Raw genomic sequence first — 288,358 nt, forward strand, 5'->3', positions numbered from 1 at the left:
TGTTATTATAGGGTGTATTACACACCTTTTGCGCTGCTTTAAGTTGGGAAAAAGTCGGGAAAAGTTCAACATTTGAAAAAACTAAATTGAAATTGTTATAGTTAAATTGTTGTCAAAATAAGGTGTTGTGCACGTGGGTGCTGCTTCTGGTTGTGTTGTGGCGTGTTGAAGGGCCTAAAATTGTTCTAAATGTGGGGGATCTTCTGGTTACAGCCACACGACCCCCCTGCTTCGTACGATTAAAGGTTTCACAAAATAGAAACTAGAAACCTTTTTTTGGTATCGTAACTTTGGGTGAGTTGTTTGGAGTTTATATTGTGTAAGGTTTCCATGTTATATATATATGATCTGCTGGTTATGTTGTTGGTTGGATGTAGGTGTTAAGTACATGATTGGGAATTCAGATAGGGCACATTATTGGGGAGGTGCTGTCCGATTTCCGTTAACACCTTAACTAGTTAAGGAACTAGTCGAGAAAGTGAGCGAAGGGATGAATGTTATGAATAATCGTGGGTAGTATAAGTTTCTGAAAAGTCAAAGGGTGTTAATACTTGCATTACTTCCATGTTAAATCGGTTTCGAGGACCACGACGTGGACGTGATTAAAAGAAGTTCATACGAGGTATGTGAAGCTTTCTTTTGGAGTGTTTTTGGAATAAGTATGTAGAGCTATCCTTCTTTTCTTTTGGCATGTCTTAGATATAAGTTATGATTGATATGTATGTGATATTTAGGATTCAATCCATTCATAAATCCCTGAATATAAGTCGAACCCCTCATTTACTTTTTGATGCTAGAACTCCTGCAATAGTTGGGTTGTTGCCTTTAAGTCTTCTATGTGATGAAAAGTAGTACATGTAAATCTTATCTCTTCTTTCCTTTATAATGACTTAATTTTAAGTAAAATGATATATGATATAGGTTTAGAGGTAATTCCATTTATGAGCTCCGAGTGTAACTCGTGACTTGTAGTCGTTTCTTAACCTTAAGGGTCTAAAAGTAGTCAAACTACTATTCTCGAGCCTGCTATGTAATGAATAGTAAGTGGAGGTATCAGCTCATCTTTTTTTAAAGGCTTTGAAATGATAAATGCCTTTAATTGCATAAGTTGAGTCTTTAACTAGGTAAATTGGGTCTCTGGTTGCATAATCGTGTCTCTGATTGCATAAACCATGTTTCTGATTTCATAAGCTATGTAGCATTGTCTTGATGCATGTCTGTGATTCCTGATACCCCAATTGATGTAACCCTAATAACATCTAAAGGGCACTTCGGATAAGTACCTTCCTTGTCTTCAGGTGACGGTTCACTTGAGTGTTTCATTGAGTCTTAGAGGGTGACTTAGTTGCATATAGTTTCTTATTACTCTACTCGTGCATGCTGTAACCCTTATTTCTTTATGTCCCATAATGGGACGGATATTATGTCGAGCGCAACTTCTACTTCTTTCACCGTATCCCGGGCCGGATGTGTACCGTTCCACGCACAAGGAGACAATTCCGTACGTGAGGTGTGATATATGTTATATGTTATGATGATACGATTATTCACCGAGTCTCAGGCTGGCTGTAATATGATAGTATATGTGGCGGAATAAAGGAAGGAACACCGAGTCCTTCCTTAGAGGGCCAGGTACAATATGTATATTATGATGGTACGCTATAGACGTACACTACTCCATTCACCGAGTCCCTCACTAAAGGGGACGGATACTTTATGTAGGCATGCATATGAGATTAGAGTGATACATTTGCGACCCTGAGCCCCATAGTGAATCGGTTGTAATATGATGACATACATGATAAGATTATACCGTATATGATTATATGATACCGTATACGATGATATGATGAATAGAAATAAATGATGATACGATGACACATGAATATGACAAAATAATTATGACACCAAATTCACTAGAGGGCCGGGCACAACATATGATGATGTGTATGACTTACGTGTCCTAAGGTGCAGGTACAGTAATTTGTTAAGTTGTTATACTCGTCCCCTGCATCCCTATTTCAGTTATGGTCTCAGTTATGATGTGTTATGCTTTACATACTTAGTACATATATCGTACTGACCCCCTTTTCTCGGAGGGGCTACATTTCATGCTCGCAAGTACAGATGTTCACTCTAGATATCCGTTAGCTTAGGAGTTCCTCTCAGCTATGTCAGAAGTGCTTCACTATTCTGGAGCCTAATTTTGGATACTGGTCACTTAATGTATATATTTGTACATTTAGGGGTACAACGGGGGCCCTGTCCCGCCATATGTTGCTATTACTATTCCTAGAGGTCTGTAGACATCTAGATGTGGGATGTTGGTGAGTTCGTTTCAATTGCGCCTATACGTCATTTTGTGAATATTGTTATATTACAACAGCCTTGTCGGCTTGCATGCCCTTATGTGCTATGAGATGAGTGAAAGAGGCCACACGTACACGAAAAAGTTTTAACTCATTGGAATTTTTGTGAGTAGTATCACCTTGTTCATAGTTCAATATGACTATAACTGATAAGTAGGCATACGGGGGTCCAGGTCGGACCCCAGTCGTGGCCTACGGGGTTGGGTCGTGACAAATTTACCCTATGTGACCTAGTTGAGCTTGAGATGACCGATTTTGATGTTATCTTTGGTATGGATTGGCTATTGCATGTTATACTTCTATTGATTATAGAACCTGAGTGGTTAAGTTCTACTTTCCAAATGAGCCTATCCTAGAATGGAAAGGCAGTAATTTCTTGTTCAAATGTCAATTCATTTTGTGCCTTAAAGCTTGAAAACTGATTTCCAAGGGTTGTATTTACCATCTTGTAATGGTTAGGGTTGAAAATTCCAAATCCCCTACTTTAGAATCGGTCCCTATTATCTACCGAGTGTGTTTCCTGATGATCTACCCAGTGTCCCTTTCTAAAGGGAGATTGATTTTGGTATAGGCCTTTTTCTGGATACTCAACCCATTTCTATTCCTCATTATCAGATGGCTCTGGCAGATTTAAAGTAGTTGAAGGACCAAATGAAAGACTTGTTAGACAAAGGTTTCATTAGACCAAGTATATCCCCATGGGGTGCTCCTAATTTGTTTGTTAGAAAGAAGAATGGTTCACTACGTATGTGTTTGACTACTGACAATTGAACAAAGTAACCATCAAGAATAACTATCTAATTCTGAGGATAGATGATTTGTTTGATCAATTGCAAGGGGAAAGTTACTCTTTAAGATTGATCTTTGTTCCGGTTATCACTGATTGAGGTGAGGAAATGGCCATTATGAGTTCCTAGTTATGTCATTTGGTATGACCAATGCCCCCGCGACTTTCATGGACTTAATTAATAAGGTGTTCAAGCCATATTTGGACATGTTTGTGATTGTACTCATTGATGAGCTTTTGGTTTACTCTCGGAATGAGGAGGATTATACTAATCACTTGAGGGATTGTGTTGCAAACTCTGAGAGACAAGAAACTATTTTCCAAATTCAACAAATGTGAGTTTTGGTTAAGGGACGTGGCTTTTGTTGGTCACATTGTATCCGGTGAAGGGATTATAGTTGATCCTAAGAAAATCGAGGAGGTTAAGAATTTCCCTAGACCATTATCGATGTTACACCCCATACTTTTGTACCTTGGAAGGTTCTTAAGCTTTTTAAGTATCTTGAAATGTTCTTAAGTTTTTGGAAGGATTCTTAAGTTTTTTAAAGCTTCTTAAAGATTCTCAAGATTCTTAAAAGTTACCATGGGAGCCGGATAGTCCATAACGCTATCAAACAACTCTAAGGAAGAGATAATGTGACACCTCATGATAGGGAAGATTGGAAATAGAGTTGTAAGAATCCGGAAGAAGTTGAAGACCAAATAATGAGTCGTAGGACTCGACTTACTTATATAAGTTACCAAGTTGGAAATCTTACATACTTAAGCTACTTAAGTACATACCAAGTGTCACGACCCAACTCCGTAGGCCGTGACTGGTGCCCAAGTTGGGTACCCATATGTACCCTTAGCCCGACTTAGTGTGTTAGCAGAATAAACAAAAGTAGAAATCAAAAAGGGGTCTCTAGAGAGTGCATGAGAACAAATATAGCACAAGAGGGCCGTTGAGGCCATCAAAGAATACAAAGCCCAAAACATATATACATAAACCACATCACAAGTCTACAGACCTCTACAGACTTATAGCCTAGTCATATGATGATACAGGGCCCCGTCATACCCTTAACCAATATGTACAGATGTACAACAGAAAAGTTAGTACCAAAATAGGGCTCTGGACAAAGAAGCACTGCCAACCAAGAGGGTGGATGTCTTAAGCGAGCGGATTAGCAAACCGAGCATCTGTACCTGCGGGCATGTAACGCAGCCCCCGAAGAAAGGGGGTTAGTACGGATAATATACAAAGTATGTAAAGCATGGAATGTAATAGGTAAAGCCATTACCAGAACAAAAGATGCAACATGGAGCAAAATATCCAAACTATCAAAATGTTTTTCATTTTCACAGATAATACATGCAGAAAAACATATGTCATATCTGGCCCAATTATAGGACTCGGTGAACAAATCGTGGTCGCCGCTCCATCACTGGCGCCACAGCAATCATAACTCCAGAGTAGGGAATATCTCCATAACAGATCATATCACATTAGATGGTCATACCAGATCATATTATATCATATGTGTATATGGCACATCATAACTCCACAAATCAAACCCATGTATAGGGCGTACCTGCCCCCTCACGTTGGGGCATGGCTAATGATGCAGAGAAGTACGCACGACAAAAAAACCTGACCCGAGCTTGGTGAAGGAAGCATTGAGGCATCCACGAGTAGAGTAGTGAGAAACTAAATGCACTTTAAATCATTTTTGAGACTCGATGGAGTTAACAAAATGAGCTATTATTCAAAAATCAAGTCAAGAGTCGTATCAAGTACCTTTTGAATATCACTATGGGTTATATCCAAATAGAACTTTTGGAATCATATACACGTATCTAGTCACGATAAAATATCCATTTGGAAAATCAAGAAGTTGGCCATCCTAGTGGCTCTACGAATAGAAACTTCCTTGGAATCATATAAAAGTCATATACTTGTTTCATAAAAACCATGCCAAAAAGGAAGATTAGCTTTATATACTTATGTCAAACTATGCCACGAGAAAGAATGGTTAGCTTTACATACTTATGTCAAAGACATGCCAAAAGAAGGAACGGTTAGCTTTACATACTTCTTACGGATTACTCCTAATACGTTCGCCTTGTCGTCTCTTGAACCTATTTAACATGAAAGTAATACTATGGTTAATGAACTTTAACTTGCCAATTCCAACTCTACAACCAAGTCTCCATAGACACATATAATATGATATGATCTGATATGACCATATGATATGATATGATCTGTTACAGAGTTATTCCCTACTCTGGAGTTATGATGTGCTATGGCGTCAGTGACAGGGCGGCGATCATGATTTGTTCACCGAGTCCCGTAATGAGGCCGGATATGGCATATTTTTTTGTCCATACATTATCTGTGGATATGAAAAGCATTTTGATATTCTGGATATTTTACCCATTTTTGCACCTTCTATTCTGGTAAAGGCTTTACCTATTACAATCCATGCTTTAAATACTCAGTACATTGTCCGTACTGACCCTCTTTCTATGGGGACTGCGTTATATGCCCGTAGGTACAGATTCTCAATTTGCTGATCCGCTCGCTTAGGACATCCATGCTCTTGGTTGGTAGTGCTCTTTTGTCCGAAGCCCTATTTTGGTACTAACATTATTATTGTACATTTGTACATGTTGGTTAAGGGTACGACGGGGACCTATCCCATCATATGACTAGGCTATCATTTTGTAGAGGTCTGTAGACTTGTAATGTAGGTTATGTATATATGTTTTGGAATTTGTGTTCCATGATGGACTTAATGGCCCTCTTATGCTATATCTATTCTCATGCGCTCTCTAGAGACCTATTTTTGATTTCTACTTTTGTTTATTATGCTAACACGCTTAGTGGGGCTAAGGGTACATATAGGTGCCCAACTCGGGCACCAGTCACGGGCTACAAAGTTGGGTTGTGATAGTAGTGTTGGAAATCAGAAAGTGAAAGGTCATTAACCTCAGTATAACTCTTATGTCATTAGGTCAAGGAGGTAACGAGGTGAGCTAGATTATAGTTAATCCACAAAAGGTATGTGAAGCTACCCTTTCTTTTCTTTTGGCATGTCTTAGCCTTAAGTTATATATATACGAAATTCAGGAGTCATTCTATTCATAAAACTCTGAGTATGAGTCAAGACCCTTGTTCACTTCTGGATATTAGAACTCTTGTACTAAGTGGACTCATCGCCTTTCAAGTCTTTTGTAGGATGAAGAGTAGTACATATAAGGCCTATGTCCTTATTTCTTTGAAATCGCTTAAGGTAAGTGAAATGATGTCTGATATGAGTTTAGAGGTAATTCCATTTATAGGTTCCGGATATAATTCATGACTCGTAGTCACCTCTGAATACTAAGGGTCCTAAAGTAGTTAGATTACTACTCCTGAGCCATCTATATGTTGAATAGTAAGTGGAAATATAAGCTCCTATTCTGAAAGGCTGTGGGAGGATAAATGTCTCTGATTGCATAAGTTGTGTCTCTGATTGCATAAGCTATGTGTCTGATTGCATAAATTGTGTCTTTGATTGCATAAATTGTGTGGCATTATCTTGGTACAAGTCTGTGGTTCTTGAGGCCCTAATTAATGAAATCCCTAATAACATCTAAAGTGTACCTCAGAGAAATACTTTCCTAGTCTTCAAGTGATGGTTCACTTAACTGTTTCATTGAGTCTCAGGAGATGACCTACTTGCATATGGTTTCTCACTAATCTACTCATGCATACGGTAACCCTTTCTTCACCGAGTCCCATGATGGGCCTGGAATGTTATCATGCACAGCTTTATTACTCCTTCACTGAGTCCAGGGCCGACTATATATATGTATGTATGAAGTATACGATGATGAAATACCGTATATGATGAAGTTGAAGCATACGATGATGCCGTATGTGAGAAAGTTATTCACCGAGTCCCAGGCTGAATATATATATATGATATGATGCAAATGTGGATCGAGCCGTACGTTCTTCAACATTGTTTTAAATTATGGATCAGGATGAATGTTCCTCGATATATTTTACTATGTGATAATGGCACCGAATCCCATAAAGGGGCCAGGTGCGGTACATTATGTACACTACTCTTTTACCGAGTCCCTCACTATAGGGCTAAATACTTACGTAGGAAAGCATATGAAAATATAGGGATACACTTGTGACCCCGAGCCCCATAGTAGACCGGATGTACTATAATGATATATACGATAAGATTATGCCATATATGATGATATGATATCGTATACGATGACCTGATGAAATAATATACATGATGAGAGGGGAAGATGATATGGTGATATGGTAATATGATGAAATAGTTATGATACCGGGTTCCTTAGAAAGCCAGGCACAATGTATGATGATGTGTCTGACTACGTGTCCTAAGGTGCAGGTACATTAATTTGTTAATTGTTACACTTTTCCTCTGCATCCTTGGTTCACTTATGGTCTCAACTATGATGTGTTATGTTTTACATACTCAGTACATATATAGTACCGACCTCCCTTTCTTCGGGAGGGGGGCTGCATTTCATGCCCGTAGGTACAGGTACTTACTTTGGAGATCCGCTAGCTTAGGACTCCCACTCAGCTATGTGGGAAGTGATCCACTATTCCAGACCCTAGCTTTTGGTGCTGATCATATAATGTATATAGTTGTTTATTCAGGGGTACGGTGGGGGTCCTGTCCCGCCATATGTCACTGTTAATATTCTTAAAGGTCTGTAGACATATGTAGGTGGGTTGTTTACGAGTTTGATTTAGTTGTGCCTATATGGCATATTATAAATGTTATTATGTTAAGCCAGCCTTGTCGGCCCTTACATGACATAGTGCAAATGAAAGAGGCTATATGCAGACGAATTTGCTATCACTCTCTAGATTCTTGTGTACATTTCTTATAGTTGAGATTTATGTAGACGGGGGTCCAGATCAGACCCCAGTCATGTCCTACAAAGTTGGGTCATAATAGAAGTTGTATCAGAGCGGTCCTTCTTTGAAATGTCTACAGATCGTGTCTAGTAGAGTCTTGTTTATCGGTGTGTTGCATGCCACATCTATAAACAAGAGGATACTGGGCATTTAGGATGTCACCTTTCTTTCATATCTAAGATCATGCAATAGAGCCTAGCCATAGGTCATGAAATTCCTTTTTCTAACCTTTGGTTTCAGCTGAAGAATGACATCGACAGAAGAAAATGACAGATGATATTGGAAGCTACCTAGTATACAGGTAACTAATGGTGTGAAGGAGGCATGCTGGATAAGGTAAGAAGATTGAAATATGATTGAAATATAAAGTCGAAGATTGAAGTGAAAAGTAGACAGGAAAGTGTAATGGGTGTAGTTCGAGGTGGACATACGAGGTAAGTCCATTATTTTATATTGTTGTTGATATTGGGCGCCCTGTGTGGAGGTGATATGAATATATATATGTTAGCCCTATGAGGCATTATTGGTATTTCCTGAGTGCAGGTTTGGGATAGTAAGGAATAAAGAGGAAACTCTGCCAATTTTTTTTGAAATAAAAAGAGAATGATATATAAGGTTGTAGTATATCTTGAGAGATTGTACCCACGGTAACGATAAGATCCGACTAAACTAGGAGTACAACTGACTTTGGCAAATAAGTAAATTGCGGTATGGGTGGTAATTAAAAGGTCGATACTGATATGGTGAGAAGAATGGTGATGGATATCAATGTCTTAAGACTGCCTGCGAGGTATTAAGGATTAGAATGACGAGAAAGGATAAGGGTGTTAAGTACACTTGCTCCACTATGTGGAATTAGTCCAGAGTAAGGATCGTGAATAAAGGTTAAGAAATATTACCCTCTAGGATCGACCATGAGCAGAATATAGTGTGAATATAATGAGGATCACATCATGGAAGTACGTAGGGCCTAGTAATGAAGTAACTAAAGAATGTGATTGTGAGTAAGATTAGTAGTCAGCATCGAGTACACGATAAGGATGAAAGAGCATGAAGCAGAAAGGGGTATTGTGTATATGTACCTCTACCGTGGAAAATAGTAAGACCCCTCAAGGATGAGGGAGGTAGCTCTACAATACCATTGATGCATTGCGAGTCCATTAAGAGGAATAACTGGTATTCATTGGGATGAAGATAGTGTTATAGCAAAGCTACAAACACGTGTCATCAAAGTACAAGTTCCCCCAAATGGAAATCAGACACGATTATAAGCACTAGTGACGTACTGATTGAGATAAAGGAAATGCGGCTTCGACTAAGCTACTACATTAGTTATATGAATTGAGTACCAGTACTTAGACTAGATTGTGTACTATTTATCAAGAATTCTAAGCACCCCATGGTTGTGTAAAGGTTTCTTACAGGGGCAACCTAAAGTATAGATTAGTTAACAGAAGGTGTAGATATGGTGCAGTATGTGTTGGAACAGAATCATATGTGTATGAACAATTAAAAATAAACAGTAGATGACAAGGGTACGCCCTAAAGGGGGGAAGTGGATGAGAGAAATACATGCATGAGATGAAATCAACTGACACTATCACATGTTGACAAGAACACTTAAATTTCAAGCGAGATCCCATACTGGCACAAGTTAGCATGAGCTCGATGCCAACAATAAACAGATAGGAGTTGTGGTATATGAGACCATGCAAAGAATTATTAGTAGAACCCTAAGGGATGGGTGCCTACCACAAGGGGTGAATACGATAAGAGAGTAGGACTGAGAAAACTAAGGACCGTGTAAAGCGTAGTAGGGCCGTGTTTGGGTAAAGATTAAGATATGGCAATAATGTCGTTGACCGCTGATATAGTGACATACAAGTAGAAAGGAGAAAGAATAGAAAATCTCTTACGGTAGGAAATAAGGAGACCAAGGAGTACGTAAAGGAAGAAAAGAAAGGAGTAGGACAAAATAGCATTAGCGCAAGCAAGTTCTAGTGTGAAGTCTATATGTAAAGCAAGATAGGCTGGGAAACGAAAAGATTATGTCTATCTTATACAAGTTGTATCAGAATGGTTATGCAACCTATGGATATGTATATGTTGAGTATAGGGTCAAGTGAGAGGTACACGAGAAAAGGAGCTAGGATGTGTTGGATACGTTATAGAGAGATGTCAAGATGGGTTGGACCAAACTACCGAGATGGGGTGAGTACTAAGGGAAAAATAGGACCTAGCCGTGGTAGAACCATTGATCTATCCAGACGTTGAGTGTAAGATAGGGGCGGAGAGGGCAAGGCGAAGCATGAAGACTAGCAAGAAGATGCTAAGGTAAATCTTGAGCTAGGTTGAGTGCCTTCGCACATTATTGCAAAGATTGCAATGGAATGTGATATGAGAACTTCCCGGAGGGTCACCCATCCTAGTAATACTCTCGTCCAAGCACGATTAACTTAGAAATTCCGATGGGATTTGGTGCGTTAATGCCACTATGATCGCACAAGATAGAAGAATCTGAACTAGCAGCGAAGCAACGATACAAGATTATGTAGCTAGATTGTTATAAGTTACGTTAAGGGAATTATAAAAGGGCTTAAGCAAAGAAAGTAGGATTAGCTGATTACTAATAGATGGCGCACTTGTATGCCACAGTTCTTCAACATAATACCCGTTAATGATAGGCAAACCACGGAATGGTTATACAGATCATTGTGTGAGGGGACTTTAGCACAACTTGGTAGCCGAATTTGATGGGAAAAAAGCTAAACCCAAAAGGGTGAGGGTACCAGTTGATGTCATCTAAAGAAGGCAAGAATTAATATACGAGGTCGAAGATTCAACAACACGACCTTGGCTACAAGACTCACTTTGCACTCCCTAGATAGATAATTCTATATAGAATATTACTTGGAGATTAACAAGATCAGCCTATGTTCCTCCAATCAAAGACTACCTGCTCAGCCGAGATGGTGGGAATTATAGGTCAAGAGAGTGGTAGGACCTTACGGAGTTCCCATAGTTATTGTCCTAGATGAAGGAGCCCAAGTTATAGTTAACTACCGAAGATCATTTTATGAAGAGATTGGGAAGACAGATAGGTCTTCGTCCACTATTTTACCCTCAGAATGATGGATAGACTAAGCTTAATAGCTAAATGTTAGACGATATATTGCGGGCCTATACGGTTGACATCAAAGGTAGCTCGGACAATTTCCTACAACCTGCCAAAAGTACTTATGATATTAACTATTATTCTAGTATCTAGATGGCCCTATATGAGACTTGGTATGGCAGATAGTGTATGTCATGACCCAACCCCGTAGGCCGCGACTGGGGTCCGACTTGGACCCCCATATACCTACATATTAGTTGTATTCATACTGAACTATGAACAAGGTGATACTACTCGCAAAAACCCCAATGAGTTAAAATATTTTTGTGCACGTGTGGCCTCTTTCACTCGTTTTATAGTATATAAGGGCATGCAAGCCGACAAGGCTGCTATAACATAACTATATTCACAAAAGGCCATATAGGAACAACTGAAATGAACTCACAAACATCCCACATCCATAAGTATACAGACTTCTAGGAATAGTAACAGCAACATATGGTGGGACAGGGCCCCCGCCGTACCTCTGAATATACAAATATATACATTAAGTGACCAGTATCAAAAATTGGGCTCCAGAACAGTGAAGCACTTCTAACATAGGTGAGAGGAACTTCTAAGCTGATGGATCTCCAGAATGATCATCTATACCTACAAGCATAAAATACAACTTCTGGGGAACGGGGGGTCAGTACGATATATGTACTGAGTATATAAAATATAACGCATCATAACTGAGAGGACAACTGAAATAGGGATGTAGGGAACAATTATAAAAGTTAATAAGGCACTATACCTGCATCTTATAACATAAGGGCATGTACACCATCTTCATATATTGTATCCGGCCCACTAGGAGACTCGGTGTTACCATGTCATAGCATACGGCGTCGTGTCATATGTTATGATTACATTATTATGTTTCACATGCATGCCTATGTATCATTACATATCATACCATACCCAGCCTAGTATGGGTCTCGGTGCTATAATCATATCATCACATACCGTACCCGGCCCATTAGGGGACTCGGTGTTATCATTATGTCATCATATACCATACCCGGCCCTTTAGGGGACTCGGTGTTATAATCATATCATCACATACCGTACTTGGGCCATTAGGGGACTTAGTGTTATAATCATATCATCATATACCGTACCCAGCCCTTTAGGGGACTTGATATCATAATCATCATATATAGGTAGATCATTATCTGAGACTCACTAGGGTAATCATACTAAACTATTGTTCATGGATCAGGATAATAATCATCTCAGGTGCCCTTTGAGTGCCACTAGGGCTATATTAAGTGAAGTCTCAGGAATTATAGACATATTTTAGGGAAATGCCAATCGGCTTAAGGAAATCATAAACATCTGTCATCACAGAGCCCTTAGGAATAAGCGCTCTAAGTCCCACTATTAATCGACATATAGACGGTTCAGGGAAGGTAGCTCAACTACGATGAGAGTTTTCCTGCAAAGGAGTGAATATGAGACATATAGCATATTCAGAGCTTAAGAATGGAATTACTCTAGAGCTCGTATCATGTATCGTTTTCTTTAAGACATGTCAAAAGAAAGAAAGGGTAGGCCTTACCTGTTTGTCCCTTCCTATCCCAAAAGAGTTTGAGAGACAATAATTCACCTATCGTAGGCGTCCTAGTATTCTTCAGTGGATAAGAATCCGGAGGTATGCTCGGGGCCTTATGAATGAGATTATCCCCACTTGCATATGCAGATATACATATTTCACTTCTATTAAGTATATGTTTAGAGCAAGGAATTAGCTTTACGTACCCTCTACTTTCTATTATTTAGGAGACCGTGAGAGACACTAACTCAATTAGCATAGGAGCTTTCACCTCCAAAAGTAGGTAGGGGTCGTGAATCATATTCGGAACTTCATGAGTAGATTCATCCCCACATGTTATATACACATCATATGTAGGACTAAGACACTCCAAGAGAAGGGAAGGATAGCCTTACATACTCATCACTTCCTAACATATGGAAGGTTTGAGAAGCCCTAGTTCAATTACTGTAAGATGCTTTCATCAAGAAGTAAATGAGGACCGTGAATTACGCTTGGCATTTATGAGTAGATTTACCCTCAATCTCATATCATTCATTACTTAACTTGAATACATGCCAAAAGAAGAAACAAGATAGACTTTACATACTTATGCCAAAAACATGTCAAAAGAAAGCTTCACATACCTTGTCTGAATTATTCCTTATCCTGTCTGCCTTGCCGTCCTTTGAACTTATTCAACATGAAATAAATATGAATATCAACCCCTATTAACTTTCCATCACCCTAGGTTACACCTTAGTATTAATGGAATCTATTTCCTTAGTCATTTCCCCGACTAGTTCTGTTATTCGCTAAGGCATCGACGAAAATTGGCAGCACCTCCCCTATAATGTGCCCTATCCAAATTTCCAATTAGGTCCCTAAGACCTACATCCAACCAAAAAAAACAACCTGCAACAATTCACACCAACAATATACAAAATAAACTCCAAACGACTTATTAAAAAATACGATATCACAATAGGGCGTCGAGCCTTTATTTTGTAACGCCTTTAACTATAAGAAAAGAGGGGTCATGTAGAGGAAAAAAACAGAATACACACCAATTTTGGAATGCATTTAGGCCCTAAAACAATACATTACATCCCTGCAGCAACAACTCACAAGAACGACATTTTATTTCGACGATAATTCACTTCTAGCGACTCCAATTTAGTTTGTTCCGAACGTCAAGTGTTCCAATAATATTTACAAACTTCCATCCACCAAAAAGGTATATAATATACTCCATGACAACACCATAAAGTAACAATTGAAAGGATAAACCTTACCTTACCCGAATTTAGCCAAAATGTCAAAGCGCAACTCGGAACTTCTCCAAACACGCTGAAATTGAGCGGGCTGTTTGTGTTACTTCTTCGCTGCCCAAAATTGAAATTTTCTGTTATTAAACACCATTATAAAACTTAGGGACACTTCAAATAATTAATTCACGGAATGAAACCTGGAAGCTTACCCCAAAAGGGCCAAACCCGTAGCCCTCCTTCCTTGCCACTTTAACGTTTTTCTCTTCTTTTTCTTCCAAATTTCCAATTGTAAAGCTGAAGTTTTGGTTCCATAAACATCATAAAACACATATATATATATATATCCACTTACTTAGGGAACATCGTAGATAATTAATTTATGAAAGAAAAGTGAAGAACTTACCTTAATTCTTCTTGAACCATGGCTGCCTTAGTACTCTCTTCCTCTCACGTTTTCTCTCTATGTTTGGCTGATTTTTTTGGACTCCAAATGACTTAAGATTCATTAACATACATATATATGGTCCCTTAGGAAGTGACATGTGTCATCCCCTAAGGGTGACATGTGTCAAGCCCTTATTGGGCCACCTCAACCATGCGGCCAATGGGGCACTGCCATGTGGCAGTGGGGTCCACCTCCCCCAAGCAGGTGGGTCACCTACTTGACCCCAAGTAGGTGGGTCACATGTCTGCTTGAGGTTCTGCCACATGTCACCCTCCTGGGCTGCCACGTCATTATTTTTTCCTCCCTCGTGGATTCGTAATCTGGTCTTACTTTAAGTGCCTATGTAATCCATGCTTCGAAAGCTTGATACGTACTCCAATAGCTTAAGTATGTAGGAATTCCAAGTTAGTAGCTTACGTAGGTAAATCGAGTCCTACGACTCATTACTTGGCCTCCAATTCCTTTCGGATTCTTATGACTCCATTTCCAACCTTCCTTCTCAAAAGGTATCACAATCTTCTTTTCTTAGAGTTGTTTGATAGTGTCGTAGCTTATCCGGCTCACATGATAATGTCTAAGAAACATAGGAAGATATTCCGAGCTCGAGATTGAGGGGTGTAACATCATTTCCCCCTTTAGAACATTCATCCCTGAATGTTGAATAACATTTCCCTTAAGACTTCATACAAATTGTAGGGAGATTCCTTTCTACTGGAATAACATATATTTTCATCCAAGTAATTAATATACGAGTTCTAGGACTGGGGGTTATCTGTAGACATCGGGAATAGGTACGGACACCTGTGTTTCATGTCCTCTTCAACCTCCCAGGTTATGTCTTCATGATTCTTATTCCGCCATAGTACCTTGACGGAAGCTATGTCCTTAGTTCGCAACCCGTTTAATTTGTTGATCCTGGGTGGAAATGGGTTTCCCCTCGTAGGATAACTCCCTTCTATGTGGACCTCATCTATGGGAAATATTCTGGGAGCGTCGTTCACATTCTTGCGGAGCATTGATCTATGAAAACTGAATGTATTGTTTCAAATCGGATGGTAGGTCCCACTCATAGGCAGCTTTATCTATTCTATAAATGCCCTGAGAAGGATCAATGTATCCCCTTCTTGCCGACTCTAGGATTCTAATCGATAGCTTGTCCCGGATTAAGCTTTACTTCATCAATAATTTACTGGATCCCCTCTGGGCCTATCCATTAATCGAAAGGCAAAATGTCACACTAAGATTCACCTGTGTTCCCAATCCTTACCTTACCGAAATAATCTCCAGCGATTAGCCGTACGTTGAACTTCCCCGTCTGAGATAATAGATGTGGGAACCCCGTGAAATATTATTGTTTCCTTACAATGTCATCTCGTATAACCCTTAGCTGAATATACCTTCCTAATTGGAAGAAAATGGGTTAATTTTGTCAGCTTATCTACCATAACCCATATGAACTTATACTTCCATAGAGTGCGAGGTCAACCTGCAATATAACCTACATTAATCGCCTTCCATCTCCGAGTCGGGATTATCATCCCCCGTAACAGGCTATCAAGCCTCTAATGCTCCTCTTCGTTTGATCCATTATACAACTACTCTTAATTCAACTTGTAATACCTTAGGTATGCTATCTTGCTCATTTACGCAAATCTTCTTTCTAGTTTTATTACCACACATTATACTATAATTCTTACACAAACGTGTGTAGGTATGTAGAGCCATTCAGAAAATGCTTTAGTTTCGCTATACTAGCGGCTTACCTCCTTCGGTCGAGGTCAAGGCTCCGCTATGGCTTTTGTCCTTAATACGAATTATATCTTAATAGCTCTGCCTCGAACCATCTTACACTTTCCTTTAATAGATTCTAAATATGGCAATCACATTACTATTACTGACTTCCTTTTATCGAGTAATCATTTAACCTTGCTCTTAGTATGCCAATGTTCGTAAGCTGCACAATTATTCTTGTGCCATTTTCATGAAGTGCGTTGTATTTCAGTCATAATCTTTTCATATCTTGGCTTACTCTATTCTATATGTGTCATTGTACTAACACGCCTTTATAATCTATTTTTGTCATACTTGTTTCTTTCCCTTTTTCACTTCCCAGGGGGTCACCCATCCCAGTGCTACTCTCACCCATGCACGCTTAACTTTAAAGTTTTGACGGAATCCGGTGCATTAGTGCGGGTATGATCGCGTCCATCCCTTATGGGGTCTCGTTTGAAGTTTAAGCGTTCCCATTTACATAGGATAGCGTCAGTCAATTTTCTCTTACGCTTGTACTTCTCTTATCCACTTCCCCCTTTTAGGGTGTACCCATGTCATCCTCCGTTTATTTTCAGCTATTCACACGCGAATGATTCTACTCCAACATATTTAATGTGCTGCACCATATCTACATGTTCTGTTAAATCTTTCATACGTTAGGTTGCCTTTATAGGAAACCCTCGCACAACTGTAGGGTGCTTTAGTATTTGGAATATATCGTATAAAATCTCATCTAACGATTGATACTTGAGTAATATCCATAATATAGCAGTGCATTCAAAGCCACATTCCATTCATCCCAATCAGTAATTAGCGGGGGCTAATAATTGGTGCAAATTCCCAATTCGAGTGTACTTATACTTAATGACTCCTGTTCCAAGCTTCGTCATTATACTAACTTTATTCCCGTGGATACAACTTATTCTTCTAATAACCTCGCAATGCAGCAGTTGTTCTGCAAATCAACATACCCTCTCCTTGCAGGATCTCACTAATCATCAAGGTGGATTCACGTATATTAACTTCATTATGCCTTCTAAACTTTCATCTTTTTCATGTGCTTCAGGCTCCCTTCTAATTCTGCTTAAAACCATATTAACTTCGTTGTAGTAGGGGCCTTATCTTATTACTCTTTCATCATACTATACTTTCAATTCATAACTGGCTATCTCCCTTTTTGTTCGGTACTCATACTTAATTAATCACATCTATCTTGAATGCCTATATTATAACTTCTCTATTATTCCTCCAGCTCATTTCCATTTTTGGTTGGGCGCAAGGAATTCCATATTACTCTTTATTTCCTTGTACGAGCTATCCTTTTTGTCATCACACAACCTTTATTCCAAACTTTCCTTACTAAGCTTTACTTATTCTCACAACGGTTTTTGTTATATTCACCTGGTACCCTGTTCACATTCAGTCCCATAGTATAACACCGCTTGACTTGCTTCATGATTCTTACTATGGGCTACCTACCCTTCTTAGCTAGTATTATCCTTAATGTTTCACAAGCTGTCTTATTAACACTTCATATTCGTCACAATTCTTTATCCCTCGTACTCTTGTCTTAATCATACTATTACTTCCTTCAACTATAACTTGTCATTGTTTATCCCTATGTATCAACTCAGGCGATGCCTTACTATATTGTTTTATTCCGATCTATCAGTCCTCTCTGAGTCATCTTCTTTGGCTTATAGTTCCTTTCTAACTTTGTTCTACTATTCCAGTATCGACCTCCTAGTTTCTATTGCCATTAACTCAGCAATTAACTTATTTCTCGAGGTCAGCCATACTCGTTTTGTCAAATCTCATCATTGTTTCGAGAACAACCTTTCAAGACATACTACAACCCTGTATCTCATTCTCCTCTTATTTCTAGGAAAATTTGGGCATAGTTTCCTCTGTATTTCTTACTATCTCAATAGCTGCACACAGAAAATACCAATAATGCCTCATAGGGCACACAAATATATATTCGTATCGTATCATATCGTAGCCACCCAAGGCACACATATATATTCATATCACCTCTTATCGCAGCCACACAGGGCGCCCATATTAGCAGTATGAACATGGACTTACCTCGTATGTCCCCTCAAACTACACCTGTTCCAACTTTATATATCAATTGTATTGCAACACCTTACCTAACATAGGTCCTTCATGCCTTTGCTTACCTGCGTGCTTCGTAACATCCAATATTATCGGTTACTTTCTTCTATCGGTGTTGTCCTCTTGCTAAAATGGCAGGTTAGTATAAGGAATTTCATTTCCTATAGCTCGGCTCTATTGCACAATCTTAGATATGAAAGAAAGTAACATCCTAAAGGTCCTATAGCCTCCTGTCTATAGATGTGGTGCACAACAAACCGATAAACAAGTCTCTACTAGACACAGTCTGTAGACATTCCAAGGAAGAACTGCTCTGATACCACTTCTGTCATGACCCAACTCCGTAGGCTGCAACTGGGGTCCGACCTGGACCCCCATATACCTACCTATCAGTTGTAGTCATACTGAACTATGAACAAGGTGATACTACTCGCAAAAACCCCAATGAGTTAAAACTTTTTCGTGCACGTGTGGCCTCGTTTACTCGTTTCATAGCACATAAAGGCATGCAAGCCGACAAGGCTACTGTAACATAACTATATTCACAAAATGTCGTATAGGCACAATCGAAACGAACTCACAAACATCCCACATTCATATGTCTACAGACCTCTACGAATAGTAACAGCAACATATGGCGGGACAGGGCCCCCACCGTACCCCTGAATGTACAAATATATACATTAAGTGACCAGTATCAAAAATAAGGCTCCAGAACAGTGAAGCACTTCTGACATAGCTGAGAGGAACTCCTAAGCTGACGAATCTCCAGAATGAACATCTGTACTTGCGGGCATGAAACACATCCCCTCAGGGAATGGGGGGTCAATACGATATATGTACTGAGTATATAAAGCATAACGCATCATAACTGAGAGGACAACTAAAGTAGGGATGCAGGGAATAAATATAAAAGTTAATAAGGCACTATACCTACATCTTATAACATAAGGGCATGTACACCATCTTCATATACTGTATCCGTCCTGCTAGGGGACTCAGTGTTACCATGTCATCGCATACGGCGTCGTGTCATATGTTACGATTACATTATTATATTTTTACATGCATGCCTATCTATCATTACATATCATACCATACCCGGACCAGTATGGGTCTCGGTGTTATAATCATATCATCACATACCGTACCCGGCCCATTAGGGGACTCGGTGTTATAATCATATTATCATATACCGTACCCAGTCCTTTAGGGGAGTCGGTGTCATAATCATCATATATAGGTACATCATTATCTGAGACTCACTAGGTTAATCATACTGAACTATCATTCGTGGATGAGGATAATAATCATTTCAGGTGCCCTTTGAGTGCCACTAGGGCTATATTAAGTGAAGTCTTAGGAATTATAGACATATTTTAGGGTAATGCCAACTGGCTTAAGGAAATCATAAACATTTGTCATCACAGAGCCCTTAGGAATAGGAGCTCTAAGTCCCACTATTAATCGACATATAGATGGTTCAGGGAAGGTATCTCAACTAAGAGGAGAGTTTTTCTGCCAAGGAGTGAATATGAGACATATAGCGTATTCAGAGCTTAAGAATGGACTTACTCTAGAGCTCGTATCATGTATCGTTTTCTTTAAGACATGTCAAAAGAAAGAAAGGGTAGGCCTCACCTGTTTGAACCTTCCTATCCCAAAGGAGTTTGAGAGACAATAATTCACCTATTGTAGGCGTTCTAGTATTCAGTAATTGATAAGAATCAGGAGGTATTCTCGGGGCCTTATGAATGGGATTATCCCCACTTACATACGCAGATATACATATTGCACTTCTATCAAGGATATGCCAAGAGAAAGGAATTAGCTTTACGTACCCTCTACTTTCCATTATCTAAGAGACCGTGAGAGACACTAACTCAATTACATAGGACCTTTCACTTCCAAAAGTAGGTAGGGGTCATGAATCATATTCGGAACTTCGTGAGTAGATTCGTCCCCACATGTTATAGACACATCATATTTAGGACTAAGACACGCCAAGAGAAGGGAAGGATAGCCTTACATGCTCATCACTTCCTAACGTATGGAAGGCTTGAGAAGCCCTAGTTCAATTACTAGAAGAGTGCTTTCATCAAGAAGTAAATGAGAACCGTCAATTATGCTGGAATTTATGACTATATTTACCCTCAATCTCATATCATTCATTACTTAACTTGAATACATGCCAAAAGAAGAAACAATATAGGCTTTACATACTTATGCCAAAAATATGTCAAAAGAAAGCTTCACATACCTTGTCTGAATTATTCCTTATCCTGTCTACCTTGCCGTCAATTGAACCTATTCAACATGAAAGTAATATGAATATCAACCCCTATTAAGTTTCCATCACCCTATGTTACACCTTAGTATTAATGGAATTTATTTCCTTAGTCGTTTCCCCGACTAGTTCTGTTATTCGCTAAGGCGTCGATGAAAATTAGGCAGCACCTCCCCTATAATGTGCCCTATCCAAATTTACAATTAGGTCCCTAATACCTAAACACAACCAACAACAACAACCTGCAACAATTCACACCAACAATATACAACATAAACTCCAAACGACTTATTCAAAAATACGATATCACAAAAGGGCATCTAGCCTTTATTTTATAACGCCTTTAACTATACGAAACGAGGGGTCATGTGGATACAAACAGATGAATACACACCCATTTTAGAATGAATTTATGCCCTGCAACAATACATTACACCCCTGCAGCAACAACTCACAAGAATGACACTTTATTTCAATGACAATTCACTTCTAGCGACTCCAATTTACTTTATTCCGAACGTCTAGTGTTACAATAATATTACACACTTAAAGCCACCCAAAAGGTTTATAATATAGTCCATAAAAACACCATAAAGTCCAAATTGAAAGTAGAAACCTTACCTTACCCAAATTTAGCCAAAATTGTCAAAGCGCAACTCGAAACTTCTCCAAACGCGCTGAAATTGAGTGGGCTGTTTGTGTTACTTATTCGCTGCCAAAAATTGAAATTTTATGTTATTAAACACCATTATACAACTTAGGAACACTTCAAATAATTAATTCACGGAACAAAACCTGAAAGCTTACCCCAAAAGGGCCAAACCCGTAGCCCTCCTTCCTTGGCCCTTTAACATTTTTCTCTTCTTTTTCATCCAAATTTACAATTGTAAAGCTGAAGTTTTGGTTCCATAAACACCATAAAACACATATATACATATACACGTACTAAGGTAACATCGTAGATAATTAATTAACGGAAGAAAAGTGAAGAACTTACCTTAATTCTTCTTGAACCATGGCTGCCGTAGTACTCTCTTTCTCTCACGTTTCTCTCTATCCTTTGGCTGATTTTTAGACTTCAAATGACTTACGAGTCATTAACATACATATATATGGTCCCTTAGGAAGTGACACGTGTCAGCCCCTAAGGGTGACACGTGTCAAGCCCTTATTGGGCCACCTCAACCATGCGGCCAATGGGGTGCTGCCACATGGCAGTGGGGTCCATCTCCCCAAGAAGGTGGGTCACCTACTTGACCCTAAGCAATTGGGTCACCTACTTGACCCCAAGCAAGTGGGTCACCTACCTGCTTGAGGTGCTGCCACTTGTCACCCTCCTAGGCTGCCACATCATCATTTTTTTTCCTCCCTTGTGGATTCGTAATCTCATCTTACTTTAAGAGCCTATGTAATCCATGCTTCGCAAGCTTGATACGTACTCCAATAGCTTAAGTATGTAAGACTTCCAAGTTAGTAGCTTACGTAGGTAAATCGAGTCCTATGACTCGTTACTTGGCCTCCAATTCCTTTCGGATTCTTATGACTCCATTTCCAACCTTCCTTCTCATAAGGTATCACAATCTTCTTTCCTTAGAGTTGTTTGATAGTGTCGTAGCTTATCCGGCTTACATAATAGTGTCTAAGGAACTTAAGAAGACATTCCAAGCTCGAGAGTGCAGGGTGTAACAATGTAGGTCGCCAATTGATTAGTTTGATGGTAGTTAAACAAGACTAATTTTCCCAAATGTGGTTCAATAAGTGGTATAAAAGATGAAGCTTATTCGGGAGAGATTATTAGTAGCTCCGAGTGGACATAAGTCATTTGCGGATAATCAAAGTCGATCTCTAGAGTTTCAAGGTATAATTAAGCATTCTCAAAAGTGTCATCCACAGAGAATGTGATGAGAGCCAGCAAGAAAGAAGACCTTAGTCCAAGATGCATTTGCTCTTATCAGACCCTCAACCAAATAGGCAAGGTTGCCTATGAGTTGGACTTACCGGTGGATCTTGATGTAGTACATCCAGTCTTCCAAGTATCGATGCTTCACAAGTGAGTTGGTGATCCATCCCGAGTATATTCCACAAAGGATATCCAGGTCACAGAACGGTTATCCTATGAGAAGCAACTGGTCGCCATCTTGGATTGGCAGAGTAGGGGGTGGTGAATTAAGGATGTAGCTTCCGTCAAGGTATTATGACGAAATGAGACTTGCAAAGAAATGACCTAGAGAGATGAAAGGGAAATGAAGCACAAGTATCCATACCAATTCTCTATGTCTACAGGTAATCCCATCCTTTGGAACTCTAATATTGATTGCTCGGTGAAAGTATGTGTTATTGTGATGGAATAGAGAAACTCTCTATGTAGTCAGTTTAAGATCTTGAGGAGGGTTTTGGTTCACATTCGAGGTCGAATGTTCTAAAAAGGGGAAGGATGTTACATCCCGTACTTTTGTACCTTGGAAGGTTCTTAAGTTTCTTTATTATCTTGAAAGGTTCTTAAGTTTTTGGAAGGATTCTTAAGTTTCTTAAAGCTTCTTAAAGCTTCTCAAGCTTCTTAGAAGTTACCAGGGGGAGGAGAGTCCATAACGCTATCAAACAACTCTAAGGAACGGAGAATGTGACACCTCATGATAGGGAAGATTGGAAATAGCATTGTAAGAATCCAGAAGAAGTTGGAGACCAAATAATGAGTTGTAGGACTGACTTACTAACATAAGCTACCAAGTTGGAAATATTACATACTTAAGCTACTTGAGCACATTCCAAGCTTATGTAGCAAGGATTACATAGGTTCGTAAAATAAGATGAGATTATGAATCCATGAGGAGGAAAAGAGAGTGAAACATGGAAGCAAGAGAGAGTGCCACATGGAAGCAAGGGAGAGTGCCATGTGGCAGAAGCTGGAGCAAGGTGGTGGACCCCACCTACCACATTGAAGCCTATGGTAGGAGGAAGGGATGTGTTGGCCCAATGAGGGCTTGACATGTGTCACCACTTAGGGCTTGACATGTGTCACCCCCTAAAGTAGCCTATATATATGTTATGAATCATTCTTATCTACAAGAAATTCATTTATCTCCCTAGTTCAAGAGACTTCTAGAGAAAGAAAGAACAGAAGAAAAATCTAGAACTAGAAAGAGAGTAGGTTCGGCCAAGGAGAAAGAAAGGTAAGCCTCCGATTTCGTTCTATAAATTAATTATATAGGGTATACCAAGATGTTATAAAGATTTTAGTAATTTAAATTTGTGGTTTGGAACATCACCAAAACATAAGCAAACAACCACAAAGTTTTAGTCGCGCTAAAGGAACTTTCGAGGCAAGTTTTGGCAAGTTTGGTGAGTTTCGGGCAAGGTAAGATTTTACCTTTCAAATTGGAGTTTATGATGATTTTATAAGGTATATTACATGTCTTAAATAAGGTTGGAAGTGGAAAAATTGCATAAGGATTCTTGACGTTAGAAACAAACTAAATTGAAGTCGTCATAGCTAAATCGAAGTCGCGTAGGGTGTTGTGATTGTGGGCCACAGTTGTAGCTGGTGTGGTTGTGTGTTGCAGGAATTTAAAGGGTTATAAAAAGGGTGTGGGTTCTGATGGTTTCATCCACACGAACCCCGTTTAGTGTGGTTAAAGGTTTTACAAAATAAAGGTTAAAAACTCTATTTTGGTATTGTAGTTTTGAGCTAGTTGTTTGGAGTTGTATTGGGTAATGTTGAAGTGATTTATTTATATATATGCTTCTATTTGTTGTTTTTGGTATGGTTGTTTACATTTTGGCAGAGTGAAATCTTGGGGATGTTGAAGTTATAGGAGAAATACTGCCCGATTTTCGGTAATTTTGGAACTAGTAACAAACTAGTCGACGGTATTGGATAAGGAAATGGTTCCTACGGGTACTTGGTTGTAGAGTTGGAAATCGGAAAGAGAAAGTTCATTAACCTTAGTATTACTCTCATGTTATTAGGTCAAGGAGGTAACGAGGCGAGCTGGATTACAGTTAATCCATAAAAGGTATGTGAAGCTTACCATTTCTTTTCTTTTGGCATGTCTTAGCCTTAAGTTATATATATACGAAACTCGGGAGTCATTCCATTCATAAAGCTCTGAGTATGATTCAAGACCCTTGTTCACTTCTGGATGTTAGAACTCTTGTACTAAGTGGATTCATCGCCTTTCAAGTCTTTTGTAGGATGAAGAGTAGTACATATAAGACCTATCTCCTTCTTTTGGTGAAATCGCTTAAGGTAAGTGAAATAATGTCTGATATGAGTTTAGAGGTAATTCCATTTATAGGTTCCAGATATAATTCGTGAATCGTAGTCACCTCTGAATACTAATGGTCCTAAAATAGTTATATTAATACTCCTGAGCCACCTATATATTGAATAGTAAGTGGAAATATAAGCTCCTATTCTGAAAGGCTCTAAGAGGATAAATGTCTCTGATTGCATAAGTTGTATCTCTGATTGCATAAGTTGTGTGTCTGATTGCATAAATTGTGTCTTTGATTGCGTAAAATGTGTGGCATTATCTTGGTACACGCCTGTGGTTCCTATCACGACCCAACCCTATAGTCCGCGACTGAGGTCCGACCTGGACCCCCATATACTTAATTTTCAGATGTAACAATTAATATAAGAACTATACATAAGAACCCCAGTGGGTCATAGCATTTTCATATTCCTGTAGCCTCTTTCATTTGTATCTTGTTATGAAAGGTCGTGGAAGCCGATAAGGCTGCCATAGAATCTTGATATTTATAATACATCACGTAGACATAACTAAACAGAACTTACATGTATAACCCACACATATGTCTACATACCTCTAAGAGTATTAACAGTAACATATGGCGGGACAGGGCCCCCGCCGTACCCCTGAATAACCAAATATATACATTAGAAGGTCAGCACTAAAAGTTAGGCTCCAAAAACAGTGGAGCACTTTCGACATAGCTGAGTGGAAATCCTAAGCTGGTGGATCCCTGAAATGAACAATTGTACCTGCGGGCATGAAATGCAGCCCCCCAAGGAAAGGGGGTGTCAGTACGATATATGTACTAAGTATAAAAAGCATAGAACATCATAACTGAGATAACTGCTGAAATAGGGATGCAGGGGGCAAGTATAACATTTAGCCATCTACCATACCTTCATTTTATAAAATAAAGGCATACATGCTATCATCACATACTGTATCCATCTCGTTCGAGACTTAAGTAATAACTAAATTTTTTTTCATCATAAGAACATATATACCATTAGCGCTGTGGAATGTACAGCCCAATCCATGTATATACAAAGTACACACCGAGGAACGACGGCCCGACCCACATATCTTATAATAATACCGAGGAATGATGGCCCGATCCGTATATCGTATAACATTGCTGAGGTACAACGGCCCAACCCGTATATTGTATAACAATGCCGAGGTATGATGACCCAATCTGTAAACAACATAACATGCCGTGGAACGTACGGCTCGATCCTTACATAGAAAAACATAACGAGGTACGTTCGGCCCAATCCATATATATCATAATGCATATAGATGCACGTAAAACTCTGTAATATGTCAAACATCCCTTAGATATTACCATAAAGCATGTTCAAGAGCCCCTAGGTATAGGAGCTTACACATCCCAACACTATTCAACCTATAGGAGGCTCAAGGGTCATAGTTCAACTACTTCAAGGCCCTTATCATTCAAAAGTGGGTACAAGTCATGAGCTACATCCAAAATCTATAAATGGAGCTATCTCCAAATCCATGTTCTATAGTACCTATAGTCCAGTCTTCCTAGAAGTAGGAAAAGACAAGCTTTACATATACCACTTTCTATCACATGGAAGACTTGAAAAGTAATGATTCAACTTGTTATAAGAGTTCTAATCAGTAGGAAGTGAACAAAAGCCTTAACTCACTCTCAGAGTTTTAAGAGTGGAATAAATCCCAATTTCCTATATATAATACTTATATCTAAGTCATGCCAAAAGAGAAGAAAGGGTAGCTTCACATACTCATCCCTTTCTAACATATGGAAGGCTTGAGAAGCCCTGGTTCAATTACTGTAAGAGTGCTTTCATCAAGGAGTACATAAGAACTGTGAATTACACTTGGCATTTATGAGTAGCTTTACCCTCAAGTTCATATCATTCACTATTTAACTTGAAGATATGCTAAAAGAAGGAAATGTTAGCTTTACATACACTACTTTTCAGCATATAGAAGACTTGAGGGATGAGAGCTTAACTACTTTAAGAGTCTTAACATTCAGAAGTGAGCACGAATTATGAATCATGCATCATGTTCAGAGCTCATGAATAGAATTACCCTAGGCTTCATACACATATCATTTGTCACTTAAATCTAAGACATGCCCAAAAGAAAAGTGAGATAGGCTTTACATACCTTGTATGGGTTACTCTTTATCCCCTTCGCCTTGTTGTTCCTTGAACCTAGGTAACATGAAAGTAATGAAAGTATCAACAACCCTTAGCTTTCTATCATCTTAGGTTACATATGAGTATTCATAGAACTCAACCCCTCGCTCGCATTCTCTACTAGTTCCTTAACTAGTTAAGGAGTTAACGAAAATCGGGCAGCACCTCCCCTATAATATGCCCTATCCAAATTTGCAGGTAAACTCCTACTAACTACAGACAACAAAAAACAACAACCTAGAGCACATGTATAAGTAGTTCACACCAACATAATACAACACAAACTGCAAATGACTCGCTCGAAACCACGATACAAAAATAGGGTTTCTAGTTTCCATTTTGCAAAACCTTTAACTATACGAAACAGAGGGTCGGGTGGCTGAAACCAGAAGCTCCCACACCCCTTTTAGAATACTTTTATGGCCTGAAAAAAAACACCACACACCTGCAGCAGCACCTCACACGCACAACACCTTATTTTGACTACAATTTAACTATAGAGACTTCAAATTAGGTTATTTCTAACGTCAAGCATATCTATGATATATTATATTTACAGACAATTACACAACATATAATACCCTTGATAACAACACCAGAAACTACAAGTTGAAAGGAAAGGTCTTACCTTACCCGAAATTGGCCAAAGCACGCCAAAACTTGCCTCAGAAATCTCTTGATGTGTTGAAATGGAGTGGACTGTTTGTTCCACTTATTATCTTCCCCAAATTGAGATTTTATGCTATTAAACACCGTTATATAATCATGGTATACCTTAAATAATTAATTCATGGAACGAAAGTCGGAGGCTCACCTCCAAAGGGCCAAACCCGTAGCCCCTTTGTTCTTGCCTTTAACGTGTTTCTTCAACTTTCTCTTGTTTGTTCCAAGTGTGAAGCTGAATATATGGTTACGTAGATATCGTAAGTTACACATATACACCTCCATGTGTTAGAGAAACACCGTAGTTAATTAATTCACGGAGGAAAATTTGAAGAACTTACCTTTAATTCTCCAAACCACGGCTGCCTTCCTTTTTTTGTTCTCCACGTTTTGTTTCTTCTCCTTTGGCTGATGTTTTGGATAGAAACTGAACTTAAGAGTCACATAACATATATATATACCTCTTTAGATGGTGCCATGTGGGAGGCCCCTAAGGGTGACAGATGGCAGCCTCCTAGGGTACCACCTCAACCCATGCAGCCAATCACATGCTGCCATGTGGTAGTGGGATCCACCCCAAGTTGCTGCATCACCAACTTGACCCTAAGTAGGTGAATCACCTTTTTGTACAAGTAGGTGCATCACCTTTTTGTACAAGTAGGTGCATCACCTACTTGCTTCGAGTAGGTGCATCACCTACTTGCTTCGAGTAGGCGCATCGTTTCCTTATTTCTCTTTCGTGAGTTCGTAATCTCATCTTACTTCAAGATCCTAGGCATTCCTTGCTACTTAAGCTTGATGTGTACCCAAGTATCTTATTTATGTAAGACCTCCAAGTCGGTAGCTTACGTAAGCAAGTCAAGTCCTATGACCCATTACTTGGCCTCTAACTCCTTCCAGATTCTTATAAACCTATTTCCACTCTTCCCTATTATGGGGTATCTCATTCTTCTTTCCTTAGAGTTGTTAGATAGTGTCATAGATTATCCGGTTCACATGATACTTCTAAGAAGCTTAAGAAACATTCTGAGCTCAAGAGTGTGGGGTGTAACATCCTTTCCTCCTTTAGAACATTCATCCTCGAATGTTGTTTAATCTTATAAGGTCTTATCGGGACTTTGGGGATTCTCAATATCAGTTGTCACCCATAGGTCTCCTACTCGTCAACTCCATTGATTTAGGAGTTTAGATTACCTGTAGATGTAGGGAATCCATACAGATATTTCATCTCTACCCTTGTCTCCTCGCATGCTTTGATGGGAGTCACGTCCTTAGTTTGTAACTTTCTAATTTCCCGACCCAAGATGGTGATAGGTCGCTACTCGTAGGATAACTTCTATGTTGTGTGGACCTCATCCATAGAGAATATTCTGCGAGGGTCGCTTATATATTTAGAGAGCATTTATTTGTGAAAACTGAATATATTGCTTCCAATTGGATGGTAGGTCCAACCTATAGGAAACTTTGCCTTTTCTACAAATGATTCGATAAGGACCAATGTATCCCCTTCTTGCCGAATTTTATTACACCTTTCCTTGTTGACCCTTTCACAAATACTCATTCATCCACTTTAACTCGAAAGGTCGATGTCAACTATATGCATATGACTTTTGTTAATTCTGGGTTGTTAATAGTTTTTCCTGAATAAGCTTTACTTCATCAATAACTTGCTCTATCCACTCTGGGCCTATCCATTAATCAAAGGGACAAATGTCATACTAAGATTTACCTGTGTCCCCAATCCTTTCGGAAATAATCTCCAGTGGTTAGCTGTAACTTGAATTTCCCTATCTGAGATAATAGGTGTGGGATGTTACACCCCACATTCTTGAACTCGAAAGGTTCCTTAAGTTACTTAGAATCTATCATGTGAGCCACCCAAGTTATGACCCTCTTGAACAACCTTAAAAAGGGAGAATGTGACACCCCATGGTAGGGAAGGTTGGAAATAGGGTCAAGAGAAGTCGGAGGGAGTTGGAGGCCAAGTGATGAGTCGTAGGACTCGATTTACCTACGTACGCCCCTAAATTAGAAGTTTTGCGTACTTAAGCTATTTGAGTATATACCAAGCTTGCGTAACAGGGATGACATAGGCTCTTAAAATAAGACGAGATTACGAACCCACGAGGAAGAAAAAAAATGACGTGGGGTAGCCAATGGGAGGGTGACACATGGCAGCACCTCAAGCAAGCAGGTGAACCACCTTCTTGGGGTCAAGTAGGTGACCCACCTGCTTGGGGGAGGTGGGCCCCACTGCCACGTGGCAACCCCTCCTTGATTATATAGATGTGGTGGCCCAATAGGGGCTGGACACGTGTCACCTCAAGGGGATGACATGTGTCACACCCTAAGACCACATATATGTATGTATATAAATCATATACTCCAGCTTTCTTTCATCAAAACTTCAGCAAGCAAGAAAGATGAACAAACCCTAGAAGTGGAGAGAAAAACATGATGGCTTAGGATGGAAAAATAAGGTAAGACCCGATTTCGTTCTGTAAATTAATTATCTAGCATATAAAAAGATGATATGGAGGTATTATTAGTATAAAATTTGAGTTTGGTGTAGCAAAAATCGGACAACAAGCTTCCACGACGTTACAGCACGCTAAAAAAAGTTCTGAGGCACAATTACGGCGAGTTTTAGTCAATTTCGGGAAAGGTAAGGTCTTCCCCTCTAATTTGAAGTTTATGATGTTATTATAGGGTGTATTAAACACCTTTTTGGATGCTGGAATTTGGGGAAAAGTTGTTAAAAGTTCGACATTCGAAATAAACGAAATTGGAGTCGCTATAGTTTAATTGTAATCGAATAATGCGTTGTGCTTGCGGTGTGTGACTGATGGTGGTGTGGTGATTTATTTTGATGCTGGAATATGAGTTAATGAGGGCATGGGATATGCTGGTTTCAGCCACATGACCCTCCACTTTGCACAATTGAAATATTCGCGAAAAGAAGGATAAAAACCCTAGTTTTGGTATCGTAGTTTCGAATGAGTTGTTTGGGGTTTATATTATGTAATGTTGCTATAATATACGTATATATGATCTGATGGTTATGTTGTTGGTTGGCTGTAGGTGTTAAGGACATGATTTGGAATTTCGTATAGGCCACATTATAGGGGAGGTGCTCTCCGATTTCCGTTAACGCCTTAACTAGTTAAGGAACTAGTTGAGAAGGCGAGCGAAGGGATGAATGTTATGAATACTCTTGGGTAGTCTAAGTTGTTGAAAAGTCTAAGGTTGTTAATACTTGCATTACTTCCATGTTAACTAGGTTTCGAGGACCACGATGGGGAAGTGATTAAGAGAAGTCCATACGAGGTATGTGAAGCTTTCTTTTGGTGTGTTTTTGGAATAAGTATGTAGAGCTATTCTTCTTTTCCCTTGTCATGTCTTAGATATAAGTTATAAATGATATGTATATGATATTTGGGATTCAATCCATTTGTAAATCTCTGAGTATAACTCGTGACTTGTAGTTACTTCTAACCATTAAAAGTCTAAAAGTAGTCAAACTATTATTCTCGAGCCTCCTATATAGTGAATAGTAAGTGGAGATACAAGCTCCTTTTCTTGAAGGCTCTGAAACGATCAATGTCTCTGATTGCATAACTTTGTGTCTGATTGCATAAACCATGTTTCTGATTACATAAACCATGTTTCTGATTGCATAAGATATGTGGCATTGTCTTGATGCATGTCTGTGATTCCTAAGGCCCCAATCGATGTAACCCCAATGACATCTAAAGGTAACTTCGGATAATTACCTTCCTGGTCTTCAGATGATGGTTCACTTGAGTATTTCATTGAGTCTCACAGGGTGACTTAGTTGCAAATAGTTTCTCATTACTCTACTCGTGCATGTTGTAACCCTTCTTTCTTTGCATCCCACGATGGGCTGGATATTATGTCGAGCGCAGCTTTACTACTTCTTTCACCGCTTCTCGGGATGGATGTGTACAGTTCCACGCATGAGGAGATGATTTCTTACGTGAGGTGTGATATATGTTATATGTTATGACGATACGATTATTCACTGAGTCTCGGGCTGGCTATAATATGATAGTATATGTGGTGAAATTAGGAAGGAACACCGAGTCCCTCCTTAGAGGGACGGGTACGGTATGTATATTATGATGGTATGCTATAGATGTACACCACTTCATTCACCGAGTCCCTCACTAAAGGGGCCAGATACTTTATGTAGGCATGCGTATGAGATTAGAGTGATACATTTGTGACCCCAAGCCCCGTAGTGAACCGAATCTAATACGATGACATACATGATAAGAGTATATCGTATACGATGATATGATGAAATAAAATACATGATGATACGATGACATGTGAATATGAGAAAATGATTATGACATCGAGTTCATTAGAGGGCCGAGCACGGCATATGATGATGTGTATGATTTATGTGTCCTAAGGTACAGGTATAGTATTTCAATGTCCCTATTTCAGTTATGGTTTCAGTTACGATGTGTTATGCTTTACATACTCAGTATATATATCGTACTGACCCCTATTTTCTCGGGGGGCTGCATTTCATGCCCGCAGGTACAAATGTTCTTCTAGAGATATGTCAGCTTAGGAGTTCCTCTCAGCTATGTCGAAAGTGCTTTATTGTTGTAGAGCCTAATTTTGGATACTGGTCACTTAATGTATATATTTGTACATTCAGGGGTACGGCGAGGGCCCTGTCCAGCCATATCTTGTTATTACTATTCCTAGAGGTCTGTAGACATTTGGATGTGGGAAGTTGGTGAGTTTGTTTCGATTGCGCCTATACGGCATTTTGTGAATATTGTTATGTTACAGCAGCCTTGTCGGCTTGCATGCCCTTATGTGGTATGAGACGAGTAAAAGAGGCCACACGTACACGCAAAAGTTTTAACTCATTGGGATTTTTGTGAGTGGTATCACCTTGTTCATAGTTCAATATGACTACAACTGATAGGTAGGTATACAGGGGTTCAGGTCGGACCCCAGTCGCGGCCTACGGGGTTGGGTCATGATAAAAGTGGTATTAGAGCAGTTCGTCCTTGGAGTGTCTACAGACCATGTTTAGTAGAGTCTCGTTTATTAGTTTGTTGTGCACCACATCTATAGACAGGAGGCTACAGGACATTTAGGATGTAACTTTCTTTCAGATCTAAGATCGTGCGTTAGAGTTATGCTATTAGGATGATCCCTCACTAACGTACCATTATGTTTGCGGCAATGCCTCCAAAGAAAGTGACAATTGCTCAGAAGGGCAATTCAATAGCAGATGAAACAAGTCAGACCCCGGGGGTTATTAAGGCTCATGCCTAGTCTATGGTGGGAACCATGCTCCAGTCGGCGAGCTCTACTATGTCGCCACCCCAGAGGAGACAGAGCAGCAGTAGCTATAGCCCCTGAGACTAGTGCCTAGGCCTCTAGCCCCACAGCTAGGGCCAGAAGACAGGGCAATGAGGGATGTAGTTCAATTATTGACCAGATTAATGGCAGGGCAGGTTCAAAGGCATGGGCTGGGGATAAAAAGGCGATGCAGTGGGCGACAGCCCGATAAAGATTACGGAAGAGGCTAGCATAGGAAGGCTAGGTTGGCTGGTGATTCTGGGGAGCCTCATGGCAGACAGCCTTACCAGTATAATCGATACCCTACCTAACCAGCCTGGAGGGTGCCTCTTCAGTTCCCAAGTGGAAGATTCAATAACCCGGGATATTCAGCAGTCGGTCAAATCTCCAGGGTTTTGGGTTCACCAATGAGCAAAGGTTTGCGTCAGTTGAAGCCACATTTGCCCCAGTGTACTCACTATGGCAAGACTCATTTTGGGGAATGTCGTCTTACTACAGGTGCTTGTTTCACCTGCGGCCGTCAAGGCCATTTTATGAGAGAGTGTCCATTCAAAAAAAAATTAAAGGATGCAGCTCAACCTATTGGATCAGTTGTTGAAGTTCCTTCTTCGTTGGCTATGCACCCTATAAGGAGGGTATTCATACCTCAGCAGTCCATGGTAGAGACCGTGGCAGCCCTTCTATTACTAGGAACCCTTTGAACCGCATTGATGCTTTGGCTAGCGGGCAGGATCAGGAGGCATCGTCAAATATAGTTACAGGTATATTACTAATATCCTCCCAGGATGTATATGTATTAATAGATCCAGACTTCACCTTGTTATATATGTCTCTTTTGGCTGTCAGTATTGGGCGCCCTGTGTGACTGCGATATAATACTATACAAATATATATACGTGTGCCCTGTGAGGCTGCAATATGATATGATGTGAATATATATATATATATATTGGCCTTGTGAGGCATTGTTGGCATTTTCTGCATGTAGGTGTTGGGATAGTAAGAAATACAGAGAAAACTCTGCCCAAATTTTCGTAGAAATAAAAAGAGAATGAGATATAGGGCTATAGTATGTCTTGGAAGGTTGTGCTCACAACAATGATGATATTTGACTAAACAAGTATGGCTGACCTCGAGAAATGAGTTAATCACTGAATTAATGGAAATAGAAACTAGGAGGTCGATACTGATATAGTAGAACGAAGTTGGAAAAGAGCTATAAGCCAAAAAAGTTGACTTAGAGAAGACTGATAGATCGGGATAAAATGATATAGTAAGGCATCTCCTGAATTGATACATAGGGATAAACTATGAAAAGTTATAGTTAAAGGAAGTAATAGTATGATTAAGACAAGAGTACGAGGGATAAAGAATTGTGATGGATATGAAGTGTTAATAAGACAGCTTGTGAAACATTAAGGGTAATAATAGCTTAGAAGGGTAAGTAGCCCATAGTAAGAATCGTGAAGAAGGTCAAGCGGTGTTATACAATGGGACTGAGTGCGAATAGGGTACCAGGTGAATGTAACAAACACCGTTGTGAGAATAAGTAAAGTGTAGTAAGGAATTAACTAGAAGGTATGACGTGGTCCATGTAAATGGAATGTAGAGATAGGTGTGGAACGGAAAAGCGAGCTATGGAACAAATAAGGGAGATTTATCAAGTTCCGTAATGAAAGTTTCGAATAAAGGTTATATGATGACGAAAAGGATAGCTAGTGTAGGGAAATAAAGGGTAATATGGAATTTCTTACGCCCAACCAAAAATGGAAATGAGCTGAAGGAATAATACAAAAGTTCTAATAGAAGCACTCAGGATAGATATGATTAATTAAGTATGAGTATCGAACAAAAAGAGAAATAGACAGTTATGAACTGGAGGTATAGTAGGATAAAAAGGTATTAATATAAGGCCACTACTACAACGAAGTTGATATGGTTTTAAGCAGGATTAGAAGTGAGCCTTAAACACATGACAAAGATGCAAGCTCAGGAGACATAAAGAAGTATTATGTATACATGACTCCACCTTGATGATTAGTGAAATTCTAAAAGGAGAGGGAATGTCGATTTGCAGAACAACTGTTGCATTACGAGATTATTAGAATAATAAGAGCTGTCCACTAGAGTAAGGTTAGTCTACTGAGGGAGGTTGAAACACAAATCATCAAAGTGTAGGGTAAGTGGAGAATTTAAACCAATTACGAGCCGCGCTAATTACTTATTTGGATGAATGGAATGTGGCTTTGAATGTACTGCTACATTATGGGTATTACTCGAGTATCAACCATTAAAGGAGATTTTATACGATACATTGTGAATACTAAAGCACCCTATGGTTGTGCTAGGGTTTCCTACAAAGGCACCCTAACATAGGGATGATTTAACAGAAGATGTAGATATTGTGCAGCACGTTAAATATGTTGGAGTAGAATCATTCGCGTGTGAATAGCTGAAAATAAACGGAGGATGACATGGGACACCCAAAAAAGGGGGAAATGGACAAGAGAAGTACAAGTGTAAGGAAAAACAATCAACTAACGCTATCATATATAAATGGGAACACTTAAACTTTAAACGAGACCCCATAAGGGAGGGACGCAATCATACCCGTACTAATGCACCAGATTCCATTAAAACCCCGAAGTTAAGTGTGCTTGGGTGAGAGTAACATTGGGATGGGTGACCCCCTGGGAAGTTATAATGGGAATGAAACAAGTATGACAAAAAGAGACTGTAAGTGCGTGTTAGTACAATGACATATATAGAACAGAGTAAGCCAAGAAAAGAAAAGACCATTACTAAATTGGTGTCACGACCCAACCCCGTACACCACGACTGGGATCCAACCTAGACCTCCGTGTACCTATCTATCGACTATAGTCAAATTAGACTATGTATAACATGATACTGCTTACAAAACCCTCAATGAGTTAAATGTTTTTCATGTTCATATAGCCTCCTAGATATAGGAACCAAACACATGAACCTAGTGGGTGATAAAATATTCATACATGTGTAGCCTCTTTCATTTATATCATGTCATGAAAGGGAAAGGCAGCCGACAAGGCTGCCACAACATAATAACTTTTACAACATATCGCATAGGTATAACCAAAATAAACTCCTAAAGTACCCACACACATATGTCTACAGACCTCTAAGAATAGGAACGATAACATATGGCGAGATAGGGCCCATGTCGTACTCCAGCATAAACAAATATATAAATCGCAGGACCAGTACCCAAAAGCCAAGCTTTGAAATAGTAGAGCACTTCCAACATAGCTGACAGAAATCCTAAGCTAGAGGATCTCCGAAATGAACATATGTACCAGCGGGCATGAAACGCAGCCCCCCAAAGAAAGGGGGGTCAGTACGATACATGTACTGTATATAAGCATACATAATTGAGATAACAACTGAATCAGGAATATAGGAAACCAAGTATAGCATTTAATAGGGTACTATACCTGCATCTCATAAAATAAAGTCATGTATACCATTATCACGTACCATATCTAGTCCGCTCGAGGACTCGGTGTTACAAACACATCATCTATCATGATAGGCATATGCATATTATTAGCACTGTGGGACGTATATCCCAATCTATGTATATAGCAAGCACATGCCGAGGAACAACAGCCCGATCCATATATCACATGATAATGCCGAGGTACGACGACCCGATCCATATATTACATGATGATGCCAAGGTACGATGGCCTGATCCATATAATGCATAATAATGCTGAGGTACGTTCGGCCCGATCCATATATATATCATAATGCATATACGTGCACGCAAAACTCTGTAACATATCAAACATCCCTTAGATATCATCATAAAGCATGTTCAAGAGCCCCTAGGTATAGGAGCTTACACATCCCAACCCTATTCAACCTATAGGAGGCTCAAGGGTCATAGTTCAACTACTTCAAGGTCCTTATCATTCAAAAGTGGGTACAAGTTATGAGTTACGTCCAGAATCTATAAATGGAGCTATCTCCAAATCCATGTTCTATAGCACTTTTAGTCTAGTCTTCTAGAAGAAGGAAAAGACAAGCTTTACATGCACCACTTCCTATCACATGGAAGACTTGAAAAGTAATGACTAAACTTGTTACAGGAGTTCTAATCAGTAGGAAGTGAACAAGAGTCTTAACTCCCCCTCAGAGTTTTAAGAGTGGAATAACTTCAAATTCTATATACATAATACTTACATCTAAGTCATGCCAAAAGAGAGGAAGAATAACTTTACATACACTACTTCTCAGCATATAGAAGACTTGAGGAATGGAAGCTTAACTACTTTAAGAGTCTTAACATTCAACAGTGAACACGAATTATGAATCATGAATCATGTTCAGAGCTCATGAATAGAATTACCCCAAGCTTCATACACATATCACTTGTCACGTAGATCTAAGACATGCCCAAAAGAAAGAACAGATAGGCTTTACATACTTATACCAAAACATGCCAAAAGAACGAATAGCTTTACATACTTATGCCAAAAACATGCCAAAAGAAAGCTTCACATACCTCGTTTGGACTTCTCTTAATCACGTTCACGTCATCGTCCTCCGAACCTATTTAATATGGAAGAAATGCGAGTATCAACAACCTTAAATTTTCAGTGCCCTTAGTTGCACCTTAGCATTCATGGAACCTATTTCCTTATTCGTCTCCTCGACTAGTTCTTTAATTAGTTAAGGCATTAACAAAAATTGGGCAGCACTTCCCCTATAAAGTGCCTTATCCGAATTTCCAATTACATCCCTAATCACTAAAGCCAACCAACAACAACACCCTTTAGCATATAGATATAAAATATGATGACATCACGCAACACAAGCTCCAAACAACTTGCTGAAAATTACGACACAAAAATAGGGTTTCTAGTATTTATTTCGCAAAGCCTTTATTTATACGAAATGAAGGGTCGTATGGATGTTACAAGTAGAACACACACCCCTTTTAAAATACATTTAGTCCCTGCAACACATCACCACACATCTGCAGCAGTACACCACAAGCACAACACTTTACTTCGACGACAATTCAACTATAGCGATTCCAATTTAGTTTATTTCGAACGTCAAGCATCTCTATGATGTTTTCACATTTCCAGCTACTTAAACCACATATAATGAAATTATTATCAATACCATAAACTCCAAATTAAGAGGAGAAACCTTACCTTACCCGAAATTGGCAAAAATTAGCCAAAACCTAGCCTCAAAAGTTCCTTAACATGCTGAGACTTTAGCGAACTGTTTGTATCTTTTTGGTGCTGCTACAAACCATAAATTTACATAAATGTTGTCATTATCCTTAGTAATATCTCTTGAGTTATTCGATATCTTTTCATGGTTACACTCTTTTGTTTTTATACGCAGCCACCTTTAAATGTTATATCGTTCAGGGTATCATTTAAAACTTTTTAACCCTGTCTTACATACCGTTCTGACTTCTATCCAATTACTGGTCGCTTTCATATCTTTCTAGCTTTGTTCAACAAGGGATCTTATTGAAGTTTAACCATCAATCTTAAGCATGTTTTCATATCAATTTCCTCCATCTTACCCTTGCAGTTCTCTCACTTGCTTCCCCCCTTTAGAGGGTACTTATACCTTTATCCGCTTATAACTTGCTCTATCTCTCTAGATCTAGTCTCAAATTTGGCCGGTCTCCTTCCCAGTCTACTTAGTACTGCATCATGTCCCTGTTTTTCCGTATATTTTATAACCTGATTATCCGCGTACGGAACCTTGGCTAAATCATAAAGCGATTGGAACCTTTCCATACATAGTGTGACACCTCATCTAATAATCTGTACTTGAGTAATGGGAACCATGGAACAACTCGTCTGAGGCCACATTCTACTTGTCTTTATAAGAATTTAATATACACTTGTAGCCGTTCAAAATTTTCTTTTAACTAGGCAACATTTGTATTATGGCATTTATTGTCCCATGTTCTCTTGGAGTAGTGGCTTTCCCAACCTATATCCTTTGTTTCTTGAGATGAATGGAAGCTGCGCTATTTATTCCTTGGGGTGAATGTAGGTTACACCAATTATTCCTTAAGTTTACCATCCTCACCCCTTAAGGGTTCTACTATTTTTAGGGCGACGTTATGTACCTATGTCATTCCTTTATATCTTAAGCTCCATACTCTTATTGCGTACTCAACGCAGGCTTTTAACTTAGTTAGCCTCTACCAAGTGCGCCTTAGTAGCGGACTCACTTTGTCACCGTATTGCTATACCATACCTTTAAATTCATACTCATATTCAGTTCATGACATCTTTTTGGGGTGCTTTTATTAGAATTTCTTTCTCCAATTAGTCGGTGGAAAACTAATAACATGTTATCACAGAACACTTTTCAACCATCGTTAAAAGAAAATTAGAGTCCTTTAAACATCATAATATTTCTTAATGTTTGACTTCCCTGGTTCCCTTCCAGGTTAATCCTCAAGTTATGAACAACTTATTCAATTTTTAACTCCGAGTTGGGGCTTGGTACTTTTCAAGAAAAGTGAACTCAATTGCTAGACATTTTACCCTTTACCTGGAGTTTTTCTTTCCTTTTCTACAATATAAATACGGTTGGAGTTACCGTGATCTGAACCTTACTGTTCAGATAGGCTTTTGTTTCTCTGAAATAAAACTCTCCTAGTAGGAATGGTTCCCCTTATCGATGACATAAAGAGTACCTCCTACAGCTTTAATTAAACACAATAGGGGTACTTGGTATCCACATCCAAGACATTTTATAAAGCTATGTTTCATTCTTTTTTCTTGTCCTGGGAAAATTTTGGCAGAGTTTCCTTTATATTTCTTACTTATCCCAAACCTGAACGCAGAAAATACCAACAATGCCTCACAGGGCCAACACATATATATATATATATATATACATATTATCTCACAGCCACACAGGGCTTTCAATATCATATCATATTGTAGCCAAAAAGGGCTTTCAACATCAACAATAATATAAAAATATTGGACTTACCTCGTATGTCTAGCTTCAAACTGCATCTATTGTACTTCCTATCTATTTTCCTTCCAAGTTTCAACTTTACATTTCCATATTACTTCAATACCTTACCCAATGGATATCTTCCGTACCTTTACTTTACTTACCTGCGTGCTTCATAACTTTCCATGTTTTCAATTACTTCCTTCCGTAGATGTTGTCCTTCTATTAAGATCCAAGGTTAGTATAAGGAATTGTCCTATGAATCGGATCTATGGCACGATCTCAGATGTAAAAGAAAGGTAACATCCTAAATGCCTTGTAGCTTCCTGTTTATGGATATGGCGTGCAACACATCTATAACCAAGACTCTACTAGACACGGTCTGCAGACAATCCAAGGACGAACTGCTCTGATACCACTTCTATCACGACCCAACCCCGTAGGCCGCAACTAGGGTTCGACCTAGACCCCCCATATGCCTAACTATCAGCTGTGGTCAAATTGAATTGCAAATAAAATAATATCATGTAACAGAGCCGAATTGGGCGACAATATTTTCATAAACCTATAACCTTTTTTGTTTGTATCATAACATGAAAGGGCATGCAAGCCGAAAAGGATGTCATAACATAATAACATATACCATACATCATGTAAACCCAGCTGAACCAAACTAATATACACAACCTACATATACATGTCTGCAGACTACTAAAAATATTAACGACAACATATGGCGGGATAGGGCCCCCGTCGTACCCCTGAATAGACAAAACAATTTTATACATCAATGGTCAGTATAAAAAAACTAGGCTCTGATACAATAGAACCTCCTCCAGTTGAGCTGAGCAAAATCCCAAGTTGACGGACTCCAAAACCTGTATCTGTACCTGCGGGCATGAAACGCAGCCCCTCAAAGAAAGGGGGTCAGTACGATATATTTACTGAGTATGTAAAACATAACATAATACAACTGGAGGCATATCTGAGATAGAGGAACAGGGGATAAGATATCAAATCAGAAACATGTACCTGTACTTTGTGAATTACAAAAACATGCATGTTTGAATCAAATCATATAGCCGGCCCTTTTGGGGGTCTAGTGAATGACCTCTGTAAAACCATCATGGCCCAAGTGCCATCACCAACTTATTACAACACATTATCATATATATATATACATACGTATCCCGACCCTCTAGTGAGGGGCTCGGTGGACAATGCAGTGAATTATGCATGATTACTATTCTCGGCCCAGGACTCGGTGAAAGAAGTGCTACAGTATACATAAGTAGAGTAGTGAGTAACTATATGCAATTTAAATCAATATCAGAGACTTGACAAAATAAGTCAGTTAAGCTTTTGTTTGAGGACCCGAGTAATGGTGTAGTCATCTCGAGTATCCTCTAAATTCCATTATGGGTTGCCTCAAAGGTAATCTCGGGGACCGTAGATATGTATCAACATAGGGCTAACTCATTTATGGAATCAAAATACTTACTCTCATATAGTCTTTAAGACTTGGAGCCTGTACAGTTGGTACCTCTTTAACATATAGAAGTTTCTAGGGAAATAGTTCAACTACTATCAGAGTTCGATATTCAAAAGTAAATAGGAGATGTTAAGAATGGAGTTAATCTGGAGATCACATCATATTTAACTTACAACTAAGACATGCCAGAAAAGAAAGAGAGTAAACTCTATATAGTCTGTACTTTCCTTCAGGTGGTCATTATATACATATATCGTACCCTTCCCATCCTAGGGCTCGGTGAATAATTATGGCATCATAATATCATTTTCATACCAAGTACATATCAAGAGAAAGGAACGTTGTTTCCCATACACTACTCTTTAGCACGTAGAAGCCTTAACAGGCAATGCTCAATTCTTGTAGGGGTGTCAACACCTAACTGTAGTTAGGGATTATGAGGCGTACCTGGAGTTCTGGGAATGGAATTATCCCCATATTCCATATATAATTTACTTAAGGCTAAGACTTGCCAAAAGGAAAGAAAGATAGTGTACGTACTTATACCAAAACATGCCAAGAGAAAGCTTTACATACCTTTTATGAGTTACTCTTTATCCCGTTTGCCTCGTCGTTCTTTGGACCTATTCAACATGGAAGTAATGCAAATATCAACCACTACGGACATTCCAGCACCTTCAGTTTCTCCTTAGTATTTATGGAATCTATTTCCTTGTTCGTTTCTTCGACTAGTCCTTTAATTAGTTAAGGCGTTACTGAAAATTGGGGAGCACTTCCCCTAAAATGTGCCCTATCCAAATTTCCAATCACACCCCTAATAACTATAGAAAACCAACAATAAAAACCTGTAACATATATACAAGCAATTCACACCAACATTACACAATACAAACCCCAAACAACTCACTCAAAACTATCAAAACGTGAATTCTGGACAGCTTACTGTCTTGTATTGTTGCTTCATTTCGAAGGGGTAATTGAGGGAAACAGGTTTTATGCCCTCTATGAAAGTTATATACATGTGTCTTAGGGTCGCATAAAATTTTGAATCACCTCTACATCAATTCTGTACAAAAAGATATGCCCAAAATACCAACTGCAGTCCGTGTAAGATTTCCGAAACAAAAATCTGGGCAGTACCTCCTCTATACTTCATCACCCTCTTAAGAGAAGATAAAGGCAAAACTAGATTTTATAGACTAAATGAAAGTTATAGAAATATGAAATACCTTTCCAAAACATATTAAATCATTCGAAACGAATCTGTACACAAGATGTTATACCAATATTACTAAGAATAGTCCCTTCCAAAAACGGGTTTGTTAACTAGTTCTTAACATTTTCTCTCTTTGTTCTTTCAACTTTCTCTCAAGTTTCAAGCTGATGAATTAATTATGTAGACATCCTAAGATAAATATATACACCTCCAAGGGGTTGAGGAACATCGTAGATAATTAATTCGCGGAGGAAAAGTGAAGAACTCACCTTTAATTCTTCTAAACCATGGCTGCCTCCTTCCCTTCTTCTTCTCCACGTTTTTCTCTCTATGTTTTGGGCTGATTTTTGGATAAATAATGACTTAAGAGTCATTAACATACATATATATGGTTCCTTAGGAAGTGAAACGTGTTATCCCCTAAGGATGACACGTGTCAAGCCCTTATTGAGCCACGAATCCATGCTGCCAATAGGGGGCTTCCATGTGGCGGTGGGGTCCACCTCCCCCAAGCAGCTTCATCACCTACTTGACCCTAATTAGGTGTATCACCTGCTGGTCCAAGTAGGTGCATCACCTACTTGCTTCTAGTAGGCGCGTCGTTTCCTTATTTCTCTTTCGTGAGCTCGTAATCTCGTCTTATTTTAAAAACCCATGTAATCCTCGATACGTAAGCTTGGTATGTCCTTAAGTAGCTCAAGTGTATAAGACTTCTAAATTAGTAGCTTACGTAGGTAAATCGAGTCCTATAACTCATTTCTTGGCCTTCAACTCATTCTGGATTCCCAGAACTCTATTTCCAACCTTCCCTACTACAGGATATCACATCCTCCCCTCCTTACAGTCATTTGATAGTGTCTGGACAATGGGGATCTCATGGACACTTTCAAGAAGACTAGGAACACGTTTCAAGGTTCAAAAGTGCAGGATGTAACATCCTTCCCCCCTTTAGAACATTCATCCCCGAATGTTAACAAGACTTCTCTTAGAACTTTATGTAGAGTATAGGGATATTGTTTGCTATTGCCATAACCCATACTGTCATCCAGGTACTTAATATATGAGTTTCGATATTTGGGGTTAGACATCGGGAATAGGTATGAATACTTGCATTTTCTGTCCTCTTTTAATTTTCCAGGTCATTCTTTTTCTGGTTTTTGTTTTGCCATCATACCTTGATGGAAGTCACATTTTAGTTTGCACCCTTCAAACTTGCCATTCTAGGAAGGTTATAGGTTGTTCCCCACATGATTCCATTTCTTGAACATTACCTATGGACACACTCTGGGTGGATCACCAGTACATTACGAAGTACCCGTATAGACGTACTAGGCATATAATTTCGCATTCAGGTGGTAAGCTCAACTTACCGACAACTTTGTCCACTTACAAGCAACTTGATGACGTCTAACATATTTTGGGTTAAACTTTCTATTCTGGGTGACTCTTTTATGCACACCTAATCATTGATTTGAACTCTGAATGTCGATATCGATTATCTATATATCATTTTCTTCGACACTGGGCTGCTAATTCTTAGCTTGCTCAATCATGTCGGGGCCTTTTAGATTAGTCTTTCTAACATCGACCTATCCAATAGGGGACTTATATGTCTTGATCTACCATTCTTGTACAGGGCCATTAGGATACTGGGGTAGTAATTATCATTGTAGGAAACTTGATAAGTGATATATAATCATCCCAGCTATCTTCGAAGGTAACAATACTAGCTCATGACATATCTTCTATCGTTTAAGTGGTACACTTTAGCCTGTTCATCAGGTTTGAGGGTAAAGTAGTGTACGAAGACTTATCTGTCTTCCCAGTTTCATCGCGGACTTATCTTTGGTAGTTAACTGTAACTTGGCCTCCTTCGTCTGGGATAATAGCTATGGAGACTCCATAAGGTCCTACCACTCTTTTCCCCTATAATTTTACACCTTTTCGGCTGAGTAGGTAGCCTTTGATTGAAGGAGCAGGGGTTAATATCGTTAATCCACATGTAACATTCCCTCTAGAGTTATCTGGCGCTGGAGTCCGAGGTGAGTCTTGTAGCCCTGGTCATATTGTGGCATTTTTGACCTTGCATATTACTTCCTGTCTTCCATAAATTACATCAACTGGTACACTTACCTTTTGGGTTTTTTTTTTTCGCCCTAAGAGTTGGCTGGCAAGTGGTGTAGAAATTCTCTCACCCATTGGCCCGTATAGTCATTTTGTGGTTTGCCTCTCATTAAATGGTACTATGTTGAAAAACTGTGGTATTCAAGTGCGTCGTCAGTTAGCAATTAGCTAATCCTTGTTGTCTTTCTTAAATCCTTTTCACGATACCCTTAATGTAACTTATAGTAGTCTAGGAACATAATCTCATCTCGTTTCTCTATTGCTAGTTTAGATTCTTCCATCTCGCGTGATCACAATCGCACTAAATTCCACCAGAATTTAGAAGTTAAGCGTGCTTGAGCGAGAGTAATACTGGGATGGGTGACCTACTTGGGAAGTCCTCATGTCGCGTTTCATGGTAATCCTTGCAATAATGTGTGGGGCACTCAATTTAGCCCAAAATTTATCTTAGCGTCGTCTGACTCATCTTTATGTGTTGCCTTGCCCTTTCCTCTGTTATCTTGCAACCGACATAGGGGTAGATCTTTAGTTCCATTACGACCATGTCCCTTTTGGATCATTTTGGTTTAAATCCTTCTATTGTATTCACCCCTTTTTGTACGCACCCATTCATTAGGGTTGGCTACTGAGTAGTTCTAAAGTTCGTTCATATAGTGCCCTTTGAGCCACTTTGAGTTCTGTCTATCATTAGCTGGCATAATTTTAAAAGAAATTTGACATATAAGCTTGCCAATCCTATAGTAACCAGCTAGTCCTGTCCTTTTTATTCAAACCATTTCATAATTTTTCCTTAGCCCCGCTTGTAACCTTCTTGACACATTCTCGTGTCATTCTTTATCTTTACGATAATATGAGAGAGTGCAAGAACGACCTTGTCTCACTTCTTTCTATTTCCTTATTTACTCTTTGCTCATCTTATCTCCTACCATAGGAGTCTTGCTATTTCTTTTCCTTGGTTATTATCTCTCGCAATATCACTTGCGACCAACTCTACAGTAAACATTTGGCTTTTGATCTAGCATGCTGTCATTATCCTTCATAATATCTCTTGAGTTATTTGATATATTTTCATGGTTACACTCTTTTGTTTTTATACGTAGCCTCCTTTTATGGTTATGTCGTTCAGGGTCTCATCAAAACTTCTTAAACCTGTCTTACATACTGTTGTGACTTCTATCCAATTACTAGTGGCTTCCATATCTTTCTAACTTTGTTCAGCGAGGGATCGTATTGAAGTTTAACCATCAATCTTAAGCATGTTGTCATATCAATTTCCTCCATCTTAACCTTGCAGTTATCTCACTTGCTTCCCCTCTTTAGAGGGTACTTATACCTTTATCCACTTATACCTTGCTCTATCTCTCTAGGTCTAGTCTCAAAATTGGCCGGTCTCCTTCCCCAGTCTACTTAGTACTGCATCATATCCCTATTTTTTTGTATATTTTATAACCTGATTATCCACGTATAGAACCTTGGCTAAATCACAAAACGACTGGAACCTTTCCATACATAGTGCGATACCTCATCTAATAATATGTACTTCAGTAATTGGACCTATGGAACAACTCGTCCGAGGCCACATTCTACTTGTCTTTATAAAAATTTAATATACACTTGTAGTCATTCTAAATTTTCTTTTTACTAGGCAACATTTGTATTCCGGCATTCATTGTCCCATGTTCTCTTGGAGTAGTGGCTTTCCCAACCTATATCCTTTGTTTCTTGAGATGAATGGAAGCTGCGCCTTTTATTCCTTGGGGTGAATGTAGGTTACACCAATTATTCCGTAAGTTTACCATCCTCGTCCCTTAAGGGTTCCACTATTTTCAGGGCGACATTGTGTACCTACGTCATTCTTTTATATCTTAAGCTCCATACTATTGTTGCATACTCAACGCAGGCTTTTAACTTAGTTAGCCTCTACCAAGTGCGCCTTAGTAGCGGACTCACTCTGTCACCGTACTGCTATACCATACCTTTAAATTCATACTCATATTCAGTTCATGACATCTCTTTGGGGCGCTTTTATTAGAATTTCTTTCTCCAATTAGTCGGTGGGAAACTAATAAAATCTTATCACAGAACACTTTTCAACCACCGTTAAAAGAAAATTAGAGTCCTTTAAACATCACAATATTTCTTAATGTTTGACTTCCTTGGTTCCCTTCCAGGTTAATCCTCAAGTTATGAACAACTTATTCAATTTTTAACTACGAGTTGGGGCTTGGTACTTTTCAAGAAAAGTGAACTCAATTGCTGGAATTTTACCCTTTACCTGGAGTTTTTCTTTTCTTTTCTACAACACAAATACAGCTGGAGATACCGTGATCTGAACTTTACTGTTCAGATACGCTTTTATTTCTCTAAAATAAAACTCTCCTAGTAGGAATGGTGCCCCTTGTCGATGACATGAAGAGTACCTCCTACAACTTTAATTAAACACAATAGGGTACTTGGTATCCACTTCCAAGACATTTTATAAAGCTATGTTTCATTCCTTTTTCTTTTCCGGGGAAAATTTTGGCAGAGTTTCCTCTATATTTCTTACTTATCCCAAACCTGCACGCAGAAAATACCAACAATGCCTCACAGGACCAACACACACACACACACACATATATATATATATATATATATATATTCATATTATCTCACAGCCACACAGGGCTTTCAATATCATATCATATCGTAGCCACAAAGGGCTTTCAATGTCAACAATAATATAAAAATATTGGACTTACCTCGTATGTCCAGTTTCAAACTGCATCTGTTGCACTTCCTATCTATTTTCCTTCCAAGTTTCAACTTTACATTTCCATATTACTTCAATACCTTACCCAATGGATATCTTCCGTACCTTTACTTTACTTACCTGTATGCTTCATAACTTTCTATGTCGTCAATTACTTCCTTTGGTTGATGTCGTCCTTTTGTTAAGATCCAAGGTTAGTATAAGGAATTATCCTATGACTCAGATCTATGGCACGATCTAAGATATAAAAGAAAGGTAAAATCCTAAATGCCCTGTAGCTTCCTATTCCTGGATGTGGCGTATAACACAACGATAACCAAGACTCTACTAGACATGATCTGCAGATAATCCAAGGACGAACTGCTCTGATACCACTTATGTCACGACCCAACCCCGTAGGCCACAACTGAGGTCCAACCTGGACCCCCCATATACCTAACTATCAGCTGTGGTCAAATTGAAATGCAAATAAAATAATATCATGTAATAGAGCCCCATTGGGTGACAACATTTTCATAAACCTATAGCCTTTTTCGTTTGTGTCATAACATGAAAGGGCATGCAAGCCGAAAAGGCTACTATAACATAATAACATATACCATATATCATATAGACCCAGTTGAATCAAACTGATATAAACAACCCACATATACATGTCTGCAGACCTCTAAAAATATCAACAACAATATATGGCGGGACAGGGTCCCTACCGTACCCCTGAATAGACAAAACAATTTTATACATCAATGGTCAGTATCAAAAACTAGGCTCCGATACAATGGAGCCTCCTCCAGCTGAGCTGAGCAGAATCCCAGGCTGACGGACTCCAAAACCTGTATCTGTACCTGCGGGCATGAAACGCAGCCCCCCAAAGAAAGGGGGTCAGTACGATATATGTACTGAGTATGTAAAACATAACATAATACAACTGGAAGCATATTTGAGATAGAGGAATAGGGGATAAGATATCAAATCAGAAACTAGTACCTGTACTTTGTGAATTACAAAAACATGCATGTTCGAATCATATCATATAGCCAGCCCATTCGAGGGTCTGGTGAATCACCTCTGTAAAACCATTATGGCCCAAGTGCCATCACTACCTTATTACAACATATTATCATATATATATATGCATACGTATCCCGACCCTCTAGTGAGGGGCTTGATGGACAATGCAGTAAATTATGCACAATTACTATTCCCAGCCCAGGACTCGGTGAAAGAAGTGCTATAGTATACATGAGTAGAGTAGTGAGTAACTATATGCAATTTAAATCATTATCAGAGACTTGACAAAATAAGACAGTTAAGCTTTTGTTTGAGGACCCGAATAACGGTGTAGTCATCTCGAGTGTCCTCTAAATGCCATTATGGGCTGCCTCAAAGGTAATCTCGGGGACCCTAGATATGTATCAACATAGGGCCAACTTATTTATGGAATCAAAATACTTAGTCTCGTATAGTCTTTAAGACTTGGAGCTTGTACAGTTGGCACCTCTTTAACATATAGAAGTTTCTAGGGAAATAGTTCAACTACTATCAGAGTTCGATATTCAAAAGTAAATAGGAGATGTTAAGAATGGAGTTAATCTAGAGATCACATCATATTTAACTTACAACTAAGACATGCCAGAAAAGAAAGAGAGTAAACTCTATATAGTCTGTACTTTCCTTCAGGTGGTCATTGTATATATATATCGTACCCATCCCATCCTAGGGCTCGGTGAATAATTATGGCATCATAATCTCATTTTCATACCAAGTACATATCAAGAGAAAGGAAAGTTGTTTCCCATACACTACTCTTTAGCATGTAGAAGCCTTAACCAGCAATGCTCAATTCTTGTAGGGGTGTCAACACCTAACTGTAGTTAGGGATTATGAGGCGTACCTGGATTTCTTCGACTAGTCCTTTAATTAGTTAAGGCGTTACCGAAAATTGGGAAGCACCTCCCCTATAACGTGCCCTATCCAAATTTCTAATCACACCTCTAATAACTACAACCAACCAACAACAACAACCTGCAACATATATTCAAGCAATTCGCACCAACATTACACAATACAAACCCCAAACAACTCACTCAAAACTATCAAAACGTGAATTCTGGACAGCTTACTATCTTGAATTGTTGCTTCATTTTGAAAGGGTAATTAAGGGAAACAGGTTTTATATCCTCCATAAAAGTTATATACATGTGTCTTAGGGTCGCATAAAATTTCGAATCACCCCTACATCAATTCTGTACAAAAAGATATGCCGAAAATACCAACAGTAGTCCATGTAAGATTTCCAAAACAAAAATCTGGGCAGTACCTCCTCTATACTTCATCACCCTCTTTCGAGCAGATAAAAGCAAAATTGGATTTTAAAGCCTAAATGAAAGTTATATACCTATGAAATAACTTTCCAAAAAATATTAAATAATTCGAAACGAATCTGTACACAAGAAGTTATACCAATATTACTAAGAACAGTCCCTTCCAAAAATGGGTTTGTTAACTAGTTCTTAACATTTTCTCTCTTTGTTCTTTCAACTTTCTATCAAGTTCCAAGCTGAAGAATTAATTATTTAGACATCGTAAGATACATATATTCACCACCACTGAGTTGAGGAACATCGTAGATAATTAAATCGCGGAGGAAAAGTGAAGAACTCACCTTTAATTCTTCTAAACCATGGTTGCCTCCTTCCCTTCTTCTTCTCCACGTTTTTCTCTCTATATTTTGGGCTGATTTTTGGATAAATAATGACTTTAGAGTCATTAACATACATATATATGGTTCCTTAGGAAGTGACACGTGTCATCCCCTAAGGGTGACACGTGTCAAGCCCTTATTGGGCCACGAATCCATGCTTCCAATAGGGGGCTTCCATGTGGCGGTGGGGTCCACCTCCCCCAAGAAGCTTCATCACTTGCTTGACCCTAAGTAGGTGTATCACCTGCTGGTCCAAGTAGGTGCATCACCTACTTGCTTCGAGTAGGCGCATCGTTTCCTTATTTCTCTTTCGTGAGCTCGTAATCTCGTCTTATTTTAAAAACCAATATAATCGTTGATATGTAAGCTTGGTATGTCCTTAAGTAGCTCAAGTGTATAAGACTTCTAAATTAGTAGCTTACGTAGGTAAATCGAGTCCTACAACTCCCCTCTTAGAGTCCTTTGATAGTGTCTAGACAATGGGGATCTCATGGACACTTTCAAGAAGACTAGGAACATGTTTCAAGGTTCAAAAGTGCAGGGTGTAACAGCCTTCCTCATGATTCTTACTATGGGCTACTTACCCTTCTTAGTTAGTCTTATCCTTAATGTCTCACAAGCTGTCTTATTAACACTTCATATTCGTCATAATTCTTTTTTCCTTGCACTCTTGTCTTCATCATACTGTTACTTCTTTTAACTATAACTTGTCATAGTTTATCCCTGTGGAGCAACTCAGGTGATGCCTTCATATATCATTTTATCCAGATCTATCAATCTTCTCTAAATTATCTTCTTTGGCTTATACATCTTTTCTAACTTCGTTCCACTATACCAATGTCGACCTCCTAGTTTCTATTTCCATCAATTCAGCAATTAACTCATTTCTCGAGGTTAGCCATACTCGCGGTTTAATCAAATCACATCATTTTTGTGGGCACGACCTTCCAAGACATACTACAACCCTATAACTCATTCTTTTCTTATTTCTAAGAAAATTTGGGTAGAGTTTACTTTGCATTTCTTACTATCTCAACACCTACATGCAGAAAATGCCAATAGCGCCTCACAGGGCACACACATATATAGTCATATCATCTCATATTACAGCTACACAGGGCGCCCATAATTAGCAGTATGAAAATGGACTTACCACGTATGTCCACTTGAACTGCACCTTTTGAACTTTCCTATTTACTTTTCCTTTCATTTTTCAACTTTATGTGTCAATCATATTGAAACACCTTACCTGACATAGGTCCTTCGTGCCTTTGCTTACCTGCATTCCTTATAACTTCCAACATCGTCAATCACTTCTTCTATCGATGTTGTCCTTCTATTGATATCACAGGTTAGTATGAGGAATTTTTTCCCCTATGACTCAACTTTATCGCACGATCTTAGATCTGAAAGAAAGTAATATCCTAAATATCTTGTAGCCTCCTGTCTATAGATATTTTGCACAATACACCGATAGACAAGCCTCTACTAGACATGGTTTGTAGATATTCTAAGGACGAACTGCTCTGATACCACTTTCAGTTATGACCCAACCCCATAGGCCGCGACTAGGGTCTGACCTAGACCCCCATATACTTAATTATCAGTTATAACAATCAATATAAGAACTATACATAAGAACCCCAGTGGGTCATAGTATTTTCATATGCCTGTAGCCCCTTTCATTTGAATCTTGTCATGAAAGGGCGTGCAAGCCGACAAGGCTGCCATAGCATCTTGATATTTACAATACATCACGAAGACATAATTGAATAGAACTTACAGATATAACCCACACACATGTCTATAGACCTCTAAGAATATTAATAGTAACATATGGTAGGATAGGGCCTCCGCCGTACCCCTGAATAACCAAATATATACATGAGAAGGTCAACACCAAAAGCTAGTCTATAGAAAAGTGGAGCACTTCCGACATAGCTGAGTGGAAATCCTAAGCTGGCAGATCTCTAAAATGAACATCTATACCTACGGGCTTAAAATGCAGCCCCCCAAGAAAAGGGGGGTCAGTACGATATATGTATTGAGTATATAAAGCATAAAACCTCATAACTGAGACAACAATTGAAATAGGGATGCAGGGGGCAAGTATAACATTTAGCCATCTACCGTACCTTTATTTTATAAAATAAAGGCATACATGCTATCATCACGTATTGTATCGATCTCGTTCGGGGACTTGTGTAATAACTACATCATTTTTTCATCATAAGAACATATATACCATTAGCTCTGTGTAACATACAACCCGATCCTTGTATATACAAAGTACATGCCAAGGAACGACGGCCCGATCCACATATCTTATAATAATACCGAGTAATGATGGCCCAATCCGTATATCGTATAATATTGCTGAGGTACAACGGCCCAATCCGTATATTGTGTAATAATGCCGAGGTATGATGACCCAATCTGTAAACAACATAATATGCCGTGGAACGTACGGCCCGATCCTTACATAGCAAAACATAACGAGGTACGTTCGGCCCAATCCATATATATCATAATGCATATAGATGCACGTAAAACTCTATAATAAGTCAAACATCCCTTAGATATCACCATAAAGCATGTTCAAGAGCCCCTAGGTATAGGATCTTACACATCCCAACACTATTCAACCTATAGGAGGCTCAAGGGTCATAGTTCAACTACTTCAAGGCCCTTATCATTCAAAAGTGGGTACAAGTCATGAGCTACATCCAAAATCTATAAATGGAGCTATCTCCAAATCCATGTTCTATAGTACCTATAGTCCAGTCTTCCTAGAAGTAGGAAAAGACAAGCTTTACATATACCACTTTCTATCACATGGAAGACTTGAAAAGTAATGACTCAACTTGTTATAAGAGTTCTAATCAGTAGGAAGTGAACAAGAGCCTTAACTCACTCTCAGAGTTTTAAGAGTGGAATAAATCCCAATTTCGTATATATAATACTTATATCTAAGTCATGCCAAAAGAGAAGAAAGGGTAGCTTCACATACTCATCCCTTTCTAACATATGGAAGGCTTGAGAAGCCCTAGTTCGATTACTGTAAGAGTGCTTTCATCAAGGAGTACATAAGAACTGTGAATTATACTTGTAATTTATGAGTAGCTTTACCCTCAAGCTAATATCATTTACTATTTAACTTGAAGACATGACAAAAGAAGGAAATGTTAGCTTTACATACTATTTTTCAGCATATAGAAGACTTGAGGGATGGGAGCTTAACTACATTAAGAGTCTTACATTCAGAAGTGAGTACAAATTATCAATCATGAATCATGTTCAAAGCTCATGAATAGAATTACCCCATGCTTCATACACATATCATTTGTAACTTAAATCTAAGACATGCCCAAAAGAAAAGAGAGACAGGCTTTACATACCTCTTACGGGTTACTCTTTATCCCATTTGCCTCGTCGTTTCTTGAACATAGGTAACATGAAAGTAATGCAAGTATCAAAAACCCTTATCTTTTCATCATCTTAGGTTACATATGAGTATTCATAGAACTCAACCCCTCGCTCGCCTTCTCTACTAGTTCCTTAACTAGTTAAGGAGTTAACGGAAATCGGGCAGCACCTCCCCTATAATATGCCCTATTCGAATTTCCAGTTACACTCCTAATAACTACAGAAAAAAAACAACAACAACCTACATCACATGTATAAGAAGTTCACACCAATATAATACAACACAAACTGCAAATGACTCGCTCGAAACCACGATACCAAAATAAGGTTTCTAGTTTCCATTTTGCAATACCTTTAACTATACGAAATGGAGGGTCGGGTGGCTGAAACCAGAAGCTCCCACACCACTTTTAGAATACTTTTAGGCACTGCAGCACCTCACACGCACAACACCTTATTTTGACTATAATTTAACTATAGCGACTTCAAATTAGGTTATTTCTAACGTTAGGCATCTCTATGATATTTTTACATTTACAGCCACTTAAAATACATATAATACTCTTCATAACACCACAATAAACTCCAAATTGAAAGGAAAGGTCTTACCTTACCCGAAATTGGCCAAATCTCGCCAAAACTTGCCTCAAAAATCTCTTGACGTGCTGAAATGGAGTGGACTATTTGTGCAACTTCTTTGCTGCCCCAAATTGCAATTTTATGCTATTAAAACCCATTATATAACCATGGGATACCTAAAATAATTAATTAACATAAAAAAAGTCGGAGGCTCACCTCCAAAGGGCCAATCCCATAGCCCCTTTCTTCTTGCCTCTAACGTGTTTCTTCAACTTTTTCTTATTTGTTCCAAGTGTGAAGCTTAATATATGGTTCTGTAGACATCATAAGATACACATATACACCTCCACATAGTTGAGAAACACCGTATATAATTAATTCACGAAGGAAAATTTGAAGAACTTACCTTTAATTCTTCCAAACCATGGCTGCCTTCCTTTTTTTGTTCTCCATATTTTTTTTTCTTCTCCTTTGGCTAATGTTTTGGATATAAACTGAACTTAAGATTCACAAAACATATATATATACCTCTTTAGATTGTGCCATGTGTCAGCCTCTTAGGGTGCCACCTCAACTCATGTGGCCAATCACATGCTGCCATGTGGCAGTGGACTCCACCTCAAGCTGCTGCATCACCTACTTGAACCTAAGTAGGTGCATCACCTTCTTGTCCAAGTAGGTGCATCACCTACTTTCTTCGAGTAGGCATGTCATTTCCTTATTTCTCTTTCGTGAGTTCATAATCTCGTCTTACTTCAAGAGCCTATGCATTCCTTGCTACTTAAGCTCAATGTGTACCGAAGTAGCTTAGTTATGTAAGACATACAAGTCGGTAGCTTACGCAAGAAAGTCGAGTCCTATGACCCATTACTTGGGCTCCAACTCCTTACGGATTTTTATAACCCTATTTCCACTCTTCCTTATTATGGGGTATCTCATTCTCATTACCTTAGAGTCATTTGATAGTGTCATAGATTATCCAGCCCACATGATACTTCTTAGAAGCTTAAGAAACATTCTGAGCTCAAGAGTGTGGGGTGTAACAGTTCCTGATGCCCTAATTGATGAAATCTTTAATAACATCTAAAGGGTACCTCAGAGAATTACTTCTCTGGTCTTCAAGTGATGGTTCACTTGACTGTTTCATTGAGTTTCAGGAGATGACCTAGTTGCATATGGTTTCTCACTGCTCTACTCGTGCATATGGTAACCCTTCTTTCATTGAGTCCCACAGTAGGCTGGGAACATTATCATGCACAGCTTTATTACTCCTTCACCGAGTTTCAGGCCGGCTATGTATATGTATGTATGAAGTATACAATGATGAAATACGGTATACGATGAAGTTGAAGCATACGATGATGCCGTATGTGATGGTTATTCACTGAGTCCCGGGCCGAATATTTATATATATAATGATATGATGGAAATGTGGATCGAGCTGTGTGTTCCTCGATATTGTTTTAAATTATGGATCAGGCCGAATATTCCTCAGTATATTTTACTATGTGATAATGGCACCGAGTCGCATAAAAGGGCCGGGGGCAGTACGTTTTGTACACTACTCTTTCACTGAGTCCCTCATTAAAGGGCCGACTACGTACGTAGGCATGCATATGAAAATATAGGGATATACTTGTGACCCCGAGCCCCATAGTGGACCCAATGTACTGTGATGACGTATATGATAAGATTATGCCGTATACGATGTTATAATTCTGTATACGATGACCTGATGAAATAATATACATGATGAGAACGGATGATGATATGGTGATTGATGAAATAGTTATGATACTGGGTTCCTTAGCGAGCGGGTCACAACGTATGATGATGTATATGTACGTGTCCTAAGGTACAAGTACATTAATTTGTTAATTATTATACTTGTCCCCTGCATCTTTGTTTCAATTATGGTCTCAACTCTGATGTGTTATATTTTACATACTTAGTACATATATCGTACTGACCTTCCTTTCTTCGGAAGAGAGGGGTCTGCATTTTATGCCCGCATGTATATGTACTTACTTTGGAGATCTGTCATCCACTCAGCTATGTTGGAAGTGCTCCACTATTACGGAGCCTAGCTTTTGGTGTTGATCGTATAATGTATATAGTTGTTTATTCAGGGGTACGGTGGGGGCCCTGTCCTGCCATATGTCACTGTTAATATTCTTAGAGTTTTGTGGACATATGTAGGTGGGTTGTTTATGAGTTTGATTCAGTTATGCTTATATGGCATATTATAAATGTTATTATGTTAAGGCAACCTTGTCGGCCCTTGCATGACATGGTGCAAATGAAAGAGGCTATATGCAGACATATTTGCTATCACTCTGTAGATTCTTGTGTATAGTTCTTATAGTTGAGATTTATGTATACGGGGGTCCAGGTTGGACCCCAATCACGGCTACGGAGTTGGATCATGATAATCTCCTTCGATATTAGAAGTTTCTTTAGCCTGGCCGGATACTATAGGAGATTTATGGAAGTATTTTCATTGGCCTCGACACCTTTGACCAAGTTGACTCAAAAAAAGGTAAAGTTTCAATGGTCAGAAGCTTGTAAAAAGAGTTTCTTTGGCCTAGTCGGATACTATAGGAGATTTCTGGAAGGATTTTCATCGATCTCATCACCTTTGACCAAGTTGACTCAAAAGAAAGTAAAGTTTCAATGGTCGGAAGCTTTGAAAAGAGTTTCCAATAGTTCAAAGATTGTCTCATTACAACCCCTATCTTGACTGTACCGGAAGGGTCTGATGGTTTCTTGGTATATTATGATGCTTCAAGGATTGGACTTGTTTGTGTATTGATGCAACATGGTAAGGTGATAGCATATGCTTCTAGGCATCTTTAGTTGCATAAGAAAAATTATCCAACCCATGATCTAGAACTACTGGCGATTGTGTTTGCCTTGAAGATTGTGAGACATTATCTTTATAATGTCCATATGGATGTGTTGCGCTCCCAAACCTTTACTTTATAATAAGTCAAACTTATTTACAAGGAAGACCTATGGCCTCAATGCTAGGCAAGAACAGTTTCACTGACCACAACAGTTTACAATATGTGTTTAAGCAAAAAGTCTTGAACCTTCGACAAAGAAGATGACTTGAATTATCGAAGGACTATGGCATGAATGTATTGTATCATCTAGGCAAAGATAATTTTATTGCCGATTCACTAAGTAGATTGCCTATGAGTAGTGTGGTATATGTTGAGGAAGGTAAGAAAGAGTTGATCAAGGATATTCATAGATTAGCACATTTAGGTGTACGTCTGGTTGATTCTAGTGATGGAGGTGTTCTTGTGCATAATGGTTTGAAATCATCTCTTATAATGGATGTTAGGGCTAAGAACACCATGGTCCGATATTAGTTAATTTTAAGAAGTCGGTTGCTGAAAATGTCATTGAGGCTTTCTTCCAAGGGGGAGATAGTGTGCTTCACTATCAGTCAGTTGTGTGTACCTAATGTTGATGGGGCTAAGAGAGTTGATATTGAATGAGGCTCATAGTTCTCAATATTTGATTCAACCGAATTCCACCAAGATATATCGTGAGTTGAGAGAAGTGTATTGGTGGAATGGCATGAAGAGGGACATAGCAGAATTTGTACCTAAATGCCAAAATTTCCAACAAGTTAAAGTTGAACATCAAAGACTGGGAGGTTTAGCCCAAGATATTAAAATTTCTAGTTGGAAGTGGAAAGATGTGAATATAGAATTTGTAATGGGTTTGCCTCGTACTAAGAAGCAGCATGACTCCATTTGGGTTGTGGTAGATGAGATGACTAAGTTGGCTTATTTTCTATCGGTTAAGACTTCTAATGGTGCCGAAGATTATGCAAAGTTGTATGTGCGTGAATTGGTAAGACTTCATGGCCTTCCCTCGTCCATTATATCAAATAGGGGTACTTAATTCACTTCACACTTTTGGAAGTCGTTTCAAAAGGGTCTTGGTATAAAGGTTAAGCCAAGTACCACTTTTCATCCTCAAACCAATGGTCAAGCGGAAAGAACAATCCAAAATCTAGAGGATATGTTGAGGGCATGTGTTATTTATTTTAAAGGAAGTTAGTATGAACATTTACCATTAATTGAGTTTTCCTATAATAATATTTATCACTCTAGCATTCTAATGGCTCCTTTCGAAGCATTGTATGGGAGAAGATGTAGGTCACCGGTGGAATGGTTTGAAGTAGGTGAGATGGCCTTAATTGGTCAAAATTTGGTGGTAGATGCTATTAAAAATGTAAGACTCATATGGGAGAGGTTAAAGACGACTAAAAGTCATCAAAATTCCTATTCTGATGTTCAGAAAAGAGACCTTGAATTTGAGGAGGATGATTGGGTCTATTTGAAGCATCCATCAAGGTGTTATGGAAGAATCAACAAGTAGAGAGTGCTACATGGGAAGCGGAGGCGTATATGATGAAACGATACCCATACCTTTTTCCCTCTACTCAAGCCTAAAGTAGTAAGTTATTCATAGTCAAGTTAATTGAAATCTTGCGTATTCAGTTCCTCCTATGTCATTCATATGCATGCATATTCATGAAAGTTGATTTTAAGGTCATGATTTTATTAAGTTGAAGTTTTCATGTTTCATGCATTTTAAGGTGTCATCATGTTCATGTTGGTTGGCTATTTTTCTTTCTGTGTCATTTCTATGATAAGTTAATCTCATTGGATGAGTCATAGAAATGACTCGTAGATGAAGATTAGAGACTCCTAATTTGGGTCATCTCAGACCAATAAGACGAGTCATTTGATGACTCGTTGTTTCTCCTACAACCCATAAAAAGGTTCTTGTAGGTCCAAAAATCTGAAGTTTAATGAGGAGTAATTGTATCTTTTCTTAAGTTTCGTTCAATGAACCTAGAAACAATTAGGCCAAAGTTCAACCCTATAAATACCCAAATATTTGAAACTCTATCATTCAGAAGTCATTCTCCCAAAATTTCTCTAAGGCAAGAAAAATGTTTCTCAAGGTTTCTTCTTTAAGATACAAGCTAGGGTTTCTGATTTCACCATAGATTCTCCTTTTATTCTAGGTGAATTCACTCAAGGTATGTGTCACGACCCAACTCCGTAGGCCGAGACGAGCGCCCGAACTGGACACTTGCGTATACCCTTACTAATCATAAGTAAACCCGTCTCCTTTCCTTTCAATTTTCAACTTTACATTTCAATCATATTTCAATCTTCTTACCTTATCCAGCATGCCTCTTTCACCCCATTACTTACCTGTATACTGGGTCGCTTCCAATATCATCCACGGCTTTCTTCTATCGACGTCGTTCTTCAACTAAAATCAAAGGTTAGAAAAAGGAATTTCATTTTCTATGGCTGGGCTCTATCGCACTATCTAAGATAAGAAAGAAAGGAAACATCTTAAATATCCTGTAGCCTCCTGCTTATAGATGTGGTGCACAATATACCAATAAATAAGACTCTCAAGACACGGTCTGTAGACATTTTGAGAACCAAACCACTCCGATACCTCTTTTGTCAAGACCCAACTCCGTAGGCCGCGATGGGTGCCCGAATTGGACACTCGCGTATACCATTGCTAACCATAAGTAAACCTGTCTCCTATTTGAGTAATAATGTGCCAACATGCAAGATAATATATAAGCAGATGAGGCTATCATAGTATATCGACACAACTGTACATACATGCATATACACAACCCATGTACATGTCCACAAATTTCTAAGAGTAAGAATAGTAACATAAGGTGGTATAGGGCCCCCGTCGTACCCCTTGAACAAATAAATATATACATCGAGGGTTAATACCAAACCTAGGCTCCAGTTTTATGGAGCGCTTCTGAACTGCTGAGTGGAACTCCTATGATGACGGATCCCTAAAGTGTGCATCTGTACCTAAGGGCATGAACGCAGCCCCCCCAAGAAAAGGGGGGTCAGTACGACATATTTACTGAGTATAAGGTGCTATGAGAAGTTTTGTCTAACATTCAGGGACGAATGTTCTAAAGGGGGGAAGGATGTTACACCCCACGCTTTTAAAACTCAGAATGTCTCATAAGTTCCTTATACATCATCATGTGAGCCGAATATGCTACGACTCTATCAAATAAATCCAAGGAGGGGAGGATGTGATACCCCATAGTAGAGAAGGTTGGAAATGGAATTATAAGAATCCGGAAGGAATTGGAGGCCAAGTAGTGAGTCGTAGGACTCGATTTACCTACGTAAGATACTAACTTGGAGGTCTTACATACTTAAGCTATTGAAGTACGTACCAAGCTTGTGTAGCATGGGTTTTATAGGCTCTTAAAATAAGAAGAGATTACGAACCTATGAGAGGGAGCAAAAACTAGTTTCCGAACTTACGAAAGTCAAGCAAGCAGGTGATAAGCAAGTACCTCAAGAAAGAAGGTGACAAGCAAGCACCTCAAGCAAGCAGGTGACTCACCTGCCTGCTTGGGGGGTAGACCCGCTGCCACATGGCAGCATATGATTGGCCGCATAGGCTGCCATGTGTTACCCTAGGGGGATTTCACGTGGCACCTTCTAAAGGGGTATACATGTATATATTATGATGACTATTAAATCATTCCTCATCCAAAATTTCAGCAATATAAGAGAGGAACAACGTGAGGAGAAGAAGGGAGCAGCCATGAGCTTGATTGGAGAAAATAAGGTAAGTTTCCAAGTTTTTCTCCATGAATTAATTATCTAAGGTTTTACTCGGTCGCGTGGAGGTACATATATGTATATTATGATAACTAAGAAGTCATTTATTCATCTGTACACTTAGAAAAGTTGGGCAGAAACGTGAGAGAAAGAAGAGAGGAGGGCTACGGCCTAGGGGCTGCCAAGGTACGCCTTCGAGCTTCGCTTCATAAATTAATTATATAAGGTATCCTACGATGAATTTAGGGTGTTAATAACATAAATTTACTAGTTGGGGAAGCAAGGAAGTGAAGTAAACAGCCCCACCAATTTCCAGTACACAAGAGATGTTCCGAGTTTCAATTTTGAAATTTTGGCCAATTTCGGGTAAGGTAAGGCTTATCCTTTAAATTTGGACTTTATGGTATTGTTATGGATTGTATTATACACCTTTTGTGTGGCTGGAAACGTGAAAATAGTATAGAAATGCATGGCGTTGATGACAATCCAAATTGTAGTCGTTATAGTCGAATTGTCGTCGAAGTAACGCGTTGCCCTTGTGAGCTGCTGCTGCAGGGGTGTGATGTGTTTTTTCAGTGCCTAAATATGTTCTAATGTGGTTTAGGGTGCTTCTGGTTGAATAAACATGACCCCCCATTGCATATAATTAATGGCGTTACAAAATAAAGGCTAGACGCCCTATTGTGATATTGTATTTTTGAATAAGTTGTTTTGAGTTTATGTTGTATATTATTGGTGTGAATTTCTGCAGGTTGTTGTTTTTGGTTGGCTGTGGGTCTTAGGGACCTAATTGGAAATTTGGATAGGGCACATTATAGGGGAGGTGTTGCCCAATTTTCGGCGACGCCTTACCAAATAACAGAACTAGTCGGGGAAACGACTAAGGAAATTGATTCCATTAATACTAAGGTGTAACGTAGGGTGATGGAAAGTTAAGAGGGGTTGATATTCATATTACTTTCATGTTGAATAGGTTCAAAGGACAGCGAGGTAAACAGGATAAGGAATAATTTAGACAAGTATGTGAAGCTTCTCTTGGTATGTTTTTGGTATAGATATGTAAAGCCTATCTTTTCTCTTTTGGCATGTCTTAGATGTAAGCAGGATATGATATGAGCTTTGGGGGTAATTCCATTCCCAGGTTCTGAAAATGACTTCAAGACCCTCACTCACTTTTGAATGTTAAACTTTAAAGTAGTAAGTTGCTATTTTGAGTCTTCTATATGACTGTATAACAATTGATTCGACTAAGATCTTGTTTGTAAAAAAGAAAGGCTCTGAGATAACCAATGCTCAGACTTCTATAAGATATTTCACATTAGTATATGTCTAAGATTTCCAAAAACTCCTTTCTACATAGTCCTTAGTGACAGTTAGCGAGTATACGTCAGATACCTTTTGCCCTGATCCCCAGGTGATGGTTCACTTGATGACTTCATTGAGTCTCAGATAATGATTTAAACTATGTTTTGTTTCTCATTACTCTACTCGTGTATACTGTAACACTTCTTCTCCGAGTCCCGGGCTAGTTATCAGATTCGTGCAATTCACTGCATTATTCGCCGAGTCCCTCGCTAGAGGGCCGACATCTGTATGTATATATATGACGTGTTGTAATAAGGTGACGATGGCCTGGGGCCTAATACTGATACTATGATGATGTGTTGTAATAACGTGATGATGGCACGGGGCCTGATACTGATACAACATATATAATTCATTGGACCCCTGACGGGGCCGGTTATATTGAAAATTTGAGCATGCATGTTTTTATGATTCACAGAGCACAGGAACATGTTTTCGATTTGATAGATTATTCTCCTGCCTCTCTATTTTGGATATACCTCCAGTTGTATTATGTTACGTTTTACATACTCAATACATATATCATAATGACCCCTCTTTCTCCGAGGGGAGGGCTGCGTTTCATGCCCGTAGGTACAGGTTAAGGTTTTGGGAGTTCGTTAGCTTAGGATTCCATTCAGCTTAGTTGGAAGAGGCTCCATTATATAGAAGCCTAGTTATTTATACGGACCATGGATGTGTAAAATTGTTGTATCTATTCAGGGGTACGGTGGGGGCCCTGTCCCGCCACATGTTATCGCTAATATTTTTAGATATCTATAGACATGTATATGTGGGTTGTGTATGTCAGTTTGATTCAGCTAGGTCTACCTGATATATGATATATGTGATTATGTTATGGCAACCTTGTCGGCTTGCGTGCCCTGTCATATTGTGATACAAATGAAAAGGGCTACAAGTTTATGAAAATGTTGTCGCCCAATGGGGCTCTATTATATAATATTGTTTTATTTATAGTTCAATTTGACCACAGCTGATAGTTGGGTATACGGGGGTCCAGGTCGGACTCCAATCGCGGCCTACGAGGTTGGGTCGTGACACTTAGTACATTCAAACATACTAACAAATATTTTGCCTACATTGTCTCATAATGTAGGGGTGAACGACACTCACGACCATCTTATTCATGGCTGGAGTTGATTAGATATCAAAGAGTTGGTGAGTCCTCATTCTATTGAGGTCATGAATTTTATTCTTGTTATTTACTTGACTTTCTTCTATTGTAAGGGTGATATAGGAGCTTGTCCTAAGCCCCCATAAAAAACTAGACTAGAGGCATGTTTAGATTACACTATGATGTAGTTCATTTGGATATCTATTGAGTTGATTTCCCTTAGTCCCATTCCCTCGAGTTCTTACTTCTTTTTATACTTTAATATCATATTTTTCTATCTTATGAATGCGATGTATGCTAAGATGGCTTGGTTGGAATCCCTCACATCCCAACCTTTGTGTCACATCTTGGACTTAGTTTGAGTCATGACAAACTTAGTATCAAAGCACAAGGTTTAGAAGTGTCCCAGGGAGTCTAACATGCCATGTTAAGTAGAGTCATGTTCATTGGTGTGAAGTGCGCCATATCCATGAATACGAGGCTACAAAACATCTTATGAAAGTCTTACTTCTTTCATGATCTATGTCGTGTGGTAGATTGGATAAGTCTTTTCCCTCTGATGTTTGTTCTTTGCAATTTTCAGAATATGTCTCCACGAAAATACCTCTCTAGAAAGAATGTGGTGGAAGAGGAGCAACAAGCTCCAAATGATCCTTTGAATGACTAAGTCCCTAATGCCGAGTTCCGAGCGTATTTCCAACTACTTGTACAATCTATTATGTCACAACCCAACCTAGGGCCTAGTTGTAACACGGCGATTGAAATCCCAAAGAGCTCCAACCAAGCCTCATGTACATATAAAAAGTATACATAAGGTAAAGAAAAAGAGGAAACATCATAAGAGAGTCTAAACTATGAATAGAAATTTAAGAACATCATATGACAACATAAACTCAAGACTCCAACTAGAGGCCTATATTCATGAATATGGGCAGGGGATAAGACATGTCCCTAGCTCACCCTCAATATGAAACATAGAAAAAGTCTTTATGAGACAATGTAGAAAAAAAGCATGCATTAGTACATTGGAATATACTAAGTATGGGCGTGACATGCAACGTAAATCATGGAATGCAATGGTCAAGTAAATCACATGATAAGATGAGGTAAGTAAAATCATGAAAAAATTATTTTGACTAAAGCATTTAAAAAGCATAATTTAAAATCATAACATACATAAGAGATCATACATATGTGGGATAGGAACCATAACCGAAAATAAGACCATGCGAGTTATAACATGGAATCCCGTTGTCTCCCCATACAATAAAGAAAAAGGAGAATCTACTTGCCAAGGTAGACTCTACCTCGCTAGGTGGGTCATATATATGCTATATCCATCCAATAGCTAGGCCAGAAAGGCAACCTACGGTGGCACGTAGTTTATGGGACATGAGGTTGCTACTAAGGCTTTTGGTAGGGCCCGCACCTCAAGTCTACTCGGTGCTAAGTCAAATTCTATGGAATACATACATAGCATAGAAATCATAATTACATATATCATTGTCATGATTATAGGTTTGAAATCATAGAGTAGCTCTTTTTCATAACATACTTGTAATGTGAGATTTGTCCTTTCATCATTACAATAATATTTGCATAATTCATATCATTAGGCCTTAGGTCACCACATAGGGCCCTAAGTCACCTTTTAGGCCTTAGGTCCCCACATAGGGCCCTAAGTAACCTTACTTCATAACATGCATGAAATTCATACTTTGAACTTAGAGTAGAACTCAATTTCATAATCAATTAACTTGAGAAATCATGTAATTAACTTGAAAACAAGCATGATCATAAACTTTATATCAGCCCATACATAATTCATATAGATAATAACCCTTGGAAGTATAATTCAAAATACTCATAATTTACATCGTGAACTCTAGAGATTAAAATAGGAGAATTCATGGAAAAACTCTTCAATTTAATGCAATAACCATCAATTTATATCAAAATAGACTCATGATCATACTTTGAATCATAATTCATGCAATAGAAATAGAGATCATAAAACCCATAAAATACCATACTTTAATTTGATAGAAAACCTTGAGAAATTGATTGGGTTTCATGGATGGAAGAATCAATAAATCAATACCCACATACCTTAAGTGAGAAAACCAAATAATTTGGAAGAATTTGAGAGTTTTGATGGAGAGCTTGAGTGAATTTACTTGAAGTATTCAATGGAGCCCTTGAGTGTATTTTGTGGAGAGAGAAATATTTGAGTAGGTGAATTGTAGAAAAATGAATAGAATTAGAGCTTTAGTTTAATTTATAGAGTTGAATTAGGTCCTAAAACGTCTAGGTTCATTTGCTAACAATTAGGTAAAAGTCTAAAGTGCCCTTGCTAAAAACTAAATTTGGCCATAAAACCATCGCCAAGTTCGCGATGTAGAGGTGATCAAGTCCGCGATGCGGATTTGCTGAGCACCTTACTGGTTTGCGTAGTTCCTTTGAGAAATCTATATTTTGATCTATAGGTCGTAAAAATCCATCGAGACTATTTTTCATAGGTTTTGACCCCCTGATCGATATTTTGAACTCAGATTTTACAAAAAGATTAAGGATAATGCATTACATGAGCGGCTTATTTCCAAGGCATTCTTAGGGAACTTATGAGCATTTTGAGGGATATTACACATTACAACTCAATTCTAGCTCATATGCTTCTTTTCCAATGCGCTACGATATCCTATAGGGTCCTATGTATCTAGAGCTCAACTTCCCTTTCTTACCAAAATGCATTACCCCTTTCATAAGTGAAATCTTCAAATATACAATATCATCTACATCAAATTCAAGCTCTCTCCTTCTAGTGTCCGAATAGGACATTTGACAACTTTGAGCCATTTTCAATCTTTCTCTTATGATCCTTACTTTCTCCATTGCATCAACTACCAAATCTAGACCAATCAATTTCATCTCCCCTACTTCAATCCACCCCATTGGAGACCTACATCTTCTCCCATGCAAGGCTTCAAAAGGATCCATTTGGATGTTAGAGTGATAACTATTATTGTAGGCGAACTCAATCAATAGCAAATGGTCATCCCAATTTCTCTAAGATCAATCACATATTCAAGCCTACCATTCTAACCACTTTATGGCTTCCTTGAAGTCAACATCACTTAGAAATTGTTATGTCTACCTTAGAATCTCCATATCCTCATTGGTATTCACTTCTACCAAAGGTTACACCAATATACTCTTACTTATCTATCTATTTCACATAACGAGGTCTCATCTATCTCTTCCTCCATGTCTATTACCTTAAATGGACCAAGTATACCACAATTATCACAATCTGCAACATCTACTCTTCCCCCAATTTTCCCTAACTTATCCATCAAGAGCTATGAACTATACTCAATATCATTTCTCTTAGGCCATCTACATTGGGACACACAACCAACCTTGGTAATGAAATACTCTATCTCCCCTTTATGAGAAAACCTCAATCTTCTCATCAACCATCAATTTCGCATGCATTACAAATCATAATTTCAGACCATTTCAAATAGAAACACCACACTCATTAGAATCACTCAATCTTACCCCCAAACAATCTAATCAGTGAACATTTTTAACAAAATCTTTCTTGTCATCTTCCCCAGGACATCTACCACTACTTCGCTGGTCCATCTAATTGGAAAGCAGTGTAATCAACCCTATGGAACTCAACTAACCCAAGGTCATGCAACCTCTCCTAGAAACTAACCAAAAACTCATAGGCATCCTTGCCCACAACACTTGAGAATCTAGGAAGGGTCAATCTGATAAACCTGCCCAACATCTTCTGCTCCTATGCAGTCATAACTAGCCTAGCTGCCTATGCTAAACAATTATAGGAATAGGCTGAATCACCAGATGAGGAGTTGTAGTAGTAGGCTGTAGAACTGGGACCAGATCATAATGTGCCTTTTCCTATCTTGAAGTCTGAGCATCCTCTAGGACCTGATGTCCGACTAAAGTGCTAGGAGGTGTCTCTACTTGGTACATACCCTCTATGAAGCTGAAGATCTAAGGCCATAGTATCTTGGAACACTAGTGTGGCCATGAATCTAAGTGGAGGCTTGGCTAATGCTTAAATTGCTTAACCTGTATATTTGGTTTCGGCATTGGTGCTATGATCTGAGTTATTCCCTATCTTCTATGTCAATCTCGATCCCTACCCCAAGTTGGGGCTCTATCTGTAGACATAAGGGATCATCCATACTAGGTGGATCTCATCCTCACTATATGAGAAAGAGTGTGAAAAATAGGATTTATAGGTGTTCATCATCATTATTGCACGATCGTAAATAAGAATAGTGAATTAATTCCTAACCATGTCCTATAGCCTCCCAAAGTTTAGATACTAATATCATCATACCGATCTGCAGGACTCGACTAAACACTTTCTCCTATAATGGTGAGACCGGTGAACCTAAGCTCTAATAATACTCTGTCACGACCCGAATCCGGGTCATGATGGCTCCTACTATAACCCCCGAGTAGGCAAGCCAAACCCAACTCAAGCGAAAATCAAACCTCAATTTTAATAAATATTTGACAACATAAGAGGGTAGAAGTAAGAAGAATATAAAAAATAAATGTTATACAAATATACAAAAATTCCCGAAAGTAACTAAAAAGATCAATGGTGCTAGACCAACCCGGGATCTGGTGTCGCCTATACAGGAGCTACTGAGTACAAAAACTGACAACATAAATATAATACATAACTAATTATCCCAAAATACAAAATAGTATCCACTACAAAAGAAAGAAGGTAGAAAGTCTTTGAATACCAAAAGCTCACAACAATCCATTTCTGACACAAATTTGATGATCAGGCACTGATTGGGGGTAGCTCGAACTAGGAGCTGCATCAAAAAAATGCAGAAGTACAATATGATTACCAAAAACATAAGGTACTCAGTAGGCATTATAGGATGACTGAACTTTGAAAGAATAAATATATGATAAGCAGCACGATGATACTAATAATAATCAGAGGGAAGCATAAACTATGATTACAGGTAAAGACGGTGCGATATGGAAGAATTCATAAATGTAGACCAGTAGATATGGAAGAATTCAGGTAATCACACTAATAATCTCAACTCAAAAATATTGGAAGAATTCCTAAATGTAGACTAGTAGATATGGATCAATATTCCTCAAAATTATCATGGAGAACCCAGAACAACCCTTGAGCTAATCAATATCAAAGTAATAACCCAAAATATATATCAATAGGCCCTAAATTCACACCTTAAGCTTATCAATGGTGATTAATAGTGTAGCCCAAAGTCAATAAAAGGGCCAGCCGAAATTATACCTCAAGCATATCAATCATGAAATTCCATAAATAAGATATAATTGGTATTTCCTTATATTCCTCATACTTATTTATCAATCAAAAGTATTAATCTCACCATTTATTCTTTCTTTAAATGAGGTTTTTAATACCGGTGAGGTAAATTAAGACATGTAGCTTGTCAAAAATCCCATACCCCAAGTTGGGGCTCTATCTGTAGACATAAGGGATCATCCATACTAGGTGGATCTCATCCTCACTATATGAGAAAGAGTGTGAAAAATAGGATTTATAGGTGTTCATCATCATTATTGCACGATCGTAAATAAGAATAGTGAATTAATTCCTAACCATGTCCTATAGCCTCCCAAAGTTTAGATACTAATATCATCATACCGATCTGCAGGACTCGACTAAACACTTTCTCCTATAATGGTGAGACCGGTGAACCTAAGCTCTAATAATACTCTGTCACGACCCGAATCCGGGTCATGATGGCTCCTACTATAACCCCCGAGTAGGCAAGCCAAACCCAATTCAAGCGAAAATCAAACCTTAATTTTAATAAATATTTGACAACATAAGAGGGTAGAAGTAAGAAGAATATAAAAAATAAATGTTATACAAATATACAAAAATTCCCGAAAGTAACTAAAAAGATCAATGGTGCTAGACCAACCCGGGATCTGGTGTCGCCTATACAGGAGCTACTGAGTATAAAAACTGACAACATAAATATAATACATAACTAATTATCCCAAAATACAAAATAGTATCCACTACAAAAGAAAGAAGGTAGAAAGTCTTTGAATACCAAAAGCTCACAACAATCCGTTTCTGACACAAATTTGATGATCAGGCACTGGTTGGGGGTAGCTCGAACTAGGAGCTGCATCAAAAAAATGCAGAAGTACAATATGATTACCAAAAACATAAGGTAATCAGTAGGCATTATAGGATGACTGAACTTTGAAAGAATAAATATATGATAAGCAGCACGATGATACTAATAATAATCAGAGGGAAGCATAAACTATGATTACAGGTAAAGACGGTGCGATATGGAAGAATTCATAAATGTAGACCAGTAGATATGGAAGAATTCAGGTAATCACACTAATAATCTCAACTCAAAAATATTGGAAGAATTCATAAATGTAGACTAGTAGATATGGATCAATATTCCTCAAAATTATCATGGAGAACCCAGAACAACCCTTGACCTAATCAATATCAAAGTAATAACCCAAAATATATATCAATAGGCCCTAAATTCACACCTTAAGCTTATCAATGGTGATTAATAGTGTAGCCCAAAGTCAATAAAAGGGCCAGCCGAAATTATACCTCAAGCATATCAATCATGAAATTCCATAAATAAGATATAATTGGTATTTCCTTATATTCCTCATACTTATTTATCAATCAAAAGTATTAATCTCACCATTTATTCTTTCTTTAAATGAGGTTTTTAATACCGGTAAGGTAAATTAAGACATGTAGCTTGTCAAAAATCCCATATCACTCAAGTCGGGGCCATATCCATCAAGGCATCAAATAACTAACATGAGACTCTGTGTACAGAAATCATGGTGTAATGAACCTCAAGGTCAATTTTGTCCTTATCTAATCTTTTTAGTGTTTAGAACTTTTATGTAGCGACCCAAGCCATTTATGACTTGCTGTCAATGACAGTTTTATTGCCTGGTCATTCGTTTCAATTTTATGCCTGATTTCTTATTTTGGATCTCTTGGAGTTTTAATGGTTGACTTCAATCAAAACTATAAGAAAATGAGCTCAAAATAGAATCCTGACGGTTCTATTAGCTTTGAAGTAACCAACTTAGGCCAGTAACATAGTCTACATGAGTATCGAGGGAATCAGTGCGAGATTGAGGCCATTTGGCGCTTTAGCCATTGAAATTTGGCCTAAGGTTGACTTTGGTCAACATTTTTGTAAAACATGCTCATATTTAAATTTTGTCAGCAGTATTAGCTCTAAAATATCGAGTTTGATCTAGAACAACCTCTCGTTCATGTCTCAATGGTTTCAGTCTGATTTTGAGACTCCTTGTAAAATTATTAAAAATTATGCTTAGGTGTGACACCCACATTATGTCGAGGATACCTCACATAGAAATTTTGACTGTGCGTTTGAGTCTAGAACATTAAATTTTATGGGTTAGCATAGTCTGTTTATGTGCACGGGATTCCAAATGAATTCCAAGTACCCCACTAAAGTTAGGAAAATTTCCAAAACCAGCTGATAGGCATGAGCTGGTGCAGAACCATTTTGGTCTCCGCATTCATTCCACCTAGGCTATGTTCATGGAAGTCAGGGTCCTTGGCCTCTGCATTCATGGGCATGAGGTCACTTTTACAAAGGCCTTGCAATTAGACTATGCATTCGTGGTGGTCCTTCCACATTCGTGGAGCCTTAAGGGCTTAGTCTCTATGTTTGCAGACCTCTTTCTCTTCATTGCGGAGAGAAATTCACTGGTCTTAGAATTAAGATTAGTTCGACCCCTTTTCCTTTTCTTCAATTTAGGGAGCTAGGGAGCTCTATCTTGGGAAATTCCAAGTGCATTGGGTTCATGGGAGTTGTGTCTATGTGATAGTAGGTTTGGTGAAGCATGCAAGGCATTGGATTGAGTTCATTTCTTCCCCAAAGGGGCTGCCCAATCTTAGTTTGGGCTTTAATGGTATTTTTAATTCTTGGGCTGATTTGAGACATTTTGAGCATTGATTTATGCCCCATTTTGGGGTACAATCTCAATAATGTGTTTAAAACCTTTACACAGAGTCATTTTTGGGATTCCTATTGCGGGTCCCAAAATACTATTTTTTTATCCAATTTTGGTTCCGTCTCCAAAAAATATGATTTAATTGTCAAAACACTCGTATTGCTGAGGTGATCAACATTTTTATTGTATGGAGGCAATTGGAGTTGTTTTTGGAGCAAAAGACTAGTGATAAGTGGACTTGGAGCATGGGCGTTCGGCTTTGAGGTTCGCTACAGTCTCTTTTCTTTTGATTGAGCTTCATAAGGTATTATTTAGTATAAATAGATTGTAGTTTGGATTGTATGTGATAGGTTAGGCTCTATTCCTAGCTTCTTATTTTGGTGTCCTGATATGAGCCTTAAGCTAGGTTGCCTTTATGAGACTTCCAGTCTAGTTGATAAGATTAATGATTACGCCTTAGTTTGGCCTAGGTTAGCCTATTTTAGGTGGCTTGGTCAATGTTTATGGTGGTTAGAGGATTTGCTCCTTAGGATTGGTTTTGGGATGAGTCTTAGTTGATGTAACCGTTGTTGGTCGGAAATTTATGACACTTAGTGTCCTTCACTATTGTAGCACCTATATTGAAGACTTGGTGTAGTGATTTCCACCCTCTTAGGCTTGGGATCTAATTTTGAATCCCATTTATGGATTTAGAGTTACAATCCCCTATGCTTTCTTTTTTCGTTTGGTGGGGCTAGTTATGGTTAAAGTTTTGAGGTTGTATTCCCAATTGGACCAGGAGGTATTGATTGACTAGCTGAGCACCTATTTTCTCATTTCCTTGTTCCTGTTACTAGTTAGGGTTGACTTTCTTTTTGGGCCTTGTGATTTAGTAAGAGGAGTAGAGTTGAGATTTAGGTCTTGATTGGAGGTCAGTTGCATTTTTTAGCCCAATTTTCTTGCTCTAGAGGGTAAGGTGTTTATGGCATCATTATTGTATGTGATTATGCATGTTATTTAGGTGCTGGTGAATATATACATTGCATTAGATCATTGTTTTCTCACAGATTTAGTTGACCTCGATGCATGCATTTCTTGGTATTGATTTGAGAAAGCTGGGTTGTAACCCAAACTATTGTATAATGATTTTTGAATGGGAGGGTCGTACTATCTTTATTACTATTATTTTCAGTGGACTGGAGGCATCAAGGATGCACTCATTTTATGATATTGATTCAAGGCATCAAGGATGTGCTAATTTTATGATACTGGCTCGGTCGTAGAGATTTTCGACCCTTTCTAAACTAATTTTACTTTTTATCTCTAGTCACCGTGACGAAAAGGACTTTGATGGTCGAATATACAAATTGATATCTATATTGATATAGATCTTGGATTAGGATCAATAAGGTATATAAGGGTGTTCTTGAGCCCCCTATGGCAATCCTAGAGATGCGCACGGGTCCTACTTCCTAACCGGAACTGGAAGTAGGTGTATATATCTTATTATGAGGCACTTATTGGATTTGATGGTACTGCTGATTTTATTGCATGACTCTTATCCATATATGCATTGCTTATCACTGATATAGTAGTTTGTACCTATCGCTAGTATGGGATGTCATGCGGATTTACCTATTTGAGAGTGAACTTCTTGGGTACACAGGAGCTTGGGAAGTATTGTCTTACTATTTATGAACTTATGATAATATAAATGGTGGTCTCTTGTTTGAAGGTAGGTACTGTCCTTGTTCTTATTTATCTAACTTTTGTGTAGGGATTTAGTTGATACGGTCATTTGGGTCTTTATGTGATATCTGTGTTTACTTCTAACAATAGGGTGTCACTTTGTTGTTCCTCTTTTCATAGTGTGTCTTAATGTTTAATTCTTGGGCTGGGACCACCAGGTACGTCATTTGTGTCCTCGCTTGTTTCCTATCTTCTCGCTTTCTTATATCTGATGTTTCTTATTACTGGGTTCCATATTATTCTTGTTAGTTACTGTAATATATACTCCTTGCTTACATGTCCTTTATTCTTGCTTTACCTTTGGAGCTCAATCGGCCGATGCCTGCTAAATGCCACTTGTTGGTACTCATACTACACTCCTACACCCTGTAGATCATAGTATGGTTTTTCACTTCTAATTTGGATCTCGTGTGGAGCAGGTCTTATATTTTGGAGACTTGGGTGAGCTCGTAGCGTTCAGAGTTGCCTATCTCCCACTATTTTGTCTTTGACTAGTTTTTATTTTTTATTCTGTGACAATTTTTATTTATTACTATTATTGTATATGAATAAACCTTGTAGTTCCTTATTTAGTTTAGCATCTTGACTACCGGCTGATACCAGGTATTGGGGTTATCTGGTTATATAGTTATTATCCTTTTTTATTATTATTATTCGAGTCTTTCCTTTCGCTTGTAATGGTTCATTGTCTATGGTTTCAGACTATGGGGTTAGGCTTACCTACTGGTGGGTGGTAGTATGTTCCATCATGACTTGAGAAATCCTGTCGTGACACACGGCCTCGGCCCCAACATTTTAATATCAAAGGCAACCAAGACATAAGAATAATCCAAAATCACAAGAAGTGGGCAACCGAAACAAACCAAGTCAAAAAAGCGGCATCCTAAGTTCGAATCACCTAGAAGAAATTTCTAAGGATCTTAAGCGATGCAAACAAGTCGAGATAGCACCTAGACTAAGGCTCTAACAGATAAAACCCAAACTAATTACTTATGATGATCATTGACTCCAAATTGCTCAAAAGGATATGAACACCAAAATATATCAATACTAACCAAGCCAAGTCTTCCAAGATGAAGCCATAACCTACCTCAAGGTTGAAACCAACACCCAAACTGCTAAATTAGAGCTTTTCCTTTCTAGGCCACCTCCGAACTATGCCACTATATCAAATTACCAAAGAATATATCAAAAAAAGCCAATGATGACCATTTTACTATAATTAAAAAATGGAACCAAAAATTGGGTTAAAATTTGACATTGGGACCCATGCATAAAATCAAAAACCAACTCCATCAAAAGTTCTAAAATAAATCAAGGAAATTGTGCCCCAAAATGGGCTCATTCCGAGCACTAGAAGAGCTCAAAACAATGCCACAAATTTCAAGCCACAGAGTAGCCAAAAATGCAAGGAATCAATGAAATGATGTGAAACTTACAAGGTTATTAGGATGAGAAGGGTCACAAAACGTCCCTGCAAGAATTTCCAACTCACCAAAACAAAACCATCGAGAAAGACCAAGAGGAGCTCTCAAAAATTGAATGGGTTTACACACTAGGAGGAATCCCAATAATAGTTGTAATCGTCCAACCCACCGATTTGATAAACATCTACAATATACTCACAAGAACCTTGACTTGGTACTCTAATGAATCAGCAGTGATGATCACGGGCCAAGTGTTATTACCCCTAAGAAAATATAGAGAGGATGTGAATGGAGACCCTTCAATTTAAGCTTTAGGGGGCTCTACGATCGATGACAATGTGGGTGGACTTTCTCTATTTTTCAAGTCAATGCCAAGCTTCATGGGGTTCTAAGGATAAGAACCTAAACCCATTAGAGAAGCCACAACCTCATCATAATTATGGATATCATCTCACTCAAAGTTAAACCAAACTGCGACTAATAATTCCCCAACATATGAGATTTTTCTAGCAATTGCAACCGCCTTATCTTTCATATCAATTACCAATACCACTTGGAGGTCACTTGTGTTATGAACCAACCTCGTAAGTTGCGACTGGGGTCCGACCTGGACCCCTGTATACCTACCTATCAGTTGTAGTCATACTAAACTATGAACAAGGGGTTAGTACTCGTAAAAACCATACTGAGTTAAAACTTTTTTGTGCACGTGTGGCCTCTTTAACTCGTTTTATAGCACATAAGGGCATGTAAGCCGACAAGGCTGCTGTAACATAACTATATTCACAAAATGCCGTATAGGCACGATCGAAATGAACTCACAAACATCCCACATCCATATGTCTACAGACCTCTAGGAATAGTAACAATAACATATGGTGGGACAGGGCCCCCGCCGTACCCCTGAATGTACAAACACATACATTAAGTGACCAGTATCAAAAAATAGGCTACAAAACAGTGAAGCACTTCCGACATAGCTGAGAGGAACTCCTAAGTTGACGGATATCTAGAATGGACATTTGTACCTACGGGCATGAAACACAGCCCCCCGAGAAAAGGGGGGTCAGTACGATATATGTACTGAGTATATAAAGAATAATGCATCATAATTGAGAGAACAACTGAAATAGGGATGCAGGGAACAAGTATAACAGTTAATAAGGCACTATACCTGTTTCTTATAACATAAGGGCATGTACACAATCTTCATACACTATATCCGGCCCGCTAGGGGACTCAGTGCTACCATGTCAACGCATACGAGGTCGTATCATATGTTACAATTACATTATTATGTTTTCATATGCATGCCTATCTATCATTACATATCATACCATACCTGGCCCAATATGGGTCTCGGTGTTATAATCATATCATCACATACCGTACCCGGCCCATTAGGGGACTCAGTGTTATCATCATATCATCATATACCGCACTCGGCCCTTTAGGGGACTCGGTGTTATCATCATATCATCATATACCGTACCCGACCCTTTAGGGGACTCGGTGTTATCATTATATCATCATATACCGTACCCGGCCCTTTAGGGGATTCGGTGTTATAATCATATCATCATATACCGTACCCGTCCCTTTAGGGGACTCAGTGTTATAATCATATCATCATATATAGGTAGATCATTATCTAGGACTCACTAGGGTAATCATACTGAACTATCGTTCGTGGATCATGATAATAATCATCTCAGGTGCCTTTTGAGTGCCACTAGGGTTATATTAAGTGAAGTCTCATAAATTATAGACATGTTTTAGGGCAATGCCACCCGACTTAAGGAAATCATAAACATCTGTCATCATAAAGTCCTTAGGAATAGGAGCTCTAAGTCCCACTATTACTATGTGGTACAAGGGATTCGCAGCATCTCATATAAAAAGAGTATGTAATGTAGAATTTGAAGATAGAGTATAAATAAGACAAAGGAGTTTTCATAATTTCATTTTTTTAATCATAAATAATAGGAATCCGCTCGAGGAGGGACTCGCGTCTGCATATAGCTAGAACCTGGCAAAGTCATTATCAATGAATTCCCAATTCAGGGAAGGTAGGTCAACTACGCTGAGAGTTTTCCTGCCAAGGAGTGAATATGAGACATATAGCGTATTCAGAGCTTAAGAATGGACTTACTCTAGAGCTCGTATCATGTATCGTTTTCTTTAAGACATATTAAAAGAAAGAAAGGGTAGGCCTCACCCGTTTGTCCCTTCCTATGCAAAAGGAGTTTGAGAGACAATAATTCACCTATCGTAGGTGTCCTAGTGTTCAGCAGTGGATAAGAATTAGGAGGTATGCTCGGGGCCTTATGATTGGGATTATTCCCACTTGCATACGCAGATATACATATTGCACTTCTATTAAGGATATACCAAGAGCAAGGAATTAGCTTTACGTACCCTCTACCTTCCATTATCTAGGAGACCGTGAGAGATACTAACTCAATTAGCATAGGAGCTTTTACCTCCAGAAGTAGGTAGGGGTCGTGAATCATATTCAGAACTTCATGAGTAGATTCGTCCACATATGTTATATACACATCATATTTAGGACTAAGACATGCCAAGAGAAGGGAAGGATAGCCTTATATACTAATCACTTCCTAACGTATGGAAGGCTTAAGAAGCCCTAGTTCAATTACCGTACGAGTGATTTCATCAAGAAGTAAATGAGGACCATGAATTACGCTTGGCATTTATGAGTAGATTTACCCTCAAACAAGATAAGCTTTACATACTTATGCCAAAAACATGCCAAAAGAAAGCTTCACATACCTTATCTGAATTATTCCTTATCCTATTTGCCTCGCCGTCCTTTGAACCTATTCAACATGAAAGTAATATGAATATCAACACCTTTTAAATTTCCATCACCCTAGGTTACACCTTAGTATTAATGGAATCTATTTTCTTAGTCGTTTCCCCGACTAGTTCTGTTATTCGCTAAGGCGTCGATGAAAATTGGGCAGCACCTCCCCTATAATGTGCCCTATCCAAATTTCCAATTAGTTCCCTAAGACCTACATACAACCAACAACAAAAACCTGAAGCAATTCACACCAACAATATACAACATAAACTCCTAACGACTTATTCAAAAATACGATATCACAATAGGGCCTCTAGCCTTTATTTTGTAATGCCTTTAATTATACGAAATGAGGGGTCATGTGGATGCAAAAAGAATAATCCACACCCCTTTTAGAATGAATTTAGTCCCTGCAACATTACTTTGCACCCCTTCAGCAACAATTCACAAGAACGACACTTTACCTTACCCGAATTTAGCCAAAATTGTCAAAGCGCAACTCGGAACTTCTCCAAACAAGCTAAAATTGAGCGGGCTGTTTTTGTTACTTCTTCGCTGACCCAAATTGAATTCTTTTGTTATTAAACACCATTATACAACTTAGGGACACTTAAAATAATTAATTCATAGAACGAAACCCGGAAGCTTACCCCAAAAGGGCCATACCAGTAGCCCTCCTTCCTTGCCCCTTTAATGTTTTTCTCTTCTTTTTATTCCAAATTCCCAATTGTAAAGCTGAAGTTTTGGTTCCATAAAAATCATAAAACACCTATATACATATCCACGTACTTAGGGAACACCGTGGATAATTAATTCACAGAAGAAAAGTGAAGAACTTACCTTAATTTTTTCCAATTTGTGGTTGCCATTGTGTACTCTCTTTCTCTCACGTTTCTCTCTATCCTTTGGCTGTTTTTTAGACTTCAAATGACTTAAGAGTCATTAACATACATATATATGGTCCCTTAGGAAGTGACACGTGTCAGCCTCTAAGGGTGACACGTGTCAAGCCCTTATTGGGCCACCTCAACCATGCGGCCAATGGGGTACTGCCACGTGGCAGTGGGGTCCACCTCTCCCAAGAAGGTGGGTCACCTACTTGAACCCAAGCAAGTGGTTCACCTACTTTCTTGAGGTTCTGCCACATATCACCCTCCTAGGCTGCCACGTCATCATTTTTTCCCTCCATCGTGGATTCGTAATCTCGTCTTACTTTAAGAGCCTATGTAATCCATGCTTCGCAAGCTTGATACGTACTCCAATAGCTGAAGTATGTAAGACTTCCAAGTTAGTAGCTTACACAGGTAAATCGAGTCCTACGACTCATTACTTGGCCTCCAATTCCTTTCGGATTCCTATGACTCCATTTCCAACCTTCCTTCTCACGAGGTATCACAATCATCTTTCCTTAGAGTTATTTCATAGTGTCGTAGCTTATCCGGCTCACATGATAGTGTCTAAGGAACTTAAGAAGACATTCCGAGCTCGAGAGTGTGGGGTGTAACATCCTTCCCCACTTTAGAAAATTTGTCCCCGAATGTTGAATAACATTTCCCTTAAGACTTCATACAAATTGTAGGGAGATTCCTTTCTACTGGAATAACATACATTTTCATCCAAGTAATTAATATACAGGTTCCAAGACTGGGGTTTATCTGTAGACATCAGGAATAGGTACGGACACATGTGTTTCATGTCTTCTTCAACCTCCCAGGTTATGTCTTCATGATTCTTATTCTGCCACAGTACCTTGACGAAAGCTATTTCCTTAGTTCGCAACCCATTTAATCTGTGATCCCGGATGTAAATGGGTTACCCCTCGTAGGATAACTCCCTGTTACGTAGACTTCTTCGATAGGAAATATTTTGGAGTGTTATTTACATTCTTGCGAAGCATTGATTTGTGAAAACCGAATGTATTGTTTCAAATCGGATGGTAGGTCCCACTTATAGGCAGCTTTATCTATTCTACAAATGAACTGATAAGGATCAATGTATCTCCTTCTTGCCGACTCTAGGCTTCTAATCGATAGCTTGTCCTGGATTAAGCTTTACTTCATCAATAATTTACTGGATCCCCTCTGGGCCTATCCATTAATCGAAGGGAGAAATATCGTACTAAGATTCACCTGTGTTCCCAATCCTTACCGGAACGATCTCCAACGGTTAGATGTACGTTGAACTTCCCCATCCGAGATAATAGATGTGGGAACCCCGTGAAATATTATTATTTCCCTGCTATGTCATCTCGTATAACCCTTAGCTGAATATACCTTCCTAATTGGAAGAAAATGGGTTAATTTTGTCAGCTTATCTACCATAACCCATATGAACTTATACTTCCATAGAGTGCGAGATGTCACAACCCAACCCTGTGGGCCGCGACTGGGGTCCGACCTGGACCCCCGTGTACCTATCTGTCGACTATAGTCAAATTAGACTATGTATAATATGATACTGCTCACAAAAACCTCAATGGGTTAAAACTTTTTTCATGTTCATATAGCCTTCTAGATATAGGAACCAAACACATGAATCCAGTGGATGATAAAATATTCATACATATGTAGCCTCTTTTGATTTGCATAGTCGATAAGGTTTCCACAACATAATAGCTTTTACAACATATCGCATAGTCATAACCGAAATAAACTCTTAAACAACCCACACACATATGTCTACAGACCTTTAAGAATAGGAACGACAACATATGGCGAAACAGGGCCCCCGCTGTACCCCTGCATAAACAAATATATACATCACAGGACAAGTACCCAAAAGCTAGGCTCCGAAAAAGTAGAGTACTTTCAATATAGCTGAGCAGAAATCCTAAGATGGCGGATCTCCGAAATGAATATCTGTACCTATGGGCATGAAACGCAGCCCCTTAGAGAAAGGGGGGTCAGTACGATACATGTACTGAGTATATAAGCATACATAACTGAGATAACAACTGAAATAGAAATGCAGGAAACCAAGTATAGCATTTAATAGGGTACTGTACCTGCATCTCATAAAATAAAGTCATGTATACCATTATCACATACCTTATCCGGCCCGCTCGGGTACTTGGTATTATAAACACATCATTTATCATAATAGGCATATGCATATAATTAGCACTGTGGGAAGTATAACCCAATTCATGTATACAACAAACATATGCCGAGGAACGATGGCCTGATCCATATGTCACATGATAATGATGAGGTACGATGGCCCGATCCATATATTACATGATGATGCCGAGGTACGATGGCCTGATCCGTATAATGCATAATAATGCCGAGGTATGACAGCTCTATCCGTATAATGCATAATCTGTCGTGGAACGTACGACCCGATCTGTACATAGCAAAATATGCCGAGGTACGTTCGGCTCGATCCATATATATATCATAATGCATATACGTGCATGCAATACTCTGTAACATATCAAACATCCCTTACATATCATCATAAAGCATATTCAAGAGCCCCTAGGTATAGGAGCTTACACATCCCAACACTATTCAACCTGTAGGAGGCTCAAGGGTCATAGTTCAACTACTTCAAGGCCCTTATCATTCAAAAGTGGGTACAAGTCATGAGTTACATCCAGAATCTATAAATGGGGCTATATCCAAATCCATATCCTATAGCACCTGTAGTCTAGTCTTTCTAGAAGTTGGAAAGGACAAGATTTACATACACCACTTCCTATCACATGGAAGACTTGAAAAGTAATGACTCAACTTGTTACAAGAGTTCTAATGAGTAGGAAGTGAACAAGAGTCTTAACTCACCCTCAAAGTTTTAAGAGTGGAATAACTTCAAACTTCATATACACAATACTTACATCTAAGTCATGCCAAAAAAGAGGAAGAATAACTTTACATACACTAATTCTCAGCATATAGAAGACTTGAGGAATTGAAGCTTAACTACTTTAAGAGTCTTAACATTCAACAGTGAACACGAATTATGAATCATGAATCATGTTCAGAGCTCATGAATAGAGTTACCCCAAGCTTTGTACACATATCACTTGTCACTTATATCTAAGACAGGCCCAAAGGAAAGAACAGATAGACTTTACATACTTATACCAAAATATGTCAAAAGAAGGAATAGCTTTACATACTTATGCAAGAAACATGCCAAAAGAAAGCTTCACATACCTTTTACGGACTTTTTTTAATCACATTCTCATCGTCGTCCTCCAAACCTATTTAACATGAAATCAATATGAATATCAACCACCTTAGACTTTTCCATGATCTTATATTTCCTACGAGTATTCACAACATTCATTTCCTCGCTCGCCTTCTCGACTAGTACCTTAACTAGTTAAGGCATTAACGGAAATCGGGCAGCACCTCCCCTATAATATGCCCTATCCTAGTTTCCAATTACACTCCTAATAACTACAGACAACCAACAACAACAACCTTCAGCACATGTATAAGTAGTTCACACCAACATAATACAACACAAACTGTAAATGACTCACTCGAAACCACGATACCAAAATAGGGTTTCTAGTTTCCATTTTGCAAAACCTTTAACTATACGAAACGGGGGGTAGGGTGTCTAAAACCAGAAGATCCCACACACCTTTTAGTATACTTTTAGGCCCTTCAACACAACACCACAACCTGAAGCACCACACCATAAGCACAACACCTTGCTTCAACTACAATTCAACTATAGCGACTCTGATTTAATTTGTTTTTAACGTCCAACACTTATTTGAAGTTCTTACACTTCCAGCAGCATAAAAGATTTATAAAACACCCTATGATAACACCATAAACTTCAAATTGAAAGGAAAGATCTTACCTTCCCCGAAATTGGCCAAAACTAGCCAAAACCTAGCATCGGAAGTTCCTTAGAGTGCTGAAAAGTAGTGGACTGTTTGTATCTTTTTGGTGCTTCTCAAAACCATAAATTTATGTTATTAAAACCCTCATAAAATTTAAAAAACCCTTACAAAAACGTGGTAGAAGATAACCACACCATACCTTAATGAACGGCTTCCTAAACTTGCTGAAAATTGTCTTTGGAAGCTCTTGTTGCGGCTCAACTTCAGTGGCTGTTTGCAACCCTATATTGCTGCCCCAATCAATTAATTTAATTTGTTAAAAACCTTCATTTAACCAAGGGATTCCTTAAATAATTAATTTATAGAACGGAATCGGAGCTTACCTTTCACTTTGGCCAAAGCCGTCACCTTTCTCTCTTAGTCTCTTAGGGTTTTCCTTCTTTTATTTTTTTATAAATTCTGAAGAATGAACTATGTACAGCATGTAATACATATATATATATATATATATATATACCTTATTAGGAGGTGACACATGGCATCCCCTAGGGGTGACACGTGGCAGCCCCCTAGGGCGCCACCTCAATCATGCGGCCAATCTAAAGCTGCCACGTGGCAGCATGGGTCCACCCCAAGTAGGTGAGTCACCTACTTGCTTCAAGTAGGTGCATCACCTGCTTGCTTCAAGTAGGTGCATCATCTCCTTATCTCTCTTCCATAGTTTCGTAATCTCGTCTCATTTTAAGAGCCTATGTGTTCGTTGCTACGTAAGCTCGATGTGTACTCAAGTAGCTTAGTATGCAAAATTTCCCAAATAATAGCTTTCATAAGTACGTCGAGTCCTACGACTCACTACTTAGCCTCTAACTTCTTTCAGATTCTTGTAACCCTATTTCCAATCTTCTCTCTAATGGAGTATCTCCTCCTCCTTTCCTTAGGATTATTTGATAACGTTATAGATTATCCGACTCACATGACGACTTCTAAGAAACTTAAGAGCCTTCCCAGAAACTTAAGAAACTTAAGAAGCGTTCCAAGGTACCAAACTACGGGGTGTAACACGAGGTCAGCCTGCACTATAACCTACATTAATTGCCTTCCATTTCTGAGTCGGGATTCCCATCCCCCATAATAGTCTATCAAGCCTCTGATGCTCCTCTTAGTTTATGCCATTATACAACTCCTCTAATTCAATTTGTAACACCTTAGGTATGCTATCTTGCTCCTTTACTTAGATCTTCCTTCCAGTTTTATTACCACACGTTATACTATAATTCTTACACAAACGTGTGTAGGTACATAGAGCCATTCATAAAATGCTTTAGTGTCGCTATACTAGCATCTTACCTCCTTCGGTCGAGGTCAGGGCTCTGCTATGGCTTTTGTCCTTAATATCGATTATATCTTAATAGTTCTTCCTAGAACCATCTTACACTTTTCTTTAATAGATTCTAAATATGGCAATCACATTGCTATTACTGACTTCCTTTTACCGAGTAATCATTTGACCTCACTCTTAGTATGCCAATGTTCGTAAGCTGCACAACTATTCTTGTGCCATTTTCACGAGGTGCGTTGTATTTCAGTCATAATCTTTTCTGCTCTTGGCTTACTCAGTTCTATATGTGTCATTGTACTAACACGCCTTTATATTCTCTTTTTGTCATACTTGTTTCGTTCCCTTTCTCACTTCCCAAGGGGTCACCCATCCTAGTGCTACTCTCGTCCAAGCACGCTTAACTTCGGAGTGTTGACGGAATCTGGTGCATTAGTGCTGGTATGATCGCATCCATCCCTTATAGGGTCTCGTTTGAAGTTTAAGCATTCCCATTTACATAGGATAGAGTCAGTCAATTTTCTCTTACGCTTGTACTTCTCTTATCCACTTCCCCCCTTTTAGGGTGTACCCATGTCATCCTCCATTTATTTTCAGCGATTCACACGTGAATGATTCCACTCCAACATATTTAACGTGCTGCACCATATCTACATGTTCTGTTAAATTTTTTATACGTTAGGTTTCCTTTATAGGAAATCCTAGCACAATCGTAGGGTGCTTTAGTATTTGGAATATATCGTATAAAATCTCGTCTAACGTTTGATACTTGAGTAATATCTGTAATGTAGCAGTGCATTCAAAGCCACATTCCATTCATCCCAATCAGTAATTAGCGAGGGCTCATAATTGGTGAAATTCCCCACTCGAGTGTACTTATACATTAATGACTCATGTTTCAAGCTTCGTCATTACACTAACTTTATTCCCGTGGATACAGTTTATTCTTCTAATAACCTCATAATACAGCAGTTGTTCTGCAAATCAACATACCCTCTTCTTGCAGGATCTCACTAATCATCAAGGTAGAGTCACGTATATTAACTTTGTTATACCTCATGAGCTTTCATCTTTGTCATGTACCTGATGCTCACTTTTAATTTTTACTCGAAATCTCATCAATTTCAATTTAATAGCGGTCTTGTCTTTTCCTTTTATTTCTAGGAAAATTTGGGTAGAGTTTCCTCTGTATTTCTTACTATCTCAACACCTGCACGCAGAAAATACCAATAATGCCTCACTAGGCCAACATATATGTTCATATCATATCATATCGCAGCCACAGAGGGCTCCCAATATCAATGCATATATATTCCGAAAGAAAATTAACAATATACCTGTAACCATATTTGGTGGCGCCTCCTGGCCTTGTCTAATAGCCAAGGTATATATGCGATTTGAAGGGCGACTGAATCTGGAAGCTCCACCACGACCTCTACTATGGCCTGCTATGTCTGCAGACCCCGCCCCTTAGGGCGCATAGCCACAGAAGAAGAAGGACCGGCAACTGACCCAGTTGGCTGAACTGTGCTTTCTGGCCTGCCCCTGGATGGGCACTTCCTCATAACATGGCCCTGACAGCCGCAAGCAAAACAAGGGTCGGTGACAAAACGACATTCCGCAAAATGAAACCTACCGCAATGAGAACATTGGGGCAAAGATAGCCTTGGTTGATGCGGACCCCTATTCGTTTGTGAGCCTGAAACCCTAGAGCTCTGACCGGCTCCTAAATACATTGTGCTATCAAATCTACTACCTGGGAACTACAGGGGAGTACTCTGGGACGGCTGAGACGGGTATCTACCATACTGTTAAGGCTGCCCGCCTCGAAAGCCACTATAATAATCGGCTGATTTAGTCCTCTTACGCTGGCCTCTGCCAAAATCTCTCTCGGGCTGTCGTGCTCTATGCCGATCTTCCACCCCTTGTGCGTACGCCTGTACCCGGGCGATATCCATGCCTAGCTGAGATGCCATGGCCACATAGCTATCAATTAAATAATAGTCCAACCCCATCACTTAGCGATGCACCCTATCATCCATATCAGCTACTATAGCAGGCGCATGCCTTGCCAACGAGTCAAACTCAAGGCTATAGTCTTTAATGCTTCTACCATTCTGCCTTAACTGTAAGAATCTATCAATTCTGGCTCGTTTCATTTCTGGAGGTAGAAAATGGCCAAAGAAAGCTTCCACAAACTCATCCCAGACTGCTGGAGGAGCACCTTTGCCCCTCGATAATTCCCAGGACTCATACCAATTAACGGCTACGTCACGTAGATGATATGAAACCAATTCGACCGACTCAGTCTTCGAGGCCCTAATTATTCGCAATGTACGCTGCATCCTCTGCAAGTCTCGACCCGTGAAATGGTGGAGGGTTACAGGCCAGGAAGTCACGGACCCTTAAACTATCGTGTGTATTTGTATTATCTGCTCCTAACTCAAGCCTTCAAGCCTGCCCTGCCACTATCCTAGTCAATAATTGCACTGCATCTCTCATGGCCTTATCTTCCGGCCCTGGCTGGGGAGCTGGAGGCTCAGGCATTAGAGCTTCAGGATCTGCCGCTGCTGCTGTTCTGAGTTCCTCCGGAGGTGGCGGCGTAGTAGAGCTCGCCGATTGTAGCACAATCCCTGGCATAGACTGGCATGACCCCTGGTAACTCTCGGGGTCTGACTAGATTCCCCCGCTATAGACTTGCCCTTCTGGGCAGTCATTGCTTCCCTTAGAGGCATCACTGTAAACACAATAATATGTTAATTAGAGATCATCCTAACAAGATAGCTCTATCGCACGATATAAGATAGAAAAGAGAGATAACATCCTAAATGTCCTGTAACCTCCTGTTTATAGGTGTAGTGCACAACACACTAATAAACAAGCCTCTACTAGACACGATCTGTAGACACTCCGAGGATGAACTGCTCTAATACCACTTTTGTCATGACCCAACGCCGTAGGTCGTGACTGGGGTCCGACCTGGACCCCCGTATACCTATCTATCAGTTGTAGTCATACTGAACTATCAACAAGGGGATACTACTCTCAAAAACCCCACTGACTTAAAACTTTTTCGTGCACGTGTGGCCTCTTTCATTCGTTTCATAGCACATAAGGGCATGCAAGTTGATAAGGCTACTGTAAGATAACTATATTCACAAAATGCCATATAGGAACAGTCGAAACAAACTTATAAACAACCCACATCCATATGTTGACAGACCGCTAGGAATAGTAATAGCAATATATAGAGGACAGGGCCCCCGCCATACCCCTGAATGTACAAATATATACATTAAGTGACCAGTATCAAAAATTAGGCTCCAGAACAGTGAAGCACTTCCGACATAGCTGAGAGGAACTCCTAAGCTGACGGATCTCCAGAATGGACATCTGTACCTACGAGCATGAAATGCAGCCCCCCAAGAAAAAGGGGTCAGTACGATATATGTACTGAGTATATAAAGCATAATGCATCATAACTGAGAGAACAACTGAAATAGGGATGCAAGGAACAAGTATAACAGTTAAAAAGGCACTATACCTGTATCTTATAACATAAGGGCATGTACACCATCTTCATATAGACAGTTCAGGGAAGGTAGCTCAACTACGCTGAGAGTTTTCCTCCCAAGGAGTGAATATAAGACATATAGCGTATTCGGAGCTTAAGAATGGAATTACTCTAGAGCTCGTATCATGTATCGTTTTCTTTAAGACATGTGAAAATAAAGAAAGGGTAGGCCTTACCTTTTTATCCCTTCCTATCCCAAAGGAGTTTGAAAGACAATAATTCACCTATCGTAGGCGTCCTAGTGTTAAGCAGTGGATAAGAATCAGGAGGTATGCTCGGGGCCTTATGAATGGGATTATCCCCACTTGCATACGCAGATATACATATTGTACTTCTATCAAGGATACTCTAAGAGAAAGGAATTAGCTTTACGTACCCTCTACCTTCCATTATTTAGAGACCGTGAGAGATACTAACTCAATTAGCATAGGAGCTTTCACCTCAAAAAGTGGGTAGGGGTCGTGAATCATATTTGGAAGTTCATGAGTAGATTAGTCCCCACATGTTATATACATATCATATTTAGGACTAAGACACGCCAAGAGAAGGGAAGGATAGCCTTACATACTCATCACTTCCTAATGTATGGAAGGCTTGAGAAGCCCTAGTTCAATTACCGTATGAGTGCTTTCATCAAGAAGTAAATAAGGACCGTGAATTACGCTTGGCATTTATGAGTAGATTTACCCTCAATCTCATATCATTGATTACTTAACTTGAAGACATGCCAAAAGAAGAAACAATATAGGCTTTACATACTTATGCCAAAAGAAAGCTTCACATACCTTGTCTGAATTATTCCTTATCCTGTTTGCCTCGCCATCCTTTGAACCTATTCAACATGAAAGTAATATGAATATCAACCCCTTTTAACTTTCCATCACCCTAGGTTACACCTTAGTATTAATGGAATCTATTTCCTTAGTCGTTTCCCCAACTAGTTCTGTTATTCGCTAAGGCATCGATGAAAATTGGGCAACACCTCCCCTATAATGTGCCCTATCCAAATTTCCAATTAGGTACCTAAGACCTACAACCAACCAACCACAAAAACCTGCAGCAATTCACACCAGCAATATACAACATAAACTCCGAACAACTTATTGAAAAATACGATATCACAATAGGGCGTCTAGCCTTTATTTTGTAACGCCTTTAACTATACGAAACGAAGGTTCATGTGGCTGAAAAAGGAAGTATCCACACCCCTTTTATAATTCATTTAGTCACTGCAAAAATACATTACACCCCTGCAGAAACAAGTCACAAGAACGACACTTTATTTCGATGACAATTCACTTCTAGAGACTCCAATTTAGTTTGTTCCGAACGTCAAGTGTTACAATAATATTTACACACTTACATCCAGCAAAAAGTTGTATATTATACTCCATAACAACACCATAAAGTCCAAATTTAAAGGAGAAACCTTACCTTACCCGAATTTAGCCAAAATTGTCAAAGCGCAACTCGGAACTTCTCCAAACAAGCTAAAATTGAGCGGGCTGTTTGTGTTACTTCTTCTGTTACACCCCGTACTTTGGTACCTTAGAAGGCTTCTTAAGCTTCTCAAGTTTCTGGGAAGGCTCTTAAGTTTCTTAAAAGTCGTTATGTGAGTCGGATAGTTGATAATGCTATCAAATAACTCCAAGGAAAGGAGAACGAAATGCTTCATAAGGAAGATTGGAAATAAGGTTATAAAAATTTAAAAGGAGTTGGAGGCTGAGAAATGAGTCGTAGCACTCGATTGACTCGCGTAAGCTACCAACTTAGAGGTCTTACGTACTTAAGCTACTTGAGTGCGTGTTGAGACTAAGTCGTAAGGAATACATAGGCTCTTAAAGTGCGACGAAATTACGAACCCACGGAAGAGAAATAAGGAAACGACGCAGCGAAAGCGAAGCAAGCAGGTGACAAGCAAGCAGGTGACACACCTAGGTGGGTCCCATGCTGCCACATGGCGGATTTGGGTTGGATGCATACATGAGGTGGCACCCTAGGTGGCTGCCACTTGTCACCCCTAGGGGATGCCACGTGTAACCTCCAAAAGTTGGATATATATGCTGAAATTATGACTAAGGAAGTCATTTTTCAGCATCTACACTTAAGGAAAATTGGAGAAAACTTGAGGGAGAGAAGAGAGAGCTACGGCAGCAACCAAATAAGGTAAGCCCTCTGTTTTCGATTCGGGAATTAATTATTCAAGGTATACCGCGATTAAATAACGGTGTTTGACCATATAAAAATTTATCATTGGGGCAACGAGGAGGTTTTTGTTCTTGTTAAGAAACCCGTTTTTGAATAGGACTGCTGTTAGTAATACGAGTATAACTCCTTGTGTAAGGCTTAGTTTCAGATGATTCAATATGTTTTGGAAATCTATTTCATAGGGATACAACTTTTATGTAGACGCTACAACCCAATTTTGCTTTTCTCTACTCCAAAAATGGTGGTGAAACTTGGGGGAGCTGCTGTCCAGATTGTGCTTTGGAAATCCTACACGGACAGCTGTGAGTATTTTGGGCATATATTTTCGTACAAAATTGCTGTAGGGGTAATTCAAAATTTTTTGCGACCTTGATACACATGTTTATAACTTTCATGAAGGACGTAAATCCTTTTTCCCTCCATTACCCCTTCGAAACGAAGCGACAAGGTAAAACAGTAAGCTGTCCAGATTTCACATTTTGGATTGTTTTGGCGAGTTTGACAAGTTTAACGTAAGGTAAGGCCTTTCCTTTTAAATTGGAGTTTATGGTATTTTTATATGGTGTATTACACACCTTGTATGCTGCTGGAAGTTTAAGAATGTCGTAGAAATGCTCGACGTCCGAAATAAACTAAATTGGAGTCGCTACAAGTGAATTATCGTCGAAATAAAGTGTCGTTCTTGTGAGTTGTTGCTGCAGGGGTGTAATGTGTTGTTGCAGGGCCTAAATATGTTCTAATGTGGGTTAGGGTGCTTCTGTTTGAATCCACATGACCCCTTGTGGCGTATAATTAAAGGCGTTACAAAATAAAGGCTAGACGCCCTATTGTGATACCGTATTTTTGAGTAAGTCGTTTGGAGTTTATGTTGTATATTGTTGGTATGAATTGCTGCAGGTTGTTGTTGTTGGTTGGATGTAGGTCTTAGGGACCTAATTGGAAATTCGGATAGGGCACATTATAGGGGAGGTGCTGCCCAATTTTCGTTAACGCCTTAACAACTAAAGAACTAGTCGAGGAAACGAATAAGGAAATAGATTCTATTGATGCGAAGGTGTAGCCTAAGGTGCTAGAAAGTTAAGAAGGGTTGATACTCATATTGATTTTATGTTACTTAGGTTTAAAGGACGACGAGACGAACGGGATAAAAAGTAACCCGTAATAGGTATGTAAAGTTATTCCTTCTTTTGGCATGTTTTGACATACGTAGGTAAGGCTTATACTTTCTTTTTGCATTTCTCTGACATACGTATATAAAGCTAATATTCCTTTTCGGCATGGATTTTAAGAAATAAGTATATAACTTTCATATGATTTTAAAGAAGTTCCTATTCGTAAAGCCGCTAGAATGGCCAACTTCTCGACTTCCAAAAGATATTTTGTTATGCCTTGATATGTGTAGATGATTCCCAAAAGTTCGATTTTGATGTAACCCATAGTAACTTTCAAAAGGTACTTGATATGACCCTCGTCTGGATTTTGAGTGATAGTTTATTTTGAGTATTCCATCAAGTCTCAAATATGATTTAAATTGTATTTGGTTTCTCACTACTCCACTTGTGGATGCCTTAATGCTTCTTTCACTGAGCCCGGGCTAGGTTTTGTTATCGTGCCCCGACGTGAGGGGGCAGGTACGACCTGTACATGGGTTTGATTTGTGGAGTTATGATGTGCCATGTACACCTATGATATGATATGATCTGATATGACCATCTGATATGATATGATCTGTTACGTAGATATTCCCTACTCTGGAGTTATGATGTGTTGTGGCGCCAGTGATGGGGCAGCGACCATATTTTGTATTTGGTCACCGAGTCCCATAATGGGACCGGATATGGCATATGTTTCTCTGCATACATTATTTGTGGTTATGAAAAGCATTTTGGTATTCTGGATAGTTTGCTCATTTTTGCACCTTTTGTTTTGGTAATGGATTTACTAGTTACAGTCCATGCTTTATATACTCAGTACATATATCGTACTGACCCCCCATTCTTTGGGGGGCTGCATTTCATGCCCACAGGTACATATGTTCATTTTGGAAGTCTGCTTGCTTAGGGTTTCCACTCAGCGATGTTGGGAGCGCTCCACTATTTCGGAGCCTAACTTTTGATGCTGGTCATTTGATATATATATATTTGAATATTCAGGGGTACGGCGGGGGCCTTGTCCCACCATATGTTGTTGTTACTATTCTTAGAGGTTTGTAGACATATTGATGTGGGTTGTTTGTGAGTTCATTTCGATTGTGCCTATACGACATATTTTGAATATTTCTATGTTACAGCAGCCTTGTCGGCTTGCATGCCCTTATATGTTGTGACACGAGTAAAAGGGGCCACCAGTACATGAAATAGTTTTTACCCATTGGGGTTTTTGTGAGCAGCATCACTTTGTTCATAGTCTAATTTGACTATAGTCTACAGTTACGTAAACGGGGGTCCAGGTTAGACCCCAGTCGCAGCCCACGGGGTTGGGTCGTGACATCTTCGCTGCCCAAAATTGACATTTTAGGTTAGTAAAATCCATTACAAAACTTAGGGACACTTCAAATAATTAATTTATGGAACGAAACACGGAAGCTTACCCCAAAAGGGCCAAACCCGTAGCCCTCCTTCCTTGCCCCTTTAACGTTTTCCTCTTCTTTTTCTTCCAAATTTCCAATTTTAAAGCTGAATTTTTGGTTCCATAAACATCATAAAACACATATATACATATTCACGTACTTAGGGAACAGTGTGGATAATTAATTCAAGGAAGAAAAGTGAAGAACTTACCTTAATTTCTTCCAATTTGTGGTTGCCGTTGTGTACTCTCTTTCTCTCACATTTCTCTCTATCCTTTGGCTGATTTTTAGACTTCAAATGACTTAAGAGTCATTAAAATACATATATATGGTCTCTTAGGAAGTGACACGTGTCATCCCCTAAGGGTGACACATGTCAAGCCCTTATTAGGCCACCTCAACCATGCCAATAATGGGGATGCTGCCATGTGGCAGTGGGGTCCATCTCCCCCAAGCAGGTGGGTCACCTTCCTTCTTGAGGTACTACCACATGTCACCCTCCTGGGCTGCCACATCATTAATTTTTTCCTCCCTCGTGGATTCGTAATCTCGTCTTACTTTAAGAGCATATGTAATCCATGCTTCGCAAGCTTGGTATGTACTCCAATAGCTTAAGTATGTAAGACTTCCAAGTTAGTAGCTTACGTAGGTAAATCGAGTCCTACGACTCATTACTTGGCCTCCAATTCCTTTCGGATTCTTATGACTCCATTTCCAACCTTCCTTCTCACGAGGTATCACAATCTTCTTTCCTTAAAGTTGTTTCATAGTGTCGTAGCTTATCCGGCTCACATGATAGTGTCTAAGGAAATTAAGAATCTCGATGGGCCTCTTAATTGAACAATCGTCCATGAGAAGCCTTATAGAAGTCAATGTAGGGATGCCCAAATTAAGTTGATTTAATATTACAAGATATATGGGATTGATGTTTGCCCCAAAATCATACAAGGCTTTTGCAAATTGAAACATCTCAATTGTGCATGGAATTGTGAACACTCCTGGGTCTTCCTTTTTAACCATGAAATTACTAGACATACTAAAATGATGTCATATCTCTGTGGTTTCAAAATCCATGGCACGCTTCTTGGTCTTTACCTCTTTCATAAACTTAGCATATCTGAGCATTTGATGTTTGGTAGTTTATCAACTCATAAGACTCAAATTTATGAATTATTATCATGGTTTAGCACTAATTGAAGGGGTTTTAGGCCCTAGCACTCTTATATAAAGACATTTCTTAGAAAAATAAAGTTCAAGGGATTTGGAGCTTAAAAACCATTGCGCGTTTGTGAAGGAATTGACACCTCATGGAAGCTAACAGAAGTCACACAAGCTAAATGACAACTGGATTTGAGCAAGCTATCTCGATACTTGCACTATAATCAATGCAGTACAATGGATGATAAATAATTCACCTATCCTAATGCAGCAACTCCAAGAAATACTATAGATTGAAGCGAGGCAGAGTCTGGCGATAGAGTGATATTTTGTCAATCCGACATAATTCTTGATGTGGATGGTGATTGGCCAAATATGCAATTATGGAAATTAATGCTTCCTTTGAAAAGTTCCAAGGACCAGAATGGGATTGCAAATTTTGTATGATTCAAAGTTTGGATTCAGATTTTGTTCATAATTTTAGCTTGAAATGAAGCTTTCCTTTAGGGGTACTATAATTGAATATTAGAATGCAGAAGCAACAAGATAAAAGAACAGACAACTAACTAAAGATATGGGAAATTCTAAGAAAAGATCCAAGAATTTCAAAGAAATTGATGTTATAAGGACTTAAAAAGATCCAAGTAACAACATATAGATTTATAGAAGAAATCTTACGCCTTTACTTGAGAAAATGAATCAAAATGATAGATTCAGATCTTGACTGCCTTATGAGTAACTAATGATAATATTTAGTATGTATAAATAATCACCTTCTAAATAATACCATAAATACATCAAAGATATCAACGGAAGAAATTACTTTATACCTTACACTATTAAACTAGTAAAGGTTTAAAGATGAATTCTCAAAGAACAAGTCACAAAGGTTAAAAAGAACTCTCTTAAATAATATTAATATCAATGTAATATCCCTTAATGAATGAAAAATGACTCCTATTTATAGGATAGAGGGGAGGACGTACAAGACCCTTTAGGTTAAGCTAAAGGGTAAGCCAAAACCTAGAAATAAATTTACAAGGTAAATCCTACACTAGAAAGGAAATAAAGTATCCTAACTAGGAACAAATTAAGTAGTTCTAGGAAAGCATTAAATAGTACTAAGCATTCCATAAATACACTAAGGAAAATATTAAATAACCTATAACTAAATAAAGAAACAAGGTAAAATCCAACTAGGAAAAGAATCTTGACAATCTTGGAAAATTTGACTAGTCTTCTTTCAAAACTTGATAGAAAGCAAATTTTGTTGTGGCTGATTCATGGAATCTTCTTGAACTAATTTGCACAAAATTATATCTTAATATGTAATGACTCTCTAGGTCATTTTTGAATTAAAGCATTCATTCCTTCATTTACAGCATTTCTCTAGCGACTTGGAGTAATTTATGACTTACTGATACTGACTGTTTGGTCGTCTGGTCGTTTATTTGAGTTTTAGGCCCGTTTCCCTATTTTGGAGCTTTTATAAATTGAAAATTTGATTTCGGTCATAACTTCAAAGAAACGACCTTCGAACAAAATTTTGATATTTCCATCAGCTCCAAAATGGCTAAATTAGGCTAGTAGAACTATTGGCACGAGTACCAAGGAAATCGATATGAGGTTAGGACCATTTGTCACTTTTGCCTTTGAAATTTGGCCTATAGTTAACTTTGGTTAACATTCTTTGAAAGCGCACTTGAATAAAAATTCTAACAATGCGGTTAGCTCTGAAATATCAAGTTTGTTCTAGATAAACCACTTGTTCACTCATCGAGGCTTCCGGTCTAACCTCGAGGCCTATTTTGGATTTTGGCTCAAAAATGGTTCTTGGATTGGGGGACCCACTTTCATTCATAACGACCTCATATGGAAATTTAAACTGAGCCATTAAGTCTAGAATGTTGAATTTAGTGGTGCAACATATCTCATTTGCACGCACGGGATTTATAACGAATCCCAAGTGCCCCATTAGAATATTTGAATTTGAGAAAACTCAGCTTCTTAGCTGATATCTTATGCAGGGAGATTTGTTCTCCGCGATCGCGGGCCTTTGGACGCATTCGCAGAGGTCTTGGAAATTGTTCTTCGCATTCATAGAGCCATGGATGCGTTGGCAGAGTTATGACTCTTTTGCCTCCCATTCGCAGAGGGAAAGCACACTGACCTCTGCATTCGCGAAGGCTAAAGTCCTGGTCTTTTAATAAAAGACCAAGGACTATTTCAGCATCACTTCTAAACTTCTAACTTCGATTTCTCCTCTATTTCACATCCAAAATTCACAATTTAAGGGTTGAAATTCAAGAGAATTTCATGGAAAATCCAGTAGTGAGCTCGAAAACTTGAGGGAAAGCTTTGTGTAGGTAAATTTACGTAATTAGATACTATTTTAGTCATTTTTGCATTGAATTTTTGCTGGACTTTGGGAGATTGTATCTTGATCATATGAGCTTCATTTTTAGTAATTTTTGAGGCTAAGTTGTGGTTGCTTTTCAAGTAACATCGTGGTATAATTTGTTTGGATTGAGAGAGTTTTTTTTTTAGTAATCTCTGATCAAAGTTGCTACCATTTCAACCTTTTAAGTTTAAATTATGTGAATTTTATTGCATGATCATCTTATGTTATTTTTCCAAACTAAATTGTGTTGTAACTTTATTCTTGAGCATGGGATGCTGTTTTGAACCTATTTTTGGGGTCAATTTTGGAATTTTTGATATGGGTCCCACATTTCCCAATTTAGAACCCGAAATTGGCCCATCTCTAAATTTGATAATTTTATTGTCATAACAACTGTATTAATGTTGTGATTCTAATATATAGTGTGTGGAAGCATTTGGAGGTTGCTCAAAAGGGAAAGGCTCTAGTTTTGTGAGTTAGAGCACGTTCGGTTGGCCGACAGGTAGGATATAGTTTTCCCTTTGTGATATTGAGCATGTTTAGGCAATTGTATATTGATAATTTTGAGTTTGGAGAGGTTGGGTGTCAAACATGCTAAATTCCTAGAATTTCTGTTATAGGCATTACTTTGGGAAATTATTGGACCGTGTAAGCATGATTCTTGCTCTTATTGTTCAGTCTCACCTTATGTTGTATGATTTTCCTATGGTTATATGTTTGGAAGCATGTTAAGCCTTAGTCTAGTCTTAGACTAGCGATTTCCTTAGACTTGCCCAATTTTTATGTCGTTGAGCCTTAGAACTTCTCTAACGTAGTTTCGAGCGATTAGCTCCCTATAGACTAATATAGCATACTTGAGTCTGATAGTCTGAGCTTTAGCTAGGCGATAACACAGCTTGTGACCTTAAATCCATATTTCCCTATTCTCCCATTGGTCTTGTACCGCTTGGTTCTTGATTTTTTGAAGTCATCTCAATGATTCAAGCTATATCTGGTTCAGGCAAGAGTGGTGCATTGATGATACTTAGTTTGGGGGTACTCCCTGTGACACTTGGTTAGTCGCAGTTGGAACCCTTAGCTAAAGATACTCAGTTCAAGTCTGTGGTGTAGCTTACTTGTGTTCGGTTCCTTGGATAGAGTTACTAGGTTAAAGTTCGTGGTCCAACTTACTTGTGTTTGTCTCCTAAGCTACAGTTACCCAGTTAAGGTCCGTGGTCTAGCTTACCCGTGTTCAACCCTTGGCTACAGTTACTCGATTAAGGTCCATGGTCTAGCTTACTCATGTCGACCTACTTGCTACAGTTACATGTGGTTCAATTCCTGATTCCCTAATGAATCTTTGGTTCAATGTCTCCATTTACTCTTAGCTTTGGGTTGAAGTATTAGAATTTGGGAATGGTTCGGTTCAAGTCTGGGAAATGGTGATTTTATTGGAATCCTTTGGGCTCCATCCATTTTACTTCAGCTTTTCTTTGATCCTGTCATTCCTATGGAGGTCTATTCAGGTTGTTACCATATGCTTGTGCATAAGCGCACCCTTTTTGGGTTTATAGGAGACTGACAGATTTAGCTATATTCTTTCTTTTTATTTGTTGAGTACGCTCGTGTACATACGTATATTTACTTTTTGTCTTGTATTTGGTTGTGATCTTTTACTCGCATTTTAGTTACTTTTGTTTATCTTGATCAGTCGGCCTATGATGCCTACTGAGTAACTATTATTTTGGTACTGATACTATACTCAGTATCAATTTTCATGATACTGAGTACTAGCTACCGGCGTTGATTCAAGCTAGCTGCATAGTGATCGGTAGTGAGGGTGAGCACATTGTGTCCTAGATTTACCTGAGGTACCTAGTAGGCATCATAGGCTGACCGAGAAAGATAAGTAAAAGTAAACTAAAATGTGAGAAGATAACCACAACCAAAGACAAGACAAGAAGTAAATATAGGTATGTACACTAGCATACTCAACACACAAGATAAAGGAACTAGCCAAATCTGCCGGGCTCCCATAAACCCGATGGGTACGTTCATGTAGAAGTCTAAGGTAACAACCTAAACGGGCCCCCATAATCCCAATAAGAGCAAAGATAGTTGAAGAAAAAAAATGGAGCCAATGGAGTTCCCATAATACCACCAATTTCCTGGACATAAACCAGACCATCCCAAAAGCCTGAATCTTTAACCCAAAGCTAAGAGTATATAAAGTCTTGAACTAAAAGTTCATTGGAGAATTTAGTGACCCGAACCGAGATCTTGAAAGCAACCATGGACTTGAACTGGGTGATAAATAATCGTGGATTTGAGCCACGTGTAAGCGAGACAACAAACTTGAGCCGGGTATTGTAGCTAAGGAGTCGATCACAAGTAAGCTAGACCACCGACTTGAATAGGGTACTATATCTAATGACTCGATCACAAATAAGCTAGACCACAGACTTGAATCAAGTAATGTAGCTAAGGGTTCGATCACAAGTATACTAGACCACAAACTTGAACCGGGTACTATAGCTAAGGAGTCGAACAAAATTAGGATCAATGGCTAATCGAGTGTCACGGGGGAGTGCCCCTAAACCAAGTGCCATCAATACATCATTCCAGCATGAATCATATTCAACTAGAATTATCGAGAAGACTCCAAAATCAAGAACCAAGCAATATAGGACCGATAGGAGAAAGGACATTATGGATATAAGTTCCCAAGCTATGTTACTGCCTAGTTTATACTCATACTATCAGACTCAAGTCTCCTATATCAGTCCACAGGGAGCTAATAGTCTAAAATAACATCGGAGAATTTCTAAGGCCTAACATCACCAAAATCACATTAGTCTAAGGCGACACTAGTCTAAGTCTACAATAAGCCTAACATGCTTCCAAACACATACTACAAGGTATGGATGATCAATGATAACCGGAGACATGCTTCAATAGTCCAACAACATCTCGAAAATGAAACCTAGGTCATGAAATCTATGAATTTAGCATGATTGACACCAAAAACCCTCCTAATTCATAAAATCCAGTATATAATTTCCTAACCATGCTCAGTCTAAAAGGGGGAACCTATAGCCTACCTGTAGGCAGATCACGCGTGCTCCAACTCACAAAACTGGAGCTTTTCCCTTTCAAACAGCCTTCAAATGCTGCTACGCCCAAGGGTAGCCTCAAACCTTAATTTTGATCACCCCACTAGAATCCCCTTGAAAAATCACTAAGAATATCCTTTTGAGTCGTCCAAATAACCCAAGAATTATAGGAGACATCGTCCAATTCTTGATGTGAGCTTGAGCAATTAGGCATTTTAGCCTTTAAGCTTTAGACTAAGGTCAATTTTGGTCAATATTTTTGGTAATCACACTCGGATTGAAATTTCATCAATACGGTTAGCTCTGAAATATTGAGTTTAGTCTAGAACAACCTTTCGTACAATTCTAGAGGCTTTCAATCTCATTTTGAGTCTTCTTGTAGATTAGGCAAAATGACGTATGGGTGTGGGACCTACTTTTTATCGAGATGACATCGGATGGAAATTTTAACTGGGCCATTGAGTTCATAACATTTATTTTTTTGGGGTAGCATAGTTATTTTGCATGCATGAGATTCATACTGAATCCCAAGCACTTCATCAAAGCTTGTTCAAAGCTCAAGTTTTAGTTGGCGTAGTATGTGTTGGTTCCAGTTTTGATCTTCATCATGATCGCGATGAATCCTTAATGATCCTTGAGGGGCACTGAGCTTAGCCATCACAATCGTGAAGGGATTTCCAGCGGAGGTGGATAAGATGGTCATCGCGATCGTGAGTTTTATCCACAGCGATCGCAATGGTCATTTAACCTGGGTTTTGCGATTGTGACCCATCTTCTTACAATTGCGAAGGCCAATATCTTCTAGTTTTTATGTAAAAAGACAGATGCGAAAAGCCCTGACCCCATTTCCTTTTCTTTGATTTTGGGAGCTAAGGAGCTCGCGATTTCAAGTCTGGTGAGTTCATATTGATCTTAGGTACGTATTGGTATGTTCGGGGAAGTGTGTAAGGTGATCATTTGAGGAAATTCCACTCCAAAGGGGATACCCTAATTTTCTTTAAGTTTTAATGGTATTTTAAAAAGTTAGGCTAATTTAGGTCGTTTTGAGCATATATTTGTGCCCCATTTTGGGGTATAAACTTAATAATGCATTTAGTACCTTTTCACAAGTCATTTTGAGCATCAATTTGTTCCCCAAGGATAAAGATCCCAAATTTTTGAAGCCTTCCATGTTTATGAGTCACTCTATGACTCGTAGAGCTTTCTATAGCTCATAAGGTGAGTCATAGAGTGACCCTTCGAGCAGAATAAGATAATGCCCTCACGAGAGGTTCTACGACTTGCAAGGATGAGTCATCAAAGTTTTCACGGGTTGTAAGAATGACTCATGAAAAAACTGCAGAGACTCTTCAATTACAGGTTTTTAGGACCTTCGGGATGAGCCCAAAGAACGACCCATTTCCATAATGACGGGTTGCAAACATGACCCGTTTCCAAACTTCAGGGACTTGATTTTTTTCACTTGTCTCAGACCTACAAGATAAGTCATTTAGATGACTCTTCATTCCTTAGACGACCCATAGAAGGTGATTCATAGTGTCAAAATCCAAAGTTTAATAAGGGTTAATTTTATCATTTCCAAAGTTTAGTTCAATGAAACTAGACACTTTTATGGTTAAGTTCAAAGTCTATAAATATTTGATTCTTCAAATTCCTCTCCTATTCAATTCATTCTCCCAAAATTTTCTTAGGCAAAAACAAAGTCTCTCAAGGTTTCTTCTTCAAGCTCAAGCTAGGGTTTCCAGATTTCTGCAAGGTTTCTTCTTCAATTCTTGGTGAATTCAAGAAAAGTATGTGGGGATTAATTCATGGGTTCCTTTCACCCATGAAGTACCAAGGTTTTCTCAAAGTTTTCATTCAATTTATAATTGATTATAAACCCTATTTCTGTTGAATTGCATTGGGCTGATTCAAATTCCATTTCTAGATATTACCAATGATCATTAGGTGCATGTTTTCATATGTATTGCATGATTTTGAGATGAATTATGAATGCACATGCATAAAGCTAATTTCAAGTTATGAGTATGAAGTTAAAGATGATTTTCATGAAATGATCATGAGTTCAATGATGTTTAAAGAAAGTTTTCATGATTTAAAGTTGAGATTTATGATTTTATAATAATGATCAAAATTAAGATCAAAGATGTTGTTATGGTGTGATAATCCAATTCTAACACAATTATATTCAATATGGTGATAAAGATAATTCTCACCGAAGTTATGGATTCTTATGAATCACTAAATTAATGAGCTATTCCTAATAAGATGGATTGATAGGTAGTTACTATGTTTCTCCTATTATATTGTGATCATGTTTTAAAGAGTTTCTGTTGGGATATTAACTAAGCACTGAGAGGACTTTTAGATGGGGTTTGATCCAATAACGTAGTTAGTTACCCAAGGGAATCCTAGTAGCAACCTAAAGTCCCAAACTACGTTACCCGCATAGGATTACCTTCATGGCCTAGATCATGGATACACATATAGCACAGTTGAGTTAAGTTGAGTAACATGATAGAGTATACCTGGATAGGTAGCCTCTCCCTTCTTGATTAGGGTTTTATTAAATTCCTTGTAATAGCTCGCATGGTCTTAAGATGTCGCTTAACGGTCCTATCCACACAAGTTGAAGTTAAGTTATGAGTTATATGATGAATTTTTATGGTATGCATTGGCCATGAGTTTCATATATTTACTAATTCTTCTAAGCTCTATTCATGTTCGTTATGATTGGTCATGCACCTTATGACATATTGATTATGTTCTTTTACTTGTTCATGCATACCTCAAATACTTAGTATATTCAAATGTACTGACAAATATTTTGCCTACATTGTCTCATAATGTAGGGACAGACAACACGCAGGACCATCCTACTCGTGCTTAGAGTTGCCTTAGATTCTTAAGGGTTTGGTGAGTCCTCATTATATAGAGGACATGACTTTTATTCTTATTGATTACATGACTTTCTTCTATTGTTAGGGTAAGCTAGGATCTTTTCCAAAGCCTCATCAAAGACTAGACTACAGGCATGATTAGATGACTTATGATCTATTCTGGTTTGGACGTCTATTTAGTTGATTTCCCTTAGCCCCGATCCACACCTGATGATTACTTTTGCTTATCTTTTATGTTCTTTACCTTATGTATGCGTTATATGATAAGATGGCTTATCATTAGGGTCCCTCACATCCCTATTGCCATGTCACAACTTAGCCCTAATTTGGGTCGTAACACAAAGAGTCAATTTTAGGATTCCCATCATGGTTCCCATAATCCTATTTTTAACCCAATTTTGGGTCCATCTCTAAAAAATATAATTTTTATTTCAAAACATTCGTATTGATATGATGATCAACATTTTGATATCGTAGATGCATTTGGAGTCATTTTTGGAGCGAAAAACTATCAGAAAGTGGATTTGGAGTGCACGTGTTTGAGTTCTAGGTAAGAAATAATCTCCTTTGTTTTGATTGAGCTTCATGGTATATTGTTTAGTATAAATAGCTTGTATTGTTTATTGTATGTGATGGGTTAGGTCTAATTCCTAGATTTTTAGTTCTTTCTCCCGGTGTGATCCATAGGCTAGGTTGCCTTTATGAGAGTTCTAGTTTAGTTGGTAAGGTTGTTGATGATGCTTTATTTTGGCCTTGATTAGCCTATTTGAGGTGACGTATTCGATGTTTATGATGGTTGGAAGATTTATGACTTAGACTTGAGATGTGGTTTGATCCTTAGTTGTTTTAACTATTATTGGCGGGAGTTTATGAGACTTAGTTTTCTTTATTATTGTAGCAAACTTATGTTGGAGCCCTGGTGTAGTAGTTTCCACCCAATTAGGCTTGTTAATTACTGTCGAATCCTATTTCTAGATTTAAAGCTAGAATCCCCTATGCTTTCTTTTGCCATTTGGCGAGGCTAACTACATTCAAAATCTTGAGGTGTTATTCCTAGTAGAATCTGGAGGTATTGATTGACAAGCTAAACACTTTCTTCCTCATTTCCTCTTACTTGTTACCCAGTTAGGGTGGAGTTCTCTTTTGGGCCTTGTGATTGTGTTAGAGGAGTATAGTTGAGATTTATGCCTTGATTGATGGTCGGTCGCATTTATTAGCCCAACTTTCATGCTCTAGAGGGTAAAGTGCTAGTGGCTTCATTATTGTATGTGATTGTGTGTGTTGTTTGGGTGCTGGTGATGATATGCATTGCATTAGTCATTGTTTTCTCATGGATGTAGTCGACCCCTATTCATGCATTAGTTCTTGGGATTAATTTTAGAAAGCTGAGTTGTAACCCAAACTATTTTATACTAATTTTTGAATGGGGGGTCGTACTAACTTTGTTACTACTTTTTTAGTGGACTGGAGACATTGAGGATGTGGTCATTTTATTATATTGATTCGATCTATTGAGGATGTGCTCATTTTTATAATATTGGCTCGGTTATAGAGATTTCGACCCATTTTATACTGATTTGACTTTTTTTCTTCAATCACTACGACAGAGTGGACTTTGATGATCGGACATACAAATTGATATCTATATTGATATAAGACCTGGATCAGGACCTGACAGGTATATAGGGGCGTTCCCAAGCCCCCATGGCGATCTCATAAAGGTGCATGGGTCTTACCTCTTGGTTGGGACTGGAAGTAGGTGTATATATCTTGATATGAGGCACTTTGTACTAATGGTACTACTGGTTTTGCTGCATTACTCTCATTCATATATGCATTACCTATCACATCATAGTTATTTGTACCTATTGATAGAATGGGAAGCTGTCCGGGTTTACCTGTTTGTGAGTGAACCTCTGGAGCACACAGGGGCTCGAGAGATATTGTCTGATTATTTGTGAACATGCGGTGGTATAAAAGGTGGTCTCTTATTTAAAGGTAGTTACTGCCCTTATTCTTATTTATCTAGTCTTTTTGTGCAAGGATTTAGTTGATACAGTCCTTTGGGCTTTTATGTGATATCTTTGTTTAATTTAGTTAGTAGGTTTTCACTTAGTTGTCCCCCTTTGTAGTGTGTTGTTGTGTTAAGGTCTTGGGATAGCTCCACCAGGTATGTCTTTGGTTTCCTTTCTTGTTTCCTATCTTCTCTCTTTCTTATATCTAATGCTTCGTATTACAGGATTCCATATTATTCTTGTTAGTTACTTGTGATATATACTCCTTACTTACATGTTCATTGTACTTGCTTTATGTTTGGAGCTGAATCAGCCGATACCTACTAAGTGCCAGTAGTTGGTATACTCATACTATACTTTTATACCCTACAGATCATAGTACGAGTTTTCACTACTGATTTTGATATTGTTCGGAGCACCTCTTGGATTTTGGTGACTTGTGTGAGATCTTGACGTTCACAGTTGCCTATCTCCTTTTGTTTTGGACTTGGACTAGTCTTTATTTGGTATTCAAAGATAGTCTATATTATTATTACTATTATTGTATATGTATAAACCTTGTACTCCCTTATTTAGTTTAGTAGCTCGACTACCGACTGATATCAGGTCTTGGGGGTTATCTTAGTGTACTATTCTAAAATTTCTTTTCTTTTTCTTATTATTATTCTCTTATTTCCTTCCGCTTGTGATGATCTATTGCCTATGGTTTAAGACTATGGGGTTAGGCTTGCCTATTTGTGGGTTAATATTAGGTACCATCATGACTTGAGAAATTGGGTCATGATATATACATTCTAATGTTGGTGCAGAAATGTTTATATTCGTCGGTGTTCCCAAAAAAGAGATCTAAAAAATCTGGAAGCATGTCATGTGATGTCAATTTAATCATACCATTATTGCGAAAAAATCCTGCCAATTTGTGTTGGAATCTTCTTACTCTACAATATTCACAAGGAGGGGTTTTCTTTAAAATGGTTGTTTTATTGGGTTGTTGTATAATATCACAACAATGTATGCATCTTAAATTATTATCTGTATAAATATAAAAATCTTGAGGAAGAGCTAATTAATCAGTATGGTTGTAAATTTAAAGTAAACCAAACCTTTATTTTTGTTAGCCATTGCCTTTGGATCATGCTGTTGAGGAGACATTGACGACAAAGCTACTGTAAATATCATTTTGATTAATATAAAAGAATATTTCACATAAGATGGAGTTTTGTACAAATGGGTAAAGCAGTTTCCATATCTTTGTGAGCTATATTTGTTGAGTTTGGATTATGTTATTGTTATACCCCGCACTTTTGAACCTTGACACGTGTCCCTAATCGTCTTGAAAGTGGCCATGAGACCCTAACTGTCCACACACACCAAAAAACTCTAAGGAAAAAAGATTGTGATATCTCGCGAGAAGGAAGGTTGGAAATAGAGTCATAAGAATCCTGAAAGAGTTGGAGGCTAAGAAATGAGTCGTAGGACTTAATTTACCTACGTAAGACACTAAGTTAAGTGTCTTATACACTTAAGTTTTTTAAGGATATATCAAGCTTACGTAGTGCGGATTACATCAGCTCTTAAGACAAGATGAGATTACGAACCCACGGGGGAGAGGAGAAGGCGACACGTGGAAGCAAAAGGAGGTGCCACATGGCAGCCTAGGGAAGTACCACATTGCACAAGATTACTCACCTGCTTGGGGTCAAGTAGGTGACCCACCTAGTTTGTGGTGGGCCCCACCAAGGACACGTGGCAGCCTTGGAGGCTAAGGGTGGATCCGTTGCCCAATAAGGGATTGACACGTGTCACCCTTAGGGAATGACATGTGTCACTTCCTAAGGAACCATATATATATGTGTTAATGACTCTTAAGTCATTTGGAGTTCAAAAAAATCAGCCAAACATAGAGAGAAAACGTGAGAGGAAGAGAGTACTACGGCAGCCATGGTTCAAGAAGAATTAAGGTAAGTTCTTCACTTTTCTTCCATGAATTAATTATCTACGATATTCCCTAAGTACGTGGATATGTATATATGTATTTTATGATATTTATGGAACAAAAAATTCATCTTTACAATTGGAAATTTGGAAGAAAAAGAAGAGAAAAACGTTAAACGGGCAAGGAAGGAGGGCTACGGGTTTGGCCCTTTTGGGGTAAGCTTCCGTGTTTCGTTCTGTGAATTAATTATTTGAATTGTCCCTAAGTTATATAATGGTGTTTAATAACATAAAATTTCAATTTGGGTCAGCGAAGAAGTAACACAAACAGCCCGCTCAATTTCAGCGCGTTTGGAGAAGTTCCGAGTTGCGCTTTGACAATTTTGGCTAAATTCGGGTAAGGTAAGGTTTCTCCTTTCAATTTGTACTTTCTGGTGTTGTTATCAAGTGTATTATACACCTTGTGTTGGTCTGGAAACGTTAAAACAGTATAGAAATGCTTGGCGTTGAAGACAATCCAAATTGTAGTCGTTATAGTCGAATTGTCGTCGAAGTAAGGCGTTGTTCTTGTGAGTTGCTGCTGCAGGGGTGTGATGTGTTGTTTCAGGGCCTAAATATGTTCTAATGTTGTTTAGGTTACTGATGGTTGAAGACACATGACCCCTCATTGCGTATAATTTAAGGCGTTATAAAATAAAGGCTAGATGCCCTATTGTGATATCGTATTTTTGAATAAGCCATTTGGAGTTTATGTTGTATATTGTTGGTGTAACTTGCTGCAGGTTGTTGTTTTTGGTTGGATGTAGTTCTTAGGGACCTAATTAGAAATTTGGATAGGTCACATTATAGGGGAGGTGCTGCCTAATTTTCGTCGATGCCTTAGCGAATAACAGAACTAGTGGGGGAAACGACTAAGGAAATAGATTCCATTAATACTAAGGTGTAACCTAGGGTGCTGGAAAGTTAAAAGGGGTTGATATTCATATTACTTTTATGTTGAATAGGTTCAAAGGACAGCGAGGCAAACAGGATAAGGAATAATTCAGACAAGGTATGTGAAGCTTTCTTTTGGCATATTTTTGGCATAAGTATGTAAAGCCTATCTTGTTTCTTCTTTTGGAACATCTTCAAGTTGAGTAATGAATGATATGAGATTGAGGGTAAATCTACTCATAAATGCCAAGCGTAATTCACGGTCCTCATGTACTTCTTGATGAAAGCACTCTTATAGTAATTGAACTAGGGCTTCTCAAGCCTTCCATACGTTAGGAAGTGATGAGTATGTAAGGCTATCCTTCCCTTCTCTTGGCGTTTCTTAGTCCTAAATCTGATGTGTATATAACATATGGGGACGAGTCTACTCATGAAGTTCCGAATATGATTCACGACCCCTACCTACTTCTGGAGGTGAAAGCTCCTATGATAATTGAGTTAGTGTCTCTCACGGTCTCCTAGATAATGGAAAGTAGAGGGTTCGTAAAGCTAATTCTGTGCTCTTGGCATATCCGTGAAAGAAGTGCAATATGTATATCTACGTATGCAAGTGGGGATAATCCCATTCATAAGGCCCCGATCATACCTCCTAATTCTTATCCACTGTTGAATACTAGGACGCCTACGATAGGTGAATTATTGTCTCTCAAACTTCATTAGGATAGGAAGGGACAAACAGGTGAGGCCTACCCTTTCTTTCTTTTGACATGTCTTAAAGAAAATGATACATGATACGAGCTCTAGAGTAAGTCCATTCCTAAGCTCCAGATATGCTATATGTCTCATATCCACTCCTTGGGAGGAAAACTCTCATCGTAGTTGAGCTACTTTCCCTGAACTGTCTATATGTCAATTAATAGTGGGAATTAGAGCTTCTATTCCTAAGGACTCTGTGATGATAGATGTCTATGATTCCCTTAAGCCGGTTGGCATTATCCTAAAATATGTCTATAATTCCTGAGACTTCACTTAATATAGCCCTAGTGGCACTCAAAGGGCACCTGAGATGATTATTGTCCTGATCCACGAATGATAGTTCAATATGATTACCCTAGTGAGTCTCAGATAATGATCTACCTGTATATGATGATATGATGATAACACCGAATCCCCTAATGGGCCGGGTACGGTATGTAATGATATGATTATAACACTGAGTCCCCTAAAGGGCCGGGTACGGTATATGATGATATGATGATAACACCGAGTCCCCTAATGGGACAGGTACGGTATGTGATGATATGATTATAACACTGAGACCTATATTGGGTCGGGTATGGTATGATATGTAATGATAGATAGGCATGCATGTGAAAACATAATAATATAATTATAACATATGACACGACCCCGTATGCGATGACATGGTAACAGCGAGTCTCCTAGCGGGCCAGATACAGTATATGAAGATGGTGTACATGCCCTTATGTTATAAGATGCAGGTATAGTGCCTTATTAACTGTTATACTTATTCCCTACATCCCTATTTCAGTTGTTCTCTCAGTTTTGATGTGTTATTCTTTATATAATCAGTACATATATCGTACTGACCCCTCTTTTCTGGGGGGGGGGGCTGCTTTTCATGCCCGTAGGTACAGATGTTCATTCTGGAGATCCTTCAGCTTAGGAGTTCCTCTCAGCTATGTCGGAAGGGCTTCACTATTCTGGAGCCTTATTTTTGATACTAGTCACTTAATGTATATATTTGTACAATCAGGGGTACGGCGGGGGCCCTGTCCCACCATATATTGCTGTTACTATTCCTAGAGGTCTGTAGACATATGGATGTGGGTTGTTTATAAGTTTTTTTCGACTGTGTCTATATGGCATGTTGTAAATGTTTTTATGTTATGGCATCCTCGTCGGCGCATGCCCTTTCATGATATGATACGAATGAAAGAGGCTACAGGTACTTGAAAAAGTTTTAACTTATTGGGTTTTTTGCGAGTAGTATCCCCTTGTTCATAGTTTATTATGACTACAACTGATAGGAAGGTATACGGGGGTCCAGGTCAAACCCCAGTCGTGACCTATGGGGTTGGGTCGTGACAGATATTCCACCACCATAGCCAATGTTGAGCCTGGTAAAGAGGACGTTTTGATTAGCATAGGAATTTATATTTTTGAAAAGAGTAAATATCAACAGCACAATGTGTAGCGTACCTGGTTCTAAAATGCAGAAAGAGCTAATTACTTCTTTCCTTTGTCTTGTATAGTTGTAGAAATATGATCGCGTGAGGTGCTACCTATAGAGAGAATTATGGTGTATTAAACATGAACAAATTAGAATTACGGCTGTTCAAAACAAAATGTCATGAAGTCATCTATTATATTTAACAAACCTATTTGAGGCTGACATGGTAAATCTCTAATAGTAATACCCCTCTGTCTAGTTAGCTGAAGTTGAGTATTAGGTAGTGGTTGACGAAATATGGTAACAACATTTTGGTAGTTTGATTCTTCTCATCTCGTCTGATGTTGAGAAAGAAGCATTTGTTTTTTATCTACTGAGAATTGTCTATATATGTCCTGTCGCCTATTTTTAACAGAGTTGGCTTTATTTGCAGAATGTTGGGGAGGTTTTCGCTTTAATGGGGAAGAAGTTCTGATGAGCTTTTTACGCGAAGGCATATCTATTGGCAAGAGTATTGCACTATTTCACCTACATAACTTTTTATTGGAGTACGCACAGATGATCCACTGTGGTGTACTTTAATTGTCAAAAGCTACGCTTCAAAGATAGGACTTGCACATAATATGAAATGACACAACCCAACCCCGTAGGCCATGACGGGTGCCCGGACTGGGCACTCGCGTATATCCCTGCTATCTATAAGTAAATTTGTCCCCTATTTAAGTTATAGCACAATAATAGGCAGAATAGCATATAAGCTGGTGAGGCTTATCATAGGCACCACAGTATATACATGCATATACAACCCATACACAACTCACATACATATCCACAAACCTCTAAGAGTAAGAACAGTAACACAAGGCAGGACAGGGCACACGCCGTAACCGTGAACAAATAAATATGTACATCGAGGGTTAATAACAAAACTAGGCTCTGGCACAATGAAGATCTTCTATACTGCTGAGTGGAACTCCTACACTAATGGATCCCCAAAGTGTGTATATGTACCTGCTGGCATGAACGCAGACCCCACGAGAAAGGAGGGTCAGTACGAAATATGTACTGAGTATGTAAAGCATAAATATCATAAGGAAATTACATTTGGTGTAGGGATGCAGGGAGCATGTATAATATTTAACCATTTACCGTACTTACATCCTATAAAAGAAAGTCATACATATTACCATCACGTACAGTGCCCGGCCCATTAGGGTGCTCTGTGTACCATCTACATCATTCTGTCATCATAAGTACATATATATTATTAGCGTCGTGGAATGTACAACCTGATTCATGTATATAGTAAGTACATACCGAGGAACGTATGACCCATTTCGCACATCATATAATAATGTCGAGGAATGATGACCCAATCCATATTTCATATAGTAATATCGAGGAATATTTGGTCTGATACACATATTATATATCGTACCCAACCCTTTTTGGGACTTGGTGTCATCATATCATCATATACCATACCCGGCCCTTTATGAGACTCAGTGTCAAAAATCATCATATACCGTACTCGGCCCTTTGTGGGACTCGGTGTCATAATCATCATATACTGTACCCGGCCCTTTATGGGACTAGGTGTCATAATCATACTATTATCATCTGAGACTCAATAAAATGATCATACTAGACTATCCTTTGGGGTTCAGAATGGTAGTTATCCCAAGTGTCCTCTAAGTGTTATTAGGGGTCGTATCAACTAGAGTCTCAGGAATCATAGGCATTTATCAAGTAATGCCAAACGGCTTATGAAATCAGAGGCATTGGTTGTCATAGAGTCCTTAGGAATAGAAGCTTATCAAAGTAAGGACATGAGTTATTATAGCATTTGTGAGAATATTGACTTCCACACGCCAATTCTTATTTTACGTACAAAAGGCTTGAGGTAGTAGCTAAACTACCGTAAGAGCATTAACATCAGAAAATGAGTAAGAGACAAGAATCCTATTCAGAACTTAAGATAGAGATTACCCTAGCTTGTATACATATCACTTACTTTTAGGATATGCCAAACGAGAAGAGAGGATAGTTTACGTACTTACTACTTTCCATCACATCCAAGCCTTGAGAGACAATAACTCAACTAGTATAGGAGTTCTACCATCGAGAAGTGAATGAGTATTATGGACCATACTTGGAGTTTTAAGAATAGAATTACTCCCAAATTTCATACACATCTCATACTTGTGCTAAGACATACCAAGAAAAAGGAGTTAGCTTCACATACTTACTACCCTCCATCATATAGAAGGCTTAAGACCCATAGCTCTATTGTTATGGAAGTTCTAACCTTAGGAAGTTGGTAAGGCTCATAAATCTTGCTTGGAGCTTTATGGATGGGATACTCCCTAAAGCTTGCATCATGTGGTACTTATATCAAGACATTCCAAAATAAGAGAAATGATAAGCTTTACATACTTATGCCAATGACATGCCAAGAGAAGAGAATAAGCTTTACATACTCTCTACTTTCCCTCACGGAGTCATCATATGCATATATAGTACCCGGACCATCATGGATCGTGAATAATTATAGCATAATAGCATCATAGTTAGGGATTAATCGTAACCCAGTTTGCCTAGATATGTCCTTAACCTATTTAACATGAAAATAATAATAAGATTAATAACCTTTCATTTTCCCATTTCCAACTCTACACCCAAGTAGTCTTAGGAACCATTTCCTTATCTATTTCCCCCAACTAGCTTATTACTAGTTCTGAAGTTGCCGAAAATCGGGCAGCATATCCCCTATAACTTGCCCTATACAACTACTAATATTAGAATACATATTACCAACAACAACTAGAAGTTATATATACAATCAAATCACTTCAACGTTACTCAATACAACTCCAAATAACTAGCTCAAAACTACGATACCAAAATAGAGTTTTTAGCCTTTATTTCGTAAAACCTTTAACAATACAAACGGAGGGTCGTGTGGCTGAACCCAGAAGTAAACACATCCCTTTTAGAAAAATTTCCATCCATGAAACACTCCATCCAACCATCTACAACTGAAACACCACAAGCACCACACACTACTCGACTTTGATTTAACGCTAGAGACTTCAATTTAGTTTGTTTCTAAATTCAAGCATACTTATGGAATTTTTCCACTTCCATCCTTATTTAAGACATGTAATATTACCCATAAAAAAATCATAAACTTCAATTTGAAAGATAAAGCGTTACCTTGTCCGAAAGTCGCCAAAACTCACCTCGCAAGCTCTTCTAGCACGACTGAAACTTCATGGCTGTTTGTTGTCCATTTTGGGATGATACAAACCATATATTTATATTAATAACACCTTAAGACCTTCTTGGTATACCCCATATCATTAATTCATGGAATAGAATCGGAAAACTTACCTTTTTCTCCTCCCAAAAGCGTAGCTCTTTCTTCTCTCTAGCTTAAGTTTCTCTTCTCTTCTTTTCTCTAGAATTTTTTTGACTTTTGGAGATAAGAATGAAACTTATAGGATAAAGATGACCATAAAAGTCTTAAACTATATATATATATATATATATATATATATATATATATATATATATATATATTATATATATATAGGCCACTTTAGAAAGTGACACGTGTCAAGCCCCAAGTGGTGATACGTGTCAAGCCCTCATAGGGTCAATGCACCCCCTCCTCCACTTAGGAGATGCCATGTGGCATGTGGCGACCACACTTTTGCTGCAGCTTCTTCCACGTGGCACCTCCATCTGCTGCCATATGGCACTCTCCCATGCTGCCACATATTGCTCTCTTCTTCTCCTCGTGAGTTCGTAATCTCATCTTGCTTTACGAACCTTTGTAATCCTTGATACATAATCTTGGTATGTACTCAAGTAGTTTAAGTACGTAATATTTCTCTGTTGGTAGCTTAAGTAAGTAAGTCGAGTCCTACGACTCATTATTTTGTCTCCAATTCCTTCTGGATTCTTACGACCCTATTTCCAATCTTCTCTATTTTAAGGTATCTCATTCTCCCTTCCTTGGAGTTATTTGGTAGCATTATAGATTATCCGGCTCACATGGTAACTTTTAAGAAGCTCCAAGAAACTTAAGAACCTTTCAAGAAACTTAAGAAGCTTAAGCAACTTAGGTACCTTCCAAGGTACAAAAGTACAGGGTGTAACATCCTTCCCCTCTTTAGAAAATTCATCCTCTAATGTTAAACAAAATATTCTTCAAAATCTTACACAAACTATAGGGAAAATTTCTCTCTATTGCAATAACACATGCTTCCATCAACTTAAGAGTTTCAGAAGATGGAATTACCTATAGACATAGGAAATAGGTATGAATATTTTTGTTTTACTACCTCTTCAGCTTCCCAGGTCATTTCTTCGTGATTCTCATTTCACCATAACACCTTAATGGAAGCTATATCCTTAGTCTGCTATCTTTTAATATGCCGATCCAGGATGGCGATAGGTTTCTCTTCGTAGAATAACTCCTCTGTGACCTGGATATCATCTACGGAATATACTCGGGATAGATCACCAACACACTTGTGAAGCATTTATATATGGAAGACTGGATGTACATATTCCAGATCCATTGGTAAGTCTAGCCCATAGGCAACTTTACCTATTTGACAAAGGATCTGGTAAGGGACAATATATGTCGGACCCTACTTTTCTTTCTTGCCAAACCTCATTACTCCTTTCATGGGCGACACCTTCAAGAACACCCAGTCACTCACTTGAAATTCCAAAGGTCAATGTCGATTGTCTGCATATAGCTTCTGTAGACTTTAGGCAACTCATAATCTCTCCTGAATAAGCTTTACCTTCTCCATAGCCCATTGGACCATGTCTGGGCCTATTAGTCATGTTTCGCCAACATCAGACTAACCAATGACGACCTACACTTTCTTTCAAACAAAGTCTTACATGGGGCTATCCAGAGACTAGAATGATAGTTAATATCGTAAGTAATCTTGATAGGTAGTAGGCAATTAACCGAGCTACCTTTGGAGTCAACTGTATAGGCCCGCAACATATCTTCTAGCATTTAGCTAGTAAGCTTAGTTTGTCCATCGATCTGAGGGTACAATAGTGTATGAAGAACTATTTGTGTTCCCAATCTCTTTATGGGCTGATCTTCAGTAGTTAACTGTAACTCATGCTCCTTCATCTAACACAATAGTTATGGGAACTCCGTAAAGTCCCACCATTCTCTTGATCCACAATTTTACACAATCTTGGCTGAACAGGTAGTCCTTGATCAAAGGAACACTGCTGATATTGTTAATCTGTGGATGACATTCCATATACCATCATCCATCCATAGAGATCAAAATGAGTCTTATAGACAAAGTCATGTTGTGAAATCTTTGACCTCGTGTATTACTTCTTGCCTTCTTTAGACGACATCAACTGGTACCCTTACCTTTTGAGTTTTGCTTTTTGCCCATCAGAGTTAGCTACCGAGTGGTGTTGGAGTTCCATCACACGATAACCTTCATAGTCATTCTGTGCTTTTTCTATCATTACTGGTATAGCATTGCAGAACTTTGGCATACCAGTGCTCTATTTGTTAGTAACCAGCTACTCCTATTCGTTTTGCTTAAGCCCTTCTACAACTCTTTTAACCCTACTTATCACACTCTAGGTATATAATCTCGGGTCTTTGCTTCATTGTTAGTTCTGATTCTTCCATTGCCTTTTTCCTCAGATTTGGCTTCAATTTTTCTGTAACATGATTACAATTCTTGCAATAATCTGCGAAGGCACTCAACTTCTCCTAAGATTTACCTTAGCGTCGTCTCGCTAGTCTTCAGGTTCCGCCTTGCCCTCTCCTCTTCTATCTTATAACTGGTATCGGGGTAGATATTTAGTTCAACCATGACTATGTCCTTTTTAGTCATTTGATTTAACTTCTCTTTGTATTTCTATGTAACGTGTCCAAAATATCATAACCTCCTTTTCCTCATGTAATCCTCCGCTTGGTCTTATGTTGTAAATATATTTGTAGGTTGCACAACTACTTTTATACAACTGATATGAGGTAGACGCAGTCTTTTCATTTCCTGGTCCATCTTGCTTTACATATCACCTTCACACTAGAATTTTCTCTCGCTAACGCTAATCTATCATACCCCTTTCTTTCCTTCCTTCGGTACTCCTTGGTTTCCTCATTCCCTACCATAGGAAATTTTCTATCCTTTCTCCTTGCTACTTGTACGTTATAACTCAGCGGCCAATAACTCTTTTGCCATATCTTAATCTTTACTCAACCATGGCCTGACTACCCTTTACACGGTCCTTAGATCGCTTAGCCTTACTCTCTTATTGTATTCACCCATAATTCTTTGCACGGTCTCAGATTCAGCGACTTCTATCTATTTATTGTTGGCCTTGACCTATTACTAAATCGTGCCAATATGGGATCTCACTTGAAATTTAAGCGGTCCTGTCAACATGTGACAGTGTCAGTTGATTTTCTCTCACCCTTGTATTTCTCTTGTCCACTTCCCCCCTTTAGGGTGTACCCATGTCATCCTCTATTTATTTTCAACTGTTCATACGCATATGATTCTATTCCAACACATTTGACATACTAAACCATGTCTACACTTTCTATTAACTCATCTATACTTTAGGTTGCCTCTGTAGAAAACCTTAATATAACCATGGGGTGTTTAGAATTCTCTATAAATAGTACACAATCTAGTCCAAGTATTTGTACTCAAGTCATACGACGAATGTAATAGCTTAGTCGAAGCCACATTTCCTTCATCCCAATCAGTACGTCACTAGTGCTTATAATCATGTCCAATTCTCCATTCGGGGGCACTTATACTCTGATGAAACTTGTTTCTAGCTTTGCTATAACACTATTTTTATCCATGTGAATACCACTTGTTCCTCTTAATGGACTCGCAATGCATCAATGGTCTTGTAGAGCTACCTCCCTCATCCTTGATGGGTTTTACTATTTTCCACGGTGGAGGTATATATACATAATACCTCTTTCTACTTCATGCGCTTTCATCCTTATCATGTACTCAATGCTGACTCCTAATCTTATTCACAATCACATTCTTTAGTTACTTCTTTACTAGGCCCTACGTACTTCCATGATGATCCTCATTATATTCACACTATATTCTGCTCATGGTCAATCCCGGAGGGTAATATTTCTTAACATTTATTCATGATCCTTACTCTGGACTAATTCCACCTGGTGGAGCAAGAGTACTTAACCCTCTTATCCTTCATCGTCATTCTCATCCTTAATACCTCACATGCAGTCTTAAGACATTCATATCCATCACCTTCTTCTCACCATATCAGTATCGACCTTTTAATTACCACCTATAACGCAATTTACTTATCTCTTAAAGTAAGTTGTACTCCTAGTTTAGTCGGATCTTATCGTTACCATGGAGACAATCTCTCAAGATATACTACAACCTTATATATCATTCTCTTTTTATTTCAAAAACAAATTCGGTAGAGTTCCCTCTATATTCCTTAGTATCCCAAACCTGCACTCAGGAAATACCAACAACGCCTCACAGGGCCAACATATATATATTTATATCACCACCACACAGGGTACCTAATATCAACAATAGTATAAAATAATGGACTTACCTCGTATGTCCAACTCGAATTGCACCCGTTACACTTTCCCGTATACTTTTCCCTTCAATATTCGACTTTACATTTCAATCATATTTCAATCTTCTTACCTTATCCAGCTGCTTGCTTGACACCATTACTTAACTGTATACTGGGTAGCTTCCAATATCATCGGTCATTTTATTTTGTCGATATCGTTCTTCAGCTGAAACCAAAGGTTAGAAAAAAGGAATTTCATATCCTATGGCCAGTCTCTATTGCACAATCTAAGATAAGGAAGGAAGATAAAATCCTAAATATCCTATAACCTCCTATTTATAGATGTGGTGCACAACACACTGATAAATAAGACTCTTCTAGACACGGTCCGTAGACATTCTAAGGAAGAACTGCTCTAATAGCACTTTTATCATGACCCAACCCTGTAGGCCGTGACGGGTGCCCAAACTGGGCACTTACATATATACCTTCTATCTGTAAGTAAATGTGTCCCTTGTTTAATTTATAGCACATCAACAGGCAAGATAACTGTCACGACCCAACCCCGTAGGCTGTAACTTGGGTTTGACCTAGACCCCCGTATACATATCTATCAACTATAGTCAAGTTGAACTGTATGTGATGTGATACTATACACCAAAACCCCAATGGGTCAAAAACTTTTTTATATAGATGTATCCTTTTTCACCTGTATCATAATATGAAAGGGCACGTAAGCCGACAAGGCTGCCCTAACATAAAAACATTTACAACGCGTCGCATAAGCACAATTGAAACAAACTTACAAATAACCCATATGCACATGTCTAAAGACCTCTAAAAGTATTAACTGTATCATATGGCGGGATAGGGCCTCCATCATACCCCTAAATAAACAAATGTATACACTAGAAGAGTAATACTAAAAACTAGGCTCCGATATAATGGAGCTTTTCCCTAGGACCGCTAAGTGGAGTCCTAGGCTGGCGGATCCCCAAAGTGCACGTTTGTACCTGCGGGCATAAAACACAGCCCCCTGAAAGAGGGGGTAAGTACGACATATGTACTGAGTATGAAAAGTACAAAACATCATAAGGAGATCACAACTGATATAAGGATACATGGGAAAGTATAATATCTAACAAAGTACTGCACCTACATCTTACAAAATAAAGTCATGTATACCATTGTCATATACACCACCCAGTCCGCTCGAGGACTCGGTGTTACAAATGCATCACTTTATCATCACAGGCATATGTATACTATTAGCATTATGGAACATACAGCCCGATCCATGCATATAGTAAGTTAGTGTCGAGGAACGTCTGGCCCGATCCTTATACATATAACATATTAGTGCCGAGGAACGTCTGGCCCGATCCCTATACATATAACACGTTAGTACCGATGAACGTTCAGCCTGATCCCTATACATATAACACATTAGTGCTGAGAAATATTCAACCCGATCCCTATACATATAATACGTTAGTGCCGAGGACGTCTGGCCCAATTCCTATACATATAACAATGCATATACGTGTACGTAAAACTTGGTAACATATCAAACATCCCTCAACACATTATCATAAAGTATGCCCAAGAGCCTCTAGGTCTAGGATCTTACACATCCAATTATTATTCAGTTTGTAGAAGGCTAGAGGGTCGTAGTTCAACTACTTTAAGACCCTTACCATTCAAAGGTGAGTACAAGTCATGAGTTATACCCGGAACCTACAAAGGGAATTACCTCTAACTCATATCATATATCCCTTCACTTACATTAAACCATTTTAAGAGAGGGAAGAGATAGGCTTCACGTGTACTACTTTTCATCGTGTCGACGACTTACAAGGCCATAACTCAACTATCACATCAGCTCGAACATCGAGGAGTGAATAAGATTTACAAACCATACTCACGGTTCTATGAATGGAATTATTCCCACATTACATATACAATCCACATAAGACTAAGACATGCCAAAAGAAAGGAAAGGGTAGATTCACATACTCATCCCTTCCTAACGTATGAAAGGCTTGAGAAGCCCTAGTTTAGTTACTACAAGAGTGCTTTCATCAAGAAGTAAATAAGGACCGTGAATTATGCTTGGAATTTATGAGTAGATTTACCTTCAAGCTAATATCATCCATTACTTAACTTAAAGATATGCCAAAAGAAAGGAAAGGGTAGCTTCACATACCTCTTATTGATTGCTTTTAACCCGGCTTGTCTCGTTGTCCTCTAGACCTATTTAACATGAAGGTAATACTAATATTAATAACCTTTAACTTTCTAGCTTCTAAATCAACAACTAAGTACCCATAGAAATCAATTCCTTATTTTCCTTTCTTGACTAGTCTCGACTAGTCTATTAGTTAGTTAGAAGTTAACGGAATTCGGGCAGCATCTCCTCTATAACTTGCCCTATACGAACTTTCCATTACATTTTCAATTAGTAAATCCAACCAAAAACAACAACCATAAGCCAATACACAATTATACCACCTCAACATCACACCAAACAAGTCCCAAATAGCCCGCTCAAAACTATTACTCCAAAATACGGTTTTCTATCTTTATTTCGTAAAACCTTACCCACACAAAATGGGGTGTCATGTGGCTTAAACAATAAGCACTTATACCCATATTTACACATGTTTCCATCCCTGCAACACCACAAAACAATTCCCAGTACGACACTACAATAACAACGACACTAGTTACCTTTTAAGCCACCAGAATACGTCAAAACAGTCCCTACACAACCTACAACTTCCTTCAGCCGTAATGTCCATATTTTCACGTCTCTAACTAATGTTTACACACCATAACATTTTTAAATACTTTACCAAACGTGGGAGGAGAGAATCAAACCTTACCTTGCTGAAAATTTCCCTTGAAAGCTCCTTAACGCGTTGAAAACTAATGGGTTGTTCGTCGCCCTATCTTGCTGCCCCAAAAATTCAATTTATGCGATTAAACACTGTTATGTAACCGTAGGATACCTTAAATAATTAAATCATAGAACAAAATCAGAGGGCTTACATAGTTCTTGTGGCTGCCATGACTCTCTCTTTTATCCCTCAACTTTTCTCTCAACTTTTCCAAGTCCAAAATGTTGAAAATGAAAGCTTAGTCATAATACTAAGCATATATATCCTTTCGTTGGGTATGACACGTGGCATCCCCTAGAGGTGACATGTAGCATCCCCCTAGGGCGCCACCTCAACCATGCAGCCAACCCAAAGATGCCATATGGCAGCATGGGGTCCACCCCAAGTAGGTGAGTCACCTACTTAGCCCAAGTAGGTGCGTCACCTACTTGTCATCTACTTATCACCCACTTGCTTTCTTTTCGTGGGTTCGTAATCTAATCTTACTTTAAGAGCCTATGTATTCTTTGCTACTTACTCTTGATGTGTACTCAAGTAGCGTAATTATATAGGACATCTAAGTTGGTATCTTACGCAAGTAGATCGAGTCCTACGACCCATTACTTGGCCTCCAACTCCTTCCAGATTCTTATAGTCCTATTTCCAATCTTCCTTATTATGGGGTATTTCATTCTCCTTTCCTTAGAGTTATTTGATAGAGTGGTAGACAATCTAGGTCACATGGCAATTAAGAATTTTAAGAAAGCATTCTGAAGTACAAAAGTATATGGGGAATAACATCCTTCCCCCCTTTAGAAAATTCATCCTCTAATGTTAACTAAGTTAATTAGGTCGTACGAGGATTTTAGGAATTCTCCATAATGGTTGTCATCCATAGACCTTTTACTCATCTATTCAACTAACTCAGGAGTTTAGACTTCCTATAGACATAAGGAGCACGTACATATATTTCTTTTCCATCTCTTCTTCGGCCTCCTAGGTCAACCCTTCATTATTTTTATTGCGTCAAAAGACTTTGATGGAAGCTACGTTACTAGTTCACAACCTTCTAATCTGCTAATCCATGATGGCGATATGTTTCTCCTCATAGGATTACTCCTTTTATGTGGATCTCCTATATAGGAAAGATTCTGGAAGGGTCTTCTACACATTCACAAACCCTCGATATATGAGAGACTGGGGGTACTGCTCCCAAATTCAATGGTAGGTCCAAATCATAGGCAACTTTGCCTATCCTTAGATTGATTGGATAAGGGCCAATGTACCTAGGCCCAAGTTTCTCTTTTTTGTCGAGTCTCATTACACTTTTACTGGTGACACTTTCAAGAATATGCAATCCTCAACTTCAGACCTTAAATGTTGACGTCGATTATCTGTGTATGACTTCTGTAGACTCCAATGTCTGCTGAGTCATGTCTGGGCCTGTCAATCGTATTTCACTAAGTAATTTCACTAAGTGTAAAATAGTCATCACAACTACTCCTGTAGTCAGTAATGTAGGCCTACAAAATACCTTCTAGCTTCTGGATAGTACTCTAGGCATGCCTATTAGTCTGGGGGTAAAATGTTGTACTGAGATTCACCTAGGTTCCCAATCCCTTAATATATCATCTCGCATAACCCTCAGCTAAATATATCTTTCTACTTGGAAGAAAATGGATTAATTCTATCAGCCTATCTACCATAACTCATATGACCTCATACTTTCGTAGAATGCGAAGTCAGCCTGTACTATAATCCAAAATTAACTGCTTTCCATTTCTTAGTTGGGACTTACATTTCCTGTAATAGGCTATCAAGCTTCTGATGCTTAATTTTGTTTAAGCTATTGTACAATTCCTATTAATCCAACTTGTGACACTTTAGGCATGTCATACTGCGCTTTTACTCAGATCTTCTCTCTAGTTCTCTTATCAAAAATCATATTATAATCTTTACACAAATGTATGTAGGTGCTTAGAGCAGTCCAAAAAATGCCTTAGCGCTTCTATACTAGTCTCTTACCTCCTTCAGTCGATGTCAGGGCTCTACTATGGCTTTTTTCCTTAATACTGACTATATCTTAACAGTTCTGCCTCAAACCATCTTAAACTTTTCTCTAATAGATTCTAAATATGGCAATCACATTGCTATGACCGACTTCTTTTTATCGAGTAATCACTTGATCTTACTCTTAGCATACCAATGTTCATAGGACGCACAACTATTCTTGTACAATTTGCACAAAGTGCATTCAATTTTAGTCATAGTTTTTCCTGCTCTTGGCTTACTCTACTCTACATGTGTCCTTGTACTAACACTCACTTATAGTCTCTTTGGTCATACTTGTTTTGCTTTCTTCAGTTACTCTTAAGTTCTCTTATATTCTACCTTAGGAGAAACTTCTTAGCCTTCCTCTTGTGCTACTTGTATAACACTATATCAGTAGCCAATAACTTTGTTGCCAATATCTTGACCTTTAGTCAGGTATAGCCTTGCTATCCTTTAAAATACCTTTAAGTTACTCAGTGTTATTCTCTTGTCATATTCATCTTACCCATTCTATGATGTCATACCATTTGAGGTCTTTACTAATAATTTCCCAACACTGTCTAAGGTAGCATCTTGGCTTCTATCCATTTGTTGTTGGCTGTTAGATCTCGTTAGCTCATGCCAGTATGGGGTCTCACTTGAAGTTTAAGTATTCACATTAACATGTTGTAATGTCAGTTGATTTCATCTCACGCTTGTATTTCTCATATTTGCTTCCCATTTTTTGGGTGTATCCATGACGTTGTCTGTTTATTTTCAACTTGTCAGATGTATACGAGTCTTTTTCCCCACATATTTGCTATACTTCCCCATATGCATATCTTCCTCTCTACCACCTATACTTTAGATTACCCATGTATGAAACCTTAACACAATCGGGAGGTACTTAAAAATTCTTGATATACAAACACCGGTACTCAAGTAGTATCCTTAGGGTAGCAATGCATTCAAGCCACATTCCATTTATCCCAATAAGTAATTATCTAGTGTTTATAATCATCTCAAATTCTCCATTCAGGAGTATTTACACTCTGATGACCCGTGCTTCAAGCTTCATCATAACATTAGCTTTATCCCATCGGTATCAACTTCCAAAGCATACTATGAACTTATAGCTCATTCTTTTTTTTTTCTATTTCTAGGAAAATTTGGGCAGATTTTCCTTTGTATTTCTTACTATCGCAACACCTGCACACAGAAAATGCCAACAGTACCTCACAGGGCCAACATATATATTCAGGTCATATCATATTACAGCCACACAAGGCGCCCAATATTAATAACAGTATAAAATGATGGACTTACCTCATATCTCCAACTCAAACTGCACCTATTACACTGCCCTGTCTAATTTTCTTTTCCATTTTTAACTTTACATGCCAATTGCACTTCAATACCTCACTTGACATATCACCTTCGTGCCTTGCTTACCTGCGTGCTGTATAACTTCCAATATCGTCGGTTGCTTTCTTTTATCGATGTTGTCCTCCTTTTGAAATCACAGGTTAGTATGAGGAATTTCACTCCATATGACTCAATTCTATCGCACGATCTGAGATATGAAAGAAAGGTAACATCCTAAATGTCCTGTAGTCTCCTGTTTATAGATGTGGTGCACAACACACAGATAAACAAGACTCTAATAGACATGGTCTGTAGACATTCCAAGGATGAACTACTCTGATACCACTTCTATCATGACCCAACCCCGTGGGCCGCGACTGGGATCCGACCAGGACCCCCGTATATGTATCTACAAGGTATAGTCAAGTTGAATAGTGTGTCATGTGATACTATACACAAAAACCCCAATGGGTTAAATACTTTTTCATATGCCTATAGCCTCTTTCACCTGTATCATAACATGAAAGGGCATGCAAGCCAACAAGGCTGCCCTGACATAAAAATATTTACAATGCATCGCATAGGGGCAATTGAAACAAACTTACAAATAACCCACATCTATATGTCTATAGACCGTAAGAGTATTACCAGTATCATATGGCAGGACAGGGCTCCGCCATACCCCTGAATAATAAAAATATATACACTGGAAGAGTAATACCAAAAATTAGGCTCCAATACAATAGAGCTTTTCACTAGAACCACTAAGTGGAGTCCTAGGCTGGTGGATCCCCAAAGCGCACGTCTGTTCTTGCGGGCATGAAATATAGCCCCCCCCAAAAGAGGAGGTCAGTACGACATATGTACTGAGTATGAAAAGTACAAAACATCATAAGGAGATCACAACTGACATAGGGATACAGTGGGAAAGTATAACATCTAACAAAGTACTATACCTGCATCTTACAAAATAAAGTCATGTATACCATTGTCACATACCTCACGCGGCCGCTCGAGGACTCAGTCTTACAAATCCATCACTTTATCATCATAGGCATATGTATACTATTAGAGCTGTGGAACGTACAACCCGATCCATACATATAGTAACTTAGTGCCAAGGAAGGTCTGGCCCAATTCCTATACATATAACACATTAGTACCGAGGAACGTCTGGCCCGATCCCTATACATATAACACATTAGTGCCAAGGAATGTCCAGCCCGATCTCTATACATATAACGCGTTAGTGTCGAGTAACATCTGGACTGATCCCTATACATATAATATGTTAGTGCCGAGAAACGTTCACCCTGATCCCTATATATATAACAATGCATATACATGCACGTAAAACTTAGTAACATATCAAACATCCCTCAACACATTATCATAAAGTATGTCCAAGAGCCTCTAAGTCAAGGAGGTTACACATCCAATCATTATTCAGTATGTAGAAGGCTAGAGGGTCATAGTTCAACTACTTTAAGACCCTTACCATTCAAAGGTGAGTACAAGTCATGAGTTATTATCGGAACCTACAAAGGGGATTACCTCTAACTCATATCATATATCACTTCACTTATATTAAACCATTTCAAGAGAGGGAAGGGATAGGCTTCACGTGTACTCCTTTTCATCGTGTTTGTTACACCCCACACTCTTGAGCTCGGAATGTCTTTTATGTTCTTTAGACATTATCATGTGAGCCGGACAAGCTATGACACTATCAAACGACTCCAAGGAAAGGAGAATGTGATACCCTATAGTAGAGAAGGTTGGAAATAGAGTCATAAGAATCCGGAAGGGATTGGAGGCCAAGTAATGAGTCGTAGGACTCGATTTACCTACGTAAGCTACTAATTTAGAAGTCTTATACACTTGAGTTTCTTAAGGACATAACAATCTTACATAGCATGGATTACACAGGCTCCTAAAATAAGACAAGATTATGAACCCACGAGGAAGGGGAAAAGATGACACGTGGCAGCCAATGGAGGAGCGAGATGTGGCAGCACCTCAAGCAAGCAGGTGATGAACCTACTTAGGTTCAAGTAGGTGATACATCAGCTTGGGGGGCGCTTCCATGTGGCAGCCCCTAGTTGGCAGCATGATATAGTGGCCAATTATGGCTCGACACGTATCACCCTAAGGGGAAGACACGTGTCACCTCCAACGCAGCCCATGTATGTTTTTTGTATGACTCTTAAGATAAGTTTTTTATCCAAAAGTTAAGCAAACATAAGAGAAAGGAATAGAGAAAACGTTATAAAGCCAAAGAAGGCTGCCACGGCTTAAGAGAAAAACTAAGGTGAGTTTCTAACTTTCTCTCCGTGAATTAATTATATACGGTGTTCCTAAAGCACTTGGAGATGTATATATGTATCTTACGATGTATACGGAACCATAACTTCAGCTTTACGCTTGGAACAAACAAGAGAAAATTGAAAGGAAAAATTCTAGGAACAAGAGAAGGGAGCTATGGGTTTGGCCCTTTGGAGGTGAGTCTCCGACTTTCATTCCATGAATTAATTATTTACGGTATCCCACCATTTTATAACTATGTTTAATAGCTTAAAATCATAATATGGGGCAGCGAAGAAGTGTCAAAAACAGTCCACTCTGTTTCAGCACGGCAAGAGATTTTCGAAGCAAGTTTTGGCTAGTTTTGGCCAATTTCAGGTAAGGTAAGGTTTCTACTTTAAATTTGGACTTTATGGTTTGTTATGGATTTTATTATATACCTTTTATACTGATGGAAGTATGAAAAAAATCGTGGGGATGCTCAGCGAAAGAAACAATCTAAATAGAAGTCGTCGTATTTAAATTGTAGTCGAAGTGAGGCGTGGTGTGTTTGGAGGCTGCTGCTGGTTGTGTGGTGTGTGTTTCAGGGTATAAATGTGTTCTAAAATAGGTGTGGTAGATTCTTCTTGCAGACATATGATTCCACACTTCGTACGATTAAAGGTTTCGCAAACTAGAAACTAGAAACCCTATTTTGGATATCGTAATTTCGAGCGAGTTGTTCGGAGGTTGTAATGTATAATGTTGCCAAGTTTACTATATATAAGAGCTGATGGTTATGATGTTTATTGGATGTATATATTAGGTACTTGATTGGGAATTCGGATAGGGCACATTATAGGGGAGGTGCTGTCCGATTTTCGTTAACGCCTTAACTAGTTAAGGAACTAGTTGAGAAGGTGAGCGAGGGAATGGGGTTTATGAATACTCTTAAGTAATGTAAGACGCTGAAAAGTCTAAAGAGTTTGATGTTCATATTGATTTCATGTTACCTAGGTTCAAGGGACGACAAGGCGATCGGGACAAAGACTAACCCATAATAGGTATGTAGAGCTATTCTTCTTTTCTTTTAGCATGTCTTAGGTATAAGCTATGAATGGTTTGTATATGAAATTTGGGGATAATTCCACTCATGAAACCCCAGGTGTAATTCATAAACTTTTTTCACTTTGTGATGTTAAGACTCCTGTAATAGTTGAGTTATTGCTTTTTAAGGCTTCTAGATCATGAACAGTAGTATATGTAAAGCCTGTTTGTTCTTCCTTTTGGAAGGTATTAAGTATAAATGTAATAGCATATGATATGAGGTAGAGGTAGTTCCAGTTATAAGCTCCAGGTATAACTTGTGACTTTTATTTACTACTTGGTATTAGAATTCTTAAAATAGTTGAACTACCCTCGAGTCTTCTAGCTGTTGAATAATACTTGAATGTGTTAGCTCCTATTCCTAAATTCTCTTCTATGAAAAATGTCTCTACTTCCATAAGCCGTTTAACCTTGTCTCGATACACATCTACGATTCCTGAAACTCCAGTTGATATGCTCTATAACGATGATTAGAAGATACTTAAGACGATTACTACTCTGATCCTCAGGTGATGATTCACTTGACTGTTTTATTGAGTCTCAAATGATGACTTAGTTGCATATAGTTTCTCACCACTCTACTCGAGCAAACTATAACCCATCTTCCTCCGAGTCCTATAAGAGGGCCGGGAAAGCGGTCTTGCCTAGTTTTACTATTGTTCACCGAGTCCCGGGCCAGCTATAGATATATGTATGAAGTATACAAGGGTGAAATATTGTATACGATGAAGTAAAGCATACGATGACACCGTATGTGATGATGCTCGTCACCGTATCCTGGGCCGGATATATATATGATAATATAATAGAAAATATGGATTGAGGCATATGTTCTTTGGTATTGTTTTAAATTATGGATCGGACCGAACGTTCCTCGACGTATTTTACTGTATGATGATGGTACGCTATAGACGTACACTACTCTTTCACCGCGTCCCTCACTAAAGGGCTGGATACTTTATGTAGGCATGCATATAAAAATATAGGGATACATTTGTGACCCCGAGCCCCAGAGTGGATTGGATATACTGTGATGACATACGAGATGATGTCGTATACAATGATATGATGCCGTATACGACGACATGATAAAATGATATACATGATGATATGACGACACATGATTATGATGAAACGATTATGATACCTAGTTCACTAGAGGGTCGGGTATAGGGTATGATAAGGTATATGACTGCATGTCCTAAGCTGCAGGTACAGTAGTCTGCTAACCGTTATACATGTCTTCTGTATCCCCATTTTAGTTGTTGTTTCAGTTATGATATATTATGATTTATATACTCAGTACATATATCGTACTGACCCCCTATTCTCTGGGGGCTGCATTTCATACCTACAGGTACAGATGTTCTTGTTGGATATCCGCTAGCTTAGGGTTTCCACTTAGCTATGTTGGACGTGCTTTGCTGTTCCGAAGCCTTACTATTGATATTGTTCATTAATGTATATGTTTATTTATTCAGGGGTATGGCAGGGGCCCTGTCCCGCCATATGATACAGTTATTACTCTTAGAGGTCTGTAGACATGTGTATGTGGGTTATTTGTGAGTTTGTTTCAATTGCGATCATATGACTTATTGCAAATGTTTTCGTGGTGTGGTAGCCTCGTCGGCTCGCGTGCTCTTTCCCGTTATGATACAAGTGAATGAGGCTACAGGTTTATAAAAAAAACTTTTGACCCATTGGGGGTGATGCATGGTATCACATCACACACAGTTCAGCTTAAGGGTAGCAGATAGATATACATAAGGGGGTCCAGGTCGGACCCCAGTTGCGAACTACGGGGTTGGGTCGTGGCAGAAGTGGTATCAGAGCAGTAGTAGAGTCTTGTCTATCGGTGTGTTATACACCACATCTATAGACAGGAGGCTACAAGACATTTAGAATGTTAATTTCTTTCATATCTAAGATCGTGCGATAGAGCCGAGTCATAAGGAATGAAATTCCTCATACTAACTGGTGATTTTAGTAGGAGGACCATATTGATAGAAGCAAGCAACTAACGATATCGGAAGTTACACAGCATGCAGGTAAGCAAAGGCACGAAAGACATATATCAGGTAAGGTATTGAAATGCAATTGACATATACAATTGAAAAGTGAAAGGAAAGGTAAACAGGAAAGTGTAACAGGTGTAGCTCGAGTGGACATAACAGGTAAGTCCATTTCCATACTATTAATTGTGGGCGCCTTGTGTGGCTGTGAGATGAGTTGATATGACTATATATGTATGCCCTGTGTGGCTGCAATCTGATATGATATGAATATATACATGCATGCCCTGTGAGGCATTCTTTGCATTTTCTGCATGCAGGTGTTGAGATAGTAAGAAATATAGAGGAAACTCTGTCCAATTTTTCCTAGAAATAAGAAGAGAAGGATATACCGAACTGTAGTATGTCTTGGAAGGTCGTGCCCACAACAATAATGAGATTTGATTAAACTACGAGTATGGCTGACCCCGAGAAATTAGTTAATTGCTGAATTGATGGCAATAGAAACTAAGAGGTCAATACTGGTATAGTAGAACGAAGTTGGAAAGGACCTATAAGCCAACGAAGCTGACTTAGGAAAGACTAATAGATTTGAATAGAACGATATATTAAGGCACCGACTAATTGGCACATAGGGATAAACTATGACAGGTTATAGTTAAAAAAAGAAACAATATGATGAAGATGGGAGTACAAGGGACAAAGGATGGGGACGGATATGAAGTATTAATAAGACAGCTTGTGAGACGTTAAGGATAAGCCTAACTAAGAAAGGAAAGTAACCCATAGTAAGAATCGTGAAAAAGGTCAAGCGGTGTTATACTATGGGACTGAATGTGAATAGGGTACCAGGTGAATATAACAGAAACCGTTATGAGAATAAGTAAAGTGTAGTAAGGAATTAACTAAAAGGTATGACGTGGTCCATGCGAATGGAATGAAAAGATAGGTGTGAAACGGGAAAGCAAGCTATGGAACAAATAAGGAAGATTTATCAAGTGTTGTAAGGAAAGTTTCGAATAAAGGTTATATGATGACGAAAAGGATAGCTAGTGCAAGGAAATAAAGGGTAATATGGAATTCCTTGTGCCCAACCAAAAACGGAGGATATAGGAGTAACCTGGAACTCTTTGTACACAAAAACAAATGGACATAGACAAGAGGAGTGAAAGGATTACCAAGGGAGGCACTTGAGATAGATTTGATTAATTAAATATGAGTACTGAACAAAGAGGGAAATAGACAGTTATGAATAGGAGGTATAGTATGATAAAGAGGTGATAAGATAAGGCCACTACTACAACGAAGTTGATATGGTTTTAAGCAAGATTAGAAGTGAGCCTTAAGAACACGACAAAGATGAAAACTCATGAGGTATAAAAAAGTATTTGGTATACGTGACTCCATTTTAGAGATTAGTAAGATCCTGCAAGAAGAGGGAATGTTGATTTACAGAACAACTGCTGTATTATGAGGTTATTAAAAGAATAAGTGGTATCTACTGGAATCAGTCTAGTGTTATGATGAAGCTCGAAACATGGACCATCAGAGTATAAGTGCTCCCGAGTGGAGAATTTGAACCGATCATAGGCACGAGCCAATAAATGATTAGGATGAATGGAATATGGCTTTGAATGCATTGCTACATTACGGATGTTACCCGAGTACCAACCGTCAGATGAGATTTTATATGATATATTGCGAATACCAAAGCACCCTATAGTTGTGCTAGGGGTTCTTATAAGAGCAACCAAATGTATGGATGATCTAACAAAAGATGTGGACATGGTGTAGCATGTTAAAAATGTTGGAGTAGAATCATTCACGTGTGTATAGATGAAAATAAATAGAGGATGACGTGGGTACACCTTAAAAGGGGGGAAGTGGACAAGAGAAGTACAAGCATAAGAGAAAATCAACCGACGCTTTCGTATGTAAATGGGAACGCTTAAACTTCAAATGAGACCCCATAAGAGATAGATGCAATCATACCCGCACTAATGCACCGGATTCCATCTAAACTCCGAAGTTAAGCATGCTTGGCTGAGAGTAGCGCTGGGATGGGTGACCCCCTAGAAAGTGAAAAAGGGAACGAAACAAGTATGACAAAAAGAGATTGTGAGTGCGTGTTAGTACAATGACACATATAGAACAGAGTAAGCCAAGAGCAGAAAAGATGATGACTAAAATGGAACATACTTCATGCAAATAGCACAAGAATAGTTGTGCGGCCTACGAACATTAGCATATTAAGAGTAAGGTCAAGGGATTATTCGATAATAAGAAGTCGGTAATAGCAATGTGATGGCCATATTTAGAATCGATTAAGAAGAAGTGTAAGATGGTTCAAGGCAGAACTAGTAAGATATAATCGATATTAAGGACAAAAGCCATAGTGGAGCCCTGACCTCGACTGAAGGAGGTAAGCCACTAGTATAGTGATGCTAAGGCATTTTCTAAATTTCTCTAAGTACCTACACACATTTGTGTAAGAATTACAACATAATGTTTGGTAATAAAACTGGAAAGAAGATCTGAGTAAAAGAGCAAGATAGTATACATAAGGTGTTACAAGTTGAATTAAGAGGAATTGTATAATAGCTTAAACGAAGTGGAGCATCAGAGGCTTGATAGCTTATTATGGGGGATGGGAATCCCGACTCGGAAATGGAAGGCAATTAAGGTAGGTTATCGTCCAAGCTGACCTCACACTCAATGGAAGTATAAGTTTATATGGGTTATGATGGATAAAACTTCCTATGAGTGGGACCTACTGTCCAATTTGAAGCAATACATTCAGTTTTCACTGATCAATACTCTGCAAGTATATAAACGACTCTCTTAGAATATTTCCCGGGGAGGAGGTCTATGTAACAAGGAGTTATCCTACGAGGGGCAACTTATTACCATCCTGGATTGGCAGATTAAAAGGGGTGCGAACTAAGGATGTAGCTTTTGTCAAGGTGCCATGGCGGAATAAGAATCATGAAGAAATAATTTGGGAAGCTGAAGGGGACATGAAACACAGGTATCCATACCTATTCCTGATGTTTACAAGTAACCTCCACTCCTGGAACTCGTGTATTAATTACTGGGATGAAAATGTATGTTATTTCAATAGAAAGAAATCTCCCTACAGTTTGTATAAAGTCTTAAAGGAAGTTTTATTCAACATTCGGGGACGAATGTTCTAAAGGGGAGAAGGATGTTACACCCCACACTCTCGATCTCAGAATGTCTCTTAAGTTCTTTAGACATTATCATGTGAGACAGATAAGCTACGACACTATCAAACGACTCCAAGGAAAGGAGAATGTGATACCCTATAGTAGAGAAGGTTGGAAATAGAGTCATAAGAATCTGGAAGGAATTAAAGGCCAAGTAATGAGTTGTAGGACTCGATTTACCTACGTAAGCTACTAATTTAGAAGTCTTATACACTTGAGTTGCTTAAGTACATACCAAGCTTACGTAGCATGGATTACATAGGCTCCTAAAATAAGATGAGATTACGAACCCATGAGGAAGGGGAAAATATGACACGTGGCAGCCAATGGAGGAGCGACATGTGTCAGCACCTCAAGCAAACAGGTGATGCACCTACTTAGGGTCAAGTAGGTGATGCAACTGCTTGGGAGGATGACCCCACTGCCACGTGGCAGCCTCTAGTTGGCAGCATGATATGGTTGACAATTATGGCTCAACACGTGTCACCCTAAGGGGCTGACACGTGTCACCCTAAGGGGCTGACACGTGTCACCCTAAGGGGCTGACACGTGTCACCTCCAAGGCAGCCCATGTATTTTTGTTGTATGACTCTTAAGGTAAGTTGTTTATCTAAAAATTCAGCAAACATAATAGAAAGGAAGAGAGAAAATGTTAGAGAGCCAAAGAAGGCAACCACAGCTTAAGAGAAAAACTAAGGTGAGTTTCTAACTTTCTTGTTACACCCCACACTTTTAAACTCGAAATATCTCCTTAGTTCCTTAGACATTACCATGTGAGCCAGATATGCTACGACACTATCAAATGACTCCAAGGAGGGGAGGATGTGATACCCCGTAGTAAAGAAGGTTGGAAATGGAATCATAAGAATCTGAAAGGAATTAGAGGCCAAGTAATGAGGCATAGGACTCGATTTACTTACGTAAGCTACTAACTTAAGCTATATACATATCTCACATACTTAATCTATTGGAGTACGTACCAAGCTTGTGTAGCATGGGTTACATAGGGTCTTAAAATAAGATGAGATTACGAACCTACGATAGGGAGCAAAAACTAATTTTCGAACTTACAAAAGTCAAACAAGCAGGTGACAAGCAAGCACCTCAAGCAAGAAGGTGACAGGAAAGCAGGTGACTCACCTTCCTGCTTGGGGGGGTGGACCCCACTGCCATATGGTGGCATGTAATAGGCCACATAAACCTGGGTGGCATTCTAAGGGGATGCCACGTTTCACCATAAGGGGATGCCACGTGGCACCTTATTAAAAGGTGGATATATGGGTGTTGATGACTATTAAGTCATTTTGCAGCTGAAACAAGTCCAAAAAATAGAGCGAAAATGTGAGAGAGATGGCAGCCATGGCTTTGGAAGATTAAAGGTAAGTTTCTCGATTTTCTTCCATGAATTAATTATATACGGTGTTCCTTAAGTAAGTGGATATGTATATATGTATTTTACGATGTCTACAGAACCATGTTTTCAGCTTTGCACTTGAAACAAGTAGGAGAAAGTTGAAACAAAATCTAGAGAACCTAGGAACAGGGGCTACGGGTTAGTCCATTGGAGGTAAGCCTCCGTGTTTATTTCCATGAATTAATTAATTATGGTATTCCATGGTTATATGAAGATGTTTAATAATGAGAAAATCCAATTTGGGGCAGCAAGGAAGTCGCACAAACAGCCCGCTCAATTTCAGCGCGTTTGAAGAAGTTCCGAGTTGCGATTTCACAATTTTGGCCAATTTCGGGTAAGGTAAGGTTTCTCCTTTTAATTTGGACTTTATGGAGTTTTTATGGAGTGAGTTACATGACCTATAGGTGGCTGTACAAGTGACAATGTCATGGGAACACTTGATGTTCGGAATAAACTTAATTGGAGTCGCTATAGTTGAATTGTCGTTGAAGTAAAATGTTGTTCTTGTAAGGTGCTACTGCAGGGGTGTGGCTTATTGTTGCAGGGTCTAAATATGTTCAAATTTGGGTTAGTTTGATGCTGTTTGAATCCACATGACCCCCCGTTTCATATAATTAAAGGCATTACAAAATAAAGGCTAGACGCCCTATTGTGATATTGTATTTTTGAATAAGTCGTTGGGAGTTTATGTTGTATATTGTTGGTGTGAATTACTGCAGGTTGTTGTTTTTAGTTGGATGTAGGTCTTAGGGACCTAATTGGAAATTTGGATAGGGCACATTATAGGGGAGGTGCTGCCTAATTTTCGGCGACGCCTTAGAAAATAATAGAACTAGTCGAGGAAACGACTAATGAAATAGATTCCATTAATACTAAGGTGTGACCAAGGGTGAGGGAAAGTTAAGAGGGGTTGATATTCATATCACTTTCATGTTGAATAGGTGCAAAGGACGGAGAGACAAACAGGATAAGGAATAATTCAGACAAGGTATGTGAATCTTCTTTTGGTATGTTTTTGGTATAGGTATGTAAAGCCTATCTTTTCTCTTTTGGCATGTCTTAGATGATAGCAAGATATGATATGAGCTTTGGGGGTAATTCCATTCCCAGGTTCTGAATATAACTTCAGTACCCTCACTCACTTGTGAATGTTTAAACTTTAAAGTAGTAAGATGCTATCTTCGAGTCTTCTATATGACTGTATAACAATTGATTCGACTAAGCTCTTGTTTGTAAAAAAGAAAGGCTCTGAGATAACCAATGCTCGGACTTCTATAAGATATTTCACATTGGTATATGTCTAAGATTTCCAAAAACTCCTTTTTACATAGTCCTTAGTGACAGTTAGAGAGTATACGTCAGATACCTTCTACCCTGATCCCCACGTGAGGGTTCACTTGATGACTTCATTTAGTCTCAGATAATGATTTAAACAGTGTTTTGTTTCTCACTACTCTACTCGTGTATACTATAACACTTCTTCTCCGAGTCCCGGGTCCGTCATCAGATTCGTGCAATTTATTGCATTGTTCATCGAGTCCCTCGCTAGAGGGCCGGCATCCATATGTATATATATGATGTGTTGTAATAAGGTGATGATGGCCTGGGGCCTGATAGTGATTCGAAGATAATGTGTTGTAATAAGGTGATGATGGCCTAGGGTCTGATACTGATACTATAATAATATGTTGTAATAAGGTGGCGATGGAATGGGGCCTGATACTGATACTACATATATGATTCACCGGACCCCTGACGGGGCTGGCTATATTGAAAGTTTGAGCATGCATGTTTTTGTGATTCACAGAGTACTGGTACATGTTTCTGGTTTGATAAATAGGTTCCCTTGCTTCTCTATTTTGGATATACCTCCAGTTGTACTATGTTACGTTTTACATACTCAGTACATATGTCGTACTGACCCCCTTTCTCGGGGGGCTGCATTCATGCCCACAGGTACAGATACAGGTTTTAGGAGTCCGTCAGCTTAAGATTCCACGTAGCTCAGCTAGAAGAGGCTCCATTGTATCGGGGCCTAGTTTTTGATACTGTCCACTGATGTATAGAATTATTTTATCCATTCGGGGGTACGGCAGGGGCCTTGTCCCGCCATATGTTATCATTTATATTTTTAGAGGTCTGCAGACATGTATATGTGGGTTGTGTATGTCAGTTTTATTCAGCTAGGTCTACATGATATATGATATATGTTACTATGTTATGGCAGCCTTATCGGCTTACGTGCTCTGTCATGTTGTGATTTGAACAAAAAAGGCTACACGTTTACGAAAATGTTATCGCCCAATGGGGCTCTATTATATGATATTGTTTTGTTTACAATTCAAGGTGACCTCAGCTGATAGATATGTGTATGGGGGGTCCAGGTCGGACCCCAGTCGTGACCTATAGGCTTGGGTCATGACAGAAGTGGTATCAAAGTAGTTCGTCCTTGGATTGTCTGCAGAACGTGTCTAGTAGAGTCTTGGTTATCGATGTGTTGCGCGCAACATCTATAAACAGGAAGCTATAGAACATTTAGGATGTTACCTTTCTTCTATATCTGAGATCGTGCTTTAGATTTGAGTCATAGGAAAATTCCTTATACTAACCTTGGATCTTAACCGAAGGGCGACATCAATCGAAGGAAGTGATTGACGACATGAGAAGCTACGAAGCACGCATGTAAGTAAACTAAAGGCACGAAAGATATCTGTCGGGTAAGGTATTGAAGTACTATTGAAATGTAAAGTTGAAACCTGAAAGGAAGGCAAACAGGAAGTGCAACAGATACAGTTGGGAGTTGGACATACGAGGTAAGTCCAGTATTTTTATATTAGTATTGACATTGAAAGCCCTATGTGGCTGCGATATAAGAGGATATTGAAAGCCCTGTGCGGCTGTGATATGACCTGAATATATATATATATATATGTTGTCCCTGTGAGGCATTGTTGGTATTTTCTGCGTGCAGGTTTTGGAATAAGTAAGAAATGTAGAGGAAAGTCTACCGAAATTTTCCCAGAACAAGAAAAAAGGAGTAAAACATAGCTTATAAGATGTCTTGGAAATTGATACCGAGTACCCATATTATGCCAAATTAAAGCTGTAAGAGGTACTCTTCAGTTCGTCGATAATGGACACCCTCTTTACTTGGGGAAGTTTATTTCGTAAAAAAAAAAAAAAAGTCTGTCTGAGCAGTACAGTTAAGACCGCAGTATCTCCAGCCATAATGGTGCTATGAAAAAAAACAAAGGAGAGAAGCTCGGGTTGAAGGGTGAGATGTCCAGTAATTGCACGTTACTCTTTTCAAAAGTACCAAGCCCCAACTCCTATTGTAAATTTGATGAGTTATTCATAAATCGAGGATAAACTCGGAAGGAGACCAGATAGGTGAAGTATTAAAAGAAGTACTGTGTGGTTTAAGAGGTTCTGGTTTCTTCCAACAATGGTTGAAAAATGATTTATGATAATAGTTTATAGTTCTCCACTAACTAATTGGGGAAAGAACTTCTAACAGAATCACCTCAAAGAGATGTCAGGAACTGAACACGAATACGAATTAAAAGGGGGATATGTAAGTATGAATTGAACAGTGTGATATGAGTATGGAGGGATAAAGTGGAACCACTAGTAAAACACCCTTAGTACTCATTGACTAAGTTAAATGCCTGCATTGAGAATACAGTAAGAGCATGGGGATTAAGATACAGAAAAATGATGCATATACACAACGTCGCCCCAAAAATAGTGGAACCCTTAAGGGATGAGGATGGAAAACTTAGGGATCAAATGGCGCAACTTCTATTTACCCTAAAAAGCAAAGGATATAGGTTGGGATAAAGCTACTACTTCAAGAAAACCTTAAATAGTTATTGTCGGAATACTAGCACTACCTAATTGGAATTGAGACGACTACAGGTGCAAAGTAATTCTGGGAAAAGGAAAAGTAGAAGGTGGCCTTGGATGAGTTGTTCCTTGGGTCACATTATTCAAGTACCGATTAGTAGCCAGGACATCATATTAAATATGGAAAGGTTCTCGTCGCTTGATAATTTAGCCACGGCTCCGTACGCGGATAGTCCGATTATAAAATATGAAGATAGACGGAGACATGATGCAGTACCAAGTAGATTGGAGGAGCAGATTGTGCGAAATTGATACTGGACAAAGAGACATAGAGCAAGGTACAAGCAGATGAAAGTACGAGTACCCTCTAAAGGGGGGAAGTTAATGAGAAAATGGCAAAGGTAGGAGAAGGCAATTGATATATCAATATATGTGAGATAGACGTCTAAACTTCAATAAGATATCTTGTTGAACCAAGTTAAAAAGGTCCGGAAGCTACCAACAATTGGATGGAAGCCAGAATACTACATAAGACAGTGTTAAGAAGTTTGTGACGAGACCCTGAACATCATAACACTAGAAGGCGGCTGCGTATAAAATCAAAAGAGTGTAACCATGAAAGGATATCAACCAACTTAAGAGACATTATGAGGGATAATGACAGCATGCTAGACGAAAAGCCAAAATGTTGGTTATAGAGTTAGTCGCAAATGATGTTGCGATAGATAAATAACCAAAGAAAAAGGAATAGAAAGCCTCCTGTGGTAGAAAATGAGGAGAACACAAAGTGAATAGAGGATCGTGGAGCTTAAGGTCTACGTCGATACTGGATGAAAGATAACAGACGAAAAGACAGGGCAAAACATAAAGACTCGCGAGACAATGCTGAGGTAAATCTGGAGCTATGTTGAGTGCCCCACACATTATGGAAAAGATTGCAATGAAACGCAACACCAAGACTTCCCAGGGAGGTCACCCATCCCAATATTATTGTCACCCCAGCACGCTTAACTTCGACATTCTGATGGAACTTAATGCGTTAGTGTCGGGGTGATCGTGCGAGATGGAATAATCTGAACTAGCGATGGAGAAATGATATGATATTATGTACCTAGAGTATTATAAGATACGTTAAGGAAATTGTAACAAAGGCTTAAGCAAAACAAGAAGGATTAGCTAATTGCTAATTGACGACACATTCAAATGCCACAGCACTTCAACATAGAACAAGTTAATGAAAAAAAAAACACTAAATGACTATATGGGCTAGTGGGCGAGGGAATTTCGATACCACTGGCAGCCAACTCTGACGGCGAAAAAGAAAAAAAAAAGCAAAACCCAAAAGGTAAGGTACTAGCTGATGTAATTTACGAATGACAGGAAGCAATACCCAAGGTCGAAAGTTTCACAATATGACCAGGACTACAAGACTCACTTCGCACTCCAGCCCCAGAGGAATCTGGAGGGAATGTTACTCGTGGATTAATAATATTGGCCTATGTTCCTTTGATCAAAGGCTACCTACTCAGCCAATAAGGTGTAAAATTGTAGGGTGAAGAAATGGTAAGACCTTACGGAGTCCCCATAGCTATTATTCCAGGCAAAGAAGCCCAAGTTATAATTAACTACCGAGAGATGCAAAGATAGGTTAAGACAAACTATCGAGATGGAATTGGTACTACGTATGACATAATACATGGCCACGATTGGGCCAAAGATCTCCCCCGACATCGAATGTAGGATAAGGGAGAAAACGGCGAGGTAAAACATTAGTACTAGCTAGATAACGCTAGGATACTTCTTGTACCCTCTTGTCATTTTGTAAGGAAGAAAATGACACAGGGTAATGTGTCTAGAGGGTTACAAATAGGGGTAATAAAAGTGGTGAAAGAGTTTAAATGAAACTGGCAGAACTAGTTGGTTACTATAGGAAGGCGAGTATATATGCCAAAATTCTGCCAGAACTATACCAGATAATGTTAGACAAAGCACAGAATGACTACGGGAGCCATTATATGAGGGGACTGCAACATTATTCGGTAGACAACCCTAAGGATTGGAAAAAGGAGGGGAAGAAGGACCCAAAAGATCAAATGCCAGTTAAAGTTCTGAAAAGAGTCGAGAAGAACTATAAGAGGCTAACGGTTCCCAAATTATCAATGACATTATGAACCTATTTTAAACGCTATAAGAGTAGGGTGCTATATGGGTTATTATGAGTAGGCTAATGAATCAACCCATTTGCTTCCAATCAAGAGCACCTATGCTACTGAAATTAGGGGGAGTTATAGAACATGGAGAATGGTAAGGTTCCGTGAGGTTTCCCCAGTTAATATCTTAGATACACGGACTTCAATTATGATTAACGTTTGGACAATAGTCCAAGAAAAGTTCGGGAGCATAGAAAGGTCTTCGTACCGCATTTTCCCTTGAGCTACTGAATAGACTAAGCATACTATCAAACGTTAGAAGATATATTGCAGACTAATATGGTTGGCTTTAAGAGTAACTGAGATGATCGCCCATCACTTATCGAATTTGCGTACGAGAAGGGCAACCATTCCATCATTCAGATGACCCCCTACAAGATGTTATAAGGCAAAGTGTATAAGTCCCCCCCTATTGGGGAAAAAAACTGAGTTGGTAGGCCAAATAGGATTAAGCAAACTATTAACTAACAACCTAGAGTCGGCAAAAATGAGATACACATAATTGATATCGACATTCAGAGTTCAAATGGATGATTGGATATTCATCACGGAGTCACCCAGAAAAGGAGACTTAACCCAAAATATATTAGACTGTATCAAGTTACTCATAAGGTGGGCAACGTGGCTGGTGAGTTGAGCTTACCACCTCATTTGGAAACTATACGCCCAGTCCATCAGATAAGAATGCTTCGCAAGGGTACTGACGAGTCACCTAGGGTATATTCTATGGATGGGGTCCAGAAGATGGAATCCTACGAGGAACAACCTATCGCCATCTTAGATCGACAAGCTAGAAGATTGTGGACTAAAGACGGGCCTTCCGTCAAGATACTGTGACAAAACCAAAACCAGAAAGAGAGTGACCCGGGAAACTGAAGAGAGCATGAAATACAAGAATTCTCACCTATTCCCGACGTCAGCAAGTAACCCCAATTCCTGAAATACATATATTAAGTACTTGTATGGAAGTAGTATGTGTTAAGAAAACAGCAAAGAATCTCCCTACGGTCTATATAAAGTTTTAAAGGAAGTTTTGTTTAACATTCGGGGATGAATGTTCTAAAGGGGGGAAGGACGTTACACCCCACACTTTTAAACTCGGAATGTCTCCTAAGTTCCTTAGACATTATCATGTTAGACGGATATGCTACGACACTATCAAATGACTCCAAGGAGGGGAGGATGTGATACCCCATAGTAAAGAAGGTTGGAAATGGAATCATAAGAATCCGAAAGGAATTGGAGGCCAAGTAATGAATCATAGGACTCAATTTACCTATGTAAGCTACTAACTTGGAAGTCTTACATACTTAAGCTATAAGAGTACGCACCAAGATTGTGTAGCATGGGTTACATAGGCTCTTAAAATAAGACGAGATTACGAACCTACGAGAGGGAGAAAAAACTATTTTTCGAACTTACGAAAGTCAAGAAAGCAGGTGACAAGCAAGTAGGTGATCACCTGCCTGCTTGGGGGGGTGGACCCCGTTGCCATGTGGCGGCATGTGATAGGCCGCATGAACCTAGGTGGCGTTCTAGGGGTTGACATGTGGAACCTTATTAAAAGGTGGATATATGGGTTTTGATGACTATTAAGTCATTTTGCAGCTGAAACAAGTCCAAAAAATAGAGAGAACTTGAGAGAGATGGCAGCCATGGCTTTGGAAGATTAAAGGTAAGTTTCTCAATTTTCATTCGTGAATTAATTATATACGGTGTTACTTAAGTACGTGGATATGTATATATGTATTTTACGATGTCTATGGAACAATATTTTCAGCTTTGCACTTGAAACAAGTAGGAGAAAGTTGAAAGAAAAATCTAGAGAACTTAGGGAGAGGGGCTACGGGTTAGTCCATTGGAGGTAAGCCTCCGCATTTCTTTCCATGAATTAATTAATTATGGTATACCATGGTTATATGAAAATGTTTAATAATGAGAAAATCCAATTTGGGGCAGCAAGGAAGTCGCACAAACAGCCCGCTCAATTTCAGGGCGTTTTAAGAAGTTCCGAGTTGCGATTTGACAATTTTGGCCAATTTCGGGTAAGGTAGGGTTTCTCCTTTTAATCTGGACATTATGGAGTTGTTATGGAGTGATTTACATGATCTATAGGTGGCTGTAAATGTGAAAATGGCATAGGAACACTTGATGTTCGGAATAAACTAAATTGGAGTCGCTATAGTTGAATTGTCGTCGAAGTAAAATGTTGGTCATGTAAGATGCTGCTGCAGGGGTGTGGCTTATTGTTGAAGGGTTTAAATATGTTCGAATGTGGGTTAGGTTTCTGCTGTTTGAATCCACATGACCCCCCATTGCGTATAATTAAAGGCGTTACAAAATAAAGGTTAGACGCCCTATTGTGATATCGTATTTTTTAATAAGTCGTTTGGAGTTTATGTTGTATATTGTTGGTGTGAATTCCTGCAGGTTGTTGTTTGTGGTTGGGTTTAGGTCTTAGGGACCTAATTGGAAATTTGTATAGGGCAAATTATAGGGGAGGTTCTGCCCAATTTTCGGCGACGCCTTAGCAAATAATAGAACTAGTCGGGGAAACGACTAAGGAAATAGATTCCATTAATACTAAGTTGTGACCAAGGGTGAGGGAAAGTTAAGAGGGGTTGATATTCATATTACTTTCATGTTGAATAGGTACAAAGGAAGGCAAGACAAACATGATAGGGAATAATTCAGACAAGGTATGTGAAGCTTCTCTTGGTATGTTTTTTGTATAGGTATGTAAACTCTATCTTTTCTCTTTTGGCATGTCTTAGATGTAAGCAAGATATGATATGAGCTTTGGGGGTAATTCCATTCCCAGGTTCTGAATATAACTTCAGTACCCTCACTCACTTGTGAATGTTTAAACTTTAAAGTAGTAAGCTGCTATCTTCGAGTCTTCTAAATGACTGTATAACAATTGATTCGACTAAGCTCTTGTTTGTAAAAAAGAAAGGCTCTGAGATAACTAATGCTCGGACTGCTATAAGATATTTCACATTAGTATATGTCTAAGATTTCCAAAAACTCTTTTTTATATAATCCTTAGTGACAGTTAAAGAGTATACGTCAGATACCTTCTACTCTGATCCCTAGGTGAGGATTCACTTGATGACTTCATTGAGTCTCAGATAATGATTTAAACTGTGTTTTGTTTCTCACTACTCTACTCGTGTATACTGTAACACTTCTTCTCTAAGTCCTGGTCTAGTCATTAGATTCGTGCAATTCACTGCATTGTTCACCGAGTCCCTTGCTAGAGGACCGGCATCCGAATGTATATATATGATGTGTTGTAATAAGGTGATGATCGCCTGGGCCTGATATTGATACTATGATAATGTGTTGTAATAAGGTGACGATGGCCTGGGCCCTGATACTGATACTATAATAATATGTTGTAATAAGGTGGCGATGGCATGGGGCCTGATACTGATACTACATATATGATTCACCGCCCCCCTGATGTGGCCGGCTATATTGAAAATTTGAGCATGCATGGTTTTGTGATTCACAGAGTACTATTATATGTTTATGATTTGATAAATGGGTTTCCCCGCTTCTCTATTTTGGATATACCTTCAGTTGTTCTATGTTATGTTTTACATACTCAGTACATATGTGATACTGACCCCCTTTTTGGGGGGGCTTCATTCATTCCCACAGGTGCAGATATAGGATTTGGGAGTCCGTCAGCTTAGGATTCCATGCAGCTTAGCTGGAAGAGGCTCCATTTTATTGGGGCCTAGTTTTTGATACTGTCCACTGATGTATAGAATTATTTTGTCCATTCGGGGGTACGGCGGAGACCCTGTCCCGCCATATGTTGTTATTTATATTTTTAGAGGTCTACAGACATGTATATGTGGGTTGTGTATGTTAGTTTGATTCAGCTGGGTCTACATGATATATGTTATATATTACTATGTTATGGCAGCCTTGTCGGCTTGCGTGCCCTGTCTTTTTGTGATTTGAACAAAAAGGGCTACAGGTTTACGAAAATGTTATCGCCCAATGGGGATCTGTTACATGATATTGTTTTGTTTACAGTTCAAGGTGACCTCAGCTGATATATATGTGTATGGTGGGTCCAGGTTGGACCCCAGTCGTGACCTACGGGGTTGGGTCATGACAGAAGTAGTATCAGAGCAGTTCGTCCTTGTGTTGGGTCGTGACATTTCTCTGCATGAATTAATTATATACGGTATTCCTCAAGCACTTTGAGATATATATATGTATCTTACGATGTCTACGGAACCATAACTTTAGCTTTACGCTTGGAACAAACAAGAGAAAATTGGAAGGAAAAATTCTAGGAACAAGAGGAGGGAGCTACGGGTTTGGCCCTTTGGAGGTGAGTCTCCGACTTTCATTCCATGAATTAATTATTTATGGTATCCCATGGTTGTATAACGATGTTTAATAGCTTAAAATTATAATTTGGGGCAGTGAAGAAGTGTCAAAATTAGTCCACTCCGTTTCAGCACGGCAAGAGATTTTCAAAGCAAGTTTTGGCCAATTTCGGATAAGGTAAGGTTTCTCCTTTAAATTTGTACTTTATGGGATTGTTATGTAGTGTATTATATACCTTTTATACTGCTGTAAGTATGAAAAAAATTGTGGGGATGCTCAGCGAAAGAAACAATCTAAATGGAAGTCGTCGTAGTTAAATTGTAGTCGAAGTGAGGCGTGGTGTGTTTGGAGGCTGCTGCTGGTTGTGTGGTGTGTGTTTCAGGGTATAAATGTTTTCTAAAATAGGTGTGGGAGCTTCTGGTTGCATCCATATGATTCCACGCTTCGTACGATTAAATATTTCGCAAAATAGAAACTAGAAACCCTCTTTTGGATATCGTAATTCGAGCGAGTCATTCGGAGGTTGTAATGTATAATGTTGCCAAGATTTCTATATATACAATCTGCTGGTTATGATGTTGGTTGGCTGTATATATTAGGGACGTGATTGGAAATTTGGATAGGGCATATTATAGGGGAGGTGATGTCCGATTTTCGTTAACGCCTTAACTAGTTAAGGAACTAGTTGAGAAGGCGAGCGAGGGAATGGGGTTTATGAATACTCTTAAGTAATGTAAGATGCTGAAATTTCTAAAGAGGTTGATGTTCGTATTGATTTCATGTTACCTAGGTTCACGGGACGACAAGGCGACCGGGACAAAGACTAACCTATAACAGGTATGTAGAGCTATTCTTCTTTTCTTTTGGCATGTCTTAGGTGTATAAGCTATGAATGGTTTGTATATGAAATTTTTTGGGGATAATTCCATTCTTGAAACCCCAGGTGTAATTCATAAACTTTCTTCACTTTGTGATGTTAAGACGCCTGTAATAGTTGAGTTATTGCCTTTTAAGGGTGCTAGATCATGAATAGTAGTATATGTAAAGCCTGTTTGTTCTTCCTTTTGGAAGGTCTTAAGTATAAATGTAATAGCATATGATATGAGGTGGAGGTAGTTCCAGTTATAAGCTCCAGGTATAACTTGTGACTTTTATTTACTACTTGGTATTAGAATTCTTAAAATAGTTGAACTACTCCCGAGTCTCCTATCTATTGAATAATACTTGAATGTGTCAGCTCCAATTCCTAAAGTCTCTACGATGACAAATGTCTATACTTCCATAAGCTGTTTAACCTTGTCTCAATACACATCTATGATTCCTGAAAGTCTAGTTGATATGCTCTGTAACAATGATTAGATGATACTTAAGACGATTACTACTCTGATCCTCAGGTGACTATTCACTTGACTGTTTCATTGAGTCTCAAATGATGACTTAGTTGCATATAGTTTCTCACCACTCTACTCAAGCACACTGTAACCCATCTTCCTCCGAGTCCAATAAGAGGGCCGGGAAAGCGGTCGTGCCTAGTTTTACTATTCGTTCACCGAGTCTCGGGCTGGCTATATATATATGTATGAAGTATACGAGGGTAAAATGCTGTATACGATAGAGTGAAGCATACGATGACGCCGTATGTGATGATGCTCGTCACCGTATCCCAGGTCGGATATATATATGATAATATAATGAAAAATATGGATTGAGCCGTATGTTCTTCGGCATGGTTTTAAATTACGGATCGGGCTGAACGTTCCTCGACATATTTTACTGTATGATGATGGTACGCTATAGACGTACACTGCTCTTTCACCAAGTCCCTCACTAAAGGGTCGTATACTTTATATAGGCATGAATATGAAAATATAGGGATACATTTGTGACCTCAAGCCCCAGAATGGACCGGATATACTGTGATGAGATACGAGATGATCCCGTATATGATGATATGATGCCGTATATGATGACATGATAAAATGATATATATGATGATATGACGATACATGATTATGATGAAATGGTTATGATACTGAGTTCACTAGAGGGTCGGGTACAGGGTATGATAAGGTATATGACTGCATGTCCTAAGTTGCAGGTACAGTAGTCTGCTAACCGTTATACATGTCTTCTGTATCCCTATTTCAGTTGTTGTTTCAGTTATGATATGTTATGCTTTATATAATCAGTACATATGTCGTACTGATCCCCCATTCTCTGGGGGATGCATTTTATGCCTGCAGGTACATATGTTCTTGTTGATGACTTATAAGGCCATAACTCAACTATAGCATGAGTTCGAACATATAGGAGTGAATAAGATTTATGAACCATACTCGGGGTTTTATGAATGAAATTATTCACACATTACATATACAATCCACTTAAGACTAAGACATGCCAAAAGAAAGGAAAGGGTATCATCACATACTCATCCCTTCCTAATGTATGGAAGGCTTGAGAAGCCCTAGTTCAATTACTGCAAGAATGCTTTAATCAAAAAATAAATAAGGACCATGAATTACAATCGGCATTAATGAGTAGATTTACCCTCAAGATCATATCATCCATTACCTAACTTAAAGAGATGACAAAAGAAAGGAAAGGGTAGATTCACATACCTCTTATCGATTGCTTTTAACCCAGCTTGTCTCATTGTCCTCTAGACCTATTTAACACGAAGGTAATACTAATATTAATAACCTTTAACTTTACATATTCTAAATCCACAACTTAGTACCCATAGAAATCAATTTCTTATTCGCCTTTCTTTACTAGTCTCGACTAGTCTATTAGTTAGTTAGAAGTTAACAGAATTCGGGCATCATCTCCTCTATAACTTTCCCTATCCGAACTTCCCATTACATTTTGAATAAATAAAGCCAACCAAAAACAACAACCAGCAGCTAATACATAATTATACAACCTCAACATCGCACCAAACAAGTCCCAAACAGCCCGCTCAAAACTATGACTCCAAAATACGGTTTTTGATCTTTATTTCATAAAATCTTAACCACACCAAATGGGATGTCATGTGGCTTAAACAAGCAGCACTTATACCCATATTTCGACATGTTTCACGCCCTGCAACACCACAAAATAATTCCCAATACGACACTACAATAACAACGACACTAGTTACATTTTAAGCCACTAGAATATGTCAAAACAGTCCCTACACGACCTGCAACTTCCTTCAGCCGTAACGTCCATATTTTCACCTATGCAACTCATGTTTACACACCCATAACATTATTAAACACTTTTAAAAGCGTGGGAAGAGAGAATCAAACCTTACCTTGCTGAAAATTTCCCTTGAAAGCTCCTTAACGTGCTGAAAACTGATGGGCTGTTCGTCGCCCTATCTTGCTGCCCCAAAAATACAATTTATGCGATTAAACACTGTTATGTAACAATAGGATACCTTAAATAATTAAATCACGTAACGAAATTTGAGGGCTTACATTTTTCTTGTGGCTGTCGTGACTATCTCTTCTCTCCTTCACGTTTTCTCTGAACTTTTCTAAGTCCAAAATGCTGAAAATGAAAGCTTAGTCATAAGACTAAGCATATATATCCTTTATTTGGGTGTGACACGTTGTATTCCCCTAGAGGTGACATGTGACATCCCCCTAGGGTGCCACCTCTACCATGCAGCCAATCCAAAGCTGCCATGTGGCAGCGTGAGGTCCACCCCAAGTAGGTGAGTCACCTACTTAGCCCAAGTAGGTGCGTCACCTACTTGTCATTTACTTGTCACTTGCTTGCTTCCTTTTTTTGGGTTCATAATCTCGTGTTACTTTAAGAGCCTATGTATTCTTTGCTACATATGCTCCACATATAATCAAGTAGCTTAATTATGTAGGATATCCAAGTTGGTAGCTTACGCAAGTAGATCGAGTCCTACGACCCATTACTTGGCCTCCAACTCCTTCCAGATTCTTATAGTCCTATTTCCAATCTTCCTTATTATGGGGTATCTCGTTCTCCTTTCTTTAGAGTTATTTGATAGCTTGGTAGAAAGTCTAGGTCACATGGAAACTTTTATAACACTTTCCATCTCTGCAACACGCCATCCAACCAGCTGCAACCGCAGCACCACAATCAACACACACTACTCGAGTTCGATTTAACGCTACCGACTTCAATTTAGTTTGTTTCTAACGTCAAGCATCCTTTTGTAATTTTTCTACTTCCATCCTTATTTAAGACATTTAATATACCCCATAACAACATCATAAACTTCAATTTGAATGGTAAAGCCTTACCTTGTTTGAAACTCGCTAAAACTCGCCTCGAAAGCTCTTCTAGCGCGATTGAAACTTCGTGGCTGTTTGTTGTCCATTTGGGGCTGCTAAAAATAATAAATTTAAATTTATAATACCTTCATACCTTCATGTTATACACCATATAATTAATTCATGGAATGGAATCGGAGAACTTACCTTTTTCTCCTCCCAAAATCGTAGCTCTTTCTTCTCTCTACCTTAAGTTTCTCTTCTCTTCTTTTCTCTAGAATTTTCTTGAATTTTGGAGATAAGAATGAAACTTATAGGATAAATATGAACATAAAATTCATAAACTATAATATATATATATATATAGGCCACTTTAGAAGGTGACAGGTGTCAAGCCTCAAGTGGTGACACATGTCAAGCCCCAAGTGGTGACACGTATCAAGCCCCAAGTGGTGACACTTGTCAAGCCCCAAGTGGTGACACTTGTCAAGCCCCAAGTGGTGATACATGTCAAGCCCTCACAGGGTCAACGCACCACCTCCTCCACTTAGGGGATGCCACATGGCATATGGGGCCCACCACCTTACTGCAGCTACTTCCACATGGCACCTCTATCTGCTGCCACGTGGCACTCTCCCATGCTGCCATATGTCGCTCTCTTCTTGTCCTCGTGGGTTCGTAATCTCATCTTGCTTTACGAACCTATATAATCCTTGATACGTAAGCTTGATATGTACTCAAGTAGTTTAAGTAGGTAAGATTTCCAAGTTGGTAGCTTAAGTAAGTAAGTCGAGTCCTATGACTCATTGTTTGGTCTCCAACTCCTTCTAGATTCTTACAACCCTATTTCCAATCTTCTCTATTTTAGGGTTTCTCATTCTCCCTTCCTTGGAGTTATTTGGTAGCATTATAGATTATGCGGCTCACATGGTAACTTTTAAGAAGCTCCAAGAAACTTAAGAACCTTTCAAGAAACTTAAGAAGTTTAAGTAACTTAGAAACCTTCCAATGTACAAAAGTACGTGGTGTAACAATGAAAAATGTAAAACAATTACATTAAATCTAAATATGAACATATACAACCAATAAAAACGACACATTCAATGGATATTAGAATAGAAAAGCATATCTCAAATAAAATAGTTATTAGAACTTTGCAAAATATGTAGTATATATATAAATTAAAATGAAAATATTAAATAATCAGCACTACCAGATACTGTTTTCAATGATACACACTTAAAAATATTGAATATCCAATGCCATAATTGGGTATATCCGATCATTGGCCACGAGTGGGGTCTGAGGAAAGTAATGTGTATGCGACCTTACCCCATCTTATGAAGGTAAGGTAATAGGTTGTTTTTGATAGAACCTCTAATCAAGTAAAAGAGAATAAAAAGGACAAGTGAGTAAAGCATATAAAGTAACAAAGAATTCATGCTAAAAACAATTAAGAAAAGACCAATTAGCCACAACAAATTGTACTAGAACTAAAGCCAAAACAAATACCAAAGATCCTCTATAACATTATATTCTCTATAACGGCTAAGATGTCCTTGGAGCCTATTTTTGATTTTATATTATATAATATATTCTGAATAACAACATTTCGCTACAACAACAAAAAAACATCTAGACAAGAAATATTTTTTTTTCCAGGAGAAATGAACATATGACTAATACGATTCCCTAGAATTGGATTTAGAATTCCAATTGTATAAGAAAATCCAAAGTTAATTTTTTTTCATTTTGAGTCAACAGCCAAAAACACAAAAGACCAAAAGGATCAAAGTTAAATATCAATTAAGAACACACATTGAACACAGTAAACACAACTTCCTAAGGATGAAATACATCATCTTTATAACCTGAAAATTTACAAGCACTCAAGAATTCTTTGCTCTAAAAATGGAAATGTTGCACTAATTTATGAAGTGGTGTATAATCAAATTAGAAGGTTTAATGAAAGTTCTCTATTTGGAACTCAGGGCATGAAATCATGTTTGATAAAAAATATCCTACCTGATGTTGTGTGGAAAACCCAAATAAATTGGAACGCTTCTAATCATTTCCCTATATAAGCTTATCATTCGAAACCTCCAAATTCTATAATACTAGTCATAATTTTGAAGACCCTGGCATGAGAATTCAAAATACTTGACTATTTTATTGCTACATAAAAGTATCCCACCATGGGTATCAAGAATAAGAGTTCAAGCAAAGACAAAAATGATTTTGAGAACAGAAAGAGTACAATTAATTGTATGAAATGGTATAGGACTAAATTCGAAGGCTCTTAATAGTTTCCTCGTACAAAGAAGATGTACTATTAAGAAATATTGTCAACTCTCTAAATTTGGATATAATTAGTTATAGCCTCTGTCCTTGTCTTTTTCTAGTTAAACAGGATATACAGTGACACATTTTACAGTGAAAGAAAAATAATGCGGTCTTGCAGCAATGTTGTTCAAACTAAAGATGACAATTAACCAAAGAGGCTAAGCAAGTAAGATAATAAACCTCAGTATGATGACCAAACAACAAATAGCACAAAGGAAAAGTCAATACTAACCTAAATCAGACAATATGCAACATAAGAAGTTTGATAAGGTGTTAAAAGAACGAATCTTGATCGAAAACTTGTGGAAACAAAAAAATAGTTCAATCAGCACCTTGGTGAAATAGTTAATCTGTAAATTGAAGTCCTTCACAACATAGTAAAAATTTAAATCGTATGTAAAAGAAAATTGATTGAACACGCCAAATTGCACAAAGGAGAAACCATGAATTACCAAGGTTGAGCAATTTTCAACATCAAACACACAGAGAGGATTCAAATCAAAGCACAAAATATAAATCAATGAAATCAGATAATTCTAAAATAGAGATTGATCAGGTTTAAAAATTCTACTATCACGACCCGAAGTAGGGCCAAGCTGTGAAACGAGGATCGAGATTATGAGGGATCCAAACTAAGCCATCTTAGCCTACATCACATACATAAAGTAAATAAATATAGTAAAGTAAGCGGAAGTAACAACTCAAGGGAATGAATCTAAGGGATAGAAAACTCAATAGATGTCAAACCGGAGTACATGACATGGCGTCTAAACATTCATCTAGTCTAATCTTTGATTGAGGCTTAGGAAAATCTCCTATCTCACCCAAAATATTAGAATAAAGTCAATAAAATAATATGGAAAGAAAGTCATGTCCTCAATGAAATGAGGACTCACCAACTCTTTGATATCTAAACCTCTCTAGCCATGAATCGGATGATCGACGTATGGCCATTCATTATGAGAAAATATAGGCAAACTATTCTTTAGTACATAGAAGGCACTAGGTATGTGAGATATGCATGAACAAGTAAAAGGACATGATCGATATGACATAAGATGCATGTCCAACATAATGAATATGAGCAAAGCTTAAAAGAATTTGAAAACATATAAAAACTCTTGGTCAATGCACCTGATAAAACTTTATCATAAACTCATAGCTTAACCTTCAACTTGTGTGGGATAAGACCTTTAACTGCTTAAGACCATGCAAGCTATAACATGGAATTCGTTGAAACCCTCATGGAGAAGAGGGAGGCTACCTTGCAAGGGTATACACTTTCATGGTACTCATATCAACTCAACTCAACTCAACTATGATATATGTGGATCTATTAGCTAGAAAATAAAGGCAACCTATGCGAGCAACATAGATTGGAACTTTAGGTTGCTACTAGGATTTCCTTGGGTAACTAACTATGTTACCTGATCAAACCCCACCTTAAAGTTCTCTCGGTGCTTAGTCAATATCCCAATAAAATTTATTAAAAATGATCATAAATGTTATAGGGAAAGATAGTAACTGCCAATCAATCCATCTTTGTAAAATATATTTGAAATAGCTCATCAACTTTAGTGATTCGTAAGAATCCATAACTTTAGTGAGAATTGTGATTATCACCATGGTTATGTGAGAATTGTACTTATCACGCCATAATAACTATCTTTGATCATAGCTTCATCGTCATCATAACTTCATTATTTAAAATCATAACCTCAATTTTAAATCATAGAACTTTCATTGAAAATCATTAAACTCATAATCAACTCATAAAAGTCATTTTTCACTTTTGTAGTCATAACTTGGAAATAGCTTTATGCATGGGCATTCATAATTCAACTTTAAATCATGCAATCCATGTACAAACATGCTTGGAATAATCATTGATAAAAAATTAAAATAAAATTGAAATAGACAATGCAATTCATCAAAACTAGGGTTCATAAATTATTGAAAATTAGAGGATACTTTTAGAAAACCCTGGGACTCCATGGAAGAAGGAAACCACCAATCAATCCCCACATACATTAATTTAAATAACTTATAACTGAGAGAAAATCTCAAAGGAAATATGAAACCCTACTTGAACTTAGAGAGGAACCTTGCGAGGATTTAGCTATTTCCTTAGAGAAATTTGAAGAATTATTTAGAATGAGGGAAATTGCAAAGGACTGGGTAGATATAAGCTTGAACTTAGCAATAATTGTGTCTAGGCTCATTTAATCAAAATTGAGAAATGAGATAAATACCCTTCATTAAAAACTCGGTTTTGGCCCTACGAATTGACTCTACGAGTTATGGAAAAGATGACAACTCATCAGGACAACTCGTTCTAAAGGCTTGGAAAAACTCTAAAAAATCGAGCCTCTGAAGTTTTTAAATGATTCATGTCTATGAATTGTCTTCATGAATATGGGTCGTAATGTGCATTCGTTCTGCAGGTGTTAAAACATGTGAACTTTGGAGTCTCTGAACTTCTAAAACAATTAACTTTGATGAATTCTAGACACTCTTATGACTCATCTTCTTGAGTCATAGGGTATCACCTGAGGTTAGTCCTGGATAGACCCTTGGGACTCACTCTACGACTCACTCTTGTGAGTCGTAGAAATCTCTAGGAGTTGTAGAGTGACTCGTAAACATGGGTCTGTCAATATTTTGAGAAATTTCTTCTTGGTTCCAACTTTCTGACTTACGGGGTCTTACAATATCTCCCCTTTAGAAACTTTGTCCTTGAATGAGATTAACTTATCATAGGAAATATACAAGTTACCAAACATGAATATATTGACACCTTTAAGATGCATAGAACATGAAAATTTTAATCTTAATATAAATCATGATTTTAAAATAACCTTTCATGAATATGCATGCATATAAATGACATAGGAGGAATTGAATATGTAAGAGTTAAATTAACTTGAATAAGAATAACTTACTACTTTAGGCTTGAGTAGGGGGAAAGAGGTATGGGTATCATTTCATCATATCTGCCTCCGCCTCCCAAGTAGCACTTTCTACTTGTTTATTCCTCCATAATATTTTGAAGGACAAAACTTCTTTGTTTTTTGGTTACTTATCTTGCCGATCTAAGTTCTCTACTGGAACCTCCTCATACATCAAATTCTCTTTGACATTCATATTTTCCAATGGTATAATGGAATTCGTATCACCTATAAACGTTTTTAACATTGATACATAAGACACCGGATGAACCATGGCTAACTCAAATAGCAACTCTAACTCATAAGTCACTTTGCCAACACATCTCAATATCTTATAAGGTCCAACATACCTAGGACTTAGGTTCCCTTTCTTGCCAAAATGCATCACACCCTTTATGAGTGTAACCTTCAAATAGACCCAATCGTCCAAATCAAATTCAAGTTTTCTTTTCCTAACATCCAAATAGGACTTTTGACGAATTTGAGCCATCTTCAACCTCTTCCTTATGAGTCTCACCTTTTCCATAGCATCTATTACCAAAGCTGGACCAATCAAGGCAATCTCACTTACTTCAAATCACCCTACTAGGGACCTACTTCTTATCCCATACAACACTTCAAAATGAGCCATTTGGATGCAAGAGTGATAACTATCTTCATCCCAACTTCCTTTAAAATCAATAACACACTCCCTCAACATATCCTCTAAAGTTTGGATCATTCTTTCGGCTTGACCATCGGCTTGAGGATGGAAAACAATACTTAATTTAACCTTTACACCAAGGCCCTTTTGAAATGACTTCCAAAAGTGTGAAGTGATTTGAGTACCTTGATCCAATATAATGGAGAAGGGAACACCATGAAGTCTTACCAATTCACGAACATACAACTTAGAATAGTCTTCGGCACCATAAAAAGTCTTAACAAGTAGAAAATGAGTTTACTTAGTATTCAATCTACAACAATCCAAATGGAATCATGTTGCTTCTTAGTATGGGGCAAACCCATTACAAAGTCCATATTCACAGCTTCCCACTTCCAAGTAGGAATTTTAATATCTTGGGCTAAACTTCCCACTCTTTGATGCTCAACTTTAACTTGTTGACAATTTGGACACTTAGCTACAAACTCCGCTATGTCCTTCTTCATACCAATCCACCAATACACTTCCCTTAAATCACGATACATCTTGGTGGAACCCGGATGAATTGAATATCTAGAACTATGAGTCTCATTCAATATCAACTCTCTTAATCCATCAATATTAGGTACACACAACTGACCTTGATAACGAAGGAACACCATCTCCCTATTGGGATAAAGCCTTAAAGGTGTTTTCAGCAACTGACTTCTTTAACTCAACTAACACTAGATCATGGTCTTTCTTGGCCATCACATTTGTCACAAGAGATTTTGAACCATTATGCACAGGAATAACTCCATCATTAGTGTCAACCAAACCCACACCTAAACATAACATTCTATGAACATCTTTGATCAATTATTTCTTACCTTCTTCAAATATATGGAACACTATTCATAAAAAACCTGCTTATTGCATCAGCAACAACATTAGCTTTGCTCGAATGGTACAATATACGCATATCATAATCCTTCAATAATTCAAACCATAACCTTTCCTGAAGGTTCAAGTCTATTTGATTAAAAACATATTGTAAACTCTTATGGTCGATGAACACATCCACCTGGACACTATAAACATAGCATCTCCAAATCATCAAGGCAAGCACAATTGCCGCTAGCCCCAAATCATGATTTGGATAATTTGTTTCATACACCTTAAGTTTCCTAGAAGCATCAGCTATCATCATAGCATGTTGCATCAAAATACAACCAAGAGAAACCCTTGAAGCATCACAATATACAACAAAACCATCGGACCCTTTCGCCAACATCAAAATATGAATGGTAGTAAAATAATCTTTTAACTCTTGGAAACGCTTCTCCCAAGCTTCCGACCATTGGAACTTCACTTTCTTTTGAGTCAACCTAGTTTAAGTGATAAGATTGATGAAAAACCTTCTACAAACCTTCTATAATATCTGGCTAGGCCTAAGAAACTCATAATATCTGAAAGGGACAACGGCCTAGGACAATTCTTAACCACCTCAATTTTCTTAGGATCAACCATAATCCCTTCACCAGACACAATGTGACCAAGAAAATTCACCCCCCTTAGCCAAAACTCACATTTATTGAACTTAGAAAATAATTACTTTTTTAGAGTTTGCAATACAATCCTTAAGTGATTAACATGCTCCTCCTCATTCTGAGAGTAGACCAAAATATCATCAATGAACATGATCACGAATAGTCCAAATATTACTTGAAAACCCTACTTATGAAGTCCATGAAAGCCGCAGGGGAATTGGTCAAACAAAAACAATATAACTAAGAACTCATAATGGTCATACCTTGTTCAGAACGCCATCTCAGGAATATCACACTCCCTAACCCTTCATTGGTGATAACCAGAACAAAGATCTATCTTATAGAAGTAACTTGCTCCTTGCAATTGGTCAAACAAATCATCTATCCTCGGAATTGGGTATTTATTCTTGATGGTTACTTTCTTCTTTTTCCAGTAGTTAATGCACATACGTAACGAACCATCCTTCCTTCTAACAAACAAAATGGGAGCACCCCATAGGGATATACTTGGTCTAATGAAACCTTTTTCTAACAAGTCTTCCAATTAGTCCTTTAAATCTTTTAGTTTTGCCTGAGCCATTCTCTAATGAGGAATAGAAATGGGTTGAGCACCGAGAAGAAGGTCTATGCCAAAGTCAATCTCTCTTTCTGGAGGAACACACACCGGCTAGATTATTGGGAAACATATGTAGAAACTCATTAATAATGCGGATCAAATCTAGAGTAGGGGCTTCAAAATTTTTATCCCTAACCCTCACAAGTTGGTAGATGTGTTGGAAATCATTTTTTGAGCCTTAAGGTACGAAACAAATTGGCTTTTAAACATAAAATCACTACCCTTCCATTATAAGATTGACTCATTAGGGAATTGAAACTCAACCACTTGGGTTCCACAATCAATATAAGCATAACATGCACATAGCCAATCCATACCAAGAATAACATCAAAATCGGTCATCTCAAGCTCTACTAGATCACATAGAGTGAATTTATGGAAAATATAAACTGAATAACTTTTATAGATTATTTTAGCCACAACCGACTCACCTATGAGAGTATAAATGGTAAAAGGCTCTAATAATATTTAAGGGATAACATCAAATCTCATGGCCACATAAGGAGTAACAAAAGACAAATTTACACCCAGATCAAGTAAGGTATATACATCATAGTGAAAGACCCATAACATATCGTTAACAACATCGGGAGTCTCCTCCACCTATTGCCTACCATAAAAAGCATAAAACTGATCATTGTGTTGACCACCTTCTAGTTGCACTTGAGCACCTTGAGAAACTTAGTCTTGAGGGCAACCATCCTTGACATTACACTTCTTAGCATGATGACCTGGCTTACCACATCAGTAGCACACAGTTAGGCCCACTAAACACTTACCCCTTGTGGTTTTTTCCACACTTCTTTCTTGTGGTAGTGAATTGGCCAATAGGAGTACCTCCTTGAGACTTAGGTTTGAGAACCCTATCTTTGTCAAACATCAGAGTAGTTTCATTTGAAGGTCTTTGTTTGGAGTACCTTTGGTGAGAATGAGGATGCCCACCACATCCGAACTTAGCATGAGAGAAATCACCACCATCGGTCCTTGGCCTTTGGACTCCTTATTTTTCTCGTTTAGCTTCTCACTCACTATTTTCTTCAAAAAGTTCATCAATCTAGAGATGTCCATCTTTCGAATAAACATGGCCGTCTTATACTCCTTTGAGACTATATCTGACATACCTGATACAAATTTTCTCATACGAGCTCTTGAGTCAGCAATCTTGAATAGAGCATATTTTGATAATTAGGTGAACTTGAGGGCATACTCCCTCACACTCCTACCACCTTTCTTAAGGTTGATGAAATCTTGTACTTTGGCCTCCCTCAACTCCAATGGAAAGAAGTGATCAAGAAATACTCCTTTAAACTCGTTCCAAGTTAGGAATCCAACCTTCTAGGGATCTAACTTTTCCATTGATCAAACCAAATTTGAGAAACACCCTTCAATTGATATGTAGCCAACTTTTCCCTTTCAACTAGGCTAACCTCCATAATATCCACAATCTTGTTAATGTTATCGACAAACTCTTTTGGATCTTCTTCAATCTTAAAACCCCAAAACTTTGGAGGATTCATCCTCATAAAGTCAAAAACTCTTATTTCTATGGTACCTATGTTTGGATTCACTGGAGCAACTACCTCACAATTGGCTTGATCCATAATGGCTTAAGAAAGTACTTGAAAGTCCGCTCAGAAATTGACATTGGAGACTTCGTCATTCAAGGGATAATTCGGATCTTGTTTCTCCTCTTCAACCACGTTCCTTATAGCGGGGTATCTTTGTGGAGATATTTTCAAAAAATCACAAAAAATAAGCATTAGAGGGGAAAACATAGTGACCAGTCTACCTCACGGCATAGATTATAAAAGAAGTGGCATTTTCCTAACACATTTCATAGCCTCCTATTCATGAATGTGGCGTGCATCACACCAATGAACAAGATGCTACTTAACATGGCATGTTATAATCCCTAGGACACTCCTAAACCTGGCTCTAATACAAATTTATTACGACTCAAACTAGGGACAAGCCGTGACAAGACGATTGGGATTATGAGTGATCCCAACAAAACCATATTAGCATACATTGCATACATAAGGTAAAGAAATATAGTAAAGTAAGCAGAAGTAACAATTCAAGGGAATGGGTCTAAAGGATAGAAAACTCAATAGATATCCAACCGGACTACATGACATAGCGTCTAAACATGTTTCTATTCTAATCTTTGATGGGGGCTTAGAAAAATTATAACATCCCTCAAAATTTCTCACAAGTACCTTAAGAATGCCTTGGCAATAGGTATCTCATGTAATGCATTATCCTTAATCTTTTTGGAAAATTTGTGTTCGAAATAGTGATCAGGGGGTCAAAACCTGTAGGAAAATAGTTTTGGTGGATTTTTAAGACTCGTATATGGAAAGATTTTTGAAGATATTCACAAAATAGTAGGATCTGCGATAGGACCTGGGAGAGTTTTCTGGCCAAGTTGAGTTTTTTAAGGGCGTTTTAGATCTTTTCCAATTTATTTATCAATAAACCTAGACATTTTTAGGACCTAATGCAACTCTATAAATTGACCTAAACCCCTAATTCTATTCATTCTCCTATAATTTATCTATCAAATATTTCTCTTTATATAAAAAGACTCTCAATGGTTTCCATTGAAGAATTCAAGTAATCTACTCAATTTATCCATCAAACACTCAAGTTCTTCCAATTATTTGGTGTTTTTACTTAAGGTATGTGGTATTGATTCATGGATTCTTTCATCCATGAAGCCCAATCAATTGCTCATGGTTTTCTATCAAATGAAAGTATGGTATTTTATGGGTTTTATGATCTTTATTCCTATTCCATGAATCATGATTTTGAAGTATGATCATGAATCTTTTTTGAGATAAATTGATGGTTACTGCATTGAATTAAAGAGTTTTCTATCATTTCTCCTATTTTGATCTCTAGGGTTCATGATGTAAATTATGAGTATTTTGAATTATACTTCCAAAAGGATATTATCTATATGAATTATGTATGAGATTATATAAAGTTTATGATCATGCATGTTTTCAAGTGAATCACATGATTTTCAAAGTCAATTAATTATGCAATTGAGTTTTACTCTAAGTTCAAGGTATGAATTTCATCCAAGTTATGAAGTAAGGTGACTTAGGTCCCTATGTGGTGACCTAAGGCCTAAAAGGTGACTTAGGGCCCTATGTGGTGACCTAAGTCCTAACGATATGAATTATAAAAATATGATTGTAATGATGAAAGGACAATTCTCACATTACAAGTATGTTATGAAAATGAGCTACTCTATGTTTTTAAATCTATGATCATGAATATGATATATGAAATTATGATTTTATGTTATGTTTATATCCCATGGGATTTGACTTAGCACTGAGTGGACTTGAGGTAGGGGCCCTACCAAAATCCTTAGTAGCAGCCTCATATCCCATAAACTACGTGCCACCATAGGTTGCCTTCATGGCTTAGTTATTGGATCCATATATCATAGTCATGGACCCGCCTCGCAGGGTAGAGTCTACCTTGGCAAGTAGATTCCCCTTTTCTTTGTTATATGGGGACACAAAGGGATTCCATGTTATAGATCGAATGGTCTTATTGTCGGTTATGGTTCATATCCCACATATGTATGATCTCTAAAGTATGTTATGATTTTGAATTTATTCTTTTAAATGCTTTGATCAGTATGATTTTCTCATGACTTTACTTATTCCATCTTATCATGTGTTTTACTTGACCTTTGCATTTCATGTTTTACATTGCATGTCACACCCTTATACTGTCATGACCCAACCCCATAGAATGCGATCGGGTTTTGACCTGGATCCTCGTATACGTATCTATTGGCTATAGTAAAGTTGAACTCTGTATAATATGATACTACACACAAAAACCCCAATGGGTCAAAACCTTTTTATGTACATGTAGCCTCTTTTCTTCGTATCATATCATGGCAAGGCACGTAAGTCAACAAGGCTTTCCTACCATAAAAACATTTACAATACGTTGCATAGGCGCAATTGAAACAAACTTACAAACCACCCACATACATATATCTATAGACCTCTAAGAATATTAATTGTAATATATGGCAGGACAAGACCCCCTATATACCCCTAAAAAACAAATATAAACATAGAAGGACTAATACCCAAAAAGATAGGCTCCAGAACAGTGGAGCACTTCCAACATGGCTGAGTGGAAATCCAAAGCTGATGGATTTCCAAAATAAATATATGTACCTGCGGGCATGAAACTGTCATGACCCAATCCCGTAGGCCGCGACTGGGGTCCGACTTGGACCCCCCGTACACATATCTGTTAGCTGAGGTCACATTGAATTGTAAATAAGACAATATCATGTAACAGATCCCTACTGGGCGATAACATTTTCATAAACTATAGCCCTTTTTGTTTGTATCACAACATAATAGGGCACGCAAGACGATAAGGCTGCCATAACATAATAACATACATCATATATCATGTAGACCCAGCTGAATCAAACTGACATACACAACCCACATATACATGTCTGCAGACCTCTAAACATATAAATGACAATATATGGCGGGACAGGGCCCCCGCCGTACCCCTGAATGGATGAAATATTTTTATACATCCGTGGTTAGTATCAAAAACTAGGCCTCGATACAATGGAGCCTCTTCCAACTGAGCTGCATGGAATCTTAAGCTGACGGACTCTCAAAATCTGTATCTATACCTGCGGGCATGAACATAGCCCCCCGAGAAAGGGGGTCAGTACGATATATGTACTGAGTATGTAAAACATAATATAATACAACTGGAAGCATATCTGAGATAGAGAAACAGGGGATAATATATCAATTCAGAAACCTGTACCTGTACTTTGTGAATTACAAAAACATGCATGTTTGAGTCATATCATATAGCCGGCCCTTTCGAGGGTCCGGTGAATCACCTCTGTATAACCATCATGGCCCCAGTGCCATCACCACCTTATTACAACACATAATCATATATCTATACACGTATCCTGGCCCTCTATTGAGGGACTCAGGGAATAATGCAATGAACTGTGCACGAGAACATATCCTGGCCCGAGACTCAGGGAAAGAAGTGTTATAATATACACGAGTAGAGTAGTGAGTAACTATATGCAATTTAAATCATTATTAGAGACTTAACCGTATAAGAAGATTAAAATTTTGTTAGAGGACTCGAGTAGTAGTGCAGTCATCTCGAGTGACTTCTAAATGCCATTATGGGCAATATCAATTATAATCTCAGGGATCCTAGACATGTACTAAAGTAAAGCCAAATCGCTTATGGAACCAGAAACATTTGTTGAAAAATAGTCTGTAAGACTTGGAGCCTGTACATTTGTTACCTTTTTAACATATAAAAGTTTCCAGGGTAATAGTTCGATTATTATAAAAGTCTGATATTCAGACGTAAATAAGAGATGCTAAGAATGGAGTTACCCCAGAACTCATATCATGTTTAACCTACAACTAAGACATGCCAGAAGAAGAAAGGGAATAAACTATATATAGTCTGTACTTTCCTTTATGTGGATATTTCGTACCCGTCCCATTCTAGGACTCGGTGAACAACCCTGGCATTATAACCTCATTTTCATGCCAAGTACATAGCAAGAGAAAGGAGAGATAGATTTTCATAAACTACTCTTTAACACGTAGAAGCCTTAACAGGCAATACTCAATATTTATAGGGGTTCCATTATATAACAGTGGATGGGGATTAGGAGGCATACTTGGAGTTCTGGGAATAGATTTATTCCCACATTCCACATACAATTCACTTAAGTCTAAGACTTGCTAAAAGGAAAGAAAGATACTGTACGTGCTTATACCAAAACATGCCATGAGAAAGCTTTACATACCTTGTCTGAATTATTCCTTATCCTGCTTGCCTCGCCATCCTTTGAACCTATTCAACATGAAAGTAATATAAATATCAACCCCTTTTAACTTTCCAGCATCTTAGGTTACACCTTAGTATCAATGGAATCTATTTCCTTAGTTGTTTCCCCGACTAGTTTTGTTATTCGCTAAGGCGTCGATGAAAATTGGGCAGCACCTCCCCTGTAATGTGCCCTATCCAAATTTTCAATTAGGTCCCTAAGACCTACAGCCAACCAACAACAACAACCTGCAGCAATTCATACCAACAATATACAACATAAACTACAAATGACTTATTCAAAAATACGATATCAAAATAGGGCATCTAGCTTTTATTTTGTGACGCCTTTAATTATACGCAATGAGGGGTCATGTGGATTTGACCAGCAGCACCCTAACCCACATTAGGACATATTTAGTCCCTGCAACAACAAGACACACCCCTGCAGAAGCAACTCACAAGAACGACACTTTATTTCGATGACAATTCACTTCTAGCGACTCCAATTTAGTTTATTTCGAACGTCGAGCATTTCTATGACATTCTTAAACTTCCAGCAGTATACAAGGGGTTTAATACACCATATAACAATACCATAAACTCCAATTTAAAAGAAAAGGCCTTACCTTACATTAAACTTGTCAAACTCGCCAAAACTATCCAAAATGTGAAATCTGGACAGCTTACTGTTTTACCTTGTCTCTTCGTTTCAAAGGGGTAATGGAGGGAAACAGGATTTACGTCCTCATGAAAGTTATATACATGTTTCTTACGGTCGCAAACAATTTTGAATCATCCCTACATCAATTTTTTACAAAAAGATATGACCAAAATACTCACAGCTGTCCGTGTAGGATTTCCAAAACCAAATCTGGGCAGTACCTCCTCTACACTTCATCACCCTTTTTCGAGAATGTAAAGGAAAAATTGGATTTTATAGTCTGAACGAAAGTTATCGGCCTATGAAATAAATTTCCAAAACATATTAAATCATTCGAAATGAAACTGTACACAAGAAGTTATACCAATATTACTAACAACAGTCCCTTCCAAAAATGGGTTGGTTAATTAGTTCTTAACATTTTCTCCTTCAACTTTCTCTTATTTCTTTCCAAGTGTAAACTGCAACCATGGTTCCATAGGCATCCTAAGATACATGTATACACCCCCACATGGTTGAAAAACATTGTAGATAATTAATTCACGGAGGAAAATTGAAGAACTCACCTTTAATTCTTCAAAAACGTTGTTGCCTTGTTCCTTTTGGTTCTTCACGTTTTTTCCTCTCATTTGGCTGATGTTTTTGGATGGAAAATAAGTTAAGAGTCATCCAACATGTATATATACACCTCCTTAGGAGGTGACACATGGAAGCCCCCTAGGGTGACACGTGGCAGCCTCCTAGCATGACGGTGCCACCTCGTCCAAGCTTCCAACACAAAACTGCCACGTGGCACCGTGGGGTCCATACCAAGTAGGTGAGTCACCTGCTTGCTTGTCACCTGCTTGCTTCACTTTCGTAAGTTTGGAAATTAGTTTTTGCTCCCTCTCGTAGGTTCGTAATCTCATCTTATTTTAAGAGCCTATGTAACCCATGCTACCCAAGCCTTGTACGTACTCCAATAGCTTAAGTGTGTAAGACTTCCAAGTTAGTAGCTTACATAGATAAATCGAGTCCTACGACCCATTACTTGGCCTCCAATTCCTTCCGGACTCTTATGATTTCATCTCCAACCTTCTCTAGTATGGGGTATCACATTCTCCCTTCCTTAGAGCCGTTTGATAGTGTCGTAGCGTATCCAGCTCACATGATAATGTCCAAGGAACTTATGAGACATTCCGAGTTTAAAAAGGGTGGGGTGTAACATCCTTCCCCCCTTTAGAACATTCGTCCCCGAATGTTAGACAAAACTTCTCTTAGCACCTTATACAAATCGTAGGGAGATTCTTTGCTATTTTCTTAACACATACTTCCATACCAATACTTCATATACATGTTTCAGGAATCGGGGTTACCTGTAAACATCAGTTACTGGTGCAAATACTTGTATTTCATGTTCTCTTTAGTTCCCCGATCATCCTCATTCTAGTTTTGGTTTTTCTATCGTATCTTGATGGTGGTAGGTTTTTCCTCACCGGATTCCATCTCCTAGACCTCACCTATGGCATATATCCTGGGTGTTTCATTAGTATCTTTGTGAAGCATTCTTATCTGATGGACTGGGAGTATAGTTTCCAAATGAGGTGGTAAGCTCAACTTACCAGCCAGGTTGCCCACCTTATGAGCAACTTGATGCAGTCTAACATATTCTGGGTTAAGTTTCCTTTTCTAGGTGACACTGCTATGAACATCCAATCATCAGTTTGAACTCTGTATGTCGATGTCGATTATCTGTATATCATTCCTACTGACTCTGGGCTTTTCGTCAATAGCTTGCTTAATCATGTCGGGGCCTTTTTAGCTTAGTCTTTCTAACATCTACCCATCCAATAGGGGACTTACACGTCTTACTCTACCATTCTTGTATGGAGTCATTGGGATACCAGAGTGGTAGCCATTATGGTAGGTAATCTTAATAAGGGGTAGACGATCGTCTCGGTTACTCTTAAAGCCAACCGTATAATAGATCTCATAGTCGTTCTGTGCTTTTCCTATCATGATCTAGTATAATTCTGAAGGAATTTTGGCATTTGAGTGTGTCGTTAGTTAGCAATTAGCTAATCCTTCGTGTTTTTCTTAAGCCCTTGTTATAGTTTCCTTAATGTATCTTATAATACCCTAGGTACATAATCTCATAGCGTTTCTCCGTCGCTAGTTCAGGTTCTTCCATCTCGTGTGATCATACCAGCACTTACGCATTAAGTTCCATCAGAATTTCGAAGTTAAGCGTGCTGGGGCGAGAGTAATATTGGGATGGGTGACCTCCATGGAAAGTCTTCATGTCGCGTTTCATTATAACCTTTTCCACGAGGTGCGGGCACTCAAATTAGCTCTAGATTTACCTCAGCGTTATCTCGCGAGTCTTTATATTTTGCCCTGTCTTTTCGTCTGTTATCTTGCATCTAGTATCAGCGTAGACCTTTAGCTCCACGATCCTTTATTCACTTTGTGTTCTCCTTATTTTCTACCACAGGAGGCTTTCTATTCCTTTTTCTTTGGTTATTTATCTATCGCAACATCATTTGCGACTAACTCTATAACCGATATTTTGGCTTTTGGTCTAGCATACTGTCGTTATCCTTTGTAGTATCTCTTGAATTATTCGATATCCTTTCATTGGTACATTCTTCTATTTTTATACGCAGCCGCCTTCTAGTGTTATGTTGTTCAGGGTCTCGTCACAAACTTCTTAACGCTACCTTATGTAGCATTCCGACTTCCATCCAATTATTGGTAACTTCCGGACCTTTCCAACTTGGTTTAGAAAGATATCTTATCGAAGTTAAGACGTCCATCTCAAATATATTGTCATATCAATTTCCTCCTCCTACTTTTGCCATTTTCTCATTCACTTCCCCCCTTTAGAGGGTACTCGTATTTCCATCTGCTTGTACCTTACTCTATGTTTCTTTACCCAGTCTCAATTTCACCCAATCTCTTCCTCCAATCTACTTAGTACTGCATCAGGTCCCCATCTTTCTATATATTTTATAACCTGATTATTTGCATATAGAATCTTGGCTAAATTATGAAACGACGAGAACCTTTCCATACTAAGTTCTACATCTCGTCTGTTACTCTGTACTTGAGTAATGGGACCCATGGGACTACTCGTCTGAGGCCACCTTCTACTTATCTTCATCAAATATTAATTAACACTTGTAGTCATTCAAATATCAATTAGGCCGTACTAGTATTCCGATGATAACTATTTACGGTTTTCCTGAAGTAGTAGCTTTATTCCAACCTATATCCTTTGCTTCTTGGGGCGAATATAAGTTGCGCCATTAATTCCTTAAGTTTTCCATCCTCGTCCCTTCAGGGTTCCACTATTTTTGGGGCGACGTGGTGTACATGCGTCATTATTTTGGTATCTTAAGCTCCATACTCTTATTGCATACTCAACGCAGGCTTTTAACTTAGTTAGCCTCTACCAATGGCGCCTTATTAGCGGTCTTACTTTATTCTTGCATCCTCGTATCACACTGTTCAACTTATACTTACATATCCCCCTTTTTGCTCGTATTCGTATTCAGTTCCTGACATCTCTTTGAGGTGATTCTATTCGAAGCTCTTTCCCCAATTAGTCGGTGGAGAACTATAAACTGTTATCGTAAGCCATTTTCCAATCATTGTTGGAAGAAACTCGAATCCCTTAATCATCATAGTACTTCCCTTTTTATACTCGACCTACCTAGTCTCCCTTCTGAGTTTATCTCGAGTTACGATAACTTATCTAATTTACCATTAGGAGTTGAGGGCTTGGTATTTTTTTCAAAAAGAGTGAAACTCATTCGCGGGACATCTTATCCTTCACCCTGAGCCCTCTGTTTATATTTTTATAGTACAAATACGGCTGGAGAGATCGTAGTCTGAACTTTACTACTTAATTAAGCTTTTGTTCCTCTGAAATAAAATTCTTCAAGTAAAAAGGGTGCCCCTTGTCGGCAACCTGAAGGATACCTCTTACAGTTTTAGTTAAACACAGTAGGGGTATTTGGTATCAATTTCTCGGGCATCTCAAAAATCTATGCTTCATTTCCTTTTCCTTGTTCTGGGAAAATTTCGGCAGAGTTTCCTCTACATTTCTTACTTATGCCAAAACCTGCACGCAGAAAATACCAACAATGCCTCACAGGGCCAACATATATATATATACATATCATATCACAGCCGCACAGGGCTTTCAATGTCATCTCATATCACAGCCACTCAGGGCTTTCAATGTCAACAATAATATAAAAATACTGGACTTACCTTATATGTCCCACTTCAAACTACATCTGTTGCACTTTTTGTCTGCTTTTCTTTCAGGTTTCAACTTTATATTTTAATACCTTACCCGACGGATATCTTCTGTGGCTTTACTTTACTTACCTATATGCTTCGTAACTTTTCATGTCGTCAACTACTTCCTTCTGTTGGTGTCGTCCTTCTGTTAAGATCCAAGGTTAGTATAAGAAAATTTTCCTATGACTCGGATCTAAAGCACGATCTCAGATGTAGAAGAAAGGTTACATCCTAAATGTCCTATAGCTTCCTGTTTATAGATGTGGCGCGCAACACATCGATAACCAAGACTGTATTAGACACGATCTGCAGACACTCCAAGGACGAACTGCTCTGATACCACTTCTGTCATGACCCAACCCCGTAGGCCATGACTGGGGTCCGACCTGGACCCCCCGTACACATATCTATTAGCTGAGGTCACATTGAATTGTAAATAAGACAATATTATGTAACAGAGCCCCACTGGGCGATAACATTTTCATAAACTGTAGCCCTTTTCATTTGTATCACAACATGACAGGGCACGCAAGACGATAAGGCTTCCATAACATAATAACATACATCATATATCATGTAGACCCAACTGAATCAAACTTACATACACAACCCACATATAAATGTCTGCAGACCTCTAAACATATAAATGACAATATATGGCGGGACAGGGACTCCGCCGTACCCCTGAATGGATGAAATAATTTTTATACATCTGTGGTCAGTATCAAAAACTAGGCCTCGATACAATGGAGCCTCTTCCAACTGAGCTGCATGGAATCCTAAGCTGATGGACTCTCAAAATCTGTATCTGTACCTGCGGGCATGAACGCAGCCCCCTGAGAAAGGGTGTCAGTATGATATATGTACTAATTATGTAAAACATAATATAATACAACTGGAAGCATATCTGAGATAGAGAAACAGGGGATAATATATCAATTCAGAAACCTGTACCTGTACTTTGTGAATTACAAAAACATGCATGTTTGAGTCATATCATATAGCCGGCCCTTTCGAGGGTCCGGTGAATCACCTCTGTAAAACCATCATGGCCCCAGTGCCATCACCACCTTATTACAACACATCATCATATATCTATACACGTATCCTGGCCCTCTATTGAGGGACTCAGGGAATAATGCAGTGAATTGTGCACGAGAACATATCCTGGCCCGGGACTCAGGGAAAGAAGTGTTATAATATACACGAGTAGAGTAGTGAGTAACTATATGCAATTTAAATCATTATTAGAGACTTGACCGTATAAGAAGATTAAAATTTTATCAGAGGACTCGAGTAGTAGTGCAGTCATCTCAAGTGACTTCTAAATGCCATTATGGGCAATATCAATTATAATCTCAGGGCTCCTAGACATGTACTAAAGTAAAGCCAAATCGCTTATGGAACCAGAAACATTTGTTAACAAATAGTCTGTAAGACTTGGAGCCTGTACATTTGTTACCTTTTTAACATATAAAAGTTTCCAGGGAAATAGTTCGATTATTATAAAAGTCTGATATTCAGATGTAAATAAGAGATGCTAAGAATGGAGTTACCCCGGAACTCATATCATGTTTAACATATAACTAAGACATGCCAAAAGAAGAAAGGGAATAAACTATATATAGTATGTACTTTCCTTTATGTGGATATTTCGTACCCGTCCCATTCTAGGGCTCGGTGAACAACCCTGGCATTATAACCTCATTTTCATGCCAAGTACATAGCAAGAGAAAGGAGAGATAGATTTTCATAAACTACTCTTTAACACGTAGAAGCCTTAACAGGCAATACTCAATATTTATAGGGGTTCCATTATCAAACAGTGGATGGGGATTAGGAGGCATACTTGGAGTTCTGGGAATGGAATTATTCCCACATTCCACATACAATTCACTTAAGTCTAAGACTTGCCAAAAGGAAAGAAAGATACTGTACGCGCTTATACCAAAACATGCCACGAGAAAGCTTTACATACCTTGTCTGAATTATTCCTTATCCTGCTTGCCTCACCGTCCTTTGAACCTATTCAACATGAAAGTAATATAAATATCAACCCGTTTTAACTTTCCAGCATCTTAGGTTACACCTTAGTATCAATGGAATCTATTTCCTTAGTCGTTTCCCCGACTAGTTTTGTTATTCGCTAAGGCGTCGACGAAAATTGGGCAGCACCTCCCCTATAATCTGCCCTATCCAAATTTCCAATTAGGTCCCTAAGACCTACAGTCAACCAACAACAACAACCTGCAACAATTCATACCAACAATATACAACATAAACTCCGAACGACTTATTCAAAAATACGATATCAAAATAGGGCGTCTAGCCTTTATTTTGTGAAGCCTTTAATTATACGCAATGAGGGGTCATGTGGATTCGACCAGCAGAACCCTAACCCACATTAGGACATATTTAGGCCCTGCAACAACAAGCCACACCCCTGCAGCAGCAACACACAAGAACGACACTTTATTTCGATGACAATTCACTTCTAGCGACTCCAATTTAGTTTATTTCGAACGTCGAGCATTTCTACGACATTCTTAAACTTCCATCAGTATACAAGGGGTTTAATACACCATATAAAAATACCATTAACTCCAATTTAAAAGGAAAGGCCTTACCTTACGTTAAACTTGTCAAACTCGCCAAAACTATCCAAAATGTGAAATCTGGACAGCTTACTGTTTTACCTTGTTGCTTCGTTTCAAAGGGGTAATATAGGGAAACAGGATTTACGTCCTATGAAAGTTATAGACATATGTCTTAGGGTCGCAAACAATTTCGAATCATCCCTGTATCAATTTTCTACAAAATGATATGACCAAAATACTCACAGCTGTCCGTGTAGGATTTCCAAAACCAAATCTGGGCAGTACCTCCTCTACACTTCAACACCCTTTTTCGAGAATCTAAAGGAAAAACTGGATTTTAGAGTCTGATCGAAAGTTATCGTCCTATGAAATAACTTTCCAAAACATATTAAATCATTCAAAACAAAACTGTACACAAGAAGTTATACCAATATTACTAACAACAGTCCCTTCCAAAAATGGGTTGGTTAATTAGTTCTTAACATTTTCTCCTTCAACTTTCTCTTATTTCTTTCCAAGTGTAAACTGCAACCATGGTTCCGTAGGCATCCTAAGACACATGTATACACCCCCACATGGTTGAAAAACATTGTAGATAATTAATTCACGGAGGAAAATTGAAGAACTCACCTTTAATTCTTCAAAAACGTTGTTGCCTTGTTCCTTTTGGTTCTTCACGTTTTTTCCTCTCATTTGGCTGATGTTTTTGGATGGAAAATAAGTTAAGAGTCAGCCAACATGTATATATACACCTCCTTAGGAGGTGAAACATGGCAGCCCCCTAGGGTGACACGTGGCAGCCTCCTAGGGTGACGGTGCTACCTCGTCCAAGCTTCCAACACAAAACTGCCACGTGGCACCGTGGGGTCCATCCCATGTAGGTGAGTAACCTTCTTGCTTGTCACTTGCTTGCTTCACTTTCGTAAGTTCGGAAACTAGTTTTTGCTCCCTCTCGTAGGTTCGTAATCTCATCTTATTTTAAGAGCCTATGTAACCCATGCTACCCAAGCTTGGTACGTACTCCAATAGCTTAAGTGTGTAAGACTTCCAAGTTAGTAGCTTACGTAGATAAATCGAGTCCTATGACCCATTTCTTGGCCTCCAATTCCTTTTGGACTCTTATGATTTCATCTCCAACCTTCTCTAGTATGGGGTATCACATTCTCCTTTCCTTAGAGCCATTTGATAGTGTCGTAGCGTATCCGGCTCACATGATAATGTCCAAGGAACTTATGAGACATTCCGAGTTTAAAAAGGGTGGGGTGTAACAGAAACATAGCCCCATGGAGAATGGGGGGTCAGTATGATATATGTACTGAGTATATAAAGCATAACATAACATAACTGAGATAACAACTAAAAAAGGGATGCAGGAAACAAGTATAACATTTAACAATTCACTGTACCTGCATCTTATAAAATAAGGGTATGTATATCATCCTCCTATACCATACCCGACCTGCTGTGGGACTCGATGTTATCATATCATCGTATACGGTATCATACCATCTTATACGACATCATCTCATATGTTACAAATACATCATTATATTTTTCATATGCATGCCTATCTATCATATCCGACCCTTTAGTGAGGGACTCGGTGAAAGAATAGTGTCTATATCAAACCGCACCTGGCCCATTAAGGGATTCGGTGCCATTATCACATAGTAAAATATGTTGAGGAACGTTCGGCTCAATCTATAATTTAAAAAAATGTCGAGGAACGTATGACCCAATCCATATTTTTATCATATCATCATATATATCATCATATCTATATCCAGCCTGGTACGCGGTGAATTATCATATTATCGCATCTCCATATAATCATATCATCATATCATCACATGAAATATTTCATCATCACATGTGGCATAATACCCTCCTCACATACACTGTCTAGCCCGGGACTCAGTGAAAAAAGTAATAAATTTGTGCACGATAATGTTTCCAACCCCCTTATGGGACTCAGAGGAAGATGGGTTACAGTATGCATTAGTAGAGTAGTGAGAAATCATATGTAATTTATATCATCATTTGAGACTCAATGAAATAGTCAAGTGAACTGTTACTTAAAGACTAGAGTAGTAATTATCTCAGGTACCTGTTATATCCCGTACTTCTATACCTTGAGATGTGTTCGTAAGCTTCTTGAAAATTGCCATGTGATCCCTATTATCTATCACGCTACCAAATAACTCTAAGGAAGGGAGGATGTAATGCCTCATGAGAGAGAAGGTTGGAAATAGAGTCGTGAGAATTCGGAAAGAGTTGGAGGCTACGAAATGAGTCGTAGGACTAGATTTACCTACGTAAGCTACTAAATTAAAAGTTGTATGCACTTGAGCTACTTAAGGATATATCAAACTTACGTAGCACGGATTACATAGGTACGTAAAATAAGACGAGATTACGAACCCACGAGGAAGGGGAAAAGACAACACGTGGTAGCTAATGAAGAAGCGACACGTGGAAGCACCTCAAGCAAGCAGGTGACCCACCTGCTTGGGGTCAAGTAGGTGACCCACCTGCTTGGGGGTGGACCCCACTGCCACATGGCAGCCCCTAGTTGGCAGCATGATACGGTGGCCAATTATGGCTCAACACGTGTCACCCTAAGGGGATGAAATATGTCACCTCCAAGGCAGCCCATATATACATGTTAAAATGACTCTTAGTCATTTACTTATCCAAAATTTCAGCCAAAAACGTGAACCAAAGGAAAAAAAAAAACTAAGACTAAGAGAGAGTATTATGGCGGCAACAAGGAAAACAAAGGTAAGCTTCCACTTTTGCTCCATAAATTAAGTATATAAAGTGTTCCTTAAATATGTGGAGGTCTATATAAGTGTCTTAGGATTCCTACAGAACCATGGTTTAAGTTTTACACTTGGAACAAATAAGAAAAAGTTGAAGGAAAACATAGAAAGCCAAAAAGAGAGGGTTACGGGTTTGGTCTCCAAAAGGTGAGCCCCCGACTTTCGTTCTGTGAATTAGTTATCTAAGGTATAGAAAATTTGTATAATTATGTTTTATATCAAGAAATTCTAATTTGGGAGGCAGCGGAGAGGTGGCACAAATAGTCCGCAACTTTCAGCACGTTATGGGGGTTTCCGAAGTTAATTTTCAGCAAGTTTGGGAAGTCGTTTGTTAAGGTATGGATTGTATTTATTATCCCACGTTTTATTAAGGGTTTTGAAATGATATTAATGTGTTAATAATGAAAAATCATGGCTTGGAGCAGCACCAAACAGATAATAAGCAGTCCGCGCGATTTCAGCAAGTTTTAAAAGTTTCCGAGTTGCAATTTGGCAGTTTTGGCCAATTTCGGGTAAGGTAAGGTTTCTTATTTCAATTTGAGATTTATGATGTTGTTAATGATCATGTTACACGCCCTATAGGTGGATGTAAATGTGGAAATATCATAGGAATGCTTAATGTTTGAAACAAACTAAATTAGAGTCGCTAGAGGTGAATTGTCGTCGAAATAAAGTGTTGTTCTTGTGAGGTGCTGCTGCAGGAGTGTGGTGTTTTGTTGTTGGAATAGTTATTAGACCAACTATCTCACGTGGAGAAGAGAAAGATCTTATTTGAATTTAGGGGATTCCTAGTTCTTCGATCGCTATATTCTTGCGATAGCGAAGGCGTGGTTCATTCTGTAAGAGGGTGGGTCTATTACACCAACTGAAGCTTAGGAAGGAATGGAAGGTTAAACGCTTCTTCTTCTTCCAAGAAGATTCAGATAAAACCATCTCATCCATCTGAATAGGACAACTGAACGAATGCCGCTGACCAGTGTGACCGGTCGATTAGTGGCCATGATTAAGACGCACATAAACTAATGGACGCTTTTCATTATGATTTTTTTTTCATATTTGAACTTTTTGATTGAAAAAAAAGGCCTAAATATGTTCTAAAAGGTGTAGGGGTGCTTCTGGTTTCACCCATATGACCCCTCAATTTGTATAATTAAAGGTGTTATAAAATAAATGCTGAACACCCTATTATGATATCGTAGCTCCGAGCGAGTCGTTTGGAGCTTATGTTGTATATTGTTGATGTGAACTGATTAAAAATATACTGCAGGTTGTTGTTGTTGGTTGGATGTAGGTATTAGGAGTGAAATTGGCAATTTGGATAGGGCACATTATAAGGGAGGTGCTGCCCAATTTTCATTAACACCTTAACTAATTAAAGAACTTGTCGAGGAGATGAATAAGGAAATAGGTCCCATGAATGCTAAGGTTCAATTGAGGGCACTGAAAAGTTAAGGTTGTTGATACTCGCATTTCTTCCATTTTAAATAGGGTCGGACGACGACGACGTGAACGTGATTAAGAGAAGTCCATACGAGGTATGTGAACCTTTCTTTTGGCATGTTTTTGGCATAAGTATGTAAAGCTAACGTTTCCTTCTTTTGGCATGTTTTGGCATAAGTATGTAAAGCGTATCTTTTCTTTCTTTTGGGTATGTCTTAGGCTTAAGTGACAAATGATATGTGTATGAAGCTTGGGGTAACTCTATTAATGAGCTCTGAACATGACTCATGATTCATAATTCGTGTTAACTGTTGAATGTTAAGACTCTTAAAGTAGTTAAGCTTCCATTCCTCAAGTCTTCTATATGGTGAGAAGTAGTGTATGTAAAGTTATTCTTCCTCTCTTTTGGCATGACTTAGATGTAAGTATTATGTATATGAAGTTTGAAGTTATTCCACTCTTAAAACTCTGAGGGTGATTTAAGACTCTTGTTCACTTCCTTTTGATTAGAACTCCTGTAACAAGTTGAGTCATTACTTTTCAAGTCTTCCATGTGATAGGAAGTGGTGCATGTAAAGCTTGTCTTTTCCTGCTTCTAGAAAGACTAGACTAAAGGTTCTATAGGATATGGATTTGGATATAGCCCCATTTATAGAATCTGGATGTAACTCATGACTTGTACCCACTATGGAAGGATAAGGGCCTTGAAGTAGTTAAACTACGACCCTTGAGCCTCCTATAGGTTGAATAGTGTTGGGATGTGTAAGCTGCTATACCTAGGGGCTCTTGAACATGCTTTATGATGATATCTAAGGGATGTTTGATATGTTACAGAGTTTTGTGTGCACGTATATGCAATATGATATATATATGGATGGGGTTGGACGTACCTCAGCACATTTTGCTATGTAAGGATCGGGTCGTACTTTCCACGACAGATTATGTATTATATGAATTGAGCCATCGTACCTCTGCATTATTATACATTATACAAATCGGGCCGTCATACCTCGACATTATTATGCATTATATAGATTGGGCCGTCGTACCTCAGCATTATCATACGATATATGGATTAGGCCGTCGTTCCTCGGCATTATTACACGATATATGGATCAGGCCGTCGTTCCTCGGCATGTACTTGCTATATACATGGATAGGGCTATAAGTTCCACAATGATAATATCATATATATGCCTATCATGATAGATGATGTGTTTATAACATTGAGTCCCCGAGCGGGCCGGATACGGTACGTGATAATAGTATATAGGACTTTATTTAGTGAGGTGCACGTACAATACCCTATTAAATATTATACTTGGTTTCCTGCATCCCTGTTTCAGTTGTTATCTTAGTTACGTTGGGCTTATATACTCATTACATGTATCGTATTGACCCCCTTTTCTTTGAGGGGCTGCGTTTCATGCCCGTAGGTAAAGACATTCATTTCAGAGATCCGCCAGCTCAGGAGTTCCACTTACCTATGATTGGAGATGCTCCACTATTTTGGAGCCTAGTTATTTTGTACTGGTCCTCCGGTGTATATATGTATTTATTTAATCAGGGGTACAGTGGGGGCCCTGTCCTGCCATATGTTACCGTACTATTCTTAGAGGTCTGTAGACATGTATGTGTGGGTTGTTCATGAGTTTATTTCGGTTGTGCCTATACGACACATTGTAAATGTTTTTACGTTATGGCAGCCTTGTCAGCTTGCATTCTCTTCCATGATACGATATGAATGAAAGAGGCTACATAAACATGAAAAAGGTTTAACCCATTTGGGTTTTAGGGGGTTTTATCACATTACCCGTAGTTCAATTTGGTTATATTTGAAAGTTACGTATATGGGGGTCCAGGTCGGACCCAGTCGCGGCCCACGGGGTTGAGTCGTGATAGAAGTGGTATCAGAGGAGTTCATCCTTGGGTTGTCTGCAGACCGTGTCTAGTAGAGTCTTGTTTATCGGTGTGTTGCACGCCACATCTATAAATAGGAGGCTACATGACATTTAGGATCTTACTCTTCTTTCATATCTAAATATCGTGCAATAGAGCCGAGTAATAGGAAGTGAAATTCCTTATTCTAACCTCTAATTTCAGCTGAAGCACAACATTGATAGAAGAAAGTGATTGATTATATTGGAAGTTACCAAGCACGTAGGTAAGCCAAGGCACAAAATATATGTACCAGGTAAGGTATTGAAGTATGATTGAAAGATGAAGTTGAATACTGAAAGGAAAGTAGACAGGGAAGTGTAACAGATACAGTTTGAAGTTGGACATATGAGGTAAGTCTATTATTTTTATACTATTATTGATATTGAAAGCCCTGTGTGGTTGTGATGGGAGATGAATATATGTGTTGGCCCTGCGAGGCATTATTGGTATTTCCTGCATGCAGGTTTTGGGGATAGTTACGAAATATAGAGGAAACTCTGCCGAAATTCTCCCAGAATAGGAAAAGGAAATAATAAGATTCGCCAAGAAAAGGAAACTTAGCCCAAACTACATTAGAACTTATCAAGTAGCTCATAAGATAGACAAAGTTACTTGTAAATTGAACTTACCGCCTGATTTGGAAACCATACGCCCAGTCTATCAGATATAGATGCTTCGCAAATGTATTGGTGATCCACCCAGAGTATGTCCCATAAATGAAGTCCATGAAATGGAAGAGTTATCCTACAAGGAGAAACTTATCGCCATCTTGGATTGGCAAATTAAAAGGTTATGAATTGAGGGCGTGACTTCCGTCAAAGAAGTGTGGCAAAACAAAAACAAAGGGAGGGGATGACCTGAGAAGTCGAAAAAAAGATCGAGGAAAGATACTCGTACTTGTTCCCTATATCCAAGGGTAATTTGAACTCCTAAATTGAGCGAATGATGATTGTTATAGAAAACGCCCAAACTTTCCCTAAAACCCTATAAGACAAGTTAACATTCGAGGACGAATGTTTTCAAGGGGGGAAGGATGTTATATCCCATACTTTTATACCTTGAGGCATGTTCGTAAGCTTCTTGAAAATCACCATGTGATCCCTATTATCTATCACGTTACCAAATAACTCTAAGGAAGGGAGAATGTAATGCCTCGTGAGAGGGAAGATTGGAAATAGAGTTGTGAGAATACGGAAAGAGTTGGAGGCTAAGAAATGAGTCATAGAACTCCATTTACTTACGTAAGCTACTAATTTAAAAGTCCTCTGCACTTGATATACTTAAGGATATATCAAACTTACGTAGCACGGATTATGTAGGTACGTAAAATAAGACGAGATTACGAACCCACGAGGAAGGAGAAAAGACGACACGTGGTAGCCAATGAAGAAGCGACACGTGGAAGCACCTCAAGAAAGAAGGTGACCCACCTTCTTGGGGTCAAGTAGTTGACCCACCTGCTTGGGGGGTGGACCCCACTGCCACATGGCAGCCCCTAGTTGGCAGCATGATACGGTGGCCAATCATGGTTCGACACGTGTCACCAAAAAGGAGCTGACACGTGTCACCACTAAAGCAGCCCATATATACATGTTAAAATGACTCTTAGTCATTTACTTATACAAAATTTCATCCAAAAACGTGAACCAAAGTAAAAAAAACAAACCTAAGACTAAGAGAGAGTATTATGGCAGCAACAAGGAAAACAAAGGTAAGATTCCACTTTTTCTCCTTAAATTAAGTATATAAAGTGTTCCTTAAATATGTGGAGGTGTATATATATGTATTAGGATACCTACGGAACCATGGTTTCAGTTTTACACTTGGAACAAACAAGAAAAAGTTGAAGGAAAACATAGAAAGCCAAAAAGAGAGGGTTACGGGTTTGGTCTCCAAATGGTGATCCCCCGACTTTCGTTCCGTGAATTAGTTATTTAAGGTATATAAAATTTGTATAATTATGTGTTATAGCAAGAAATTCCAATATGGGGGGCAGCGGAGAAGTGGCACAAATAGTCTGCAACTTTCAGCACGTTAAGGGGGTTTCCGAAGTTAATTTTCAGTAAGTTTGGGAAGCCGTTTGTTAAGGTATGGCCTGGTTTTATTATCCCACGTTTTTTAAGGGTTTTTAAATGATATTAAGGTTTTAATAATTAAAAATCATGGCTTGGAGCAGAACCAAACGGATAATAAGCAGTCCGCGCGATTTCAACAAGTTTTAAAAGTTTCCGAGTAACAATTTGGCAGTTTTGGCCAATTTCGGGTAAGTTAAGGTTTCTTATTTCAATTGGAGAGTTATGGTGTTGTTATGTCTCAGGATACACGCCCTATAGGTGGATGTAAATGTGTAAATATCATAGGAACGCTTGACGTTTGAAACAAACTAAATTGGAGTCGCTAGAGGTGAATTATCGTCGAAATAAAGTGTTGTTCTTGTGAGGTGCTGCTGTAGGAGTGTGGTGTTTTGTTGTAGGGCCTAAATAGGTTCTAAAAGGGGTATGGGTGCTTCTAGTTTCAGCCATATGACCCCTCATTTCGTATAATTAAAGGTTTTATAAAATAAAGGCTAGACGCAGTATTATGATATCGTAGCTCCGAGCGAGTCGTTTGAAGCTTATGTTGTATATTGTTGATGTGAACTGCTTAAAAATATGCTGAAGGTTGTTGTTTTAGTTAGCTGTAGGTATTAGGAGTGAAATTGGCAATTTGGATAAGGCACATTATAGGGGAGGTGCTTCCCAATTTTCGTTAACGCCTTAACTAATTAAAGAACTAGTCGAGGAGACGAATAAGGAAATAGGTTCCATGAATGCTAAGGTGAAAATGAGGGAACTGAAAAGTTAAGGTTGTTGATACTCGGATTTCTTCCATGTTAAATAGGGTCGGAGGACGACGACCTGAGCGTGATTAAGAGAAGTCCATACGAGGTATGTGAAGCTTTCTTTTGGCATGTTTTTGGCATAAGTATGTAAAGCTAACGTTTCCTTCTTTTGGCATGTTTTGGCATAAGTATGTAAAGCATATCTTTTATTTCTTTTGGGCATGTCTTAGACTTAAGTGACAAATGATATGTGTATGAAGCTTGGGGTAACTCTATTCATGAGCTCTAAACATGATTCATGATTCATAATTCGTGTTCACTGTTGAATGTTAAGACTCTTAAAGTAGTTAAGCTTTCATTCCTCAAGTCTTTTATATGCTGAGAAATAGTGTATGAGCCCGTTTGGATTGGCTTTAAGTTGGTCAAAACCAACTTAAAGCCCCTTTTCAGCTTTTGGACGTATTTGCCTAATGCTAACTTTAAGCCAGAAAGTTCTTAAAGTCAGTCAAAAATGAAATGTTAGAATTTCTAACTTTTTTTTTCTAAGTGCTTAAAGTCATTTTCTTTGACCATGGAAACTACTTTTATATCCCTTATATTTTAACTAAATTCCCAAACTACCCTTTTTATTCTTTTAACCCTAAAATTCACATAATTTTTCTCATTTAAGTACTTTTATCCAAACACTCAACTGCTTATTTATAAAAATAACTTTCAGCACTTTAAAGTTCTAAAAGCACTTTATACATAAAAGTTACTTTTTTTAAGCTCATCCAAACGGGCTCTATGTAAAGTTATTCTTCCTCTCTTTTGGCATGACTTAGATGTAAGTATTATGCATATGAAGTTTGAAGTTATTCCACTCTTAAAACTCTGAGGGTGATTTAAGACACTTGTTCACTTCCTACTAATTAGAACTCCTGTAACAAGTTGAGTTATTACTTTTCAAGTCTTCCATGTGATAGGAAGTGGTGCATGTAAAGCTTGTCTTTTCCTGCTTCTAGAAAGACTAGACTAAAGGTGCTATAGGATATAGATTTGGATATAGCCCCATTTATAGATTCTGTATGTAATTCATGACTTGTACCCACTTTGGAATGATAAGGGCCTTGAAGTAGTTGAACTACGACCCTTGAGCCTCCTATAGGTTGAATAGTGTTGGGATGTGTAAGCTCCTATACCTAGGGGCTCTTGAACATGATTTATGATGATATCTAAGGGATGTTTGATATGTTACAAAGTTTTGTGTGCACGTATATGCATTATGATATATATATGGATCGGGCCGGATGTATCTCGGCACATTTTGCTATGTAAAGATCGGGTCATACTTTCCAAGACAAATTATGCATTATATGGATCGGGCCTTCTTACCTCAGCATTATTATGCATTATACGGATCGGGCCGTCGTACCTCAGCATTATCATGCGATATATGGATCGGTCCGTCGTTCCTCGGCATTATTACACGATATGTAGATCGGGTTGTTGTTCCTCGGCATGTGCTTTCTATATACATGGATAGGGCTATACGTTCCACAACACTAATAGCATATATATGCCTATCATGATAGATGATGTTTTTGTAACACCGAGTCCCCGAGCGGGCCAGATACGGTATGTGATAGTAGTATACAGGACTTTTTTTTTGAGGTGCAGGTACAGTACCCTATTAAATGTTATACTGAGTTTCATGCATCCCTATTTCAGTTGTTATCTCAGTTAAGTTGTGCTTATATACTCAGTACATGTATCGTACTGACCCTCCTTTCTTCGGGGGACTGTGTTTTAATGCCCGCAGGTACAGACGTTCATTTCAGAGATATGCTAGCTCAGGAGTTCCTCTCACCTATGATTGGAGATGCTCCACTATTCTGGATCCTAGTTTTTTTGTACTGGTCCTCCGGTGTATATATGTATTTGTTTATTCAGGGGTACGGCGAGGGCTTTGTCCCGCCATATGTTACCATACTATTCTTCTAGGTCTGTAGACATGTATGTGTGGGTTGTTCATGAGTTTATTTCGGTTGTGCCTATACGACACATTGTAAATGTTTTTACGTTATGGCAGCCTTGTCGGCTTGCATTCTCTTCCATGTACGATATGAATGAAGGAGGCTACATGAACATGAAAAAGTTTTAACCCATTTGGGTTTTTGGGGGTTTTATCACATTACCCATAGTTCAATTTGGTTATATTTGAAAGTTACGTATACGGGGGTCTAGGTTGGACCCCAGTTGTGGCCCACGGGGTTGAGTCATGAAAGTACCCTCTATATGTCGTTAGGAATCGTATCAGCTGGAGTCTCAAGAATCGTAGATGTGTATTGAGACAAAGCTAAATAGCTTATAGAGTTAAAGACATTTTTCATCGTAGAGTCCTTAGGAATAGGAGCTTATACATTCAAATACTATTTATCATATAGGAGACTCGAGGGTAGTAGTTCCATTACTTTAATGTTGAAAAGTGAACACGAGTAACGAGTTATACTCCAAGCTTATAATTGGAACTACCTCCAACCCATATCATATACCATTTTATTTACATGTAAGACATTCATAAAGGAAGAAGAGACAGGATTTACATATACTACTGTTCATCATATAGGAGCCTTAAAAGGTAATCACTCAACTATTAGAGGAGTTTTAACATCACAAAGTGAATAAAGTCTATGAATCATACGTGGAGTTTCATGAGTGGAATTATCCCCACATTTCATATACAAACCATTTACAACTTAAACCTAAGACATACCAAAAGAAAAGAAGGATATCTCTACATACCTCTTATCGATTGCTTTTAACTCGACTTGTCTCGTCGTCCTTCGAAACTATTTAACACGAATTCGGGCAGCATCTCCTCTATAAGTCGCCCAATCCGAACTTCCAATTACATCTTAAATTAGTATAGCCAACCAACCACAACAATCAGCAGCCAATACACAATCATACCACTTCAACATTACACAAAACAAGTCCCAAACAGCCCGCTCAAAGCTACGACTCCAAAATAACCAAGCACCCATAGGAATCAATTTCTTATTCGCCTTTCTCGACTAATCTCGACTAGTCTATTAGTTAGTTAAGAAGTTAATGGAATTCGGACAGCATCTCCTCTATAACTCGCCCTATCCAAACTTCTAATTGCATCTTAAATTAGTACAGCCAACCAACCACAACAATCAGCAGCCAATAAATAATTATACCACTTCAACATTACACAAAACAAGTCCCAAATAGCCCACTCAAATCTACGACTCCAAAATATGGTTTTCAATCTTTATTTCGTAAATTCTTAATCATACAAAACAGAGAATAACTTGGCTGCAATCATAAACACTTATACCCCTATTTCAATACGTTTCCATCCCTTCAACATTACAAACCACCTCTAAATATGACACCACAATAACAATGACACTAGTTAAACTTTAAGTCAACAAAAATATGCCAAAATAGTCCCTACACAACTTGAAACCTTCTTTAGCAGTAACGTACATATTTTCATGTTCCCAACCCATATTTATACATCCATAACATTTCCAAACCCTTAGTAAAATTTGGGGGTAGAGAATCAAGCCATACCTTGCTGAAAATTATCCTCGGAAGCTCCTTAACGTGCTGAGAAATTGGTGGGCTGCTCGCTTCACTTCCTTGATGCCCCAATGAATAATTTATGCTATTAACCACCATTACTTAGTCGATGAATACCTTAGATAATTAATTTACAGAATGAAAATTTGAGGCTTACCTTGGAGGAGCTAGAGTCGTAGCTCTTTTCTCTTTCTCTCTACGTTTTTCTCCACTTTTCAATAGCTTAAACATGCTAAAACTGAAAGATTACTCATAGTTAAACACATATATACTCCTCCTTAGGGAGTAACACGTGGCATACCCTAAGGGTGACATGTGTCCATCCCCTAGGAGTGTGACTTCATGTTATGCAGCCACCCATATACTGCCACATAGTAGGTAGGGTCCACCCCAAACAGGTGAGTCACCTACTTTGTCAAGTAGGTGCATCACCTAGTTTTCACTTACTTACTTCTTTTTTCGTGGGTTCATAATCTCGTCTCACTTTAAGAACCTATGTATTCCTCGCTACTTAAGCTCGACATGTGCTCCATGAGCTTAATTATGCAAGACATCCAAGTCGGTATCTTACGCAAGCATGTCGAGTTCCACAATTTGTTATTTAGCCTCCAACTCCTTTCAAATCCTTATAACTCTATTTCCAACCTTCTGTATTATGGGGAATCACATCCTTCCTTCGTTAGAGTTATTTGATAACGTTATAGATAATATGGATCACGTGACAAATTTTAAGAAGCTTGAGGAAATGTTTCGAAGTACAAAAGTACAGGGTATAACACATACTTAGTACATTCCAACGTACTAATGCATACTTTTTGCCTACATTGTCTCATAATATAGGGGTTGAGGTTGAAGATCCTAATTGTCCACGTAACTAGTAGGCATTTTCTATCCGACTATGTTGTGGTGAGTCCTCATTGATCGGGGACTAGTTTTCAAGTTGGTTATTTTTTTCCTTCCAAAAGACTTTTGTTTATAGTGTATATTGAGGGTGAGCTAGGGACATGTTTTATCCCCCGCCCATACTCATATTCAGAGGCATCCAGTTGGACATAGATTTGAGTCTATATTGTCATAAGACATTTTTAGATTTCTATTCATGTTTTAGACCCTCTTATGATGTTTCTTCTTTTATATTTTACCTTATGTATGCTTATGATATGCACAAGAGGCTTGGTTGGAGATCTTCAGGGTTTTGATTGTCATGTAACGACTAGGCCCTAGGTCGGATTATGACAAATTTAGTATCAGAGTGCAAGGTTTTTTTCAAATATCCTAGGGTGTCCAACATGCCGCTTCAAATAGAGTCTTATTCATAGTTATGAAGCACGCCACACTTATGAGTAGGGGGCTATCAGGTGTTTAGAAATTCTCACTTCTTTCATGATCCGTGTAATTCTATAGAGTTTATGTTAAGACTTTTTTTCCCTAATGGTCCTTCTTTGCAATTTTTCAGAAAGATGGCTTCAAGAAGACTACCATTTCCAAGGGGAGATAATGTTAACGGAGCCCAAGCTCCCCTGGCTCCTCAAGACAATGGTCCTCTACCAAACCAAGTGACTAATGTGGAGTTCCAAATCGCTATTACTATGCTAGCCCGAGTGGTGACCAACCAAGGTCTTGTAGCTCCTCCTAATGTTCCTACTCCAGCCTCGAGAATAAGGGACTTTGCATGAATGAATCCTCTGGAGTTTCATGGCTCAAAAGTCAATGAGGATACTCAAAAGTTCATTGATGAGGTCTACAAGATAGTGAGTATTATGAGGGAGACTTCAGAAGAAAAAGTGGAGTTGGCGGCTTACCAACTCAAGGGTGTTGCTCAAATATGGTACACTCAATGGAAGTTAGAGAGGGTGGATGAAGGTCATGTCTAATGGAAAGCTTTCAAACTTGTTTTCCTTGATCACTTTTTCCCTCTTGAGTTAAGAGAGGCTAAAGTGTTGGATTTCATAAATCTTCGACAAGGCAATATGGGGATGAGGGACTATGCCCTCAAGTTTACTAAGCTATCCATGTATGCTCCTTCAATAGTTGCTGATCCACGTGCCCGAATGAGTAAATTAATATCGGGGGCGTCCGACTTAGTTTCTATGGAATGTCGCACTGCTATGCTTGTTAAGGAGATGAACATATCTCGGCTCATGACTTTTGCCGAACAAATAAAAGGAGAAAAGCTCAAGGAAATGAGGATGAGAATTCTAAGAGGGCCCGGTAATAAGGTGCTTTCTCCAATACTAGGAATGTTAGTAGCAGTGGATGCTCTCATCAAGGCCAATGCTCGGGGAAGAATTTTCCATGAATTCTCCTATTTTAATCTCTAGGGTTCATGATGTAAATTATGAGTATTTTGAATTATACTTCCAAAAGGATATTATCTATATGAATTATGTATGGGCTGATATAAAGTTTATAATCTTGCATGTTTTCAAGTGAATCACATGATTTTCAAAGTCAATTGATTATGCAATTGAGTTTTACTTTAAGTTCAAGGTATGAATTTTATGCAAGTTATGAAGTAAGGTGACTTAGCACCCTATGTGGTGACCTAAGGCCTAAAAAGTGACTTAGGGCCCTATGTGGTGACATAAGGCCTAACAATATGAATTATGCAAATATGATTGTAATGATGAAAGGAAAATTCTCACATTACAAGTATGTTATGAAAATGAGCTACTCTATGATTTCAAACCTATGATCATGACTATGATATATGAAATTATGATTTTATGCTATGTATGTATTCTGTGGAATTTGACTTAGCACCGAGTGGATTTGAGGTGGGGGCCCTACCAAAAGCCTTTGTTGCAGCATTATCTCTCATAAACTACGTGCCACTATAGGTTGCCTTCATGGCTTAGCTATTGGATCCATATATAGTGTATGTATGACCCACATAGCAGGGTAGAGTTTACCTAGGCAAGTAGATCTTCTTTCTTGTATGGGGAGACAATGGGATTCCATGTTATAGCCCGCATGGTCATATTGTCGGTTATGATTCCTATCCCACATATGTATGATTTCTTAAGTATGCTATGATTTTGAATTTATGCTTTTAAATACTTTGGTCAGTATGATTTTCTCATAACTTTACTTACTCTATCTTATCATATGTTTTACTTGACCTTTGCATTTCATGTTTTACGTTGCATGTCACGCCCTCATACTTAGCACATTCTAATGTACTAAAGCATACTTTTTGCCTACATTGTCTCATAATATAGGGGTTGAGGTTGAATATCCCAATCGTCCATGTAACTAGTAGGCGTTCTCTATACGACTGTATTGTGGTGTGTCCTCATTGATCAGGGACTAGTTTTCAAGTTGGTTACTGTTTTCCTTTCAAAAGATGTTTGTTTATGTTGTATATTGAGGGTCAGCCAGGGACATCTCTTAGTCCTCGCACATACTCATGTTTAGAGGCATCTAGTTGGATATATGTTCGAGTCTATATTGTCATAAGACATTTTTAGATTTCTATTCAAGTTTTAGACTTTCTTATGATGTTTCCACTTTTATATTTTACCTTATGTATGCTTATAATATGCACAAGAGGCTTCGAAAAATACCAAGAGGAGCTTTAACAAACCAAAAATTACTAAGTCCCAAAAATGGGACTTAGCTGTTGCAAACGGACATTTAATTTCACTTAAGCCAGTGAAATTGTCCTTCGCGATCATGGGAACAAGTTCGTGATCGCAGAACTCACCCCCGTAATTGTGATGACAAAGGAGTCTATCCTTTGTGATCGCGGCTCCTAGCTCACAAATGCAAAGAAGATTCTTTGTACCAGTAGTTCAACTGATGCTAAACTTTGGGGAAATGGGATTTCTTCTGACGGGGATCCAAAATTCATTCAGAACCACATCACCGCAAATGGACTATGCTACCCAAAAGGAAACCACATTTTAGAGTCAACAGAATCAACAAGTTTTTCTAATGTAGGTCGTCTCATCAAAATGTTGACCAAAGTCAACAATTTCCAAAGGACACACTTAAAATGAACAAATGGCCTAAAACTCATTGCAAGCACCTCGAGAACCAAACTAAAGGTCATTCTAGGCAAATCTTAGCATTTCAAAGTTAACCACGCTGATAGAATTTTCATCTAATCTCATTTACTCAAAATATTAACCTAAGTCAAACTTGGTCAAAACTTTAAAATTAAAATGAAAAATTGCACAAACTCAAAATGAAGAATCTAAAATCAAAACCAACCTCCTCCTAGACCAAAATGGACCTTTTAGAGCTGATGGAATAGTTGGAACTCTCATACGATGCCCGAATCTCCAGATGTTGACTAAAGTCAACTCTTTTAAGTCTTTAAGCCTCATAAAGGTCCAAACCACCTCAAAACTCAACAAAAAACCTCAAAAAGTGTGTCACCCATACTGATATCACATAAGAGCTATAAAGAAGCTACAACAAAGGGAGAAATGGTAAAAGCATGCAAAAACACGAAAATAACCTTAAAGGTCATTACAAATCCACTACTAAAAGGAAGTTCGTCCTAGAAACACATGGAAGAAAGGTACCCGGTGGCTCAAAATGATGAGGATATCTGGTTTGCATATCCTGTTCAATCTCCCAAATAGCATCCTCGACTGGATGATGCCTCCACTAGACTTCACTAATGGAATCTCTTTAGAACTCAACTTCCTAACCTACCTGTCCATAATAGCCCTTGGCCCTTCCTCAAAGGCTAAGGACACATCAAAGTAAATGGAATCCTACTAAAGCACATAAGAATCAATTGAATGTACCACCTCAGTGTAGAAACATAGAACACAAGGTGAACACCTGAAAGTACTGAGGGTAAGGCAAACTCATAAGCTACCTCCCCTACCCATCTCAAGATCTCAAAAGGATCAATGAACCAGGGGCTAAGCTTACCCCTTCTCCCCGAATCTCATCACGCCCTTCATGGGTGACACTCGTAGTAATACTCGATCTCTAACCATAAACTTCAAAGGCTGAACCCTCCAATCATCATAATCTTCTGCCTACTTTGGGCAGTATGGAGCCTCTCCTAGATCATCCAAACACTATCTATTTTGTCATGCCACTAATTGGGGTGCCCCAAGGCCTAACCTTAAAAGCAACAAACCAGTCTACTGGGAATGACATCTCCTAGCATTTAATGCCTTAATGAAAGCTATCTCAATGCTCAAATGGTAGTTATTATTATATGTGAACTCTACCAAAGACAAAGACTTATCCCACTGACCCCAAAAATCAATAACACAGGCCTATAACATGTCCTCCAAGAGCTAAATAGTCCTCTTTGACTGACCGTTGGTCTGAGGGTGAAAATCTTTGCTAAGCTCAACTAGGGTTCCCAACTCTCTCTCTATATACCTCTTGAAATGAGAAGTTAAATGAGTACCACAATAAAAAATTATAGATATTGGCACCCTATGCAATCGAACCACCTCTATGATGTAAATCTAACCCAACCTCTATGAAGTGTATATATTCTAGATCGATAAGAAGTGAGCTGACATGGTCAATCGATCTACGATAATCCAAATAAAATCAAAGCCTCGGGAGATAGATGATAAACCCACTAGAAATTCCATAGCTATTCGCTCCCACTTCGACTCTAGCACTTAGTCACAAAGGTATGGATTCGAGGAAGAATCCTTTTCAAGAAGAGGAGTATGATAACAGCATGGATAGCATATATCAAATGAAAACTTTAGAGGATCTTCATGGACTCCAAATAAAGACATACAATGTGTGGAAAGTCCATCAAAGTGAAGAGAAAGAATAAAGAAGCCACGTGTGCAAATGATCATCTCATAAATTCAAGAATTCACAAATGAAGGCAATCAATCAAACAAAGCCCTTATTTCATTACGGGTAAAATTGTAAAACATAGTGTCCTTTTTATTTCTTAGTATAAATGTCACGACCCAACCCCGTAGGCCGCAACTAGGTCCGACCTGGACCCTCTTACGCATATTTACCAGCTACACTTAAGTTGAACCGTGTGTGATGTGATACTATACACAAAAACCTCAATAGTTTAAAATGTTTTCATGTACCTGCAGCCACTTTTATTCGTATCATATCATGAAAGGGCACGCGCCGACGAGGCTGCCATAACATAAAAACATTTACAACATGTCGTATAGGCACAGTCGAAACAAACTTATAAACAAACCACATCCATATGTCTACATACCTCTAAGAATAGTAACAGCAACATATGACGGGACAGGGCCCCCGACGTAACCCTGAATGTACAAATATATACATTAAGTGACCAGTATCAAAAATTAGGCTCCAGAACAGTGAAGCCCTTCCGACATAGCTGAGAGGAACTCCTAAGCTGATGGATATCCAGAATGAACATCTGTACCCGCGGGCATGAAATGCAGCCCCCCGGGGAACGGGGGGTCAGTACAATATATGTACTGAGTATATAAAGCATAACGCATCACAACTAAGAGAACAACTGAAATAGGGATGCAGGAAACAAGTATAACAGTTAATAAGGCACTATACCTACATCTTATAACAGAAGGGCATGTACACCATCTTCACATACTGTATCAGGCCCGCTGGGGGACTCAGTGTTACCATGTCATCGCATACGGCGTCGTGTCATATGTTATGATTACATTATTATGTTTTCATATGCGTGCCTATCTATCATTACATATCATACCATACCTGGCCCAGTATGGGTCTCGATGTTATAAACATTTCATCACATACCGTACTCGGCCCATTAGGGGACTCAGTGTTATAATCATATCATCACATACCATACCCGTCCCATTAGGGGACTCGGTGTTATCATCATATCATCATATACAGGTAGATGATTATCTGAGACTCACTAGGGTAATCATATTGAACTATCGTTCGTGGATCAGGACAATAATCATCTCAGGTGCCCTTTGAGTGCCACTAAAGCTATATTAAGTGAAATCTCAGGAATTATAGACATATTTTAGGGTAATGCCAACAGTCTTAAGGGAATCATTGACATTTGTCATCACAGAGTCCTTAGGAATAGGAGCTCTAAGTCCCACTATTAATCGACATATAGACAGTTCAGGGAAAGTAGCTCAACTATGATGAGGGTTTTCCTGCCAAGGAGTGGATATGAGACATATAGTGTATCCGGAGCTTAGGAATGGACTTACTCTAGAGCTCGTATCATGTATCATTTTCTTTAAGACATGTCAAAAGAAAGAGAGGGTAGGCCTCACCTGTTTGTCCTTTTCTATCCCGAAGGAGTTTGAGAGGGTATGCTCGGGGCCTTTAATTATACGCAACGAGGGGTCATGTGGCTTCAACCATCAGCACCATAACACACATTATAACATATTTATGCCCGGCAAAAACACATCACACCCCTGCATAAGCAACTCACAAGAACAACGCCTTACTTCGACGATAATTCGACTATAACGACTACAATTTGGATTATCTTCAATGCCAAGCATTTCTATACTATTTACATGTTTCCAGCCACACACAAGGTGTATAATACACTCCATAAAAACACCATAAAGTCCAAATTGAAAGGACAAACCTTACCTTACCCGAATTTAGCCAAAATTGTCAAAGCGCAACTCGTAACTTCTCGAAACGCGCTGAAATTGAGCGGGCTGTTTGTGTTACTTCTTCGCTGCACCAAATTGAAATATTATGTTATTAAACACCATTATAAAACTTAATTACACTTCAAATAATTAATTCATGGAATGAAACCCAGAAGCTTACCCCAAAAGGGCCAAACCCGTAGCCCTCCTTCCTTGCCCCTTTAACATTTTTCTCTTCTTTTTCTTCAAATTTCCAATTGTAAAGCTGAAGTTTCGGTTCCATAAACATCATAAACCACATATATACATATCCACGTACTTAGGGTACATCGTAGATAATTAATTCACGGAAGAAAAGTGAAGAACTTACCTTAATTCTTCTTGAACCATGGCTGCCATAGTACTCTCTTCCTCTCACGTTTTCTCTCTATGTTTGGCTGAATTTTTTGGACTCCAAATGACTTAAGAGTCATTAGCACATATATATATGGTTCCATAGGATGTTACACATGTCATCCCCTAAGGGTGACACATGCTAAGCCCTTATTGGGCCACGGATCCACCCTTAGCCTCCAAGGATGCCACGTGTCCTTGGTGGGGCCCACCCCCAAGTAGGTGGGTCGCCTACTTGACCCCAAGTAGGTGGGTCACCTTCTTCCATGTGGAACTTCCCTAGGCTGCCACGTGGCACCTCCTTTTGCTGCCATGTGTCGCCTTCTCCTCTCCCCCGTTGGTTCATAATCTCATCTTGTCTTAAGAGCCGATGTAATCCTCACTACGTAAGCTTGATATATCCTTAAGAAAATTAAGTGTATAAGACTCTTAACTTAGTGGGTTACATAGGTAAATCGAGTCCTACAACTCATGTCTTATCCTCCAACTCTTTCCAAATTCTTATGACTCTATTTCTAACCTTCCTTCTCGCGAGGTATCACAATCTTCTTTCCTTAGAGTTGTTTGGTGTGTGTGGATAGTAAGGGTCTCATGGACACTTTCAAGACAATTAGGGACACGTTTCAAGGTTCAAAAGTGCGGGGTATAACATCCTTCCCCCCTTTAGAACATTCTTCCCCGAATGTTAAATAAGTTTCCCTTAAGACTTTATACGGATCATAGGGAGATTCCTTTCTACTGGAATAACATACATTTTTATCCAAGTAATTAATATACAAGTTCCAGGACTGGGGGTTATCTGTAGACATCGGGAATATGTACGCACACCTGTGTTTCATGTCCTCTTTAACTTCCCAGGTTATGGCTTCACGATTCTTATTTCACCACAGTACCTTGACGGAAGCTATGTCGTTAGTTCGCAACCCGTTTAATCTACTGATCCCGGATGTAAATAGGTTTCCCCTCGTAGGATAACTCTCTGTTATGTGGACCTCCTCTACGGGAAATATTCTGGGAGCGTCGTTCACATTCTTGCAGAGCATTGATCTGTGAAAACTGAATGTATTATTTCAAATCAGATGGTAGGTCCCACTCATAGACAGCTTTATCTATTCTATAAATGCCCTGAGAAGGATCAATGTATCCCCTTCTTGCCGACTCTAGGCTTCTAATTGATAGTTTGTCCCGAATTAAGATATACTTCATCAATAATTTACTGGATCCCCTCTGGGCCTATCCATTAATCGAAGGGCAAAATGTCGTACTAAGATTCACCTGTATTCCCAATCCTTACCGGAATGATCTCTAGCGATTAGCCGTATGTTGAACTTCCCCGTTCGAGATAATAGAAGTGGGAACCCCGTGAAATCTTATTGTTTCCTTGCTATGTCATCTCGTATAACCCTTAGATGAATATACCCTTAGATGAATATTGCACTTGCTATCCCTTAGTCCCATCCCATTGAGTTGATTGTTACATTCCTATTTTTGCAAATAAGGCGCAACGTCGTGAGACTCATAAAAAATCTCAATTTAATAGTTCAAAAAGAAATTTAAAGAAAAATATTATCTTAAGAAGTCACCACCTTATTTTAGGATTATTAGGAAACTATTAATTATTTACAAAAATGTCAACGAAACCAATAGATTCTAGGTAAGGGGTTCAAATAATTCCGAAGAAAAGTTATTAGCATCCTTTCAGAATCCACAACTGTGGATCTCGATTGAACTAATTATTTAAATTGAGGAGATAAACATGATGCATAAGTATAAAAATAAATTATACACAAAGAATAACATAAAATAATAATATTAAAAATGGCCTAATATTTGTCTAAATCCAATAATATACATAATAACAAACTTAAATTATTATTCGAATTTAATTCGAATAGCCTATTCGGGAGAAGACTCCGGGTACCTGTAAAGACACTTAGTGAAAATGTTAGTAGTGGATAAATATGAGTAATAATAATAATAGTAATAATTATAATAATAACAATAATAATAATAACAATAACAATAACAATAATAATAATAATAATAATAACAACAATAACAACAACAAAAACAACTCAAAAATAAAATGTCTTATGAGCATGGAAGGCCTTAGAAATCGACGTTAATTTCTTAATCGGCCAAGTTCAACTTATAATATATAAAATCACATAAAACTACTAAAAAGTAAAACAATATGGAACATCCAAATAATCATAACAAAATGATAACCATCACTGTAGTAACATGTGAACGAGAGACAACTAAAATAGCTAAATAAATCAAAGACACTACACAAAATGAAATCAGCAGAAAAATACCACTAACACCTAACAATATAAAGTAAAAGGAATTTGTAAATGATTGATTCCAACAAATTAAGAAATGGTCAAACATGGACAAAAATAAAATAATAATAAATGAATAAAGTCAACAACTAGCAATATATAATAGAAATAGTGACATCCAACTAAAGGTCATAATAGAACATAATAAATTTAAATCAACTTAACAAGAATATAATATACTAAAAAAAATCAAAATCCATTTTACGAACGTGAGAGGCCTTGAAAATCGACGGTAATTTATTCATCGGACAATTTCAACTTGTAATATATAATATATAATGTAAACTTAAACTAAAATATTCCCTCTTTTAAAATTGGGAGGCCTCAAAAATCGATGGAGAGATTTTATCATTGACAAATTTCAACTTGTAATATATAATATGCAATGTAAACTTAAATTAAAATGTTTCGTCTTTTAAAATGGAGAGGCCTCAAAAATCAATGGAGAGATTTTATTATTGGTCAAATTTTTAATGTATAATCAAGTAAAAAATAATGTGAGAAGGATTAAATTGTCCAAACCTAGCACAAAATGATGAACTTCAAAACAGTGGCGTTAGATCTATTACCAACAACAAAACAAATAAACTGTTAATACACTAAAAATATTAAATCTAATAAAATATTTCACACATAAAATAAATTACTACAAAAGTAAAAAGAGAGAAAGAAGAAGCAGTACCTAAGCAAATAGACAAATCGAATAAAGAGATAAAAAGTAGTGATATATAAAGTGATGTTATCAATGTCATAAATGTATAAAGAAAAAAAAGTTATAAGATAACAATGCCAAAATATTAATCAGCAACCCAAATGGAGATAGACAAATGAGTGAAACATAATTTTTGAAAATGAGATATCGTAGTAACTTAAAAACAACAAAAGCAACAATGCTATGATGAAAAGAATGCAAGACAACTCAAAATTGAAAGGAAGAAGCAGTGGCAACGATGTTATAATTAAGATAAAATAAATACATTAAAAATAACACACAATCATCAATCAACCATACCATATAGAATTTCAGATAAATAATATAACCACAAAAACTTAAACTACCAAAGGATATAGCATTATACTACTAGAAATAAATAGAACAATAAAAAGTAATAGCATTAATGAAGAAAGAAAACAAACAGATCTTCTTGTAGCTTTATTTCTTCTTTGGTGAAACTGGATATATTAAAATTTTAGCCAAATTTGGTTATTTGTGGAAGTCACAACCTAGAACACGCATAAAATATGAAAAAAGTGCAAGGAAATAAGAGTTTACACTGATGGAGCTTATTGGTATGCTATTTTATTCAAATTTTGGAGCTTCTGGTTGTTTCAAGTTGATCTCATTGTGGAGAAGTGAGGGGGAGAGGTCGGTAGTGAGGAAGAAGAGTATAGGGGTGAAAATGAGTATGGAACATTGAGGTTTTCTTTGAGAAACAAAATAAGAAGCCTTTAGGGTTTTCCCTTTAGAAAATTTTCAACATAAATCTGAAAACTTATCCTACTCCCATGGGCTCAAAATCATGGGCCAATTAAGTATCTGAGTAATAAAATATTTGTTCATGCTTCAATAATATTTTTAGACTATGCTAATAATACTAAACTAAATATGAATAAGTATAACAATGACACGTAAAAATGAAAATTAACGATCTGTGATAGCTAAAATAGCTATAATTGCAATAAAATAAAATAAATTGATAAACCAAATTAATAAAAATGCACTTTTGAACTATTTAGCAAATGAAATACTTAAAAGTTATGAACTTTGAATATATCAGGCCAAAATTTTGTATCAACAACTTGTCCCTTTGTTTGTGTAGGATTGATGAAAGAAATCGTGGACAAACAAAGTTGACGAATACAATTTTGATTTGATAAACTTTGAACAAAACAATATGAAACATTAGTAAAGCTTTTGAGAAATACTCTTTGTCCATCAATGTGGCAGGAAATTATAAACAAATGGGGAAGGATTAGTCAAAGGATGAAAATATTCACATAACTTTGATGTTACTTCCAAAATGCCCGATGAAATATTGTGTACCATTGAAAAAAAGAAGATCCACATAGCATGTCACTTAGAGGGAGATGAATGGTATCCCAACGCGTCCCTTGAAAGGCAGACGACCCAATTTGAATTTGAAAAATTCACATTTTAGGGAGGTGACGTCCCAAATTGAATTTGAAAATGCCACTTATTAGGGAGGTGATGTCCCAATTTAAATTTGAAAATTCTACTTTTTAGGGAGGTGACATCTCAATTTGAATTTGAAAATGACACTTTTTAGGGAGGTGACGTTCTAATTTGAATTTGAAAATACCACTTTTTAGGGAGGTGACATCGCAATTTAAATTTGAAAATATTACTTTTTAGGTAGATGACGTCCCAATGTGTCCCTTGAAAGGTGGAAAACCCAATTTGAACTTGAAATATCACATTTTGGGGGAGGTGATGTCCCAACGTGTCATTTGAAAGGAGGACGGCCCAATTTGAACTTGAAATATCACTTTTTAGGGAGGTGACGTCCCTACGTGTCCTTTAAAAGGCAGCGACCTAATTCGAACTTGAAATGTCACTTTTTAGGGAGGTGATGTCCCAATGTGTCTCTTAAAAGACGAACGGCATAATTTGAACATGAAATGTCATTTTTTAGATAACTGACATCCCAATGTGTTCCTTGAAAGATGAATGATCCAATTTGAACTTGAAATATTACTTTTTAGGGAGGGGACATTCTAACGTGTCCCTTGAAAGGCAGAAGACCTAATTTGAACTTTAAATGTTGCTCTTTAGGGAGGTGACGTCCCAAAGTATCCCTTGAAAGGCAGATGACCCAATTTGAACTTGAAATATCACTTTTTATGGATGTGGCTTCCTAATGTGTCCCTTGAAAAGAAGATAACCTAATTTGAATTTGAAATATCACTTTTTAGGGAGGCGACATCCCAATGTGTCCCTTGAAAGGAGGATGACCTAATTTGAACTTGAAATGTAACTTTTTAGTGAGGTGACGTCCCAACATTTCCCTTGATAGGAAGATGACCTAATTTGAACTTGAAATGTCACTTTTTATTGAGGTAACGTCCCAATTTATCCCTTGAAAGGTGAACGACCTAGTTTGAATTTGAAATGTCACTTTTTAGGGAGGTGATGTCCCAATGTGTTCTTTGAAAGGTGGGCGGCCTAATTTAAACTTGAAATGTCAATTGAAGGGGTGTGACAACCCAATGTGTCTCTCCAAAAGGCAGATGACCTAATTTAACTTGATATGTCACTTGAACGGATGTGACATCCTAACGTTTCTTTGAAAGGTGGATGACCTAATCTGAATTTAGAGTGAATGGTGGATCACAAATTTTGCAATAACAATGTTAGTAGCAACGACAATATAAATTCAACATAATCTATGCAAACGTGTCCTTATATGAACATTGAATGAGGTAATGATCCAATGTCTTACTTAGAACAAAATAACATCCTGAATCTTACAAAAAATGTCAATTTAAAAGAACTAACAAATCAAAAAGTGTTATTTTGAACGACATGAGAAACCAATTCGAAAAATGTGTCAATTTGGACGGCATGACAAACTAGTAAAAAAGTATCATTTTGAATGGCATGACAAACCAAATTTTAAAAGTAACATTTTGTATGAAATAACATATCAACTTTTAAAATGTGACATGTTAAAGGGTGTAACGATCAAAAACATGCAATACGAACAGTGAATGGTCAAAGAAAATTCCTTTGACAAGTATTAAAAGGAGGGTATCAACCCATTTTATTTTTCAAACAAGGAAACATAGCTTAACTATAGTTAGCAACAACAATAGTATTGCATAGAAAATTTTCACCAATGCTTTATCATTCAATCGAGATTTAATTCGAGGTAATTCCTTTGAATTCAAATAGTACATCAAATGTACTTAAGTGAGGACAAGATTTGTTCATCTTGCCTCAAACAAAGGCTTTGAACTAGGCTCAATATCATGTTTCAAGTTCTCTCACCAAAAGGAAAGCCTTAATTTGCACACATTTAAAGTATTTTGATTTGAGGACATTTTGTAGAGTACACTCACACTCCAAATAATATTCAATGCATGTAATTGTGATACCATAGAAATCACCTTTATGCAAATATCCACTAATGTGAGAATGTTTGAAATAAAATCCTATAGGACTTATTGTCGGCTAGTAATGTAGGCTTAGGGAAGAGTAGGATAGTCATTTGGGATAAAAATGACTTAATTCCTTCTTGAGCATTGCACTGAATTTATGCTTTCAACATTTGTTACGCCTTTATCTCTTGATCCTCATTGTTGTCCCTTCTTTGTGTACTTTTGACTTCTTTTGAAGATTAACTTATCTGGGATTTTTTTTCATCATCTTTTGAAGTTTCTCCTATTTGTTTGTAGTGTTCTTCTTCTTTTGTTGCAATTTTGATTGCTTGAACTTATTGGAAATTTTCAACTTTATATTCTTTTGAGGTCATCCTTGCATCCTAAACATTGAAGGACTTTTCAACTTTTTTCTTTGACAACTTCAAACTTTGAATCTTCTTTTGTAACTCACACATCTTCAGTACGCTCAAAAAGGTCAGACCAAGATAGGGATAGTACGTACAAGCACTTAGAAAAGGTAAAGGCTAAAACTATGGTTTCTTAAAGAAAAGACTTAAGGCTCAAAGTGGAGGCATACTAAGGAGTAATGTCATTAGGAAGGCTTTGAAAGGCACAAACGGGTCAAAGAAAACCTACAGTCATTTTTCAAATCAAGCATCACACAGAATTTCACCTCAATAACATTCAAGCCAAGTTCTAGATCACAATGAAACACAATTGAATTTAATTCAAAACTCACCGCACAAGGCACATGAAACAGTGAAGCTGGCTTTATTTTTATCTTGAAAGCATGCAAGAGAATATTTTCATATGTAACAAATGAATAAAAGGTACCAAAAGAATATATGATTTACCACAAAGTCAGTCCTCTCCTTTGTATTGGTTGCTCTTTAATATGCACACTCTAACTGCGTTGGCACCAACTAAGTCAAAAATATGATTCTAACAAATAGATTTTTTTTGAATAAAGAATACCAAACCCTATAAGGGTTGCCTATGTATCTCATTTGGATGAGAATCAGGTATGCGTAGTTTGTGCCAGTATGACACATAATATGTGTTTTGAAAAGAAAATATACTTTTGGAAGAAAAAAATAGAATTGAGAAACCAATGAGTCACATTGAAGGGCGGACAACCCAATTTAAGAAAATGTTAAACAAAAACTCTTTTTTTAAAATAATAATAATAAAAATCTAAGATAAAAAATTAAAGATATCTACTAAATATAACATCATGTACAAAAATTAATATAAAGATATAGACAAACTCAGAGTGATGCCTCGCAAGTCTGGTGTTTAAGTGCAGCCTTGGTTGAAGTTTTGAGAATTTTCCTCAAACGTTTTGCCCCGTTTTAGCTTAAACAAACTCTGATATTCAATGTTGTAGCAAATGTCTTCTTGTAAAATATTTTGTGATCTTCTCAAAACATTTGCCCCAATTTCTGTTGTAAAATAATGGAAAGCATATTGGGAACATGACCTAGCTATAGTGGAACCTACGTATCTCATTGAAGCAGGAATCAAGTCAAACATAGTTCCAATCATTGATTAGGCAGCCATAATTTTGGAAAAGACAACTACAACTTTTGACTAATAGGACACAACTTTTGACTAAGCAGCCCCAACTTTTGACTATACAACCACAACTTTTAACTAAGGAGCCACAACTTTTGACTAAGCAGCCACAACTTTTGACTAAGCAGCCACAACTTTTGACTAAGAAGTCGTAACATTTGACTATACAACTGCAACTTTTTACTAAGCAGCCACAACTTTTGACTATATAAGCATAATTTTTGACTAAGTAGCCACAAATTTTGACTATACAATCAAAACTTTTGACTAAGCAGTCGCAATTTTTGACTATACAACCGCAACTACATGGATGTTTTGACAATAAAATCATTTTTTTGGAAATGGACCCAAAATTGGGTCTAAATGAGATTGTGGGACCAGTAATGGAAATTCCAAAAATGACTCCGTAAAAATGTTCTAAATATATTATTGGTGGGACACAAATCTTTCCTCAAAATAACCTAAATCAGCCCAAGATTTAAAATTTCCATTAAAGCCCTAACTAAGCTTTGGCAGCCCCTTTAAGCAAGAAATTACCTAAATTTGATGATCTTCATGCTTCCCCTAAACTACCAACACATATAAACAACTCACACAACCCACTAGACTTGGAACCGCCAAAAATGGAGCTCCTAAAATCAAAGAAAGAAAATGGGGAAATGGCTGAGTTTACGTCACTGGTCTTAATAAAAATACCAATGAATTTCTCTTTGTGAATGCAGAAAAAGAGGTCCATGAATGCGGAGGCTAAGGACTCAAATCTCCATGAATATAGAGGTACTTCCACAAACATGGAGGCTAAGCCCTTACTACTCCATGAATGAGGCATCGGCCTCACGAACGTGAAGGCCAATCTGGTAGGCCTTCACAAATGTGTCCCTTTGCCCGTGAACGTGGTAGATTCTTGATTTTAGAGTATAAATAAAAGAATTTGATTGTAATTTATTTAGCATCTTTTCTTGTCTATTGGTCTCATAATTCTGAGAAATTGGTGTGGTTTTGGGTTATCTCGGGTTCGTCTATTGCGTTCAATTAATTTTTTTCTTGTTGAGTGGAATTCAGTATCAAACAAAAGGAATTGGAAGTTGGGATGAATTATGAAGAAGAAAAGTGAATTTGAGAGTTTTCTCTTAGCCTGAGTTTTCGATTATCATTATTCGACTCGAGAAGGTGCCTGTAGGTATGGCGGAGCTTGCAGGCCTAACTTTCTAATCTTTTCATTCCCTTAGGTTTTTTCTATCCTTTGACTTTCAAGGAAGAAAGTCCTTTTAGTAGTAGATGTTGTAATGACCCTCAAGGTCATTTTTGACTTTCTCCAATATTTTAAGCATTTAAAACTTTCCTATAGTAACTACAAGTCATGTATGACTTGTTGGCACTGACAGCTCGGTCGTCTAATCATTCGTTTAGGGTTTATTCCTAATTCCTTATTTGGAGCTCTTATAGTTTGAATGGCTGACTTCGGTCAAAACTCTAGGAAAACGATTGCAGAATAAAATCTTGTTGATTTCATCAGCTCTAGAATTGTCATTTTAGGCTAGAACCATGCTCGGATCTAGTCCCGAGCATTTCAGTACAAGTTTAAGCAATTAGGCATTTTAGACTTCAAGCTTTAGTCTAAGGTTGAATTCAGTCAATATTTTGAGTAAACGCACTCGAATTAAAATTCCATTAGCGCAATTAGCTACGGAATGTCAATTTTGGTCTAGAAGGACCTTTTGTTTGGGTCCCAAAGCTTTTGGTCCCATTCCAATCCCTTTTATGGTTTTTAGTTTAATATGACGCATGGGTATGGTACCCACTTTATGTCAAGATAACCTAGGATGAAAATATTCACTACGCCATTGAATCTAGAACGTCGAATTTAGTGGGGTAATCTAGTCTATTTGCATTTTCAGGATTCCAAATAAATCTTGAGCACCCCATTAGAGGCTTGGCCTTTTCCAAAACTCAGCTGATATGGATAAGTTTGGTGCCATCGCTAAAGTGACCCTTCATCGCTAAAGAGACTAATGCATCACTAAAGCGATGGCTGGCCCTACGTGCTTGTCTCTTAAGCGACGTGGCCTATGCTTTAGCGACCTGTTGTGTTAGCAAAAGTGAGGACTGCCTCTTTTGAGATATTTGCTTAAGCAAACTTTGGTTTCACTTTTATGATACTAGAGGGTCATTTTCAGACCCGTGTTCAGCCTCTTTCCTTAAAATTCAAAATATGATTTCTTGAGAGTGGGAGAGATTTCAAGTCGTGGATGTTCATGGGGATCTTGGCTACATAGAGGAGTGTTTAGTGAGATTCAGAAAGCATTAGTGAGGTAAATTTCTCCCCAAAGGGGCTGCCCAAGCTTAGTTAGGGCTTTAATGGTGAAATTATGTGTTGGGTTATGTTCTCTCATTTTGAGCATTAATTTGTTCCACATTTTGGGTTACAAGCTCAATAATGCGTTTAGAACCTTTTAACAGAGTCATTTCCGAGATTCTTATTGCAGGTCCCACAATCCCCCTTTTTTGACCTGATTTAGGGCATCTCCAAAAAATATGAATTTGGTGTCAAAAAGTTTGTATTGACGAGATGATCAACATTTTTATAGTGCAGAGGCAATTAGAGTCATTTTTAGATTAAAAGCTATCGAAAAATGGACTTAGAGTGCGCGTGTTCGACTTCGAAGTAGGCTATGATCTCCTTTCTTTTGATTGATCTTTATAAGGTATTATATAGTAAAAATTACTTGTGGTTTGGATTGTATATGATCAGTTAGGATAGATTCCTAGTTTCTTGGTTCTTTGTCTCAGTGTGAGCCTTAGGCTAGGTTGCCTTTATGAGACTTTCAGTCTAGTTGGTAAGATTAATGATTATGGCTTAGTTGGCATTGATTAGCCTATTTTAGGTGACTTGACTAATGTTTATGATGATTGGTGGAGTTGTGCCTCAGAATTGATTTTAGGTTGATGCTTAGTTGATGTAGTTGTGGTTGGCGGGAGTTTCTGAGACTTAGTGTCCTCCCCTATTGTAGCAGTTATTTTGATAGCCTTGGTGTAGCAGTTTTTACCCAACTAAGCTTGTGAATTTTTGTTGGATCTCATTTCTAGATTTAGAGTTAAAATCCCCTATGATTTATTATGATATTTGGTAGGGCTAGCTGTAGTTGTTGAGGTTGTTTTCCTAATTTGATCTGGAGGTATTGATTAACTAATTGCGCACCTATTTCCCTCATTTCCTCCTCCTTGTTACCTAATTAGGGTTGAGTTCCCTTTTGGGCCTTGTGGTTGAGTTTGAGTAGTAGAGTAGAGCTTTAGGCCTTGATTAGAGGTCGGTTGCATTTGTTAACCCTATTTTCATGCTCTAGAGGGTAAGGTGCATGTGGCATCATTATTGTATGTGATTGTGTATGTTATTTGGGTGCTGGTGATGGCATACATTGCAATAGATCATTATTTTTTCACTGATATAGTTGACCCCGGTGCATACATTGGTTCTTGGCATTGATTTGAGAAAGCTAGGTTGTAATCCAAACTATTTTATACTAATTTTCGAATTGGAGTCATACTACCTTTATTACTACTATTTATAGTGTATTGGAGGTATTGAGGATATGCTCATTTAATGATATTGATTTGAGGCATCGAGGATGCGCTCATTTTATGATACTGATCGGGCGTAGAAGTTTCTAACCCTTTTTATATTGATTTGACTATTTACCATCGGTCACCGCTATAGAGTTGATTTGTGATTATCAGACATATAAATTGATACATATTTATATTGATATAAGACCTAGATCGGGACCATGCAGATATATAGAGACGCTCTCAATTCCCTATGGCGATCCCAAAGAGGTGCATGGGTCCTACTTCCTAGCTGGGATGGAAGTAGGTGTATACATCTTGGTATAAGGCATTTGGCACTGATAGCACTACTGATTTTACTACATGACTTTCATTCATATATGCATTGCCTATCACTAGCATAGTTGTGTGTACCTATCGGTAGTATGGTATGTCGTGTGGGTTTACCAGTTTGTGAGTGAACTTCTTGGGCAGACAAGAGATCGGGAGGTATTGTCTTACTATTTGCAAACTTATGGCTATATAAAGGGTGGTCTCTTGTTTGAATGTAGTTACTGCCCTTGTTCTTGTTTATCTATGTTTTTGTGTAGGGATTTAAATGCTACGGTCTTTTGGGCCTTTATGTGATATTTGTGTTTACTTCTGTTAGTAGGTTGTCACTTAGTTGTCCGCATTTGTAGTGTGTCGTCGTGTTTAGGTCTTGGGTTGGTGCCACCATGTACGTCCTTTATTTCCTTGCTTGTTTTCTATCTTCTCTCTATTTCTTATATTTGATGATTCTTTTTGCAGCCTTCCGTATTATTCTTGTTCGTTACTTGTGTTGTATACTCCTTGCTTATATGTTTTTTATACTTTCTTTATCTTTGGAGCTAAGTCAGCCGATGCTTACTAAGTGCAACTTGTTGGTACTCATACTAAACTTTTGTACCCTGCAGATCATAGTACGGGTGTTCACTACTGATTTGGATATCGTGCAGGTAGCTCTTGGATTTTGGAGACTTAGGTGAGCTCTTGGTTTTAGAGTTGCCTATCTCCCTTCATTTTGGACTTTGACTAGTCGTTATTTTGTATTCAGAGACAGCCTGTATTACTATTACTATTATGGTTTCTGTATAAACCTTGTACTTCCTTATTTGGCTTAGTAGCTCGACTTTTGACTGATACCAGGTGTTGGGGTTATCTTGTTGTATTGTTCTCATTCTTCTTTTCTTCTCATTATTGTCATTAGTAATATTATTATTATTTGGTTATTTCCTTCCGCTGTGATATTCCATTGCCTATTATTCCAGACTGTGGGGTTATGCTTACCTAATAGTGGGTTGATAGTAAGTGTCATCATGACATGAGAAATTAGTTTATGATAGTCTATCAACAGTAAACTATAACCAACCTCAAGGTCAAAACTGCACACGAACCACTAAACTGGGGATTTTCTGTTCTAGGATGCCTCCAAACGATGTCCCTCTATCAATTTATTAAAGAAGATATCAAAACAAAGTCAATAATACTCATATTACTATAATTAAAAAACAGAACCAAAATCGAGCTAAAATTCGACACTAGGACCCCTACACAAAATTAAAAAACCAACTCCGTCATAAGGTTCCAAATAATTCAAGGAACTTGTGTCCTAAAATGGGCACATTTCGAGCACTAGAAGAGCTCAAAACAACCCCCACCAATTTCAAGCCCTAGAAAAGTCAAAAATGCAAGGAAACAATGAATTTACGTGATACATAAAAGATTTTTAGGATGAGGAAAGGTTTTAGAATGTCCCCGCAAGATTTTTCAACCCACTAGAACAAGAATCATCGAAAAAGAAAAAGAGGAGCTCTTAAGACCCAAAATTACTGACTTTCGAAATGGGACTTAGATGTTGGAAACTGGCTTTTAATTTTATTGAAGCCAGTGAAATTTCCCTGCGCGATCGAAGGACCTAATTCCATGATCACGAGACCCAAACAAAATGACCTTCACAATTATGACATTTATCCCTACGATCACGATGACCAAGGGGACCATCCTTCACAATTGCGGCCCCTGGATCGCAAACAGGAAGAAAAAAGATTCCCTGCAACAACAGTTCAGCCGGTACTGAACTTTTGGGAAATGGGGTTTCTTCCGATGAGGGCCTAGAATTCATTCAGAACCTCGTGAATGGAAATAGACTATGCTAACCAATGGAAAATGACATTCCAGACTCAACAGAATTGATAAATTTTCTAACGGAGGTCATCTCATTAAAATATTGACCAAAATCAACAATTTTGAAAGAAAACACTTAAAGCACACAAACAGCCTAAAACTCATTTCGAGCACCTCATGAATCAAATCAAAGGTCGTTCTAGACCAAATTCAGCATTTCTATCACAACCCGACCTAGGGCCTAGTCGTAACATGGCGATCGAAACCCCATAGGGATCCAACTAAGCCTCTTGTACATATCATAAGCATACATAAGGTAAAATATAAAAGCAGAAACATCATAAGAGAGTCTAAGCCATGTATAAAAATCTAAAAAAAATATTTTATAACAATATAGACTCAAATATATATCCAACTAGATGCCTCGAAACATGAGTATGGGCGGGGGATAAGACATGTCCCTAGCTCACCCTCAATATACAACATAAGCAAATGTCCTTTGAAAAGAAAGTAGTAAGTAACTTGAAAGTAGTCCCCGGTCAATGAGGACTCACTACAACGCCTTCGATTAGAGGATGCCTACTAGTTATGTGAACGATAAGGATATTCAACCTCAACTCCTACATTATGAGACAATGTACGCAAAAAGTATGCATTAGTACGTTGGAATGTACTAAGTATGAGGGCGTGATATGCAAAGTAAATTATGGAAATGCAAGGGTCAAGTAAATCACATGATAAGATGGAATACATAAAGTCATGAGAAAATCATATTGACCAAAGCATTTAAAACATAAGTTCAAGTCGTAACGTACTTAAGAAATCATACATATGTAGGATAGGAACCATAATCGACAATAAGACCATGCGAGCTATAACATTGAATCCGATGATACCCACATCGAGAAGGAGGAGGCTACTTTTACTATAAGAAATAAAACTTTTTGTGGCTATTAAATAATTTTGCCACAATAAAAGGTCATCTGTGGCGACATAATTCGTCACAATATATAAACAAATATGCCATAAAAAATAATAATTTACAACACAAATATTTGGAAAGTCGCTCCTAAAATATGATGTTTAGTGGCGACATAGTTGCCACAAAAACTTATACGCTAACGGTGGCAACTTTTATGTCACTATTAAAATATGACCTTTAGTGGCGACATAGTTTCCACAAAAATTTATTAGGTAACTGTGGCAATTTTTATGTCGCACCTAAAATATGACCTATAGTGGCGACATAGTTGCCACAAAAACTTATAAGCTAACTGTGGCAACTTTTATGTCGCTGATAAATACTGATATTAATTTATAGCATCTCCTATCGCTGCAAAAAAGTATAAACTATTAGCATCAAGTATTATGTCGCTGCTACACTTAATTAATTAACAGCCGCAAAATCCACTAAATATCGGTGGCAACTTTTTTGTCATTGCAAAAGGTAATATTCATCTCATTACTAAAGAACAATATTTAGTGTTTTAAAATCAAATTCTCTAAAATTAGTGTATATATAGATATTAAAAACATCTACTATATAGTATTTAACAAAATTAGAACAAAAGCATTTTCGAGTACGTACATATTAGCTAGTACTTCAGTTATCATTGTATCTATATACATATGATAAAAAGAAAAAAATTCGTGTATGCATATACATATATATGATCGAAAAGAAAAAACTTCCATTGCACGCCTTTAAACTACTTTTTGATTGGGCCCCATTGCATAAAAACCTTGTCCCTGAAAATAGAAAAACAATATCAACGTTCTCGAATGATTTCAATGTCTCAAACTATCTTTCATAGTATTCCTTTTCTACAGTAATTAGTAAATAAATAGTCAAAAAAGGACTGAGGGTGTTAAACATAAGACCTTTTCATACAACTTCTATTGAGTCCTAATTTAACATCAAACAGTACTTAGTCTACAAAAAAGGAAAATTACCACTTTTTTCCTTGCCAAGAACATGTTTCTTGGGATGTTACTCTTCATATCCCAACCTAAAATCTTAACTTTTCTTTATACTTCACAACATAAAGTAACATCACATAAAGCAGCAATTTTTTGTAAATAACAACTAAAAGAAGTAGAATTTTGACTCAAAAAATGGAAACACATAAACTAAAAAGTTTACAAAATCAAAATGTGACACAGAGATATTAATGAAGAGGAATCCAGAAAAACCAACAACAAGAAAATTGAGCAAACACAAAAAAGCTCCAATAATCTTCCACCTAAACCAAGATAAGCTTTCCCAAAAGTGTCCTCTAGATAATGATGAGGTTGTTGATAGCTTATCAGAAGCCTTCACGAGTTTCAGTAAAGAGATAACACAAAAAACTTCCAACAATCTTCCACTTACTGTTGATAACTAAAGTAGTTCTTATTGGCCATAGGCCATAGCTTTGTTGGATTCGGCATCTCTAAAGCCATGGAAAGCTTTCCAAAAAACATTTCAGTTGTTGTATTTCTCTAATAACTAGTTCAACTTTCAATGTAACTATTTTCTACACTAAGGTAATAATTTATTATATTCCAAAGGAGCAAGACAAAGTACCTGTTGCATTCTAGTCATAATAGCAACCATTTGTTCTTGGAACATCTTGTCTACTTTGACTTTCATGTGTTTATGCTCCTCTTCCAATTTTTTCTGCAAATTTTCTTTCATATTCTTTTTTAAATCAACAGTCCTTTGTTCACATTTTTCCTGTAGCTTTTGATCCATATCAGTTTGCATCTCTTGACGAATACTTTCCATTGCCGAAGATACACTTGCCTCTATGTCTGCCTGATGTAGTTGAGTCTTTTTAGGAGGCTTCTTTCCATATCCTTTTCCCTGAACATAGCCTGATCTCTCACCGAGAATCGATGATAAAATCTTATCCCTAGTCATGGGATGCTCGATCTTTTCAGATTGTTGTTCAACAACAAGTTGTTGAAGCTGACCCTACAATAACATTTAATTATTTCACCAAAACATAACGTACATATTGAAAGTAACTTTGGACTTTCTTTGGTCCAGCTTTTGGACTTCTTCCAATGCAAATATGTATTCCGAAAAGCAAACTTCCTTGCAGATACATTGTTCAAATGCAGTCATATGATTGAACATACACAACATTTCTATAATTTTCAGCAACTACCATAAGAAACTATGGGTTACATCAAGTTGGACAAGCTAGGGATGGCAAGTTTTAGAAGAAGAAAACTAAAGAGGATCAAACAACCTCCTTGTACTCTTCTTACAACTTTAGTGTTCTAACTTCTTCTTCTTCAATTTGGATATCTCTATTTCATAGCTATATCTACTTTGAAGATTTAATAGTTAGGACCTTTGTAAAGGGGAGAGTCTACCTTGTTTATAGATTTCCTAGACTAAACAACTTATCATTAGAGATAAGGACTAGAGTAGGTATTTGTTCTTTGTTTCTGCTGTGCAGGTACATTGCAACCCTGTAACACTTGATACAACACTTGGAATTCCTCTCTTGTTTGCTTCCATTGTACAGGTAAATAAAGTGCTACATCACTTGATAAGTTTGTTGTGGAATTGCAACATATATCTAGAACCTACAGGTTGATTTAGCATGGTACAATAGAGTGGATTACTACATCAACATCTAAGTTTACTGTAGAGCTACAGCATCAAACAAAAAATACCTCAACTACACAACCATGTACACATCTACAATACAACCATCCTTGTAACCTTCAGCATCCAATAACCTGCAATACCTTACAGCAGTCATCCTCATCTTTACCTTCAGAACTTACAGAAATATGGGGTAGAAACTGCAGCTGCAGCTAAGTCCTCAATGGTGTTCTCATTCCATGTCTTCAAGGGTGTTCATTTTCATAGACAAAGCAACTTTACAGCTGATGTTTTGCCCTAACACAACCACAAATCCAAAGAAGAAAGATTACATATTGAAGTAGACAAGGTGAAAATGACTATCTTGAGAAGAAGTTGTCTCCAAAACAAAAAAGAAAGTAACTTGTAGTAGATTAAAAAGATAATAAGGTAATGGATTTAGGGAATTAAATGAATCTGTTGGGATTGCGGATCCAACCATACACGTTTTCCATTGACATTTTTACGTGTATGCTGAATCTCCCAGACTTTATCTGGTGTGTCTTTTTCTCCCGATTCAGGATTTCTCTACAATATAGTTCAATAAGAAAAATATATATATAAGAAAATAATCATATAAATAACAAGAAGTATATGTAATTATAGAAGAACAAATGTGTTTTCACCGTAGATTCCTCTACTTTTGCAAATGATCGTGTCCCACAAGAATGCTTAGTTATCTGTTTTTCTCTATTTTTTTGTTTCTCTCACTGACAACCTATACTAAGTCAAGAGATCAGAAAATATTTATGCTAGTGTAGATAGCTACTGCAATATTTCATGTTGTCCATGCAAGCATATGTCTAAGATTATAGAGTGGAAAACAATGTTTTGATTATAATGAAGTTACCTTGAATTTGTCACTGCCAAAATACTTAACTAGGTATTTCCAGTCTTCCAACTCAACATCCTCAGGTCGATGAGAAAATCTTTCTTCATCAGTATCATAGGCAGAGTAAGAATTATGCAATCGAGCTTTCCATGCCCTAAAAAGTCTTTGCATAGTGCTTATCACAAAGCCTTGTAACTTATGTTCTCACAGTCCACCACAAACTTCAAATTTGTCCTAAACACATTATAATATTAAAATTGATAAATTAAGTAATTTAAAGGCAATACAAAATGGAAAGTAATTTATTACCTTAACCTTATACCACATTGGTTCTCCATGTTTTAAAACAATCTTCTGCCAATTTCCATTTCAGAATGAGATACTGCTCCTCATGATCAAGCCATAGTAATTAACAATATCTCTAGTACCAGAACTCACAGCTCTATCAATGTCATCTGAAATAATTATATTGATTTTTCCTCCATACTTGATTTTAATATCAACCTTCTTAGATTTATATTTTCCTCTTCCTCTCTTTTTATTGATGCGAGAAACTGCAAAGCAATAATATTGTTTAAAGCACAATATTGTGTTCTGAAAAAAGCAGCCATATGGTGATCTTGAGAACTATATGCAATCATGACATCTTAGCATCTCCACTAAAAGCTTATAGATTCAGGATTTTCGTTGTTGTATTTTTCATGAAGAGTAAGCTTAGAACCAATCTCACTCTCGTAAGGTGGAATAATGTACAAACAGTTTCACTTTAGTTCATAACGAGGTAGTTATATATATATATATATATTGAAAGGCCAAGAAGGTTATGTACCACAAACTCAAAGATAAGGTAAATGATTTCTATTTGATCCCCTAAAGAAAAAGGAATAACAGACTTTTCATGTTGAAAAACATCTATCTATAACCAACTATCCTCATCTTTTTTCAACTTAAAGCTACATAAAAGTTTGAGTTTATATATTTTAAGAAATAGATCAAAAGAAGATTATTAAATAAGTGTCTATATCCGCACCCAAGAAAGAACGAAACTAGTTAAGCCTCTGTCAAGTATAAAAACTAGCAGATGAAAGGAACTAGAAGAACTAGAAGAAGAGAAACTGCCAACATTTCAGGTTAATTTACCTTGCTACAGAACGCCACTCATTAGTCTATTAGATCTTTGAAAATTTAAATTTCCAGAACCAGTATTTGCAGTTAAATTTAGTCAAGAACCAAGACCAGGCACAGACAATCCTACACTACTAGCTAGGGATGTAGACTAACCTGAACCAGTTTCAACCTCCGAAGAAGGGCGTATACTTTCTTCTAGAGTTCTGGATAATTGTGTCTCTAGAGATGTTATTTGGATAGGGTCATTTGATATTTGTCTTATCTGCTGAGGTCCTTGCCTTGGGTTAGATGATTGTTCTATTTGCAGAGGCCCTTTACTTGGTGGTATTTGTGGCTGAGATACAGTTCCAAGACTTTCTCATACTTGAAAATTTCCACGTCCAGTTCTTATACCTCATCTTCCACTTTTACCTCGTCCAGTTCCTTTCATTTCCTTCAACATGATTAAAAAGGAGAAGCATAAGATTCAGAAATTAAAGATGCTAAAACATATGTCTACCAGCTAAAGAAAAAATCAATTCATAAAATAACGTATTAGATCAATAAATTAAAAAAATGTGCGATATTTTGCTAACAACTATAGCTTCATAGATAGAAATGTAAGACATTGATTCAACATAAAATGCTGATTCTATTTATAAAGTTACAGCTACAAGCATTATGAATTAATTTCATGTCAACCTAATCAAAATAAAATACAGAAAACTTATCAAAACAAAATGTAGACAGATATACAGTCGTCTCTGTTAAGCAATCTTCAAAAGGATGTATCATTGTCCTCTCCATCATTATCATCAATTAACTCTTCTTCACTTTCTTCATTTTCGGATACATCTATATTATTTTCATTAATAAAATCATCCTCCTGATTTTCTTCATCATTAGTACACAAAATAGTTTGTGGTTCAATATCACCCCTATGTAAAGGCACCTCAATTTCAATTTCCTGGTCATTGGTACACAAGATATTACATTCCACTTCCTCTTGATAAACTTCTTCATTTATTAATTCTTCTTCAACTTCAGGCATATTGAAAAAGTCATGAGGATTTGTCATTACAACAACGAGCCAATCTTTATCAATCGTGTCATTCAAGTAACAAACTTGTTCAGATTGAGATGCCAGCACAAATGGCTCATTTGTATTCAAAGAACAATGAGTATTCACACTTGTAAACCCATAACTGTCAATCTTATATCCTCTTCCTAGGCGAGCCACATCCCACCAATGACACTGAATAGATAAACTTTTTTGTTTCCCACATAATGCAACTCATAAATGTCCTCCAATACACCATAATACTCCTTATTAGACTCTACATCATCTCCCCTAACAAGTATTCCACTGTTCTATGTTTTTCTCACAAGTTCTTTTGTTTGAAACCTAAATCCATTCACCATAAATATTGAATATCGATGTACCAATGGTTCTAGACTGGCGGCTAAGCTTATGATCTCATCTGTTGCGCATCCTTGTGCAGATAGTATAAATATCTATAAAAACAAATAAGATTTGTTCATATCTACATGCAAACACTAATAGTAAAGTGTTGTTTTAGTGAACACTTACACATGCACGAAACCAATCAATAAACTCATTATTATGCATCCCATGAGATCTCGTTGAACCTTGTATTTCAATCTCTCTCATGTATTCCCTACATTTTATGTTGGTTAAGATTACTTAAATCATCTTAATGTGAAATTATATTTGAATTAATAAAAGATTTACTCCATGAATTTTAAAACCTCTTCGCAATTTTGAAGAACATACATACATGCTTGGTTGAACTCATAATGAGGTAGTTTCTTTTGCACTAAAGCCCCTTTTGTTTGTCCACTTAATTTAAATATAGACATCCCGCCATGTAATTCAAATCCATCATCATTTCTTCTTGGTTGAGATATTTTTTAAATATCGTGAGTAAAACGTATGGTTTTCCCTTGCCATATGACCTTCAACAATTGAACCTTCTAGATGACCTAGGTTGCGAACATATCCCTTAAGTGTTCGCAAATACCTACATATAGATTTCTCATCAATAGAGTTATAGAATATGACAGTTTAAAAACAGTGATTTTCAATATATAGAATAAGATGTTACCTCTCAATAGGGTACATATCCCGGTATTGAACTGGTCCACCAAGTTTTGCCTCTCTTGCCAAGTGTATTGGAAAATGAATCATGACATCAAAAAATATCGGAGGAAAAACCATTTAAAGTTTGCATAATATGATAGAAATTTCAGCTTCTAGGATATCAAGATCTTCAATTTTCAGGCACTTAGCATATAGATTCTTGAAAAATTTACCTAAGGCTATAATTGGTTCACACACTTCCTTAGGTAACAAACCACGTATAACTAGGGGTAAAATATCTTGAAATAATACATGATGATCATGACACTTCAATCCATGTATTGTTTTTCAAGTACATTAACACACCTTAAAATATTTGATGAAAAGGCATCTGGAACCTTGAAATTAGCTAAGAAATCGCATAACTTCCACTTCTTTTGAGGGGACAATGCATAGCAAGCTGTCGGCAATAAAATATTATTCACGTCCTTAATTGGATGCAACCCTTGCCTAATACCAAGGTCCACCAAATCATATCTACTTTTCAATGTGTCCTTTGTCTTATCAACCATACTCATCATAGTTGATAAAATATTGTCGGACACATTTGTTTCTATGTGCATCACATCAAGGTTATGTCTTAACTTAAGACTCTTCTAATAAGGCAATTGAAAAAATACACTTTTCTTCTTCCAATTATTAGCATTGTTAGAAACATTAAGCTTTCGCTTTTGCACTTTACCAAAACTCACATTGCCCAACTCGTGTAATTGCATAAGTGTTTCATCACCTGTTAAAGGGATAGGTGCGATCCCCATTTCCACTTTCCTATCAAATAACATCCTATTTTTTATGCCATGGATGGTTCATGGGAAGAAAGCAACGATGCCCCATATAACACAATTTGTTACATAAGGAAATTGATTGTGTGTCTTTATGGCAACAGCGGCATACAAGCTTGCCTTTGGTTGACCATCCTGAAAGGTTTTCATATGCTAGAAAGTCATTAATCGTCCAGAGGAGAGACACACGCGTAAGAAAAATTAGATTTTGAGTGTGCATCATAAGTCTCCACCCTATCCCATAATTCTTTCAACTCATCAATCATTGGTTGTAAATATACATCAATATCATTCCCTGGAGACTTAGGTCCTAGAATAAGAAGTGTCATTATGAAATATGGATCTTTCATGCAATCCCATGGTGGCAAATTATATGTAACTAGAATGATAGGCCATATACGATGATTGGAACTTATATTCCCAAAAGGTTGAAACCCATCACTTGCTAAACCTAATCACACATTTCTTAACTCAGCTAAAAAGGTAGGATGACGCTCATTGAAAGATTTCCATTATATTGAGTTAGATGGATGACGAATGACACCATAATCAATATTCTCCTCCTTGTGCCACCTCATCTTCTTTGAAGTCTCTTTTACCATTATAATATTTGAAGCCTTGGTTTGATTGGAAAATATCGCAAAACTTTATGAGCTACTTTCTTGCCTTTGGGTTTTACTGACTTCCATCTAGACTTGTCACACTTAGGATGTCACGACCCAACCCCGTAGGCCGCGACTGGGGTCCGACCTGGACCCCCCGTACATATATCTACTAGCTGAGGTCACATTGAATCATAAATAAGACAATATCATGTAACAGAGCCCCACTGGGCGATAACATTTTCATAAACCTATAGCCCTTTTCGTTTGTACCACAACCCGATAGGGCACGCAAGCCGACAAAGCTGCCATAACATAATAACATATATCATATATCATGTAGACCCAGCTGAATCAAATTGACATACACAACCTACATATACATGTCTGCAGACCTCTAAACATATAAATAACAACATATGGCGGGACAGGGCCCCCGCCGTACCCCTAAATAGATGAAATAATTTTTATATATCCGTGGACAGTATCAAAAACTAGGCCCTGATACAATGGAGCCTCTTCTAGCTGAGCTGCATGGAATCCTAAGCTGATGTACTCCCAAAACCTACATCTGTACCTGTGGGCATGAACGCAGCCCCCTGAGAAAGGGAGTCAATATGATATATGTACTGAGTATGTAAAATATAATATAATACAACTGGAAGCATATCTGAGATAGAGAAACAGGGGATAAGATATCAATTCAGAAACCTGTACCTGTACTTTGTGAATTACAAAAACATGCATATTCGAGTCATATCATATGGCCGGCCCTTTCGGGGGTCCGGTGAATCATCTATGTAAAATCATCTCTATAAAACCATCATGGCCCCAGTGCCATTACCACCTTATTACAACACATCATCATATATGTATACACGTATCCTGGCCCTCTATTGAGGGACTCAGGGAATAATGCAGTGAACTGTGCATGAGAACATATCCTGGCCCGGGACTCAGGGAAAGAAGTGTTACAATATACACGAGTAGAGTAGTGAGTAACTATATGCAATTTAAATCATTATCAGAGACTCGATAGAATAAGAAAGTTAAGCTTTTGTTTGAGGACCCGAGTAACGGTGTAGTCATCTTGAGTGTCCTCTAAATGCCATTATGGGCTGTCTTAAAAGTAATCTCGGGGACCCTAGACATGTATTAATGTAGGGCCAAATCATTTATGGAATCAAAACACATAATCTCGTACAGTCTTTAAGACTTGGAGCCTGTACCTTTGGTACCTTTTTAACATATACCAGTTTCCAGGGAAATAGTTTGACTACTGTAGGAGTTCAATACGCAGAAGTAAATAAGAGATGTTTGAGAATAGAGTTACCCCAGAGCTCAGATCATATTCAACTTACAACTAAGACAAAGGCATGCCCAAAAGAAGAAAGAGAATAATCTTTATGTAGTCTGTACTTTCCTTCAGGGGATCTGCATACACATATTTCGTACCTGGCCCATCATGGGTCTCGGTGAATCATTATGGCATCATAATCTCATTTTTGTATCAAGTACGTGTCAAGGAAAATGAGAGATAACTTTTCACACACTACTGTTTAACATGTTGAAGCCTTACTAGGCAATACTCAATCCTTACAGAAATTCCAAAACTAAGCAGTGGATAGGGGTTATGAGGCGTACTTGGAGTTTTGGGAATGGAATTATCCCCACATTCCACACACAATTCACTTAAGGCTAAAACTTGCCAAAAGGAAAGAAAGATAGCTGTACGAGCTTATACCAAAACATGCCAAGAGAAAGCTTTACATACCTTGTCTGAATTATTCCATATCCTTCTTGCCTCGCCGTCCTTTGAACCTATTCAACATGAAATTAGTATGAATATCAACGCCTTTTACTTTCCAGCACCCTAGGTTACATCTTAGTATTAATGGAATCTATTTCCTTAGTCGTTTCCCCGACTAGTTCTGTTATTCGCTAAGGCATCGACGAAAATTGGGCAGCACCTCCCCTGTAATGTGCCCTATCCAAATTTCCAATTAGGTCCCTAAGACCTAAATCCAACCAAAAACAACAACCTGCAGCAATTCATACCAACAATATACAACATAAACTCCGAACGACTTATTCAAAAATGCGATATCACAATAGGGCGTCTAGCCTTTATTTTGTGATGCTTTTAGTTATACGTAACGAGGGGTCATGTGGCTTAGACCAGAAGCACCCTAACCCACATTAGGACATATTCAGGCCCTGCAACAACAAGCCACACCCCTGCAGCAGCAACTCACAAGAACGACACTTTATTTCGATGACAATTCACTTCTAGCGACTCCAATTTAGTTTATTTCGAACGTCGAGCATTTCTACGACATTCTTAAACTTCCAGCAGCATAAAAGGGGTGTAATACACCATATAACAATACCATAAACTCCAATTTAAAAGGAAAGGCCTTACCTTACGTTAAACTTGTCAAACTCGCCAAAACTATCAAAATGCGAAATCTGGACATCTTACTGTTTTACCTTGTCGCTTCGTTTCGAAGGGGTAATGGAGGAAAACAGGATTTACGTCCTTCATGAAATTTATAGACACGTGTCTTAGGGTCGCAAAGAATTTCGAATCATCCCTACATCAATTTTGTACAAAAAGATATGCCCAAAACACCAACAGCAACCCGTGTAGGATTTCCAAAACCAAAATCTGGGCAGTACCTCCTCTACACTTCATCACCCTTTTTCGAGCTGATAAATATAAAAATGGATTTTTGAGTCTAAATGAACGTTATATAACTATGAAATACCTTTCCAAAACATACTGAATCACCTAAAACGAAGCTATACACAAGAAGTTATACCAATATTACTAATCACTGTCCCTTCCAAAAACGGGTTGGTTAATTAATTCTTAACATTTTCTCCTTCGACTTTCTCTTATTTCTTTCCAAGTGTAAACTGAAAATATGGTTCCGTAGGCATCGTAATATACATATATACACCTCCACGTATTTAAGATACACCGTATATAATTAATTCACGGAAGAAAGTTGAAAAACTCACCTTGAATCTTCAACAACGATGGCTGCCTCTCTATTTCCTTCTTTCACGTTTTGCTTTCTATGTTGGCTGCTGTTTTTGGATAATGAACATCTTAAGAATCATATACACATATATATGAGGTGACACATGTCATCCCCTAAGGGTGACACGTGTCAGGCCCTTATTGGGCCACCTCAAACATGCGGCCAATGGGGTGCTGCCACGTGGCAGTGGGGTCCACCTCCCCCAAGTAGGTGGGTCACCTACTTGACCCAAGCAGGTGGGTCACCTGCCTGTTTGAGGTTCTGCCACGTGTTGCCTTCCTAGGCTGCCACGTGTCATCTTCTCCTCTTCTCCGTGGGTTCGTAATCTCGTCTTATTTTAAGCACCCGTGTAATCCATGCTACGTAAGCTTGGTACGTACTCCAATAGCTTAAGTATGTAAGACTTCCAAGTTAGTAGCTTACGTGGGTAACTCGAGTTCTACGACCCATTACTTGGCCTCCAATTCCTTCCGGACTCTTATGATTTCATATCTAACCTTCTCTACTATGGGGTATCACATTCTCCCTTTCTAAGAGCCGTTTGATAGTGTCGTAGCGTATCCGGCTCACATGATAATGTGCAAGGAACTTATGAGACATTTCGAGTTTAAAAAGGGTGGGGTGTAACATCCTTCCCCCCTTTAGAACATTCGTCCCCGAATGTTAGACAAAACTTCTCTTAGCACCTTATACAAATCGTAGGGAGATTCTTTGCTATTTTCTTAACACATACTTCCATACCAATACTTCATATACGTGTTTCAGGAATCGGGGTTACCTGTAAGTATCGGTTATAGGTGCAAATACTTGTATTTCATGTTCTCTTTAGTTCCCCAATCATCCTCTTTCCGGTTTTTATTTTTCTATCGTATCTTGATGGAAAGCACGTCTTTAGTCTACAATCTTCTAGTTCGCCAATCTAAGATGGCGATAGGTTTTTTTTTTCCTCACAGGACTCCATCTCCTGGACCTTATTTATGGAATATACCCTGGGTGACTCTTCAGTATTTGATGGACTGGGCGTATAGTTTCCATACGAGGTGGTAAGCTTAAATTACCAGTCACATTGCCCACCTTATGAGTAACTTGATACCGTCTAACATATTTTGGGTTAAGTCCCCTTTTCTGGGTGACTCCGTTATGAACATCCAATCATCCATTTGAACTTTGAATGTCGATGTCGATTATCTGTATATCATTTCTGCCGACTCTGGGTTGTTATTCAGTATTTGCTTAATCTTGTTTGGCCTACCAGTTTAGTCTTTTCCCCACCAGGGGGACTTATATGCTCTTCCTTACAACCTCTTGTAGGGGGTCATCTAGATACTGGAACGGTAGCCCTTCTCGTAGCCAAACTCAATAAGTGGTGGACGATCATCTTAGTTACTTTTCAAGCCAACCATATAATAGTATGCTCAGTCTGGTCAGTAGCTCAAGGAAAAGTACAGTACGAGGACCTGTCTATGCTCCCGAGCTTTTCTTGGACTGATCTCGAGATGTTAATCATAACTAAAGTCCCTCTATTTGAAATATTAGCTGGGGAACTTCACGGACCCTTACTACTTCCTTGTCATATAGCTTCACCTACTCCCAGTTGCATAGGTGGTCTTGCTTGGAAGTAAAGGGGCTGATTCGTTAGCCTTCTCTCAATAACTCATATAGCACCCTACTCTTGAAGAGTATAGAATAGGTGCGTGATGATGTTGACAATTCGGGAATCCCTAGCTTCGTATAGTTTTTCTCGACTTTCTTCAGAACTTTAACTGGCACTTTATTCTTTTGGGTCCTTCTTCTCCCTTATCCTATATTCGATGTCAGGGAAGATCTTTGGTCACTCGTGGCTATGTCTTACTTCATCCATAGTATCAGATCCATCTCGATAGTTTGACTTAACCCATCTCTGCATCTCTCAATAGTTAATCCACAAGTAACATTCCCTCCAGATTCATCTGGCGCTAGAGTTCGAAGTGAGTCTTGTAGTCCCAGTCATATTGTGAATTTTTCGACCTTGGACACTGTTTCATATCATTCGTAAATTACATCAGCTGGTACCCTTACCTTTTGGGTTATACTTTCTTTTCTTTTTTTGCCCTCAGAGTTAGCTACTCAGTGGTGTCGAAATTCCCTCGCCCATTGGCCCATATAGTCATTCTGTGGTTTTCCTCTCATTAACTGGTTCTATGTTGAAGAACTGTGACATTTCAGTGCGTCGTCATTTAGCAATTAGCTAATCTTTCTTATTTTGCTTAAGTCCTTGTTAGAATTGCCTTAACGTATCTTATAATACTTTGGGTACATAATCTCATATCGTTTCTCCATTGCTAGTTCAGATTCTTCCATCTCGCGTGATCATACCAGCACTAACGCATTAACTTCCATCGGAATTTTGAAGTTAAGCGTGCTGAGGCGAGCGTAATATTGGGATGGGTGACCTTACTGGGAAGTCTTCATGTCGCATTTCATTGTAATCCTTGCCATAATGTGTGGAGCACTTAGCTTAGCTCCAGATTTACCTCAGCGTTGTCTGGCGAGTCTTTATGTTTTGCCCTATCCTTTTGTCTGTTATCTTGCCTCCAGTATCGGCGTAGACCCTTAGCTCCACGATCCTTTATTCACTTTGTGTTCTCCTTATTTTCTACCACAGAAGGCTTTCTATTCCTTTTTCTTTGGTTATTTATCTATCGCAACATCATTTGCGACTAACTCTATAACCAACATTTTGGCTTTTGGTCTAGCATACTGTCGTTATCCTTTGTAGTGTCTCTTGAATTATTCAATATCCTTTCATTGGTACATTCTTCTGTTTTTATACGCAGCCGCCTTCTAGTGTTATGTTTTTCAGGGTCTCTTCGTAAACTTCTTAACGCTGCTTTATGTAGTGTTCTGGCTTCCATTCAATTATTGGCGGCCTCTGGACCTTTTTAACTTGGTTTGGCAAGATATCTTTTTAAAGTTTAGATGCCCATCTCAAATATATTCTCATATCAATTGCCTTCATCTTACTTTTGCCATTTTCTCATTAACTTCCCCCCTTTAGAGGGTACTCATACTTTCCTTTGTTTGTACTTATAGTCGTTTCAATTCCAACTAGACAGTGCTAATATTATGACGATAAGGTTTTCTTGGAGTAGTAGCTTTATCCCAACCTATATCATGTGCTTCTTGGGGCGAATAGGAGTTGCGCCATTTATTCCTTAAGTTTGCCATCCACGTCCCTTGAGGGTTCCACTAATTTTGGGGCGACGTGGTGTACACACATCATTTTTTTGGATCTTAAGCTCCATGCTCTTACTGCGTTCCCAACGCAGGCTTTTAACTTAGTCGATGCATACTAAGTGCGCCTTACTAGCGATCTCACTTTATCCTTGCATACTCGTATCACACTATTCAACTTATACTTACATATCCCCCTTTTTGTTCGTATTCGTATTCAATTCCTGACATCTCTTTGTGGTGCTTTTGTTCGAAGCTCTTTCCCCAATTAGGCAGTGGAGAACTATAAACTGTTATCGTAAACCATCTTTCAATCATTGTTGAAAGAACCAGAATCTCTCAAACATCACAGTACTTCCCTTTTAATACTTGACCTACCTAGTCCCCTTCTGAATCTATCCTCGAGTTATGAAAAACTCATCTAATTTACAATTAGGAGTTGAAGGCTTGGTACTTCCAAAATGAGTGAAGCTCAATTATTGGGCATCTTACCTTTCCACCTGAGCTTCTCTTTATTTTTCTACAACATAATTACGGTTGGAGATACTACGGTCTGAACTGTACTGCTTAGATAGCCTTTTATTTCTTCAAAATGATTTCCTCAAGTAAGAAGAGTATCCCTTATTGACGACATGAAGAGTACCTCTTATAGCTTTAACTGAACATAATAGGGGTACTTAATATCAATTTCCCAAACATGTTATAAGCTATGTTTTACTCTATTTTTCTTGTTCTGGGAGAATTTCGGCAGAGTTTCCTCTATATTTCTTACTTATCCCAAGCCTGCACGCAGAAAATACAAACAATGCCTCACAGGGCCAACACATATATATTCATATCACAGCCGCACAGGGCTTTTAACGTCAATAATAATATAAAAATACTGGACTTACCTCATATGTCCAACTTCAAACTGCATCTGTTGCACTTTCTGTCTGCTTTTCTTTCAGGTTTCAACTTTATATTTCAATACCTTACCCGATGGACATCTTCCATGGCTTTACTTCACTTACCTGCATGCTTCGTAACTTTCCATGTCGGTAATTACTTCCTTCTGTTGGTGTCGTCCTTCTGTTAAGATCCAAGGTTAGTATAAGGAATTTTCCTATGACTCGGATCTATAGCACGATCTCAGATGTAGAAGAAAGGTAACATCCTAAATATCCTGTAGCCTCCTGTTTATAGATGTGGCGCGCAACACACCGATAAACAAGACTCTACTAGACACGGTCTGCAGACAATCCGAGGACGAACTGCTCTGATACCACTTCTGTCACGACCCAACCCCGTAGGCCGCGACTGGGGTCCAACCTGGACCCCCCGTACATATATCTACTAGCTGAGGTCACATTGAATCGTAAATAAGACAATATCATGTAACAGAGCCCCACTGGGCGATAACATTTTCATAAACCTGTAGCCCTTTTTGTTTGTACCACAACCCGATAGGGCACGCAAGCCGACAAGGCTACCATAACATAATAACATATATCATATATCATGTAGACCCAGCTGAATCAAACTGACATACACAACCCACATATACATGTCTGCAGACCTCTAAACATATAAATAACAACATATGGCGGGACAAGGCCCCCGCCGTACCCCTAAATGGATGAAATAATTTTTATACATCTGTGGATAGTATCAAAAACTAGGCCCCGATACAATGGAGCCTCTTCCAGCTAAGCTGCATGGAATCCTAAGCTAACGTACTCCCAAAACCTGCATCTGTACCTGCGGGCATGAACGCAGCCCCCCGAGAAAGGGGGTCAGTACGATATATGTCCTTAGTATGTAAAACATAATATAATACAACTGGAAGCATATCTGAGATAAAGAAACAGGGGATAAGATATCAATTCAGAAACTTGTACCTGTACTTTGTGAATTACAAAAACATGCATGTTCGAGTCATATCATATGGCCGGCCCTTTCGGGGGTCCGGTGAATCATCTCTGTAAAATCATCTCTGTAAAACCATCATGGCCCCAGTGCCATCACCACCTTATTACAACATATCATCATATATCTATACACGTATCCTATCCCTCTATTGAGGGACTCAGGGAATAATGCAGTGAACTGTGTACGAGAACATATCCTGGCCCGGGACTCAGGGAAAGAAGTGTTACAATATACACGAGTAGAGTAGTGAGTAACTATATGCAATTTAAATCATTATCAGAGACTCGATAGAATAAGAAAGTTAAGCTTTTGTTTGAGGACCCGAGTAACGGTGTAGTCATCTCGAGTGTCCTCTAAATGCCATTATGGGCTGTCTCAAAAGTAATCTCGGGGACCTTAGACATGTATTAATGTAGGGCCAAATCATTTATGGAATCAAAACACATAATCTCGTATAGTCTTTAAGACTTGGAGCCTGTACCTTTGGTACCTTTTTAACATATACCAGTTTCCAGGGAAATAGTTTGACTACTGTAGGAGTTCAATATGCAGAAGTAAATAAGAGATGTTTGAGAATAGAGTTACCCCAGAGCTCAGATCATATTCAACTTACAACTAAGACAAAGGCATGCCCAAAAGAAGAAAGAGAATAAGCTTTATGTAGTCTGTACTTTCCTTCAGGGGATCTGCATACACATATTTCGTACCCGGCCCATCATGGGGCTCGGTGAATCATTATGGCATCATAATCTCATTTTTGTATCAAGTACGTGTCAAGGAAAATGAGAGATAACTTTTCACACACTACTGTTTAACATGTTGAAGCCTTACTAGGCAATACTCAATCCTTACAGAAATTCCAAAACTAAGCAGTGGATAGGGGTTATGAGGTGTACTTGGAGTTTTGGGAATCGAATTATCCCCACATTCCACACACAATTCTCTTAAGGCTAAAACTTGCCAAAAGGAAAGAAAGATAGCTATACGAGATTATACCAAAACATGCCAAGAGAAAGCTTTACATACCTTGTCTGAATTATTCCATATCCTGCTTGCCTCGCCGTCCTTTGAACCTATTCAACATGAAAGTAGTATGAATATCAACGCCTTTTACTTTCCAGCACCCTAGGTTACATCTTAGTATTAATGGAATCTATTTCCTTAGTCGTTTCCCCGAGTTGTTCTGTTATTCGCTAAGGCGTCGACGAAAATTGGGCAGCACCTCCCCTGTAATGTGCCCTATCCAAATTTCCAATTAGGTCCCTAATACCTACAGCCAACCAACAACAACAACCTGCAGCAATTCATACCAACAATATACAACATAAACTCCAAACGACTTATTCAAAAATGCGATATCACAATAGGGCATCTAGCCTTTATTTTGTGACGCTTTTAGTTATACGTAACGAGGGGTCATGTGGATTCGACCAGAAGCACCCTAACCCACATTAGGACATATTCAGTCCCTGCAACAACAAGCCACACCCCTGCAGCAGCAACTCACAAGAACGACACTTTATTTCGATGACAATTCACTTCTAGCGACTCCAATTTAGTTTATTTCGAACGTCGAGCATTTCTACGACATTCTTAAACTTCCAGCAGAATAAAATGGGTGTAATACACCATATAACAATACCATAAACTACAATTTAAAAGGAAAGGCCTTACCTTACGTTAAACTTGTCAAACTCGCCAAAACTATCAAAATGCGAAATCTGGACAGCTTACTGTTTTACCTTGTCGCTTCGTTTCGAAGGGGTAATGGAGGAAAACAGGATTTACGTCCTTCATGAAATTTATAGAAACGTGTCTTAGGGTCGCAAAGAATTTCGAATCATCCCTACATCAATTTTGTACAAAAAGATATGCCCAAAACACCAACAGCAACCCGTGTAGGATTTCCAAAACCAAAATCTGGGCAGTACCTCCTCTACACTTCATCACCCTTTTTCGAGCTGATAAATATAAAAATGGATTTTTGAGTCTAAATGAACGTTATAGAACTATGAAATACCTTTCCAAAACATATTGAATCACCCGAAACAAAGCTATACACAAGAAGTTATACCAATATTAGTAATCACTGTACCTTCCAAAAACGGGTTGGTTAATTAATTCTTAACATTTTCTCCTTCGACTTTCTCTTATTTCTTTCCAAGTGTAAACTGAAAATATGGTTCCGTAGGCATCGTAATATACATATATACACCTCCACGTATTTAAGGTACACCGTATATAATTAATTCACGGAAGAAAGTTGAAAAACTCACCTTGAATCTTCAACAACGATGGCTGCCTCTCTATTTCCTTCTTTCATGTTTTGCTTTCTATGTTGGCTGCTGTTTTTGGATAATGAACATCTTAAGAATCATATACACATATATATATGAGGTGACACGTGTCAGGCCCTTATTGGGCCACCTCAAACATGCGGCCAATGGGGTGCTGCCACGTGGCTGTGGGGTCCACCTCCCCCAAGTAGGTGGGTCACCTACTTGACCCCAAGCAGGTGGGTCACCTGCCTGTTTGAGGTTCTGCCACGTGTTGCCTTCCTAGGCTGCCACGTGTCATCTTCTCCTCTTCTCCGTGGGTTCGTAATCTCGTCTTATTTTAAGCACCCGTGTAATCCATGCTACGTAAGCTTGGTACGTACTCCAATAGCTTAAGTATGTAAGACTTCCAAGTTAGTAGCTTACGTGGGTAACTCGAGTTCTACGACCCATTACTTGGCCTCCAATTCCTTCCGGACTCTTATGATTTCATATCTAACCTTCTCTACTATGGGGTATCACATTCTCCCTTTCTAAGAGCCGTTTGATAGTGTCGTAGCGTATCCGGCTCACATGATAATGTGCAAGGAACTTATGAGACATTTCGAGTTTAAAAAGGGTGGGGTGTAACATAGGAAATGATTGAGCATTGACATGATTGCTCCAATATAAAATACAATCATTCTAGCATGCATTTATTTTGGTATATATCCCAAGCCTAGGTCACAAAGAACTTTCTTTGCTTCATAGAAAGAACTAGGTACGTATGATCCCTCAGGAATAACTTCTTTAAAGAACCTCAATATCTCATCCATCGATTTGTTGCTCCAATGGTTAACTGACTTCAAGTGAAGTAATTTCACAACAAAAGACAACTTTGAGACTTTTGTGCAACCAGGATAAAGTTCTGTCTTACCATCTTCTAATAATTTGTAGAACTTTGTAGCATGCATATTTGGCTCTTCATTTCCCTCCGAATAAGTAGCATTATTATCCAGATTCATATATCCACAAGCATCATGGATCATTTGAGTAATGTCATCCTGTTCAATGCTATCAACTTCTACTTCATCATTAAGTGCGACATTATAATTTTCAACTCCAACCAACACTTCTCCATGCAAGTCACACATCTTATAAGAATCCCAGAATCCCTTCTTCAATAAGTCTACTCTTATATCAATTCTTATCTTGAACACAGTGTTCATACATCCTTTACAAGTATATTGAATCATAGTGTTCACCCTGCATTGACTGAATGCCCAATTAAGAAAACCTTCTACTCCGTCTCTATATTTTTGGTTAACTCTATTTCTATTATTCAACCAACTTTTATCCATTCCTTTTTCACTAAAAAAATCAATAAGTTAATTAATACAATTATTCATATTGATAAATATTGGGCAGAGAAGTACTGAGAAATATCTTTACAGGAAAATATCAATAATGAGGTTGTGACTAGAAGTTGGAAATTCTCACAATCAAATGCTAATAATAAAAAGGGAGCGTAGAGCACATATGATTGTGACTAGCACAACTTACTGTGTTTACAGTGATCATCTATCAAAGTACAAGTAAATATTCAGCTGTGCTATTGAGCCTCATATACAATGGAACTTACTGTGCTTTGCTGCAGACACTATTTCCAAGCACAGCCATATGGTGGACAGGTTGTATCAAGCTTATAATTTTCAGCAACTTCCTAAGGAGACAAGAGGGTACTACATACTAGAAAAATTGGGAATGTCAAGTTTCAGAAGGCAAAAGCTGAAAAGGATCAAGGAACCACCTTAAATGAGCTGTAGACTGTCTCAAGAGGAAGCACCATGAGCTCTTCTTCTAATTTTCACATTCTAATAGCACCAAATTCTTAATTTATCAACTATCTACTGCACACTAATGTCAATCTCATTTCTCTTCTTCAAATTATATAATTATACGGTTATTGTTATTCCTATAATTTTTAAGTATTATCAAATCTTTTTGTAGCTCACGAAAGATAAGGACAAATACTAGATGTCTAATTCTCCATATATTCTGCGGCTATTACAATGAGTCTTATCGACTCTACACATCTCCAGAAAATAAAATGTCAAATAAAGAGAATCGATTGATCAGCTAACTAGACAGAACTGCATAAAGTATAAAAAATAAATCTTTGTAAAAAAAATTGTGAATACTTCTTTCTCCAACAAAGGTGTCAATTCTTTAACTAGTCAAAACCATAAATCTAAGAAATGATGAAGATGTAAATAATGAAAAACTCCCAATTTCAAGATAGATTTTCCTATGTGCAATCCAAATGCAGAATTTCCATCAGCAGACATAGAAACACCCACACAGAGGAGATCGAGAATATAAAATATAAAATACAAATGAGAACATAGAGTTTCAGCTTCTAGTTTACCTCGCAAGATCGAGAATACAAAATACAAAAACATTTTTAGAACTTTCAAATTTTAACTTACCTCGAACTGATTTTCAAAACTTCAAATGGGCGAACTGGTTCAATCCTTTAGAACTTCGAACTTCTTACTCTCACACTGATTTTCAAACTAGGAACTCTCTTCCTTCCCCTTCGACTTTAGAGAACCCCATTCCTACAAAATTTCAAGTGGGTTATAGAAATTACATGTAAAATCTTAAAATACATAAACCCAAAAAGGGATTTGAGCACATACCTGATAAAAGACATACTTTAGAGAACCCTATTAGTCAAAAATTAAAGGATATTCAGCAAAAAGGAACCTTATTCATATATATTTCTCCAACAAATCGACTCTACTTGTTTCTATAAATCGAGAAAAGAGGAACCTCTGTTAGGAGTGTTGTCTCTATTTTCTTCCTCTAATCCCCTCTCCCAAATCTATATAATATCCATTTTTTTGTTTACCTTTGTGCAAGAGCTAATGAGAACGGCCTTTTATTTATCTTAGCTAAGAGATGTTCTTTTAATATCTCGAAGGTTTCCAAAATTTTCTAGATTTTTTAGTTTATTTTTCTTTTAAATTTAATTTAGTTGGATTAACATTAGCGGCGACTAGGTCGCTACAAAATTTTATTTGAGGCGATATTTCATAAGTTGCTACTAAATATTTGGCGTCCAAATTTTATTTTAGCGGGACTTTATAATTTGGGAATCAGTGACTGCTATTAGCAGTGACACAAAATAAGTTGCCACTGAAACTAAACATTTTGGAACGATCATTTATGTCTCTACTGAATATAAAGCTTTTGTAGCAACAAGTAGGATCGCCACTAAATCTTGCCACAATAAGTCTTATTTCTTGTAGTGTTTGCCAAGGTAGACTCCTAATCATGAATATGTGCTATTTGTGGATCCACTAGCTAGGACATCAAGGCAACCTACATTGACACATAGTTTATGGGACATGAAGCTGCTACTAAGACTTTTTGTAGGGCCTCCACGTCAAGTCCACTCGGTGATAAGTCAAATCCCATGGAATACATATATAACATAAGATCATAATATCATATATCATAGTCATGTTCATAGTTATAGAGTAGCTCATTTTCATAACAAACTTGTAATGTGTGAATTGTACTCTAATCATTACAATCATTTTTGTATAATTCATATCAATAGGTCTTAGGTCACCAGATAGGATCCTAAGTCACCTTACTTCATAACTTGCATAATATTCATACCTTGAAACATAATTAGAATTCATGATCATCATGGGAACACATAGTTATAATTCATATAAAAATTCATGACCACAGCTTGAATTTGAAATTAGGGCATGACATGAATGCATGACCAATTGACTTTAGCTTGAAGATATGCATGGTCATAAACTTTATATCAGCCCATACATAATTTCTATAGATAATATCATTTGGAAGTATAATTGAAAATACTCATATTTTACATCATGAACCCTAGAAATCAAAATAGGAGAATTCATGGAAAAACTCTTCAATTTAATTTAATATCCATCAATTTATATTACAATAGACTAATGATCATACTTTAAATACACATTCATGCAATTGGAATAGAGATCACAAAACCCATAAAATATCATACTTTAATTTGATAGAAAACTTGAGAAATTGATTGAAGTTCATAGAAGAATGGATCCATTAATCAATACCCATATACCTTGAGTGAGAACACAAATTAATTGAGAAGAACTTGAGAGTTTTGATGGAGAAAATGAGTGAATTTTCTTGAATTCTTCAATGGAAACCCTTGAGATCCTTTTTGTAGAGAGAGAAATATTTGATAGATGAATTGTAGAAGAATGAATTAAATTAGAGGTTTAGGAAGATTTATAGAGTTTAATTAGGTCCTAAAAACGTCTAGGTTCATTAACTAATAATTTGGGAAAAGTCTAAAACGCCCTTAAAAAACTTAATTTAAGTCAGAAAACCTTCCCAGGTCAGCGACTTAGTCCTGCCGTGGTCTACTTGGCCGATAAACTGTCCCAGGTTCGCAACGCGGTCCTGTCGTGGACTACTATATCTTGTGCGGCTTCCCAGGTCTATGAAGCAGTCCTGTCGCGGACCACTCTATTTTGTGGTTTCTTTGAAAATCTTTCTTCCGTTCTACGGGTCCTAAAAATCCACTGAGACTATTTTCCTGCAGGTTTTGACCCCTTGATCAATATTCCGAACTTGGATTTTCCAAAAAAGATTAAGGATAATTGTCATGACCAAATCCCATAGGCCGTGATGGGTGACCGAACTGGACACTCGCGTGTATCCTTGCTAACTATAAGGAAACCTATCTCCTGTTTCATTCATAGCGTGCCAACAAGCAAGACAATATATATAAGCCGACGAGGCTATCATAACATATAGGCACAACTATTCACACATACATATACAACCCACATACATGTCCACAGACCTCTCAGAGTAAAAAAATAGAAACACAAGGCGGGGTAGGGCCCCCATCGTACCCCTGAATAAACAACTATATACATTATACGATCGGCACCAAAAGCTAGACTCTAGAATAGTGGAGACTTTTGATATAGCTGAGTGGGAGTCCTAACCTAGCGGATCTCCAAAGTAAGTACCTATACCTGCGGGCATAAAATGCATCCCCCCTGAAGAAAGGGGGTCATACGATATATGTACTTAGTATGTAAAGCATAACACAACTTAATTGAGACCATAGCTGAACCAGGGATATAGGGGACAAGTATAACAATTAACAAATTATTGTACCTGCACCTTAGGACACGTAGTCATATACATCCTCATATACTGTTCCCGGCCCACTAAGGAACTCGGTGTCATAATTATTTCATCATATTACCATATTATCATATACCGTACCCGGCCCATTATGGGACTCAGTGTCATAGTCACATCATCATGTCATCATCCCTTTCCATCATGTATATTATTTCATTATGTCATCATATACGACATCATATCATCGTATACGACATAATCTTATATGTCATCATACTATATCCGGTCCACTATGGGGCTCAGGGTCACAATTGTATCCCTATATTTTCACATGCATGCCTACGTAAAGTATCCGGCCCTTTAGTGAGGGACTCGATGAAGGGAGTAGTATATGACTATAGTGTACCATCATCATATAGTAAAATATGCTGAGGAACGTTTGGCCTGATCCATAATTTAAAATAATAACGAGGAACGTACGGTTCGATCCATATTTTAAAACAATGCCGAGAAACGTACGACCCAATCCATATTTTCATCATATCATCATATATACATATCCAGCTCGGGACTTGGTGAATAACTTCATCACATACAATGTCTTTGTATGCTTCATTTAATCATATACGACATTTTATCATCGTATACTTCATACATATATACATACCCAGCCTAGGACTCGGTGAAGAAAGTAGTAAAGCTGCGCCCGATATAATTTCTGTCCCATCGTGGGATACGGAGAAAGAAGGGTTATGGCATGCACGAGTGGAGTAGTGAGAAACCATATACAACTAAGTCAACATATGAGACTCGATAAAATAGTCAAGTGAAACGTCACCTGAAGACTCGGGGAGCAATTATACAACTAAGTCAACATCAAGATAATGCCATACAATTTATGCAATCAAATACATAAATTATGCAATCAGACACATAGCTTATGCAATCAAAGATATAGCCTATGAAATCAGAGACATTTATCCTCGTAGAGCCTTTCAGAATAGAAGCTTATATTTCCATTTACTATTCAACATATAGGTAGCTCGGGAGTAGTAATCTAACTACTTTAGGACCCTTAGTATTCAGAGGTAACTACGAGTCACGAATTACGTCTGTAACCTCTAAATGGAATTATCTCTAAACTCATATCAGAGATCATTTCCCTTACCTTAAGCCCCTTTCAAAGAGAGAAATAGGCAATCCTTATATGTACTACTTATCATCCACAGAAGACTTGAAAAGCGAGGACTCCACTTATTGCGGGAGTTCTAACATCCAAAAGTGAACAAGGGTCTTGTCTCCTACTCAAGACTTTATGAATAGAATGACTCCCAAATTTCGTATATATATAAGTTAAGGTTAAGACATGCCAAAAGAAAAGAAAGGGTAAGCTTCATGTACCTTTTGTGGATTAACTGTAATCCAGCTCGCCTCGTTACCTCCTTGACCTAATAACATGAGAGTAATACTGAGGTTAATGACCTTTTGGTTTCCGATTTCCAACTCTACAACCAAGTACCCATAGGAATCATTTCTTTATCCAATTCCCTCGACTAGTTTGTTACTAGTTCCAAAGTTACTAAAAATCGGGCAACATTTCCCCTATAACTTTAACATCGTTAAAATTTCAACTCGGTCACCGTGTCAACAACCATACCAACAAAAAAAACCAGCAGCATATACACAAGTAAATTACTTCAACTTTACACAATACAAACTTCAAACAACTCACCCACAGCTACAATATCAAAATAGAGTTTTTAATCTTTATTTCGCAAAACCTTTAACAATACGAAATGGAGGATCGTGTGGCTGAAACCAGAAGTAACCACACCCTTTTAGAACACTTTTCATCCCGGAAACATGCCATCCAACCAGCTGAAACTGCAGCACCATAATCGCAATACACTACTCGACTTCGATTTAACTACGACGACTTCAATTTAGTTTGTTCCTAACGTCAACCATCCTTATACAATTTTCCATTTCCAAACTTATTTAAGACATTTAATATACCTTATAACATCATCATAAACTCCAATTTTAAAGGTAAAACCTTACCCTTTCCCAAAACTCGCCAAACTCGCCAAAACTTGCCTCAGAAGTTCCTTTAGCGCGACTAAAACTTTGGGGCTGTTTGCTAATGTTTTGGTGCTGCTCCAAATCATAAATTTTCATTCCTAACATCTTTATAAAATTGTGGTATACCCAAGATAATTAATTCATGGAACAAAATCAGAGAACTCACCTTTTTCTCTCCAAAACCATAGCTCTCTTTCTCTCGCTTCAAGGTTTTCTCTTCTCTTCTTCTTTCTAGAATTCTATTTTGATAAAGATGAACTAAAAGATAAGGATGGGCTAAAACTCATCAAACATACATATATAGGCTACTTTAGGGGGTGACATGTGTCAACCCTTAAGTAGTGACACGTGTCAAGCCCTTGTTGGGCCAACAGATCGCACCACCCCTCATGGGCTGCTACGTGGCAGGTGGGGGCCTACCCCCTTGCTGCAGTTGCTGCCATGTGGTACCTCCAGCTGATGCTATGTGGCACTCCCTCTTGCTGCCATATGTCACTCTCTTCTTCTCCTCGTGGGGTTGTAATCTCGTCTTGATTTATGAACCTATGTAATCTTTGCTACGAAAGCTTGGTATGTACTCAAGTAGTTTAAGTACATAAGATTTTCAAATTGGTAACTTACGTACGTAATTCGAGCCCTATGACTCGTTACTTGGACTCCAATTCCTTCCGGATTCTCATAACCATATTTCCAATCTTTCCTTCTATGGGATGTCACATTCTCCTTTCCTTAGAGTTGTTTGGTAGCGTTATAGATTATCTGGCTCACATAGTAACTTTTAAGAAGCTCAAGAAGCTTTAAGAAGCTCAAAGAAACTTAAGAACCCTTCCCAAAGCTTAAGAACCTTCCAAGGTTCAAAAGTATAGGGTGTAATATTGCGTTACATGAGCGGCCTATTTTCAAGACATTACTAAGGTATATATATTTATTTATTTATTTTAGTTTTTTTTTTTTAAATTGTGAGGGATGTTATAATATCTCCCCCTTGGGAACATTTATCCTCGAATGAGATTCAACTAATATAGGAAAGATATGGAAAAAGGATTTAGAAACCAGATATGGACATGAGGACACTTTGAAAAATGCATAGAACGTGCAAAGTTCATACTTAAAAAAAAACATAGTCCTTGAGAGAAATCATTTTCATGAATCATGCATGCACATGAATGACATTTGGAACTGAAGCATAGAAGTTTTATTGATTTGATCATGAGCAACTTAGTACCTTGAGGCTTGAGTGAAAGGAAAGATATAAGGATATCGCTTCATCATGTTCGATTCCGCTTCCCACATTGCACTCTCTACTTGTTGATTCCTCTATCATACTTTGACAGATGCAATGTCTTTATTTCTCAGCCTCTTCACTTGCCGGTCTAAAATCTCAATCGAGACCTCCTCATAAGTCAAATTCTCTTCAATACTCATGTTCTTCCTTGGTATAATCGAATTTGGATCACCCACAAACTTCCTCAATATTGACACATGAAATACCGGATGAACCATAGCCAACTCAAGTGGCAAGTCTAACTCATATTCTACCTTGACAATGAGCTTCAATATCATATACAGTCCTATATATCTAGGGCTCAACTTTCCTTTATTACCAAACCGCATTACCCCTTTCATATGTGAAATCTTCAAATACACCATATCATCTACGTCAAATTCAAGTTCTCTCCTCTTAGTGTCCAACTAGGACTTTTGATGACTTTGAGCCATTTTCAATCATTCTCTTATGAACCTTACTTTCTCCATTACATCAATTACCAAATCTGGACCAATTAGCGCCATCTCACCAACTTCAAATCACCCCACCAGAGACCTACATCTTCTCCCGTACAAGGCTTCAAAAGGAGTCATCTGCCGCAAGAGATGATTCCGAACCATTATGTATAAGAATGTCTGCATCATTGGAATCAACTAAACGCATACCTAAATGTGCCAATCTATGCACTTCTTTGACCAATTCCCTTTTACCTTCTTCAACATGTGCAACACTACCCATAGACAATCAACTAAAAGCATCGACTATAATATTTGCCTTACTCGGATGGTAGAATAGGATCATGTCATAGTTTTTTATGAGTTCAAGCCACCTCATTTGCCTAAGGTTTAAGTCCTTTTGACTAAACACATATTGCAAGCTTTTGTGGTCGATAAACACATCAACATGCATCCCATAAAGATAGTGGCTCTAAATTTTTAGTGCAAACACAACCGCCACAAGTTCAAGATCGTGGGTTAGATAAATTCTTTCATGTACTTTAAGTTTCCTAGAGGCATAGGCTATAACCTTACCATGTTGCATCAAGACATAACCCAAAACAATACGTGAAGCATCACAATAAACAACAAACCCATATGAACCTTCGGGCAATGCTAAAATAGGAGACGATTTAAGATGATCTTTCAATATTTGGAAGCTCTTCTCACATTCTTCCAACCATTGAAATTTTGCCTTCTTTTGTGTCAACTTAGTTAAAGCCAAATCAATAAATGAGAACCCTTCAACAAACCTTCTATAATATCCGGCTAAGCCCAAAAAGGTCCTAATATCTGAAGGAGATAATGGTTTAGGCACATTTTTAACTGCCTCCATTTTCTTTGAATCTACTTTAATCCAATCATCGGATATCACATGGCCAAGAAATGCAACTTCTCTTAGCCAAAATTTGGATTTACTAAATTTAGCGAATAGTTCCTTTTCCCTCAACGTTTAGAACATAATCCTCAAGTGACCCATATGATCCTCCTCATTTCGAGAGTAAATCAAGATATTATCAATAAACACCACTACAAACATATCCAAATATGGCTTGAAAATGTAATTCATCAAATCCATAAATATAGCAGGAGCATTTGTCAACCCAAATGATATTACTATAAATTCAAAATGACCATACCTTGTCTGAAAGGCCATTTTGGGAATATCACACTCTCTTACCCTCAATTAATGATAACCAGAACTGAGGTCAATCTTGGAAAAATAGCTTGCTCCTTGTAATTGATCAAACAAGTCATCTATCCTTGGGATTGGATATTTGTTCTTTATGGTGATATTATTCAATGGCTAGTAGTCTATACACATTCGGAGTGACCCATCTTTCTTCCTAAAAAATAACACGGGAGCACCACATGCTGAAATATTTGGTCTTATAAAACCCTTATCCAACAAATCCTTCAATTGTTCTTTCAACTCCTTAAGTTCCACCAAAGAAATATGGTAAGGAGGAACAGAGATAGGTTGGGTATTAGGAAGGAGATCTATGCCAAAGTCTATCTCCCTTTTGGGAGGAACACCGGGCAAATCATCGGGAAACACGTCAGAGAACTCATTAACTATAGGGACCAACTCAAGAGTAGGAGTTTTGGAATTAGTGTCCCTAACTCACATAATATGATAAATGCACCCTTTGGAAATCATTTTCCTGGCCTTAATACATGGGATGAATCTACTCTTAACCACCGAATCATTACCCTTCCATTCAAGGATGGGCTTATTAGGGTAGTGAAACTTAACCACACGAGTTCTACAACATATAGATGCATAAGTGGCATGTAACCAATCCATACCAAGAATGATGTCGAAATAATTAATATCAAGTTCAACAAGGTCACATGGAATAACTTTGTGTAAGACCCATATAGGATAATATCTATAAGCTCTTTTGGCTAATACCGAACCACCAATGGGAGTATAAATAGAGAAAGGTTCTATTAACACTTTGGGCACACATCAAACATTATAGCAATGTAAGGAGTAACAAAAGACAAGTTGGCACCCGGATCAAGCAATGCATATACATGAAATTTAAAGAATCGTAACATACCCGTGACCACATTGGGAGACTCATCAACCTCTTGCATAGCATGAAGAGTATAGAATCAGTTGTTGCGTTGGCCACCCTTAGGTTGAGCTTGGGTTTCTTTTTTCACTTGGCCTCCTATTGGACGACCACCTCTACCCTTGTTCGCCACAAGAGGGTACTCGGATCACTTATGGACCATCTTGCCACATCCATAGTAAGCATCCATTTTGATCAAGCACTTTCCTCCATGATTCCTTCCACACTTTGCATATTTTGGAGAAAAAGGGTTACTAGAATTTACACCTCCTTCACCGTGAGCTTTAGGGTATGGCACTCTATCCTTAGCAAACTTCTTCCCTGAGCTTTGGCCTTGATGAGAGCGTCTACTACTACCAATGGTCCTAGAATTAGAGAACACACCTTCATACCGGACCCTTTAGGATCCCCCATCCTCATTTCTTTGAGCTTTTCCCCTTTAATATTTTTGGCAAAAGTCATGAGCCGAGATATGTCCATCTCCTTAATAAGCATAGCGGTGCGAAATTCCTTAGAAACCAAGTTGGACACCCGTGATATGAATTTACTCATTCGGGCACGTAGATTGGTAACCATTGAAGGAGCATACTTAGATAGCTTAGTGAACTTAAGGCCATAGTCCCTCATCCCCATGTTGCCTTGTCGAAGATTTATGAACTCTAACACTTTAGCCTCCCTTAAATCAAGAGGGAAAAATGATCAAGGAAAGTATATTTGAAAGCTTCCCATTCGATAGGACCTTTATCCGCCCTCTCAAACATCCATTGAGTGTACCATAGTTGAGCAACACCTTTAAGTTGGTAAGACGCCAACTCCACTTTTTCTTCTGAAGTCACCCCATAATACTCACTATTTTTTAGACCTCATCAATGAACTCTTGAGGATCCTCATCGCCCTTTGAGCCATGGAATTCTGGAGGATTCATTCGTGCAAAGTCCCTAACTCATGAGCCTGGAGTAGGAGCATTAGAAGGAGCCACGACACCTTAGTTGGTCACTGCTTTGGCTAGCATAGTGATAGCAGTTCAGAACTCTGCATTAGTCATTTGGTTAGGTAGAGGACCATTGTCTTGAGGAGCTGAGGGAGATTAGGCTTCATTAACATTCTCTCCCCTTAGAAACAGTGGTTTTCTTAGAGCCATTTTTCTGAAAATTGCAAAGAAAGACTATTAGGGAGAAGAAGTCTTAATGTAAACTCTATAGAACGACATGGATCATGAAAGAAGTGATACTTCCTAAAATACCTCATAACCTCCTACTCATAAGTGTAGTGTGCTTCACACCCATGAATAAGACTCTACTTGACGCAGCATGTTGGACACCCTAGAATACTTAGAAAATCTTATGCTTTGATACTAAGTTTTTCACAACCCAACCTAGGGCCTAGTCGTAACACGGTGATCGAAACCCCAGAGGGCTCCAACCATGCCTCTTGAACATATTATAAGCATACATAAGGTAAAATATAAAAGCAAAAACATCATAAGAGAATCTAAGCCATGTATAGAAATCTAAAAAATAATGTTTTATGAAAATATAGACTCAATCATATGTACAACTAGATGCCTCGAAATATATGTATAGGAAGGGGCTAAGACATGTCCCTAGCTCACCCTCAATATACAACATAAGCAAACGTCTTTTGAAAAGAAAGTAGTAAGTAACTTAAAACTAATCCTCGGTCAATGAGGACTCACCATAATGCCTTCGATTAGAAGATGCCTACTAGTTATGTGAATGATAAGGATCTTTGTCACTACCCAACCCCATAGGCCACGATTGATGTCCGACCTAGATCGCCCGTATACATATCTATCAGTTATGGTCACATCGAACTATAAACATGTAATGCATATAAATCAAGTGTAGTCAAACCAAACTACAAACAATACAACGTCATGCATCAGAGCCCTATTGGGTGATAACATTTTCATATATCTGTAGCCTCTTTCATTTGCATCATAACATGAAAGGGCACGCAAGACAACAAGTCTACCATATTATAATAATATATATTATACATCATGTAGACCCAGCTTAACCAAACTAACATATACAACCCACATATATATATCTGCAGACCTCTAACAATATTAGTGACAACATATGGCGGGACAGGGCCCCCACCGTACCTCTGAATAAAAAAACAATACTATACATCAATGACCAGTGCAAAAAACTAGGCTCCGATATAATGAAGCCTCTTCCAGCTGAGCTGAGCAGAATCCTAAGCTAACGGACTCCCAAAAACTATACATGTACCTGTAGGCATGAAGCGCAGCCTCCCAAGAAAAAGGGTTCAATATGAACTATATACTGAGTATATAAAACATAACACAATACGACTAGAGGCATATCTAAAATAGAGAAGCAGGGGATAAAATATCATATAAGAAATCTGTACCTGTGCTCTGTGATTTATAAGAATATGCATGCTCAAATTTTCAATATAGTCGGCCCTATCAGGGATCTAGTGAATCATATCTGTAGAAACATCACCTCCTTATTACAACACATCATCACATAATCACATATATATATACGTACCCATCCCTCTAGTGAGGGCACAATGAACAATGCAGTGGAATTATGCATGAACCTGATACCCGGCCCGGGACTCGGAGAAGAAGTGTTATAGTATATACGAGTAGAGTAGTGAGAAACAAAACATATTTTAAATCATTATCTGAGACTCAATGAAGTTCTCAAGAGAACCATCACTTGGAGATCAAGGTAGGAAATATCTGACGTATACCCTCTAACTGTCACTAAGGACTAAGTAAGAAGGAGTTTTGGAAATCTTAGACACATACTAGTGTGAAATATCTTATAGAAGTCTGATCATTAATTATATTAGTCTTTAGGAAAAAGAAGGGCTCGGTCTAATCAATCATTATACAGTCATAGAGAATACTCAAGGAATTGGGGCTTAACTATTTTAAGAGTCTTAACATTTAGAAGTGAATACGAATTATTAATCATGAATCATGTTCGGAGCTCATGAATAGAGTTACCCCAGGATTCATACACATATCATTGGTCACTTAAATCTAAGACATGCCCAAAATAAAGGAAGGATAGGCTTTACAAACTTATGTCAAAAACATGGCAAGAGAAAGCTTCACATACCTGTTTCGGGTTACTTCTTATCCTGTTCGTCTCGTTATTCTTTGAACCTAAGTAACATAAAAGAAATATGAGTATTAAAAACCATTGGCTTTCCAGAACCTTAGGCTACACATGATTATTCAAAGAACTCAACCCCTCGTTCGCCTTCTCGATTAGTTTCTTAATTAGCTAAGGCGTTAACAAAAATCGGGCAGCACCTCCCCTATAATGTGCCCTATCCGAATTCCCAATTTCACTCCTAATACCTAAATCCAACCAAAAAAACAACTTTAAGCATATATTTAAGCAATTCACATCAAAAATATACAACATAAACTCCAAACGACTCGCTCGAAACTACGATACCAAAATAAGGTTTCTAGTTTCCGTTTTGCAAAACCTTTAATCGTACGAAGCAGGGGGTTGTGTGGCTGCAAACAGAAGCTGCACCACCTCCTTTTGAACACTTTTAGGCCTGCAACACATCACCACATGACCAGCAGCATCCCCCACACGCACAATGCCTCATTTCGACTATAATTTAACTATAATGATTCCAATTTAGGTTATTTCGAACGTCGAGCATTTACATGACTTTCTTAAACTTCCAGCAGTATACAAGGTGTATAATACACTTCATAACGACTCCATAAAGTCCAAATTTAAAGGAGAAGCCTTACCTTACTCGAAATTGGCGAAAATTGCTCCTCAGAAACCTTTTTAACGTGCTAAAAGTAGCGGACTATTTGTAGCTCATCCTTGCTGCTCCAAAATGAATTTTTACATTTTCAAAAATTGCTATATTATCGTAGGATACCCTAAAAAATTAATTCACGGCACGAAATCGGGACTTACCTATTTTTTTCCTCCAAGCCGTCGTTACTTTCTCACTAGACTTAGGGTTTGTTTTCTTTGTTTTGATATAGATTTAAGTGTAGGAAATGAAGTATATGTTACATATACATAAATATATGTGGTCCCAAGAGGTGACATATATCATCTCTTAAGGAGTACATTTTTCCAGCCCTTATTGGGCCACCATGTCCATGCAAGCAAGGTAGGGCTGCCACATGGCAGTGGGACCAACCTCTCCCAAGCAGGTGGGTCACCTTCTTGCTTGAGGTGCTGCCACATGTCACACCTTCATTGGATGCCATGTTTCTTCTTCTCCTCTTCCTCGTGGGTTCGCAATCTCATCTTACTTTAAGAGCCTATGTAATCCGTGCTATGTAAGCTTGGTATGTACTCAAGTAGCTTTGGTATGTAGGACTTTCAACTTAGTAGCTTATGTGGGTAAATAGAGTCCTATGACTCATCACCTGGCTTCCAATTCCTTCTGGATTCTTATGACACAATTTCCAACCTTCTCTACTATGGGGTATCACATTCTCCCCTCCTTAGAGTCATTTGATAGTGTCGTAGCATATCCGGATCACATGATAATGTCTAAGGAACTTAAGAGTCATTCCGAGTTTAACAGTGTGGGGTGTAACAATCTTCAACCTCAACCCCTACGTTATGAGACAGTGTAGGCAAAATGTATGTATTTAGTACATTGGAATATACTAAATATGGGGCGTGACATGCAAAGTAAATCATGGAAATGCAAGGGTCAAGTAAATCACATGATAAGATGGAATACATAAAGTCATGAGAAAATCATATTGACCAAAGCATTTAAAACATAAGTTCAAGTCGTAACGTACTTAAGAAATCATACATATGTGGGATAGGAACCATAACCGATAATAAGATCATGTGAGCTATAACATGGAATCCGATGATATCCACATCGAGAAGGACGAGGCTACTTTTCCAAGGTAGACTCCTAATCATGAACATGTGCTATTTGTGGATCCACTAGCTAGGACATCAAGGCAACCTATGGTGGCACCTAATTTATGGGACATGAGGCTGCTACTAAGGCTTTTGATAGGACCCCCACCTCAAATCCACTCAGTGCTAAGTCAAATCTCACGGAATACATACATAACATAAGATCATAATATCATATATTATAGTCATATTCATAGTCATAGAGTAGCTCATTTTCATAATATACTTGTAATGTGTGAATTGTCCTTTCATCATTATAATCATTTTTGCATAATTCATTTCAATAGGCTTAAGTCACCAGATAGGATCCTAAGTCACCTTACTTCATAACTTGCATAATATTCATACCTTGAAACATAATTAGAATTCATGATCATCATGGGAACACATAGTCATAATTCATAATTTGAAAATTCATGACCATAGCTTGAACTTGAAATTAGGGCATGACATAAATGCCTAACCAATTGACTTAAAAATTATAAAATTAGCTTGAAGATATGCATGATCATAAACTTTATATCAGCCCATACATAATTCCTATAGATAATATCATTTGGAAGTATAATTGAAAATACTCATATTTTACATCATTAACCCTAGAAATCAAAATAGGAGAATTAATGGAAAAACTCTTCAATTTAATTCAATATCCATCAATTTATATCAAAATACACTAATGATCATACTTTAAATACACATTCATGTAATTGGAATAGAGATCATAAAACCCATAAAATATCATACTTTAATTTGATAGAAAACTTGAAAAATTGATTGGGTGCATGGAAGAAAGGATCCGTGAATCAATACCCACATACCTTGAGTGAGAACACAAATTAATTGGGAAGAAATTAAGAGTTTTGATGGAGAAATTGAGTGAATTTGCTTTAAGTCTTCAATGGAAACCCTTGAGATCCTTTTTGTAGAGAGAGAAATATTTGATAGATGAATTGTAGAAGAATGAATTCAATTAGTAGTTTAGGTAGATTTATAGAGTTGAATTAGGTCCTAGAAACGTCTAGGTTCATTAACTAATAAATTGGGAAAAGTCTAAAATGCCCTTAAAAAACTTAATTTAAGCTAGGAAATATTCCCATGTCCGCGACTCGGTCCTGCCGTGGTCTACTTGGCCGATAAACTATCCAGGTTCATGACGCGGTCCTGTCGTGGACTACTATATCTTGTGCGGCTTCCCAGGTCCATGACGCAGTCCTGTCGTGGACCACTCTGTTTTGTGGTTTCTTTGAAAATCTTTCTTCCATTCTACGGGTCCTAAAAATCCACCGAGAACATTTTCTAGCAGGTTTTGACCCCCTGATCAATATTCCAAAGTTGGATTTTCCAAAAATATTAAAGATAAATACATTATATGAGCGGCCTATTTCCAAGGCATTCTTAAGGTGTATATATATATATATATTTATTTTTTTTAAAAAAATTCTGAGGGATGTTACAGTTTTGAAGCTAACCACACTGACAGAATTTTCATTCGAGTACGTTTACTCAAAATGTTGACCGAAATCAAACTTGATCAAAACTTTACATATAAAACGACAAGTTGCACAAAGTAAAAATAAAGACTCCAAAACCCAAACCAACATACCATGTAGACAAAAATGAACCTTCCGGAGCTGATGGAACCATCGAAATTATCATATGACACCCAAAAAATCTAGATGTTGACAAAAGTCAACTTTTTCAAGCCTTTAACCTCAAAAAGGGAAACAAGACCTCAAAACTCAACCGAACACCTTGGGGAGCATGCCACCCATCCTGACATCACATAATAGCTATAAAAAGCTACAAAAGGAGTAAAATGGTAAAAACATATAAAAACATAAAAATGACCTTGGAGGTCATTACAAATTTCATCCTCATAAATCACCACATCTTCTATGATTAGTCACCACATCTTCTTTGACCACATCACTTCCCACTACTTTTCCACTTCTTAGCAAAATAACTATAAATTTAGCATTGTAGCTTTTCGAATTTGCAATGGTGTCTCTTGGGAGACCTTCTTTTGTCCTTGGATTTATAAGGGATGAAATCTACCCTATTTGAGCTTTGATTTTCTTGATAGAGATGGAATAAGAGGTTACTATTTGATTCAATGAGGAGAAATCATATTTCATCTCCTTGAGAATAATATCGTAATATTCAACGTTGTAAATAATATGAGCAAGCATATATTTAGTCCTAATGCTCTCAGGATCGGTACTTGAATCATTTGGATTTGGTTTATAATGAGAAGGCACATAATAATCTCTATCATTTTCATGTTCCTTCCAACAACAATTTTGATCACACCAATCTTTATCATGATCTCGCCAATTTCCATCTCTCTCTTTGTTTCACTAATTCACTTCCCTATCTTTATTACAACCTTGATTCCTATTTTGCCTTTGAAAGGTAGGACGATAGCCCTCTACTCTATTCCAACTTTCATTCCAAAGGGAAAAATTATCATTTTGTGAACCTTTACTTTTTGCGCAAAATTTTGTGAAAGATTAGCCTTACCTTGTATTTGTGAACTGATTTGATAGATTTTATCTGTTGGTAAGGATAAAATTGCTATAGTGTTCTATATTTATGCATACAATGCCTAAATTTCTTTCTTGCGTGAAGTTTTATTCCCATAAAAATTATTTGAAATAACCTTGTGAATTCTTTAAGGAAGTCTGAATACCCATTAGAGTTGATTTTTGTTGTGTTGAACTGAAAATGGACTATTTTTAGTCATAGTGGTGACTCTAAAACATCTTCTCTACACAATGGTTGCCTTACATTTTGCAAGTTCAATACCGGTCATACAGAGAAACTTATGTTGCCAAGTTGTTAACTGGTATTTCACTTACAAAATGCACGTCTCATTGGTGAAATACCAGTGTAACACTTGATCGCCCAATTATTTGCCAATTTTCAATTGAAGCTGGTGTTCACATTGGCGGTTTACAATGTTGCATTTACAAGTTGCCGGTCTAACGTAGACCTAACTTGAGCTGTAATTGCTATATTTATTTTCTACTACTGTAATTTTTCTTTTGATTTTGGTTAACTTTTGTAATTGCTTTCTCTTTTCCATTAACATCTTGTAGCATAAAGACTTATCCAGCAGCCCCAGCAGCCAACTCATCCAACAATGGGACAAGTACACATATTAGTTGACGTTTAGCACACCTAGTATGGAGCACACTATAAACATTTCCTAAAGGAATGTTAGTTTAACAAAGAAGCAGTGTTGGATGCATAATAATTTTAGAAGGATTTCCCTAACACATCAAATCAAAATGAGGAATGTCATGTGAGTCACTTGTTAATCCTCTAGACACGTTTCTTCTTGAAATGGTGTGGGAATTTTATGCATCATATAGAGCAGGATTGGACCAACAAGCTCAATTAAAAGGCATCGAATCCATACCAACAATATCAATGGTGTTAGTAAGGTGAAAGGAAATTCCAATTACACCGGCAACTCTATTTTCATTTTGGTGGATAGACATCCTCATCCCAAAAGTGGACCCTACCTATCTGAAACCACCAATGCATAAATAATACACATGGGTAGATGAAATATGTACAACAAGATCTCAAGTATGGGCATAAACTAGAGGCCAAATCCACCGACAAGATTGTTATGACCCAATTCCGTAGGTCATGACTAGTGCCCGAATTGGACACTCATGTACATATCTATTAGACCTCGTCAAGTTGAAACCAAATACCATATGGAGACTTTCTGAAAACATGATGTCATCTCAAGCGTTACCTACGTATATTAAGGTAACCTATCTCCTTAGGAGGTGCAATAAATTTAAACATCCTAATACATGAGCCGATAAGGCTGTCACTACATACAACATACCAAAATACAAATCATATAGGCATAACCGAATACATATACACACAACCCACACATATGTCTACAAACCTCTAATAGTATCAACAGTATCATATGGAAGGATAGGGCCCCATCGTACCCCTGGATTAAACATATATATATATCAAAAAAGGAGTTTATACCAAAAGTCTAGGCTCCGAGACAAAGGAGCACTACAAGATAACTGAATAGGAATCCTAGGATAGTGAATCACCGAAGCTAGTACTTGTACTTACATGCATGAAATGCAGCCACCCGAGGAAGGGGTCAATACAAGATATGTACTAAGTATGTAAAGCATGAAATACAATAGGAAAGATCATAACTGAAGTAGAGACCTTAGGAGACAAGTATGATAATCAAGAACTCACTAGACCTGTGACTTACGAAGCAAATCATGCATATCATTATCATATACCATAACCGGCCCATTTTGGGACTCGGTTCCATAATTGTATCATCATATTATCATATCATTATATACATCTACTATACTCGAACCTCTAGTAAGGGAATTGGTGAATAAAGTTGTGTACACGTATGCCGTACCCAACTCATTATGTGACTCGATGCCATAACCATATCATTGCATCATCATATCATCATATAGCCTACCCAACCCTCTAGTGAGGGACTCGGTGAATATGTAACAAAGTTGTGCATGATAACATACCCGGCCCAGGACTCGGTAAAAGAGGTAATAACAGCATGCACGAGTAGAATATCATGTGCAACTATATATAATTAGATCATTATCTAAGACTCAATAAAATAATCAAAATGAACCATAATTTGAAAATTAAGACTGTAGTCATCGTAGAGTCTATAAAAATAGGAGCTTATACATCCAACTACTACTCAACATATAGAAAGCTCGAGGGCAGTAGCTCAACTACTTAAAGAGTTTTAGCATCAAGAAGTGAATAAGAGTCATGAATCATACTCAAAACTTATGAACGGAATTACCCCAAAGCTCATATCATATATAACTTATAGCTAAGACATGCCAAAATAAAGAAGGGATAGTTTTACATAACTTTAGCGCTTATCCGTAACACAATGCATGTACGCTTCCCGTAGTACCTCTACCTATATTAAGATGTCATGAACTATGGTTAAGCTATTTAGAGATTCAAAACGTATTCTAATGTTAGTAACTCCTTTCTAGAAACTAGACGATGTTTACCTTATGTCAAAACCAACTACACAATAACTAAGCCAACATCAATAACCACACGTTAAGTACCATATCAAGGCTATTCAAGACAATACTTGAGAACCCTCTAAACAACCTGCACAACATCCCAAATAGTCCACACTTATAACATTCGATAATAATCTACATATGATTATGACATGTCCAAGTTATTCTTAAGGAAGCATAATCATAATTTTTTCATTTAAACAACCCTATAACATCCCAAACAACATACAACACAACGTATAGTCTTAATTATCATTAATCTTCCAAGCTCAACAAGAAAACAACAACATATCAAAATAGCCCCTAACCACAATATAGAGAGATGCCCGAAAATCATACGAACACCTACGAATATACTAAGAAAACCATATATTATTCTCATATGCTATCTCATACAATATTTTCATCCAAATTCGTGACTTATACCATCCCACATGCGACCACAACACCATTCATGCATGTGCAAGAAAATAATATTAATATCACCACAAGTTCCGCAACAGCCCACAAAACAAATTCAACCTCAACTTTAAACATTTAATTCCTTCACTCTCATCACATAATTCATGATAACAACAACCAAAATACTATGTAAAATTAATTCATCAATTCTAACTATAACAGCCTCCTTATATGATTCAACAACACTTTAACATCAACCTTCATAATTTCATGGATTCAATTTATATTTATATATTTAAAACATGTCTAAACCCTTACTGAAATGTGTAAAAATATGATTAGACCTTACCTTAATAATTTGATTCCTCAACTTGGCTGAAACTTGATGACTTCAACTAACTCGATCTTGCTGCTCCTAGGATCACCCCACGTTGCTATGGACTTTCTAAAGGGTTGGATTACCTTGTAAAAATTAGTTTTGGATTACTAATTAGGGTTGCAAGTTCAGCCATCCATGGCCAAAGCTCCATATCTTTCTATCTCTCTATTTCTCAAAATATGGAAGATGAAAGAAATGAGTTCTTAATCATTACTAGGCTTATATATGCTATCCATGTGGGGTTGACAATTGTCCCTATGCTTTCCATGTTTGTGACATGTTTCCATTGTGGACATGTGTCCCACTATCCTTTATACACCCATCAGGTTCTGCCATGTGTCTTGGTGAGGCCACTTAGTGGTATAATTAACTTAATTAATCTCAATTAATCCCTAATCCCCACATAATAATCTAGACCAATTAAAATTTATAATCAATTCATGTATTAATTAAAATCAGGAATAAAAGTCTCTATCTCATATCCCAGAATAATTTTGTCCACTACTTTAAGAAAGTAGGTGCATTACCTCCTTAATTCTTGCCATAAGTTTATAAGTAGTTGCATCACCTACTTTCCCTTTTCATTTAATGTAGTCCATACATTCTAATTACGTGCGTCACCTAATTGAAGTAGGTGCATCACCTACTTGTTCTTTTTAGTAGGTTAGCAATTCATCTTACCCTTAAGAACTGTGTGATCCTTGCTATTTAAGCTAGACGTGTAATCAAGTAGCTCAATTATGTAGGACATCCAAGCCAGTAGCTTAAGCAAGTAGGGCAATTACCATGACAAATTATTTGGCCTCGAATCCCTTTCAAGTACTTCCAAACCTATCTACAACCATCACTACTCATATAGAACTAGTTTATGAAAGATATGGGGCATTACATCCTCCCTTCCTTAGGATCCTTTAAAAACGTCATGGATAACATGGATCACATGGCATATTTATAAAAGATTTAAAATGTCTCAATGTACAAAAGTATGGGATATAACATCCTTCCCCCCTTTAGAACATTCTTCCTCGAATGTTAACTAGTCAGATAAGGTCTTACAAGGATTACGGGAAATCTCTGTAATTATTGTCACATATAGTTCTCTTATTAATCAATATAACCAATTTAGGAGTTTAGATTACCTGTAGGTATAGGGAACAAGTGAGGATACTTATTCCTCATCTCCTCTTTGGCTTCCCAGGTCATCTCTTCACTATTCTTATTTCGCCACAATACTTTGACGGAAGCCATCTCCTTGGTACTTAACCTTCTGACTTGGCAATCAAGTATGGCTATAGGGTGTTCCTTGTAAGATAACTCCTTTGTCAGTTGGACATCATCCATGGGGAGTACTCTAGAAGGATCACTAATACATTTGTGAAACATCGACTAATCAAAGACCGGGTGTACTACTTCCAAATCTGATGGTAGGTCCAACTCATAGGCAACCTTTCCTACCCTACGAATGATCTGATAAGGGTCAATGTATCTCGGGCTAAGCTTTTCTTTCTTGCCGAAACTCATCACATCTGTCACAACCTAACCCCGCAGACCATGACTGGGGTCCGACCTGGATACCTGTACCCATACCTATCAGTTGTAGTCAATCTCAACGATGAACAATATGCTAACTTACATGAGAACCCCAATGGCTCATAACGTCTTCATATATATATATATCCCTTTCATCTGTCTCTTGAGAAGTTGTCACTAATAATATCATGAAAGGACACGCAACCCGATAAGGCTTCCATTATATATTAACATTCACAACACATCATTTAGACGCAGCTGAACAAAATTTACACACAACCCATATACACACATGTATACAGACCCTTAAGATTGTCAACGGTATCATATGGTGGGATAGGGGCCCACCGTACCCCTAAAAAAATTAATACATACATCAAAAGATCAATACCAACAGTCTAGTCTCCGATATAATAGAACACTCCAAAATAGCTGAGTAGAAAGTCCTAAGCTAGCGGATCCCCAAAATGCATTTCTGTACCTGCGGGCATGAAATGTAGCCCTCTGAAAAAAAGGGGTCAGTACAATATATGTATTAAGCATATAAAGCATAACATATCATAAATGAGATCACATCTGAAGTAGAGGTTCAGGAGACAAGTATGATACTCATGAAATTACTATACCTATGTCGTATGAAATAAAATCATGCATGATCATATCATATATCATATTGGCCCATTATGGACTCGGTGAATCACATGTATCATATTTGGCCCATCATGGGGCCTTGAACTATCATCACCTCATCATGTCATCATATCATATCATCATCATATATATATATATACCATACCCGGCCCTCTAGTAAGGAACTAGGTAAATAATGTAGTGAAACTGAGCACAATAACATACCCAGCCTGAGACTCGATGAAAGATATGTTACAGTATGTACGAGCAGAGTAGTACGTAACCATATGCAAATTAAATCATCATCTGAGACTCAATAGAGTAATCAAGTGAAGCATAACTTGAATATAAGGGTAGTAATTGTCTTAAGTACCCTATAAATGTCTCAGGAATCATAGACATGTATCAAGATAATGCTAAACAGATTATGGAAATCATAAACATTTTTCATCGTAGAGTGCTTAGGAATAGGATCTTATACATCCAGTTACTTTTCAATATATAGAAGGCTCGAGGGCAATAGCTCAACTAGTTTAAGAGTTTTAACATCAAGAATTTCCCCTATAACTCGCCCTATCCCAATTTCCAATTAACCTCCAATTAGCACAGCCATACCAACACTAACCACCATCCATCTACAATAAAACTACTTCAACAATATTCAATACAAGTTCCAAATAGTCCACCCAAAACCACGATATCAAAATACGGTTTTCAATTCTTATTTGGTAAAATCATCACCACACGGAAAGGAGCATAATGTGGCTGTGAATAGTAGAATTTATACTCATTTATAACCACATTTACATCACTTCAACACATACAAATTACCTTTAAATACAATACCATAATAACAATAACACTAACCAAACTTTAATCCAACTAGAATATCTTCAATTCTGCTCGTTTACAATGTCAACAATAACCATGTAGTTTTCTTACTTCCAACTCCACTTAACACAAATTAATCTCCCTATTACAACATTATTAACTCCAATTGAAAAGAAAGAAACCCTACCTTAGAAACTTAGCTTCGCAATTTGACTGAAAGTTGATGGACTTCTCGTTGGACATTCTTGCTGCACCAATAACTAATTTATGTTGTTAATCACCTTCAGTTGATTGGAAAATACCTTAGATAATTAATTTACTAATCAAGATTTGGGCCTCTCCTTGCTTCAGCTGTGGCCGAAACTTGCCATGGCTTGAACTCTTTTTGTTTTCTCTAGGTTCTCTCTGGCTAAGGATGAGAAAAAGAATGAACTAAGTACTTATTCTTAGTCATAACTTGGCCTTTATACACCACTTTTGAAAGTGAAATGTGTCAGCCCCTAAGGGTGACACGTTTTAGCCCATACATATGTCTAGCCCCAAGGGTGACACGTGTCCAACTCCTATACGTCCATCCCCTCCATACTCCAACCAACTGCTGCCACGTGTCCTGGTGGGGTACTCTTTTTCATAGCTTCGTAATCTTGTCTCATTTTAAGAACTTACGTGATCCTTGCTACTTAAGCTCGATATGTACTCAAGTAGCTTAATTATGTACGACATCCAAGTCGGTAGCTTACGCAAGTAGGTCGATTATAATGACTAATTACTTGGCCTCCAACTCCTTTTAAATCCTTCCAAACCTATTTCCAACCATTACTACTCATATAGAGGTAGCTTATGCAAAATATGGGTTATTGCATCCTCCCTTCCTTCAGATCATTTGATAACATCATGGAGAACATGGTTCACATGGTAACTTTAAAGAATCTAAATAAATGTTCTTATGTACCAATAGTGTGGGGTATAACAACACCCTTCATCGGTGACACCTTTAAGAATGCCCAATCCCCAGCTTTAAACTCTAAGTGTCGATATCAATTATCTGCGTATGACTTCTGTAGACTTTGGGATGCTAATAGTCTCTTTTGAATCAGCTTTACTTTTTCCACAGCTTATTGAATCATGTCTGGGCCTAGTAGTTTAGTTTCACCAACATCAAACCAATCAATAGGTGACCTGTATTTCCTACCATACAAAGCCTCAGACAGTGCCATCTGGATGCTACAATGATAGCTATTATTATAAGCAAACTCAATAAGTGGCAAATGATCATCCCAGCTACCTTTGAAGTTAATAATACAGGCCTGCAATATATCATCTAACATTTGAGTAGTACGTTCAGCTTGTCCATCTGTCTGATGGTGGAATGTTGTACTAAGATTAACTTGTGTTCTCAATCCCTTCTAGAATAATCTCCAGAAACTAGCTGTAAATTGAGCCCCTCTATCTGAGATAATAGCTGTGGGAATCCTATGAAGTCTTACTATCTCTTTGATATAACCTCGCATAGTTCTAAGATGAATATGTAGTTCCAATTAGAAGAAAATGGGCTAATTTTGTCAGCCTATATATAATAACCCATATGGAATCATACTTCTGTGGAGTGTGAGTTAAGCCTATAATAAAATCCAGATTAATTGTTTTTCATTTCCAAGTCAGAATTTCCATCTCCTGTAATAGTCCATCAAGCTTTTGATGCTCAATTTTAACTTGTTGGTAATTTGGGCACTAGGCTACGAACTCTGCTATGTCCTTCTTTATGACATTTCACCAGTATAAACATCTAAGTTCATGATACATCTTTGTTGACCATGGATGAACAAAATATTAGGCATAGTGTTCCTCTCCCATAATATTTTGTCATAGCCCTAGAATCTTAGGTACACATATTCTGCCCTTATATCTTAGCACTCCATCAGGTATAATCTCGAATGGGGTCTTTTTCTTTTGAGGAGTTGCATCTATATACTGTGACAGAATAGGGTCCTTATACTGGTGTTGCTTTACCTCTTCCATGATAGAGGATTCAACAACTCCTCGAACAGAAACTCTACCATCATCAAAATCAGCCAAATGGACTCCAAGGTTAGCTAACTGACAAATCTCAGGGACTATATTTTTTCATTGTGGTTATGCATCTGCCAAGCTACCCATAGATTTATGCATGATGCAATAATATTTGCTTTCCCTGGGTGGTATAGAATATCAGTATCATAATCTTTTAGCAACTCTAGCCACCTTCTTTGCCGCAAATTCAGCTCCTTCTGCTTAAAGATGTATTGGACACTTTTGTGATCTGTATAGATATCAACATGTATGCCATATTGATAGTACCTCTATATTTTCAAAGCATGAATTACTACTACTAACTCCAGATCATGAGTTGGATAATTTCTTTCATACTTCCTAAGCTGCCGGGAGGTATAGGGTATGATTCTACAATGTTGCATCAATACACAACCTAGCCTAACACCATAAGCATCACCATAAATAACATAGCCATCTGGTCCTTCAGGAAGAGTTAAAACTTAGGACATAGTCAACTTGTCTTTTAGCAACTGAAAGCTTCATTCACAAGCATCAGTCCACTAAAACTTAGCTGCCTTCTGAGTTAGCCTTGATAAAGGCGCTAAAATCAAAGCAAACTTCTCTACGAATCTCCTGTAGTATCCTGCTAGCCCCAGAAAACACCATACCTCAATAGGTATCATAGGTTTAGGCCATGTCTTTACGGCCTTAATTTTCTGTGCATCACTCGAATACCATCAACTCCAATAATATGCCCCAAGAATGCTACTGAAGTCAACCAAAATTCACATTTAAAGAATTTAACATACAACTTCTAGTATAAAGCACCCTAAGTACTATCTACAAATGACCTGCATGTTCTTCTACCGATCATGAATAGACCAGAATATCATCAAAAAATATAATCACGAACAGGTCTAGGAATGGCTTGAACACTCGGTTAATTAGATCCATAAACACTACTGGAGGATTGGTCAGCCCAAAAGACATTACTCTAAACTCATAATGTTCTTATTGAGTCCTGAATACAGTCTTTGGAATATCTTCCTCTTTTAAACGTACTTGGTGGTAGCTTGACCGCAAGTCTATCTTCAAAAAACACTTAGCATCCTGCAACTGGTCAAATAAATCATCAATCATGTGAGGGGATATCTATTTGTTATTGTTACCTTGTTGAGCTGCCTGTAATCAATACACATTCGCAGTGACTCATCTTTCTTTCTCACAAATAGTACCGATACTTCCCAAGGTGACATGTTGGGCCGAATAAAGCCTTTTTCTAACAAGTCTTTCAGCTGTTCCTTTAATTTCTTCAATTCTGCAGGTGCTATTCTTTAAGGAGGAATAGATATGGGCAGAGTATCTAGTAACACATCTATAGTGAACTCTATCTCCCATTCAGGGGGAAGACTTAGAAGTTCATCTAGAAATACATCTGGATATTCATTGACTACCGGTACTAATCGAAGAGTCGGTGCCTCTACTTCCAAGTTATGCACACGAACCAGATGGTAAATATAACCCTTTCTAACCATCTTACTTGCCTTGAAGTATGAAATAAACTTACCCCTTGGCAATATTGTATTGGCCATCCATTCTATAACAGGCTCTCCGAGGAGCTGAAATCGAACTACATTTTCTCTATAATCAACATTAGCATAACAAGAAGCTAACTAATCCATGCCCATAATAACGTCAAATTCTGTCATATCTACCTCTATCAAATCTTTCTTCGTGTGATGACTATATATAATCACCAAATAATCTCTATATACTTGCTTAGCTATAATAGAATCTCCTAACAGCATAGCTACCTCAAATGATTCTATTATTCAGGTTTTATTCTGATTTGATTAGCAACAAGGGGAGATATATATGATAAGGTGGAATCTGGATTTATCAATGCATATATATCTCAAGAGAAAATTGATAATATACCTGTAACCATATTTGGTGATGCCTTCTGATCTTGTCTACTAGCCAAAGCATATATGCGGTTCGAGGGACTGCTAGAACTAGAAGATCCACCATGACCTGCTAATGTATGAATACCCTACCTCGTAGGGCGCATAGACACCGAAGAAGAAGAACCAACAACTGATCCCGTAGGTTAAGCTGCACCACTCGGATTACCCTTGAATAGATACTCCCTCATGATATGGCCTTGCTGGCTGTAAGTAAAGAAAGCACTTGTAGCAAAATGGCATTCCCCAAAATGTCACCTACCACAATGAGAACACCGAGGCAAAATTGGCCTCAACTGGCGCAAACCCCTATTCATCTGTGAACCTGAAACCTTAAAGCTCTAACTGACTTTTGAATACCCTGTGCTATCGAATATCCTACCTGCGAACTATGGGGGTGCACTATTGGCTGACTGAGAAGGATATCTACTATACTACTAAGGCTGCCTGCCTCAAAACTCACCAAAATAACAAGCTGATCTAGCTCTATTACGCTGTCATCTATCATATTATGTATCGAGATGATGCCCTTTGTGCCGATCCTCTACCCTTTGTGCATATGCCTGTACTCGAGCAATATCCATACCCGACTGAGAAGCCGTTGCCAAAAACTGTCAAATAAATAATGATCCAACCCCATCATATGATGATGCACTTTATCAGCCATATTAGCTACAATAATGGGCGCACGTCTCGCCAACAAATCAAACTCAAGGCTATAATATCTAATACTCCTATCATTCTTCCTCAAATGTAAGAATCTATCAACTTTGGCTCATCTCATCTCCGAAGGTAGAAAGTGGCCAAGGAAGACCTTCACAAACTCATCCCATACCGCTGGAGGAGCACCCTGGCCCCTTGATAACTCTGAGGACTCATACCAATTAACTGCCACATCATGCGGCCGATATGAAGTCAACTCAACAGACTCAGTCTCAGAGGTTCTAATTATTCTCAACATACGCTGCATTTATCGAATAAACTCCTATGGCTCATCCGCAGGTCTTGACCGATAAAACTGTAAGGGTTATAAGTCAAGAAGTCACGAACCCTCAAACTATCATGTCTATTTTCATCATCTACTCCTAGCCCAGCCTACGAGCCTACCCTTCCATTAATCTGGTCCGCAACTAAACTGCATCTCTCATAGCCCTATCCTCCGCCCCTGACTGCAGAGCTAGAGGCTTGAGTACTAGAGCCTCAGGATCTATAGTTATTGCTACTCTAAGCTCCTCTGGTGGTGGCAGTATAGTAGAGCTCGCCGACTAGAGCACAACCTCATGCATAGACTGGGCACAGGCCCTAGTAACTCTTGAGGTCTAGCTAGTCTCTTCTGCTACTAACATGTCCTTCTGGGCAGCTGTCACTTTCCTTGGAGGCATCGCTGTAAACATAATAACTTGTTAGGGAGGAGTATCCCAATAATATAGTTCCATCGCACGCTCTAGAATAAGAAGGAAGGATAATATCCTAAATGTCTTGTAGCCTCCTATTTATAAATGTGGTACATAACATACCGATAAAAAGACTCTACTAGACATGGTCTATAGACACTCCGAGGATGAACTACTCTAATACCACTTTTATCATAATCCAACACTGTAGGTCATGACTAGTGCCTGAGTTGGAAACTTGTGTACATTAGACCTCGTCAAGCTGAAACTAAATACCATATGGAGACTTTCTAAAAACTTGATGTCATCTCAAATGTTACCTATGTGTATCAAGGTATCCTATCTCCTGAGGAGGCGTAATCAATTTAAACATCCTAAGACATGAGCCAACAAGGTTGTCACTACATACACATCCCAAAATACAAATCATATAGGCATAACCGAACACATATACACACAGCCCACACATATATCTACAGACCTCTAAGAGTATCAATAGTATCATATGATGGGACAGAGCCCCTCCATACCCCTAAATTAAATATATATATACATCAAAAATGGGGTTTATACCAAAAGTCTAGGCTCTGAGATAAAGGAGCACTCTAAGATAGGTGAATAAGAATCCTAGGCTGCTGGATCACCAAAGCTAGTACTTGTACCTGCGGGCATGAAATGCAGCCCCATGAGAAAGGGGGTCAGTACAAGATATGTACTGAGTATGTAAAGCATGAAAGACAATAGGAAAGATCATAACTGAAGTAGAGACCCAGGAGAAAAGTATGATAATCAAGAACTCACTATACCTGTTCCTTACAAAGAAAATCATGCATATCATTATCATATACTGTACCCATCCCATTTTGGGACTCGGTTTCATAATCGTATCATTATATTATCATACATATCTACCATACCCGACCCTCTAGTAAAGGACTCAGTGTATAAAGTCATATACACATACAACGTACCCGGCCTATCATGGGACTTGGTGCTATAATCATATCATTGCATCATCATATCATCATATAGTGTACTCGGCCCTCTAGTGATAGATTCAGTGAAGATATAACAAAGTTGTACATAATAACATATAGTCACGACCCAACCCCGTAGGCCATGACGGGTGCTCGAACTGAGCACTCGCGTATATCCTTACTATCTGTAAGTAAATATGTCCCCTGTTTAAGTTATAGCACATCAAAAAGCAGGATAACATATAAGTCGGAGAGGCTTATCATAGGCACCACTGTAAATACATGTATATTCAACCCATACACAACCCACACACATGTCCACAGACCTCTAAGAGTAAGAACAGCAACATAAAGTGGGATAGGGCCCCCGTTGTACCCGTGAACAAATAAATATATATACATCAAGGGTTAATACCAAAACTAAGCTCCAGCACAATGGAGTGCTTCTGAACTGATGAGTGGAACTCCTATGCTAATGGATCCCCAAAGTGTGTATTTGTAATTGCGGGTATAAAAGCAGCCCCCTGAGAAAAGGGAGTCAATATGACATATGTACTGAGTATGTAAAACATAGACATCATAAGGAAATTACACTTGTCATAGGGATGTAGGGGGAAAGTATAGCATTTAACCATTTACCGTACTCACATCGTATAAAAGAAAGTCATATATATTACTACTACTTACTGTGCCCGGCCCATTATAGGGACTCGGTGTACCATCTACATCATTTTGTCATCATATGTACATATATATTATTAGCACTGTGGAATATATAGCCCGATCCATGTATATAGTAAGTACATACCGAGGAACATACGACTCGATCAGCACATCGTATAATAATGTCGAGGAATGATGGCCTAATCCATATATCATATAGTAATACCGAGGAACGTTCAATCCGATCCACATATCATATAGTAATGCCAAGGAATGTTTGGTCCGATCCATGTATCATATAGTAATGCCAAGGAACGTTCGGTCTGATCCACATATCATATAGTAATGCCGAAGCATTCGGTCTGATCCACATATCATATAATAATAATTATATTATAGCCGGTTCGGAACTCGGTGTAAGATGTATTACAGCATACACAAATCAAGTAGTGAGTAACCATATACAATCTAAATCATTATCAGAGACTCAATAATGTAAGAAGATTAAGCTATCGGCCGAGGACCAGAATAGTAGTGTAGCCATCTCGAATGCCTTCTAGATGCCATTGAGGCCTATATCACTTAGGATCTCGAGGACCCTAGACATGTACTAAAGTAATACTAACAGTTCATGGAATCAGGGATACCCGTCGTCACATAGTCCTTAGGACTAGGAGCTTATGCCTCCAGTACTTCTCAACCTATGGAGTTCAAGGAAAGTAGTTCAACTTACTACAAGAGTTTGACATTCAAAAGTTAATAAGAGATACGTATTATATTTATGACTTAAAAGTGGAGTTACCCAGAGCTCGTATAACATTTTACTTATAATTAGTACATGCCAAAGGAAGAGAAAGAATAAGCTTTACCTAGTCTCTACTTTTCCTCAAGGAGTCATCATTATATATATTGTACCCGGCCTGTCATGGGCTCGATATCATAACCTTATTATTGCATTAACTTACCATAATAGCACCACACTTATGTCAAAGTCATATCAAGAGGAAAGAAGGGTAGCTCTATGTACTTATGCCAAAACATGCCAAGAGAAAGGAGATAACTTCACATACTTACTACTCTCCATCATATAGAAGCCTTGAGAGGCAATAACTCAACTAGTATATGAATTCTACCATCGAGAAGTGAATAAGACTTATGAGTCATTCTTGGGTTTATATGAATGGAATTATCACCACATTTCGTATATGAATCACTTAAGGCTAAGACATGCCAAAAGAAAAGAAAGGGTAAGCTTCACATACTTATGCCAAAGACATGCCAAGAGAAAGCTTCACATACCTTTTTCGGGATTAATTGAAATCCGACTTGCCTTGATACCTCCTTAACCTATTTGACATGAAAGTAATACTAAGATTAATAGCCTTTCACTTTCCAATATCCCACTCTACAACCAAGTACTAATAGGAGTCATTTCCTTATCCATTACCCACGACTAGTTTGTTACTAGTTCCGATGCTATCGAAAATTGGACAGTATTTCCCCTGTAACTTCAACATCCCCAAGGTTTCAACTCGGACACAGTGTCAACAACCATACCAACAACAAAAACAAGTAGCGTATATACAAGTAAACCAGCTCAACCTTACACAATACAACTCCAAACAACTATCTCAAAACTATGATACAAAAAAAGAGTTTTTAATCTTAATTTCACAAAATATTTAACCATACGAAATAGAGGGTCATGTGGATGCAACCAGAAGAACCCACACCATTTTTAAAACACTTTAAATCCCTGCAACATGCAACCTAACCATATTTACCCATAGCACCACAACGACAACCCACTACTCGACTTCAATTTAGCTACAACCACTTTAATTTAGTTTGTTTCTAACGTCAAGCATCCTTATGCAATTTTTCCACTTAAAACCTTATTTAAGACATTTAATATACCTCATAACAACATCATAAACTACAATTTGCAAGGGAATCCCTTACCTGGCCCGAAACTCGTCGAAACTTGCCTCGGAAGTTCCTTTAGCATGCCTAAAATTTCGTGGCTGTTTGCTAATGTTTTGGGCTACTCCAAACCATAAATTTTCATTACTAACACATTCATAACATATTGTTACACCCTAGATAATTAATTCACGAAGATAAATAGAAGAACTCACCTTTTTTTTCATTCCAAAACCGTGTCTCTCTCCCTCTCTAGTTTCTTCGCTTCTCTTCTTTCTTGTTCTTGAATTTTCTAGATAAGTATGGAACATTAATAAGTCATAAGACATATATATATATATATAGGCCACCTAAGGGGGTGAAAAGTGTCAAGCCCTAAGTGGTGACACATGTCAAGCCCTAAGTGGTGACACATGTCAAGCCCTAAGTGGTGACACATGTCAATCCCTCATTGGGACAACATACCCCTTTCCTCCAATGATACGCTTCCACGTGGAATATGGGGTCCACCACCCTTGCTCCAGCTTTTTCCACATGGCACTCTCTCATTCTGCCACGTGGCACTCTCTTTTCCTCCTCGTGGGTTCATAATTTCGTCTTACTTTAAGAACGTATGTAATCCTTGCTACGTAAGCTTGGTATGTACTCCAGTAGCTTAAGTATATAAGATTTCCAAGTTGGTAGCTTACATAAATAAATAGTGTCCTACAACTCATCATTCGGTCTCCAACTTCTTCCGAATTCTTATAACTCTATTTCCAATCTTCTCTACAATGGGGTATCACATTTTCCTTTTCTTAGAGTTGTTTGATAGCATTATAGATTATCCGGCTCACATGGCAACTCTTAAGAAGATTAAGAGTTTTTAAGAAGTCTTAAGAAGCTTTTAGAAATTTAAGAAACTTTAGGAAACCTTAAGAAACTAAAAAGGCTTATGTTCCTTCCATGAAACTTAAGAGCCTTTCAAAAGACTTAAGAATGTATTCCAAGGTACAAAAGTATGGGGTGTAACAAATACCCGGCATGGGAATCGATGAAAGAGTGACGGCATAGTATAGGTCGCCGACTGAGGCACAATCCTCAACATAGGCTGGGCAAGAGCCTTAGTAACTCTTGGGGACCGACTGGTTTCCCCGCTACCGACTTACCCTTTTGGGCAGTTGTTGCTTTCCTCGGAGGCATTACAGCAAACATAAGGGTAGGTTAGTGAAAGGTCATCCTAAGAACATAGCTCTATTGTACGATCTAAGACAAGAGAGAAAGGTAACATCCTAAATGTCCTCTAGACTTCTGTTTATAGATGTGGTGCATAACACACCGATAAACATGACTCTACTAGAAGGTCTATGGATATTCCAAGAAAGGACTGCTCTGATACTACTTCTATCATGACCCAACCCCATAGGCCATGACAAATGGCTGAATTGGACTCTCATGTATACCCTTGCTAACTATAAGTAAACGTGTCCCCAATTTGAGTTATAATGTATCAACAAGCATGATAACATATAAGCCAATGAGGCTATCATAACATATGATGACAACTATACACACATACATATACAACCCACAATATGTCCACAGACCTCTAAGAGTAAGAACAGTAACATAAGGCGGGACAGGGCCTTCACCGTACCTATGAACAAATAAATATATACATTGAGGGTTAGTACCAAAACTAGGCTCTGGCACAATAGAGTGCTTCTGAATTGTTGAGTGGAACTCCTACGCTGGCGGATCCCCCAAGTGTGTATCTGTACTATAGGCATGAACGCAGCCCCCTAAGAAAGAGGGGTCTGTACGACATATTTACTGATTATATAATCATAGACATCATAAGGAAATTATAGTTGGCATAGGGATGCGGGGGAAAGTATGACATCAAATCATTTAATATACCTATAGCTTATAACATAAAGTTGTACGCCTTGGAGTAACTGGTAAAGTTGCTGCCATGTGACCAGGAGGTCACGGGTTCAAGCCTTGGAAACAGCCTCTGGCAGAAATGCAAGGCAAGGCTGCGTACAATAGACCCTTGTGGTCAGGCCCTTCCCCGGACCCCGCGCATAGCGGGAGCTTTAGTGCACCGGGCTGCCCTTTTTTATACTATCATCACGTACTATACCCGGCCCATTCGGGGACCCAGTGTAACAACTACGTCACTTTGTTATCATAAGCATCTATGTGCTATTAGTTTTATCTCATACCATAATGCCGAGGAATGTACGACCCGATTCGTTTATCATAAAGTAATGTCGAGGAACGTTCGTCCCATTCCATTTATCATATAGTAATGCCGAGAAATATTTGGCCCAATATATTTATCATATAGTAATATGGAGGAATATTCGGCCTGATCTATTTATCATATAATAATGCTAAGGAACGTTTGGCCTGATATATTTATCATATAATTATATTATAGCCATCCCGGGACTCGGTTAAAGATGTATTATATACATGAGCAGAGTAGTGAGTAACCATATGCAATTTAAATCATTATCAGAGACTCGACAATGTAAGAAGATTAATCAATAGTCTGAGGACTAAAGTAGTGTGTAGTCATCTCGACTGTCCTCTAAATTCCATTAGGGCCTATATTAATTAGAATCTCAGGGACCCTAGATAGGCACTAAAGTAATACTGACAGTTAATAGAACCAGGGATAACTATCGTCATATAGTCCTTAGGAATAGGAGCTTATGCATCCAGTACTTCTTAGCATATTGTGTTCAAGTAAAGTAGTTCAATTTACTACAAAAGGTTGACATTCAGAAGTGAATAAGAGATACGAATTACATTTAGGACTTAAGATTGGAGTTACCCTAGAGCTCGTATCATATTTTACTTACATCTAGGACATGCCAAAGCAAGAGAAAGAATAAGCTTTACATACTCTCTACTTTCCCTCAAGGAGTCATCATATGCATATATCATACCCAACCCGTCATGGCTCGGTGAATAATTATAGCATAACAACATCATACTTATGTCAATAGCATACCAAGAGGAAAGAAGGATAGCTCTATTTACTCATGCCAATGACATGCCAAGAGAAAGGAGATAGCTTCACATACCTCTTACGGATTACTATTAACCACGTTCTCCTCGACGTCTCTTAAACCTATTTAACATGAAAGTAATGCTAAGTTTAATAACCTTTCTCTTTCTATTTTCCAACTCAACAACCAAGTATCCATAGGAATCATTTCCTTATCCACTTCCCTCGACTAGTTTATTACTAGTTTCGAAGTTACCAGAAATCGGCCAATGTCTCCCCTATAACTTGCCCTATCCAACTGCTAATCTTAGCACCCATACTACCAACAAGAACGAGCAGCTATATATACAATCAAATCGCATCAACATTTCTCAATACAACTTCAAACAACTAGCTTAAAACTATGATACCAAAATAGAATTTTTAACCTTTATTTTGTAACACCTTTAACCATACAAAACAGAGGGTCGTGTGGCTGAAAACAGCAGCACCCAAACCCTTTTTATAAAAATATCCATCCCTTCAACACACAACCAAACCAGCTGCAGCCGCATAACCACAATCACAATACACTATTCGACTTTGATTTAACTGTAACGACTTCAAATTAGTTTATTTCTAACGTCAAGCATCCTTATGAAATTTTTCCACTTACAACATTATTCAAGACATGTAATATACTTCATCACCATATCATAAACTCTAATTTGAAATGTAAAACCTTACCTTGCCTGAAACGTTTCAAGACTTGCCAAAACTCACCTCGGAAGTTCTTTTAGCGCGGCTAAAACTTCGCAGCTGTTTGTTAACCTTTTGGTGATCCTCTAAACCATGAATTTATATTACTAAAACATTCATACTATCATGTTATACCCTATATAATTAATTCACGGAATGAAATTGGAAAATTTACCTCTTTTCCCCTCTTGGCCGCCACTATTTTCTCTCTATCTCTAGGGTTTCTTCTCTTCTTTTTTTTCTCTAGAATTTTCTTGGACTGTGGAGATAAGGATGACTTTTTGATAAGAATGATTCATAAAACACACACACACACACATATATATATATATGCCACCTTAGGAGGTGACACATGTCAACCCCTTAGTGGTAACACGTGTCAAGCCCTCATTGGGCCCACGCACCACCTCCTCCAAACATGAGCTTCCATGTGGCATGTGGGGGGGTCTACCCCTAACTCTAGCTACTGCCATGTGGCACTTCCTGCTGCTTCCATGTAGAAGTCTCTCATGCTACAATGTATCACCTTATTTCCCTCCTCATGGGTTTGTAACCTCATCTTACTTTCTGGACCTATGTAATCCTTGATACGTAAGCTTTGTATGTACTCAAGTAGCTTAAGTATGTATGATTTTCCAAGTTGTTAGCTTACGTAAGTATGTCGAGTCCTATGACTCATTATTTGGCCTCCAACTTCTTTCGGATTCTTATAACATATTTCCAATCTTCCCTACTATGGGATGTAACATTCTCCTTTCCTTAGAGTTACTTGATTGCATTATAGATTATCCAGCTCATATGGTGACTTCTAAGAAGCTTAACAATCTTTCAAGAAACTTGAGAGCCTTTCAAGAAACTTAAGACCCTTTCAAGAAGCTTAAGAAGCTTAAGAACCTTCCAAGGTACAAAAGTATAGGGTGTAATATATTGACCCTTATCAGATCATTTTTAGGGTAGGCAAGGTTGCCTATGAGTTGGACCTATAATCTAATTTTGAAGCAATACATCCAGTTTTTCACATGTCAATACTCTGCAAATGTATAGTCGACCCTTCTAGAATATTTCCCATGGATGAGGTCCATGTAATAGAGGAGTTATCCTATGAGGAGCAACCTATCGCCATCTTGGACCGGTAGATTAGAAGGTTGCGAACTAAGGACGTTGCTTCCATCAAAGTATTGTGGCAAAATGAGAATAGATAAGAGATAACCTAAGAAGCCGAAGAAGAGATAAAAAATAAATATCCATACTTGTTCCCTATGTCTACAGGTAATCTAAACTCCTAAATTGATTGTATTGGTTAATATGAGGCCTATAGATGACAACTATTACAGAGAGCTCCCGAAATCCTTATGAGAGCTTATGAGATTAGTTAATATTTGAGGACGAATGTTTTAAAGGAGGGAAGAATGTTATACCCCGCACTCTTGGTACATGGGAACATTTATTTAGCTTCTCTAAAGTTACTATGTGATCCATGTTATTCATGACGTTATCAAATAACTTTAAGGAAGGGAGGATGTAACGCCTCATATTTTGCGTAGGCTAGTTCTATATGAGTAGTGATGGTTGGAAAGAGGTTTGGAAGGTTTTGAAAGGTGTGTGAGGTAGAGTAGTGAGTCGTGGTAATAGACCTACTTGCATAAGATACCAATTTTGATGTCTTACATAATTAAGCTACTTGAGTACATATCGAGCTTAAGTAGCAAAGATCACATAGGTTCTTAAAGTAAGATGAGATTACGAACCTATGAAAAAGAGTAAGTAGGTTATGCACCTACTTCAAGTAGGTGATACACCAACTAAAAAAAAGTGGACCCCACCTAGATACGTGGTAGCAACTGGTTGGTGCATGGATGAGGTGGACCTATATGAGCTGTACATGTGTCACTTTTAGGGATAGACACGTGTAGGGGATGGACATTTGTCACCCTTAGGGGATGACATATCTCACTTTTAAAGGTGGTGTATATAGGTTGAATTAGTGACTAAGAACCTCATTTTCTCATCTTTAACTTCAAGAACCTAGAGAGAAAGAAAGAGAGTTCAAGCCATGACAAGTTTTGGCCATGGCTGAAGCAAGGAGAGAATTCAAGTCTTGCTCCATAAATTAATTCTCTAAGGTATTTTACGATCAACTGAAGGTGATTAACAATGTAAATCAATCATTGGGGCAGAAAGGAGGTTCAACGTGAACCTATAACTTTCAGCAAGTTTAGGAAGCTCGTTTGTTAAGGTAAGGTTTGATCCACTTTTCACACGTTTTAGTAAGAATTTAAACATGTTGTGGATGTGTAAATATAGAGTGGTAATATGAAATTATACACATTACGGTTGAAGGGTGTTGAAAACCGGGTAGGTGTTGTTTTAAAGTAAAAAGGATGAATCAATTTTAACTAACATCATGGTTGTTGCTATTATATGAGAATGAAGGAATTAAATGAACTTGAAAGCGAGAAAACCCCATAACTAAGTGGAGTTAGAGGTAAGAATATTACATGGTTATTGTTGACGTTGTAAATAGACAGAATTGAAGTTATTCTAGTTGGATTAAAGTTTGGTTAGTGTTGTCGTTACTATGGTACTGTATTTGAACATAATTTGTATATGTTGAAGTGATGGAAATGTTGTTATAAATGAGTATAAGTGTTGTTGTTCTCATCCATATTATGCTCCTTTCCGTGTGGTTGTGATTTTATGAAATAAATTCAAAAACTGTATATGGATGGTGGTTTTTGTTTTTGGTATGGCTTTGCTAATTGAAGGTTAATTAGAAGTTTGGATAAGGAGAGTTATAAGGGAAATATTGCCCGATTTCTGTTAACTTCTTAACTAATCAATATACTAGTTGAGAAGTGTGAATGAGGAAATGATTCCTATAGGTAATTGGTTGTAGATTTAGAAGATGGAAAGTTGAAGGTTATTCATAATAGTGTTACTTTCATGTTAAATAGGTTAAAGAGGTAACGAGGCAAGCTTGGTTGCAGTTGATCCATAACAGGTATGTAAAGCCTATCCCTTCTTTTCTTTTGGCATGTCTTAGATATAAGCTATATGTGATATGAGCTTTTGGGATAATTCCATTCATAAGCTCCAAGTATGACTCATAATTCTTATTCACTTCTGGATGTTAAAACTCTTAAAGTAGTTGAGCTATTTCCCACGAGCCTTCTATATGTTTAATAGTAATTAGATGTATATGCTTCTATTTCTAAGGACTCTACGATGACAAATATCTCTGATTCCATAAGTTGTTTAGCATTATCTTGATACATGTCTATAATTCCTAAGGCTTCATTTGATATGATCCCTAATGACAGTTAGAGGGTACTTGAGATGATTACTACCATGATCTTCAAGTGATGGTTCACTTGATTACTCTATTGAATCTCAGATGATGATTTAATTTGCATGTGGTTACTCAATACTCTGCTCATGCATACTGTTAATACATCTTTCACCAATTCTCAGACTAGGTATGTTATCATGCTCAGTTTCACTATATTATTCACTGAGTCCCTCACTAGAGAGCCAGAAATGGTATATATATATATTATGATATGATATAATGATATAATGATATAATGACGTGATGATGGCACTGGGCCCCATGATGGGCCAAATATGATACATGTATATGATAGAATCACTGAGTCCATCATGGGCCGGATATGATATATGATATGATCATGCATTATTTTATTTAATAAGGCACAGGTATAGTGATTTCTTGAGTATCATATTTATCTTCTGAACCTCTACTTCAGATGTGATCTCATTTATGCTATGTTATGCTTTATATACTCAGTACATATATCGTATTGACCGTCTTTCTTTGGGGGGCTACATTTCATACCTATAGGTACAGACTCGCATTTTGAGGTTCTGCCAGCTTAGGATTTCCACTCAGTGATTTTTGAAGTGCTCTATTATGCCAAAGCCTAGATTTTTGGTTCTGATCTTTTGATGTATATATTCATTCATTCAGGGGTACAGCAGAGGTGCTATTCGGCCATATGATACCGTTGATACTCTTAGAGGTATGTAGACATATGTGTTTGTGGGTTATATGTAAGTTTTGTTCAGTTGCAGCTACACGATATGTTGTGAATGTTAATATGTAATGGTAGCCTTGTCGTCTTTCATGCCCTTTCATGATATGATTAGTGGTGACTCCTCAAGAGATAAATAATAGGTCTATATGTAAATAAAGACGTATGACCCATTGGGGTTCTTATGTAAGTTAGCATATTGTTCATAGTTTAGATTGACTACATCTAATAGGTATGGATATGGGTGTCCAGGTTGGACCCCTGTCGCGGCCTACGGGGTTGGGTCGTGACACTTGTCTCTTGAATCTATACTTCTGATGTAATCTCATTTATGATATGTTATATTTTATATACTCAGTACATATATCGTATTGACCCCCTTTCTTCGAGGGGCTGCATTTCATACTTATAGATATAGATATGCATTTTGGGGATCCATTAGTTTAGAATTTCCAATTAGCGATTTTGGAAGTGCTCTATTGTGCCGGATCCTATATTTTTGGTATTGATTTTTGGATGTATATATTTGTTTATTCAGAGGTATGATAGGGCCCTTTCCCACTATATGATACCATTGACACTCTTAGAGGTCTGTAGACATATGTGTGGGTTATGTATATATGTGTTCAGTTGTTTCTATATAACTTATATTTGGGGACATTCCCTTTCATGATGAAAGCCTTGTCGACCTGCGTATATGTATATAAAAAGATGACCCCACATGCTATGACACCCTCATCATCTTATGTACTATGTTCCCTATTGATAAGTTGTGACTCTTCAAGAGACAAGTTATATTTATATGTGTACGTGTGACAGTTGGAGAGAACATTCTGCTTCCTTAAGTTATAAACTATGTATGGTTTACTTAAAGTTAATAGGGGAATACGCGAGTGTCTATTTTGAACACCAGTCACGGCCTACGGGGTTGGATCATGACAACTTGGCAGGCTACCTTGGATACAAATGACATTTTGCGGTTTGATGGTCGCCTTATGCTCCTAGAATGGGGGACATGATACAACTAATTCTTTGCAAGGCCCATGATTCCATATCTATATTCATCTGGTCATAATAAAGATGAATCAAGATTTGAGGCATCACTACTGGTGAAGTGGTATAAGAAGAGCTATTGCAGATTATATGTGTCTTATTGCTTATGTTTCCAGTAGGTGAAAGCCTAGAATTTTTTCTCGGTGGTGAGTTTTAGAGATCACCCATTCTGGAGTGGAAATGGGAGCTTATCACCATGGAATTTGATATAGGATTTCCTTAAACTTCTAAGAGTGTTCATAGCATTTGGGTCTTCGTGGATCGATTGACCAAATAAGCACAGTTCATCCCAGTTTAATCTTCCAGCAATACTGAGAGGTTAGTTCATTTCTATATCTGAGATGTGTCTTTCCTTCGTGGGGTGCCTGTTTGTCTATAATTTTAAATAGGTATTGTCACTTAAATTCTAGCTTCAGAAGGACCTTTTAGAAGGCGTTGGGTACTTGAGTTGATCTTAGCAAACCATTTTGTCCATAGACCGACAAAAAGTCAAAGCATACTATTCAGGTTTTGAAGGGTATACTGTAGGCTTACTTCTTGGGCTTTTGAGGTCAGTGAGACCAATTCATAGCCTTAGTAAAGTTTTTGTATAACAACAACTACCATTCAAGTATGCAGATGGCTCCATTTGAGGCCTTATATGGAATGGGTTGTTGCTCTCGGATTGGTTGATTTGAGATTTCAGAACCTAGGCCACATGGTACTAAATTGCTTCAGGATGCTCCGGATAGAGTTCGGATGATTCAGGATACACTTAGGTCAACTTTGAGCAGGCATAACAGTTGTGCTGACCGCATGCAATGGCCTTTGATATTCGAAGTTCGTGACTGGGTTTTCTCTTGAGTATCCCCTATGAAAGGCGTGATGAGGTTTGGAAGGGGGGCAAGCTTAGCCCAATGTATAGAGTCCATTTGAGATTCTTCAGACTATTGTTGATATCGCATATGAGTTTGCCTTACTTCCAGCATTTTAATCTATTTACCTAATTTTCTATAATGACCCTCAAGGTTACTTTCTTAATACTGCATTTGTTTCATCGTTTAGATCATTCTTAGCGATCCTAGTTCATTTATGACCTATTGGCACCATAAGCGCAGTCTCCTAGTCATTTGTTTGGGTTTTAGACCCGTTTCCCCATTTTAGAGCTTTTATAACTTAAAAAGTTGACTTCGGTCGTAACTTCATAAAAAAGATCTAAAAATAAAATTCTGATGTATCCATCAGCCTAAAATGGCAAAATTAGACTAGTTGCATGGTCGGCAGGAGTATCAAGGTAATCGGTACGAGTTTGAGGCCATTTGGCACTTTTGCCTTTGAAATTTGGCCCATGGTTGACTTTTGTCAATATTCTTGGAAAATGCACTCGGATGAAAATTCTAACAGTGCAGTTAGTCTAAAATATCAAATTTGGTCTATAATGATACTTTGTTTGCTTCCGGAGGCTTCTAATCTAATCCCGAGGCCCATTATGGCCCTTGGGTGTGGGATCCATTTCTATCGTAATGACCTCATCTAGAAATTTTGACTTCTCCACTAAGTCCAGAATGTCGAATTTGGTAGGGTATCATATCTCATGTGTAGGCACGGGATTATGAGCAAATTGCGAGCACCCCATCAAAATATTTGAACTTGAGAAAAATTAGTTTGTTAGTTGATATCTTATGCAGACCTTTTTCTTTGCTGCGTTCGTGAAGATTTGAGAGTTTTTCCTCGGCATTTGCGGGCCTCTAACAGCATTTGCGAAGGCCAAAGTTTTTGATCTCCCCATTCGCGGGCTGCTTAGGCCGCATTCGCGAACGCTATTAGAGGCCCGCAAATGCCGAGGAAAAACTCTCAAACCTTCACGAACGCAGCAAAGAAAAAGGTCTGCTTAGGCCGCGTTCGCGAAGGCAAAATCATTACAAAATTTCAACATCACTTCTAAATTTCAACCTCAATTTCTCCTTCAATACAAGACCAAATTTGGTGATGTAAGGTTTAAATTCAACATAATTTCGTGGTAATCCAGTGGTGAGCTCGTAAACTTGAAGGGAGTCTTCGTGTGAGGTAAATTTATGAAATTAGCTACTGTTTTACTTATTTTCAAAATAAAATTTTATTAAAGTTTGGAAGATTGTATCTTGTCCAATTTAGCTCCTTTTTATAGATTTTTAAGGCTAGATTATAGGGATTTTCGCAAGGAACATTGTGGTATGTTTTGTTTGGGGTGTGGGGTGTTATTTGTGAAAAATAACTGCGTAAAGGCGCTATCATATTTTTCTATTTAGCTTAAAATTTGGGAATTTATTGCATGATTGTGCTGTATTGTGTTTCCATACTGAATTGTGTTGTAATTCGATCCTTGCCCTTAGGGTGCTGTTTAGAACCTATTTTGAGATCAATTCTAGAAATTTGGATGCGGGTCCCACATTTCCCATTTTAGAACCCAAAATTAGTTCATCTCCAAAAATTATAAAATTCATTCCTAATCGACTGTAACGACGTTGTGATTCTATTTCTGACAGCATGGCAGTGTTTTGAGGTCGTTCGAAAAGGAAAAGCTCTGGCACAGTGATTTAGAGCGCGCATGATCGCCCTATAGGTAGGCTACCACTTTCCTTTCTTTAGATTGAGCTGAAATATGTGAAACCATGTTGAGATTGGAAATTATGTTTTAGGCTTTTATCGGGTTTTTCGAGTAAATGGAAGCATGTGTTCCTTTCTTATATTTATTAGTATTGTAAGATGATTTGGATGATTATGTTGTTGATATTGTGAAGTATGTTGGCCTTAGTATAGGTTGTAAACTTGCCTTAGTTTCCCCCAGTAGGCTTAGATCCTTGTAGAATGGTGTAGTGGGCTAGTGCCTGATAGTTAGGCCTTAGCTACACAAGAACTTTTCTCTTATGATTAGAGTTATCTGTAATATGGCATGATTGCGACTTTTGAGATGCATCTGTGATACCAGACTTTGGGGGCATTCGAGTTCAGCTCCGATCCAAGGTTTTGTGGCTTATTAGTTAACTTATTGGAAAGAAGATTCTCAAAACTACTATCATCCAGTTGGAAAGGAGAATGTGAACACCTTGTGATAAATTACATGTGAGCATCCGGGTATCTACCCCTGACCTCCGTTCTAAATTTTGATCGGGGAGCATCCGGGTACCCAGCCTCAGCCTCTATCAACTTGCTAGTATGATAAGCATTTGGGTACCTATCCCCAGCCTCGATCATACCAATGTGCTACGGTGAGGATTTAGGTACCCATCCCTAGCCTCGATCATACAAATGTGTTATAACGAGCATCCGAGTACCCAGCCCTGGCCTCGACCATATTATCGCAAGCATCTGGGTACCTAATCCCAGCCTCAACCCCTAAATCATCCCTAATTCATAGATTCTTAGTTCCTAGCCTTGGTAGTTGTGGCTATTCTGTGTACTCGGCGGGCTTATAGGGGTTTGTTTGAGTTTTATTTTACTTGCGCACGTATTTCCCAGCTTCGTTTATCTTACCTTTTCTGCTCAGTTGGCCTATAATTCCTACTAGATACATGTTGTCTTGATACTCATGCTACACTCTACATACCCTTTTGTAATACAGGACTGAGCACCAGCTACCATCGTGGATAGATAGAGCCTGTTATAGTCAGCTTCAGAAACCAGGGTGAGCACTTGACATTTTGGATCATTTGTCTCTTTTAGTATAGATGGCATGTCTTTTTCCTTTTTGAGACTAGCCAGTTGTTATATATATATTTTCAATCTACTTTTGGGACTTGTACTCATATTTTATTCTGTAGTATCTCTATATTTGTGACCTCCAGGTTCTAGAAGGGATCTTTAGTTGTATATATAAGGTTTTAGTTTTGTCTTTCACTTATTTATTTTTGTTACTTTGGCATTTTCCATTCTTTATTAGCTTCTTCCCTCAAACCCATTACTTGTCGTTCTGGGTTTATGGGTTAGCTTACCTACTGGTAGGTTATAGTAGGTGGCATCATGCCTAAACAAATCAGGTCGTGACAAGTTGGTATCAGAGCCTCAGGTTTGTTGGTCTCACTTGTACAAAGCTGTGTAGTAGAGTCTCACGGATGGATGCGGAGACATCCGTAACTTATCTTTGGGAGGCTATAGGATGTCATTTGGAATGTTCTTTATATTGTATCATTTTGTGCAGTTTTATGTCTTATTGGTTTTTGAAATTCATTTGTTTCAATCTTTCATAGAGATGGTTCATACACGTAGTACCACTAGAGGTGATGAACCACCAGGGTTGGGCAGGCCTAAAGGTCGGCCCCGTGGCATGGGCAGAGAAAAGTAGCTCTAGATCTAGATATAGCTCCTGAGCATGCAGAGGAGCATCAGTATGCCCCTATTCCTCCTCAGCCGGAGGGGCTACTACCAGTAGAACAACCTCCAGCTGCACCAGCTATGACCCCAGCACTACAGGCAGAGATTGCACAGCTTCTCACAACTATTGGGGTTATACCCCAAGCCCTAGATCCAGCAGTGGACATACTAACACCGTGGGATCCTTCTGCCCAGCCAGCACCTAAGGTTCAGCCGGAGGGTATGATGTCATTACAAGAGAAGAAGATGCTAGGGTTCTTTTAGAGGCTATCATCCCCGATATTTTTTGGAGCCATTAACAAGGATGCCATGGATATTTTGACTACCTACTATCAGCAGCTCTACTCCTTGGGTCATATGTAGGTCAGCCAGGCTGTGGTGGAGTTCATACTTGTAGACCAAGCTAGCTGGGTCACCACCGTTGACATGGGATCAGTTCTCAAAGACCTTCTTGGCTAGGTACATCCCTAGGACCATCAGGAACAAACTCTGGGATCAGTTTACTCAGTTTGAGGAGGGCCAGATGACTATTGATGAGTATGAGACTAGATTTCACCAGCTATCCCGATATGCTACTATAATTCTACCCATTGAGGAGGAGAGGGTACGATGTTTTGTGTACAGGTTGAGGCCCTACCTGAGTTTGGGGACCTAGCACTTTGTTTCTATAGGCCACTTTTTTCTAGATGTGGTGGATCATGCCCGCACCATAAAGATCATTCATCGCCAGGCCCAAGAGGGCAACGATAAGAAACCCAAGTATCAGGGTAGTTGTAGTGGGTCCCACTCTAGGGGCTATAATAGTTATTACATACCCCGCCAGTAGTTCTAATAGGATAGGTAGTAGTAGTGTCAGTCCAACTGGCAGGTTCAGGCCGCCCTGCCAATAGCTAAGGGTAGTCAGCCCCATTCGGGGGGTTCTACCATAGGGCAGAGCTAGATGGGATCGAGTCCTCTTCCTTCCTATCATGGATGAGTTATCATAGGCTGCTCAACTTTAGGATATATTGATTGTGTCTTACTAGAGCACTAGGATAGAGAGTATCCTGGTTGGGCTAGACTATTGGCCATAGTACCACCTCCACCTAGAGGTGTAGACCAAGGTTAGGGCCATGAAGATGGCTAGTAATGTTTGGGGAGGTCCCAAGGGAGGCAAGTTAGGTGGTAGGGCAGATAGATATATGGGAGGCCGACAAGGCCATTTTTATGCTTATACAGTGAGGGTAGAGACCGAGGCATCAGATGATGCATCACAGGTACTATCCTTATTTTTCTGCAGACAACTTCAGCTTTATTTAATCTAAGTTCCACGTATTCTTATGTGTCTATATGTTTTTCACTTCATCTAGGTATTATTTATGAGTCACTTGAGGTTTCGTTACATGTTTTGATCCCGATATGGGATTCCTTAGTAGTGGATAAGGTTTGTAGATCTTGTATGGTGACTATTCAGGGGCATAAGACCCAAGTAGATCTTATTTTACTTGATATGCTGGATTTCGATATTATTCTGAGCATGTATTTTCTATCACCTCAAAATGCATTTTTGGACTAATATGCTAAGACCATTACATTAGCCATGCCTGGCATTCCTTCGGTCTTGTGACAGGGTGCTTATAGTTGCTCACCGACTGGGATCATATCCTTTATGCAAGCTCAGCGGCTAGTTGAGTCTGGGTATTTAGCGTACTTAACATATGTCCATGATATGTCTAACAAGACCCCTACTTTTGATTCATTTCCTGTGGTTAGAGAGTTTACTGATGTCTTCTCCTCTGACATACCTAGCCTACTCCCAGAGAAAGATATTGACTTTGCCATAGACTTTGAGCAGGGAACTAAGCTCATTTTTATACCACCTTACCATATGGCCCCGCAGAGCTCAAGGAACTTAGTATGCAACTTGAGGATCTTCTAGGTATGGGCTTTATTTTATAGAGTGTGTCACCTTAGGGTGCACCCATCTTTTTTGTTAAGAAGAAGGTTGGGAATATACAGATGTGTGTTTATTACAGGAAGCTAAACAAGGTGACGGTAAAAAATTATTACCCTATGCCTCATATCGATGATTTATTTGACCAGCTTCAGGGTGAAGCCATGTTTTCTATGATTGACTTGAGGTCTGGTTACAACCAATTATGGATTAGAGATACTGACATTCCTAAGACTATTTTACGAACTTGTTATGGCCACTATGAGTTCCTTGTGATGTTTTTTGGGCTTACTAATTCCCCCGCATCTTTCATGGACCTTATGAATCAAGTATTCAGGCCTTATATTAACTCCTTCATAATTGTACTCATCAATGATATACTAGTATACTCGCAGAGTAAAGAGGAGCACGCGTAGTATTTGAAGGTTGTGCTCCAGAGTTTGAAAGATCATCAGCTTTATTTTAAATTCTCAAAGTGCAAGTTTTGGTTAGAGTCTATGGCATTTCTGGGACCCATGGTTTCCAAGGAGGGTATCATGGTAGATCTGGCAAAGATTGAGGCTATCCGTGGTTGGGCTAGGTTATGTATTAAAGAGATTCAGAGGTTCGTTGGATTAGATAGCTATTATAAGTGTTTCATCTAGGGTTTCTCCACCATTGCAACCCCATTGACCCATTTGACCCATTAGGATGTTCCATTTGTGTGATTCAGGGAGTGTGATTCGAGAATATACAAGCTCAAGGAGGTTCTTACCACCATTCCTGTTCTGACTTTTCCAGTTGAGAGTTAGAGATTTTAGTATATTGTGATGCTTCGGGTGTAGGTCATGGATGTGTTCTGATGTAGAGGGGCTGATTTATTGCTTATGCTTCCAGACAGTTAAGAGCGCACGAGCGTAACTACTCCACTCATGACCTAGAGTTGGTGGCAGTAGTTTTCATGCTCAAGATGTAGAGGCACTACTTGTATGGGGTCCATTGTGAGATACATATAGATCACCGCAGTCTACAGTACATTATGAGTTAGAGGGACCCAAATTCTAGATAGCGATGCTAGATAGAGCTATTAACCGATTATGATATCTATATCCTCTACCATCCAGGAAAGATGAATGTAGTAGAGGATGCCTTGAGCCGGAAGGAGAGGAGTATGGGTAGTTTAGCTTACTTTCCTACTGTGGAGCGACCCCTAGCCTTAGATATTCAGTCTTTGGCTAATAGAATAGTCTTTGACATCTCAGATTTTGAACTGATTTTGGATTTTGTGGAAGCTCGGTCATCTCTATTGGATCATATTCATGGCTGGCAGTTTGAGGATGGAGTATTAGAAGAGCTTTGAGAGTTTGTATTACGAGGCGAGGGTTGCCAAGATTCTATAGATTCAGATGAGATAGTACAGTTTGATGGTCACTTTTATGTTCTCAAAGTTAGAGACTTTATTCTGTTGATCCTTTACGAGGCCCATGATTTCAAGTACTCTATTCATCCAGGCACCGCGAAGATGTATTGAAATTTTAGATAGCATTACTGGTGGTGCGGCAAGAGGAAAGATATAGCTAAGTACATATCTTGTTGTTTGAGTTGTCAGCAGGTTATGGCCGAGCATCAATGGCCTGGTGGAGTGTTTCAGAGATTACCCATTCCCAAGTGGAATAAAGAGCGGATTACCATGAACTTATAATAGAATTACCTTGGACACCATGAGGTAATGATGACATTTGGTTCATCATTGATCAATTGACCAAGTCAGCACATATCCTGCTAGTGCGTTTCACTTTTACTACAGATCTTCTAGCTCAGATCTATATTTAGGAAGTAGTCTATTAGCATAGGGTACCAGTGTCTATTATATCATATAGGGAATCTCAGTTTACTTCTAGTTTCTTAAGGGCTTTTCAAAGAGAATTGAGTATCCGGGTTGATCTTTGCATGTAATTTCATCCACAGACCAATAGCTAGTCAGAGCATACTATTCAAGTTCTGGAGGATATGTTGCGAGCTTGTGTATTGGAGTTTGAGGGTTATTGGGAGCAGTACTTACCTTTGATAGAGTTTGCATACAACAACAGTTCTATAATAGTAATCATATATCACCGTATAAGGCCTTATATGGTAGGCATTATCGCACTCTGGTTGTTTGGTTTGAGTGTTTAGAGCTTGGGCTGCATAATATTGATTTACATCAGGATGCTGTAACCAGGGTTCAGGTTATCTAGGATAGGCTGAGAATAGTTCAGAGTAGGCTCCAGTGTTATACTAATCATAGGCATCGTCCCTTATGCTTTGAGGTAGGAGAACGGGTATTCTTACGGGTTTTGCCCATGAAGGGCGTAATGAGATTCGACAAACGTGATAAGCTTAGCCTTAGGTATATCGGGCCCTTTAAGATTCTGAGGAGAGTTTGAGAGGTTGCTTATGAGTTTCCTTTGCCTCCAGCATTTTCAGCTATACACCCTATTTTCCATGTTTCTATGCTGCACCGGTACATTCTAGATGAGTCTCACATGCTTCAGTATAATTTTGTTGAGTTGGGTAATCACCTGACTTTTGTTGAGGAGCTGGTTCCTCTTCTAGAAAGAGATATTTTCCAAGTTTATTCTAGGTCCATCCCTATGGTAATGGTCCTCTGGCATCATCGTCCGATAGAGGAGACTACCAAGGAGGCTGACCAGGAGATGCGGGAGCAGCTCCTTATCTTATTTGAGCCTATAGGGATATCCTTGTCTTTACATTCATGGATAAAAGTTCTTTTAGTAGTGGATATTGTAATGGCCCTCTAGGTCATTTTCCTAATACATCCTCCATTTCATTATTTAGAACATTTCTATAGAGACTCGATGTTATTTATGACCTACTGGCATCGATAGCGCGGTCTCCTGGTCATTCATTTACCCGTTTCCCTATTTCAGAGTTTTTTAACTTAAAACATTAACTTCGGTCACAACTTTAGGAAAATGACCTCAAAACAGAAATTTGATGATTCCATAAGATCTAGAACATTAAAATTAGGCAATTAACATAGTAGCACAAGTACCGAGGTAATCCATTCAAGTTTGAGACCATTTGGTGCTTTTGCTTTGGAAATTTGGCCTATGGTTGACTTTGGTAAACATTCTTGGAAAATGCACTTTGCTGAAAATTCCAATAGTACGGTTAGCTCTAGAATGTCGAGTTTAGTCTAGAACGACCCTTCGTTCACTTTCTAAGGCTTCTAGTCTAATCTCGAGGCCCATATTGTAGAATTTGGCTCAAAATGACCCTTGGATGTAGGACCCACTTTTAGTCATAACAACCTTGTATTAAATCTTTGACTACACCATTGAGTTTGAAACATCAAATTTGGAGGGGTAGCATATCTCATTTGCATTCATGGGATTCCGAACGAATTCTGAGCACCACATCAAAATATTTGAAATTGAGAAAAATAAGCTTTTTAGCTGATAGCTGGTGCAGGATACCTTGTTCACAGCGTTCTGGAGACCCAGGAAATTGTTCTCCATGCTAACGAGGTCGAGGCCACATTCGCGGAGGTGTGAGAGTTTTGTCTAAGTGTTTGCAGGCTTCTAGCCGCGCTCGCGAAGGCCAAATGTTGTTCTTTTAATAAATGTTCGAGTATGAAATTTTAATATCACTTGTAAATTTCAACCTCAATTTCTCCTTCAATACAAGACCAAAATTGGTGATTTAAATGTCTAAATTCAAGAGAATTTTATGGGGAATCCGATGGTGAGATCGAACATTGGAGGGGAGGCATTGTGTGAGGTAAATTTATGAAATTAGCTACAGTTTTAGTCATTTTCGAAATAAACTTTTGTTGAATTTTGGAAGATTGTATCTTGTACAATTTTGCTCCATTTTTAGTAAATTTAAAGGCTAGATTGTGGGGGGTTTCGCAAGGAACACCGTGGTTAGTTTGGTTTGGGGCGTGAGAGTGTCATTTATGAGAAATAACTGTGTAAAGGTGCGATAATATTCATCTATTTAGCTTAAAATTTGGGAATTTGTTGCATGATCGTCTTGTGTTGTTTTTCCACCCTGAAATATGTTATAATTCGATCCTTAAGCTTAGGATGCTGTTTAGAAACTATTTTTGGGGTCAATTCTAGAATTTTAGACGAGGGTCGCACATTTCTCGTTTTAGACCCTAAAATTGGTCTGTCTCAGAAAATTATAAAATTAGTGTCTAAACGATCGTAACGACATTATGATTCTATTTATGACAGCATGGCAGCATTCCAAGGCCATTCAAAAAAGAAAAGTTCTGGCAAAGTAATTTGGAGTGCGCATGATCGGCCTACAGGTATTCTACAACTTTCCTTTCTTTAAATTAAGATGGAATGTGTGAAAGCGTGTTGAGATTGTTAGAATTTGGGTTGGGTAGCTTGTTTTTACATCTTAGGTGTTAGAAATCATGTTTTAGGCATTTATCAGGTTTTTTGGGTAATAGGAAGCATGTGTTCCTTTATGATATTTGTTAGTATTGTAAGAGAAGTTGGATGATTATGTTTTTGATATTGTGGAGTATGTTGGACTTAGAATAGGTTGTAAACTTTCCTTATCTTCCCCAGCATCGCTCCAATGGGCTTAGATCCTTGTGGAACGGTGTAGCAGGCTAGTGCCTAATAGTTTGGCCTTAGCTAGGGCATAACTTTGTTCTTATAAATAGCCTTATCCATAACTCATCATGATTTTGACTTTCAAAATCCATCGACGATACTAGACTTTGGGGGCATTCGAGTTTGTTGCCATTCCAAAGTTTGGAGGGTTATCAATTGACTCATTAGGAAGGAGATTCTCAAAACTGTTATCGTATAGTTGGAAAGGAGAATATTCAGCACTGTGGAATAAATTACATGTGAGCATCCACATATCCAGCCCTGGCCTCTATTTTGACTTTTCATCGGGGAGCATCCGAGTACCTAGTCTCAGCCTTTACTGGCTTGCAAGTATAACAATCATTCGGGTAACCTGCCCCGGCCTCAATCTTACCAATGTGTTACGATAAAAACTCGGGTACCCAGCCTCGGCCTCGATCGTACCGATGTGTTACTATGAGCATTTAGGTACCTAGCCCCATCTTCGACCATATCGATGTATTATGGAATGCATCCGGGCGCCCAGTCTCGGCCTTGGTGACATTGACTATTTGCAATAGCATTTGGGTCCCAATCCCAGTGTCGACCACTAAAGCATCCCTAATTCACAGACTCTTGGTTCCTAGCCTTGATAGTTGTAGCTATCTTTTTACTCGGTTGGCTTATAGGGGTTGATCCGAGTTTTATTTAAATTGTGTACGAGTGTCCTGGTTGGGCTTATGGGGGCCCATTTTTGTATAGTTAGCTGTGATTCTCTTAAATAGTACTCATTCTCTTTAGATACTTATTATGACTCTTATTTAGACTTATTCCTCTTTTTCATATTGTTCATACCTTTTCTACTTAGTTGGTCTATGATGTCACTAGATAGATGTTGTCTTGGTACTCATGCTACACTCTCTATCTCCTTTCACGATGCAAGACCGAGCACCAGATACTATCGCAGATAGATCGAGCCTGTTGTAGTCAGCTTTGGAGAGCAGGTGAACACTTGTCATTTTGGATCATTTCTATCTCCTTTAGTATAGATAGCCCATCTTTTGCCTTTTTAAGACTAGCCAGTTGTTGTATGTATATTTTCGATCCACTTTTGGGGCTTGTACTTGCATTTTATTTTATAGTAGCTTTGTACTTTTCTGCTACAGGTTCTAGGAGGGATATTTAGTTTTATATATTAGGGTTTGGTTTTGCTTTCCCTTATTTATTTTGGTTACTTTGGCATTTTCCATTCTTGATTAGTTTCTACCCTCAAACCCATTACTTGTTGTTTCAGGTTTACAAGGTTGGCTTACCTACTAGTGGGTTATAGTAGGTGTCATCTCTTGATGTTGTTGCTGGTTCATGTATATCTGCTTCTTAGTGTATCTTGTTGGGGCAAACTTCAGCATTCTGTATGGAGTCCCATGGAAGTGTGTTTGTAGTAGCAACCTCCAAACAAAAGCTACATCCCTGCAAAGTTCCTGCATATCTGGAAAAAAGGTAAAGTTCCAAGTGATTATTGAGATGTTGCAGTTTTGCAATGTATTGCTGCAGGTGTGTTGGTTATTGCAGGTTATTTAATGATGAAGATGTTGTTGTTGGGTGCTCTAAGTTGTCAAGTGTTGCACTATGCCACTTCTGTACCAAGGCTGAAATAGGACTGGGCCTTCAAGTGTTGCAGGTTTGCATGTACCTGCATAGCTAAGAAAGGGAAGAACAGAAGAAAAAACTAATCTATTCCTAACCTCTACTGGTAAGTTGTCTATTGTAGAAAAGCAATAAATGAGGGAGACTTTCCCTCTTACAAAGGTCCTAACTATGAAGTCTTTAAAGTAGTTATATCTATGCATAGTGATTCCAAGTTGAAGAGGTAGTTAGAATAAGAAGGAAAAGATTCAGGGAGGTTTCTTGATTTTCTTGAGCCTTCTTCTTCTGAAGCTAGTCATACCCAACTTGTCAAGTTCTAAGTGTGCTCTAGCTTCTTTAGGGAGGTCCTGATTGGTGAAGTAAAGTTCTGGAGAAATGTATTTGTGACTATGCTTTGACAAAGCATCAGCAGTGGAATTGGCTTCTATGAAGGTGATGATACCTTTCTTTTATATCTAAGATCATGCGATAGAGCCGAGCTACAGGAAATGAGATTCCTTATACTAACCTTTGATTGTAGTAGAAATACTATACCGATAGAAAAAGGTAATTGATGATATTAGATGCTACACAATACATGGGTAAGTAATGATGCAAAAGAGGCATGAGAATATTGAAATATAATTGCAATGTAAAGTTGAAAATTGAAAGGAAAAGGTTGACAGGAAAGTGTAGCAGGTGCGATTCGAGTTGGACATACGAGGTAAGTCCATCATTTTTACATTGTTGTTGATGTTGGGAGCCTTGTGTGGCTGTCATATGATATGATATCAATATATATGTTGGCCTTGTGAGGCATTATTGGTATTTTCTGCGTGCATGTTTGAAATAGTAAGAAATACAGAGGAAACTCTGCCTAAATTCTCCTACAAATAAAAAGAGAATGAGATATAGGATTGTAATATGTCTTGAAAGGTCGTGCCCACAGTAATGATGAGCTGTGAATAAACTACGAGTATGGCTGACCTCAAAAAATAAGATAATTGTTGAATTGATGGTAGTATTAATGAGGAGCTTGATAAAGGTAGACTTGTGATATTAAAAGATGATTTAGAGAAGACTGGCAGATCTTGATAGAGTAATATATTAAGGCACTGACTGAATTGATATACAGGAATAAACTGTGATGAGTTATAGTTAAAAAAATTAACAAGGTGATTAAGACAAGAGTACAAGAGAAAAAGTAATTGTGATGGATATGAAGTATTAATAAGATAACTTGTGAGATATTAAGGATAAGATTGACTAAGAAGGGTAAAAGGTTAAGTACGCTTACTTCACCGAGTGTGATTAACCCATAGTAAGAATTGTGAAAAAATTTAAGAAGTGTTACACTATGGGGTTGAATACGATCAGGATATCATGTGCTTATAATAAGGATTGTTATGGAAATAAGTAATGCCTAGTGAGAAAGCGGCCAAAGATATGACGTGGTCCATGTGACAAAAATGTAAAGGTAAGTGTGAAATGGAAAAGCGAGCTATAGAACAAATCAGGAAGACTTATCAAGTTTGGTAGGGAAAGTTTCAAATAAAGGTTATATCATAAAGGAAATGATAGAAAGAACAAGGAAAGAAAGAGTAACTAAAAGAAACAGGAAGAAAATGAGATAATAGCGAAATAATAAGACATGACATGTGTAGCTGAGGATACAAATGCTAGAAGTGACGGAACTATGAAAGACCAAGTTGTAAAACGATGGGCAACGAGGTAGAATGGGTGCTAGGAAATGAATGGTATGATACGAATAAAGATGGATGAACAGAATACGTTTTGGAAATGAGAAAAAGGAATATGCGAAAGTAATGCATTCCGAATGATACCGAGGTAGCATAAGATTCCCCGTGTGAAGAATAAAATATAGACATAGACGGGAGAAATGATAAGGGAATTCTAACAGAAGCACCTAAGATAGATATAACTAATTGAATACGAGAGTGGAACGAAAGTCATGTATAGTTATAAACTTAAAGGTGTAGTACGATCACATAGTGATAAGGCAAAACCATTATTGAGGCAAACTTGGTATGTTGTTGAGTAAGTTAGAAGCCTGTGTTGGATACACAATAAGAGAAGAAAGGCATGATGCATAAAAGGGTACTGCGTGCACATGATTTCACCTCGAAAATAGTGAAATCCTTAAGGGACAAAGATAGTAGGCTGGAGGAAAAGATGGTGCAATATACATTCCTTAAAAAAATATGGTATAGGTTGGGATAAAGATACTATTATAAGAGAACTTGGACACTTTTTGTCGAATTATAAGTGCTGCCTAAGTGAGATTGGAACAACTACAAGTACTAATTACCTATTGATGGGAATGAGTGAAATGTGACTTTGGATGAGTTGTTACATTGGTCACATTACTCGAGTACAGATTATCAAGTGGAATTTTGCACTATATATGGAAGGGTCTCATTGCTTCATGATTTAATCAAAGTTTTATAAATTATAAAGAAAATATGGATATGGTATAGTACCAAGTGGATTGGGAAAAGGATTAAGTGAATTAGAGATTAGAAATAGGGACATATAGCAAAGTATATGTCATGACTAAACCCCGTGGGCCATGATGGGTGCTCGAACTGGACACTCATATGTACCCCTGCTAACTATAAGTAAACCTGCCTCTTGTTTGAGTTATAACCTACCAACAGACAACATAAGGCAACACAACGTATAAGCCGATGAGGCTATCATAATATGTAGGGTCATTCCATAATGAACACATACGCAAGCCGACAAGGCTTCCATGATAAAAAGAATGATCCAAAACATAAGACATATAGGCACAACTGTACATACATACATATACAAGCCACATATATATCCATAGACATCTAAGAGTAAGAACAGTAACATAAGGAGGGATAGGTCCCCCACCGTACCCGTGAACAAATAAATATATACATTAAGGGTTAGTACCAAAATCTAGGCTCTAGCACAATGGAGCCCCTCTAAACTGTTGAGTGGGACTTCTATGTTGGTGGATCCCCAAAGTGTGTATCTATACTTGCGGGCATGAAACGCAGCCCCCCCCACCGGAAAGAAAGGGTCAGTACGATATGTGTACTGAGTATGTAAAGCTTGAAATACCACACGAAGAGCACAGTTGGAATAGGGATGCAGGGAACAAGTATAACAATTAATAAATTACTGTAGCTGCATCTTGTAAAGCGATATTATGTATCTCAGTTTCATATTCCGTACCCAGCCCATTGTGGAACTCGATGGTACAAATATATCATTATGTCATCATATGCATATATATACCATACTGGGACCTTTATGGGACCCAGTCAATAATCATGTCATCTTACCATCATATATATATATCATACCCAACCCTTTATGTGGGACTCGATCATACCCGACCCTTTATTGGACTCGGTCATACCCAACCCTTTAAGGGACTCAGTCATACACGGCCCTTTATGGGACTCGGTGAATACTTATATCATCTTATATCATACCCGACCCTATTGTGAGGGACTCGGTGGAAGATATATTAACCATATGCACGAGCTAAATCATTATCTGAGACTCCATGAAATAGCCAAGTGAACCGTCACTTGAAGATCCGGGTAGTAATTGTCTTGAGTACCCTCTAAGGGTTATTAGGGATCATATTAAGTGGATCCTCAGGCGTAATAGATGTGCATCAAGATAATGCTACATAGCTTACGCAATCAGAGACATTCATCGCCCTAGAGACCTTAGGAATACGAGCTTGCATATCCAGTTACTACCCAACATATGGAAGGATCGAGGGTAGTAGTTCAACTGCTTTAGGACCTTTAATATTCAGAAGTGAGTACAAGCCATGAGTTACATCCGGAACCTATAAATGGAATTACCTCTAACTCATATCGTATACTGCTTCACTTACATTAAGTCATTTCAAGAGAAGGAAGGGATAGGCTTCACGTGTACTACCTTTCATCATGTAGAAGACTTACAAGATAATAAATCAACTATTGCAGGAGTTCTAACATCAAGAAGTGAATAAGATTTACGAACCATACTCGGGGTTCTATGAATGGATTTATCCCCATAGTACATATACCAACCACTTATGACTAAGACATGCCAAAAAAGAAGAAGATATAAGCTTTATATACTCTCTATTTCCCCTCATATAGTCGTCATACACATATGTGCCGTGGAGCATACGACCCTATCCTTAGATAATACCATATATCCTACTTGGACCATCAAGGGACTCGGTACCATAAATATTTTATCATAAGATCATAACTGATGTCAAAGATATATCAAGAGAGAAGAAGGGTAGCTTTACATACTTATGCCAAAATCATGCCAAGAGAAAGAAGGTAGCTTCACATACCTCTTATGGGTTACCCTTCACCACATTCGCCTCATCGTCTTTTGAACCTATTTAACATGGAAGCAATACAAAGTTTAATAACCTTTCACTTACCAATTTCCAACTCTACAACCAAGTATCCATAGGAATCATTTCCCTATCCATTTCCCTCGAATAGTTCATTACTAGCTCTAAAGTTACTGGAAATCGGGTAGCATCTCCCCTATAACATGCCCTATCCAATTGCTAATCTTAGCATACATATTACTAAAAACAACCACAATCTATATATATAATCAAATCACCTCAACCTTACTCAATACAACTCCAAACAAGTAGCTCAAAATTATCATACCAAAATAGAGTTTTTAACCTTTATTTCATAAAATCTTTAACCATACAAAACGGAGGGTCGTGTGGATGAAACCAGCAGTACCCACACCCATTTTATAACACTTTCCAACACTTCAACATGCAATCCAACTAGCGCCAACTGCAGTATCACAATCATAACATACTACTCGAGTTCGATTTGACTATACCAACTTCAATTTAGTTTGTTTCTAACGTCAAGCATCCTTAAATAATTTTTACACTTCCAACATTATTTAAGAAATAATATACCTCATAACCACATCATAAACTCCAGCTTTAAATGGAAAACCTTACCTTGCCTGAAACTCGCCAAGACTCGGCAAAACTCGCCTCGGAAGTTCTGTTAGCGCGGCTAAAACTTCATGGTTGTTTGTTAACCTTTTGGTGCTGATCCAAACAATGAATTTACATTACTAACACCTTCATTCCATCATGTTATAACTATATAATTAATTCACGGAACAAAATTAGAAAACTTACCTTTTTTTTGCTCCAAATCCCTGGCTCTCTCTCTCTAGCTCAAGGTTTCTCTTCTCTTCTCTTTTTTTTTTCTAGAAATTTCCTTGGATAAGAATGACTTCTTTTGGATAAATATGACCATAAATCATATATATAGAGGACACCTTAGGGTGTGACACATGTCAGCCCCTAAGTGGTGACACATGTCAAGCCCTCATAGGGCCAATGCACCACACCTCCAACCATGGGCTGCCATATGGTAGGTGGGGACCACCCCCATGCTACAGATGCTGCCATGTGGCACTCTATCTTGCTTCCATATGTCACCTTCTTTTCCTCCTCTTGGGTTCATAATCTCGTCTTGCTTTACGAACCTATGTAATTTTTGCTACGTAAGCTTGGTATGTACTCAAGTAGTTTAGTATGTAAGATTTTCAAGTTGGTTCAAGTTGGTAGCTTACGTAAATAAGTTGATTCCTACAACTCATTACTTAGCCTCCAACTTTTTCTAAATTCTTACGACCTTATTTCCAATCTTCTCTATTATAGGGTATCTCATTCTCCCTTTCTTAGAATTATTTGATAGCGTTGTACATTATCCGGATCACATGGTGCCTTCTAAGGAGCTTAAGAACCTTTCAAGAAATTGAAGAAGCTTAAGAACCTTCCAAGGTACAAATATATGGTGTATAACAGTATAAACGGGTAATGGTATAAGTACCCCCTAAAGGGGAGAAGCTGGTACGAGGAATGCAAGTGCAAGATGGAAATAATTGACACTGAAATATATTTGATATGGATGCTTAAACTTCAAACAAGATCCCTTACTGAAGCAAGTTAGTAAGATCTAAAAGCCAGCAGTAAATAAATAGGAGTTAGAAGGGTTATGCAACCTACGTATGTTGGTACGTTAAGAATGAGACCAAGTAAGTGAGTACATGGTAGGAGGAGTAAGGACTTAATCATGATAATGTAGTTAGGATATTGGCCTACATTATAGAGGGATGCAAATATTGGTTAAGCCAAATTACCATGATAGACTTAGTACTAAAGGCAAACATGACATGGCCATGGTTGGACCAAAGATCTATCGCCATACCAATTGCAAAATAAGAAGAGAGAAAGCAAGGTAAAGCATGAAGGTTAAATGAGATGATGCTAAGGTATTTTCTTGGGCTAAGTTGAGCACCTTCATATATTCTTGTAAAGATTGCAATCTAATGCGTGACAGACAATTAATAGAATTGTCTGAGTAATAGGGCAATAGAAGAGTCTTGATTGAAGATAAAGAAACGACACGAGATAATATGTCTAGAGGTTGTTACAAGTTGGGCTAAGGGAATTTTAAAATGGTTTAAGCAAGATGATCAGTACTATCTAGTTCCTAAAAGATGGGTAACTTGGTAGACATACCACCAAAATGGAAAGAGATAATCTGTGAAATGTGCCAGTTACCTAACCTTGGAATCCGATAGGCTGATTCTGATAGTGGAGTTTTTGTTTAAGGATTTGTTGAATCCTCTATCGTGGAAGAGGTAAAGCAATATTAGTACAAGGTTCCTGTTCTTGCACAATATAGAAATGCAGCCCTTTAGAGGGAAAAGACCATCTTTCGAGATCACACCTGCCAGAGTGCTAAGATATAGGGACAGAATATGTGTACCTGAGATTGCTGGACTATGGCAATAGGTGATGGGAGAAGCACCCTATGCCCGTTAGTCTGCTCATCCAGGGTCAACCAAGATATATCATGACCTCAAATATTTATATTGGTAGGATGGAATGAAGAAGGACATAACATAGTTTGTAGCCTAGTGCACGAATTGTCAACAAGTTAAAATCGAGCATCAAAAGCCTGGTGGACTATTACAGGAGATGGGAATCCCAACTTAGAAATGGAAAGCAATTAGTATGGACTTCATTATAGTCTTACCGACTCTACGAAAGTATGATTCCATATGGGTTATGGTAGACAGGCTGACAAAATCAGCCCATTTCCTTCTGGTTAAGACTACATATTCAATCGAGGATTATGCGAGGTTATATATATTAGGGGAATAGTAAGACTTCATGAGGTCCCCGCATCTATTATCTTAGATGGAAAAGTTTAATTTACAACTAACTTCTGGAGATCATTCCAGAAGGGATTGGGAACATAGGTGAATCTTGGTATGACATTTCGTCCTCAGACTAATAAACAGGCCGAGTGTACTATTCAGACGCTAGAAGATATGTGGGCCTGTATTATTGACTTCAGAGGTAGCTGGGGTGAGCACTTATTACTTATCAAGTTTGCCTATAATAATAGTTATCATTCCACCATCCAAATGGTACCACATGAAGCTTCGTATGATAGAAAGTGCAGATCACCTATGTCATGACCCAACCCCGTGGGCCACAACTGGGGTCCGACCTGGACTACCGTTTACATAACTGTCGACTACAGTCAAATTAGACTATGTATAATGTGATACTGCTTACAAAAACCTCAATGGGTTAAAACTTTTTCATGTTCATATAGCCTCCTAGATATAGGAACCAAACACATGAACCCAGTGGGTGATAAAATATTCATAAATGTGTGGCCTCTTTTATTTGCATCATATTATAAAAGAGAAAGCCAGTCGATAAGGCTGCCACAACATAATAGCTTTTACAATATATCTCATAGGCATAACCAAAATAAACTCCTAAATAACCCACACCCATATATCTACAGACCTCTAATAATAGGAACGACAACATATGGTGAGACAGAGCCCCCACCGTACCTCTGTATAAATAAATATATACATCACGGGACTAGTACCCAGAAGCTAGGCTCCAAAACAGTGGAGCACTTCCAACATAGCTGAGCGGAAATCCTACGCTGGCAGATCTCTGAAATGAACATCTGTACCAACGGGCATGAAACACAGCCCCCCAAAGAAAGGGGGGTCAGTACGATACATGTACTGAGTATATAAGCATACATAACTGAGATAACAACTAAAACAGGGATGCAAGAAACCAAGTATAGCATTTAATAGGGTACCGTACCTGTATCTCATAAAATAAAGTCATGTATATCATTATCACGTATCGTATCGGGCCTGCTCGGGGACTCGGTGTTACAAACACATCATCTATCCTGATAGGCATATGCATATTCCTAGCTCTGTGGGACATATAACTCGATTCATGTATACAACAAGCACATGCCGAGGAACGACAGCCCGATCCATATGTCACATAATAATGCCGAGGTACAACGGCCCGATCCATATATTACATGATAATGCCGAGGTACGACGGCCCAATCCGTATTATGCATAATAATGCCGAGGTACGATGGCCCGTTCCATATAATGCATAATAATGTCGAGGTACGACGGCTCGATCCGTATATTGCATAATCTATCGTGGAACATACGACCCGATCCTTACATATCAAAATATGTCGAGGTACGTTCGACCTGATCCATATATATATCATAATGCATATACATGCACGCAAAACTCTGTAACATATCAAACATCCCTTAGATATCACCATACCGCAGGTTCAAGGGCCCCTAGGTATAGGAGATTACACATCCCAACACTATTCAACTTATAGAAGGCTTAAGGGTCGTAGTTCAACTACTTCAAGGACCTTATCATTCAAAAGTGGGTACAAGTCACGAGTTACATCCAGAATCTATAAATGGTGCTATATCCAAATCCATGTCCTATAGTACCTTTAGTCTAGTCTTTCTAGAAGTAAGAAAAGACAAGCTTTACATGTACCATTTCCTATCACATAGAAGACTTTGAAATTATAGGAGTTCCAATCAATAGGAAGTGAACAAGAGCCTTAACTCACACTCAGAGTTTTAGGAGTGGAATAAATTCAAACTTCATATACATAATACTTACATCTAAGTCATGCCAAAAGAGAGGAAGAATAACTTTACATACACTACTTCTCAGCATATAGAAGACTTGACGAATGGAAGGTTAACTACTTTAAGAGTCTTAACATTCAACAGTGAACATGAATTATGAATCATGAATCATGTTCAGAGCTCATGACTAGAGTTACCCCAAGCTTCATATACATATCACTTGTCACGTAGATCTTAGACATGCCCAAAAGAAAGAACAGATAGGTTTTACATACTTATACCAAAATATGCCAAAAGAAGAAATAGCTTTACATACTTATACCGAAAACATGCCAAAAGAAAGCTTCACATACCTCTGGTCGACTGCTTTTAGCCCGGCTTGTCCCATCGTCCTATGAACCTATTTAACATGAAAGTAATATGAATATCAACCCTTCTTAAATTTCTAGCATCTTAGGTTACACCTTAGCATCAATAGAATCTATTTCCTTAGTCGTTTCCTCGACTAGTTCTTAAGTTTGTTAAGGCGTTAACGAAAATTGGGCATCACCTCCCCTACAATGTGCCCTATCTGAATTTCCAATTAGGTACCTAAGACCTACATCCAACCAACAACAGCAAACTGCAGCAATTCATACCAACAATATACAACATAAACTCTAAATGACTTATTCAAAAATACCGTATCACAATAGGGCGTCTAGCCTTTATTTTGTAACGCCTTTAGTTATACGCCATGAGGGGTCATGTGGATTCAACCATCAGCAACCTAACCCACATTAGAACATATTTAGGCCCTGAAATAACACATTACACCCCTGCATCAACAACTCACAAGAACGACACTTTATTTTGACGATAATTCACTTCTAGCGACTCCAATTTAGTTTATTTCGGACGTCAAGCATTTTTATCATATTTTCACATTTACAGCAACTTACACAACGTACAATACCTTCTATAACAACACCATAAACTCCAATTTAATAGGAAAGGCCTTACCTTACGTTAAACTTGTCAAACTCGCCAAAACTATCAAAAACGTGAAATCTGGGCAGCCCGCTGTCTTATATTGTCGCTTAGTTTCGGAGGGGTAATTGAGGGAAATAAGATTTGTGGCCTAATGAAAGTTATAGAACTGTTTATCAAGGTCGCAACCAATTTTGAATTACCCCTACATCAATTTTGTACGAAAATATATACCCAAAATACTCACAGCTGTCCGTGTAGGATTTCTAAAACGGAATCTGGGCAGCAGCTCCCTCATGCTTCACCACCCTTTTTCGAGCAGAGAAAAGAAAATATGGGTTTTATAGTCTAAATGAAAGTTATATCCCTATAAAATATCTTTCCAAAATATCTTGAATCACTTGAAACGAAGCCTTACACAAGGAGTTATACTCGTTTTACTAACAGCAGTATCATTCAAAAACGGGTCTGCTAACAAGAACAAAAT

General features: G+C 38.1%; 3 pseudogenes; 1 reads left to right on the forward strand and 2 right to left on the reverse strand.

Annotated features, from left to right (window-relative positions):
- Nucleotides 1-10,488: 10,488 nt before the first annotated feature.
- On the reverse strand, nucleotides 10,489-10,607 carry LOC129883866 (5S ribosomal RNA; annotated as a pseudogene).
- Nucleotides 10,608-86,204: 75,597 nt separating this feature from the next.
- LOC129883546 (uncharacterized) lies at nucleotides 86,205-209,169 on the reverse strand (annotated as a pseudogene).
- LOC129883873 (5S ribosomal RNA) lies at nucleotides 164,094-164,213 on the forward strand (annotated as a pseudogene).
- Nucleotides 209,170-288,358: the final 79,189 nt, after the last annotated feature.

The sequence above is a fragment of the Solanum dulcamara genome, chromosome 3 (assembly GCF_947179165.1).
Source record: "Solanum dulcamara chromosome 3, daSolDulc1.2, whole genome shotgun sequence".
NCBI lineage: Eukaryota > Viridiplantae > Streptophyta > Magnoliopsida > Solanales > Solanaceae > Solanum > Solanum dulcamara.